The sequence below is a fragment of the Schistocerca americana genome, unplaced genomic scaffold, assembly GCF_021461395.2.
Source record: "Schistocerca americana isolate TAMUIC-IGC-003095 unplaced genomic scaffold, iqSchAmer2.1 HiC_scaffold_51, whole genome shotgun sequence".
NCBI classification, from domain to species: Eukaryota; Metazoa; Arthropoda; class Insecta; order Orthoptera; family Acrididae; genus Schistocerca; species Schistocerca americana.
The window spans coordinates 490585-778942 of NW_025726247.1; the positions used below are offsets into that span (position 1 = coordinate 490585).

At 40.6% G+C, this 288358-nt stretch overlaps 1 protein-coding gene, 1 long non-coding RNA gene and 1 pseudogene across 5 annotated transcripts; 2 read left to right on the forward strand and 1 right to left on the reverse strand.

The window, feature by feature from the left end:
- Positions 1 to 39446: 39446 nt before the first annotated feature.
- On the forward strand, positions 39447 to 83409 carry LOC124585870. Of its 4 annotated transcripts, none has more exons than XR_006974908.1 (4): positions 39447 to 39505; positions 60795 to 60950; positions 62651 to 62752; positions 83348 to 83409. It is a non-coding gene; the product is annotated as an uncharacterized LOC124585870 (long non-coding RNA). The 4 variants fall into 4 exon arrangements; XR_006974909.1 differs by lacking the exon at positions 39447 to 39505 and adding an exon at positions 48423 to 48482; XR_006974907.1 differs by lacking the exon at positions 39447 to 39505 and adding an exon at positions 56444 to 56504.
- A 655-nt stretch (positions 83410 to 84064) lies between these two features.
- LOC124585875 lies at positions 84065 to 229803 on the forward strand (annotated as a pseudogene).
- A 9829-nt stretch (positions 229804 to 239632) lies between these two features.
- Positions 239633 to 240067, reverse strand: LOC124585876 (molybdenum cofactor biosynthesis protein 1-like). Its single transcript, XM_047131399.1, has one exon. It carries the CDS (start codon positions 240065 to 240067, stop codon positions 239633 to 239635), a length of 435 nt encoding a protein of 144 aa, XP_046987355.1.
- Positions 240068 to 288358: the final 48291 nt, after the last annotated feature.

Here is a 288358-nt window from a genome sequence, read left to right on the forward strand (position 1 = left end):
ATACAGAATACCCCAGAAGACATGACAATGTCACAAAAATAATACATCAACAGCTTGCCTTACAACATAAACTTTTAAAACAACACGTTCCTACATACAAGTATACACCACAAAATGTACTGGAGAATGATGAATACAAATTATACTGGAACAGAACCATTATAACAAATAAAACAACGCCACATAACAAACCTGACATCATACTCACCAATAAAAAGAAGAAATTAACACAACTAATCGAAATATCCATACCCAATACAACAAATATACAAAAGAAAACAGGAGAAAAAATTGAAAAATACATCCAACTGGCTGAGGAAGTCAAAGACATGTGGCATCAGGATAAAGTTGACATCATACCAATTATACTATCAATATAATGGAAGGAAACATCCCACGTGGGAAAAATTATATATAAAAACAAAGATGAGGTGACTTACCGAACAAAAGCGCTGGCAGGTCGATAGACACACAAACAAACACAAACACACACACAAAATTCAAGCTTTCGCAACAAACTGTTGCCTCATCAGGAAAGAGGGAAGGAGAGGGGAAGACGAAAGGAAGTGGGTTTTAAGGGAGAGGGTAAGGAGTCATTCCAATCCCGGGAGCGGAAAGACTTACCTTAGGGGGAAAAAAGGACAGGTATACACTCGCACACACGCACATATCCATCCACACATACAGACACAAGCAGACATATTTAAAGACAACTCTGCCAAGCTCTGACGTCGTCCAAGACACCAGGCAAGATTTAAATATGTCTGCTTGTGTCTGTATGTGTGGATGGATATGTGCGTGTGTGCGAGTGTATACCTGTCCTTTTTTTCCCCTGAGGTAAGTCTTTCCGCTCCCGGGATTGGAATGACTCCTTACCCTCTCCCTTAAAACCCACTTCCTTTCGTCTTCCCCTCTCCTTCCCTCTTTCCTGATGAGGCAACAGTTTGTTGTGAAAGCTTGAATTTTGTGTGTACGTTTGTGTTTGTTTGTGTGTCTATCGACCTGCCAGCGCTTTTGTTCGGTAAGTCACCTCATCTTTGTTTTTATATACAATTATACTATCAACTACAGGAGTCATACCACACAATATCCACCAGTACATCAATGCAATACAGCTACATCCAAACATATATATACAACTACAGAAATCCGTAATTATTGATACATGTTCAATTACCCGAAAGTTCCTAAATGCAATATAACACATACCGTACAGTTAAAAGGAAGTGACGCTTGATCAAGGTCCGCGTCACTCCATTTTTAACCGGACTTAACGTCTGAGAAAGTGAAGGAAATAATAATAATAATAATAATAATAATCGTTTCAGAAACAGCACTATTAACAGTGCAGAGATGATCACTGTGGGAACTTCCAAGTAAAATGGTATATCATCCTGATTTCTAATCACCAAAAGTTACTTCCTTGCCAATATAGCGGAAAAATAACTTCCTCACTTGCCACGTGGTTTTGTCAGCATTGTGGGCGACACACAGTTACTTCTGTGAAATTTAAGGGAACCAGGATAGTGGAATATCTTCACAGGTTCACTTCCAGCTTTTATGGAAAATCGCATTCAACTCTGCCAAGCTCTGACGTCGTCCAAGACACCAGGCAAGCAGGCATTTGACTGACATGAACATATTGATATCCTGGTTCAAAGTGTCTCTCCTAACTGCCTCTCTGGCCATATTTATATATGGCCACAGTGGACCACCAAAGGGAACATCTGCTATCAGTCATCCTAGGGACAGGGTCAGAATCTAAAAGGCCCATTTCTCGGACACGTATTAATTAATAATAATTGTTTAACAATTTGTAATCTTCTCAATTTGTATATAAATAGAATTAAGTTTGGTTTAGTTATTAAAATGTTTTAGCTGGCTACAATTTTTTAAAGCAGAATCGACAGTAGAACATGACCTCTGAACTGCCTTTTTAAGATTCCTTGTTCTCATAGTTATTTATGAACTGTCCCGAAACTTGCTATAGCTGTATTACTGCACTATTGCAATCGCATACTGTAAGTACAACTTTCTATTACAAATACAAATGATAATCAATTATGAGTAAGGACTTCATTTCAAATTTGGTTTTTAGTAAATAATTTGAAAACCAAAAGAGGTAACTTATTGGTGCTACATATAGAAGAAGTTTACATCTTACTGAGGATGTTTCTAAGTCTAGTATTTAGAACCTTTAATTTTTCATAAAAACCCAAATAACTTTTGATTGTGATGTACATGATGTGCATTTGTATATTATGACCAGTTTTTAGGTCTCTAGTTCTATTATTTAGTGCCACTATTTTTTCTTAAGGTCGTATATTTTGCCTGACATATGAAGGGCTTATTTCAATAGTATAATTGAATATTTCTGGTATCTCAACTGCAGATTTTTCAGCGCTCATTTAATTATAGGACTCTGCATCTCAGAATGAACAAAAATGTACTTGTACGACTATTGAAATAAGCCCTTCATATTCATTTGATCATTCTGAGACCTTAAAATGTTAAAAATAATATACTTAAGCCTACACTGATCAAGTTTGGAGCATTTATTTTAGATTTAATGTCACAATTATATTATGGTGTAATCCTTTGTATGTTAAGCACAGACGTTATGATGATGTGACACTGGTAGTAGTGAATTGGAGTAAACCCCTGCACACTAGCTTTCCCCTGTGCCTCTTATAACGATACAGCACTTGTTTAGCCTCAAGTTAGCAGCAGTAGAATATTAGGTGCAAACTCGTTATGGTTTTACCATATGCCAATATGAGATGGAAGAGCTATTCAAGATTTTTGCAGAATTAAAATCTGACTTTAATAATAAATTGGATACTACTTATGCAAATATTGAAACTGGAGGTATTAAGTTAAACCCAGAGGCAGATGTACATTCTACATGTTTTTAAAGATATTTTATAAGTCCCTGCTTAAGTGTTGTGATGAATCCAAAAAACTGATTTTTCCCTGAGTTATTTGGAAGAGGATGATGCTAAATGAGGAACTGGTCATTCGAAGAATTCCCTTCTTGGAATGATTTTCAGGAAATGTTTAAGAAGTACTGGTTGTCCAGCACACAGGAAAAGTTAATGCTAGAGTTATTTGGCCCAAAATATTATAGTAATAGTTGGCATCCTGGTAGTTATAAGAAATACAGAATGTCCCAAAATAATGTATACATTCATTGAAACTGAACATCTCTTTAATGAAAGGGGTTAGAAATACAATTTTAGTGGTACTAGGTGCCTCATGGCCCGACTTAAGATGGTAAATGTTCAAAGTGGTGTCTGTCCATCGCAATACACTATCGACAAAGACTTACAACTGAGCGACATGCCAATGTTATTGTTTCCAACGGAATAGCAGCACAGACTTGTTTAATTTGCTCTCTAAGGTCATCCAGTGTGTGTGGTCTCACAGTGTAAACTGTATTCTTGAGAGTACCCCAAAGAAAGAAGTCTAGAGGAGTTAAATCTGGAGATTGAGTGGGATACTCCATACTCCATCTTCGTCCTATCCATCTGGTACGGAATGTATGATTGAGAAATGTCTTCACATCCAGGTGAAAGTGAGGTGGCGCCCCATCCTGTTGAAAGTAATAATCTTCCATTCCAGACACAACGCTAAGACCAGGAGTTATCATTTACAACATTTCCAAGTACGAGTCACCCGTGACAGTGTTGTTGAAGAAGTACAGCCTGATTAACACTCTAGAAGACAGACCACACCAGACTGTTACTCCTAGTAGATTAACATGCCTTTGCTCAGTTACGTATGGATTCTCCCTGGCCCAGTACACGCAATTATGGTTGTTAATTGCTCCATCAAGTTCAAACGTCGCATCATCTGACCAAATAATTCGATCTTGGAAACATTGCTCTTCTTCACATCTGTTAATGTGCCACTCACAAAATTCGCTTCGCCTATCAGGATCATCCTCGTTAAGAGCATGGAGAAGTCTTGGAATGTAAGGCTTAAAGTTCTGAGATGGCAAAATTGTATGACCCCTGCTTCTGCAGATCCCAGTCCCATGAGAGCATTGCCTCACATATTTCTTCGGGGATCGTGTGTATGCCTGGATTACTGCATCAAAACCCTCGTTGTCTGTTGAACTTCTCTTTCGTCCGCTATTTCTCTTCTTCTCATTCTGCACTGTTTCTTCGATTTCAAACTTATCTCTGATTATTAGAATTGTTACTCTTGTTGGTGGTGGTATTCCAAATTCAGCTCTCCAATGTCTCCAATTTTTCCCGAGGACATGCAGCTTTACTGTATGATTAAATGATGATGGCGTCCTCTTGGGTAAAATATACCGGAGGTAAAATAGTCCCCCATTCAGATCTCCAGGTGGGGACTACTCAAGAGGATGTCGTTATCAGGAGAAAGAAAACTGGCATTCTACGGATCGGAGCGTGGAATGTCAGATCCCTTAATCGGGCAGGTAGGTTAGAAAATTTAAAAAGGGAAATGGATAGGTTAAAGTTAGATATAGTGGGAATTAGTGAAGTTCGGTGGCAGGAGGAACAAGACTTTTGGTCAGGTGATTACAGGGTTATAAATGCAAAATCAAATAGGGGTAATGCAGGAGTAGGTTTAATAATGAATAAAAAAATAGGAATGCGGATTAGCTACTACAAACAGCATAGTGAACGCATTATTGTCGCCAAGATAGACACAAAGCCCATGCCTACTACAGTAGTACAAGTTTATACGCCAACTAGCTCTGCAGATGATGAAGAAATAGATGAAACGTATGACGAGATAAAAGAAATTATTCAGGTAGTGAAGGGAAACGAAAATTTAATAGTCATGGGTGACTGGAACTCGTCAGTAGGAAAAGGGAGAGAAGGAAACATAGTAGGTGAATATGGATTGGGGGGAAGAAATGAAAGAGGAAGCCGCCTTGTAGAATTTTGCACAGAGCATGACTTAATCATAGCCAACACTTGGTTCAAGAACCATATAAGAAGGTTGCATACCTGGAAGAATCGCGGAGATACTAAAAGGTATCAGATAGATTATATAATGGTAAGACAGAGATTTAGGAACCTGGTTTTAATTGTAAGACATTTCCAGGGGCAGATGTGGATTCTGACCACAATCTATTGGTTATGAACTGCAGATTGAAACTGAAGAAACTGCAAAAAGGTGGGAATTTAAGGAGATGGGACCTGGATAAACTGAAAGAACCAGAGGTTGTAGAGAGTTTCAGAGCATAGAGAAACAATTGACAGGAATGGGGGAAAGAAATACAGTAGAAGAAGAATGGGGGGCTCTGAGGGATGAAGTAGTGAAGGCAGCAGACGATCAAGTAGGTAAAAAGACGAGGGCTAATAGAAATCCTTGGGTAACAGAAGAAATATTGAATTTAATTGATGAAAGGAGAAAATATAAAAATGCAGTAAATCAAGCAGGCAAAAAGGAATACAAACGTCTCAAAAATGAGATCGACAGGAAGTGCAAAATGGCTAAGCAGGGATGGCTAGAGGACAAATGTAAGGATGTAGAGGCTTGTCTCACTAGAGGTAAGATAGATACTGCCTACAGGAAAATTCAAGAGACCTTTGGAGAGAAGAGAACCACTTGTATGAATATCAAGAGCTCAGATGTCAACCCAGTTCTAAGTAAAGAAGGGAAGGCAGAAAAGTGGAAGGAGTATATAGAGGGTTTATACAAGGGCGATGTACTTGAGGACAATACTATGGAAATGGAAGAGGATGTACATGATGATGAAATGGGAGATATGATTTTGCGTGAAGAGTTTGACAGAGCACTGAAAGACCTGAGTCGAAACAAGGACCCCGGTGTAGACAACATTCCATTAGAACTACTGACAACCTTGGGAGAGCCAGTCCTGACAAAACTCTACCATCTGGTGAGCAAGATGTATGAGACAGGCAAAATACCCTCAGACTTCAAGAAGAAGATAATAATTCCAATCCCAAAGAAATCAGGTGTTGACAGATGTGAAAATTACCGAACTATCAGTTTAATAAGTCACAGCTGCAAAATACTAATGCGAATTCTTTACAGACGAATGGAAAAACTGGTAGAAGCAGACCTCGGGGAAGATCAGTTTGGATTCCGTAGAAACGTTGGAACACGCGAGGCAATACTAACCTTACGACTTATCTTAGAAGAAAGATTAAGAAAAGGAAAACCTACATTTCTAGCATTTGTAGACTTAGAGAAGGCTTTTGACAATGTTAACGGGAATACTCTCTTTCAAATTCTGAAGGTGGCAGGGGTCAAATACAGGGAGCGAAGGGCTATTTACAATTTGTACAGAAACCAGATGGCAGTTATAAGAGTCGAGGGGCATGAAAGGGAAGCAGTGGTTGGGAAAGGAGTGAGACAGGGTTGTAGCCTCTCCCCAATGTTATTCAATCTGTATATTGAGCAAGCAGTAAAGGAAACAAAAGAAAAATTCGGGGAAGGTATTAAAATTCATGGAGAAGAAGTAAAAACTTTGAGGTTCGCCGATGACATTGTAATTCTGTCAGAGACAGCAAAGGACTTGGAAGAGCAGTTGAACGGAATGGACAGTGTCTTGAAAGGAGGATATAAGATGAACATCAACAAAAGCAAAACGAGGATAATGGAATGTAGTCAAATTAAATCGGGTGATGCTGAAGGAATTAGATTAGGAAATAAGACACTTAAAGTAGTAAAGGAGTTTTGCTATTTGGGGAGTAAAATAACTGATGATGGTTGAAGTAGAGAGGATATAAAATGTAGACTGGCAATGGCAAGGAAATCGTTTCTGAAGAAGAGAAATTTGTTAACGTCGAGTATAGATTTAAGTGTCAGGAAGTCGTTTCTGAAAGTATTTGTATGGAGTATAGCCATGTATGGAAGTGAAACATGGACAATAACTAGTTTGGACAAGAAGAGAATAGAAGCTTTCGAAATGTGGTGCTACAGAAGAATGCTAAAGATAAGGTGGGTAGATCACGTAAGTAATGAGGAGGTATTGAATAAGATTGGGGAGAAGAGAAGTTTGTGGCACAACTTGACTAGAAGAAGGGATCGGTTGGTAGGACATGTTTTGAGGCATGAAGGGATCACAAATTTAGCATTGGAGGGCAGCGTGGAGGGTAAAAATCGTAGAGGGAGACCAAGAGATGAATACGTTAAGTAGATTCAGAAGGATGTAGGTTGCAGTAGGTACTGGGAGATGAAGAAGCTTGCACAGGATAGAGTAGCATGGAGAGCTGCATCAAACCAGTCTCAGGACTGAAGACCACAACAACAACAACAACAACATGTCAGCATACGACACTCACATTCTCTGTTTTCCAGTAACACTATAGCATCCATTTCCTTTGTTCAAACGATAACGCCATGTTCGCTGACAATCCTGAAACAGAAGAAATCATTGTTATGTTTTTCACCGCCTTCTTAATTATTACCCATAAAAATTGTACTTCTGTCTCCTGTAATTAACGATATTCTCTGTTTGAAAGAGCGTATACATTATTTTGGGACACCCTGTATATTGAGTGGTAGCTAAAAAGCTCAAAATACGTGGACAATCCTATAGAGGACAGCCTGTAACTAAAGTGTTGGTGCAGAGGATACCTTACTATGTCAAGAAAGATATATAATATTTTAGCAGATGACGGCAAACTGTTTATTGACATTTATCAAAGGTATTGATATACTGAACAAAGAATGAGGAGACCACACACAAGGTGACAACTGCCAACCAGACAATAATGAAGAGAAAGGTATCCACACACATTTTAATGAAAAAGTAATACGAAGTATTGTGAAGTAAGGATGTGGAATAATAATAGGAGAAATAATCAAGGAAGTAACGAGGCATAGACAATTCATTCTAGTAATGTAAACAACATCATCAGGAACTAGGTTGACACTTAGTGTGGTGGCTGATGTGAAGGTGGCTGATGTGAAGGTATCTCCAGCAGCTGTCGCTCCCATCAGCCACCGTGCCGAGTGTCAAATTGTTGTGTGAACAGTAATGTAAGTACTAATATGCTGATTGACTGGAGAACACCTTGCAGTTTGTTGTTCACTTTATTGATCAGATGAACACGAGCTCAATGCAACTCACTTTGCTTGTGTTGCACAATAGACAGGGCATCACACAGTTGAGTACCATCAGCTTACAGTCATGTGATGCCTTTTGATACCACTGGAAAGTTGGCGTTGTTTTGTAAACTCACATCACCAGTTTTGTAAAGGGCTCGTCGATACTGTTGTGGAGGCCGAGTTGCCACCGTGTTACGGCAGGCCGAGTTTGAGAGTTTGTGGAATGGCTTCTGGTGCAGTACACCGCTAAGACAATTTGTCCCTGCCACTATTACACAACTGTGCCCCAGGGTCAGGTGACAGGATAGGTGAATGAAGGTTCAACAACACTCCAACAAATTAGCAACAAAGTCACACAAATGAGTTAAAAAGGTTTACTTGTCTTTGTGACTTGTTGAATGATTAAGTCTGCAATACTGCATGTAATATAAGACAAAAGAGGCCCTCAATGGCTAAGTGCAAATGATTGAAGGTAAACTTCACAGTACATAGCAAATGAAATTTTTACAAGAACTGTCTGTTCACTTTTAAGAGTTCACTAAATGACGTTCCCTGTCCAAGTCAGCCCTGGACGATGATCTATAAACAAGTGGGCGAGAGCTGCTCTTGTATCGTCCGAGCGGGCTTCTTTCCGTTGTCGTCTGGTCTTTGGCGGACTGTAATCGGTCAGCAATTGGCTGAGGCGAGGTCGATATCTTTACCCTCAGCGCCATGGAGGTAAGAATAAGGGGAGATGGCGCTACGTATCCCAGCCGTACTACGTTTTGAAGCCATGGGGGCGTGGCTCACTGCCATGACACTCTGACCAAAACATTGTCAGTGTGCTATAGCGCTGCGTGTATTACAGTCGCTAATTGCACCATATACGCATGTAACGTCATCAGATTGGTTGTTTCAAAGTTTTTGTTTAAAATAAAATCTCGTAAAGGCGAAATTCCGCATTTCTTCTGATTAAAAATAGTTTTTAATGTAATATTACGAACAGCTAGCCTTCAATGTAAACGATACAATGTTGTTAATTCAGTAATAAAAGTGTATCACAAACTAAATAATAGAAACTGAAAACTAAGTTAGCTATACCCTGCCTCCAAAGACCCATAAATACATCTTGTTTGTAATACATGCTGGGACATTTCTGTTACGTTACACTACTGGGAAACACTCTTCATTACCACCAATATTTACTGAAATGAGGTACATAGAATGGCAAATCTACACAGTGTCCTGTTTAGGCCAGTTAATGTAGTGTTAGCTTTTAATTTGGTACATCATGAAGACAAAGTGAGTTACTCAACACTTTGATTATCGACGATACGTACGTATTATACTGAAATGTGAACTTGAAAACTAAGAATTTAATTCTTTGAATTAACATACCTTTTGCAAATGTTTTGGGTGTGTAGGGAAAACTGATGGTACAGCATTTTCTCGGAGCCTTACTGTTGAAACGGAAGTTCGGTCTATGTCCTCTTCTCGGAAATGCTGAGAACATATAGTGCTCCATTTAGACGCACACCAATTCTTCCTCCTCACGGCATTCTCCCACAGAGCTTTCCGACTTTCATTTCTAGGAAATCTACAGGAGAAAAACACGCTATAGTACAAGTACCGATGTAGCACACGTTCATTCACAATGAAGTAGTAAAATCACACTTAACGAGACAACTTACACATGAAATGTTATTCCCTTCGATTTCGCATCACAATCAGAAAGATTCGTACATCCGAACACCACACAAGTCACCATAATAGCGCAAAATCCTTCCAAAAGTGAGCGACAAGCCTATGCACACAAGTTTACAGCAGCAGTGTTTTGGTCGGATTGAGATGGCTACCCTCGGCTTCACATAACTTCACAGCTGTGACATCACGGCGTCTCCCTCTATTCTTACCTCCATGCTCAGCGCCGACAGTGGCGCAGGTGGAACTCGCGCAAGTGGAGAGTCTCTATGGCACTGGCACCAGCTCGCATCTTTGCACCTGTGTCTTGTTCGGATGACACAGCGCGTTGATGTATGTCAAGTTTAGAGACAACGTATCTGTAAAGAACTCTTTGGCAGTTCTGATAGCACTTTATTAATCACTATCAGGCTCAGAAAAGATCGTCTTGTTTTGGTGTAATAGGTACAGTAATACTCAACAACATTAACCCAAGAACCTCATTGTGTAAGTACAAGCTGAGGGGGAAATGGAGGGAAGCTCCCTGTTCTTTAATTTTTGTACTCTTAGTGGAGCTTTCACATAGATTTTCTTGCTAGAGGAGATCGGTTGGCTCACATCAGTGCAATTTAATTTCACCTCTTCTACAGCTCTGTACAATGCGTGTGCAAGGCAAGTGATGTGTGCCACACTGGGATAGAGACTCTGAAGTCTGTAGGCTGCTACAGCCATGTATGAAGCACCATTTATTGGTCTCTATTCACACCAACAGTGACAGTAGCTTCATTGAGTTGTCAAACGCAAAGGCAGTTGTCGAGCTGTTTATTCTGCTGAGAGCTTCACACCCTTAGGAGAAACATTTCTCCAGGTCCGTCAACTTTAAGGACACCAACAAAAGTATTTACAATTTAACCCCTATCCAAATTGGTGATTTCCGATAGACGCCCTAATCTCTTGGTCAACAACTTTAGTTCGTATTTTGTCGAGCACTTCCTCGTAGCACACAGATAAATAGTCGTTTCTCAGCGTAGCTTCATCTGGAACTGGATTTATTTTGTACTTCAAGAACTGTCTGAAGCGGGGATTCTTCAGCTTCTCCAATAGGACATTGCAAGACACCACCATCTTAAACAAGTTCTTGCACCTCTGAAGATGGACATGTCTACTCAAATAACAGCGTTCGTCTGCTGTCCTTCTCAGCACTTATCTTCGTGCAGCTACTGTGTTTGGAGGTGTTGCAGTGTTTTTACACGTTAAAGCCATTTCCCCCATTAACCTTAACTTCATATAGTTTATAAAATAATATTTCCTTGTCATTGCTGAAGAATTTCTCCCCTGGTTTCGTCGAATAGGACTAAGTTTGTATTCAAACTGAATGGGGCGACTACTTGTGCTACGTTTATTGCGCCAGAAGCCACCCTTGTTGGCTTCGAGAATGTTTTGTAGACTCTGTGCAACAATCTTTATATCAGTGAATGGACTACATAATGTGTTACACTGCTTGTCTACTATAAACCCGATAAATAAATCTTTGTAGTAATTGTGTTTAATTGTGACAACATTACCTCAAACATTGTCATGTGAGTAAAATTTTCGTGTTTATATTCTTGTGTACTTAAAAATACGACAAACATTTGGATTTCTGGAAAAAAATTTGGTCGAAATATGATTCATTATGGAAAAAGTTGTCCGAAATTTGACCTATTACTAAAAAAGATATAAACATAATTTTTGCTACATTAAAGCTTTGTGGATGAATTGCTGTAAAATTCACCCTAAAGTTCAGGAAAAAGATTTGACACTAAGATCCATGCCAAACTAATAATAGAATAGTAGGCCCTCATTCAGAGAAGACAGTAATCTTCACATGGCTGAGACCTATTCTTGAGTAGTTGTTTAAGGAAGGAAAAGTAACAGCTAAGGGAGAACATTGTAAACCAATAGTAGTGAGTGACATTTTTGGAAATAAAGTTGATGTTCACCTATATTCTGTGCATAAAATATCATTAATCTTACACCATGGCTAGCGCTAATGAGGAAGAAATATTATTGCCTCCTAGTACCAGTAATGGGAGTGTGTGTTACCGGAACCACCTGTAATAAAGGGAAGCAAATTAAAAAAGAAACATGACTACCAGTTACGATTAAAAAGTGGAACTTCCATCAAACATTGTTGCTAGTGCCATAGATCCTGTTAGGATAAGATTGGTTACTTGATAATTATTATCGATTGGATTTCAACCAGAAAATATTTGTGTGGAAAATAGGTAAAAAGGTAGCTAGCATAGCTTTCCAAAGCAATCCATTGAAATCTAAGCAAGGCCCATCATCAGAGGAGCATATTCATTTAGTTGTGTTTACTGATATTATTGCAACAGATGAAAATAAACAAGAAAAAGAAGGGAAGTATTAAATCAAGAGGAGTTGGCATTAAATCGATAGCAAGAGAATCACCTGTAGTGCCAGAAGAACAGAAATCTTAATTAGAAGGTATTCTGTTAAAACATAAAGATGTGGTCACAGATAACTTGGGACTAATGAAGGAATACTTCTGTAAGTTTAAAGTAAAAGATGACACAGTTTTTTTCCTTTTGCAAGTCGTATCCACTACCAATAAACCTTCGAATTGCAGTGAGAGATGAAATATGAAAGGAGATAGACAGCAACATAACTCAATGTATTTTTAGGATCTGTTGTGGGTACTTAAGAGACTTGTGGTAGGTGTTCATTTAGTTTTAGATTCATGATCACTCCATAAACACAAAGAGACAGAAAGGGTTAGAACCCTGAGTACAGAAGTGATGTTATCTAACTTTGATGAAGCAGAATTTCATATTTCCATAGATTTCATGGAAGGCTACTGGCAGGTAGCATTACATGACCACTCAAGGCCATACACAGCCTTCTTATTTGAAAGAAAATCTTTTCAGTTTAAAGTAAATGCCATGGAAGTATTACAATTCGCCTTGGGTTGTGAGCTGTACCAAGGAGAATGGAATCCAGGAGAAGGTGATCACAGAACAACAGCTTTCATTAGTTGAAGTCTTGGCAAGCATGATTGAATTACTCCATTACCGAATTGGACATTCCTGTGTCAGTTTTCATTCCTGCTCAATATTTATTAGGGAGGGAATTAGTGCAAGAATTAATAATGTATGTCAATGATTTATTAATAGTCTACAAGACTTGGGAAGACTGTTGACAATTATTGATATATACACTCCTGGAAATGGAAAAAAGAACACATTGACACCGGTGTGTCAGACCCACCATACTTGCTCCGGACACTGCGAGAGGGCTGTACAAGCAATGATCACACGCACGGCACAGCGGACACACCAGGAACCGCGGTGTTGGCCGTCGAATGGCGCTAGCTGCACAGCATTTGTGCACCGCCGCCGTCAGTGTCAGCCAGTTTGCCGTGGCATACGGAGCTCCATCGCAGTCTTTAACACTGGTAGCATGCCGCGACAGCGTGGACGTGAACCGTATGTGCAGTTGACGGACTTTGAGCGAGGGCGTATAGTGGGCATGCGGGAGGCCGGGTGGACGTACCGCCGAATTGCTCAACACGTGGGGCGTGAGGTCTCCACAGTACATCGATGTTGTCGCCAGTGGTCGGCGGAAGGTGCACGTGCCCGTCGACCTGGGACCGGACCGCAGCGACGCACGGATGCACGCCAAGACCGTAGGATCCTACGCAGTGCCGTAGGGGACCGCACCGCCACTTCCCAGCAAATTAGGGACACTGTTGCTCCTGGGGTATCGGAGAGGACCATTCGCAACCGTCTCCATGAAGCTGGGCTACGGTCCCGCACACCGTTAGGCCGTCTTCCGCTCACGCCCCAACATCGTGCAGCCCGCCTCCAGTGGTGTCGCGACAGGCGTGAATGGAGGGACGAATGGAGACGTGTCGTCTTCAGCGATGAGAGTCGCTTCTGCCTTGGTGCCAATGATGGTCGTATGCGTGTTTGGCGCCATGCAGGTGAGCGCCACAATCAGGACTGCATACGACCGAGGCACACAGGGCCAACACCCGGCATCATGGTGTGGGGAGCGATCTCCTACACTGGCCGTACACCACTGGTGATCGTCGAGGGGACACTGAATAGTGCACGGTACATCCAAACCGTCATCGAACCCATCGTTTTACCATTCCTAGACCGGCAAGGGAACTTGCTGTTCCAACAGGACAATGCACGTCCGCATGTATCTCGTGCCACCCAACGTGCTCTAGAAGGTGTAAGTCAACTACCCTGGCCAGCAAGATCTCTGGATCTGTCCCCCATTGAGCATGTTTGGGACTGGATGAAGCGTCGTCTCACGCGGTCTGCACGTCCAGCACGAACGCTGGTCCAACTGAGGCGCCGTGTGGAAATGGCATGGCAAGCCGTTCCACAGGACTACATCCAGCATCTCTACGATCGTCTCCATGGGAGAATAGCAGCCTGCATTGCTGCGAAAGGTGGATATACACTGTACTAGTGCCGACATTGTGCATGCTCTGTTGCCTGTGTCTATGTGCCTGTGGTTCTGTCAGTGTGATCATGTGATGTATATGACCCCAGGAATGTGTCAATAAAGTTTCCCCTTCCTGGGACAATGAATTCACGGTGTTCTTATTTCAATTTCCAGGAGTGTATTTTGAGGTGACTGGAAGAAAAAGGGTTACTAATAAAAGTTTCTAAAACATACTTTTGGTGACAAGAGTTGACTTTTTGGGACACAGTGTGAGAATAATGGGAATACAACTATGTCCAGAAAGAATGCAAGTTATAAAAGACTGTCCAGAGACTAGAAATATTAAGCATCTATGATCACTTAGATTTGGCTGGATTCTATAGGAGCTTTGTAAGAGGCTAGGCTATGAAAGATGCTCATTTATCGAACTTATTGAAATAGAAAACTATCTGGAACTGTGATGAAAGTACAAAAGAAGACTTTAGCAATATTAAGCAAGCTAAAGCAAAAGCATGGAAATAAGACAAGTCACTATTTCGCACTGACTATGAACTTCACTACATAATAGATGAGAATAAATATTTTATGAGTAATATCTAGATAAGTATGCATGAGAAGATAGCATTTACTATTAAGGAATTACTCATTACTCACAGAAGTCACCATAATTTACCACAGCCCACATTTAAAAAGAACAAGAGATCAGAAGAGACATCAGAACTGAATAGATTCTCTCTTACATGCATAGCCATCACCACATAGAGAGATGGTAATAAATGGCAAGAATATCCAGATTACATTCTAAGTCCAAAAAGGCTACTCTGTAAAAGGAACAACATATATTTTGTCAAGGACAACCTTGTTCTGTAAGTTCTAAGCTTTTCGATCTCTGATAGTGGCAGGAGCTGAAGTGGTGTAATAAATGAAGAAAATTTTAATATCGGTCTAGACAACTTTACTCAAAATAATGTTTCTTGCTCATGCTGAGTTGAACAAAGAGTAGTATATTTAAGAGACAGTCGTATATTTAAGAGACAGTAGTATATTTGAGAGGAAGCTCAGTAATAAGGTATGGGTTCAAAATACAATAGAATTAAGGTAACTAAAGTTATAAGAGGGAAGACGAGAAAGTAGCAGTTTAGTGGGAGTGATGTAATAATGAACAGGCTATGATACGCATATATACATGAATTATATTATGAATAGTGCAGGTGGGATAAAGGGAGTATTACTTAAGTTTAAATGGAGGAAAAATGGAGGCATATATATAGGGCCAATATAGCTATAAAATTTGAATGGTCTTTATGAAGGATTTTTCTGTAGGAGGAGGAGTATTTATGGGTTTCTGCAGAAGTAGGATACTATTAGCTTTGAGGATTACTATAAAGTTGCAAAATACAGGAACGAACCTGAGTTTTGTGGTCTAATTCTTATACTCATTTCAGAAATGGATAACTAGGACAGAATTGTCTTAACTTTGTGTGCTGCTCTTAACACAGAAAGTAGGAAGTTAACGAGTTCACTACACTAGTTGTTCTCAACATTTATTACATTTGATTGTTTGGAATTGACAGATTAATATATAAACTCCGAAAAGCTCAAAGTGTCTATGGAAAACTATAATTTGCTGTCAGAACTGAATGGATACATCCAACGACTTGGGATGTTTGCATGTTTCACAACTATTCCTTAGAATTTTTTGTACTATTCTCATGGTTAGCAGTACCTTTGTTTGCTAGGAGCTTTTTACGAGGGGAATTTTTACTTATTTTCGATGGTTAAATCACATGATTTAGTTTATACACATTTTTAGGGAATGTTAGCTTAACTTAGAATAAGTAGGTTCACTGCCTGCTTACCTTATCCTACTTGAAGGATGTGTAGAGGAAATAAGAAATGAGGCTCCTAAGCCTATGTTTCCTCACAAGTTTAGTTGGTAATCCAGATGAAGATACAACTATGATCAATTCATAATAGGAATTAATAATTACTCCATGTCCAGTCAGCATGACTAGGCTACAAATACTCCCTGTGTCTGAATAGAACATTGATAATTAAAACAGAGGTACAGCTGGTTTACCAGCCACCATTGTGGCTGGTCCACATACATAGAGAAATAGAGACAATGAAAAAATAATATATGGTCATAACATTTTAAGACTATAACTTACTTCAAGAATTCAAATTCCTATTGAAGAATGGTTACTTTGCACCAGTGTTTATCCGACCTCAAGCAAAGTATTTGAGATCAGATACATTGAAATGATAAATTTTTACTGAGTCTTTGTAAGTAATCCACAAGTAATCATTAAGTAACGTTAGGGCTATGTCATGAGTAAAGATGTTTTGAAATGGAATTATATGAAATATTACTTAGTTCAAATACCATAAGTAAAGGGTTTTTATTTTACAAAGTTTTAACAATTTTCGTTTCTGAAGACAAATGTACAATCTGAACTAGCAGTATTATTTATTTCTCTACGTCCTGTGGTTGTGATGACATCATTTACATACACAAAAAGGTGACATACAGTATAACATACCACTTGGGTAAGGCAATGTGTTGCACAATGTCTACCAGGCCGACAAATGATGAGTATCATAGTGAGCATACCGGTTTTTTATAAGTTTGTTGTTCTAGAATAGCATGTTGTTTGGAAGTTTATGACTGTCTGTGCATGTACATGGGTAAGGATGGGCGCCACATGTCTGCAAGGTGGAATGACGGCAGCTGCTTTACTATACTTTTGTGGTACTTGCTGGTTCGGCTGTTTATTCCATCGGAGATGTGACTTGCCATGAAACTGCATACTCTGTGACAATATGAATTATTGCATGCAGAGAAAAAAACAAAACAAACATTTTTTATACGTCAAAATGGATTAAGATAACTTTCATTAAGGTTAAGCAGAATGCATGTAACGTTACAGCTCATATTTGAAAACAAACCTTTATGAAGTGTTTTTGCATCATATATGAATGGTCAGTACAATTGTACTTCCAAAGAAATGCTATTTCCTAATTAGCAGAAAGTTACTAATTTGAGAAAAATATACAGCTTACAGCACCAGAAAAGTTACAGTGAAGAGAAATCCATATTAACAAATAATTACACAGACCAACAATGGAAAACTTTTTGGTGAAAATACCTTATTCTTTTTATTGTTAGGGTGGGAAATCTAAATATGATACTTCAAAAACTGTATCACCCACCATTTCTTCACACTTTACAGTTAAATTTATTAAAGTAAGTGATTTTTTAAAGAATTTAACAGCTTTTGTATAGTTAAAATAATTTAAAATGAGGTGTAATAAATGTAGATGAGAAACATTTGCTGGCACAAAAGGTCAATTCTATTTTTGTGTTAACAGATGGTGGTTTGTATACTGTCAATCTAACTTCACTTTCTCGTTTCCTGTACATGTGCTCAATACAGTGTTTAATCGTGGTTGTAAAAACTCTGCTGACAGTTTTTGTTATATTTGTGTTGAATTTGTGATTAAAAACACCAAAGAAACATTGTTGACTTTTTGAAAACGGTTTATTTATCATACTTTCGATCTAAACTTGGTCATCAAGATAAATTTTAGGCGCCACACAAGGTATATTGTGTGTGTGTTGGAGACCTGAGAAAATGGTTGAAAAAGGAGAGAAAAGCCTTTAGATTTGCTGTTCCCATGATATGGAGGAAGCCAAGAAATCATTCCGATGATTGCTACTTTTGCAGTGTTGATATTACTGGTCATTATGCGGAAAACAAAAAAGGTAATAAGCTACTCTAACCTTTCATCTGCCATCCGACCAGTAAGGCATGGTGTAGATTTGCTGTTTCTTGACCCACCAGATGATTTAAATTCTGTTCTAACAGAAGTATTTTCTGATGCACAATGTGATTTAGATGAACCAGACGATGATGAATTCCAATGTAATACAGAAAGTCTAGAGCCCAAATTGTTTACTGAGACCGAGCTTAACGATTTGGTTAGGGATCTGGGCTTAATGAAAGAAAAAGTTGAATTGCTTGGCTTTAGATTAAAAGAAAAGAACTTATTGGCAGTTGAAACCAGCATATACATGCATAGAAAGAGTGAGCAGCAATTTTCCAACTTTTTTCAACAAGAAGGTGATTTAGTGCACTGCTCAGACATTCCAGGTCTGATGAATGAGTTTGGTACTGAATACAACAAGGAAGACTGGAGGATGTTTATTGATTCATCCAAAACTAGTTTTAAGGCTGTTTTATTAGACAATTGTAACATGTATGCATCTATACCTGTTGGACATTCTGTACACATGAAAAAAAGCTATGAAAATCTAGAAATAATGTTAAATAAAATAGGCTATTCTGCTCATGGTTGGATGATATGTGGCGATCTAAAAGTAACATGCATGCTCCTTGGTCAGCAAGGTGGCTTTACCAAATTTCCATGTTTCTTGTGTGAATGGGACAGTAGGGCTAGGGATGAACACAGGTACAGAAAGAACTCGTCTGTGAGGAAGTCTTTAAAACCTGGTGAGAAGAACATTCTACACAAAACCTAGTAGATCCAAATAACATCCTCCTGCCACCTCTACATATAAAGTTAGGCATAATGAAATAGTTTGTAAAGGCTTTGCCTAAAGATGGACTACTTCTTTTCTCGATCAGTCGATAAAAGCTGACGTCGAGAGATTGTGAGTAAGATATTGGCCACGCCTTCTTTGCCAGCCTCCTCCACTTTCGTCTCGCACGCCACTGCTACGTAAGACCACCATGCAGCAGCGAATACTCGATCGCTGCTGCCCTTCGTTTTACAACTTATTGTTAAACCTAAATCGCACTACACTGACTTGTGTCCGCTTTGAGTTTCCCATCGTTTCGCCTCAGACGAAACTCACACACAGGAGTGGGTATGATGACAGTTTTTCATACCGGAAATTATCAGATTCCTAAATTACCACGATTAGTCGTAATTTTTTCTTCATACTTTGTGTTTCTTCACTCATGCCGTAACCATGGCCATAATGGTTCTGCAAACAAATATGCTGCATGAGTGTGGAAAACCACAGGATGGTTGTTATTTGACATGATTAACATTTTTTTAAAAAACTTTCGAGAAATCGTGTTTTCACTAATAGAAGCAATAGATTTCTTTTATGTTGCCTCATTTGGTAAGAGGGTTTGAGTTGATTTGGGGTGAGGGGACCAAATAGCGAGATCATCGGTGGACGCATCGGATTAGGGAAGGACGGGGAAGGTAGTCGGCCGTGCCCTTTCAAAGCTGTCACCCCGGCATTTGCCTGAAGCGATTTAGGGAGATCACAGAAACTTCAATCAGGAAGGCCGAACGTGGGTTTAAACCGTCGTCCTCCCAAATGCGAGTACAGTGAGCTAACCAATGTGTCAGCTTGCCCAGTCGTATGGCAAGAGTATTGCGCAAAAGAAACAGGAAGGACAAAGTCCCGTAGGCTGCCGTCATTCCGTCGGTCACGTGGCGACGTGCTGACACGGGATTGGCTGCCTTGAAGTGGCGTGATACTCTCATAGCAGTACAGAGCAGGGTGTGGTCGCATCCACATCATCTCAGCACACAGATTGTTGGAAAGAGTGATATTGTATTTCTCTAAACACAATTTTAATAACATTCTCGGATTAACACATCAATTCAAAAATGCAAAATTAGCCTCTCAGACAGTGCAATCTTTATGGTTAAAGCCTAACACAACTGTGAAGCTAGTAGCGGTATCCATTCCCTTTGTTTCCAGCGTCTCAAGCATAGTAATAAGGAAAATATTATAATAATAATGCTACCAATAAAACGTGATGTAGTTGTTGATGTGGTCTTGAATGAAAGACTGGTTTGTGCAGCTCTCCACTTTACTGTATCCTGTACAAGCCTCCTCATGTTGGCTAAATACAGCAACCTCTATTTGAATCTGCTTAACTGTATTCATCGCTTGGCCTCCCTCTACAATTTTTACTCAGCACACTTCCCTCTACTATCAAACTACCGCTACCTTCATGCCTTAGGACATGTAGTACCAAATGGTCCCTTCTTCTAGTCAAATTCTTCTATAAATTTCTTTTCTCCCCAATTAGATTCAGTACCACCTCATTAGATACTCGATCTACCTATCTAATGTTCAGCATTATTCTGTAGTACCACATTTGGAAAACTTCTATTCTCTTCTTATTTGAACTGCTTGTAATCCACATTTCATTTCTGTAGAAGGCTACACTCCACACAAATAGCTTCAGAGAACACATCCTGACACTGAAATTTGTATTAGATGTTAACAAATTCTGCTTCTTGAGAAATGTGTTTCTAGCTACAACCAGTCTGCATTTTATATCCTCTCTGCTCCCGCCATCCTCAGTTACTTTGCTGTCAAAACAGCAAAAATCAACTAAAACTTTTACGTGCCTCATCAGTAAACCCATCACCCAATTCTTTAAAGATTCAAACTCATATGTATGAAACACCTTCAAACGTCTGATTAATACGAGAATGAGGTAAGGTGTTAAATATTCGACACTAACCATGTAAGGGAGAAAAAATTTAACGAAGATTTAAAATTACGTTTAAAGTTATGTTTCATGCTCTTCGATTTGGGAGCTTAGAATGCTGACTGTGGGTTGCACATTATCCAAACAAACCAAAAAAGGAGCTTCATTTTACTTTAATTATGCAGGTCAGCCCTAAACACTGGATGGTGTGAAAATAATCTAATAAATCCATTCACATGATCAGACTTTACATTTTGTAAGCCAGATGACTTCAAAGTTACTATTTTAATCAGTCACTTTTTATTGTTAGTTTTGTGATATTCAACAAGGTTTGTGTAGCCTGTCTGACTTTTTCGTTCTATTGCAGTATTCAGTGACAATCTAAACATTATAACTATATGAATGAAAATATCTTTAGTGAATATTGTCTGCCATAATTTCCCGATTTGTTGAATCATATGCAGATGTCATTTTTGATCGTTTAATTGAAAAGAATGTATCCATATTCATTATTACTAGTACAAAAAGATTTACTTTGCATTTATATATGAAATATGCTTGCCTTTTGGGTTATGAAAGTAGTGTGTTCTTCAAAATATACTGAGTCAACTACCAATGCTTTGAGATACAATAAAACTGATAATACCATGTTACAATTTATTCTTAGGGTATAATTGTCTGCTGAGGACCATATCAAATACAAAAATTTTAAAACCTTGACCACTCCTGAATAAATTTCTGCAAACATCCAGGTTTGCTGCATTTAAATATGGCTGCCATCAATGTGTGCACCATATCATAGCTCAGAAAAGAAAATACACACTGTCATCTGAAGCTGTCAAACCAAACAAATGTGTCCCTTATTAGTTGGTTAGTAGATAACTGCCTATAACAGCTAATTTTACAATGGTGATGTGTAATGTCGTTCTTATGGCGTCAGGTTAGAATTACACAATGACTTTTCAATCGAATTATCATTTAAACAATTTCAAAGACAACCAAAATGATGTTCAGGTATCCTTACACTCTGTCTCTGTTGTTTGGAGGCAAATCGTGTTTGTAATATATTGACTAAACTGGTTTGGTGTGGGGACAGAAGGGCTAAAAGTTACAAAAACAATAATTACTACAAAATCAAAATTGTACATAATTTAATTGGTATATTAAAAGACTGTATCTGATTAGCACATTACGTATTAGGCGTCGGATTTTGTAAGGTTGAGTTATCTCGAAATTTGCTGCTACATCCTTATTTCTGCTTTAGTTCATTAATAATGACTAAAACATCTTCTTTTAGATTAATCAGATCACTTCCATCACGGCATTTTGACCTCACAGTTTGATCAATCTATCTCATATGCTTAAAAACTATATTTAACGAAAGTACCAAAAAGCAAAGTGAAACACACTTTCGTATCAGAGTTAGTGGGATTAGTCCATAGAAGCCATCCTCCACACACATAATGTTACTGTGGGTGGTTCTGATATCCACTAAGTGTTAGTAATGCTGATGATAGTTTCTAAATAAGAAAACTTAAATTACAAAGTGAAAGCTGATAAAGTAGATATAAGTGAAAAGATTTATATGAAAAGACACAATAACTGATAGCATTTTTATGTTGTATTAGGGACTGTTTCTTATGCTATGAGTGACTGAAATCAGGAAGTACCACAGTGTGTGACTGGCATTTGCATGAAATCAGACTGTGACATGATGTCTTTCTCCCAGTGTAATGTGCTCTTTGTCTTGACTACCACATTTATGAAAGCGCTGCTAAAGATTCGATCATAACTAAATATTTATGACAAAACGTTCAAATATGTGTGAAATCTTATGGGACTTAACTGCTAAGGTCATCAGTCCCTAAGCTTACACACTACTTAACTTAAATTATCCTAAGGACAAACACACACACACCCATGCCCGAGGGAGGACTCGAACCTCCGCCAGGATCAGCCGCACAGTCCTTGACTGCAGTGCCTTAGACCACTCGGCTAATCCCACGCAGCATTTATGACAAGCAAAACTACAAATATGATTGCTGCTCATTTCATTTGCACCAATTTAAGCTGTGCTCTTAGGTTTGTGTATAACCACACTCTCAAAAATCGTGGCTTATTTCAAAGAAATCACAAAGCATTGGTAACAAGCAAGACTATACATATGATTGCTGCTCGTTTCACTCGCAGTAACTTAAGCTTTACTTGTAGGTTCCCACCTAACCACACCCTCAGGAATCATGACATGTTAAAAAAAGTCAATTATTTGTGATAAGAAAAAATATAAATTTCATATGATGTAAATGTCTTTACTGCTTGTTTCACTAGCAGCAGTTTCATCGTTCATTTTTTAAGCTTGAAGCCATGAAAGAGAAGAAACTCATTTCATGTAAATAACATCGAATATTGTGGGACATGCTTCTATTACATAAATAAGAAGACCCAGAATGTGTTACAAAAGCAAAGCTGGAGAGAAAAGGTATTAGTGTGTTCTAGGATATTATCCTACTTCTTTCAGTTCTGTAACACTACGTCTCTAACCACAGTGAATGCATTTCATCTTGAAATCTCTTAAGGACTGATGTGTCTAAGAGATATTTAATTATAACAAATTGTATATAGAGTGATGTGTTTGTGATAAATCTTCTATTTGACATTGCCTTCAAATTGCATACTGTCAAAAAATCAAAGTTATAACATGGAAACAACGAAATATGATGGATACAATACTGTGTCTCAAAATTAGTGAGTGAGGAATGTCACATGACCGATTTCTGATTTCAACCAAACACTAGCCACTAATTTCTGATTTCAGCCAAATGCCAGCCACATAACATAATACTTCCTAATTTTAGTGACTCACAATACGTTATGTCATAACCAGTGATTAGTATGTGAAAATTTATGTTATGATGGTACCACTTTTGTTCCAGCTGGTAAAAATTGAGGAGCATTAAAGCAGTAAAGTAGGGATCATTTCAGAGCAGCCAGTAAGTGGTTCCATCTCACTGAATTTTGTATTAATACTGACAAACTGTAAATATTCTCTTCACCTTATCAATTAAAGAGGATGGCAATAACTGCTTCAGCTAAACTTCTTGACTTCTGTCTTCACACGAAATTAACATGGAAGAATTATACCAAATATATCTCTACTAACTTAGTATGTGCTACATATTTGTTAGGTAAACTAAGGTCATGTGTTAATGATAAGCTATTGCTAAATGCATACTATACCTTTTTCCAAGCACAATTGACATGCCATTGTGTTATTGAGGAATTTCCCTGGAGCAAAAAAAGATCACATTTGGCAAAAATAAGGAGTTCAGATGCATCTGTGGGGCTATAAATAATGTCTTGGGAACCCTATTTAAAAAAAAAAAAATAAATAAATAAATAAAAATACCCACAGCTACATTCCTCTTCATATTAAGTTGTCTAATACATACAAAAGAAAACTAGCATTATTACAAACTAAAACACACTATCCATTGATGTTATTCTGGAAATTTGTGGTACGTTCCTATTGGGACAAACTGCTGAGGTCATGAGGTCATTGGTTTACACACTACTTAATCTAAAACTATCTCTCGCTAAGGATAACACACCCATCCACGCCCGAGGGAGGATCCGAACCTCTGATGGCGGTGGGCAGGGGGGGGGGGGGGGGGGGGGGTTCTGCAGGAACTGTGACAAGGTGCCTCGACCCCGCGGTGGTGTAGCCTCGTGGCCCGTCAATATAATACACACCTAAAACAGAAGACAGACATCACAGTCGCTAGACTTAAGGAAACTCTAGACAGTTACAAATACATGAGGGTAAAACAGTTTAATATGTTGTCACTACAGGTACACAATGTGTCACCAATATGTTTAAAGACGTCGCACAGTTGTGGCTTTGAGAGAAAAAGCATTTTATACAATAGAAGAGTTCGAAATAGGCTTTAAAAATTATCTCAGACAGTAATATAGTTTCATTACATTAAACTTATGTATGTGATTCTACATAATACATCATGCGCAGTATGATGGACAATTTAATGTCGAACAGTAATTACGTAAAATATTTTTTAGTCTGTGCGTGTTATATATGTAATTGTATTGCTACGTCTGTGTACACAAAAGATTATGTTGGTTGCATTTTTAAAGGTGTATAATAAATAAATAAATGAAACATCCTTCATCTGAAGCACTTGATTAGATAGAAAGTGTGTATTTGTAATTGACCTTGATCTTTTTTCCTTTCAGATAATTTTGCAGTTACAGTCATCTCGAATACAGGCTGCTGTGGCAGACTTATATCCATTTATGGTATTTACCAAACTATTCTATTCGTTATGTTCGGCTGACGTAGAGACCCATAAATCTTCCTGTCTATTCCAGAAATTGGGAATCTAGCACTTTCTGCAGTGTTTGCTTATTTTTACATGACATCCATTTTCTCACTGTCGTTTCTTGGGGTGGTAGATTTTATATTGCCACAATATTATTTTCCAACTAATGAGAACTAATCAAGTAGATATATATGCAAAACAGAACTAACAGCCCCTTGGTTTCCAGAGCTCTTACTTCCATAACATAAGGTGTGCAAAGTTCACGTATCTATAGAAATACCAGTAACTTGATGTTTTTAATTTCTGGATCTGTGTCGTTTACCAGTCATGATTGGACAGACTGTGTGAAGATTAAATATGCAAGAGTTATTTATCATTTTTCATATATATAAGGAAATATATATGATACACACACTGAAGAGCCAAAGAAACTGGTACACCTGCCTAATATCGGGTAGGGCCCCCGCGAGTATGCAGAAGTTTTGCAGCATGACGTGGCATGGACTCAACTAATGTCTAAAGTAGTCATGGAAGGAATGACACCATGAATCCTGCAGTGCTGCCCATCAATCTGCTAGAGTAGAAGGGGGTCGAATCTGTACTGAACAGCTTGTTGCAAGGCATCCCAGGTATGCCCAAACATGTTCATGTCTGGAGAGATGGAGGCCAGCGGAAGTGCTGGACGTGTGGGGTGTTGGATTGACCTGCTGGATTTTTCCAAGTCTGTCGGAATGCACAATGGACATGAATGGAGGCAGGTAGACATGATGTTTACATATGTGTCACCTGTCAGAATCGTATCTAGAAGTATAAGGGGTCCCATTTAATTCCAACTGCACACGTCCCACACCATTACAGAGCCTCCACCAGGTCGAATTGGGTGAACATAGGCTTGCAGTGCTGCAGTCTTTAGCTTGATGCAAAGATTCTGACTGCTTTTTTTATGTAGCACTGCCACATACTTGCAGCCTTCAGAATATCCCCATAACAGTAGGCCATGATTGATGTGGCTATTAAATATTGCATAATGCACTGTTATAAGGTATGGGTCAGCTAATACACCTTCTGTTCTCCTCAGAAGGTATATTACTGTACACACAAACTAAGTTGACACTCGGTGTGGTGGCTGAAGCGAGTGACAGTGGAGGCATCTCCCATTTACAGTCATTCCCATAAGCCACGGCGCCGAGTGTCAACTTACTTTCTGCAGACAGTACATCGGAGAGCTGGGAGCACACATACACTGTTTGTTCATTCATTATTAATTTGCTGTCAATCAGGAATCCCAGCAGTTTGATAGCCTCCATATTATCGGGGTATGCCACATTTGTAAGGCTGCATGTAAGATTTTGTTGTGTTATTTCTTCATTCGTTTTCATTTTATTGTCGAAGAACCATTGTTTGATGTTTTGTAAGATCACATTTGTTGTTTGCAGAGCTTGTGCAGCAGTTTTTGTTTTCGCAGATACTAACAGTGCACTGGCAAAAAATAAGTTAAAATCTATGTGAATGATCATTGTTCCGGTATGTCTGTACAAACAAAACACAGAAGGAAACATATACTGGAGACTGCCCAACCGAATGAACTGCTGGACAAGGAAATATGCATGTGTGGTTGGACATTTAAAAAAGTAAAATTCGTAATGTCCTGTTGGTGCCGAATTCACTGAAGACATGATACATGCACGGATTGGAGAAGGATATAACTGTCTCTGTTATTTTCCTTGAGTTATTTAGTGAGATTACAGAATGCATAAATCTGGCAAATGAGTCAAGGATTATACACTTCAGAAAAGTTGCAGTAACATTTTCAGGGATCAGACCACCGCTATTGTCGCAGGTTCGAATCCTGCCTCGAGCACGGGTGTGTGTGATGTCCTTAGGTTAAATAGGTTTAAGTAGTTCTAGGGGACTGATGACCTCAGAAGTTAAGTCCCATAGTGCTCAGAGCCTTTTGAACCATTTTTTTAAACTAGTAAAGAGTATAGGAAGGTATTTTGTACTGCGTGACTAAATCAGTCAAACAACACTTCGAAAATGTGCCTCTGTTTAATGGTTTCGTTCAAATTTAAATAAGAAACTCTCGTATTACAACGAGCCAATAATAGCAACCAAAGCATTAAGCCATAAAAATCATATGCAAAACTTACGATAAAGATAGTGACATTTATAATAAGTATCCTTTACTTCCAAAGCAATTCGTATTTTCTCCTTGAGTTTCATTCTTCTACACATTTTTCTAACGCACACTGTGGACATTTTTATAAGCGGAGGTAAGTTTCTGGAAATTTCTTGTTTAGTTATTAGTGTAAGATCTACGGTCTCTATTGGATTGGATTGGCTTTGTCAATAATGATTTTTAATTCTGTCATCAAATGCCCCCACTTTCGAAGTCAGTACTTTAATCTAAAAAGCCATGGATTCATGTCAGCAAATAACAAAACATTTTAAATTAATCAAATAAACTGGCTTGTTCTAGTGCGTAGTTCAGTTGCTTTGTTGTCTTTGGTTGTCGGTATTATTAAAATCCACTGCTCCGGTATGTCTTCATTTATTAAAATACAATCTCTGAAAAGCAGTTTGTTTGGAGGCGTACGAAAACCGGTGCTGTGTTCATCTAGGTTTGTTATTTTGAGTATGCGTATGGTGTCCATTGTCATGTAATCGTATCGTGTTAAGAAGTTATTTGTGTGTTCGAAGTTTGGTTGCGCATTGCGCGATTACTTGCTAGTTGCAAGCAGTTATTTTTATCGGTGTACTGCTACAAATTATTCGATTGTTGTAAAAGACGTCTCCAGGGCTATTACGAGTCATAACGTCTCAAAATTGATGAAAATACGTCCTCAAATAATCTCCCTTCATTGCCTCATACCATTATTATATATACTGTCTGATGTTTTGGATTCCGGGGGAGAAAAACCGGTAAATTAAGTTTGTAATCATTTATTTGATGGTTTCAGGTGCATTAGTAACATCCAGTACCGGTATGTAATTTCACTGATAAAATAAAACCATTACCGTCACACCCCTCCAGTTCTGTAGGACTACGGTTTTGTTGAATACACATTTTTAATATTGAACTGTATTAATCATCCCTTTTATGTGTAATCATGCTTATTTCTAGACCTCGGTATATTTATTTTATTACGCATTTTATCGCAGTCATGTTTTACGTGAAGTTTCATTGCTCACATCGAAATAATTGTGACGCATTGGCATTATTTCACCTAAACCAAGTACGTAAAGATCTGTATTTACGAAAACCGGTACATGAAATGTGTAGCTATTGTAATTGGAATTGTGAATAAGTTTTGTTTTAATTGTAGCGTAAATCATTGGTAAGGTTGAAATATGGCATCCCGGCTAAGACACAAGTTGAAAATATGATCACTATTTTTTATTTACTTAAATTTGCCATATTTCGTGACAGTACCTTTTCCGTTAGACATTTGCAAGGCGATATTAGTCTTGGCTTCAGTTGTCTAAGTATGATTCTACAATGCATCATTGTCGGCTGCAGAAAAGACGTGGTTCAACGTGTTTCTCTTATTTTGGTGTTTCAAATACAGTTTCTTCAAATGTAGTTTCTTCTTTTTAGTTCATACAAAAATAATAGTAACATAATTCAAAATTATTTATGACGGCGACCTTCACATTGTTCTTCCGTCAACATACACCAAGAGTTAGCTGCCGACTAACTATAGTCAAAGACGACTCCAATGTCAAAGATATTTTACACAATTCACAAGTTTCCACTTGTAATCAGTCTCTTTGCTATTCTTCAATACATTTTCTAATAGTAATCAATATGCTTTTACTCTCAAAAACAGAAGTAAATTAACATATAATTAGAGAAATTATAATAAATTCTGACAAAAATATAAGAAAACATTTACAATTCGGTATCGACAAATACGGTAAAAAAATAACATCTCCCAGATCCATTAAACTGCTCCCCAGGGCTTTTGTTGTTATGGACATATACAACAAAATCCCGACAACACTCAGTGATGGATCTGTAGTACACAATTAGTACATTAATGATGCAGTCTGATAGCCTCTTCCAAATTTGGACTCTTTGAATCTGTGGACTTATTACTGGCTGTTGTTGCAATGATACTTCCCCATCAATCCCATACACAAAATTTTCAAGTAAAGAAATTATTTAACATGACAAATATACATGGTATAAAACATACATGAGAAATATTCTAACATACAGCATGCAGATTGAAAATAATAGAAAGGTAAAACTCATTTCCTAGAATAAGATTTAATTTTTTTAAAAATATTAATGTTAATTTCATTATGCTTACATATTGTACAGTAAAAATGATATTGGACATATATAGTGTAATGTGTTTTTCTCTATATTTGCCTTATATATATATATATTTTTTAACATCTGATTTTTTTTAATTTTTATATTTTTTTTATTAGTCATGGATTTCTTGTTTTTTGTATATTTTTTTTGCTTATGATTTTCTTTTTAAATTTTTTTACTTAGGTTTTTTTTATTTTGTATTTTTTTATGATTTTCTTCTTTTAGAACAGCTAAAGATACATCAGTATTATCTAAATTTTTTGCAATTATTTATGTACACTTTCCTCTCTACTACAATATTACTACAAGTCACATTCTTGTGAAGAGTACTTTTGCTCCCCACAACATCAGTATAAACAACAATAAACTGCTCATATATCATGAGGCTTTATCTAAAATTGGTTTTGAAACTTATACCTTTGCATGCATGTCCTCACATGCATGCCTTCACCCACAGGGAAGACTTAGCTTCCAAAAATTAGAAAAATTCAGAAATGCTCACTATGGAGACTTTTTTTTGTAAAAAAGTAAAAATAAATCTTTCTCTCATTCTTTGTTAGAACAGTGTTTTTCATCAGTTTCAATTAATATGTGACTTCAAATTATTAATTTATACATGCAAATATACACACTTCGTTGTACAGGCAGTTTTGTTCTAACAAGCGTATTCCAGTGGAGAACTTTTGTTTTAGATGATAATAGGTTATTTAAATTTTGAAATTATGATTTCTGTTTATACAGTTTTTAAGAGACAACATTCCTGAGACCAAATAATTTCTTTGACTTAGGATACACCAAAAGATAAGCATTAGGGTGTGGATTTTCTATGACTTCAACAGGCCCAATATAGATATCAACGAATTTTTTAATTTCTGAAGTTAACATTTTTGATTTTTCATGAGATTTGACCAGAACAAGATCCCCAATTTTAAAAGTGGTTAATCTTACCCTATTGTTATATCTTTTATTCCTCTTTTCCCCTTGTTTCCTCATAGTTTCCCTGACAATATCTTCTCTCTCTTGCATAGTTAAAGGTGTACATTTAGGAAAGTCAATAAGTTCTGATATAAGATTTGGAGGTCTAATATTAAACATAATCTCATATGGTGAAAATCCTGTGGAACTATGTTGTAGGCTATTCATAATATCTTCAAAATTTCGAATGTGCTCAAACCAGGTTGGATGTTTATGGCTACAATAGGTTCTACAAAGTCTCCCAATTTCCCTCATATATCTTTCTGCAGGATTGGTGGACAGAGAATAAACAGATATAAGTATATGCTTCAATTTTTATCTTTCAATAAACTTTTTCCAAATTTTAGAGGTGAACTGTGAACCATTATCTGATAATATAGCTTTTGGTTTACCCACCTGTTCGAAATAATCTCTTTCAATTTTTATTATAATTTCATGGCTAGTAGCTTTTTTCACTGGATATAGTTTAATTAATTTTGAAAATACATCTACCATAACAAATATGTAACAGTAACCACCTTTACTCTTTGGTAACATTCCATATACGTCCACTGCGATAAGATCTAAAGGTTTTTCCGGAATAATGTTTTGCATCTCTCCACCACATCTTTGATTGCTCACTTTAACTCTCTGCCATTTGTCACAGGTTGCCAATTCTTTTCTTACCTTCTTTCCAATATTGTAAAAATAAACATTTTCTTGTATCTTTTGAATAGACTTCTGTATCCCACAATGACCAAAACTTTCATGTATGTAAATGATCAGCTTATCAGCATCTGCCTCTGACCAACACAGTTTCCAATTATCAGAATCTACATCTGTTCTCCGAAACAAAATCCCCTTATGCAATTCGTAAAACTTATCAAGTTTCTCATACCCCTTCTTGCCTAAACATTCTTTGATTAATTTCCAACTCTGATCTAAATTTTGATTTTTTCTAATTTTGTTACACATAGCTCTAATTGTTTTTTCATTTTCCACCCCTTTCAAGTATCTAATTTTAAATTGCTTTTCCTCCTCTTGTTCAAAAATCTCCTTTTCTCCCGCAATTGGTAAACTTGAAAGTGAATCAGCTACTACATTCTCAGAACCTTTTATGTGTTTGATTTCAAAGTCAAACTGTTGCAGTAAAATTGCCCATCTGGTCAATCTACTGTGGTATAATTTGCACTCTTGTAAGTAACTCAAAGCTTTGTGATCCGAAAATACTATGGTTTTATGTCCAACAAGGTAAATTCTAAATTTTGTAAAAGCCCAATGAATTGCCAAAAGTTCCTTCTCTGTGACTGTATAATTTTTCTCATGCTTGAGCAACATTCTGCTTGAAAATGCTATGGTACAATGTATCTTAACTCCATTCTCTACTCTTTCTTGAAATAACTCTGCTCCAAGCCCATAATTACTGCTATCCGTGTTCAAACAAAATGGAAAACTAAAATCAGGTCTGTGTAATAAGTGTTGCTTTCTCAACTCTTGGTTAATTTTATCAAACTCTTCCTGACAACTTTTATCCCAAACCCAAACAGTGTTTTTCTTAAGTAATTGGCTTAAACATGGTGCATTCAGACTCTGATCACTTATATGTTTTCGGTAATAACCGCATAACCCAAAGAACGACTTTAATTGTTTTTTAGTCTTACGAATAGGAATTTCTGAATTGCTTTAATTTTTTCTGGATCTGCCAAAATTCCCTTGTCTGTGACAACATGACCCAAAAATTTCAATTCAGAAACTGCAAATTTACATTTCTCTAATTTCAATGTCATCCCCCCTTTTCTAAGTTTTTCACAAACTGACTTCAAAATCAAAAAATGTTCCTCCCAATTTTGCCCTGTAACCAAAATGTCATCTACATAAATTATCAGTTTAGACGCAAGTTCTTGCCCCAGTACATGATCCAAAGCTCTTATAAATTCAGAAACAGAAGAATTTAACCCAAATGGCACAACACAATATTGGTAACGGTAACTCTTACCATTGTACAAGAAAGCAGTATATTTTCTAGGATTAACCGAAAGTGGTACCTGATGAAAACCCAAAGTTAGATCCAAACTTGACATATATTTTAAATCCGTAAATTTATAGAGTAACTCATCAATATTTTCAGGATGGTCTATCTGTCTGAACAAAATTTTGTTTAAGTGTGCAGAGTCCAAAACCAATGTTACTCCACCATCTTTTTTCGAAACTACTACTAGAGGATTATTATATGCACTGATACTCCTTTCTATTATATTACATCCTTCCATCTATCTCAGCTCTTTCTCAACACCAGGTCTTTTTGATATTGCAATACTGTATGGTTTTATGAAAAATGGTTCATGAGGTTTTACCTGAAGCTCACACTGACAACCCTTTAACCTTCCAGGTATGTCACTGGAAACATCACTGTATTCCCACAGCAGATTTTCTAACTGTTGTTTTCGCTCCCCAGATAAATTTTGTGTTTCTGAAATTTTCAAATTTACTAAATTCCCAAATTCAACTTCATCGGTATCAAATCTATGAGTTTCAATATTCTCCAATCTTTTTTCTTTTAGTAAATTGATACTGTCAAAATTTCCATTACTCTGATCACCAAGTGTGTTCGCAAAATTTGTCTGAATGTACTCCCTTTCACTAGTTTCTACAAAAGTTTTTTTCCAACCCAATCAAATGCTGTATTTGCTTCTACCATCCAATTCATACCCAAAAGAAAATCCTTATTAAATTCCTGAATTACGAAACATCCATGTGTGAACAACTTGCCTCCAATTAAAAATGTCACTAAAGCCTGGCTTTTTACCAATTTACTGCTCTTCCCAGTAGCACCTTTTATCTTTACCCCAACAACTGGCATTTCAACATAATCTTTCCCCACTTTCAATTTCTTGCTTAACCTTTCAGATATTCCCGAGATCTCACTTCCTGTATCAATTAAACATTTACCAATCCATGACCCAATTTGAACTTTTATATAGGGACTGCAAAATTGATCACTTTTCTCAGAACCTGTATCCTCATGTAATAAATCACTTTCAATTTCCCCAAACCTATACTTATCAGAATCATATGGCATATCATTACATGTATTATTTGTCACAGTTATAAAATTTGCACAAGACACAAAATTGTCATGAGTACTCTCTATTATCTCAAATAGCCAAGAATTTTCATCCAAATCACATTGTATACTATTGAAGTACTTATCCTTCAGCTATTCAAAAATAAAATATCTCATCTTTTTCCACCACTCAGGACATACAGTTTCACATACATTAATAAGCATCTTTCTAAAGTTCTTGTCAAAAGAAATAGTTTCACTGTTGAGCCATATATTCATAAGAAATGTGTGTGTATCATTAGTATCTGTAAAAGTTTCACTTAGGTTACAAGTTATACATGTGTCATTGTCATTTGTGTAGTCAGATTCTTTATCAACAACATCAAAATTCACACTTTCACATACATCCAGCTTGTGAGCTTTATTCATCCTGGTAACATCCCTGGGAATTTCTATAATATTCTCACTATTTAATCCATTTTCAACCATGTGTATACCCAATTCCCTATTTAAACTAATGAAATACCTTTCCTCAACATCATCATCAATACCATTACCATCATTATCAACTTTATCAACAACATCATTATCATTACACATATTCAGGTCATACACATTCAAATTATTCCCCAAAATATTATTTCCCCTTTCTAAAGTTACCAGATCCCTTTCACCAACATTTTCATTCTCACAGCATGCATTCTCTCTTTCATTCACACACATCTCTGAACTACTACAAATTACATCATCTGACAAAGTGTTGTTCTTTTCTGCCCGAGTGTAAAACTCTGTTAAATTAAATGAATCACAATTACTTTTATCTACTATATGTTCTTGTGTACTGAAAATTTTATCTTTATCAATATTATTTTCCTCTTGAAATTTTTTCAATAAGTAACAACTAATAACCTCATGTGATAGCTTAGGTTTGGAACTGTCATGTTTGGGTTTATGATAGTCACATCCATTGGTCCTTTCATCATGCTCACCTTCTGCCTCAACCTTGCGGACCTTCAAGGGGGCGTCTACTCGTTTTTTATTTCCGGTTCCTGTATGAACTGGTGATTGTGGTTCTGCCAATGTCTCTGATCAACATTTCTGGTTGGTTGGTTTCAGGGAAGGGGACCAGCCAGCGAGGTCAACGGTCTCATCGGATTAGGGAAGGATGGGGAAGGAATTCGGCCGTGCCCTTTCAGAGGAACCATCCCGGCATTTGCCTGGAGTGATTTAGGGAAATCACGGAAAACCTAAATCAGGATGTCCGGACGCGGGATTGAACCGCCGTCCTCCCGAATGCGAGTCCAGTGTCTAACCACTGCGCCACCTCGCTCGGTTCAACATTTCTGATCCCATTCCTATGCCAAACATTACCTGATTGTTGGTAGTTCCTATTGTACGGACCTCTATCAAAATTTCTGTGATTTTGATCCCTAAAGTGTTCTCTATTTTGTTGATTATTAATGTGAAAATGTTGTTCTTGTTTTGGATAAAATTTATGGTCCTTCTTTTCAAAATTGTTATATCCCCCTGAATTTTGACTGACGCCATGATAATTGTTTTGTTCCCTTTTTTGAAAGTTGTCATTTCCCCAATTTTGACCATTACCTTTCTGAGTAAACCCATCAGGACAATGAACTAAACTCAACTGCATTGCTGATGGCAATCTTCTCTTTAAGGTATCAATTTTGATCAAGTCATCCAAAGGTTTTGTTAAATGAAAAAGTTTTTGAAGTTCACTTTTGGAAAATTGTTTCATGCTCCCATCTGATTCTCTATAGTTTCGCCCATTCAAAAATTCACTTTTGATTCTAGTTTGTTTAAGATCATCCCAAAATTTTTCCAGAGTTACAATCTGGTTTGCCCAAGTCAAAGCTTCCCCTTCTAAGAATTTTTTCACAAATTTAATTTTTATTTCATCTGGTGAGTGAGGTAAAAAACAATCCTTACAATACAGCATAAAATCAACGGGATGTAAGGGTCCATCTACCGAAAAGTGCTTCAGTGGAATATTAGATACAAGATTACATGTGTTGACATTGTAATTTTTGCTTTGAAATTCAATGTTAAAACTTTCAATTTTTTCGCTAAGTTCTTTGACAGATTTTTTTGTTTTCTAAATCATTGCATTCTACTTTTTCTTCTAGAGTAACCAAACGATTGTCAAAGTTTTTGTATTCTCATCCAAATTTTTAATATCCCCTTTTATCTCATTAAAATACATTAAATTTCGTTCCCTATCTACCAGTAACTCATTTTTTACAGTATTAATTTCACCGCTCAATTTAGCATCAATTTCATTTACTTTTGCTTCCACAGATTCAATTTTTTCCTCAACACTGCCAACCCTGTTCGAAAGCTCACCCACTTGGGTATTGACTGCTTGGACTTGCAACAAAATGTTATCAATTTTTTCATCCCAGTAAGTCTTATTGTCGTCAACTGATTGTTTAATTTCTTCCGTGAAATTTACAAGAAAACTTTTTAAATCAAATTGATCGGTTCTTTCTCTTTGATTTGACCTGTCCTGATGTTCGAAGTCTATTAAATTACTACTTTCTACTTTAGGCACAATACTCTCGAAAAACTCATAAGTCATTGTGAAGAACAAAAATTTATACACAACAATATAAAACAAGATAAAAATATTGTATTAACAAAATACGAGGTTTTCGTGACTTATCTGGAACACTCTTCTACTGTTGCAAAACCACGTTTTCCATCCATGTGATTGTTGACCAAAATTCTTGAAGTATTTTCTTCTGTCGAAAATTATATTTTTTGCCGAAACATTTCTTCTCCAAAACTTTTACTTCCCGATGAACACAAACACTGTAAGACACATTCTGAAGAAACAGGTATTAACACACAAAACTGTTCTTCCTCGTAGCACTGTTGAAAATCTCGTGAACACAATATCCCGGCTACAGTCCCCAGTTGAAATATGGCATCCCGGCTAAGACACAAGTTGAAAATATGATCACTATTTTTTATTTACTTAAATTTGCCATATTTCGTGACAGTACCTTTTCCGTTAGACGTTTGCAAGGCGATATTAGTCTTGGCTTCAGTTGTCTAAGTATGATTCCACAATGCATCGTTGTCGGCTGCAGAAAAGACGTGGTTCAACGTATTTCTCTCATTTTGGTGTTTCAAATACAGTTTCTTCAAATGTAGTTTCTTCTTTTTAGTTAATACAAAAATAATAGTAACATAATTCAAAATTATTTATGACGGCGACCTTCACATTGTTCTTCCGTCAACACACACCAAGACAATAGTCAAAGACGACTCCAACGTCAAAGATATTTTACACAATTCACAAGTTTCCACTTGTAATCAGTCTCTTTGCTATTCTTCGATACATCATAACAGTAGCCACACTTCGCCTCGATTTTGTTGCCTACAGCGCCAGCAGCGCCCCAAGAGGCTGCTGCGTTACACTGTGAATTCGCCGCGATCGTGAAAGAGAATAGTGGTTGTTTATTTCGATTTATACAATGGCTTTTACTGGCGGGAGCGTTTGTAGCGCAATAAATTGCACTAACAACAGGAAGAAGACACCACAGCTGTCTTTTTTTAGGTTTCCTAAGGATCCTGAGAGGTATATACCATCATGTTACTAAACTGTATCGTCAGGATTCACTTGCAAACTATATGTGTATAAATGATGAATGTTTCGTTTTAGGAGCAGAAAATGGCTTGTTAATAGCAGGCGAGAAGGCCTCATTAAGAAAGAACCAGTGTACCTGTATAATAATATTAGGTTTTGTTCGCCACATTCCGAACAAAACCAGTTCATGAACGCAGACAACAACAGACTCGTGTGGAATGCAGTACCCACACTGTTTGACATTCCAAATAAGCCACCTCAGCTGACGATGAAGAGGAAACTGCCACAAAGATTCGACAGTCAATCTAAAGCAGTAAAACAGTCCTATGACACAGAAGCAGCCGGTTCAACTCTGCATGTATCAGTGCCAGATTCGTGTGAATCGTCAACACAGACTTGCTTTGACGATGAAGTGGTTAGATTAAGTGCAGCTGTTCGTGTCTTACAAAAGCGTGTGAAGTGTCAGAATGTGCAAATCGCTAGACTTTGAGCGAAACTATTACGGGACAAGGAAAGTGCCTACAGACAGCGACAGAAACTGTATCAGAAGGAGCAAGTGAACAAGGACAAACGAATGTTAAAGACTGTAGGATCCCGATATTTAAAAAAAGTGCCCTTGACTTGTTGGTAAGCCAGATTACCATGCCATTGAGAGAAAAACGTGCTGCAAGATGGAAAGACGAAAATAATCTGTTTCCTCTAAATTTATTATATTACAGCACTCAGGCATACAGGTTTTTGTCAGAATGTTTTATGCTTCCATCAGTGCGTACATTACAAAGGTATGTGAAAGGCATACAAATAAAATGTGGGATAAGTGACTATATATTCCATCTTTTAAAGCAAAAGGTGCAACATTTTTCTTATATTGATAAACTTGTGAATATGTCATTGGATGAAATGTCTCTAATGGCAAATTTGACATATGAGGCACAGCTAAAATTGCGAACAGTGTGTTGGTGATAATGATTAGTGGCATTTTTTCATGTTTCAAACAACCATTGCTGTACTGTTTTTGTAAAGGAACAGTGGGAGCTATGCATTTGACTGCTATATTTTATGAAGTACTCAAGAGACTTAAGGAAATTGGCTTGGTTGTAAAGACCTGTGTGACTGATCAGGGTTCAAATTTTGTGGGCTGTAGAAAGAGACTGGGAATTACACAAGACAATCCAAGTTTGGTATATGAGGAGCAGAAGATCTATTTCTTCTATGATACCCCACGTTTGTTTAAGAGCATCAGAAACAACCTATTTAGGTATGGCATAATTCATACATCAAATGATGGTTTGGTTGGTACTGCTTCTTGGAAGGACATTTCTCAGCTCTATTCAAATGACTTGCACAGGAAATACAAGTTAGCTCCGAAGCTGACTAAAAAAGCTGTCAAACTGCCAGCTTTTTCAAAAATGAAAGTGGGTACTGCAGTTCGTGTGTTAAGCCACACAGTGGCAGCTGGTATTGACACACTTGTATTTTGTGGTAGTATGCCATTATCTGCAACTGGCACTTCAGACTTTTGTCAGAAAGTTAATGACATTTTTGATTTCTTTAATACATACAGTGTGAAAGGGCCTGTGCATCTAAGGAACTGTATTAGGAGTGATTCAGAGCATCTGGATGTTCTACATGTGATGAAGCCATGGATTCACTCTTGGAAATTTGTAGGCTCTGATGGAAAAGATTACTCCCTGAGGATAAAATGTGTAAAGGGGCTTCTAAGCAATATATGTGCTTTGGAAATGCTTGCTGCCGAGGTACTGACTGGGACAAAATTGTACTTATTCTCACGTAAAATTAACCAAGACACATTGGAAAACTTTTTTTCAACTATGAGGCAGAGAGGTGGTTTTTGCAGCAACCCATTTCCAAGGCAGTTTTGTGCTGCATTTAACAACTGTACACTAAGCAAACTGATAAATTCTTCTAATGTGGCAAGCAGTAATTGTGAAGGAATTGACTGGGGTCAGGCAATACTGGACATGAAATCTGCTCAAACATTAAAGGTCTCTCAGTTGTTATGCAGTAGTGATACAAGTTCTGCAACAAAGCTACCAAATGTGGAAGTTCCAGCAGACCTTGAAGAACAAAACAGTATGAGATATGTGTTTGGTTACATATTGAAGAAACTTTTTTCTTTACATAATTGTGTCAAGTGCAGGAATCTACTTGTAGACAACAGCCAGGACTTAGATGCAAATGACAAATTTTATTGCCATTTCAAAAGTTACGAAGACAATTTTGAAGCTTGGTTATTTGCAGTGAAAATATTTGTTTATTTTTGAGGGATTGTGAAAATCAGATGGCATCAGTTTTTGATGAACATTCTCACAAGAAAAACTGTGGTGAATTATATGTAAACTTGTTGCTGGCTGTCCCAAGTTTTCCCCCTGGATGTTGTGAAGAAACTAAGCTGCTGTTAATCAAGATATTTGTTAAAGTGAGACTTGTTTACCGGCTCAAATATTGGAATCAAGACTTAGTTTCTAACAACAAGAAAGCAAATAAGATACTGAAGTAGTTGGCTCATTTGGGCTGCTGATTTCTTTGGTATGTATTTCGTTCACTTCTGTTGTTAGTCACCTAATTTTCCTTGCTTCTTTCGTGTGATGACATTATTTTGTCAGCACCTTGTGCACTGACTGATTGATTGAAAATTATTCAAATATTTGGTTTTTCTTGAAATGTAGTGTAATCAGCTCATTATAATGTTTTTAGCATATTTCTCCCACTATTTTGCAGTTGCTTGTCTCACTTAGAATAATATAAAGATGAAGGTCGTACTTGTGGCAACGGGCGAAAATGACAAACGCAGTAGGCCTACAGTACGATAAATGAGCTGTCGGTCGTTTTTGCATGTAGAGGTACATGTATGTGCTTCCTACATGTGAATCTGTGTGTTTATAATCTTTTGATATCAACGTGGTAAGCTGCAATTCTGTCCAATGTCAAAAGTGTTTCTTCACGAATGTGTTGTAGCTTGCCACTCTATTCATGATTTTTGTCCTTACTTGCGCTTTTTTTAGAATCGTTTTTAGTAACATATATGCCTTCTGGTACCACACAAACCCTTGGAGCCAAGAAAATAACTCAAATAATTCGGAAATGAAGAAGGAAATGGATGCAAACAAACATTATGCTTACGACGCGTCTGACGTTCACCTTACCTGCCACTTGGAGCGCTAGTGTCGCTCCATCTGTCAAACGGCAACAATTTTTACAGCAGTGAGTGTCGCGACTGTTATATTAGACTGTGGATACATTTTCTAATAGTAATCAATATGCTTTTACTCTCAAAAACAGAAGTAAATTAACATATAATAAGACAAATTATAATAAATTCTGACAAAAATATAAGAAAACATTTACAATTCGGTATCGACAAATACGGTAAAAAAATAACATCTCCCAGATCCATTACAAGGTCTTGGTAGCATAACTATGACTGTGTAGCTAATATCTAAACCCCAGAAAGCACCAAGCTGGTATTCCGAAGGGGGTGTGGAATCTGAGAAACAACCAGTATTCAAGAATATTGCTATCAAAAAGATGTTTTTGGGAGTTAATTTGACAAACTTAACCACGATAGCCTCATGATACTTATTCAAGAAACTGGACTAAGCAATAAATGCTTGTGTGTGAAAAAATAAACGTGTTTGGAATCCAGTGAACAACATGAGCCATAGGTAGCCTATATGAAATGTGATGTGATATGGCATCTAGGATATTTCGTTTGTTTCAGTGAAATATTTTGAGTGTGTGTTTTGATCATAATATGAAGTTTATTTTTTGTGGCTGGTAGCTTAGACTGTATTGTTTGCTAGGTGTACTTTAAGTCTAGGCCTACTGGAGATGGTGTTCGACTGGGGGAATGCTTGTGGCATACAAGATGTATATATGTGTTCATTTACATTGACAGGCTGATCTGTAGACTGGTGTAAACATATATCTAGGATAGGTTGGGTTGGTAGGTCATTCCATAGATACATTTAAGTACCTATGTGAGGCTCCATTTTCGAATTGGGGTCTGGTATTTTCAAGTTTTTAATATATTTGAAGGACTAATAGAAAGAACATCCTGGGCCCAAAACTACCTTTTCTCACAGAGATCCTGTTAGTCCCTAGCATTTTATTTCGCTAACATTTACGTGTTATTAGTTAGGTGAGCAGTTGATCAGTTCTGTGTCTTATATCTCCACCACGTTAAGGGTGTTGTCGTTCATAAGCTTGGTATCACATTTTTAACTAATCCTGTTTTTGGCATTTCAAAGATTGATTTGGACACAACAGTTCATAACCAGTTCTTTGTCTTGCCTTTCTCCAACCAGTCAGTTATAGAGAGGTCTGTGGTTTAACATGAACCCTAAAAACAGTGCAGTTTTTATATTAACAGATTGTTGCCAGAGGTTAAAGAGTGATAAATGACAGAAGAAAGGGGTTGTGACATTTTGAAAACTTAAAGTAAGTGCAATTTTAGGGTATGCCTTCTTGGTCACTGTCCACGTTCTCAGACTAACATGTAAAAATCATTTTATGTACTGTGATATCATGTCTTAGAGTTCAAGTTTGTTGTCTAGATAACAATAGGGGGAACAATCTTACACGTGAGGTGACATCAGTGCAAGAATCCAAATATTAAACAATGAAGTTATTAAGGAATTGTTTTATAAAGAAACAGTATGGCTGGTCACTACTGATAGTCAAGTAAGCAAGATCCCAGGAGGCCCTACTGCTGATTAACACTTTTAAAAGTGAAACACTAATCTTATTTTTCAGAACTATTCATTCTTGTCTTCACATCCTGTCTGTCTGCGTGAGGTAGGAACTAAGTTAAGGGGCCATTGGAAGTGTTCTATTCCACCTGTCTCCTTTGACCCATGACATAATGGTGTTGTGTGTGTGTTTTTGAATTGGTTTGTGTTTGTTGAGTTTAACATGTGATATTGGGTTCATTATCACTATGGTAACATGGGTTTATTTGAGTCTGGGTAGCCAGTGCTGCAATGTGGATTTGGAAATCTTCATTTTTCAGTGATGGTTTTTTATGTGTGTGGCATTTTGTTAGGTTTGATTAGTTTTTTGTGTGTGTGTGTGTGTGTGTGTGTGTGTGTGTGTGTGTGTACGTGTACTGGTAGCGGCGGTCAACCTAGGTGATTTTGTTGCATGCTTTTGTTGGTAATAAACTTTTATTTTGGTTTTAATCTGTAGTAATTCTGATGTTCTGTCTGTTTTACATTTATCGTACTTTGGTTGGTTTTAATTGATCTGGTGTATATACAGGTTTTTGCGTTTTCGAGTTGTTGAAGGTTTTGGTTTTTGTGGTGTTTTTTGAGTTATGTTGGTGTGTGAAGTTTTCATTGTTTTCATTATTATTATTATTATTATTATTGCTGGTAGGTATTGAGAGCTGCATTTGAGCTACATAGGTCAAGGGAAATGTCTGATTCCACTCTTCAGGTTGTAGCTATTGGTTCCTTGGTATCTGGGCTTCCTTTCAGCTGTATTGGTTCCTTGCTATCTGGGCTTCCTTTCAGCTGTAGAGGTCGAGGGAAACATCTGATTCTGCTTTTCGTGGCACTTAGGCAGTCTAGGGAGTACATGCGCTGATCATGAGAAAAGTACCTATTTTTGAAGGAAACACGTATTTCTGAAGATATAAGCATATATATGCGCTGAATGCCAAAAATTTTTTTATTTCAAAACTTGAGTGTTACAGTCATATCTGACGCGCTCTTCACCAAAAAAGTACTTATTTTTCATTTGGCTGCAAAGAAAAAATCAGTTAACTGTCTCAAAAAATTTTTTTGTATCAAAAATGACATATTGCATATGTATGCACGGAATTTAATTTTTTTTTTTTTTTTTTTCTCCTCTCTCTCTCTCTCTCTCTCTCTCTCTCTCTCTCTCTTCTAGAAAGGTGGAATTAATAACAAAATTGTGGAATGGGTTTTCCCCAAAACGTTGACACCAGAGAAATTCCGCCAGGTAGTTATTCAGCATAGCACAGTGAGTTCTGAAAGGCCTTATAGGATTTTTTTCTTTAGCTTTTTGCTAGACTGACTCCATGTGATTTGTGGTTGCGTTTGTAAAGGGATCGAGAAAATAGAAACAGTGAAAGTAATCTTACTTCAATGATAAAATGAAACTACAGAACAACCGCGGGAAATAGGGGGTCTAGCGCAAGGACAACCTAATTTTAACAATACAAAACATCACATCACATCACCCTTAAAAAAGTCTCACCCTACGACATAATGCTACAGCCACAAAGCCAGCAGGAATCGTACAGTTCACTCGACCTATATAGCTCAAACCAAGCCCACAATACCAAAAAACCAACATCTGCAATAACGAAAATGGCACTTACGCAGTTTAGGGGGTACATGCGCTGATCATGAGAAAAATACCTATTTTTGAAGCAAACACATATTCTTAAGATATAATCATATATATGCACGGAATACCAAAAAAGTACTTATTTTCATATGGAGGGGGCGGGGGGGGGGGGGGGGGGGAAGATTAATTAACTGTCTGCTTTCACCAGCTTATTCATGTTGCTATGCCAATATGCTGCAGACATTTTAATATATTTCTTCACAGAGTTCTTTAGCCATAGGTAATGCTGACAGTTTCATACATCCTTACCATGATAGCTATTGTTGGCTTTGCATATTGTTGCATATGGTATTTGTCCCTGTTGCTCACAGTTATGCATCTTGATAAGTGCGCCCAACAACCTATATTTTTCTGTTGAGGCTGTCCGTCTTGAAGTATCGTATATTACTGCGTGTGCCAAAATGGCGAGAAATTTTCCAGATTTGAGCAATTTGGTAATGGAAGATTTATACCATGTTATGGAGAACACCCGAAGCTCAATACAATGGGCTAGGCAACAAGGTCTTATGAAGAACGATATGGTGTGTGAAAATAGGTATTGTGTTGGATACAACGAGATGAAGCTGGAGAAAACTACAGGGAAAGATGGCGAAATTTGGAGCTGCTCCATTGGCAGGGACTGTAGAAAGAAATGTTCAGTCAGGAAAATGTCATTTTTTGCTGGTAGTCATTTAGACATTTCTAAAATTGTGCAACTGTCTTACATGTGGGTTTTCGAACTCAGTAGGCAAAAGTTTTTAATAAGGGAGCTCAAAATTGGCAGTGAGCACACTGTGTTCGATTGGTGCCAATTTTGTAGAGATATCTGCCATGAACATTTCTTAATTGAGCCAATAGTTTTGGGCGGCCCTGGCCATACTGTTGAAATAGACGAGAGCTGCTTTGTCAGCACCATCGAAGTCATAGGTGCGAGAGCAATGGGTCTTTGGTGGTTATGACGTTGAGACAAAGCAAAGCTTTATGGTTGCTGTGCCACAACGTGATGCTACCCATTTGCTGCCAATTTTGCAACAGTATGTTTTGCTACTGGAAACACAGCAGTTTCTGATTTGTGGCAACTTACAACACCATAGGTAACTTGGGCTACTTGTCGTTGCAGTGTGTGGCTGATTTCTATGAGTGATTTATGTCCAGCATTTTGATGATGTGATAGGTGAAAGCAGACAGTTGGTATTGATAAAAATCAAAATTTCTGTTATGTAAGCTAGGACTAGTGGGCCAGGGAAAAAAGTAACCAGTCGCTCGGTCATTTCAGAAAAAATTGATATTTGCTGGATGAATTCCCGAATGTTTAATGGGTTTAAAGACATTTTTAAAAAAAATTTATTCTCAACATTTAGAAACAGTGGCTATTTTTTGCTTTTACAGGCATCTGTTTTTATATAAATTATTCAGTACTGAGTTGCCCCAGAAATTTCAAATAAGAATCATTAACTGGACTATAAATTAAAAACCATGATAACCATGCTGAATGTATTCCTTAATATAGGCCCTACTTTTAACGGCTCAAACTTGTTGATTGCAAGCTAAAAAAGCTCATTCTTTAAACTATTTAATTGAATAGATAAAAATTCTACTCGTCAAGCAGCGGCAGAACACATACATAAAAGACAGCTGTAATTAGCAAGCTTTTGGAGCCAGTGGCTCCTTCTTCAGGCAGAAGGGTGGAAGGGGAAGTAATCGAGTGAAGGAGAAAGACTGGAGAGGTCTAGGAAAAGGGGTAGATATTGGTTAAGTCACCCAGAACCGCGGGTCAGAGGAGACTTACCGTACGGGATGAGAAGGAAAGACATTACTTACGGTAAGTCTCCTCTGACCCGCTGTTCTGGGTGACTTTCCCGATATCTACCAATTTTCCTAGACGTCTCCAGTTCTCTTCCTTCGCCCCTCTTCCGTCTTTTATGTGCGAGTTCTGCTGCCACTTGGTGAGTAGATTTTTTATCTACCCTAATTGTATTTTTCCAAAGTCAGAGTAATTTCTCAGCCTTAATATTTATTGTGCTATTTCACTATACAGTATAACTACTTCTTATAGTGAGAAGCTTACACAAAATGTACACTATTTTAAAAAATTGATTTTTTGAATTTTTTCATTCTTTGACCTACAATATCTTTGTAAGGAGAGCAGATAAAAGTCTGAAAATTACACACTTAATGGATCTTCATGATATCAAACTTAAATTGGAAGTAACAAACAGAAAATATTGTGGGGAAGTGTAATCAAAGACTGCAATTTATTGGCAGTACGAAGGAGATTGCCTACACTACGCTTGTCCGTCCTCTTTTAGAATTCTGCTGCGCGGTGTGGGATCCTTGCCACATAGGACTGACAGAGTACATTGAAAAAGTTCAAAGAAGGGCAGCACATTTTGTATTATTGTGAAATATGAGAGAGAGTGTCACAGAAATGATAATGGATTTGGGCTGGACATAATTAAAAGAAAGGCATTTTTTGTTGCAACAGAATCTTCTCATAAAATTCCAATCACCAACTTTCTCCTCTGAATGTGAAAATATTTTGTTGACACTGACCTACATAGGAAGAAACGATCACCACGATAGAATAAGGGAAATCAGAGCTCGAACGGAAAGATATAGGTGTTCCTTCTTTCTGCGCTCTATACGAGATTGGAATAATAGAGAACTGCGAAGGTGGTTCGATGAACCCTCTGCTAGGCACTTAAATGTGATTTGCAGAGTATCCATGTAGATGTAGACAAGCCTGTACAAATCTGTGTGTTGTCATCCCCCTTCCACCAACATCTGTTCACTCACACTTAGTTAATAATGAGCCCTTGAAGTGTGCAGTTGAACAATGGAGTCTCAAAATAATGAGAATAGTTTTTCTAAGTGTTGGTTACTAACCTTGAAAACTCAATAGTGTGTCATTTAATTGCCAAAGTCAGGATAAATTTCTGAAGGACAAAAGCAAACCTTGGCAGTTGATGAATGTATAGTTCTTGCTGACTTTTCTGAAAACTATTCCTTTGTTGTTCAAGTGAAATACAAGGGCACCACTGGGTAAACAAACAGGCCACAGTTTGTCCATTTATGTTCTGTTATAAAGATCCAGATAAACTAGAGTCATAGTTTTTGTGTTGCAAATGATTACTTTGAGCACAAAGCTACAGCAGTGCATGCTTTTCACCTGCAGTTAACAAACTACGTAAAACAGCACGACAGTTCCATAAACAAACTGATGAACTTCTCTGATGGTGCTGCAAGCCAATATAAAAGCAAACAAATATTAATATCTCCTTTCTCAAAGAAAAAAAGACCGTTGGCTCGGTGCAGAATAGCACTTTTTTGCATCATGCCCTGGGAAGAGTGAGTGTGATGGCATAAAGGGTACAACAAAGTGAGCTGTCACAAAAGCTAGTCTGCAACGGACCTATGAGAACCAAATCTGGACACGTCAAGAAATGTTCACATTCTGTATAAAGAATAGGTAAAAGGGATTACGTATGTTTCATTAAATGTGAGGAAATACGAGAACTCTATGCCAATGTCTTGGAGGAAAGATTCAAAACTTGTCAGAAGGTTAAAGGCACCTGATCTTTTCATTGTTTTATACCTTAGTCATACAACTTGCTCAACTGTAAGTTCACATCAACATCCTCTGATAGTGAACGTCATCACTGTGGAAAACTTGTACCACTGACACTTCAAAGTAAGGACATAGTGGCTTGTGTCTATGACGAACAGTGGTGGATTGCCACAGTTGGTAACATTGCTCGTCAAAACCAAGATGTGGATGTTACATTTTACCAGCACCAAGAACCCCGTTTAAAAAATTTGAGAAGGATCAATTCGAGAGGCCCGTTAAAAATCATTAAAGGAGTTGTCTTCTCCCCTGGAATTTATGACTGTGACTAGGCGAACATTTAACCCTGTGCCCAACATGAGTGAAGAAATATCTCTGTTGTTCAATAAACAACATAGTAAAAACAAATAAGTTGAGAACGGGATAATGTAATGAATTGTCTCATTTTTTAAAGAGTTATCCTAGATATTTTTAAATTATGTAATTTATACACTGTTTCCATCAGCCCAGATATTGCAAACAGTAAGAAACATATTTTTGACTCATATTTGAAATTTTTTTGTCCATGGAATCTCAAGGTTGAAATTTATACAGAAGTTTGATATCATAAAGGTCTATTAAATGTGTAATTTTCAGATTTATATCTGGTCCATTAACAAAGATTTGCAGACCAAAGAATGAAAAAATTCAAAACATTTGTTTTTAAAGTGTTTTTAAGTATAAGCTTGTCATAATTGTTTCTCTAAAAAAAAAAAAAAGGTATCTATACTGAGTAGTGTAATACCACAAAATGTATTAAGGCTAAGAAACTACTCTTTGGAAAGATAATATTAAAAATGGGTTTTTTAAATTTACAACCAACAACTTTGAGACATTAAAAGTGTATTCCCTAATACATTCAGCAGGGTGATCATGGTTTTAATTTATGGTCCAGTGTCTGCTGAAATAAATACCTCTTATATGAAAGGTCTGGCGCAATCCATTACCAAATAATTTAAAAAACCACAGACGCTTTTAAAAGTGTAAGAATGCTTGCAGCCTGAAACAAAAATGGCTGCTCTTTCTAAACGATAACCAATAAATGTTTTTAAAAAATATTTTTGAGTCCACCAAACATGAAGGAATTCACCCAGCGAATTCTTTCTACGAGAATGCAGTTGTCTCTCTTTGTAATTTTATTGCTTTCTCAAGTATGTTTCCCTTTGGATACAATTAATTGATAGTTTTATGGTTTGGATGGTGTACGACCTTCCACAGAATGCTTGTATTTACTTAATAGGCACACGTTTCAAAATCCAAATATTAGATCATTATTTCTCTGAAGGAAACATTTTTTCCAGTATAAATCCTAGAGGCAGAATTGTATTGTTTACATTGTGACTGCAGCACTACTCTTCTCTCACCTGTTGTATATAAATATTTCTGGAATAATTTTATCACCTGTTTAACAGGACACTAATGACGGCAGCGGAGAAGCTTGCCGCTGTTCCTGATGTGGATATCGACCCAGAAGGAACATTTAAGTATGTTCTAATAGGTGTCTTTGGTCCAGAGGGTCCTGATTGCAAAGAACCGAGCAAATTAGTGGTCAGTAACTGGTAAACTAATATTTGGTCAACTTTGTGATACATTATTATTTGAGAGACAGTCGTTAGCATCATTTTTCAATTTTCTCAGTTGAATTTTTCTTTTGATGTCGGTGACTTCCAATGGGGAATTGTAGCCTAGGGTTGGTTGTTATCTGCATAACATAGTGTTTCAGTGTTTACTGTTAAATTGGAAGGGAGATGGTGGATGGTGATACAACTGAAAACACACAAAAAATTTTCACTGAAACACTGTTGAACTACAGTTATGGCCCTGTGTGCTATGGTATCTTTGTCAGATAGTGTTGACAGAGGACATGAAAAAGCATTCAAAGAAGAGCAACTTATGTTGTTTTATTGCTAAGAAGGGGGAGTGCGCCATGGACATGCAGGGTGTGTACGACCCGGAAGAGCCGGGGAAAAACCCGGGAAATTTTTCATTGTTTTTGTTTTCAGTTAAATTTGTGTAATTTTGATTGGTAAGAACCAATACTCTAACTAAGGATATTTCTGTGTCTCAATACTGCAGCAATAAAACATGAACAAGAGAAAAAACGAAAATAAAACTTAAATTTCAAGGGAAATGCACCATATACAGCAACAAAACAGTGCTCATACAAGTGTCCGCCAACAGTAAAATGCGTCAAAGGCTTTAGGAAGACTGTGCAATGCTTTGTAACAGCAAATTGCCTCTGCTGAGCGTGACGTCACAACTGTTTACATTAAATTCATTTTAACAGTTACGAGCTCGATCATGCACATGCACAGTTGAGTAGTACCTTCTCCCACTTCTGGCTACAGAAATTGTTGGCTGTGTAAGCAGTCGCAGCAAGCAGCTAGATGCTACTGGGAAAAATTTTACTGGAGCGCCCAAGCTGCCAGATTTATACATGCGCAGGAGGTCCAAATCTAGGGAGGGGGGGCAAATTCATATTCTTGAGGGGGGGGGGGGGGAGGAAACCTTGTTTCACAAAGCGACTCGCATCCAGCGCACGTTAGTTTGTTAGTTTATCGATTATTCATATTACATTGAAACTCATCCCTGTCGGTTTTTGAACATTTTTAACACATTCTAAGTTGATTTTGAATGAATCGTAAGTTGATTTGTGAATGCGTGCGTAGTGTACATGTTTCCTCTGTCAGTGGAATCTGACAGAGCTGAGCGAAGTAAGGCTGAACGGATGAATGCCAACCGCTGTCTGATTGTGTGGTTGATTGTGTTTGCGAATGATGAGCGTTGTTGTAATTACTAGCGGAATCCATAGATTCAGATTACAGGAGTGGAAATAAACGAATAACAGGTAAGAATGATTACGTATTACGTTCTCGGTGTATACAAGAAAATGAAATTTTGACAAAAAATTTTTGGGCAGATCGCTATACTAGTAAGGGCGAGTTGTACAGTCCACAGCTAGCAGCTACTTTAAGTTTCTAGTTCACCTTTATCTCTCCCCATATTTTTTTATCTTTCATTTTCATTTCAACCTCATGTTACACTTTCCACCTTCTAATACCATGTCACCCTCACAACACCCCCACAAAAAAATGGTCTTTAAATGTGTCTGCTTGTGTCTGTATATGTGGTCTTTAAATGTGTCTGCTTGTGTCTGTATATGTGGTCTTTAAATATGTCTGCTTGTGTCTGTATATGTGTGGATGGATATGTGTGTGTGCGCGAGTGTATACCCGTCCTTTTTTCCCCCTGAGGTAAGTCTTTCCGCTCCCGGGATATATATATATATATAATTTTTTTTAACGTCCTATCTCAAACGCTCGAGGGGATGGCGGGGTATTGCCCCGGTTCGGAAATATTAGAGATCCGGGACCGATGCGCGGAACAGTCTGAATTACAGTTGGGAAGTGTGTAGTCTCCACGTGACCCATTTTTACATTTAGTGTTTTTGCTGTTTCCTCTTCATTTACTGCTCCCACGTCAAATGAAGACAAAACAGATTTCTGTGGCCGGGAGCTATCAAGTGAATTAAAATACATTCACATAATTATGGAAGGCTAAACTGTGTTATTAGTAGCAGATTTTATTTTATTTCCATCTTTCTGACAGTCAAGCGTTAATTGCCTTTTAGAACAATGAAGTTATTTTTGTTGGTTTGCCAAAGTTATTTTCTTTCATTGATCTTTTCCACTAAGGCAGACAATATAATTGAGACAAAGTTTTTAATTCCACACACTGTGTTTGCTGCATTTCAAGTGCACATTTTCAACTTCTAGCACATTTGGCATTACGCCATAATAAAGAACCAAATATGAGACAGGACAGTACTGGTACTCCAAGAAAATTTACATCCCAAAAACCACATAGAAAAGCTTAATAACAGGTCGTGGGATTCTGGACATACAAATTTGCACTTTAAATGTGAACATTTTAGTATGGGTCATGAAATTCTGATTCTCTTGGAGTATCCTCTGATGTCTTGTTTCTTACATAATGTAATATCTTTTATTGTTTCACACGTACGAACATGCGGGCTCCCTACGACATCGTAGCTGCGCTTGCGCAGTGATGCCTGTCATCTGGCGCTCTCTGGCAACTGCAGAAACGAACCTATTTCTAACAGGTCGTGGGAAAATATTTCGAATGGTGGGTTGAAAATCGTTACCATCAAAGTACCATTCTAGCAGTTACACCAGAACTATGTGAGATAATATACGATGAATTTCTTAAATCACAATCAACTCTTTGATGATGAGCCATTTAGATGAATTTTGAGCCTGGAAGATCAGACATTTATGTCGTTATTAAAAATTTTACTGGCACCTTTGTGTGATACATCTTAAATTGTAATACGCGCATAAAACACCAACATTTTATGTGAAAGCTTAGCTTCTCTGGCAGCGTATTAATCTGATAGACCAATATTACATGTGAAGGCTTTGCGTTTCGTTTAGCAACACTATTTACATTAATTTGAACCATTAACTTTTTCTGTTTGTGTGTTCGCGCTACTTAACAGTGATGTTGCTGTTGGTTGACTACATCACGTGTCCTAAGCTCTGAATACCTGCTGTGATCGGCTGGCGAAATCGCATGAAATGAGCTATGACTAACTTACATAAGCGCATCCCAATCTCAATTTCAATGCTTTGGAAAGTAACATGTGGTGTTTGGTGGAATTCGAGTTTATACTTTCCTAATACAAAAATATGCAGCATACATGTTGCTGCACATCAAAGATCTTTCCAAAATGCGTGTTTTCTTTTTTTTTTCCCCTAAAGCACCAGGAAATTCTACGCCCGTGTATAAAACCATAATCAAAGGACTTATAAGTTATACAGTTCCAAGAGAAAATATACCGTCAGTTAACAGGGAAAAAGTATGTTTTCACTTGGGAGAAAGTGTATTTTTGACTGAGAAATCTGGGAATTTTTTTTCCTTGTCCGCGTATACCCTGACATGATATACAAGTTGGGGTGACAGTCATTAAAACAAAGGTGTTTTTTGTTATGATGAGATGTTTTCAGGAAATTTCCTCTGAATGGCAAAATATTTTGTTGGCACCCACCTACATAGGGAGAAATTATTATCGTGATAAAGTAAGAGAAATCAGAGCTCCCACAGAAAGATTTAAATGATATTTTTCCCCAGTGCTGTTGAAGAGTGGAATGTTACAGAAATAGTCTGAAGGCTTTTCGATGAATCCTCTGCCGCACACTTAAGGATACAGGATACTTATAAATGGTGGTAAAATCAAAATTTTTTAAATGACTTTATTAAATTCTATAGTCTTTCCTGATTACATTGATATATACACTGTAGGGTTTGAAATGAAAAAAGACCTATACATACCAAATTTTAAAGTTACGGTCATGTACGAGGTGCGACAATAAAGTAATGAGACTGATTTTCTTTGCAAGGTGTGGCACCCCTGCAGGCTTGCGTAGGCACAATATCTGTGACCTTGGTCTATAAGCCGCTTCTAGTCCAAGCGGCATGTTGAAGCAACTGCTCAGTCACGAGTTGTGCTGTAATAAGTTAACACGTGTTAGTGTCTCTCATCACAGAAATGGAACTGCATAATATTGCGCAACAGTATGCCATTTCTTTTTGCGTTAAATTGAGTGAAAACGCGACGACAACTTACGGTAAGCTTAAGAAGGCTTTTGGAGAGGAGGTTATGTCAAAAGCTCAAGTTTTTGATTGGCATAAAATGTTTAGTGAAGGCAGAACAAATGTTGAAGATGAAGGCTGCAGTGGACGACTGTCAACCTCACGGACGGATGCATGAACTCGTAAAATCTGATAGAAGTTTATCCATGAAAATGATTGCAGGAGAACTGCACATCAATCGAGGAACGGTTCGTCTAATAATAACATTGCTGATAATTGGATTCTGCATCACGATAATGCACTATCCCATACTGCTCTGTCAGTACAGTAATTTTTTACCTCAAAACAAATTTCGGTACTACCAGAGCCACCTTATTCACCAAATATTGCTCCGTGCAACTTTTTTCTCTGTGAAAGAGTCAAAATGGCGGTCAAGGACACCATTTTCAAATAACACAAGATGTCCCGAGAGCTGTGACGAAGGTCTTGGAGGATATTACAGAAGATTAGTTCCAGAAATGTTACCATCAATGGCAGAAGTGCTAAAGAAAGTGTGTGCAATCAGAAGGGAACTTTGAAGGAGACAACACGAAAATTGACTAAAACTGTAAGCAACATTTTTTTTCACATCAGTGTCATTACTTTACATTCGCACCTTGTATACTGCCATGCCCCCTTTATTTCTGTTACAGAAACCAGTATTATTTTGAAAAGAACTGTGCACTTTCTTTCTGTTTCCAGCGATTATATGTATGATACATTGTGTATGTTGGTAACAGTGCAGGTTTCTAGCGTCTGTAAATGATTATCTTTGCAAGTATTTACTTTTGTGTTCTGAAGCAGTTTGTTCACATGTTAATAAACGTTTGTTTCCCAAGTGCTACATATATTTGTGGAAATACATATTTTTTAGTGTGCCACACATCAAGAAATTCAATAAAAGGAAATTCTGTGGTAACCAGTTGACAAACAAAACAAGCCACACTGTTGAAAGTAACCTACGTGTCAGTTCTTCAGTGAAGAAATTCACATGTGGCACGCCTCCTGGTGATTCAAATTTTTGTGTTAAAAATGACGCTGTTTGTAGTGGATTTGTTGTTGTTGGTGTGGGTATCTTATCTTCTTTGATAAAGGAAGTGGAAAAATGTAAACAATGTGATGGTGTAGGCTGTCTGGAACTAACTGAACAACAAAGTAGCAGGAAGGGTTTAGCGCCAAAATTAGTTGGTCTGTGTAGATCCAGTAATAAATCTACCTCGAAAATGACTTCGAACATTGTGCATAATTCATATGATGTGAATTTGAAGTTAGTGTACGCAATGCGTGCAATAGGAAAAGGAAAAAAAGGCTGCACAAACGTTCTGTCATTTGATTGATCTTCCTCCTCCCAGTAGGTTCAGCAAGTACATAAGAATACTTTTAGGTGCCTTGACGGTTGTGTCTAAAGCATCTATGAAATGTGCAGTAGAAAAAACTGTTAATATTAGTGAAACAAGGGACATTGCTGTTGCACTTGATGGGACATGGCAACATCGAGGACATCATTCCTTGAATGGTGTTTTAAGTGCTACTTCTGTGGAGAATGGAAAAGTTTTTGATGTTGAGTGCTTATCTAATTATTGCCACACCTGCCATAGTAACACTGAAGGACATATTGAACATCAGTGTTATAATAATTATGATGGTTACAGTAGAGGTATGGAGAGTGATGGAGCTCTAAAATTATTTCAGAGGTCAGTGCCCGTTCATAACCTTAGATATACAAAGTACCTAGGTGATGGGGAATCTAAAGCTTTCAATAAAATTAATGAGTTCAATGTTTATGGTGATAGCTTCGTAACAAAACTGGAGTGTTGTGGACATGTGCAAAAGAGGATGGGTGCTAGATTGAGGAAGCTAAGAAGAGAAATGAAAGGAAAATTGCTATCTGATGGAAAATCACTGTCTGGCTGAGACAGATTGACAGAAACTGAAATAGACCTCCTTCAGAGGTATTAAGGACTGGCCATTAGACAAACTGCACCTCTGAATGATGATACAGCAATGAGGAAAGCTGTATGGGCCACCTACTTTCATAAGTTGTCCACAGATGACCACACTGTTCATGGACTTTGCCCTAAAGTAGTAGATTCTTAGGTGTGCTTACCAAAAAGCAAAAGAAAGTGGTCAAATATACTATCAAAATATCATAAGCATTATCTTCTTGAGCCTGTTATGAATGAAATAAAACCAATTTTTAGAGACCTGAGTGGACCCTGTTTTGCTTAGTACCACATTTACTCAAATCTAAGACGCACCTGAAAAATGAGACTCGAAATCCAGGAAAAAAAATTTTCCCGAATCTAAGCCGCACAGAAATTTGAGACTTGAAATTCAAGGGGAGAGAAAAGTTTTAGGCCGCACCTCCAAATCGAAACAAAGTTGGTCCATTGTAATATGAGACACAATTTAGGTCAAATGAATGACGATACAGCTACAGTAGTTTGGTTCGAGTCGTAAGCTCAGTAGTTAAGCTTTACCAGGTAGCCATTACTATGCGTCAGGCGCTCCGTCCGTATTATACGGGTACCCTTCCTCTTTCGCGTACTTCGTTAGCGAAACAATGGCAAGAGACTGCTATTTACTGTTACCTACACTCCTGCTTTCTTTGAGAATGATCAACAAGAACCAAATAATAGACAGCGTACGATAGAAGATATTCTGAACGGGAGTTTAGCGAAAATTTTTCTCCGTTTGAAAATCTTTGCAGGCACCTCGTTAGTACATTACATTCTGCACTGAAATTAGTCATCTTAGATTTAAAAATCTAGTCAATTGCCGTGCTTCATTTCTGACTGTATCACTATTAGGCATAAGAAAAATACAAATATAAATATGGGATGATATCTATATTTTTCCGTGTTTGCTGTTGTCTCACTCTAGTTTCGTAGTTTATTAGGCAGACAGGATTTAAATGAGTTAGCAGCAAACACGAAAGAATACATGGCAAAATGTTTATATTCTAATTATTCTAATGTGAAGAGAATACTGCATGCTATTCACAATTCATAAAAGTTCCTATAAGGAACCATCTCTTCTCACAGTTAGGAAAAAATTCAGAACGTAGAGTTGGCCATATTGACAAACATCCCAAACAGTCTTGCCAGTCGGATTTTCGTAGTGCATTGAAATGCTGCTACATTCAAAGGTGCACAATACGGAATTTGTATTTACTTCGTTGGATAATGTATGAAAATGCAGTGGTCGAAACTCGAGGCGGAGGAAAAACTTGTCTGCCACCCCTTTTTCTTTTTCTTTTTTTTTTTTTTAATACACTCATGCAGAGGGTTTGGCGCCAGTATTTATCTTTGTGCCTGCAAAGCATGGCTGTGTAGCGCTACATATATTCGACAGCAGAAGTTAGTTGTGGCGGCACCTACCAACATTTTCCAGAACTTCCGCTTACTTTGCACTCAATTCTAAGCCGCAGGCGGTTTTTTGGATTACAAAAACTGGAAAATAAGTGCGGCTCAGATTCGAGTAAATACGGTAAATGTCTTCATGGGGGCACTCAGAATACAAATGAAAGTTTCAACCATTCCATACGGGAAAGATTACTCAAGAATGTTTTTGTAGGAATAAATACATTAATAGTTGGTGTACTAGATGGTGTGCTATGTTTCAATGATGGAGTGATAGGAAGGTAGGAAGTCCTGAGAAATTTAGGCATAAAATGTGGCTCTAATATGAAAGATCAATTTCTTCTGTGTGACAGACAACGGGTGCATGAAGCTGAAAGATTCGCTCTTCAAGTTACCAAAGAAGCAAGAAGTGCTAAAAGGAATGCCAAGAGGAAGCTTGAAGATTAAGAAAGGCTGCAGGATGTAGACTATGCTTCAGGAATTTTCTGAGGCACAGTTTAATTGGACTCATATGTTCATTCGCAATTTCCCGCAAGTTGTTTTCTTCAGAATTCAGGTACAAATATTTCCTAAAGTTTATAAAGCATTGCTCTAATTTTTCTGTAACTTTCGGTAGTCCATACTTATGTAGTAGACCTAAGCTTTATTGCAGAATCAGCTAAATCATAGAAAAAATAACATTTTTGTTAGGAAAAAATTGTAAATATTAAATGTAAGATGTGATACTTTTTTAACCTTGTAATATACGTAATAGGTGGAATTAAATAGGTCTAGTACCTCAGCCATGTCATGCATGTCTTTTAAAAATTTGGTCTCCTTCAAATGTATAACATTGGATTAAATGGTACCTCAGTTTGAGGAAGAATTTCCTTGTTACTTTTTTTAAATAACTCTAAGCAGGTTCAAAAATATTCAAAATACTTCTAATTTGTTTAGAAAGTGTGCTCTATTACCTGATATCAACAAAAAAATCTTAAAACATATACATTATAAACAGTGCCTGAAAGAAATAGGTGTTGATTGTTACATAATATTGAGCTGGAAAAATGCCGTGTATCCTTAAGTGTGAACTGCCAGATAGCTGTGTAGATTTACACGAGAAATATCGTCTGGTTTGCACTGATGATGTAATGATGTGAGGGGGCTGAATGCATTTTTTTTTCCAAATTTAATGTGCCATTATCAACAGAATGATTGCACGCAGATCATTATATTGGCGTGTGAGGTTTTGGGATTGACATTTATTTTTTTTATCGCGTATCTTGAGACTTTGAGCCAAAGCTCATGGGACGAGGTGGTACCTAGTTTACAGAAAGCTGAATATAAAATTTATAAACAAAAAATTACAGAATTAATAAAATATGAAATTAAGAGAAATTAGGATAAATTACATGTTGCATAGAGAAGGTCTCATGTATTGTGAGGGTCTCCTGTGCGGAATTCTAGCATACCACAAGGTAACCTTTGTGTGTGGATTTGAATACTTAGGTGTATCACTCTTTTTTTCTGCCGTGCTGGGAAATTTGGAAAAAAAAAACCTGGAGAAATCTTGTTTTTTGTCTCAGTAGATGAAACAGTTTGTTTACTGGGATTTCCTGCATCGTCGCTGGCTGGGTACAGCTTAATACATGCACCGCTTCCCTACTCCCTCATTCTTACTGCTTCTCCACTTCCTACCACTCCCCTCAGCTTGCAGTCAGTGCTGCCACCACTTCTTGCCACTAGCCTAGTAGCTGCCGATGGGAGGCGTGAGGGGTGGTTGGTTTTGATATGATTCTTGGAGATTGTTGACCAAGTGGCTGGAGACAACGGTCATATGTGCACGAGTTGTGTCTGAGTGATTGTGTGAATATGTGTGTGTGTGTGTGTGTGTTATTTTCCAAGAAAGGCTATGGCCAAAAATTTAGTTGTGAGAGTGTGATTGTCTTTTCTACGTGTCTGTCCATGGTTCAGTGATCATCTTTACGGTGAGTTGCTACCTATCTTCATTAGCATTAATTCTCAGAGTATTTGCACAAATTGATGGATTTATCACCACCATCTCATTTCGTCAACATAATGTCAGTGACTTGTGTAAAGCTGCCCACATGAATGGACTTCCATGATGGGCCAAAACCACAGGCCATTTCTGTGGGTCTCTCTAACGGATTGGGTCTGCCGATTTGAAGCCCATCGTTTCCCAATAATGTGCAAGCCCTGCCCATCGGATCTAGTCTCGCCGATCTGTTCCCAGGCCGGCTCTGTTTGTGTGTGGTATAATGCAGTGGGTTTTCGTGATTTATCCGAGGACTCAGGACAGTGGTGCTCCTCGGCAGGCCAGAGGCCACGGGCGATGGATTTCATGAATTGTGATTTTCTCACTGCAAGTACATTGTGCGGTACATTGTTTTATAAACATTTTATTTATTGTAGTACATTTTGGGGCTTAGAAAATAATTTATTCAGGATGTACATATCTTTTTTTTTTTTTTTTTTTTTTTTTTTTTTTTTTTTACAAACATTCAGTACGCGAAACATGAGTGACCCGGCAGACATCAATACAATAATCGAATTCGTGCCATACCTGTCCCAGCATGGCATCGTCGATTGTGATATTTGTTTCTCGTATTCTCTCCCGGAGCTCCGCTACATCACGTGGTAGAGACCATACATACACCGGATCTTAAATGTGTCCCCACAGAAAAAAAGTCACACGGAGGAGGTCTGGTGATCAGGGAGGCCATTTCATGAAACAGCTGTTCCCTTCTGCAGCACGGCCAGTTCATCGATGCGGCAGCTCTGTATTCAGGTACCCACAAACTTCACGATGAAAATGGGGTGGAGCCCCATCCTGCTGAAAGATGAACGGAGAGCCCAATTGCATCTGAGGCATCAGCCATTGCTGCAACATATCCGAGTAGGAACATCCAGTGACAGTTCTCTTGGCGAAGAAGAATGGCCCGTACAGTTTTCGACACGACAAAGCACAAAAAACATTTACATTTAGCGAATCACACCCAAATTCAATGCATTCGTGTGGATGCTTTGCACCCCAGATTCGACAATTATGCCTGTATACTTTCCCATTAGTGTGAAAAGTGGCTTCATTGCTAAAACTTAAGCGATCAAAAATTCCATCCCCGTCGTTATTCAATTGTTGCAACTGTGAACAAAACTCAAAACACTTGTCTTTGTCGTTGTTATTGACCTTCTACCCTAGCTCCAATTCGAATGGTTTCATAGACAACTTCTGTCGCATGACTTGCCACAGTCAGTGGAGCCATTTCGAGTTCATGGGATGCACGACGCACCGATTTGTTTGGACTCCTTATGAATGTCTCTCGTATGCAATCCAAATTCACTTCACTCACACTGGGATGTCTGCTTCTCTGTGCTGGGCACAAGCAACCCGTCATAATAAATTTGTTGTGCCTTCCTTATTGGTGGTTTCTTACCGTACTTTGTTCTAAACATCCATTGAACAGCTGTAGCACACACTTTTTTTGTCGAACTCCAACACGCAGAAAGCTCGCTCCGCACCTGAACTTGCCATGTTTAAGACTGGTGCTATCGGCAAATCACCAAAGTATGCTGTGGTGGTATACATGAAAAAGAACTTTCAGGGTTTCTCTTCAAAATGACATATGTGTGATATCTGTGCTATGTTTGGTTCTTGTGCAATAAATAATTGAAAGTGTTCCCAGATGTAATGTACACCCTGTATATTAGAAAGTATGAGCGATAGGTAGAACAACTTGTGGCAGTCACAGGCGGTTTGTATGCTATGTACCTGTATATTTTGGCCTGCCTTATATACTTCTTTCAATAGGCCTGCTTTTTTCTGAAGTTATTTCTGAAATCAGTGTAGGTATTTTAAATCTGTCTTGTGACTCCAAGGAAATGCGTATTTGTGTCACCAAATATGTTTAGTTTTATTGAAATAAAATAACATCAGTGGTCTTCATGGAATATTATATACCATTGTCTTTCTTTCTCCATCTAAAAACTGTTCATTACAAAAGATGCTGACATTAGTACTTAAGATTTTTGCTCATGAGGGGAAGAAATACAGAAGTCCTTACATTTTTTTTGTGAACTTATGTCTTTACTTGCCCTTGAGACCTCGAAATTTGTCAGGGAAAAATGCTAAAACTTGCTGGAAATCAGGGAACGTCACTTGGGGAAACTTGCGGCAACCCTGAATGTTCACAAGCTGGCACTGCAGACCTTGCTGACTGCATTTTTCAGGGATGAGAATATTCTTGCCAAGTGCACAGAATTGCCCCAAACTATAACACCATATGAGATAACAGAGCAAAAGTAAACAAGCTTTTGTGTTTGTGTCCAAGACATAGTGTATAGTGAAGACAGGAGTGTTCATTTTCTGCTTAAGGTGTTGAACATGATACTTCTGAGAGAGCTTTTCATCTATCTTCAGTCTTAAGAATTTAAAATGTCTGTTCGACCAGCTCAGGACAAGACTATTTCTATTTTACAAGAGTTCAGTTGTTGGCAGTGAAGTATTAATCCGTTCTCCAAAAGCCATGTGCTGATGTTGCCGACTACCTTGTCAGCTAGATGATTTACGTTATGTTCAGTGTTTTCCGAGAGAACACATGTCCGAATATACAAAAGCTTTCGTTTGCATTTGCAGTAGGTATGAAAAAAAAAAAAAAAAAAAACAACAACAGAAGCTCCTGTTTGTGTTTCCTATAGATAGGGGATATAACAACAGCTCCTTTAAGTTATGTTTTCAGATTAGTTTTGATGCCACAATTTCCACTCACGTTGCTACTTTTGTGTTTTCTTCTTGCTTAGTACTCTTGATACATTTTGTTCAAAGTTTGACAATGGTTCCTGCTACTAGGTGCGAGGATACAAGTGAGTTGGCTTCCATTCGGACGTCTACGATGAGACGATGGACAGGGTGAAAGGCCTCGGCGTTGATACCGATATCACTGGTGGTGGCAGAATACAGCACGACCCCAGTGCCAACGTCATCAAAGTGTACAGCTACTCACAGGTGATACCAAAAGCAGTGAGTTGTAGAAATGACAGTATGTGTCATCTTGAGCTGTTATTCAACTTAATTTTTTACTGTGTGACTGGTTTCAGTTGAAGACCATTTTCAGGCACCTGTTGTATATACATCGTGGATACGGGAAAATTTGGGATGAAAAGAATGTTTGAAAATTGTAGTAACAATACAAGCAACACTTACAGAATTTGATTACCAGCAAAAACTATATATATCAAAAGAATACAATGTCAGAAATATAAATTAAATATCCACAAGCATTGTATGTATTGGTACTACAATTTTGAAGTATCCTTTTTGCCTGAATTTTTCCTGTTTCCATGCTGTGGGTACAACAGGTGCTCAAAAATGGTCTTTGACCAAAACTGGTTGCATCGTAAAAAAAAAATTATCAACAGCTTAAAGTGTTACGTGATGTCATTTCTACAATTCGTATAAGCTGCAGACCACAGTTAACAAAAAATATTTTAAGAACAGTGAAGTTTCTGTTCATAGGTTGTGTGCCCTATAATTCAAGTATTTTTAAAGTTTTTAAGAATGTTATACGCCAAGCTCCTCCATGGGAAAGCAGTTTCTGCTTCGGTTACATGGCACAAATTATAGAATACCTTGTTAGATGGTCAGAAGCAAATGTCACCAGATGTTAATACCTGTAAATCATCATCATCATCATGCTTCTTACAACCGTGTACAATAATTTGGGTGTGGTGTTGTGGACAAGTGTTATGGTTGAAATGGCTACTGTTGTTCTGGGTAGCAGCCATGATTATGAAACTTCCTGTCAAATTAAAACTATGTGCCGGGCCAGGACTACATCCTGAAACCTTGCCTTCCGTGGACAATGCTGATACCAACTGTGCTGTTCAATCTGATTCATGATTTTTTCTTACTCCTTTCAGATTACTTTTGAGGCCACAATCCTTGCTTCCACTTGTATATTTAGCGAGAGAGAGTTGTATATGTAGCAAGAGAGAGAGAGAGAGAGAGAGAGAGAGAGAGAGAGAGAGAGAGAGGGGGGGGGGGATCTTCTGTCCCATAATTTTATGACATTATTATTATTATTATTATTACCAGCTTCTGTATCTTTTGATTGAGTATAGTTACGGCAGCACATGAATTGTGGTGAGCCTGGTGTTTTTACAAGACTTTTTCCAGTTGCCAGAACAGTTGTCATAAGTACTCAAATCAACAATTCCTTGCACTTGGAGCAGACCAAATGATTCCTCTGTACCCCTCGCACCTATTTTATACTTTTCAGACTGTTTCACACATTTTGTGACCTACCTGTTTCATTTAACACAATTAATACAGTTGCAGATTGTGGGTACGTGTGTAATGTTTTTGCACGGTTACTGTTGCTTGTGTTTCAGTGTTGTGTACAATGCCAGACCCATCAATAGAAAAATTAATTCTGATGCTGCATCTTGCACATCTGTTCTGAAGGTCTTTACACACTCCCTTTTTCTGCTGCTTTTGTGTTGTGATGTGTGGTTTAGAAAATTTCAGATTGCTTTACAGTTTCATGTGCTCTGTATTAGATGCATTTTTAGTGTACATACAAGCACATTGTTTACTTATGATGTAGTTAAGAGTTCTCGTTTTAGTGTTTAATTATTATTGTGGTATGTAGCACACTGTTTAATTGTACTTTAGTTTTAAAATACCCAAAGACTGCTTCATTTCAGGGGTTTGGGAAGGCAGACCACAGCAACACTGTAGAAATTCTGAAGACTGCATATCCTGTTTACAACATTACTTGGAGTGATGAAGGATACTGATCTGCTCAGGTAATTAAATTTACATATGTGTGATACATTCAAAATGTCTGACATTACGACAACCTTCATAGTGAATAAAGGTGATATTTTTTGCATTTAAGCTGTTGTATTTTAATAAGACCTCTCCTTAATTATACGGGGTGATTCAAAAAGAATACCACAACTTTAGGAATTTAAAACTCTGCAACGACAAAAGGCAGAGATAAGCACTATCTGTCGGCGAATTAAGGGAGGTATAAAGTTTCATTTAGTTGTACATTTGTTCGCTTGAGGCGCTGTTGACTAGGCGTCAGCGTCAGTTGATGCTAAGATGGCGACTGCTCAACAGAAAGCTTTTTGTGTTATTGAGTACGGCAGAAGTGAATCGACGACAGTTGTTCAGCATGCATTTCGAACGAAGTATGGTGTTAAACCTCCTGATAGGTGGTGTATTAAACGTTGGTATAAACAGTTTACAGAGAATGGGTGTTTGTACAAAGGTTTGGACGGTCGAGAACGAGTGATGAAAATGTAGCACGCATCCAGCAAGCATTTGTTCGCAGCCCAGGAAAATCGACTCGCAGAGCTAGCAGAGAGCTGCAAATTCCACAATCAACTGTATGGAGAGTCCTACGAAAAAGGTTAGTTATGAAACCTTATCGTCTGAAATTGGTTCAAGCACTGTCTGCAGCTGATAAGATTAAAAGAATCGATTTCTGTGATTTTATCCTTGCTCAAATGGAAACAGATGAATCTTTCATTTCAAAGATTGTGTTTAGTGATGAAGCAACTTTCCACACTAACGGGAAAGTCAACCGTCACAATGTCTGTATATGGGGCACTGAGAAACCGCGGGAAACAACTCAGTATGAACATGACTCGCCTAAGGTGAACGTTTTCTGTGCCATTTCAGCCAATAAAGATTTTGGTCCCTTTTTCTTCGAAGGTGCTACTGTAACTGGACTACAGTATCTGGAGATGTTAGAGAATTGGCTGTTCCCTCAGCTCGAACAAGAAGCACAATAATTCGTATTTCAGCAGGATGGAGCGCCACCACATTGGCACTTATCTGTCCGTAACTACCTGAACGTCTACTACCCCAGGCGATGGATCGGCCGCCAGGCAGCCCGTGACAGAGCACTTCATCACTGGCCTCCAAGAAGCCCTGATCTTACCCCCTGCGATTTTTTCTAATGGGGGTATGTTAAGGATATGGTGTTTCGGCCACCTCTCCCAGCCACCATTGATGATTTGAAATGAGAAATAGCAGCAGCTATCCAAACTGTTACGCCTGATATGCTACAGAGAGTGTGGAACGAGTTGGAGTATCGGGTTGATATTGCTCGAGTGTCTGGAGGGGGCCATATTGAACATCTCTGAACTTGTTTTTGAGTGAAAAAAACCTTTTTAAATACTCTTTGTAATGATGTATAACAGAAGGTTATATTATGTTTCTTTCATTAAACACACATTTTTAAAGTTGTGGTATTCTTTTTGAATCACCCTGTACAGTTAGTTCTGGCCCAAAAAGCCATTTTAAATGTTTTTAAAGTACAACAAACAGTACCATTTCTACTGTAATTTGTAAGCCATGATGAACAGTAGCACATAGTGTGAATTTGCTGCCTTTTTATTTCTGTGGGACCTCGCTATCTGTGTAAACCGAAAAATGGCTTTTCGAGCTGAAACTAGTTGCTTAATTAAAAATATTTTTAGTAACTCTATTATCTTAAGTTGAAAAATATCATTTTCATCCAATGACATTAATAATTTTTGTGTCCTCTTTTTCACTTTTGCCATATGGGTGTGTTCTGAGAAGGTCTATCACATGTTTGTTTCTAAGATTGGTACAGTTGTTTTCTGTCATTAGTTATTGTATGCTGCTTTTGACCACTGAGAATCAAATTTTTCAACTGTTTAATATCAGGATTTAGCAGCAAGTTTTTTTACTCAAGTGTTAAAAGGTGTTGTATCTAACAACTATTTTTCTGATCTTCACAACTATTTTTCTGATCTGAAGATTGCCACGCAGGAAACTAGTTCTGATCTGATTCAAAGATTGCATTCATTTTGTTGGTAGAGACAGTGGGGAGCTCTCCTCTTCAGTCATCATTATCCAGAGGTGAAGCTAGTTTCTTTCAGTAGTGGCTGTCATTATTGACTTCAGTCTTCAAGAGTGTGTCTCAGAAATCATTAAATCAGCAGCAGACTGTTGGTTTATTGCATGAAGAGATTCCAAATACTGCTTTAAATTCACTTCTATCTTAAATTCAGTGCCATGTATGAATGTCTTCTTTTAAACTCCATTGCTACCTGAGTCTAACTGATGTGTGTACAAAAGGAGTGAACAAGTGGCCCGTGTAATATGCCTAGTGTGTTAACAGTGTACACCACTACACATTGTCTATTTTAGAAAATGAATCACTCTGCAGCAACCCAGAATGTCTCGGAATTCCCACACTATGCAGTACAGTATCCAAAGATTGTTATTCTGTGAAAAGAAATCCATTGGTGTTAATTACATGTGTACTGTACTCTCCATTTAATGTACAAAAGCAGTTGTCCAGTAGCAATTCATTGCGAGAGGAGGGACAATTTCCAGTTTTGTTATTTATTTTATTTGCCCATTTAAATAAAGCTGACTTAGGAATTTTCCCTTATGTGGGGACTGTTTGTACTAGATAAAGTGTCTGTCTGAAGTTCTATATTTGTATATTTTGCTGTTCATGTCACTTCTGCGTAATTTTTCATTGATTGTATCGATACTTGTTTGAATTCTGATATGTTGTGAAATTTCAAACATTTGGGAATCCCGTGATAAACTAGTACTATTAGCGTCAATTGTAGGCTTAAACTAAATTGTACTCTTTCAAAAATTTTTAGAACAGTATGCCTATCATCCTCATTCAAAATAGTCTGTCTCTTATTTTGTTGTCCAATTATGTGAGAAATAGTTTAGTTTCAGAATTTTGAGATGCCTGCAAAACTATACTTTGTAAGTTAGTGCTACCAGTGTTTTGTATACGTAATTTACATAGCAAATCAATGCTTTGTGGTTCACAGCTCAGCCAAAGTATACATCACCCCTGAATTTCATTGTATGTCAATGCAAATAAATGTGTATTTTTGAGAATTTTCGGAAATTACCATTGTCCTTTGCATAATCTGTGAGCAGTCGGGGTTTGTGATGTAGTTCCTGTAGCAGATTTTCTGCCAGACATTTTGTGTTACATCTGGTTTTCCCTTAACCCTTTACTGGCCAAAACTCTATTGGATCTTTTTTTTGCAAACTTTTATACATAAATATGTTACATTGAGTGATAAATTGAATAAAAAGTTGTTTTGAAAAGTTTCAGTTTATTAGAACAAAAACTACAGAAGTCCCATTTTTGGGACATTGGCCAAATGCGCTATCCAAATTCACAATCTTATTCTCCATGCATAATATTGTAAGAAGCAACACAAACATTAAATAAAGAATATTTTAATGTTTAGGAATGTATATTCAGTATGAAATGAAGCAAAACACTTGTCATGTACACCAACATTGCACCTATCACAAATTTTTGTTGTTTTTTTCTTGCAGTAAGCACATCTCTTCTGTGTTTTACTTGGCACAAAGAAATGATTTCCTGGATCTAGTCGTACATCTGTGCTCACCCGTCCTCCCATCAATTTGCTTTTTTGTGGTCCTCTTTGTTTTGGTACTGATCCTTTTTTCTTTGATAGAAAAAACATCACTATTCTCTGTCGGACATCCAAAAATAAGAGCTTCTCATTAGAGTTAGCAATTTGGTATGCACGCCATGTGTTTACTACGCAGATATATATCATCTGTGTGAATAATGGCCACCACCATTTCTTTGACCTTATCCTCGTCCTATAAAGTGATATCTGCTTGTCCAGTAGATATATGCCACCCATATGGGCATTGTATTCTTCAATGATATGTGGCAGTGCAACAGATATTTCCTTTTTTTTTGCCCATGAATATCTTTTAGTAGAACTCGTGGAATAATAGTACTGTTATTTGTCACTACACATACTGGTTTGTTGTCACTCCATTCCACAACCAGAACTTCATTCTCTTTGTCAAAGATGTAGTCATAGAATCCTCGTTCCTTCCTTTTGCCATTCTTTTCGAGTCAATCAAAGGACATGCATTAGTTCGGATCTCTGTTATTGTTCCTGCAGCTTTCATTTTACTCTTTCCGAGTGTGATCAGTGTGTCAACACTGTTGAAAAAGTTGTCAAAGAAAAGCTTATAATTCGGATACTCTGATTCTGGAATCATGGTGATTAGTTCATTTATTACCCTTGCACCTAAAGGCTCCTGTTTGTTGTCAGTCTTGCCACAGTATGGCGAAAAATTATAAAGAAAGCCATTGGAACTTGTAAGACACCAAATTTTATATCCAAATTTGATAGGCTTTTCCCTCAGAAACATTTTAGCTGAATGTTTGCCATAATAATGTACCATTATTTCATCAGTTGAGAGTTCTGAATGAAATACGCCAAATTTACCAAATTCCTATATCAGCATTTCAAATTATAACCTCAGTTTGTACATCTTGTCGTTTCTGTCTATTTTGGAGTTTTCATTGAGATGAATGAATCTCTTTATTTCCCAAAACCTATTTCTTGACCCGTAGTTGAAGACTAAAGGAACACCGACATCAGGAGCCTGTTCCCAGTACTTATTCTTGTGGGGAAGCTTATGATAACCACTCAGAAGTAGTACGCCAATAAATAATTTTAGTTCTTCTTTGGTTAGCAGAAAATTTATTCTGTTATGTTGGCAAGCATAAATTTCGCTTTGTTCAATAATAGTATCCATTAGTTTCTCAGAAAAAAAAATCCTCAAACACCTGGGGCACTGTGTTATTTGCTAGACATTCCGCATCATAATGTATGTTGCTCTTCCCTGGTTCACTATTGTTTGTGTACGTTGGTTGACATTTATACCACTTACATATATATTTTTTTGTAGATAACATACCACTTTCTCCTCCACCTCCCAACGCTTTCCTTCTTTTGGCTTCTGGATGTACAACTGTAGCATTAACTTCATCTCAGCTGGTTGTGAGCTCTAAAGTACCGGCATCATCTTGTACAACAGTACATTTTCGTCAGTGTCTTCTTCATCTGTTATTACATCTGCATCGGGTGGAATAATTGCCAATTCTGTATATCATCTTCATCGTCACTCTCTTGATGGTTCTCTAGTTCTGCTAGAATTTCTTCAAATGTAAGTTCACGTGGCATGTTTTTGTCCTGTTGGAATCGTAAAATTCGAATAGAATATGAAAAAAGCAGATATAAAGAACATAAAATGCAATTCTTCTCTGTATATTATGTGTATACAAGAATAGGGCACATCAACAATAAATGATTTATATAACATTCCACGTAGGAAAAATATATCTAAAAACAAAGATGATGTGACTTACCAAATGAAAGTGCTGGCAGGTCGACAGACACACAAACAAACACAAACATACACATAAAATTTAAGCTTTCGCAACAAACTGTTGCCTCATCAGGAAAGAGGGAAGGAGAGGGAATGACGAAAGGATGTGGGTTTTAAGGGAGAGGGTAAGGAGTCATTCCAATCCCGGGAGCGGAAAGACTTACCTTAGGGGGGAAAAAAGGACGGGTATACACTCGCGCACACACACACACACACACACACACACATCCATCCACACCTATACAGACACAAGCAGACGTATTTAAAGACAAAGAGTTTCGGCAGAGATGTCAGTTGAGGCAGAAGTGCAGAGGCAAAGATGTTGTTGAATGACAGGTGAGGTACGAGTGGCGGCAACTTGAAATTAGCGGAGATTGAGGCCTGGTGGATAATGGGAAGAGAGGATATATTGAAGAGCAAGTTCCCATCTCCGGAGTTCGGATAGGTTGGTGTTAGTGGGAAGTATCCAGCATGCCACCCTTCACTTCAAAAAACTATCCAATCTCCTGGTTTCCCACCTCCGGAAAGGCAACTCACTCACCCTTCACAACCTTTCCAGCAAACCTCAACCACCTCTCATTGCACACAAACCCAGTCTCTCCCATCTACTCAGTCTCTCCCATCTACTCAGTCTCCCACTTCCAGCTCCACTCCCTCCAAAACCTCAAAATTCCAATCAACACAATCTGGCACCACAACACCCTAATTCAGTAGTTAACCTTTCCTCCAAACCTCTCTCCCAATCCGAAACCTCTGTCCTATCCAAAGGCCTCACCTTCAGCCCCACTCCCAGATTCAACCAAACAGCCCTCGTCAAAGATTTACTGTCCTACACTCGTACTCTCTGCTGGAAGTATCACTTTGCCACGAAGAAAAATGATCCTATTCCTACCCCTAATGATCCAACTCCCCAAGACACTATCCAAATTGAACCCTGCCTGGAACAGTTCCGTCCTCTGCCACAGCGGGACCCACCTCCTCTTCCTCAAAATCACCCTCTCCAAACCTTCCAGGAATTTCTGACTTCCAGCCTTGCCTCTCAATCCTCCTTAAAAAACCTTAATCCTACTCCCAACATCACCACTGCTGAAGCCCAGGCTATCCGTGATCTGAAGGCTGACCAGTCCATCGTCATTCTTCCGGCGGACAAGGGTTCCACGACCGTGGTACTTGATCGTCGGGAGTATGTGGCAGAGGGACTGCGTCAGCTTTCAGACAACACCACATGCAAAGTTTGCCAAGGTAATCCCATTCCTGATGTCCAGGCGGAGCTTCAAGGAATCCTCAGAACCTTAGGCCCCCTAAAAAACCTTTCACCTGACTCCATCAACCTCCTGACCCCACCGACACCCGGCACCCCTACCTTCTACCTTCTTCCTAAAATTCACAAACCCAATCATCCCGGCCACCCCATTGTAGCTGGTTACCAAGCCCCAACAGAACGTATCTCTGCCTACGTAGATCAACACCTTCGACCCATTACGTGCAGTCTCCCATCCTTCATCAAAGACACCAACCACTTTCTCGAACGCCTGGAATCCTTACCCAATCCGTTACCCCCAGAAACCATCCTTGTAACCATTGATGCCACTTCCTTATACACAAATATCCCGCACATCCACGGCCTCGCTGCGATGGAGCACTTCCTTTCACGCCGATCACCGGCCACCCTACCTAAAACCTCTTTCCTCATTACCTTAGCCAGCTTCATCCTGACCCACAACTTCTTCACTTTTGAAGGCCAGACATACCAACAATTAAAGGGAACAGCCATGGGTACCAGGATGGCCCCTTAGTACGCCAACCTATTCATGGGTCGCTTAGAGGAAGCCTTCTTGGTTACCCAGGCCTGCCAACCCAAAGTTTGGTACAGATTTATTGATGACATCTTCATGATCTGGACTCACAGTGAAGAAGAACTCCAGAATTTCCTCTCCAACCTCAACTCCTTTGGTTCCATCAGATTCACCTGGTCCTACTCAAAATACCATGCCACTTTCCTTGATCTTGACCTCCACCTGTCCAATGGCCAACTTCACACGTCCGTCCACATCAAACCCACCAACAAGCAACAGTACCTCCATTACGACAGCTGCCACCCATTCCACATCAAACGGTCCCTTCCCTACAGCCTAGGTCTTCGTGGCAAACGAATCTGCTCCAGTCCAGAATCCCTGAAGCATTACACCAACAACCTGACAACAGCTTTCACATCCCGCAACTACCCTCCCGACATGGTACAGAAGCAAATAACCAGAGCCACTTCCTCATCCTCTCAAACCCAGAACCTCCCACAGAAGAACCACAAAAGTGCCCCACTTGTGACAGGATACTTTCCGGGACTGGATCAGATTCTGAATGTGGCTCTCCAGCAGGGATACAACTTCCTCAAATCCTGCCCTGAAATGAGATCCATCCTTCATGAAATCCTCCCCACTCCACCAAGAGTGTCTTTCCGCCGTCCACCGAACCTTCGTAACCTCTTAGTTCATCCCTATGAAATCCCCACACCACCTTCCCTACCCTCTGGCTCCTACCCTTGTAACCGCCCCCGGTGTAAAACCTGTCCCATGCACCCTCCCACCACCACCTACTCCAGTCCTGTAACCCGGAAGGTGTACACGATCAAAGGCAGAGCCACGTGTGAAAGCACCCACGTGATCTACCAACTGACCTGCCTACACTGTGACGCATTCTATGTGGGACTGACCAGCAACAAACTGTCCATTCGCATGAATGGACACAGGCAGACAGTGTTTGTTGGTAATGAGGATCACCCTGTGGCTAAACATTCCTTGGTGCACAGCCAGCACATCTTGGCACAGTGTTACACCGTCCGGGTTATCTGGATACTTCCCACTAACACCAACCTATCCGAACTCCGGAGATGGGAACTTGCTCTTCAATATATCCTCTCTTCCCGTTATCCACCAGGCCTCAATCTCCGCTAATTTCAAGTTGCCGCCACTCGTACCTCACCTGTCATTCAACAACATCTTTGCCTCTGCACTTCTGCCTCGACTGAGATCTCTGCCGAAACTCTTTGTCTTTAAATACGTCTGGTTGTGTCTGTATATTTGTGGATTGATATGTGTGTGTGTGCGAGTGTATACCTGTCCTTTTTTCCCCCTAAGGTAAGTCTTTCCGCTCCCGGGATTGGAATGACTCCTTACCCTCTCCCTTAAAACCCACATCCTTTCGTCTTTCCCTCTCCTTTCCTCTTTCCTGATGAGGCAACAGTTTGTTGCAAATGCTTGAATTTTGTGTGTATGTTTGTGTGTGTGTATATATATATATATATATATATATATATATATATATATATATATATATATATATATATATATATATATATATATATATATATAAAAAAACAAAGATGAGGTGACTTACCGAACAAAAACGCTGGCAGGTCGATAGACACACAAACAAGCACAAACATACACACAAAATTCAAGCTTTCGCAACAAATTGTTGCCTCATCAGGAAAGAGGGAAGGAGAGGGGAAGACGAAAGGAAGTGGGTTTTAAAGGAGAGGGTAAGGAGTCATTCCAATCCTGGGAGCGGAAAGACTTACCTTAGGGGGAAAAAAAGGACAGGTATACACTCGCACACACGCACATATCCATCCACACATACAGACACAAGCAGACATATTTAAAGACAAAGAGTTTGGGCAGAGATGTCAGTCGAGGCAGAAGTGTAGAGGCAAAGAAGTTGTTGAAAGACAGGTGAGGTATGAGTGGCGGCAACTGGAAATTAGCGGAGATTGAGGCCTGGCGGATGACGAGAAGAGAGGATATACTGAAGGGCAAGTTCCCATCTCCGGAGTTCGGACAGGTTGGTGTTGGTGGGAAGTATCCAGATAACCCGGACGGTGTAACACTGTGCCAAGATGTGCTGGCCGTGCACCAAGGCATGTTTAGCCACAGGGTGATCCTCATTACCAACAAACACTGTCTGCCTGTGTCCATTCATGCGAATGGACAGTTTGTTGCTGGTCATTCCCATATAGAATGCGTCACAGTGTAGGCAGGTCAGTTGGTAAATCACGTGGGTGCTTTCACACGTGGCTCTGCCTTTGATCGTGTACACCTTCCGGGTTACAGGACTGGAGTAGGTGGTGGTGGGAGGGTGCATGGGACAGGTTTTGCATCGGGGGCGGTTACAAGGATAGGAGCCAGAGGGTAGGGAAGGTGGTTTGGGGATTTCATAGGGATGAACTAACAGGTTACGAAGGTTAGGTGGACGGCGGAAAGACACTCTTGGCGGAGTGGGGAGGATTTCATGAAGGATGGATCTCATTTCAGGGCAGGATTTGAGGAAGTCGTATCCCTGCTGGAGAGCCACATTCAGAGTCTGGTCCAGTCCCGGAAAGTATCCTGTCACAAGTGGGGCACTTTTGTGGTTCTTCTGTGGGGGATTCTGGGTTTGAGGGGACGAGGAAGTGGCTCTGGTTATTTGCTTCTGTACAAGGTCGGGAGGGTAGTTGCGGGATGCGAAAGCTGTTTTCAGGTTGTTGGTGTAATGATTCAGGGATTCCGGACTGGAGCAGATTCGTTTGCCACGAAGACCTAGGCTGTAGGGAAGGGACCGTTTGATGTGGAATGGGTGGCAGCTGTCATAATGGAGGTACTGTTGCTTGTTGGTGGGTTTGATGTGGACGGACGTGTGAAGTTGGGCATTGGACAGGTGGAGGTCAACGTCAAGGAAAGTGGCATGGGATTTGGAGTAGGACCAGGTGAAACTGATGGAACCAAAGGAGTTGAGGTTGGAGAGGAAATTCTGGAGTTCTTCTTCACTGTGAGTCCAGATCATAAAGATGTCATCAATAAATCTGTACCAAACTTTGGGTTGGCAGACTTGGGTAACCAAGAAGGCTTCCTCTAAGCGACCCATGAATAGGTTGGCGTACGAGGGGGCCATCCTGGTACCCATGGCTGTTCCCTTTAATTGTTGGTATGTCTGGCCTTCAAAAGTGAAGTAGTTGTGGGTCAGGATGAAGCTGGCTAAGGTGATGAGGAAAGAGGTTTTAGGTAGGGTGGCAGGTGATCGGCGTGAAAGGAAATGCTCCATCGCAGCGAGGCCCTGGACGTGCGGAATATTTGTGTATAAGGACGTGGCATCAATGGTTACAAGGATGGTTTCCGGGGGTAACAGATTGGGTAAGGATTCCAGGCGTTCAAGGAAGTGGTTGGTGTCCTTGATGAAGGATGGGAGACTGCATGTAATGGGTTGAAGGTGTTGATCTACGTAGGCAGAGATGCGTTCGGTGGGGGCTTGGTAACCAGCTACAATGGGACGGCCGGGATGATTGGGTTTGTGGATTTTAGGAAGAAGGTAGAAGGTAGGGGTGCGGGGTGTCGGTGGGGTCAGGAGGTTGATGGAGTCAGGTGAAAGGTTTTGCAGGGGGCCTAAGGTTCTGAGGATTCCTTGAAGCTCCGCCTGGACATCGGGAATGGGGTTACCTTGGCAAACTTTGTATGTGGTGTTGTCTGAAAGCTGACGCAGTCCCTCAGATATATATATATATATATATATATATATATATATATATATATATATATAAAAAAAAGAATGTGCGTTTTAAGGGAGAGGGTAAGGAGTCATTCCAATCCCGGGAGCGGAAAGACTTACCTTAGGGGGAAAAAAGAACAGGTATACACTTGCACACACACCCATATCCAACCACACATACACAGACACAAGCAGACATTTGTAAAGGCAAAGAGATTCGGCAGAGATGTCAGTCGAGGCAGAAGTACAGAGGCAAAAATGATGTTGAAAGACAGGTGAGGTACGAGCGGCGGCAACTTGAAATTAGCGGAGGTTGAGGCCTGGCGGATAACGAGAAGAGATGATATACTGAAGGGCAAGTTCCCATCTCCAGAGTTCTGACAGGTTGGTGTTAGTGGGAGGTATCCAGATAACCCGGACGGTGCAACACTGTGACAAGATGTGCTGGCCGTGCACCAAGGCATGTTTAGCCACAGGGTGATCCTCATTACCAACAAACACTGTCTGCCTGTGTCCATTTTCCCCCTGCGGGTTCGGGGGTTAGAATAGGCCCGCGGTATTCCTGCCTGTCGTAAGAGGCGACTAAAAGGAGTCTCAACTGTTTCGGTCTTTAATGTGATGGTCCCCATTAGGGTTTGACCTCCATTTTTCCAAATTCAACAGAAGTAAGAGCCTTTTGGGGAAGGACCCCTTACGTGGTGCACCATCAGTCCTCTGTGCCCTAAGACCTTGGCACACTTTATCGTCTGGGCGTCGTAACTGCACCCTCCATCCCTCATTTTGGGCATACACACCTGATGGATTGTGTAAGTTAAGCCCTTAGTGCATCATCATCTGCACCCACGATCACTATGGACTACCCATGGCACCCAAAATCCATCACGGTAGCCAGTCCGTTGTGGTGGGGTCGTCATGTACCCTCTAGGTTGTAGCCCCCTAACAACACAGGGATCGTACTGCCGATGCCTGAGCTGCCGCCTCCCCACGTAAGCCAAGCAGTAGAGACCCGTCTCTCTGGGGCATCAGGTCTCCCGGCAACGGCCATCCTGCTAGGTGGCCTTTGCTGTGGCTGGGTGCCACCCGTGGGGAGAGCCCCTGGTCGGAGTGGGTAGCATCGGGGCGGATACCCTGCAATGAAGCGGGTACAATCTCAATCCGGTGGTCGCACGACCACCAACGTCTCTAAGTGCAATAAAGTAGACTTTAACGCTGTGGCATATAACCCCAAATCGTCCCCTTCCCTAGCCACGCCCTGGGAGGGACGCAGGGCTGTGGACAGACAGGAGCCATATTCACCGCGATGTCTTGTGTGCAGCAGAACTGATGGGGATTCATTTTTGGGGACTAAGCCTCTGTTCTTTGTGACCCATCTTGAAGATAAGTTCAGGGAAGTGGCCTCTCTTTCCAAAATGCGGAGCGGGGCCATTTTGATACAAGCACCTTCCTCTGCACAGTCAAGGGCGTTGCTCGCCTGTGAGAAGCTTGGTGACATACCTGTTAACATCAGACCCATAAGTCACTAAATTTGGTCCAGGGGATTATCTTTCATAAAGATCTTCTGCTACCGTCTGATGACGAGCTACGGGATAACCTGGCACGACGAGGTGCACACTTCGTTCGTCGTGTCTTTAGGGGACCCAAGGATAATAGGATCGCTACCGGTGCTTTCATCCTGGCCTTTGAGGGCAACTGCTTGCCTGAGAAGGTCAAGGTCATGATCTACCAGTGCAATTTCAAGCCCTATGTCCCGCCCCCTATGCGATGCTTCCAGTGCTGGAAATTCGGACACGTGTCCTCCAGATGCACTGCCAGCCCCACATGTCACGATTGTGGACGACCCTCGCATCCAAATGCTCAGTGTGCTCCACCTCCCACCAGCGTTAACTGTGGGGAGCATCATTCTCCCTGCTCGCCTGATTGTGCAGTCTGCCAACGAGAGCGGAAGATACAAGAAATTAAGACCCTGGACCGTTTAACTTACCAAGAGGCGAGGAAGAAATTAGAATGGCTCAACCCCACACCTATGTTGAGGAGTTATGCTGCTGTAACACTGCAGCCACCAGTTCCTGCAAAGACTCCTTTCACAGTTGGCCCACCGAACAGTCACGTTTCGCCTGCCCCACCACCGGTGGGGGCCACTCTCTCTTCCACTGCTCCCAAAACACACAGTTTGGGAGCAGTGCGCCCCAAGCAACTGGGGACGTCAGTCCCCATCTCTCAGCCGGAGCGGCGACAGCCCTCTCCGGCTCCTCAGCCGGGGAAGCGACAGCTCTCTCCGGCTGCTCAGCCGGAGACGCAACAGCCTCCTCCGGCCTCACTTGTTCGGAAGGGATCCCTCGGGGGAGTCCCTTCCAAGGACTTCACCAGTGTCTCACAAGACACTAGCCAGTGGCTGAAGAAGCCACCAGCTGCTGGTCGAAGGGCTTCACGCTCTTCCTCTGTTCCTGAAAATGCGTCAGGAAAGCCCTCCCAGCATGCCAACCCTCCTCCCAAAGACAAGAGAGAGAAGAGGAAGCTCTCCAAGAAGGATAAGGACCCAGTGGTTCCCGCACCAACGCTTCCTGTCAGCTCAGCCTCTGAGGATGAGGTCGAGCTCTTTGCGTCCCCTGATGACCTGGATCTCGCCGTCTCCTCAGAAACGATGGCCGTAGCGATGTCCGTCACTCAGTCGGTGGCAGCATGTGACCCTGCCCAGTAATTTGCCTTTTCAGTGCCTGAATGCCTCTACAAGACACACTTTGTACAATCCTCCAGTGGAATTGTGGCGGTTATTTTAGCCATCTACCTGAGCTGCGTCAGCTTGTAAGCTTGACACCTGCTTTATGCATTGCTCTCCAGGAAACCTGGTTCCCGGCAATGCGGACCCCTGTCCTCCGTGGATACAGGGGTTATTACTGCAACCGTAGCACTTACAATAGTGTGTCAGGTGGAGCGTTTATGTCCTTACCTCTGTATATAGTGCTCCTGTGCACTTCAAACATCTTTGGAAGCTGTGGCTGTCCGCGTAAGGACTACCCAGGACATAACCGTCTGCAGTGTCTATCTCCCTACAGGTGGTACAGTCTCCCTGACCGAATTGGCTGCACTTGTCGCCCAACTTCCCATGCCTTTTCTTCTCCTTGGGGATTTTAACGCCCACAATCCCCTGTGGGGTGGATCGAAGATTACTGGCCAAGGCAGAGATGTCGAGAATCTCATCTCCCAACTTGAACTCTGCCTCTTAAACACGGGCGCTGCCATGCATTTCAGTGTGGCACATGGCACATTCTCGGCCATAGATCTGTTGTTGTGCAGCCCAGGGCTTGTACCATCGGTCCACTGGAGAGTCCATGACAACTTGTGTGGTAGTGACCATTTTCCCATCTTCCTTTCACTACCCCAGCGTCGATCCCATGAACGCCTGCCTAGATGGGCATTTAGCAAGGCAAACTGGGAAACATTCTCCTCTGCTGCCACTGTTGCATCTCTCCCCCACGGTACCATCGATGTGGCAGTTGAGACACTGACTGCAGCGATTGTTTCCGCTGCGGAATGTACCATTCCTCGTTCGTTAGGGTGCCCCCGGCGAAAGGCAGTGCCTTGGTGGTCTCTGGAGGTCGCTGAAGCCATTAAAGAACATCGGCGGGCTCTTCAGCGACATAAGCGGCACCCGTCTTTGGAGAACCTCATTTTCTTCAAACGTCTCCGTGCTCAGGCACGGCGGCTCATCAAGAGGCGGAAACAGGAGCGCTGGGAGAGGTACGTTTCCACCATTGGTTCCCATACTTCACCCTCCCAGGTGTGGATGAAGATTCGGCGCATCTTTGGAGTGCAGCACTCTACAGGTGTCCCAGGGCTTACCATCAACGGGGCGGTATCCACCGATGCTGATGCAATCGCCGAGCATTTCACACAGCACTATGTTCGGGCCACTGCGTCGGGGAATTACCCGCCTGCGTTTCGCGCTCTTAAACGCCGGGAGGAAGGCAAATGGCTTTCTTTTGCTTTTCGCCACCCTGAGACGTATAACGCCCCATTTAGTTTGTGGGAACTCCAAACCGCCCTGGCACAGTGCCCCGATACAGCCTCTGGGCCAGATGGCGTCAACAATCTGTCCCCGGTCTGTCAGCAATGTGTTCTTGCCATCTTCAACCGCATATGGGGCGATGGTGTCTTTCCGTCGCAGTGGCGAGAAAGTACCATCACGTATGGTGAGTCGACGGCTGTGTTGGCTGCTCGAGTCTCGGGGTCTTCTGGCTCAGTGCCAGAGCGGCTTCCGTCAGGGCCGTTCCACCGCCAATACTTTGGTCTTTCTTGAGTCTGCAATCCGCACTGCTTTTTCCAGGTGCCAACACCTTGTCTCCGTCTTTTTTGACCTCTCCAGAGCATATGACACGACGCGGCGGCACCATATACTAGCCACGTTGCACGGGTGGGGTCTCCGGGGCTCTCTCCCCATTTTTATTCAGAATTTTTTATCTGTTCGGACATTCCGTGTTTTAATTGGCACATCCCATAGTTCACTTCATATCCAGGAGAACGGCATTCCACAGGGCTCAGTATTGAGCGTGCCCCTTTTCCTTGTGGCCATTAATGGCCTTGCAGCAGCAGTTGGGTCGTCTGTCTCACCCACGTTATATGCTGACGAATTCTGCATCTTGTTCAGCTCCTCCACCATTAGTGTTGCAGAACATAGGTTGCAGTCATGGGCCCTAGCTCATGGGTTTCAATTTTCTCCTGCGAAGACTTTTTTTATGCACTTTCGTCGGTGTCGAACTGTCCATCCCCACCCTGAGCTCTATCTTCAGGATGCCATGCTCAGGGTTGTTGACACTTACCGTTTTCTGGGATTGCTGTTCGATGCTCGGCTTACTTGGCTTCCACATATTCGTCACCTCAAGCGTCAGTGCTGGCAGCATCTGAATGCCCTTCGCTGCCTCAGCAACACAACTTGGGGTGCCAATCGTAATACGCTGCTGCAGCTCTACAAAGCCCTTGTGCTGTCCCGGCTTGATTATGGGAGTGTGGCGTATGGCTCAGCGTCGCCCTCAGCGTTGCAACTGCTGCACCCCGTTCACCACTGTGGGGTTCGGCAGGTGACAGGAGCATTCCGCACCAGCCCTGTGGACAGCATACTTATGGAGGCAGGTGTCCCTCCACTGCTATTGAGGCGCCAACATTTACTGGCCGCTTATGCTGCCCATGTTTTTAGCTTGGCCGGGCATCCAAACTATCGTCTCCTGTTCCCGCAATCGGTCGTCCATCTTCCTGAACGTCGGCCCCAGTCATGTTGTACGATTGCGGTCCGCGTCAAAGAGCTTCTCTCCGGGCTTAGGGTTTTTACAGTTCCACCTCCTTTCCGGGCCACTTTGCGGACACCCCATGGTGTGTTCCTCACCCTTGCCTTCGGCTCAACTTGACACAGGGCCCGAAGGACTCCGTCCCTCCAGAGGCCTTCCGCCGCCGTTTTTATTCCATCTTGGCCACGTATCAGGGCTCTGGCGTTGTATACACTGACGGTTCGATGGTTGCTGGTCGTGTCGGATATGGGCTTACGCTAGGGGACCATTTTGAACGACGTTCCTTGCTGGATGGCTGCAGCGTTTACACAGCTGAGCTGGTCGCCATCTTTTGTGCCCTAGAGTATATCCGCTCCTGCTCAGGTGAGTCCTTTGTTATCTGTAGCAATTTCCTGAGCAGTTTACGAGCTCTCAACCAGTATTTCCCTCGTTCTCATCTGGTGATGGCTGTCCATGAGTCCCTGCATACTCTTGCACGTAGCGGCCGCTCTGTGGTCTTTGTGTGGACCCCAGGCCATGTTGGGATCCCCGGCAATGAGAATGTTGACCGCCTGGTGAAAGAGGCCATCAGTAAACCACCTCTGGAGATTTGCCTCCCGGCGACTGATCTGCGGGCACTATTACGCCACAAAGTTTTTGATTTCTGGGACACTGAATGGCGCAACCTGCCCGTGCCAAACAAACTCCGTCGTATCAAGGAGACGACGACTGTTTGGCGGTCATCCCTGCGAGCCACCCGCAGGGACTCAGTCGTCGTTTGTCGGCTCCGCATTGGCCACACCTGACTGACGCACAGTTATTTACTGTGTCGTGAGGATCCTCTTATTATGCGTTCAGTTAACTAAGTAGAAATTAGTAATATCTTATCTCAGTGAGGAACTTGAAACTTTCAGGACAGGTCAGGAGCATGTAGAGGTGCTCTTCCTCTACTTGAAAAGAACAGTTGACCATTCACTGAGTAGATAGGTTCCTATTAGAACAGTTCATAATGGGATGGAACCTCCGTGGTATACAGTCACTGTAAAGAAAACGTCTAAAGGAACAGAGATTACTGCATAATAGGTGTAAAACAAAGTGTAGGATTATAGATTGAGAGACGCTGGATGAAACATGTTTGGCTGTCAAGAGAGCAATGCATGAAGCCTTCAATGACTACTGTAGCAGAATATTGTCAAATGACATTTCACAAAATCCAAATAAATTCTGGTCGTATGTAAGGGCTGTTAGTGGCAAAAAAGTTAGTGTCCAGTCCCTAGCAAGTGAGACAGGAACTGAAATTGAGGGTATCAAAGTAAAAGCTGAAATTCTGAACTCGATTTTCAAATGTTCCTTTGCAAATAAAAACCCAGGAGAACTGCCCCAATTCAATCCTCGTACACTGAAAAAATGAACGAAATAGGTATTAGTGTCAGTTGTGTTGAGAAACAGTTGAAATCATTAAACAAAGCTCCAGACCCCAATGGAATCGCAGTCAGATTCTATATTGAATTTGTGGCTGAGTTATCCTCTCTTCTCACTGTAATCTATCCAAAAAAACCTTACCTAGTTTTTGGAAAAAGTTACAGATCACATCCGTCTACAAGAAGGGTTGTAGGAGTGACAAAACTACCATCCAGTAGCCTTGACATCGATTTGTTGTAGATTCTTAGAAAATATTTTGAGCTCAAACATAATGAGGTATCTCGAACGGAACTACCTTCTCAATATCAACCAGCATGGTTTTCAAAAACATAGATGATATGAAACCCAACTCTCACTTTTCTCACATAACTTGCTGAAAGCGTTGGATCAAGGCAACAGGTAGATAGTGTTTCTTGATTTCCTAACAGTATTTGATTCTGTTCCACACCTACAGTGACTGTGAAAAGTACGATCATATGGGGTATCAAGTGAAATTCGTGACTGGATTGAGGACTTTTTGATAGGAAGGACACTGCATGTTACCTTGGATGGAGAGTCATCATCAGATGTAGAAGTAACCTCAGGTGTGCCCCAGGGAAGTGTGTTGGGGCCCTTGCAGTTCTTGTCCATTAATAACCTTGCTGTAAATCAGGATTTTTGCAGATGATGCAGTTATCTGTAATGAAGTGCTATTTCAGAGAAGCTGCATAAATATTCAGTCAGATCTTGATGAGATTTCAACATAGTGCAGTGATTGGCAACTTGCTCTGAATGTTTAGAAATGTATAAACTTAGTATCCTGTGACTATAATATTGGTGAGTCACTGTCGGAATCTGCCAACTCGTACAAATACCTGTGTGTAACACTTTGTAGGAATATGAAATGGCATGATCACATAGGTTCAGTTGTGGGTAAAGCAGGTTGTAGACTTTGGTTTATTGGTATAATAATGGGGAAGTGCAATCAGTCTACTAAAGAGATGCTTACAAGTCATTCGTGTGACCCCCCCCCCCCCCCCCCCCACCCTAGACTATTGCTAAAGTGTGTGGGACTTGTACCACATAAGACTAGCAGGGGACATTGAATGTATACAAAGAAAGGCAGCATGGTCACAGGTTTGCTTAATCCATGGGAGAGTGTCACAGAGATACTGAAGGAACTGAAATGGCAGACTGTTGAAGACAGGTGTAAACTATCCCAAGAAAGTGTATTAGCAAAGTTTCAAGAACTGTCTTTAAATGATTACTCTAGGGATATACTACAACCCCCCACATATTGCTCTCACAGGGGTCGTGAAGATAAGATTAGAATGATTACTGCTCACACAGAGGCATTCAGACAATCATTCTTCCACGTTCCATACATGAATGAAACAGCAAGAAACCCTGATAACTGGTACAATGGGACTTACCCTGTACCATGCACCTCCTGGTGGATTGCAGATTATAAACGTAGATGTGAACCGACAGTCTCTTACATCTGCATGAGGGAAACATCTAATCACCTTTATTTTACCAAGACAAAAATTATGATTTACTAAAGTTTCAAACCTTGACAGGAAATAATGGATTAGGCTGTCCATAAATTATAAACCAACATTATTGTGATGATGGAAAATCTCATATAAAGACGTGAAACAAATACTAACAAAGAGATAGAGGGGCTGGCCAGTACAGCCAATAGATACACAAAACATAACAGAAAATTTACGTATCGTAGCTTTTGGAACTTTGTTCCTTCGTCAGGGAGGAGAGAGGGGAAAGAAGGGGAAGAAGAGAAAGTGGATTCAGTTACTCACAACCCAGGTTATGAAGCAACAGGGTAGAGGTAAACAGGGAGGGTAGCAAAGATGGAGGCATGGGTGTATACTCTACAGTATGTCAACATGTTGCCTTGACCTGTTTGATCACCAGGTCTGGCTCCAATTCAGTGCACACGGAACATCATCGAACAACTCCAGTGTCTCCCAAAAACAGCATTAACCATCCCTGTTTTGATGACAATGTGAAACAGGCATGGAACTTCATCCCACAAACTCATATCCAGCACAATGCATGCACGTTTGCATGCTTACATTCGGGCAGTTACACTGGATTTCAATGTATTAGTGTATCACATTTGCAGTGGTGTATCTCGCACTTATATTATCCTGTGATCTTGCAACGTTAATCACTTAAATAAGTTACTTAGAGATATATGTTCCTGAAATTTCATTACTCTACGTTAATTACTTTTTGGTGTTGCAAATTTTTTTTTTTTTTTTTCAGTGTACATGATGACTACAATAATACATTATAATGTTTCTCCAGTGGTTTCAACATTAACTTTTTAACAGAAAAGATTTTGCTTACAGTTCATTTTTATGTTAACATTTCTTAACTTTTTAACAATCCATATTAAAGCTAGCAATAGTAACTATATTAATAATTGCTACTGTAAACAGTTACACATATGGACATCAGTTTTGAATAATGGGTTTTGAGTGTAAATAATGTTTTATGTAAGTGTTTGTATTGATACTTAAAATTAAATGTCATGTAATGAATGTCCACTGTTTTGTTGGATCAAGTTATTTACGAACGCGATGTACTGTGTTCTTCCATTAGAGAATGAGACTGTATTGTTTATCGGTTTCATTACAAAATGCTAATAAGCTTTTAGTTAGAAAACCTTCTATAACTAGAATTATTAATATGAGAAAAATGGGAACAATGAAGGAATGGAAGATCAGTTGCAGAAACAAGAATAGCTCTGAGTTGCAAGAGTGGTTGCTTTTCCCACCCATGTAATTAACTGGCATTATCACCACTATTAACTTACCGTGGTTTCACATCTCATCTGTTCATTGTTCCCCATGTCCTGCCCTTCTGTTCCCCCTTCCTATTAGACCATATATGCCTCTCTTACTGTAATCGATATGTAAACAATATTTATCACATGACCTTTTTTTGTTACAGGTTGTAATATTTGACATTGCAGCTTTTGAAAATGGAGCAGGATGTTGTGCCCTCTTTCCTATTGGAGTGTTTCTCTGTGATCAGAATTGGAGGCAGACAATTCACTTGAACGTCCATTGCTGTTGTTGATGTCTTTGAATCATGTTGTTTCTTTGTGATTAATAAAAAAATTATACAATCCAATGGTTTCTTCGCCTTGTCTTTAAAAATTCCAGACCTATTGTTCAAACACATATTTTAAGAGTTATGCATCTGAGCCTTTTTGTGGAAAGTGCGTTTCACACATACTTTCAAGATAAATTTAATAATGACCCCCATTTTGTGTGTTGGGGAAGATAATTTGATACAGCTAAATGCATATACGGGTACACACATTTGCTCACGCCTGAGACAGAGTGAGAGTGATTCAAAGGAAGAATTCACTACTTTTTACCTACTTTCTGAATAACTCGTACTTTCGTCAGAAATGTCACACTGCAAAGTTGATTAGATAAAGGGACAAAAATGAGAGTAAAATATAATTTGAATATCAGAAAAAATAACCACTTAGTGTTTGTGTAATACTTTACGGCAAGCATAAAATTAATTTTTAAACATTGGGAAATCTGGGATGGAATAACAATAATATGAAATAGGATAGCTTTCTGCTCTCCACCTAGAGGAGACACTGAGTGGCAGACTGGCACATTGAAGGAAGATTTTTAGATATTAGAAAGTATGGGACAGTCCTCATCAAGCAGGTGTGGTGGTGTGAGGCTGGGGTGGGAGCAGGTAAAGGCCTAGATATGTGAGACAGAGAGACTAGCAAAGGTTTAGGTAACGGGGTTTACAGGAGTGAAGAATATGTCGCAGCTAGAGTTTCTAGGCTTCGTTCCTGTGGCCCCACACCTCAATGCCCTCCCATGCTCCCATTCCAATCTCACACACTGTTACTATCCCCCTAGTACACCTCTCTCTGTCTGTCCACCTCCACACTCCCAACCAGCAGAGACTCCCTATGCTGAGGTGGGCTCTGTCCATTAGATTACACTCGTAAGATAAAAATAAACATTATCCAGTATGAAAGAATTATCTGTGTGGGATGGAAATATGTAGGTGTGATGTACGTGCACAGACAAAAAATTACAATGTCAGAAAAATTGAATGATTTATTCAAGAGAAAGAGCTTCACAAATTGAGCAAGTTGGTCCACCTCTGACTCTTGAGCAAGCTTGGCATTGATAGATTTGTTGGATGTCCTACTGAGGGACATCAAGCCAAATTCTATCCAAGTGGCGCATTGTATTGTCTAAATCATGAGCTGGTTGGGTGGCCCTGCCCATAATGCCCCAGACATACTCAGTTGGGGAGAGATCCCGTGACCTCGCTGGCAAAGATAAGGTGTGGCAAGTATGAAGACAAATTGTGTGTGGGCAGGCATTATCTTGCTGAAATGTAAGCAAATGATGGCTTGTCATGAAGAGAAACAAAATGGGGTTTATAATATCGTCAACAGATGTCTGTGTTGTAATGGTGACACAGATGACAACCAAAGGGGTCCTGTTATGAAAAGAAATGGCACAGTAGACCATCAGTTCTCGTTTGGCTGTATGGCAGCCAGCAGCCGGGTTGGTATCGCACTGCTATCTGGTGTGCCCCCAGGCACGTCCCTGGTCTGGAATTGCATTGACTGGAATATAATTGGCTTCAGTGATGAATCCCACTATGAATTGAGCCCCAATGATCAGCACAGATGTGTCTGAAGACGCCCCAGACGGTGGGATACCACCGTGAATGTCACATCCCATACGGTCCAACTACCAGGACTGATTATCTGGGGTGCGATTTCTTTTCATAACAGATCCCTTTTCGTCAACAGACGACTATGCTGTAGGGGTGACATGGATGTCACCCCTACAGCATAGTCGTCTGTTGACAATACTGTACATCCTATTTTGTTTCCCTTCTTGGCAAGCCATACATTGCTTACATTTCAGCAAGATAATGCCTGTCTGCACACAGCTTGTCCTCATGCTTGCCAAACCCTACCTTGGCCAGCAAAGTTGCTGGATCTCTCCCCAATTGAGAATGTAAGGAGCATTATGGGCAGGGCCATTAGACCACCTCGGGATTTTGACTATCTACCGTGACATTTGAATAGAATTTGGCATGATGTCCCTCTGTTGGACATCCAACAACTCTATCAGCCAGAGCCAAGCTTGTATAAGGGCCAGAGGTGGACCATCTCATCCAATTTGTGATGCTCTTTCTCTTGAATAAATCATCCAGTTTTTTCTGAAACTGTAATTATTTTTCTGTCTTCACATGTATGTCACATTTAATGATTTCAGCCCTATTTGGTATTTGGATAATTCCTTCAGTACCCAAGTGTTTTTTTGAGTATATAGTATCTGACAGTTTCTTTTTTTTTCAGTATGCTTGTCTGCTGCCCATTGCCCACTCTAACTGGTGAGTAGCAATCTGTCCTATTTCATATTGTTGGAATTAACTTTTGACACTCAATATTTATGATGCAAGCAAACTGTTATTGCCACTTGACATGATGGTGAATGGTAATCTGTTAGCCATTGGCACAAATGGATTGACATGATAAAACAAGGGTCCACAGCTTTTACAAACTTTTTGGATGTGATAAATACAGCTTACTGCTGTCAATACTTTTGTTAATTACAATATTGATCGTTTGTTATTTTCAAGCATACATGTCAGGTGCCACGACACCTTTGAATTACTGCAAATGGACAAAGATGACCAGACTCATTTCTCTTCAGTAGAAACAACTACTGACAAGAGAAGAAACTTGATGTCATTCAAATCTACTTTTTCATTGGTAGAGATCTTTCACTCATGGGATTAGCAGCAGAGATTAAAAAGAAGCAGCAGCAAACAGATCCAAGGCATCCATTGTTTGGAACTCATGTTCTTCCATCACAACTCCTTATAATAGTATCAGCTCTGGAGAACTAAGTCCCGATTCATTTTCTTGTAACAAAATTGACTGCCATTACCTTGCAGTTAAAAATGGGAAGCTTTACATGAATGTCCTACATGCAGTTTTTTTATACTTGTGCTCTTTGAGTTCCTGTCCTAGAATACATTAAAATATTAAAAAATGTGTAAATTAATCTTTGAAACAATCCAAACCTTTCAATGGAAACCAGGAAAGACTTAGAAACATTATCATTTAAAAAAAAAAAAAAAATCAAGGAAAGGTAATGTAAGGAACAATCAGGGAAAGTCCGCTGTACCCATCCTGTTGTGTACTGTGTTATTGTTATTCTTAATTTTTTAAAATTTGGTAATGGCCATTAAAGACCACGCAGAATAGCAATTGCACATTACTAGAAGCTGCCTTTGCGTTCTTCCTCCGACAGCCCGTTGTATTTGCTCAGCGTAGAAGCCTTTAAAGTTGTAACTCTGGTCGGTCTGAGACGCCGCCTAGATTTAATCCAGCCTGTCAAAGATCCCTTTGTCATTCCCCTGAACTACGTCAGAAACTTTAGGGTTGTTTCCAAGAGTATTAAAAATCTGTTTTGTCAAGCTGACCTTAAAACTTTCGTCTTCCTGACTCGACAGGTGCAGGCAGTATTTCTCGCTTTCTGAACAGCTTTTGACTTAGTGCCAGATCGATGCTTATTATCAAAATTGCTACCATGAGGGGTATCGAGTGAAATTTGTCACTGTAATTGAGGATATTTTGGTAGGAATGACTTACATGTTATCTTGGCTGGGGAGTCATCATCTGATGTAGAAGTAACCTCAGATGTGTCATAGAGAGGTATGTTGTGACCATTGCTGTTCATGTTCATGTACATTAATGACTTTGCAGACAATATTAATAGTAAAGCACTCTTTACACAGATAGTGCATTTATCTAGAATAAAGTGCAGTCTGAAAGAAATTGTACAAACATTCGTCAGATCTTGATAATTTCAAACTTTCTTTTAAATGTTCAGACATGTAAAATCGTGCATTTTGCAAAGTGAAGAAAACGCAGTGTGGTATGACTACAGTATCAGGGTGTCTTGCTTGGATTAAGTCTATTCGTACAATTACCTGGGTGAAGCACTTTGTAGGGATATGAAATGAACAGTCATATGGGCCTACTCAGGGGTAAGGCAGGCGAAAGAGTGAGATTTTTTTTTGTAGAATACCATAGAAATGCAGTCATTCTACAAATCGTTTGTATGATCCATCCTAGAATATTGCTCAAATGTGTGGGACCTGTATCAAAATGGATTAATGGGGAATTGAACGCATGCAGAGAAGGGGAGATCAAATGGTCACAGGTTTGTTTGACCCAAGGGAGAGTGTCACAGAGATGCTGAAATAACTGAATTGGCAGACGCTTCAGGATAAGATGTACACTATCCTAAGAAAGTATGCTTACCAAAAGACGACTCTAGGAATATGCTACAACCTTGTAACTATTGCTCCCATAGGAACCATGAGGACAATATTAGATTAATTACAGCATGCAGAGAAAGATTTAAATGGTCTTGAAACATGAACAAGCTTTAATATCTGGTACAGTGAGATGTACCCTCTGTCATACTCTTCATAGTGGTTTGCAGAGTGTGGATGAACATGTGGATAGCATCATCAAGAACGCAATCAATGTGTATCTGAAACTTGAGCTTCTCCTAGTGTGTAGTGTCACAAACGTTTTGACATTATTATACATACTTCTGCCACAGAGGCAATCACAGGTAATGACTAATTTGGCAGTAATATGCAGTGCTAGATTTGTTAAAAGAAAAAAAATAGACTTCTTAACATGTATTTATGGTAAGTAGCACTCTATCATTTCCTATATTTCTAAGTTCCTACCGAGAGTTTCCGTAGTTTGATTTAGACTTCTGAAAAAGTTATAACACTTTTCTGAGCTTTTTAAAAGTGTGAATACAACATTTGCATCTTACCGCTTCAACTAGAGCAAAAGTTCTATTGTACCACATCTCAAAATCTTTGGGTCCAATTTTTTTCGTCATCAGCGGTATACTGTCACAAATCAAGCCTTGGTTATGTGTATTGTTAGATTTTGTGTATTATTATTTATGTGGGGTGCATGAGCAATGCAGCTGACTGGGATTCACCTGCTGCAAGTCATAGACTGACCGCTGCTGTGTTCACTGCCTGGGTCAAAGGTGCTGAAAGGATGTTCTCATTGATGCTATGGAGACACTGTTCTGTGTTTTATTTTAACGACAATTATTGTCAGTTTTTTCTTGTTTTGTTTATAAGAAAGGAATGAGGACATCATTAGATCTTTTGAAGAGTACACAACATAAATCACAAAATGTTATTTCTGTATTAGCAAAAAATTGGACTACATTGTATGATAGAGATGAAAAAGAAACCGTGATTAAATTCTTTCTGTGTTAGATTCCTGAACCTGCCGATCTTTGAGAGAGAGAGAGAGAGAGAGAGAGAGAGAGTGAGAGAGGGAGGGGGGGGGGATGGGATTTAATTGTATCTCCCCATGCAGCCGTAGCATTTTGGCATGTCGTACATTGGTCAGATCATCAGTAGCACACACACACACACACACACACACACACACACACACACTCTTAATAATAGTCAAGAAAATTTGCAACCGCAAAATATTGCCTCAGTACAGGTCATAGAATCTAATATACAACACAGATATTTCAATATGCATATCCGGTTACTGGAATAGTGTTATTAAGAAAGCTGTTGAGAGACAGAAGTTTTTGCTTAAATTCTTATAATTTACGCCAGATGATGTACAAAATAAACTCCAAATTACTGTAACAACATAGTGCACAAGGCACACATTCATTTTCTAATTACAACAATCATACCCCAAACTATAACAATTAAAATATTGAAGACCAGCATTTAATTTTAGCTGCTACAAAATTATCACAGGTAACAATTATTTAATTCACTTCTTAAACATAACAATTTAATTTAAAAAAGACAACAAATAACATTTTTAAGTACAATATTCAAGTTTAGCTGCTGCAAAGATGCATAACAATCATCTATATTTCAACATTCTTATGAAAAATACAACATAAAAAGGAAGACCTGATTGTAGATCATGGGTGGGCTACGTAAAATAAATGACAAAAATCAGCAGCTGTAAAAGGCAGATTTTTTTTCCATCTACAACCAATTCCTCCATTTTACAACAGCATAAATGAATGCAGCTCTTTTACCCCAAATTTGCTGCTTCAGAGTATTAGTGTCATAATGAAGTCTTTTAAGAAGTAGGGTCACAAACAGATTAATAAATACAAACAAAAGCAGGAATATTCAATTTGCTCGAGGCTACCAAATGAAAGAAGAAAGGGGGCTAGGGAGGAGAAAAAAGATCACGTAAAAAAGAAATAAACTGCTGATTGTTTGCATCATTCCTAGACTCAAAACCCTAAGCAAAAGAAACAGTGATGATAGCATTGATTTAAAATCATGTCAGAAAAGACGGCAGCTAATTCTAGGTGATGCTCCATAAAGCCATGGTCTCACGTTGTCAAACCCCTGCAGGATTATTTGAGGGACAATGATTTGACACTGATTGTTAAGTCAAAAAGGCAATGCATCTTTGACTGAAGTAACAATCAAAAATATATTCTTTTAATGGAATATTTACATTGCAGTGTACTGATCTGAGAAACATACTGAAAAGAAACATGACTATGTTGAGAAGTTTTCATTTTGTATTTTCTTATATTTGTAACCGCAGTACATGAAAAAAGTGACACTCGACATTTGAGTTAACTGAAAGATGAAAGATTAGGGTTTAATGCCCTGCCAATCCTTGTCCCCAAACGGGCACAGCCCACAAACAGAATTCTACCAGCCAGCTTGGACTGAAAACATAACACACAAGGATCATGCCCATGAGTGTAGATGACACTCGGAATATCACGCAACACGGATACCTGAGGATGGTGTCTGTCAGAGCAGATTGCAGATGAAGCAGGAAGGCAGAGGGAACAAATTACAGACCTGCTCCATCTGACGATCAGTCTCAAGTAGCACTTTGTAAAAGCAACGACTAATGTCACCGAAATATGTGAGTAAGACAATGATGTCCGACTGTGCAAAGGACAACTCGGGAATTTCAGCAAACTTCTGGAAAAACCTGAAGAATTAAATTGACAGAAACCTGTTCTGGATTGGTAACTTACAAAATAAAACATTTTCAATCGCTGGACAAGTCACACACAAGAAAGATGATCGGCCTTTAAAAAAGAGGATACCATACAGTGTAAAGCTGAAACATGTAAATTAGTCTGGCCAATATGCTCTACACGTGAGCAAAAGTGTCAATGAAGTGGTGCACCTTTTAGGAACTGTTAAAAAAGTGCCATTTTACTTCAATGAACACAGCAATGACAACCTGATCCTAGGAGAAAAGAGCTGATACACACTATTTATTTAAGAATGAACACTTCACCTCAACTTTTCACAGCATGGGACCATCAAAAATTGAAACAATAGAGCAACACAGAGGACACTACCACACAGCTGGGGGAGGGCATAGAGAGAGAGATAGAGAGAGAGAGAGAGAGAGAGAGAGAGAGAGAGAGAGAGTTTAATGACCTACTTACTCACTTTTTACTGGCAACAAGATAAGAGTGCAGGTGGTGTCATATCAAAATTGTAGAGAACATGCACGAGAAAAAGTTTTAACAATAGCAAAGTAACGTACTTGCTAGTGCTTATTTTTTGTTTTAAATATCTCTCTCAAATTGATCAGGTATTGGAAAAAGAAAGATAAATATTTTGAATTAAGACTTAAAACAGGATGTAAACAGGTACCATACTGGCCTGAATATAAGCTACACCGTTTCTACAAAAAATGTCCAAAAAAATTAGAGTATACAGCACACCCCATAAAGACTGGGACTTTTATGAATCATAGAAACCTCAACTGTAGTGCTTCTTCTTAAGTTTGAAACGAAACAAAAATATCACTACAGTTTGTAAATCAATTGTTGTGTATGAGGTAGCAATGCAAACATTCTCTTTGTTACTATCCCATTTAGGTAGTGACTACAGAGGGATCCAGAAAAATGTAGACATTCTCTGATAGTTATTACCTTTGGAACAAAGTGTCATATGGCTGCAATTTTGAGTGGTAGCATAAGCCACTGTTTTCCCAACAGATCTTGTCGTGTGGGTTTCCAGCAGATGACAATGCAGCACTGAATGAAGTACAACTATTGTTTGAGCAATGCAAGGCTGTACTGAAACAACAATTTATTGTATTTGGTATAAATTTTAAGCAGACAATACTGTTTAAAATGTGCACAAGGAAAGGTCCTCCGAACAAGAACATCAACCTCTAGGTTCCAGCACTGCTGTATTGCAACATTTTTCTAGATCATCTCAAAAATCTATGAAGCAGGATGTATGGGTAAGTGGGGTAAGCTGATCAAGTGCATGATAAATTCTGAAAACTGCAAAGTCGAAAGTGTACATTCCAAGATTGTTTCACACTATGAATGAGGACAACCCGAATCGAAGGATGGAGCACTACGAGTGGTCTGAAGGCATGCTTCACGAAGATGATGGTTTGCAGGGAAGGTTATCTGGCCTAATGAGGCACAATTCAACCTGAATGGTAATGTAAACTGTTATAGCTGCGTGTATTGGGCTGCTGAAAATCCTCATGTTCACATGGACAAACATGTTACTTCAGTTGGTGTTAATGTGTGGTGTGGTCCGTCATAGTATTGTTTCTCTGACCCATTCTTCTTTGAAGGTACATAACTGGTGAGGTGTATCATATGCTGCAAACATTGATTTTATTAGCCATCCAAGAGGTGTTTGGAAACAAAAGATTTTTACCTACAAGACTGTACTCCGCCTCACCACAACAGAGATATCAGATTCTACTTAGATGAAAATCTACCTGGACGACGGATAAGTCGAAGAGGAGCTGTCAAGTGCCCACCAAGGTCACGGGACCTTACAATTCTCGACTTCTACCAATGGGGGACCTCGACAAACAAAGTTTACCAACAGAACCCAGCTACACTGAATGAGATATGAGAAACCATCAAGACATCCTGTGCAGCTACCACACTGGCAACACTGACAGCTGTACTTCAGTCAACAATTCAGCAACATTGATGTTGCTTGGCTGCTAACAGGTGTTACTTTGAACACACAAAATGATCTTCCTCCCATGCAAGAATTTTGACACTATGCCATTTTGTTCCATCAATATTGACTATCAAAGAGAGTCTACATTTTTCTGGACCCCTCTGTATTACCATTCTCACAGTTTCACTATTTTAGACAATGGGATAGGCACAGTTTTTCTCTGACTAAAGAATATAATTTATTCTTCACCAATGAAGCACAACATTGAGAGAAAATTTTGGAATTCGGTACAGTTACGTTGCAAATTTCAAACTCACAGTTATTCATCTAACAGATGTGCTTTTTAAAGGTACGGTTCAAGAAATGCTGCACATGCAATGCCCGGGATTGTAGCGACAGCACTGTACTTTGGGAGGAGAGTGACAAAAATACTGACAGTGACAAAACAATGAATGTTAGTGAAGTTAAGAGTGTCTTACATGAAAACTGCAACTGAAAGCTTTGTTTTTGTGTGTAATTTATCTACAGTGTACTACAAAAAAAGTGGTTAAGGGTAAATCACATTTTGAAAAGCTATTGTAAATGGGCAACTTGACAAATTATTTTTAATAAAGTTTCTCTCTTTTTCGAAGTTAAAGGTGCAACTTATATTCAGGCCAATTCGATGTGTATATAATTTATGATAACTATGAACAGACTTTGAAATTTGCCTACATCACACCAGGTATACTTAACTTATTTCACTGACCCACACAGATGCTCATGTCCGGTGGAAGTCTCCTCTAGTTCCCCCACTTTTGGCCAGAAGCATTATTTCAGATATCACAATGTCATGACTCACAGCTTTGCACATATCGTACACTGTTAAGGCAGACACCGATACAGCAGTGAGAGCTTCCATCTCGACGCCCGTCTGCCCTCTACACTTTTCCGTGCCAGTTATAATCACACAGTTGAGAGCAGAGTCCAGTTCAATGTCCACAGCCACAGAGGATAAAGATATATTATGACACAGAGGGATAAGGCTGGACGTCTGCTTGGCCCCCACAATTCCCGCCAGGCGAGCAACGCTAAGTACGTCACCTTTCTTCAGGCCATTTTCTCGTACGAGTTTCATCAGTTTGGGTCCCACAAAAACCTTTGCTCATGCTGTAGCAGTCCGTTCTGTCACCGGCTTCGAACCCACGTCGACCATTTTCGCACTGCCGGTCCGGTCGACATGAGTCAGACTTCCGGACTGTGCTACCGAACTGCAGAAATGGCAAGAGAAGACAGAGGGCTGTGCTCTGTGTGTTTGTCTTGTTAGGAGTCCTGCATTGCACATAATGCTTGGGGTACAGGGAAGCAAAAGAAACTGTTTTCTAGATTCAGTCACTACACTCAAATTATGTGATAACAACTGAGACATCTGTGTATCCAACACAAACAGGGGCAAAATATTGGCATCTGAGAAGAAGTACTTTGAAAATCTTGTTTCTGAAGGTTTAACAACTTCCGACTTTGTGCCTTCATGACATCACTACAGCCATCAAGTTCAGTGCCACCTGGAACAAAAATACAAGCTGTAACAAAGAACTCTTCATAATCTGAAAATAGGTTAACTACAAAAGAATTTTTAAGCATTCGTGTTGGAACACCCCCGATTAATTCCTTTACAGGATTTTGGGTAATTTACCGAAGCCACCAAACAGTTAATTATTATGATATATGACCGTGTGCTTAATGGATGAAAGGCTATTGGTTGTTCTGCTGTGGTTTCGGGAGTATTTCAACCGAATGCGGCTGTTCTGAGACGGAATAGCTAATGATTGAAAGTTTGTCTGTTATTAAGTATCACAAAGGTTGCGATGTACAACTGATATATATTTCCTACTAACACACAAATTCTGAGGCAGTTGCTACCTTTGCCTTACACGTCTAATTGCGGTTATCTCTTTTTATTGATTGCTGATTTTCAGAACTTTGTCACACGCAATACTGATGGTTAACATTCACAACAATCCTCACTGCAATCCATGGTTGTTGCTGGCCGACGCAGTTGACGCGAAACACGTAATTCGGCACTTGTCACTTTCTGTTTCATATCACTCGCGAATCGGCATTAGTGAGAGTCAACCCCACGACGATCAGGGGGACGTGCTCACTCGTCATACTCCAGTGAGTTTTACCGTTTACAACTCACTCGACCACCATTCTTGCCCGTCATTCCCGCACTACTTCTCACTCGACACTCTACCATCCTACTGCACACTCAGCACTAGTCTCACTGCCTACTGCAGTGCTCGACAATCGACTCCTGTCCGCTATCGACCTGGGCGTCAGATACCAGCACCTATGTTTGTGGGATCACGGATCCCTTACAGTGTTCAAGACAAGTTCTTTGAACCTTAATGATCTGTGATGATTCTTTTCTTTCCTAAGCTAAGGTTGAGAATCTGCTTTGTCTGCAGAAGTGTGCAATATGAATATTACACAAAGTTGATAGGAACATCTCGCATAAATCTCCTCAGTGGCTGTAGATTTCACAATCTTGCAGGAGTGGATACAAGGGGAGGTCGTGGCAATGGTGATAAGTACCACCCACTTCCCAAACAACATATTATACTGGGGTGCACTTAAGAAGGCAGCAATGTGGTGCATTCTGTGCAGAAAGAGATGGGGAATGCTTTATGATGCTGTCTGTGTGTTCTCTCTCTCTCTCTCTCTCTCTCTCTCTCTCTTTCTCTCTGTCCCACGACTCATATTTCAGCCACTTCCAACACTCCTATCTGGCACAGGCCACTGTGTCTGCTTCTAACTCTGCCTAGTAGAATTTATGCAGTCGGAAAGCTATCGCTGTTGCTTTCTAATGTAATACTTGTCATGTTTCCTTTATGCCAGCCATTGTGAACACTAATGGCTAAGTAACCTCACCATACCTAAATGCCTTGTATCGTACACGCACTCCAAAATGCACACTACAGACAGATGTGGCAGAATGACACGATGTCTTTATATTTTTTACTTCACCAATTTCCAAATGCACACATAACTTTTGGAGAAGGAGGTAGCGTGGAAACAGAAGTGTGTAAAAACTGCCAAGTTCTTCCAGCAATGACAAGCTACATTTAATAAAGGACACTTTTCAGTTGCTCGTGCTAGGGTCAGCCCACAAGGACATGCTTTTGGTCTGATTGACAACATTCCAGCCGGGTAAAGCTGCACACCACTGGGTTGAACATACCAGCTGTCAACAACAGATCCGATACAACAACAACAGAAAGAATGACTTCCAGAACACAGTTGGAAATCACTGATAGAAACAGTATTCCCCTCATTCACATGTGTTTGCAGACCTCTGTTCAGTCATAATGTTTATTGAAATAATGATGGTGAGCACACACTTTGACAGAGTTCAACTTGGTTGTTACGTGATTGTTCAGCTTTTTCCTTCTTTCCTCCTCCCTTTTCTCTTCCCAAAATCTTTTCATTCTTTGACTGTGTTCTTGTTTCCTTTGATATGTACATATTTTCTCTGCTTTCTTCCTTCCCTTTACTTCAAGTTTTATGTTCATAATTTTGTTTCTGAATTTGTCTCTTTCATTCATCATTTCCATTCTGATTCCTGCTCGTTTTAGCCTTCTTCTATTTCTTGAAACCAACTGGTTTTTTTGATTAAGGCATTTACTACATCCTAAATCCCTTTGTGAATCTGTCGCTATTCATTGTGTGTATGTGTCCATAGAATGTTAGTCGGTGTTTTCTGATTGTGACTGAGCCTGCCTCTGTGTTCATATAATTCTCTGGTTGATCTCTTCATCTATACACCATCTCTGTGCACTGCTCCAAAAAATTTTCTGAGGATTTTGCATTGTATTCTTTCTGCTTTGTGGTGCCTGGTCCTCAGATTGTGGTCATTTCTGATGCGAAGAGTGCTTCTGATACTATAACTGTATTGTAGTGCATGTGTTTGCCTTGTACTGAAATGTTTCTTTTATTATAGTGTGTCCACGTCACTTTGTACACTTTCTGAAGTTCTTTTGTTTGTTCTGTTTTCTTCCTTCTTTGATCCACCTATTTGTATTGTTACTATTATATTGAATAATTTAATATATTTTTGTGTGTTTATTATTGTTATTAAAATTGTAGATGTCTGTCGTATGCTAACAGCGAGGTTGCTAGCGAGTTGCATTTTTGAGGGAAGCTGGGCGAGGGGGGGTGGAAACAATAACAAACCGTCACTCCCCCCTGCCCCCCCCCCCCCCCCCCCCCCAAATAACCAAACCTTGGATGCCAATACATTTGCTCTGTATAGGTGTTTGTGTCCAGAAGTAAGAGACAATTTAGCAAAAAAAAAGCAAAGGAAAGCTTCATGTTCTGGCCCACATCAAAACCAGATGACCAACCACAGTGTAATCCTCTGCAATGTCATCACTGAAAGCAGTAGGGGGGGGGGGGGGGGGGGGGCGGCGTCAGCACACCCTGTTCTGGTCACTGCCAGCTTTCTTGACCTCAGAGTCACTACGCCTCAGTCCAACAGTTCCTCAATGGGCATCACAAGGCTTGGTGCACCTCGTTCCAGTCCTCCCACCAAGGAAAACCACGGGCAGTACTACGGGTGAGTCGCAGCTGAGCAGCTGCCTTCCCCCTGTACCTGCAGTAGCTGCGAGCGAGAGGAAATTTGAGTTACACATACGCTAAAACTGGCGTAGATGCCACAGGACACTCTTTGGAGTGTCACTAACAAGCACACGCTGCTACACACTTGACAGTGCTAGGTGGCCAAGAGTTCTGGCTCAAAGTTCCTGCAACTGTGGTTGGAACTTCCCCAGTGTGACTCTCCCATTCTTTAATAGGGTATTTCAGTGTCCGGGGCACGTTAACATTGGACAACACTGTCCAGTACAGGCTGCTGTCTTCCACCCGTGCTCTCTTGCACTGTGCATTGCATCTTGCACAAGTGAGTCATAAGGACTCCCCTCTTCTATATGTACACTAAAAAAGCAAAATTGTCTTTTCAGACGAAAAAGTAAAATTGTCTCATATCCACATTCTATCCTTAAAAGTATCCTTATGTCTGGGAGACAGCAGATCCACCAAGCAGATTCCACCCGACGACCCATAGCAAGACTGCAGCACAAGAGGCAGGAGTGCCATCTGTTCCCTTCAACGTTTCTGTCTTGCTTTGCCACCTATCAGTAAGTGATGAACCAGCTGCCACAAATCAAGAAGCAATGGCTCGGAGACAGCATGAGCTCATTGTCCAACTGACGGGTGGAAGCAACGCAACAGCAACAGCAACACCAACACCAGTCACACCACCAGTGAATATACTAGAGAGGCCCTCAATATCACCGCAGTAGTCCTCGAGCTGGAAGTGACAGCTCCGTGGAACAAAGATGGACCTTGGAAGCTGGTGGGTCCAAAATGCAATCAGCAGCAACATACACGAACAACTGAGCCTACTAACTCACAGGGCAAATGCAGCGTGCTTTTACCAACACCAGTTCTGAGCATTGGTAATATGAGGGACCATACAAATAATTCTGCAGCACCTCAACTACACAACACTACCCCAGCCGCTACGCAGAACACTACACCGACTGGCTTCCCACTGGTCATAATACACAATTACACTCACCTCAGCAAGCTAAACAAGACGTTTGTAGAATGTCACTCCCCACTATATACCAAACACAAAACTCACAAGGGACCATGTATCACTGTATGTATGCAACAAAACGATGCCTGGACACTACCCTTGCTGAGAGCCCTTCTTGGCACAAAGTAATAATGCAGATGCAATCGAACTGCAGTATTGATCATCTAGACATTGTTGAACTACAGACAACATGCCCTGGATTCCTCATGTCGACAGCAGAAGAAAGCCGACACTTCTGTAGGACCTCATGGAGCAGGATCCTCTTGCCTCTGTGCCCTGTAGCAGCGAGTTTTTGCAGACTGGCACTCGGCAGCTGCCGGGGTGACACCCCTTTGTATTGTCCTCATCGTGACTGTCCTCCAGTGGAACTTTTGCAGCCTTTGATCCAACAAAGAGGATTTATGACTGCTTTTAGAATCGCAGCTTCTACTTGTACTCTGCCTTCAGGAAACAAAATTGCATCCTCACGACTGCTTTGAGCTTTCGCATTTCTTCCTGGTCTGTTTTGACCTTCTGTTCGAGGTTGGCATTCTGTCTCATGGGGGAGTCATGCTGCTCATATGGGATGACATTCATAGTCAACCCATCCATCTCCCTGACTACCAGTCATCAAGCTGTTGCAGTTCGTCTTTTCCTTCCTCACTTGAGCTTTTCCCTTTCTACCATTTAAATCCCACCGTCATTCGATGTCACCAGGTTCGACTTCCTCCAGCTTATTGGACAGCTTCCTCGCTGATTTCTGCTGCTTGGGGACTTTAATGCACACTATCCCATTTGGGGCTCTTCCAGAACCTATCCGAGAGGTGCCCTCTTCACTGCCATTCTTAATCAACTTAACCTTTTCTTCTTTAACACAGAAGCACCCATGTTGCTTTCAGACTCGTCACACACCTATTCCCATTTGGACCTTTCCTTCTTCACTGCCCGTCCTGCACATCATGTTGAACGGTCCATTCTTTCTGACACCTACTCGAGCGACCATTTCCTGTGTGCTATCCATTTGCTGACTCCTACCCCACCTCCGTGCACATCGAAATGGCAGCTCACTAAGGCTGACTGGAGACTTTACTCCTCCCTGGCGACCTTCAACGAACACGATTTCCGCCGTTGTCGTGACCAGGTGGAATTTCTTACAAACATTATCCTTACCGTCGCAGAACATTCCATTCCTCACACTTCCTCTTTACCATGCTGTGTCCCAGTCCTTTGGTGGACTGAAGCCTGCTGCGATGCAATTCGCATTCTTCGGGATAACCAAAAAGGTAGCTGAACTTCATTCACTAGTTCTTTTAACAGTTTCACCCCCCCTCTACCATCGTGTGCACCAACCTCCGACAGTTCTCTGGGAGCAAGATCCATTCCCCAATTTTCGGCCTGACAGTAGCAGACAATATCATCGTGTACCCTATTGCTATCTCCAACACCTTGGGTCACCATTTTGCAGAAATTTTGAGCTCCTCCCACTATCGTCCTGCCTACCTCTATTGGAAATTAGCAGAGAAGACTCGGGCAATACCCTTCTCTTCTCAGAATCGTGAGTGTTACTGTGCTGCCTTTACTATGAGGAAGCTAGATCACGCTCTCACTTCATCTCAATCCTCCGCCCTGGACCAGACACTGTTAACTTTCAAATGTTGCAGCACCTTTCTCTTGTGGGCAAGCACTTTTTCCTTAATACGTACAACCGGACCAGGGCAGAGGGCATGTTTTCCAGCCACTGTCGTGAAGCCACTGTCATACCCACACCTAAGCCCGGTAAGGACAAACAACTTCCTTCTGGCTATCACCCACTTTCTATACCCATGTCATGAATGGTTTTCTGTGGAAATCCCAGACTGGCTGTGTTTTTCAATTTGGAGAAAGCCTACGACATTTGTTGGAGGACTAGTATCATTTGTACTCTCTACACATGGGGCCAACTGCCCCATCTCCTTGAGGAACTTTTAAAAGACGAGTTTTCGAAGTACGTATGGGGTCTGCCTCCTCGGACACCTTTATCAAAGAAAATGGTGTACCTCAGGCTTCTGTCCTGAGTGTCGTCGTCTTTGCTGTCGCCATTAACCCTACAATGGCCTGTCCCCTGCTGGGCATCTCCGGCTCTCTTTTTGTTGACAATTTTGCTATCTACTGCTGCTCTTCATGAACCTGTCTCATTGAGTGGTGTCTTCAGCAATGTCTCGATCGTCTTTACTCACGAAGCATTGACAGTGGCTTTCGTTTTTCTACTGACAAAAACATTTGTATGAATTTCTGGCAGCACAGCTGGTTTCTCCCACCATTTTTACATCTTGGGCCTGTTGCTCTTCCATTCATTGAAACTACAAAATTCCTGAGGCTCCTGCTTTATACAAAACTATCTTGGTCATCCCACTTCATGCTCCCTTCAGCTTTTTCGATGGATGTGAACCCTTCACCATCTTGGCTTCGTGCGGCAGCCCATCTTCACCTTGACCTTCATTCACTTTCTAAAGACACTGCACCAGGCTCGCTCTATTGCATTCAGTTTCACGACCTATGCATGGAATTTTGCAATAGTATCTTTGTGTACAATGATGGCTCTTCGACTGACCATGGTTTCGGGTGTGCCTTCAACGTCAACCAACATTTTTTGGTACTGACTTCTGGCACATTGCTCAGTATTTACAGCAGAGCTCTTCACCCTGTATCAGATCATGGAGTACATCTGGTGACATACTCCTTTCAACTGTGTCACTGCTCAGACTCTCTCGGCACCCTTCAAAGCCTCTGTGCACTGTAGACTGTCCATGCCTTAATGCACCGGTTCCAGGAAAGCTTCCACTTGCTCACTTTTTATGGAGCCACTGTGATGTTTATGTGGGTGCCAGGTCATATCGGTCCAGGAGGTTGCTGACACTGCTGCCAAAGCTGCATTCCTCGTACTTCAGCCCAATAATTCTTGCATTCCCTCTGATGATCTCTTGTAGCTTTCTGTCAGGAGGTGGTGTCACTTTGGCATCACCACTGGTCCTCCATTCATAGGAATAAGCTCTTGTTTATCAAGCCTCTCCCAGTGGCTTGGACAACCGCCTCTCAGTCCTCCTGCGGCGAGGTGGTCATTTTAACTAGTTTGCATATTGGGCACTGCCTTTTTAGCCATCACCATTTGTTAACTGGTGCTCCCCCACTAATTTGTGCACATTGCACCCAACTTTTAACTGTCTGCCGTTTCCTGAGGGGATGCCCTTTTTTTTTACCGTTTACGTTCCCGTTTGGGTTTGCCACCTGAGTTATTGGCCGGTTTAGTGAACAATGCGTGGGCTGTCAACCGTGTTTTACTTTTTATCAGTTGTAGCAATATGGTGAAGGCCATTTAATTTTTAGTTCTGGGCCTCCATTTCCCTATTGCGTACTTCGTAGACCTTTCTCCATGTCCCTGTTCATAGCTGTCCTCTCTTCTGTCATTAAACGTTGACATGTAATCATTTTTAACTCCTCTCTTCACCTTTGTGTTTCACAGTTTTGGCATGGACACATATGACCCTAGTTGTTTTTGCGCCCTGAAACAAAATGGGTGAGAAGTACAAAGCACTTACATTCTTTTGTCGACTTATGTCTTTACCTCCCCTTGAGACCTCAAAATTTGTTGGGGAAAAATTCTAAAATGTGTCTGTGGAATCAGAGAAATATCAAGGAATTTCACTTGGAGAAACTTGTGGCAACCCTGATTTTAGGTTTTTATATATGGAAATTATTTTTGCTTCTAGTATTGCAGTTCTGAATTGCTGAGTTCATCTTAAACTAACTCTTGTTATTAATCACAAATACCATTAGGGAATATAACTTCTATAGGCATGTAAGTGTGAGAATCCATGGGTCCCTGAAGAAGCTTTTTCAAGATGTAGAATAAATATTTTTTTCCACTTAGCTGAAGTACCTCAGAAGATTATGCCATATGAGTAAACTGAGTGAAAGTGTGTTAGCAATCCTTTGTCCAGTTTGATACAGTAAGAGATTTCTAAGCACAAAATGGGCGGAACTGAGCTTCTCGGTTAACTGACCCACATGCTGGTCTCACATGTGATTGGTATCTGCATACCCAGTAACTTAGAACACGGGAGCCTATTTGCCCATTTATCCCTACTTTTGATATTCATATCTGTAGGTCGCTTTTATTTCTTTAGAACTGCACAATACAAGTTTTTAGGCATTAAGCTGGTACCTGTGGATCAGTACAAGCCAGTTCTGTTATTCTCCTGGATGTTTCTGGTATGGATGAGTTTAGATCTTGCATCAATAAGTTTGTGACAGTGCAAAACATTAGAGTTTTTCCAAAGCCCTCCAGTGCCCCAAGTAAATCATTTTTGTGGACTTGGCAGCAAACACTGTGTGCCACACCATATTTTATGTTCTCCCTTTTTGAGTTTAATCTTATTCCTGTCTTATCATTTGTTAATGTGACCTTCCATTTTCTGTAGTTAAAGTACAACTCAATCCATGCAAGGGGAAGACTTTTAATGCCATACTATTTTAGCTTCTCCTCACAAAATTATTTAATCTAAACAGTCAAAGGCTTTGGCAAGATGACAGAGGGGATAATTTCCACTATTTAATTCTACTGGAATTGAATTTGTGAGATATTATGTTGGATTCTCAGTATAGAAGCCTTTACAGAAGTCAAACTGTGTTGTTAAAAAGTTATTCTCTGAATGGTGGTTCACCATTCTAAGTGGATTTAGGTTGAAATACTATGCAGAGATGAAGAGGCTTACAAAGGCTGGAATAGGCTGGTGAGATGCACCAAATCGGTAGTTGGATGAAGACCACAACAGCAGACTTCAACTCTGTTTATTGATGGAAATCCAGCTCTTGCCGAATTTAGCTCTCTCTCTCTCTCTCTCTCTCTCTCTCTCTCTCTGACACACACACAAACACAAACACACACACACACACACACACACACTCTCTTCCTTCTAGCTACCACTCCATCTCTCTTACCAGTGTGTTTGCAAGGTGATGGGAAATATGATTCATGCCCGGATGATATGGTGGCTCGAGTCTCACAATTTTTGATGAATGCACAGTGTGGCTTTCAACACGGCATTCTGCAGTTGACCGTCTCATTATTTTGCCCACCCATGTCATTAATGGTTTTCTGCAGAAATCCCAGACTGTCGCCGTGTTTTTCGATTTGGAGAAGGCCTATGACACCTGCTAGAGAGCTAGTACCCTCCATACTCTTCACATGTGGGGCTTCCGTGGCCACCTACCCTGTTTCCTTCAGACATTTTTAAAAGACCGAGTTTTCGAGGTGCATGAAGGGTCTGCCTTGTTGGACACCTTTATCCAGGAAAATGGTGTGTCTCAGGGTTCCATCCTGAGTGTCATTCTCTTTGCTATCGCCATTAACCCTATAATGGCCTGTCTCCCACTGGGCATCTCCGGCTCCCTTTTTTTTGACGATTTTGCCTTCTATTGCAGTTCTCTATGAACCTGTCTCACTTAGTGGCATCTTCAGCAATGTCTTGATTGTCTTTACTCCTGGAGCATCGACAATGGCTTTCACTTTTCCACTGACAAAACTGTCTGTATGAATCCCACGAACGCTGACTGCAAATTTGTATGTCCGTCTGGTTATTTGACCTGTTGTGCTGCCATTGACAAACAGCATTCCAGGAGGTGTTTTCCTACAGGATAACACTTGCTCACATACTATTGTTGTAAGCCAACATGCTATACTGTGTCAACATATTGCCTTGGCTTGCTCGATAACCAGCTCTACCTTCAATCGAGCACATATTGGACATCATCTGATGACAGCTTCAACCCATTCACAAACATCATTAACTGTCCTTATATTGGCCAATCAAGAGCAACAGGCATGGAACTCCATTCCACAAACTGACACATGACACATGTACAACAGCGTACCAGCATTTACATTTACATTTGCAGTGGCTTATCTCACACTCACATTGATCTCTGATCCTGCAACGTTAATCACTTTACATATGTTGTCTCAACAAATATATTTCTGGTATTTCATTACTCTACATTAATTATTTTTTGGTGTTGCAAATTTTTCCGTCAGTGTACCTGGCCTTTCTTTAACCATCCCTGGTGCAATGCAGAATTTTCTTCCCAGTAGCGAGAAAATGCTGTTATTCCAATTTTGAAATCAGATAAATTGCCTCTTCAACCGGACAGCTGTCGTCCAGATTGTTTACTCAGTGTCCTGCAAGTTACTTGAACATATGGTTAGTCGAAGGCTGTATTGTGTCCTTGAATCCCCGGATCTTTTGGCTTCGATCCAGTGTGCTTTTCACCAAGGGCGCTCTACTGAAGATAATTTAGTCCACTTGAAGTGTGCTATCTGAACAGCTTTTGCTCAGCATCAGTTCCTTGTTGCAGTTTTCATTGATCTGCGTATATATCTTATGATACCACATGGTGCCATAACGTCCTTGCCACCTTAAAGGAGTGGGGCCTCCATGGCCCACTCCTGATTTTTATCCAGAACTTTCTTCCATGTCACACTTTTTGGGTACAGGTTGGTGCCTCCTGTAGCATCCCCCCCTGCAGGAGAAGGGGCTTGCACAAGGTTCTGTTTTGAGTGCCGCTCTCCTTTTTGTGGCTATCAATGATCTGGCGGCAGCTGCATGACATATGGTGTCCCCATCTTTTTTGTTCGTCCGTGACGGCCATTGCTGGAGGCAGAATGCAGGGAGCAATACATCAAGCACAATCCTGGGCTTTCACTCATAGCATCCATTTTTTGGCTGCCATGACCTACGTTATGCATTTCTGCCATTGTGTTTTTTAGGACCGGTCTTTTATGCCTAGTTGACATGGCTTCCCCGTCTTTGTCAACTAAAGCAGACATGTAGTTCGCACCTGAATGCTCTTCTATGCCTCAGCAACACCGACCGCGGTGTGGTCCACTCTACTTTGATATGGCTGTATGCAGCATTGGTGCAGTCACACCTAGATTACAGGAACCTCTCATATGACTTTTTATCAGCTTCGACATTAAGTCTGGATTCGATACACTATTGTGGGGTAAGACTGGTAACATGTGCCTTTGGACTAGGCAGCAGTTGCACTATTGTGGGTTCTGCACCATCAAAAATTGATGGCAGAGGCTCGCCCATAGTACCCTAACTGTCATCTCCTCTTTCCAGATACGAGATCTACCTCCGAAAATGGCAACACAGAGTGAAATTCTCATTCTAGAAAACTCTTTAACTGTAATTCTCTTTACATATTGGCTATTTTCTTCACATATGGGGGACATGGTCTCATCTGAAAAGTGAAAGCAAGCCTATAAAAGAAAGGGGGGGGGGGGGGGCAGTTTTCAATTCTTGAGCAGTGACCCTCTTTTTTTTTTTATATAAAAAAAAAAAAAAATCCTTTGCAATTTGTGAGAGTTTATGTTCAATCCTTGCACCCAATTTACACTTTCATCTACCTACTTTTTTTCTCGTCAAGCAGAACGATATTTATGCCCGTTGCTTAATACCTGTTTGTATCACTTACAATGCTGGTATTTATGAATTTTTTAGCATTTGACTCCGGAAAGACCATTTTTCTTTGTAGTGAGGTCTTGCCAACAGTAAATTTTCTGGATGGAAAGTTGCTCAATCTGCTCATATACTTTAAAATTTAAAAGTAAATCTAGCAATGCTAGAATGTATACAAAATACTGATATACCCATTTTCAAGTTGTTGTTTAAAGATTCGCGACTTTTAAAACTTACGTAGATTATCTTTTTGATGATAGAACTTTACATAAAAAGTTATTAAGAACATTGCGAATATCACATGAGGAACAATTGAATGACTAAAGCAGTGTTATCAACCCTCATTCATTGACACATGTAATAAATTCATCGAGGCAGTGAAGTCCAGAGCTGTTGTAAAAATTTCTGAAATTAAAAGTATATATTACCTAATGAATGTATTATTTTGGGGTGAAAGAGCACAATAATTATTATTTTTGGAATGTAATAATTCACTATAGCTTCATTTTAATTCTAATAAGTTTCACACTGTAATGAAACATTGTCTAAATGCCTCTCTCTCTCTCTCTCTCTCTCTCTCTCTCTCTCTCTCTCTCTCTCTTTCTCATTTGTTATAACTTACCGCTGTTATTTTGTATTTGTATTGCAGTCATTACATTAAAAGTGGCTATATTGATTCTGCAATTTATACTACTATGTTATTGCTAAGAATTGATTTAAAGAATAAACGTATATATTTATTTGTAAGATTTTGTAAATTTATACCACTGGAACTCTTTCAAAATATTTGATTGCGTAATACTGCCAATAAATACAATGACTTTCTTTCTTCTATTTATGATTGTAATAGATGTTGGACACTTTGACTCCAAGTATGTTATACAGAAATGCAGTGATTTTTTTACAAAAGGCAAAACTATGTGTTCGAAGAATTGTGGAGAGGAGGGTACGTGATGTATTTTAAGTAGGTTATAAAGAGTAACTATAACAACAAAAACAATAAATTATTGAAAAAATTATTTAATTGAATAGATAAAAAATCTACTCACCAAGCGGCAGCAGAACATACACATAAAAGACTGTTGTGATTGGCAAGCTTTCGGAGCCAGTGGCTCCTCCAGAGAGAAGCATTGAAAGGGAAGGAAGAAGGGTAAAGGAAAAAGCCTGGAGAGTTCCAGGAAAAGGTGTAGATTTTGGGAAAGTCACCCAGAACTGCAGATCAGGTGAAAAATAGAAATGACACATGTCATATACCAGCTATTATGTAAACACTGTTCAGCTTTCTACATCTGCATGACTACCACCAAATTATCAGTTAGGATAAATGGGCATAGGCATAGTGTATATACTGGAAACTCACAATATCCTGTTGCAGAGCATGCTCTACAACATGGCATACGTGACCTCAACACTTGTTTCACCACACATGCCACCTGGATTCTTCCGCCAGACACCAGTTTCTCAGAACTCCGCAGGTGGAAACTAGCACTACAACGTGTCCTTGGTTCTCACCACCCACCTCGCCTTAATTTACGTTAATTTCTCCTGTCTCAGCTTTTCTTCACTGTAATTACTCTTTGCTTCACTCTGTTTTAGCTTTCTACATCTTTCATTGTCTTTCCCGTCTATTTTCACTGCCCCCTCCCACAGCTTTTGTATACAATACGCTTAGCTTCTCACTCTTATTAACTCATGTACAGTTTTAGTAGTAATCTCTGTCTTGCATATTACCCTGTCTTCCACCTTTAAGCTCTCAGGTTTCCGATTCTTGCCCGATGCAGTCCCCAACAATTAGTCTTTCCTTCTCATCCTGTACGGTAAGTCACCCATGACCCACGGTTCTGTGTAACTTTCCCAAAATCTACCCCTTTTCTTAGACCTCTCCAGTCCTTTTCCTTCACCCTTCTTGCTTCCCCTGCAACCCTTCAGCCTGAAGAAGGAGTCATTGGCTCCAAACGCTTGCCTATCACAACAGTCTTTCATGTGTGTGTTCTGCCACTGCTTGGTGAGTAGGTTTTTTATCTATCCAATTAAATAATTTTATAAAGAGTATCTGTGTGTGATGTTTTTATTGGTATACAACTTGTTATAAACAAAACTTATTTTTACCATTTAATATGTTTCCAGATATTTACCAGTGGTAAAGATGAAATTGGGTTGATTGTACTTGGTTCTGACAAGACACAGTATCCACTTGATTGCCCAAATGTGAGTGTGGAATTTCCTCTTGCACTGCCTACATGGCACATGATATCCTTTGTGGAGAAATCTTTACATGAAAGAGAAATAAAAACAGATTGGATAGATGGTGTTGTTGTTGGCATGCAAGTCTTGAAAGATGAGCTAGAGTAAGTATTTAAAGCTGTCTGTTTCATGACATTCCTGGAACATGTTCCAGAATGTGTGTTACACAAATCACAGTGACATAGTTGTGACTTTATAAACTTGAATCAATATGTTTTTGTAATGAAAAAGAAACAGAAGGCACAATACCTGCAGAAATAGGAAATTTTTTTGTGTGATTTTACTGTATGGATGTTTTTTACAGTTTTTCAGCTCAATAATTAAGGAGGTATTGATACAAGGCTTTGCCAAAAATCCATCTGTCACCTACAATTCCAGCCCTGTCACTGGCATTCCCTACCCCACAATATGACTGGGCCACCATGAAAGCAGCCACATCATTGTCAAATTCACTGAAACTACTGCATAGCAATTTACTTGAGTATGGCTGCTGTTGTGGTCTTCAGTTTGGTTTAAGCACTGCGTCAATACCTTCTCTTCATAGCACTCGGAGGTCGCGATCTGCGACTGTTTTTACAAATGGCAAGAGAACTTTTCCTCTAGTTGATTGTTTTTCAGTGAAAGATGCAAATATTTTAGAATGTAGTGCCTTATGTATATCTGTTAGAATAGCCACAAGGTCTGAAAGTTATTTTCAAATGATTGAGCTCTTCTACAGATTATTGAAATTCACAGATTCTTCCAACCTGGTCCACCAATGTCTTACATACTCCTCTTCCTCCATGGATTGTTTCCAGCATTTGGAGATGAAACATTAGGCAGCAAAACGTGCCTTATAACCAAAATCTAATGAACATATAATTAAATTAACCAAAGATGTAATGTTGCACTCTCAGGTAAGACTGATCTTGAATGCAAAGCCAAAGTGGAAATTAAATGTACGCTGCAACATTCATCATACTTTTTGTTATTGAAATTATTCACAGTGCCATAGGGAGAACTGAGTTTATGTGTTTTGTAGAGTCAGATACACGCTGTGGCACAGGGTGCTGTCCGTTATTCTCCTGACTATGATGTGCAGGAATGGTAGTCTTGCTTCTTCTTCGGTCTCCATAGTGAATTTGATTTTGTGGCGTGTGGAGTTCAGATGTACAAAGAAGTCAAGAAGTTTGTCTCTTCCATGAGGCCAGATGACAAGTGTGTTATCCAAATAACAGAAGAAGAAGAAGAAGAAGAAGAAGATGGATTTCCATTTGGATGACATCAGGGCCTCTTCCTCGAAGTGCACCGTAAACATATTCACAATCTCTGGTCAGAGTGGGCTGCCTATTGCGACTACATCTGTTTGCGGGAGGGGGGTGTGCCACGAGTCAGTGAAGTGGGAAAGTTGACCAAGTAATATGCGTGACGTGTCATACCTCGACCGATATTGAGAACAGAATAAAAAATTCAGAGGCATTACTTTTCAGCACTCCCATGCATATTCTGTATGCAAGAAAAGCATATGGAGCAGGTTTCTCATTCAGAAATTCTATTTCAGTGTTGGTTGTTTACACTAAGACCGTGTTAAGCATAATGGAAGAAGGAGAAATGTTTATCAGCATTCCAGATTTGGCAGTGGCAGGCTCATGGTCTGCTGAGACTCTGGTTTATTGTTTCACTATATTGCTGCTTGCATTGCTCAGAATCTCATTTTGTGCGAACATAGAATCGGTAGGTTCAGGAGGGCCATGCTAAATGCCTTGCAGGGCCTCAGTAGTGCCACCCAACTAGCACCTGAGAGGGCAGACAAGTGTTCGCTCATGCGTACATGATCCTGAAGTGGAGTTGTGTACATTTAGTCAGGAAGTGGGCTTGTATACAGTGAGACAAGTATCCACACAGGCAATGTGATGGCATCTGGAGCAGCACAGACTGTCAAGCCCTTAATGCAGCTCTAGAGAGAGTTGAACTGACAGCGGTGCAACAGACAACAATGCCAGTCACAGGAATGGCACTGTGTCATCGTATCAGATGAGTCTCGGTTCTGCAACATCATCACAATTGATGTACTTGTGTGTGGAGGCTCTGATGCCAACAGACCTGGCCAGATTGTACCTGTCATTCACATGCAGGTCCAGCATGTGATGTGATGGTATGGGGTGCAACTGGATACATGTCACAACCTCTGGTTCACATAGCCAGTAATTTGGACAGCAGCCATTGCATTTGTGTTTTGTTAAGGCCTATCGCTGTGCCCTATTTTCAAGGGCTCCGTGATGTTATCTTTTAACAGGATAATGCAAGACTACACATCACCTGAGCTGTACTGAGCTACCTCGATACAGAGAGTGTTCCACTGTTGCCGTATCCAGCATTTTCTTCAAATCTGTCACCTGTGGAGAACGTCTGTTCACAGGATGCCAGGAGATGGGTATGCCACCAGTCGCCAGCCACCAGTCGCCAGCCACTACAGTTGAAGAACTTTGACATATGACATACAGTTGAGTAGCATGAAATGATGTACCCATGGCTGTAATCCAACCTCGATTTGATATCCAGTGTGATGAGAGCTGTTCTGCTGTTCCAGTTTCAATACTGAAATTCATATATTATTTTTATGCTATCCTTACCAGATTGGACTGTGGTGTCATACAGCATAAAATATCTTACAACGTGTTGAATCAATGATGAGAAGTGTAGAACAGCCAGCAGGGGAAAGATGTTGGCAATGAGACAGCTTTTATGTAGAACAGCAGTACAGTGTTTTACAGTGCATAATGCTTCCGCAGATTGAGAACAAAATGTGTGGTTTGCTGTCATCCATTTTCACAAACATAGCCTTGAAAAATAATGTTTACATTACTGTGCATTTCACTCTGAGGCATATTTCACTCTGAGAATGTTCATCGAATTCAGTTACTTTGTATTATATTTCAGTAACAGTGACATAATTGCAAATTGGACTGTATGAGTTTTTATGGATTGTTTTTTCCAGAGACACACTACCATTTCTTCAGATTTATTTAATTTGGGTATAAATCCTTTCCAGCATATATGCTGTACACAAAATGTTGAACATAAAATGTAGCTATCTGCTGATTTAACATCTTGCTGAGTATACCAGTACAATGTTTTGTTGTAACAAATAGTTCAATGTATTTTACACACTTATAAACTTATTTATACAGTTATAGTAATTTATACCATTACATTAATGTTGTACCTTAATGTTCTGGAAGATGATATTATAAGGAACCTCATACTTTTCCTGGATGATGGAGTTGTCTATAATGAATTATTGCCTGAAAAAAATCTGCACAAATTTGAGTCAGATCATAACATTTCAAATTGGTCCAAAGATAGGCAACTGAGTTTAAGTTTTCAGAAATGTAAATTGGAGCACATCACAAAACAAATAAAAGACAGTATTGTATGACTACATTATCAAATAATCACAGTTTTAATTGGTCAACTCATTCAAAAATCTGGATGAAATGAAATGGTGACATAGACTCACTTGTAGGCAAAGCAGAATGCAGACTTCAATTCGTTGGTAAGATACTGGAAAATGCAATCAGTCTATAGAGGACATTGCTTACAAAATACTTGTGTGGCCCATTCTAGAATATTGCTTAAGTATGACCCATAACAAATAAGGCTAATGGCAGACATTGAATGTATACAAAATAGTGTAGCATGATTGATCATAGATTTATTTGATGCATGGGAGAGCATCAAGAAGCTACTAAAAATTGGAAATGCCAGACAAGTGAAGATAGATGCCAAATATATGACAAAACCCAACTTATGAAATTTCAGGAACCTGTATTAAGCGAGGTATTTAGGGATTATACAATAACCACATATGTATCACTCCCATAGGGACCATGAAGGCAAGATTAAATACAGCATGCACAGAACCATTTAAAGAATCATTCTTCCCACACTCCACATGAGCATTGAATGGGGAAAAACCATAGTGTGTGGTACAACAATGTACTTTGTCGGACAAACCCAAACCCACAGTTGTTTATACAGTGTGCATGGAGACATGGAATCAGTTGACAGTAGCTGGGTAATGGTTCATATTGATTCCCATTTCCCTGTTGCAGTAGGTGATCTTATGCCTCTAATTATTTTTTCATTGCTATCTTAACTTGCATTCTCCAATTCAGTTTATTAACCCTTCTTATCTCTTTGTATTAGGGCAAACGTACAGTTAACTTTTAAGGAATTTGTATTTTCAATTTATCGACTGGAGTTTTGTTTCATATGCAGCAGCAATGTTACAAATTATTTGTTTCAGTTTCTTTAGAATAATTTGCTGTTTCACAGGTGCCTTGAAGGAAATAAAAGATCTCGAAAGTGTCTTAATGACAGCCGATGGCCTCATATTGGCAAGACAGCTGGTTGCCTTGCAGAGGGCAGGGCTTGACGGTCTGAACATCAGCTTAGACACCCTGCAGTCCCAACGCTACAACCAGATCACGAGGAGGAAAGGCTGGGAGCGTGTCATGGCTGGCATAGATCTAGCCTTGCAACTTGAATACGACCCTGTGAAGGTATTACTAGTGCATCTGTCATCGCATGCAGACTTTCATAAGCAAAAGATATAAATCTGTTGTTAAGAATATCAATACAAGAATCACCATTTTAAAGCAGTATGCCCTCACCCTCGCCCCCATCCCCGCTCCCACCCTCACCTCTGTCTGCACACTGCAGCTGTAAGTGAAGGAAGGTATATTAAGACAGAAGAAGTAAATTTTAGCTGACGATGCTAACAGTTTAGTAGTTTATACAACATAAAAAAGTATGCCTTGCAAGTTTACCAATTAAGTATCTTATATTTTCCTCCAAAGAGAGTCTTATGAGACTCAAGATCTTTACAGTTTCTCTTTTTTTCTTTTGTGTCTTTAGTTTAAAATAAGTGTCCTCTATTGTGGTGTTGTTTTGAAAAAAATACTCGATTGTTTGGAAAAATTATTCTTAATTCTGTAGTCACACTTTTGTTGTGTCAAAGTACTACTGGTTTCAGTAGCGAGTACCAGCATCAGTTCATCTTATTATCAAAAATTTCTTTGCAAAATAAAAGCTGACCACTGTGGCCGAGCAGTTCTAGGCACTTCAGTCCGGAACCGTGCTGCTGCTACGGTTGCGGGTTCGAATCCTGCCTCAGGCAGGGATGTCCTTAGGTTAGTTAGGTTTAAGTAGTTCTAAGTCTGGGGGACTGATGACCTCAGATGTTAAGTCCCATAGTGCTTAGAGCCATTTGAACCATTTTGCAAAATAAAAAGCTTCTGTACAACTGCAAACTAGACATACCATTTTCAGGGTGCAGTTCACATCTATTGAAAGCACAACAGTGACCTTTACTTTTAGTAGATAAGACACCTACTGAGGTAAGTGACTTGATGACTGCACACAAGAAGTTGTCATTTATTCCATATGTAGCTACCATGCAGACTCATATTTTGTATTAGTTTGTCCTTACTCTTCCGAAAGGTTAAACCTTGTCTCTGCAGCCACAGCTTCCTCTCTTCAGCAGTTGTCTTCATCTCCATGTGTGAAGAAAATCCCATTCATTGATCACATTGTTTAAGCAGGATGTTCTCAGTCATCCCCTTGTTTTCTTACCTACGATCTTGCCTTCAGAAATGTTTTTTAAAAGATTATCATCTCCAGTTAAGTGTCCAGTGTATTTTGCTTTGCCCTGGCCTATAATGTTCAGTGGTTCTTTCTTCTCTCCTATTTCCTTTAATTTTTCTGTCAATGCAGCTAGTTCTTGTACTTCTCCTCCAGAACCACATTTCAGCAGGTTTGAGGCGAGCTTCCTTTGGCTTTTCTAATGTACAGATTTTGCATCTGTGTGTCAGAACACTCCACACAAAGGTCTTTACAAATATTTTCTTAATGTGGAAGCTGATATGTTTATTCAGTTGCAGCTTCTTCTTATTTTGGAAGGAACTCTTCACCTGTGCTATTCTTTTCTTCAATGCCTTGAAATATTGATTGTTTTCTTGCAAAATGCTACTGAGATATTGAATTTCAGTTGCTTTCTTGAGTTGCTCATTGCCTGTTCTTGTGTCAGTCCTACCTCCACCTCCTTTCTTGTCCGTAGCAATAACTTTTGTCTTCTTTGTATTCAATTTTAGCTTTAGTTTTACCATTTCTTGATTTAAGGCCTGAAACATTTTATTTAGTTCCTACTCTGATTTACTATTGCGATGTCGTCAATCTGCAGTGTATATGCATGCAATTAAGTTTCCATATCGACATCATGCTCCAAAAACCACTTAACTGTGTGTGGCAGGGGGTACGTCTCATGCCACCAACTGATCCCCTCTGCCTTGTTCCACTTGTGAACAGTGCTTGGGAAGAATGACTGTCAGTATGCTTCTGTATTATCTCTAACTTCTCAAATTTTCTTCTCGTGATCATTTCGATAATTGTATGTGAGAGAAACTATTATGTTGTCAGACTCTTCTCGGAAACTACTCTCTCGAAATTTGGGTAGTAAATCTTTCCGTGATGCACAACTGCTCTCTTATGGCATCTACCACTGAAGTTGCTGAGCATCTCTGTAATGATCTCACAGTGACTAAATGATCCTGTGACAAAACACTCCGCACTTCATTGGATCTTCTTTCTCTCTTCTGTCAGTCGTACTGGGTAAGGACATAGGGGTAATTTACATTCACTTAAGATTCTTCCTGTGGATGTTAGTCTGGCATCTGCTTTTCTATTGCTGTTTTATGTGGTCATTCCACTTTAAGGTTGCTCTGGATAGTTACTTCTTGATATTTTACGGTAGATTCTGTTTCCAGTAATTTGTCATTAATAGTGAAGTTGTACAGTATTGGATTTCTTTTCCTTTGTGTGTGTGTGTGTGTGTGTGTGTGTGTGTGTGTGTGTGTGTGTGTGTGTGATTTGTTACATTTATTTATGTGCAGGGTCAACTGCCAGAGCCTGCATCATTCACCAATCCTCTGCAGGTCATTGTGCAAATTGATACTGCCTTCTGTTGTTGCTACTTTCTGATGGACAAGTGTAGTACCTGTGAACAATATTCAGGAGCCTCTGACACTTTCTACTGGATCATTTATATACACTGTAAATGTAATGGTCCTATCACATTTCCTTGGAGTATTCCAGAAATTACCTTTTGATTCTTGTCATGTTTTCCTTGTTGTTGTTATTACTTCCTTGATGAACGTATTAAGGAAGTAAGGTGATAGAAGGCACCCGTCTCTCACTGCCCTTCTGGTTTTCCTTCTTTCATATCCGGTTCAGTACTCTGACTTTAGTATATACTCAAAATTAATCATCTGTCCTTCCACTTTGGACATTACTTTAAGGAATGATGATATAATGGTAATCTGTTTATTAAACAATATTTTAACGATACACTATGCTTTCTGATCATATAGTGGCTTGATGATGGAGTTTGATACTGAAATTAGTAATCATTATACAAAATAAAAGTGAAGCTATAATAAAAGAAAGTAATATTTTGGATCATGTCAGTCATTGTTCCAAACAACTGCACGTCAGGAATAGGTTCAAATGGCTCTGAGCACTATGCAACTTAACTTCTGAGGTCATCAGTCGCCTATAACTTAGAACTAATTAAACCTAACTAACCTAAGGACATCACACACATCCATGCCCGAGGCAGGATTCGAACCTGCGAACGTAGAGGTCACTCGGTTCCAGACTGTAGCGCCTAGAACCGCACGGCCACTCCGGCTGTCCAGGAATAGGTACTAAATTATTTGTCCGCTGATGACCTCACAGCTTAGAACACTAAAACACAAATGTTAATTGTTTGTTATGTGCCCTGGTAGAGTGTACAACTGTTTACAGTTCACGATTGGTTGTTGGAGATTGGGCGTTACTCACATAGTGTATTTGGTGCACAGTGCAGAAAAAGGCAGTGTCCAGAAAAGTAAACAAGTGTAAAGGCAAAAGTTTCATGACAGGATGTTGTGTCACCATACTTGGAAGACAATTATAGCCAAAGACAGAAATTTAAAAGAAACTGGCTCATTTGAGCTGCGGAGACCTAGTCGAGGATTCTCAGTAGATAATTGTTAGCACAGTAGAATTTATAAAGAGACAATGTCAGTTCGTGTGAGGGAAGATTGATTGGTAAGTACCTATCAGCTTTCTCATAAAACTCACAATTTGAAGAATACACATCAAGGAAAAGGTAGAAGTCCAACAGTGGCAAATCTGGACAATAATATCGATCATCCAACAGTTTTGCAAAATCCCCAGTTGTACTTACTTTACTTACTTACTAACTTACTAACTTACTAACTTACTCAGATTTGCTGTGTACCATACAAGGAACTGGTTTCCACTAGTTCACTCGATCAGCTGCCAAGTTCTCACCTTCCTACAAGTTTGTGTCCATGCATTGAAGATTCATTGCAAAAGTTCCAGGTGTTAAAAGGTCTTCCTGTACACCTGTATCTGTCCATTGATTTCCACAACAGTGTTGATTTTGGGATTCTTCCACCTTACATGCGTAGAACATAACCTGCAATCTTCAGTCTTCTTTCAACAATAATTTTGTGCAGGCTGTGTAGACCTCGTATTCTCAGCACTTCATTGTTTGTAACTTGGTTGGGTTAACATCTTCAGAATTCATCTCTAGCATTGTTGGTGAAAAATATGGAGACTGTGTGCTGATTTTACTGACATTTTCCAAGTCTCACAAATATAAACAATAAAGGAGTACAGTCAAAGCTTTGTTGACATATTACAGACCTAATTGCCATATGGACTGATTTTCCAGTTCTGCTGGTGATTTCTGCATATGTGACCTCATTATTACATATAAAGCTACCGAGCTATGGCAATCTGTCAACATCTTGTAGTATCTTCTATTGCACTGTAATCGGGGAAGAGACGAGTAATTTCCACTTACTTTGCACATTCTGTTTGCCTTATCTCTATTAATTTTCAGCCCTACACAATAGGGCATTTAATGAGAAAGCAGATAAAAATTAACTTGATGCCTTCCAAGGAGACGGCCTCTACTAAGTCTCTACTCCTTCAAGTCTGACTATGTAAGTGTAGACCAGAGATGGTTTAAATTCAGAGAAATAGTATCGACATCAATTAAGAGATATATACCAAATAAATTGAAAGGATACCAAATAAATTAAAAGGGTGGTGCACAAAATATGTCAAAACTCAGCTGCAGAAGCAATGAAAAAAAGCATGTCAAAATTTAAAAGAATGCAAAATCTCCAAGATTAGTGATGTTTTACTGAAGCTCGAAACTTAGGGTGGGTTTCAGTGCAAGATGTGTTTAATAGTTCCCATAGTGAAACTTCGTTTTGAAATCTGGAAGAAAATCCAAAGAGGTTCTGGTTACATGTGTAGTACACCAATGGCAAGACACAACCAATACCTTCACTGCGCAATAGCTGTGGTAATGTTACTGATGACAGTGCTACTAAAGCAGGGTTACTAAACACGGATTTCTGAAATTTCTTCACCAAAGACAACAAAGTTATTATTGCAGTATTCAAATCAAGAACAACTGCAACTGTGAGTAACTTAGTAGTAGCTCTCCTCAGTGTCATAAAGCATTTATGTTTCTTTCAGAGAATGTTGATACAATAGCTCCATTAGAAATCATATATAGCTGCTCATTTGATAAAGATCCATACCTAGAGACTGAAAAGTTGCTCAGGTCACACCAATGCTCAAGAAAGAAAAGAGGAGTAATCTACTAAATAACAGACTCATATCACTAATGTTGATTTGTATTAGGATTTTTGAACATATATTGTGTTTGAATATTATGAATTATCTCAAAGATAATGATTCATTGATAAATAGCCAAGATAGATTCAGGAATATTGACCTTTTAAAACACAGCTAGCTCTTTAGTCACACAAAGTAATAAGTGCTGTCGACTGGGGCTCTCAATTTGATTCCATATTTGTAGATTTCCAGAAGACTTTTTAAAACAGTTCCTCACAAGCATTTTCTAATCATATTGTGTGCCTATGGTGTATTGTCTCAGTTGTGCAACTGGATGTGTGGTTTCCTGTCAGAAAGGTCACAGTTCATAGTAATTGATGGAAAATCGTCAAGTAAAACAGAAGTGGTATCTGACATTCCTCAAGGAAGTGTTATAGACCACCTGCTGTTGCCGATCTACATTAACAATTTAGGAGAGAATCTGAGCAGTCCTATTAGATGATGCTATCATTTACAGTCTTGCAAATCATTTACTGTCTTGTAAAGTGATCAGATGATCAAAATGAACTTCAAAATGATTTAGGCTACCTATCCATATGATGCAAAAAGTGGTAACTGACCTTAAATAATAAAAATTGTTATGTCATCCACTAAATTTTGGTTACATGATAATTCACGCAGATCTAAAGGCTGTGAAATCTACTGAATACTTAGGAATTACATTTACAAATAACTTAAATTGGAATGCTCACATAGATAATGCGGTGGGAAAGCAAACAAAAGACTGTGATTTAATAGTAAAACATTTAGAAGATTAGGATTACTAAAGAGACTATCTACAACTATACTTGTCTGTCCTCTTTTGGAGTATTCTGCATGGTGTGAGATCCTTACCAGATAGGACTGACAGAGGACATCATTTAAAAGTTCAAAGAAAGGCAGCTCATTTTGTATTATTGGGAAACAGGAAAGTGCATGCCACAGATATCACATGTGAATTGGGGTGGCAGTCATCAAAGCGAAAGCATTTTGCTGGAGCAGGTTCTTAAAATTTCAATCATCAACTTTCTCCTCCGAATGTGAAAATATTTTGTTAGAGCCCTCTTACATAGGGAGAAATGGTCATTATAATAAAATAAGAGAAATGAGAGCTTGTACGGAAATATTGAAGTGTTTGTTTTTCCTCAAATGCTGTAGGGGAGTGTAATGGTAGATAAATAGGTTGAGGGTAGTTCTCTGAAACCTCTGCCAGCATTTAATTGTGAATACAGACTAGTCATGCAGATATAGATAATGTAGATAGGCTTTCAATATTGTGCACCGATTCTCTAATTTTATACATTGCTCAAATACTTCCGTGGCGCTTTGAAGTGACCCCTTTAAAATAACAATTTACCAGTCTTCTTAATATGTATTTTGGTAACGAGGTTGATAAGAAGTTACAACAATACTCTCTTACTACTCCAAAGTTTTGGGTTTTATTAATGAACAAAATCGCCGCAGTGTTCCATAACAATTATGGGCTGAAGTTTCCTGCTGATGGAACCAATATGATTTTCTGTGTTTTTGAGCATACAGGTTGTGTACGCTGTTTGGAGTCTGGTGTATGCTGAATCAAATGTTTTTATTGTTGTGATCTTCCATCTGATGATTGGTTTCATGGAGTCGCCCATGCTAGCCTATCCTGTGTGACCCTCTTCACCTCTGCGTAACTACTGCAGCGTACAATAACTTGAACTTGCTTACTGCAGTCAGTTTTTGGTCTCCTACAGTTGTTACCCCCATTATATTCACAGATGACCACATATTGTGGAAATTGCATATTGTAATGTAGGATGCAATAATAACGTACGGAAAGTTTCTGTTGAAAATTACGAATTATTTAGGAATAAAGGAGATGGCTCACCAAAAGGCAGAAGCACTGTCTCATCGATAGGCACACAAACAAAAGGTATGTAGAATGAGATTATCACCGTGCAGTGGAGTGCGCACTGATATGAAACTTCCTGGCAGATTAAAAGTGTGTGCCGGACCAAGAGTCAAACTTGGGACCTTTGCCTTTCGTGGGCAAATGCTCTACCCTCTGAGCTATCCATGCATGACTCACGACCCATCCTCACAGCTTTACTTCCACCAGTACCTCGTCTTCTACCTTCCAAACTAAAAGGTACGTTGCTTGGCGAGCTTCCAGAATGCACTTTCTTTTTCTAGCTGTAGGGACAACATGCGCGTGCGCGCGCGCACACACACACACACACACACACACACACACACACACACATGCGCATGCATGTCTCCTTATGTTGTGGTCGCTCAACTGCCACCTCTTTACTGGCCCATGGTGAGTGTTCTGGAGTGAGGTGGGGCTTTAGAGTGGGGTAGGATGGGGTGGGTTGAGGCAATGTGAGGGATGGAGAGAGATGGGAGGGGTTTGGAGGGAAGCATTTAGTGGCTCGTGGGAGAGTGGGGAGCCATCTGTGGGCTAGCTAAGGGTGCCAGTAGAGGGGTCAGGCGACAGACAGCTGGGCACTCATAGACTAGGGTGTGACGTGAGATAACAGCACACAACTAGCTGATTGGGAGGGGGAAGAGGGGGGGAGGGGTGGGGGAGGAGCGTGTGTGTGTGTGTGAGTGTGTGTGGGGGGGGGGGGGGGAGGGGGGCAGGGGGGCTGGTAGTTCACTTCGATTTAGGCCAGGAAGCAAAGGATGTGCTGTAAGTATGGCTACGAAAGTTGAGTATTCTTAAATAAGATCAGCTGTTGCCAATGTATTGGAAAGTAACTGGCACACAAAGTGCAATTGTGGCTCCTTTTTCTTTGTGAATTTTAAATAGTCTGCAGAGCAAATTGAATTAGGAGGATCAGGCATTTGTGTGGGTCTAGGAAAGTAAATTGTAGGGCCAGATAAAAGGCGTGCAAGGCAGGAGGGGTACTACTGCTCATCACTGCTGTATCGTGCTACTAGTACGTGTCAGTGTGAGTGCACCGAGAGTGGTGTTGCCGTACATGCGTCTTTAAATTTGTCACCCACTGATCATTGCAGGCTGGCTGCTGGAGGCCGTCTCTGGGAGCCAAGCATGTGGCGCGGTCCCTGCCGTGCCATCTGCTGGCGACTCGCACATATATAGGTGTGGAACAGTGCTGACTGTCTCTCTGTGTGATTCTAGTTTGTAATGTGCACATCAGTGTTCTGTGTCTTGTTGAGTCCTTAGAGGCATATTGTTCGGAGGTTATTATTAAAGCCATATTTGTGCGACTTGGATCACACTTCAGTATTACTTGGTTAGTACATCACCACAAACATATGGACCGGGAATGTACATGCTTTGACAGTTTGCTACGTCTCTCTCTTCTAGGACTGACATGGTAGCTGCCTTGCATTTCTTAATGACTCTGACCTTGTCAACCACAAACCGAATCTTAGTACAGTCATGATTTCCCTGAAGAGATTACATGACAGCAGAGACTTGTAAAATTGTGTTACCCATTTCTCTAGCCAGTGAAGATTCATTCTGTACCTTCATATACAGTGCCATGTAGGAGTAGAACAGCAAGAAATACGGAGCTCCTCTAACAGTAATGACAGTTTATCACCTTCCCAACACTACATGTGCCAATGTTTCAATGCATTTTTGAATATGTTTGTTAACAGATTCATCAACACAACAAAAATTTACGATCTCAGTAGCATCTTATTTCTTAACTCATACTTTACTATTCATCAGAATCTTCATCGCTGCTCTTTGATTCGTCAGAGCTCCCTGCTGTACTTTGTTTTATTTCATAGTCAGAATTAGTTGAAATATCACCTACCGTATTTACTCAAATCTAACCCGCACTCAAACCTGAAAAATGAGACTCGAAATAAAGGAAGGAAAAAAAAAAAATTCCCGAATCTAAGCCGCACCTGAAATTTGAGACTCAAAGTTCAAGGGGAGAGAAAAGTTTTAGGCCGCACCTCCAAATCGAAACAAAGTCGGTCCATTGTAATATGAGACACAATTTAGGTCGAATGAATGACGATACAGCTACAGTAGTTTGGTTCGAGTCGTAAGCTTAGCAGTTAAGCTTTACCAGGTAGCCTTTGCTATGCGTCAGGCGCTCCGTCCGTATTTATACTGGTACCCTTCCTTTTTCACGTGCTTCGTCTGGTTTGAATCAATTGCTTATTTTGCTTTGATCTGATAAGTGCCGTTTTCCTTGTTATAGGCGTTTATGTCACTCTAAGCTGAAAATACATTACTGTACTGTGTCATGCATTGTTTGTCGCATTCTGATAGTGCGTGTTTGCGGTCTGTCGTCGCTCGCGGCATGGCTTGCTTTTATGCACGCTACCACCGCCTAAAATTAAAAAAAAAAAAAAAGAGAGAGAAATCGTCTCATTAGCGAAACAATGGCAAGAGACTACTATTTGTTGTTACTTACACTGCTGCTTTCTTTGATAATGATCAACAAGAACCAAATAATAGACTGCGTATGATAGAACATGTTCTGAACGAGAGTTAGGCGAAAATTTATCTCCATTTGAAAATCTTTGCGGCTGCTTCTTTAGTACATCAAATTCTGCACAGAAATTAGAGTCATCTTAGATTTAAAAATCTAGTCAGTTGCCGTGCTTCATTTCTGACTGTATCACTATTAGGCATAAGAATAATACGAATATAAACATGACACGATACGTACACTCCTGGAAATTGAAATAAGAACACCGTGAATTCATTGTCCCAGGAAGGGGAAACTTTATTGACACATTCCTGGGGTCACATACATCACATGATCACACTGACAGAACCACAGGCACATAGACACAGGCAACAGAGCATGCACAATGTCGGCACTAGTACAGTGTATATCCACCTTTCACAGCAATGAGGGCTGCTATTCTCCCATGGAGACGATCGTAGAGATGCTGGATGTAGTCCTGTGGAACGGCTTGCCATGCCATTTCCACCTGGCGCCTCAGTTGGACCAGCGTTCGTGCTGGACGTACAGACCGTGTGAGACGACGCTTCATCCAGTCCCAAACATGCTCAATGGGGGACAGATCCGGAGATCTTGCTGGCCAGGGTAGTTGACTTACACCTTCTAGAGAACATTGGGTGGCACGGGATACATGCGGACGTGCATTGTCCTGTTGGAACAGCAAGTTCCCTTGCCAGTCTAGGAATGGTAGAATGATGGGTTCGATGACGGTTTGGATGTACCGTGCACTATTCAGTGTCCCCTCGACGATCACCAGTGGTGTACGGCCAGTGTAGGAGATCGCTCCCCACACCATGATGCCGGGTGTTGGCCCTGTGTGCCTTGGTCGTATGCAGTCCTGATTGTGGCGCTCACCTGCACGGCGCCAAACACCCATACGACCATCATTGGCACCAAGGCAGAAGCGACTCTCATCGCTGAAGACGACACGTCTCCATTCATCCCTCCATTCACGCCTGTTGTGACACCACTGGAGGCGGGCTGCACGATGTTGGGGCGTGAGCGGAAGACGGCCTAACGGTGTGCGGGACCGTAGCCCAGCTTCATGGAGACGGTTGCGAATGGTCCTCACCGATACCCCAGGAGCAACAGTGTCCCTAATTTGCTGGGAAGTGGCGGTGCGGTCCCCTACGGCACTGCGTAGGATCCTACGGTCTTGGCGTGCATCCGTGCGTCGCTGCGGTCCGGTACCAGGTCGACGGGCATGTGCACCTTCCGTCGACCACTGGCGACAACATCGATGTACTGTGGAGACCTCACACCCCACGTGTTGAGCAATTCGGCGGTACGTCCACCCGGCCTCCCGCATGCCCACTATACGCCCTCGCTAAAAGTCCATCAACTGCACATACGGTTCACGTCCACGCTGTCGCGGCATGCTACCAGTGTTAAAGACTGCGATGGAGCTCCGTATGCCACGGCAAACTGGCTGACACTGACGGCGGCGGTGCACAAATGCTGCGCAGCTAGCGCCATTCGACGGCCAACACCGCGGTTCCTGGTGTGTCCGCTGTGCCGTGCGTGTGATCATTGCTTGTACAGCCCTCTCGCAGTGTCCGGAGCAAGTATGGTGGGTCTGACACACCGGTGTCAATGTGTTCTTTTTTCCATTTCCAGGAGTGTATATTCTTCCGCATTTGCTGTTGTCTCACTCTAGTTTCGTAGTTTATTAGGCAGACAGGATTTAAATAAGATAGCAGCAAACACGAAAGAATACATGGCAACATGTTTATATTTGTATTACTCTTATGATGAAGAGTATACTGCATGTGATTCACATTTCATCAGGTTCCTATAAGCAACCATCTCTTCTCACAGGTAGGAAAAAATTCAGAACGTAGAGTTGGCCATATTGACAAACATCCGAAACAGTCTTGCCAGTCGGATTTTCGTAATACATTGAAGTTCTGCTGCATTCGAAGATGAACAATACGGAATTTATATTTACTTCGTTGGATAATGTATGAAAATTGTCATCCACCTTTTTTTTTTAATTTATTTACTGACGCAGAGGTTTTAGCGCCAGTATTTATCTTTGTGCCTACGAAGCCTGTGTAGCGCTACATATATTCGACGGCAAAAGTTAGTTGTGGCAGCACCTACCGACATTTTTCAGAACTTCCACTCGATTCTAAGCCGCAGGCGGTTTTTTGGATTACAAAAACCGGAAAAAATGCGGCTTAGAGTTGAGTAAATACGGTACATCCTCTCCTTTGGATTCAACTTCTTAAGTATTATCTTTCAAGTCAACACCTGCTAATCTGTGAGACCGAAATGATGAGCCATACTACTCTATTTCACTGTGCCTGGTTGTTTCGTTTGTATAACATTTTATTCCATCATAGATGCTGCACTTACAGTTTCATATATGCATTGCAGCAGCAGACACAATAAAGTAGCAATCAGCAGTGCTTAGTTTGTTGAATGGGTAAAAAATATGCCATTGTCCCAGTTCCACATATCCCCAAAATTTGATTCTGCCAAATTCTGTACTCTCTGAAATCGAATGTTTAATCCAAAGATGAAAGTGAACAAGTTTGATGCAGTATTGCTAATATTGTTTATTACTCATCTTGCTGAATGAAGTGCATACCGGGTCCTTTCTAAAAGGTTTGCAGAAGTAATGCACATACCAGTTTTCTAAAAACTTACATTGAGATTGTGCTCTCCTTCCTCTTGTACCAATTAGTAGAGCCCTTCGGATTACTCCACAATATGCCTCTTGGCAAGGTGGTAACAACAGTATTATGAAAAGGATAGATTGGCACTCACTGTATAGTGTAGATGTTGTGTTGGAGGCAGGGCGAAAAAAAAAAAAAAAAAATACACCACCCATTAAACACGTAAGCTTTTGGTGCAAGGCCCCCCCCCCCTTCCCACACACACACACACACACACACACACACACCCACACACATGCGCGCAAATGCAGATCACACATACATGACCACTGTCTCTGGCTGCTAGGGCCAGACTGGGAGCAACTGCGCATCATGGGAGAAACAACGGTCGTGTGTGTGTGTGTGTGTGTGTGTGTGTGTGTGTTTTGTCCACTTAGGAAGAAGACTTTCTGATCGAAAGCTTACGTGTTTAGTAGTCTTTTTGTTGTGCTTGTCTGTGACCTAACATTTCCTGTATACAGTGAATAGCAATGTATCTTTTTTATAATATGGTAATTATTCCAGCCTAGATTTTCTATTGTTTGTTTCCTTTTAAGACCTTATAGAGACAGTTACTGACAATTTCTTTTTTCTTATTGGAGAAAAGTGAAACCATATGGGGGCCAGACGTAGATCGTGAATGAATATGGAATAGAGTATTTTTATTCTCCCTGTATGCAGTGTCAATAACGTCACCTCACACACTTCATTTCTGGCAGCACCTCCTCCTCAACACATGACTGTCCCCCACCACCTCACCATAGTCTTCAAGTTAAATCCTATAGCACTTCTGGGAGGACAAATAGATGAAGGATGTAGTTTAAAAGAGTATAACTAAACTTAAAAGTCAAACTGCCCTTTTATAGAGACTGCCATCATTATTTAAACATGCTAAACAACATCAAAACAGCCAAAAGAAATTATTTTTCAAAAGAGCAGAAAATTGTAGTGAAATTCATGAAAGGATTTCCCAAGATTTTCTGGCTTAATTAAGACTAAGTCATGCCACCACAGTGGTCAGACAGTGGACTTGCCTTTGAGAGGACAACAGACCCGAGTCCCATCGGGCCACCAAAATTTGGGTTTTCCTTGATTTCCCTAAATGATTTAAGACAAATTCTGGGATGGTTCCTTTGAAAAAGATGACATTCGGCTGAGGAAGCTACACAGTGCTGGTGGAAGCATGAGTATTTCAGAGCACACCATTCATTGCACATTGTTAAACATAGGGCTCTGCTGCAGACAACCCCTGTATGTTCCCATGTTGACAACACTGTTGAATTACAATTTCTGTGGCTCAGGAGCATTGAGATTGGGCAGTGAATCAATAGAAATGTGTCATCTGGTTGAATCATTCGTGTTTCGCATTACACCTGCTTGACGGTTTTGTGCACATACACTGTCAACAGAGTGAATTGGTGCTTGAAAGGTACACTTTGCTACAGACTTAGGCCAGTGGGAGCAATATTATGCTATGGAGGACATTCACCTGGTCTTCTGTGGGTCCTGTGGTAGTAACTGAAGGCTCCATAACAGCTTTGTTCTGTGTGAACATTGTTGTGCACTGTCCGCACCCTGTCCCTAATGAAGGTGACATGTTTCAACAATATGACTTTCAGTGTCACGAGGCCAGAATCAAATTCACCCCTTCTGAATCTGATGGAATACATCTGCGATGCTATCAGATACCAGTTCTGCACCCAGTAACCACTGATCTCCAATTTATGGGAATTACATGACCTGTGCTTAGACATGTGGTGCTGCCTAATGCTGGGAACATACCTCACATAATGCTGGGAACATACCTGAAATTTGTTGAACTTGTCCCACACAAAATCACTGCTGTATTGTGTTCCAACAGTGGACAAACACATTATCAAACAGGAGGTCATAGTGTTTTGTCTCATTAGTTTATATATTCAATGCTTGAATGAAAGGTGTGCTCTTTTCCTTTTTTCTGCCATTGCGTGTATGTGTAAAGCAGGATGTTCTACCATATGGGCTTGTTTATATGAAGGCTGTCAGTGTTACCACCTGCACAGATACTAAATGCTCCTTTTGTGAAGACCTTTTATCTTGAGAACACTTTTAACTTTGTTTCACAAATGGCAGCACAGTTTCAAGAAAGCTTCTTAATTTAATGTGATAGTTAAAATAATACCTTCAGCAAAAGATGTGTGCGTTGGAGTGGGAAAAAAGATTGGAGATGTATGTAGCTTAATTTTCGTAAATTGTTAAGAAGGTTAACAGCTTGGCATGCTAAGATAAATTCCCAAATTCTCTAAAAAGAGAGAAAAAGATTAATTTTACAGAATCAGTGAGGTATACAAATATAACAGCAGACTTGTAGAACCATTATTTTGTAGGTTAGATTAGATTAGATTCAGCTTTTGTTCCAAGACCCAAAACATGAGATGGTTCTCATGGGTGAGTAACATGACAGAAAGTATAACATAAAAAATATAAAACATTTGAATACCCTGATCATTTGTCAGGAGATTGTCAAACTAGGTGAATACAATACAAACTGGAACAGCTAATATTTTCAGAATTGATACACTGTCAAACTGAAACATTGTTATGCACTATTAATAAATTTATCAAACAAAAAGTACATAATCTTGACTGTTATGACAAAGTGCTCTCAGAACTGAAATCTAACAGACATTCTTATTTAAGCTGGCCTAACAGCCACTGTTAAGATATTCATCTATAGAGTAGGATGAGTTACCTATCAAAAAGTCTTTCAAACTCTGTTTAAACCATGCTTTATCTGATACCAAGTTTTTAATGGTGTCTTTCTTCCACAGATAAATTGTGTTGTAATGTGAGGTTTTAATGAAGATGAAGTGTGCAGTTTTGTGGAGTTAACAAAAGAGAAAAATGTTGATGTAAGATTTATCGAGTACATGCCTTCCAGCGGCAACAAATGGAATGATGGGGAAGATGGTCTCATTTAGTGAAATGCTCCAAATAATTAGAAAGGAGTGGCCTGATTTTGATCCTCTTCCCAGTGGGCCCAATGATACCTCAAAGGTACGTGCAGTATTACACATGAACATGCATTGAAAATAATTTAATGTTTATGATTTACTACCAATCACAAGAATACTTCACATCTGCTGGTGGTATGAGAGATGGACTGGTTTAGTTACATATTTCTCATCCCATTCAGTAAGTCTGTCCTGGCCTGGGTTTCTCTGCAGCTTTTCTGCAACTCTCCCCATTTCCTAAACCTTGACAATCCTTTTCTTTCTTCCCTTTTCCTTCCCCTTCATTGTTTCTGTCAGAAGAAGAAGCCACTGGCTCCAAAAGCTTGCACATTTCCATAACTTTAAGGGGAGTTAGAAGGGGAAAACATTCTTTTTCACTTTTTCGGGTTTTTATCTGATTATAAAATTTGCAGTTTTCCAAATAAAATGATATGTATATTACTTATAAACTTTCGTGGGAAGTATTTTATATTATTTTCTAAAATATAATCTACACCAGTTGAAAATGTTAAAATTTTTACATGCATTACTTCAAGACCTAATAAAATAGGTAATTTTTTATATACAGGGTAGTCCATTGATCGTGACCGGGCCAAATATCTCACGAAATAAGTGTCAAATGAAAAAACTACAAAGAACGAAATTTGTCTAGCTCGAAGGGCGAAACCAGCTGGCGCAATGGTTGGCCTGCTATAAGGTGCTGCCATAGCTCAAACTGATTTCAACTGTGTTTTTTAAAATAGGAACCCCATTTTTTATTACATATTCGTGTAATACGTAAAGAAATATGAATGTTTTAGTTGGACCTATTTTTCGCTTTGTGATAGATGGCGCTGTAATAGTCACAAACATATGTCTCATAATTTTAGACGAACAGTTGGTAACAGGTAGGTTTTTTAAATTAAAATAAAGAACGTAGGTACATTTGAACATTTTATTTCGGTTGTTCCAATGTGATACATGTACCTTTGTGAACTTATCATTTCTGAGAACACATGCTGTTACGGCGTGATTACCTGTGAATACCACATTAATGCAATAAATGCTCAAAATGATGCCTGTCAACCTCAATGCCTTTGGCAATACGTGTAACGACATTCCTCTCAACAGTGAGTAGTTCGCCTTCTGTAATGTTCGCACATGCATTGACAATGTACTGACGCATGTTGTCAGGCATTGTCGGTGGATCACGATAGCAAATATCCTTCAACTTTCCCCACAGAAAGAAATCCGGGGACGTCACATCCGGTGAACGTGCGGGCCATGGTATGGTGCTTTGACGACCAATCCACCTGTCATGAAATGTGCTATTCAATACTGCTTCAACCGCACGCAAACTATGTGCCGGACATCCGTCATGTTGGAAGTACATCGCCATTCTGTCATGCAGTGAAACATCTAGTAGTAACATTGGTAGAACATTACGCAGGAAATCAGCATACATTGCACCATTTAGATTGCCATGGATAAAATGGGGGCCAATTAACCTTCCTCTCTTAATGCCACACCATACATTAACCTGCCAAGGTCGCTGCTGTTCCACTTGTCGCTGCCATCGTAGATTTTCCGTTGCCCAGTAGTGCATATTATGGCGGTTTAGGTTACTGCTGTTGGTGAATGATGCTTCATCGCAAAATAGAACGCATGCAAAAAATCTTTCATCGTCCCGTAATTTCTCTTGTCCCCAGTGGCAGAACTGTACATGACATTCAAAGTCATCGCCATGCAATTCCTGGTGCATAGAAATATGGTACGGGTGCAATCGATGTTGATGTAACATTCTCAACACCGACGTTTTTGAGATTCCCAATTCTCGCGCAATTTGTCTGCTACTGATGTGTGGATTAGCTGCCCCAGCAGCTAAAACACCTACTAGGGCATCATCATTTGTTGCAGGTCATGGTTGATGTTTCACATGTGGCTGGACACTTCCTGTTTCCTTAAATAATGTAACTATCCAGCGAATGGTCCGGACACTTCAATGATGTCGTCCAGGATACCGAGCAGCATACATAGCACACGCCCCTTGGGCATTTTGATCACAATAGCCATACATCAACACGATATCGACCTTTTCCGCAATTGGTAAATGGTCCATTTTAACATGGGTAATGTATCACGAAGCAAATACCATCCGCACTGGCGGAATGTTATGTGATACCACAAACTTATATGTTTGTGACTATTACAGCAGCTGGCCGGAGTGGCCGAGCGGTGATAGGCGCTACAGTCTGGAAACGCGCGACCGCTACGGACGCAGGTTCGAATCCTGCCTTGGGATGGATGTGTGTGATGTCCTTAGGTTAGTTAGGTTTAAGTAGTTCTAAGTTCTAGGGGACTGATGACCTCAGAAGTTAAGTCCCATAGTGCTCAGAGCCATTTGAACCATTTTTGACTATTACAGCCCCATCTATCACAAAGTGAAAAAGTGGTCCAGCTAAAACATTCAAATTTCTTTACGTACTACATGAATATGTAATAAAAAATGGGGGTTCCTATTTTTAAAAAATGCAGTTGATATGAGTTTGACCTATGGCAGTGCCACCTAGCAGGCCAACCATAGCGCCATCTGGTTTCTCCCTTCAAGCTAGACGAATTTCGTTCTTTGTAGTTTTTTCATTTCAAGCTTATTTCCTGAGTTATTTGGCCTGGGTACTATCAATGGACTACCCTGTAGAAAGCTGTGGATTGCTGTGTTATAAAGGTTAAATTATGTGTTTGTATTGGTAGCACTGTCAAAAATAGTATCGTATCTTTTCATAGTATAAACATGCTTTGTATATCAAAGTGCTAACGTTTTTCCGAGGCAAAGTGATGAATAGACTGGTAAATCTCTCAAAAAGTATGACTCCAAAATGAAGTGTTTTTAAATTTTTGAATAAAGAGAAACATTGTGTTCAGCATGTGGTGTGTGAAGTTGCAGACAATGAAATACTGGCAAACTCATGAGTATCTAGAGAAACACCCATTAGTGCTTCGAAGATTAAAATAAAACATAGTGATAACAGAGTTATCTCAAAACAAAACTCATGTAAATGGTAGGTTAGGTTATATTCTGATACATTTACACATCCTAACAGGGGTGTTATGTGAATGTGTGTGCTGTATGTATGTGGAGGGCCAGTTAGTTTACATGAAGACATTGAGGTATCAAATGGACTAGCCAGGAAACTTATCATTAATTCTGCCAGTTGTAAATATACTCATTCATTTTGGAATTCTGATAAGTGTAAAGATAATTATTTTGACATAAATGTTAGGTGGTTTTATGGATTGAGAGCTATTGGCAAAGGACACACTGCAGCAGAAACAATGTGTGTCGTGATGTATATGCCACGCCCACTCTGTAAAATGGACAAGTATGCAGGAGTTATTGGAGCTGCTGTGAAATCTGCTGCATGTGAGTCAATAAAGGGTGCTGCAAATGAAGCTGCTGAAATAAACGATGGTATGATTGACATATCAGTAGCTTTTGGGGCACTTAGTAGAAGCGCAGCTGCAGTTCTAAGAATTCTGTTGCTACAGTGACCAGTGTGGATACTGGAAAGCTAATAGATTTCCAGATTTTAACCAAACATTGTTATAAGTATAAATCAGGGAATGAAGAAGGGCATATCTGTGACAGAAATTATGAAGGACAACTAGTCGTACGGAGGCCTGTGCAGCTGTTGAAATTTATAATCGATCTGTAAACTAAAGGGGAGTGTGTTACACTAAGTTCTTAGGTTATGCAGACTCAAATACATATAACAGTGTAGTAGCCGCTCAGCCTTATGGTGAGAAGCTTATCACAGAACTGGAATGTGTTGGTCATGTCCAGAAGACGATGGGTACCAGATTGAGGAAGTTGAAACAAAGTTTGAGAGACAAGAAACTTTCAGGTGGTAAGACCATAAGAAGCAGGCTGACAGACAAAATGATTGATCAACTACAACAGTATTATGAGATTGCCATTAGAAATAATACTGAGGATTTGTTGAAAATGAAGCAGGCAGTATGGGCTACTTTCTTCCAGAGACTGTCAGCTGATGATAAACTAGTACACCATCTTTGCCCTCCTAGATCTGGTTCATGGTGCAATTACCGCAATGCCCAGTACTCAAACAGGTCATACAGCCATAAACATTCTATCCCAGCAGCAGTTGTGGATATCATAAAACCTGTTTACAGAGACCTGGCAATCCTGAATTATTGAAGAAGTGTCTGCATTGTCAGACTCAAAATCCCAATGAGTCGTTCAATAATCTTATAGTGTCAGTGTCGTCGTAACTGCCGTCTGCGTCATGTCTACTGTGCAGCAAGCTACGCTAATTTAAGTATTAACTCTATTTTTCTTACTTGTCACTTCTTTTTCCATGTGTTTTTGCTTTTAGGAAGCTTTAATTGTTGGGTGCTAGTAATAGCGTTCCATAGATTTCGTGTTTGTTTTGAATACAGTCAGAGAGAGTCCGATTAGTCAGCCATAGTGCCAGTAATGCTAGTGTTTGTTTTCAATACAGTCCAGAGACAGGTAGTGCTATTTTCATTGTTTTCTACAGGAAGTGTCTAGTAACCACAGTTTAGTCAACTATCAGCCGCCTTTAGTGAATTAGCAGTCTAGTTATAAGTTGATTAACTCTCTACAGTAAATTGATTTCTTATGATGGATAGGATGTGTGACTGCTGTGTACGGACACAGGAGGAGCTGGCCACTGTTCGCAAACAGCTGAATGTGTTGAAGCCGCGGTTAGCCATCTTCAGGCTGCTGCCTCAGAGTGTAGCGGCAGTGGGGAGTCTGGTGCGTTGCATGGTACACCCCAGGTGTTACATTACATGCTTCACCCACTGACCCTGCTGTCAAGACATCTTTGCGGCTACCGGGCAAGGTTGGGCCACCCTCTTCCCAAGGGGAGTGGCGGGTTCAGCGGCATTCGCGGCGCATGAGGCGGAGGGTCAGTGTGGAGGCTGGCCGTGTGGCATCGCCCGTTCTGCCTGTGAGTGGACATGTGGCCACTCCTTCAGCAAGGTCCGAGCAGGCACATGGGGGGAGGGGTATATTAGTTATTGGGAGCTCCAACGTTAGGCAGGTGATGGAGCCCCTTAGGGAAATAGCGGAAAGGTCGGGGAAGAAGGTCAGTGTTCACTCTGTCTGCTTGCCGGGGGTCTCATCCGAGATGTGGAGGAGGCCGTGCTGGCAGTGATAGAGAGTACTGGGTGCACCCGACTGCAAATTGTTGCTCATGTCGGCACCAATGACTCCTGCCGTCTGGGTTCAGAGGTCATCCTCAGTTCGTACAGGCAGTTAGCGGAGTTGGTGTAGGCGGAAAGCCTTGCGGGGTGGAATCTGAGCTAGCTACTTGTTGTATCGTTCCCAGAACCGATAGTGGTCCTCTGGTTTGGAGCCGAGTGGAAGGCTTAAACCAGGGGCTCAGACGATTCTGCGGAGATCTGGGGTGCAAATTTCTCGACCTCCGCTATCGGGTGCAGAAATGTAGGGTCCCCCTGAATAGGTCATGCGTGCACTACATGCAGGAAGCGGCTACAAGGGTAGCGGAGTATGTGTGGAGTGCACATGTGGGTTTTTTAAGTTAGAGAACTCCCTCCCTAGGCCCGACAAGACACCTCCTGAGATGCGGCAAGGTAGGAGTAGACAAAATGCAGCAGGGAATAACAATATTAATGTGCTAATAGTAAACTGCAGGAGCGTCTATAGAAAGGTCCCAGAACTGCTCTCATTAATAAACGGTCACAATGCCCACATAGTACTAGGGACAGAAAGTAGGCTGAAACCAGATGTAAACAGTAATGAAATTCTAAACTCAGATTGGAATGTATACCGCAGAGACAGGCTGGACAGTGAAGGGGGAGGCATGTTTAATGCGATAAGAAGTGCAATAGTATCGAAGGAAATTGATGGAGATCCGAAATGTGAAATAATTTGGGTGAAGGTCACGGTTAAAGCAGGCTCAGACATGGTAATTGGATGTCTCTATAGGCCCCCTGGCTCAGCAGCTGTTGTGGCTGAGCACCTGAAGGATAATTTGGAAAATATTTCGAGTAGATTTGCCCAACATGTTATAGTTCTGGGTGGAGATTTTAATTTGCCGGATATAGACTGGGAGACTCAAACTTTCATAATGGGTGGCAGGGGCAAAGAATCCAGTGAAATTTTTTAAGAGCTTTATCTGAAAACTACCTTGAGCAGTTAAACAGAGAACTGACTCGTGGCGATAACATATTAGACCTTCTAGTGACAAACAGACCCGAACTATTTGAAACAATTAACGCAGAACAGGGAATCAGCGATCATAAAGCGGTTACTGCAGCGATGATTTCAGCCGTAAATAGAAATATTAAAAAAAGATACGAAGATTTTTCTGGTTAGCAAAAGTGACAAAAATCAGATATCAGAGTACCTAACGCCTCAACACAAAAGTTTTGTTTTAAGTACAGATAGTGTTGAGGATCAGTGGACAAAGTTCAAAACCATCGTACAATATGCGTTAGATGAGTATGTGCCAAGCAAGATCGTAAGAGATGGAAAAGAGCCAGCGTGGTACAACAACCGAGTTAGAAAACTGCTGCGGAAGCAAAGGGAACTTCACAGCAAACATGAACGTAGCCAACACCTTGCAGACAAACAAAAATTACGTGAAGTGAAATGTAATGTGAGGAGGGCCATGCGAGAGGCGTTAAATGAATTCGAAAGTAAAGTTCTATGTACTGACTTGGCAGAAAATCCTAAGAAATTTTGCTCTTATGTCAAAGCGGTAGGTGGATCAAAACAAAATGTCCAGACACTCTGTGACCAAAAAGGTACTGAAACAGAGGATGATGGACTGAAGGCCGAAATACTAAATGTCTTTTTCCAAAGCTGTTTCACAGAGGAAGATTGCACTGTAGTTCCTTCTCTAGATTGTCGCACAGATGACAAAATGGTAGTTATTGAAATAGATGACAGAGGGATAGAGAAACAATTAAAATCACTCAAAAGAGGGAAGGCCGCTGACCTGATGGGATACCAGTTCAATTTTACACAGAGTATGCGAAGGAACTTACCCCCCTTCTTGCAGCAGTGTACCGTAGGTCTCTACAAGAGCGTAGCGTTCCAAAGAACTGGAAAAGGGCACAGGTCATCCCCGTTTTCAAGAAGGGACGTCGAACAGATGTGCAGAACTATAGACCTATATCTCTAATGTCGATCAGTTGTAGAATTTTAGAACATGTATTATGTTCGAGTATTATGATTTTTCTGTAAACTAGAAATCTACTCTGTAGGAATCAGCATGGGTTTCGAAAAAGACGATCGTGTGAAACCCAGCTCGCGCTATTCGTCCACGAGACTCAGAGGGCCATAGACACGGGTTCCCAGGTAGATGCTGTGTTTCTTGACTTCCGCAAGGTGTTCGATACAGTTCCCCGCAATCATTTAATGAACAAAGTAAGAGCATATGGGCTATCAGACCAATTATGTGATTGAATTGAAGAGTTGCTAGGTAACAGAACGCAGCCTGTCATTCTCAATGGAGAGGAGTCTTCCGAAGTAAGAGTGATTTCAGGTGTGCTGCAGGGGAGTGTCGTAGGACCGTTGCTATTCACAATACACATAAATGACCTTGTGAATGACATCAGAAGTTCACTGAGGCTTTTTGCGGATGATGCTGTGGTATATCGAGAGGTTGCAACAATGGAAAATTGCACTGAAATGCAGGATGATCTGCAGCGAATTGATGCATGGTGCAGGGAATGGCAATTGAATCTCAATGTAGACAAGTGTAATGTGCTGCGAATACATAGAAAGAAAGATCCCATATCATTTAGCTACAATATAGCAGGTCAGCAATTGGAAGCAGTTAATTCCATAAATTATCTGGGAGTATGCATTAGGAGTGATTTAAAATGGAATGATCATATAAAGTTGATCATCGGTAAATCAGATGCCAGACTGAGATTCATTGGAAGAATCCTAAGGAAATGCAATCCAAAAACAAAGGAATTAGGTTACAGTACACTTGTTCCCCCAATGTTTGAATACTGCTCAGCAGTGTGGGATCTGTACCAGATAGGGTTGATAGAAGAGATAGAGAAGATCCAACAGAGAGCAGCATGCTTCGTTATAGGATCATTTAGTAACCATGAAAGCATTACGGAGATGTTAGATAAACTCCAGTGGAAGACTCTGCGGGAGAGACGCTCAGTAGCTCGGTATGGGCTTTTGTTGAAGTTTCGAGAACATACCTTCACTGAGGAGTCAAGCAGTATGTTGCTCCCTCCTACATATATCTCATGAAGAGACCATGAGGATAAAATGAGAGAGATTAGAGCCCGCACAGAGGCATACGGACAATCCTTCTTTCCACGAACAATACGAGACTGGAATAGAAGGGAGAACCAATAGAGGTACTCAAGGTAGCCTACACCATCAGGTGGCTTGAGGAGTATGGATGTAGATGTAGATGTAGATCAAAAAATGTTTTTCTTGTAATGAAGACACTAAAGTGGGGGTCAGTCATGCTGTTATTGCTTTTAATGATGGCAACATTGGTAGCGTGAAAGTGCTACAACATATGGGAATTAATTCTGGAGCAAACTGCATCAGAGAATTTGAATGGATGGACAAAGTTTGCACTGGTAAAGCAGAGTATGCAGCACAGTTGACCACTACGGAGTCCAGAAAGAAGAAAACAAAAAAAAAACTTAAAAAAGATCAATAGGATGATATACAGTATGGTGCAGGGTGCTTCTGAGTGACTAAAAATAAAATGTTAAGCATATATTTAGTTACAGTCTATTAAAACTTTAAAAACTCTTCCTGAAAATTTACATTTTCTCTTGCATTTTTCCCTAAATCTCAGAAACTACTTCAAGTAGCGAATTCAAATTTTCAGGGAGTGATGACATACGTATCCTGAGTCTTCTGAACTAAAAGAAGAACATAATGTTATGTATAAATAAAATTATTTAGAATAACATACAAAAAAGTACACAAAATTTTAACTGCGTAATTAAAAAATTGTATTTCCAAAAGCAGTGGCTGATATGCAATTATTGTAAGACTCAGAACATATAGTTTAATGTCCTGTAAAAGTTTCTTGTCAATGGCTACAGTTGTTCCTGAAGTACGGGGAAGTTAAGTCACTAAATTTAACATTGTCAGGATAGGGCGTTCAAACTCCCCTTAATGCACATTTTCTCCTTCCTCCAGTTGGTGAGCAACACATTTATAGTATTTTCACAACAGCAGTAGCTATTTTCTTACAATTTCTTTTTGCAGGCATACCATGTTCCGGGCTTCAAGGGACATGTGGGATTTATTACCTCAATGAGTGAACACTTCTGTGGCACGTGCAACCGTTTACGGATAACAGCTGATGGCAATTTGAAGGTGTGTCTCTTTGGGGATTCAGAGATATCTCTCAGGTGAGTGATGAAACATAGAATAATCATGTCCAAGTGACAATTCATGCGAGGAAACCATAAAATTACTAGAAGACTGACAGACTGATCAGTATTTTACCTTCAGGAGGTGAAATTCCAAAACTTCTTATAGACACATTCATTCCTCTTGTCCTCACATTAGTTGTGGAGTCCGAGTGACCTTTCAGACCTTCAGAAACTTATCGCTCTTTCCTCTCTCATGAAGGAACTGATAGTTCCAAATGCTGAGTATAGAATAATACTTTCAAACTATTTGCCATGCACATTAGGAATGTGGTTGGTATATGGAAGAGATAAACTGCAGTTAAATCCAGCAGGTATGAAATGAGTAATCTTTTCTTGAAGTTTTCAGCCTGCACCCTCCTCCCTCCCAGACATACAAACCATATACCTCTAGCTAAATAATTTGTGAGTATATATAATTTGCCTCTGTCAACATCATGTTACACTAACGTATTTGTGAGATTAAATTAAAGGAAAGTAATCAGAACTGGAAATTATGTAAAGACATTTTTAGCTATGTCCCTAGGTTGTAATAAAGTTAACACAGAATTTCTGTCCATGTGATGGTAACTATGATTCACCAGCCACCGTTGCCCAGCGGTTCTAGGCGCTTCAGTCCAGAACTGCGCGACTGCTACGGTCGCAGGTTTGAATCCTGCCTTGGCTCAGATGTTAAGTCCCATACTGCCCAGAGCCATTTGAACTGTGATTCATGATTATCAGAGTCTATATGTTCCAAATAAAAATTGGAACTTCATGTGTATAAATGTACAAATTATTAGACAATGGGACCAACAACTGACACTTTTAAATTGATGACTAGACTAAGAGATTAATAATAGGAAAAAAACTGCAAGATACTTGGCAATAAGTTTGTTTCAGGACAAGGTAAGGGGGGTGGGGGGTGGGAAGAATCAGCTCTCTCTTTGTGAGCATACCAGAAATTCTTTATCAACCCAAGGTAAAATAAGATATAAAAATACAGGGTCAAACAATTAATTTAAGTATGTTAAAAACCAAATGACTAATAAAATTGGAAGCTAAGAAAAGTAAGTTCGTAGTAAGTAGGGTGAAACACAGGGGGCTGCAACACATTGACATTGTTGATTGACTTGTCTATCAAAGAAAAAAGAAATGGATCAAAACAAAATAAAAGTGAGAATGGAAATGTATCAGAAGCAGATAGGAATAAGCAAGGAGCATATTCTTTAATTAAAAAACTGACCTGTGAGGCAGATGTTCCTACAATTTTATGTTCAAAGCACAGCAGTCTGTGAAAGCAAAATACTTATGACATTGAAAAAAGAAAATCAGTGAGTGAAAAGTGTGTGTAGGTGAATTGTGGTGAAATACTGGATATTGGAACTTCTGTTAGGCTGCCCAGTATTAGTTAACTTGGTAGTAAAGGAGCAAGTTTGCAAGGGCAGATAACTGTTTGACTACGTAAAATAGAGTGGGAGTATGGAAAAGCTAGTCCAAGATAGGATGAAAAAGATAACAGCAACTTAAAAAATGAATTGATAAGTTACCATGAACCCCATTCCAATCTAGTGAATGCAGTGGTTGACAATATCTTGTGACATTCGTCTATAAGGCTCAAACAATAATTGCTAAATAAAAATACAAAATGTTGACAAGACTGTATCTAAGCTGTCACTCTCTTTTGAAACAAGGGTGTTTAAACCAACAAACATGCAGGAAAGCCGGGACAACTCGTGCACTAGAGAAGGATGGGCAGTATCATTGAAGGTGTGAGCATAAACCGTGTGGAATATGTGTGGTACAAGTAAAAAAAAAAAAAAAAAGAAGAAGAAGAAGAAGGAGAAGAAGAAAAATGTTGATCTGGAAACAAGGGAATAACAATTTGCCACGTGAAGAGACAATATGGTACTGTGCTGATGAGTGTGTACAAGTGGTGATTTACAATATACATTGATAAAGGAACCCTGCATTGGGCCCAGAAGACCACGCAATGCTCTTCGAGAGATGTCCTCTACTATAAATCTATGGAGAGTTAGGTGGTCAGTATACAACTCTCCAGGCTGTTATCAACTTCCAGAAGTTGAAGACACTACTTCTCACTTGAGTATCTCCTCAGCTGGAACTACAAGCAGAGTGTACCCTATTCCAGTCTTTCCACCGAGCAGAATTTCCCGGCTCTACAAGGAATTGAACCTGATCCCTTTCTATGGCAGGCCTGTGGCATACTGACTGCATAGCTGTGGCAAGAGTCATAATATACACTTGTGAACAATTGAGTTATAACTATTCTGTTTATTGGGGAGAGAGTATGTATATTGCCACTGTGAATGAAACAGTTTAGTGTATCATAACTGGAATGTATTCAGACCTCGTACTTGTTGTGTGAGAGCGCAGTGTCTTAGACACTTGTAGTGTTTGTCTTAGCATGTACTAACCGGTGTGCCTTACTTTCTAGTATTTTTAATTGTATATCATTACTGGTGCCTCTGGCACTTTTGTGCTGCTATAGCAATAGCTTGCAATAGCAAACATTGAGTCAACCATGGTTTTTGGATTAGAAGTAGAGGTCAGCTGGGTTGACATTGGGAATAGAGTGATGGGAAGTGGACAATAAGCAGTTATATCAAAGGGTGCATTATTTGATATGTTAAGGTTAATTACAAAATGTGGATTGGAGAATTTTTCACGTTGAGCAGAAGTAAGTTTACAGGACCAGATGTCAAATTACACATGATCAGTGTGAATCCCTATAGTCAGCATGAACACTGGCACACAGAATAATTTATAGGTAGCCTTGCTGTATATAAAAAATCAGATTTGTGCTGAACTGTCATGAACAAACTGTCACTTCTCTGGAATAAATAGACTCTGATTTGTTAATTACATCTGTGTAAATGAAAAATATAGGAAAACATAGATTGCTGCTTACTGTAAAGGAGACATGTTACATTGTAGACAGGCACAATTAAAAAGGCACTTACACAAAGCTTTCGGCCACAGCCTTCATCAGCAAAAGAGATACAGAGAAACACACACATTCATACACACAGGCAAGCACATGTCACACACATATGACTGCCAACTCCAGCAGCTTGCCCCTAGCTGCTGGACTTGGCAGTTTTTTTTTCTCTGTGTGTGTGCAGGGAAAGATAGATCACTATTTACCATAAAGAAAACAAAGTTGCACCAGGCACAACACACAAGCATTCATTACGTATCCTGTTTCAGACCTCACGCCCTCCTTTTTTAACTTAGCGCGTGCCTTTCGGCTTCCTCTCATTGTGTCTAGGCTGTCTTGTCTAGACACAACAATTTTTGGCGACGAGTCAACGGAAAGGGTCTTGTTCTTTCTAATTGCTTACATTTACTTGTGTCATGGCTTCGCCAGATGTACTGTCCGAATTTTATCGCTTGCAGAATCAGCAGACGCAGGCGTTATTGGATGCCCTTGGACAGCTCGTCCACGGTCAACGTGAACTGCACAACGATGCGGCAGCCGCCGCTCTACCACTACCGCAGCAACAACTCGCAGTTGCACCGCCTTTTAGGCCGTTTGACCCAGCTAAGGAAACATGGATGGAGTGGTCATGCCAGTTTGGATTTCATCTCGCCGCCTACAGAATTCAAGGTAACGAGCGGCAGCCTCATTTATTGGCATGTGTAGGGGTGCAAACGTACCGTGTGATAGTGAAATTATTTCCCCGACGTGACGTAGCAACTCTGTCCTACGAAGAACTTTTGTCTGCTTTAGATGCCTATTTCAAGGAAACAGTTAATGTAGTTGCAAAAAGGTATACGTTCTTTCGTACAAAACATACGGCCGGTCAAACTAATAGGCAGTGGGTTGCAACATTGCAAGGCCTTACAAGGGATTGTGCTTTTGAGTGTGAATGTGGACTCCCTTATTCAGATACAATGGTCCGTGATGAAATTGCACAGAAAGTTTCTGATGTTCGTATACGGGAACAGATTTTGAAACTAGTTAATCCCTCCCTTCAGCAAGTGATAGACATATTAGATAGACAAGACATGCTTGACTTTGCTCAGGAATCATTTGCAACTTCGCCAGCCGTGTGTAACATTAACTGGCCAGCCGGGCGCGCTGCACGGCCCGGTAAACTGCCCTCGCGCACGTCCACGCAGCTGCCGCTACGCTCTAAACCAGGTGTGCCGCGACAGCATACAACTGCAGTGAAATCATGCCCGCGGTGTGCTACTAGACATTCGCGTGAAAATTGCCTGTCACGCCAAGCTATTTGCTTTTTCTGTAATAAGAAAGGACATGTTCAAAGTGTTTGCCAGAAAAAGCTCAGCTCAGACAATCACAACCATTCCAGGCCTTTTGCTTCACGCCGGAATCGAACCAAGGACACTCAGGCTCGTGGACCTTCGCCCATGGACATTCATGTAGTGAATTCCACCCCGTCAAGTGCCACTTTCTCAAACAATGACAGTGTTCGTCCCACACAAAGTGTGCATCGACGTTGCCGGAAATCACGTCAATTAGCAAGTGATGCTGTACCTGTATCAGTTCAAATTGCACGGGACAGTCGCTCTTGTCATCAGCAGGACAATAAACTTTTTGTAGATTTGGACTTTAATGGAATGGTCATACCATTCCAGCTTGATACCGGAGCTGCAGTTTCATTGCTCAATCACGACACGTACAAACAACTGGGCAAACCTCCGTCGCGTGCCGCAAATGTTAAGTTAAATAGTTATTCAGGTCAGAATATCCCTGTGTTAGGACAGTGCAGCCTTCTTGCAACATACAAGGGACAAACAAAACTTGTCTCATTTTACGTTCTTCGTTCTTCTACTGCAGTGAACTTGTTTGGTTTCGATTTATTTCAGTTGTTTAACATGTCTATAGTAAATCAGGTCCTATCAGTGAATCAGACTGTGCCTTCAGACAGTGTTTCTCGTCTGTGTGAAGAATTTGCAGACATTTTTGCACCGGGCTTAGGTTGCGCTAAAAACTATGAAGCACATTTGGAACTGAAAGTCAACAGGCAACCGAAATTTTTCAGAGCGCGCAATGTTCCTCACGCATTGCGTGATTAGGTCGCAAGAACATTACACGATTTTGAATCACAAGGTGTAATTGAACGTGTGCAGGCTTCTCTCTGGGCCTCACCATTAGTAATTTTGCCCAAACCTTCCGGAAAACTGAGACTTTGTGTGGACTTCAAGGCCACTGTGAATCCACAACTAGTGATTGCAACTTTTCCATTACCCCGCCTGGAAGATCTTTTTGACAAACTGGGTAAATATTTTTCAAAGTTGGACCTCGCAGATGCGTACTTGCAAATACCAGTGGATAAAGAATCCCAGCGCATCTTGGTGGTTAACACGCATCTTGGTTTGTACCGATTCAAAAGACTGCCATTCAGGTGTGCATCCGCCCCTGCATTGTTTCAGCAATATTTACAAACTGTTTGTGCGTCGTTCCCTACTGCTGCGAACTATCTGGACGATATTGTGATCTCCGGAAAGACAGCAGATGAGCATTTAGCACACCTATGAACATTATTTCAGGTATTGCGACAAAATGGTCTTCGCTTGCGGAAGGACAAATGTGTGTTTTTTGCTCGTGACTTACCATACCTGGGACATGTCATCAATGCCCAAGGCATACATCCGAGTCCAGAGCACCTCCGTGCCATACAAGACTTGCCTTCGCCGCAGAATTTGAAGCAGCTACAGAATGTGTTGGGTAAAATTAACTATTATCATCACTTTCTGCTTAATGCCTCTTCCATTTCAGCTCCGCTTCATAGCTTACGCCGTAAGGGTGTTCCGTTCGTCTGGACGACGGAATGCGAACGCGCCTTTCGCCAGTTGAAATCGGCGTTGCTTTCTAATACTTGCCTTACGCCATTCGATCCCCTGAAACCCCTTTTGTTGATGGTAGATGCATCGGATTTCGGGATCGGTGCTGTGCTTGCGCACAAAGATGAGTCGCATGATCGCCATATTGCCTTTGCGTCCAAATTGCTCTCGTCTGCGCAAAGAAATTATTCACAGATAGAGAAAGAAGCTTTGGCTCTCGTGTTTGGTGTTACTAAGTTCCATGATTTCTTGTATGGTCTTCACTTTACCATCATCACAGACCACAAACCTTTGACGTCGCTTTTTCATCCGAACAAGCCTGTACCTTCGCGTACAGCGGAGAAATTGAGTCGCTGGTCTATTTTCCTCTTGCAGTACCGCTATGATATCTTGTATCGGTCCACTGCTAAGCACGGAAACGCCGATGCGTTGTCCCGTTTGCCTGTTGCTGAGGATAGAGCATTCGATTCTTCCGAACTTGCTTGCATGTTCATTGATTCGGAAACCGATGACGTGGTCGATTCGTTTCCGATTGATTTTCGTCGTGTAGCTACAGCCACAGCTGCTGACCCGGTCCTTGCTACCGTTTTGCGTTTTGTTGCTACGCAATGGCCTTTGTCAAAGTCTCGGATCAAGGATCCGTTGGTTCGCCGATTTTTTGCTCACAAGGAGAGACTTTTTGTTCGACGTGGTGTTTTGTTGTTGCGTTCTGATAATGATCAATCCAGAGTCGTGGTCCCACGTTCATTACAGTCCTCTGTTTTACGGCTTCTTCACCAAGGACATTGGGGTATAGTGCGAACAAAACAACTTGCTCGTCAGCACTGTACTTGGTTCGGAATCGATGCTGCGATTACGAATATGTGTTCTTCTTGCATGGCGTGTGCCGAACAACAATCCGCACCGCCGCGGAAAGTCTTTACATGGCCAAGAGCCACTTCCCCTTGGCAACGCTTGCACATCGATTTTGCTGGTACATTCTGGAATGCTCGGTGGTTTGTCCTGGTAGATTCCTTCAGTAATTGTCCTTTTGTTGTCCGGATGTCTTCCACGACGTCAACTGCCACCATCCAAGCGTTGTCTGCTATCTTTTGCATTGAAGGTCTTCCGCAGACTATTGTTTCCGACAATGGCCCACAATTCACGTCTGCAGAATTTCAGTCATTCTGCCAGGCCAATGGTATTCAACATCTGACATCCGCGCCATTTTCGCCTCAGTCAAACGGTGCCGCTGAACGATTGGTCCGGACTTTCAAGTCACAGATGTTGAAGTTGAAAGAGTCACATTCTCGGGAGGACGTGTTGTTGCTCTTTTTGTCTTTGTATCGCTCTCAGCCCTGAGATGGTCGCTCGCTGGCTGAGTTGCTCCACGGTCGTCCTCATTGAACCTTGATGTCTTTGCTGCACCCGCCGCATCAGGTTCCTGTGCAGCGGCAGACATCTGCTTTTGCTACAGGCGACGTTGTATTTTATCGCAACTATCGAGGTTCATGCGTTGGCTTGCAGGGCGCATTCTTCGCTGCCTCGGCCGCGTGATGTATTTGGTTTTGGGGGCCTCTGGTGAGGTGCGTCGGCATCTCAATCAGCTGCGCCTCTGTTGTAGCATGGGTTCTGCCGCTCCCCGTCTGCTTTCAGTGACGGTGCCGTCCGGTCAGCGCCCTGGGGTCCCATCTACTGGCTCGCCTCATCCCCAGGTGTTACCGACGATGCCTTCCATTATGCCCCATGGCGACGTGCTGCTGCCGCCTCCGCCGCCGGCGCCGCCTGTCCTCCAGCCGGCGCCGCCCGCAGTGGATGCTTCGCTGCAGCTGCCAAGCGCCTCCCTGGGTCACGCGCCGCCGATCGCTTCCCGTGACCAGCTGTCCTCCGCCATGGAACTCTTGCCCGCTCCGGACCACATGGCGTCTTTGCGTGTCGGGTACCCCGACGCAATGGAGGTCGACCCTTCAGCTTCTCCTGTCTCTTTACGGGCGCATACACCGCATGTTGACGTGCACCCTGGACTAGGTTTTCAGGTGTTTCCTAGCTCCCATTGGACCAAATGGCCTGGTGCGGGTGGCACAGCCTCGTCTGTTGTTAGGCTCCCCACCTCATCGCATACGGGAACATGGGGTTCTCCCCACGGCAGGCGGAAGGCTTATAACATGACCGTTCGCCAATTTTCGGGGGAGGAATGTGGTGTCACCGCCAGACACCAGACTTGCTAGGTGGTAGCTTTAAATCGGCCGCGGTCCATTAGTACATGTCGGACCCGCGTGTCGCCACTGTGTGATTGCAGACCGAGCGCCACCACAAGGCAGGTCTCGAGATACGGACTAGCACTCACCCCAGTTGTACGGACGACTTTGCTAGCGACTACATGGACGAAGCATTGCTCATTAGCCGAGCCGATAGTTAGAATAGCCTTCAGCTAAGTCAATGGCTACGACGTAGCAAGGCACCATTAGTAACATTGCATGTATCTAAAGAGTCTCACTTGTATCACCACAATCTCCAGATGTACCAAAAGGATGGATTAAAGTTAAGTATTCCAGAACCTACGTACTTTTCTTTATAGCATTCATTACGTATCCTGTTTCAGACCTCACGCCCTCCTTTTTTAACTTAGAGTGTGCCTTTCGGCTTCCTCTCGTTGTGTCTAGGCTGTCTTGTCTAGACACAACATGAATCATGCAGGAAGGTCGTCTGTCTGATGATTTGCGGTACATATTGCCAAGGCGGCAGGGAGCAAAATAAGGAGTGATCAAAAAACTTCCATTTGAAGGCTGCATAGTTCAGATCAGTATGCCACACACACACACACACACACACACACACACACACACACACACACATATCCATCCACACATATACCCTGCTTGTGTCTGTATATGTGCGGATGGATATGTGTGTGTGTGTGTGTGTGTGTGTGTGTGTGTGTGTGTGCGCGAGTGTATACCTCTCCTTTTTCCCCCCTAAGGTAAGTCTTTCCACTTCCAGGATTGGAATGACTCCTTACCCTCTCCCTTAAAACCCACATCCTTTCGTCTTTCCCTCTCCTTCCCTCTTTCCTGATGAAGCAACTGTGGGTTGCAAAAGCTTGAATTTTGTGTGTGTGTGTTTGTTTGTGTGTCTATCAACATACCAACGCTTTCGTTTGGTAAGTTACATCATCTTTGTTTTTAGATATATTTTTCCCATTTGGAATGTTTCCCTGTATTATATTATATATCAATGCTTTCCTCTCCCACAACTATCCTGCAGACCTTGTCCACAAACAGATCTCCCAAGCAATACATTCCTCCCCACCCAACAACGATGTTACTACCCCCAGACCACACAGAAGCATCCCCCTTGTCACCCAATATTATCCTGGCCTTGAATACATCAACTAATTACTCCGCCAGGTATATGACTTTCTCAAGTCAAGCCCTGAAATGAGATCATCCCTTGACAATATTCTCCCCACACCACCCAGAGTTGCCTTTTGCCAACCCCCTAACCTTCGTATCATCCTTGTCAAACCCTACAATATTCCCAGTCCACCTTCTCTACCCAGCGGTTCCTACCCCTGTAACTGACCCCGATGCAAAACCTGCCCCATGCATCCCCCCACAACCAACTACTCCAGCCCCGCTACTGGTAAAACATACACAACTCAAGGCAGGGCCACATGTGAGACAACACGTCATTTATCAACTGACATGCCTGCACTGCACAGCCTTTTACATTGGTATGACGACAACTAAACTGGCTGAGCGCATGAATAGGCACAGACGAACTGTCCGCCTAGGAGATGTCCAATACCCAGTAGCGGAGCATGCCCTCCAGCATAATTCTAGGGACCTAGGAACCTGCTACACCATATGTGCCATTTGGCTTCTCCCACCCAACACCAGTACCTCGGAACTGCGGAGATGGGAACTTGCACTCCAACACATCCTTTCATCCCGCCATCCCCCTGGACTGAACCTATGTTAACCAACGTCACTCCCATTTACTCTTTAGTCTTCTCCTCTTTCCCTTTCCTCTTTAGCCATTCACGCATCTTATCATCCTACATAGTTGCATTTATCTTTATACTATGTACCTCTTTACTTCTGTATTCATCCTCCTTGGTTTGAAGCTGGCACAGTAATTACAGTAGAATATCTTTGGCTTCCCTCTGACATCCATGCCTCCATCTTTGCTACCCTCCCTGTTTACCTTTCCCCTGTTGCTTCATAACCTGGGTTGTGAATAACTGAATCCACTTTCCCTTCTTCCTCTTTTTTCCCCTCTCTCCTCCCTGATGAAGGAACGAAGTTCCGAAAGCTAGGATACGTCAATTTTCTGTTCTGTTTTGTGTATGTATCGGCTGTACTGAGCTGATGTAAGTACTGGCCAGGCCCTCTATCTCTTTGTTAGTATTTGTTTCATATATATAAACACACACACACACACACACACACACACACACACACACACACACACACACACACACAGGGTGATGCGTATTAACATTTAAAAACCTCCAAAGCACTGTAGATGACCCTGAGACAAGTAATTTAATACAAGACACATGGGATCACAAATGTTGGATACGATACAAATGTTGGGAAATGTGTCAAAAGTGAATGATAAATGTCACCAGATGATGTACCTTGCCATGCTTGCAGTGGTAGAGCCTCTCGGTCTGTCACACTTGATCATCCCAACCCAAGTCAAGTATTCATATCATTGTGGCTGCGGACACACATGTGCGACTTTAGTGATGGCATTCAGGATTTGAGTCTTGCATCTGGCAGGCAGTATTTTTTCATTGTGTTAAACAATTATGTATTTATATTGAAGTTTATTATTTTATTTACCGATCTTGCAGTTTCCTTGATTTCTTGCAAAGTACAGTACAATGAAAACCTACCGTATTGCATAAAAAGTAGATGAGTATAAACTTCAGAATAGCATCAATGCCATTAAATGACCTATGTTTTCTTTACTAACTAATGTCTGTAAACAAAAAGAGGACAAAAGCAAAAAACACAAAATCAGAACTGCTTTTGCTTGATTACAGCAGGGACAATAATTTTGTAACATCTACATTTACAACAGATCATATTTACAAAATGTTTTCGAAATTTGCTCTGTTTGCTCAAATGAAAGTATTGCACTGCTCAATCATTCCTTTACACTCAGCCCCGACTGCTGCACATACTGTGGGGTATGTCATCTGGTTATGTCATATGTTCAGTGTTTCTCACCAATTTTTGGGGGTATTTTGAAATGTACAAAAAGGCAAATGCGGAAAGTTATCACATTTTGCTGCATGTTACCTGCGTCACAGAAAAATAATGTATACAAATCTTCTCAGATTTGCCACTGAATAACTTTGTGCAAGCCTCACAATATTTCCCCAACACAACTGTTCGTCATCTTCAGGTAGTGGTGGGTCCTGTCATCACTGCTGCAAGATGTGACTGGTGATATTTGCACAGCAGAATTGAAATTTGTCAGGCTAGAAGCAGGAGTACGAAGGCACTCCCAGTTGGATGGAAATGCCATTCATAGTAGCCTTCTGCTTATGTGTTGTGGGCAATGACTGCACTTCTGGCCACTCATGTGGTTAAAAGCTGAATTAACTCTCTGCAAGGTGCTGCATCAGGTCATACATCGGAGGATCTGGTTTCTACTGTTTTAATTTCATGGCAGTCAGTGCTGGATTCTGGGCAGTGCTTAGTCAAAATTCCATATTCCTGTTGGTAAGATTGCCCACCGTAGGGATACATGCCTCATTCTTAAAAACACAATCCTAGAGTGATGATGCTGAGGATAAAATTTCAGTGCTCTTGGGAAACGTGTGGTGCCCTGTATTCAGGCAGTGCTCTGCTACCACTAATTTACTGGGTGGCATTTTTGTCAGCACTGTTGAACACAGTGTTCTTGCACAATGTGAGGTGTCTGCCCTATATAAGATTTCCCATAATGGCATCAGATCTTATATATGATCTGTGTTTTCTAAGGTCAAGATTGTCTTTAACTGAACACAAACAATTCCTTAGTTTTGCTGGTAGATGAAAAACACACTTGATTCTGTTTCTCTTTGTGATTCTTTCTATTTTTGAAAACATGCCACTGAAATATGGTAGGAAAGCCATTTGCAGTGCTTGTCTAAGTATCTTCATTTACATCCCTACACTGAACTTGCTTTGCTCAGAACACATTGCAAATCTGTTTACAAGAATAAACATTCTGCTGGAACACTGTTCTTAGGTGTTACAGTTCACCAGGCAGACTGTCGGTATCTGAGATCACGTGTGCTCTATGTGCCAGGGAGTGTAAGATACTACCACATTGTGCAGGGTGATGGCAACTTTTGGACCGCAAATATAACTCTGCGTGTATCAGTTTGCAGTAGAGACTATGCCCCAGTGTTCTGTCAGCTTTTCTTCTAACCGTGACATCCAGGAATGGTAAGCTGCTATCTTTTTGTACTTCCACAGTGAACTGAATATTCAGATGGAGCGAGTGCAAATGCTGCAGGAACATAGGTAGTGTCTGTATTATGTGGACCATACCACAAATGTCTCTTCAGCATTCTGCCAGAAGGAGGAATGTTGGATATTTACTAAGGGAAATAGAGGATCTCCCATGGGAACACTGTCCACTTGATTAAAGTAGTTGGTGTTACATAAGAAATAGGATGAGGTATGCACATTTTTAAACAGCACCACAATTTCTTTCTCAAACTTGCTGCTAATAACCTCTAATGAGGGCTGCAGGGCACTTTTGTAAGTAATGATATAACATTTGAGCTAACTAAAAGATCTGAAAGTTCTAGTTTAAGCATCTTCAGGTATTCTATGAAATCCTCTGAATTCTAAATATGATGGTCATAGTCATCCACATGATAAATTTCAAAGCTGTCATGTGGAAATTGCCAGTTGCATCTTGCAGCAGTGATGGTGGAAATCACCACCACCTGAAGATGCCAAAACGTTGTGTCACTGAAATATTGAGGGAGGGACTTGCATAATGTTATCTGGTGGGGAACCCAAAGTGTTTTTGCAACAGATCTATCAAGCAAGCCTGAAAAGTCACATATACTCCAAGCAGTAAGTACCTGTTGTAAAATGGTCACATTAGTGAGCTTGGCAATTAATTAAGAGTTTATCAATAAATTTGGCTTCATTTTGCAAGGAATTGTGCTGTGTTCCAGTACTCCCTCTTCAACAAAACTAATGTCAGTTTCTGCTCCACCTCTTCAGCCCGAGATCCTATGTATACTCTTGAGCATTTGTGTAAGATACCTGTTTATTTATAAAAATCAAAGTAACTTCTATCATGACTTTCCCATTCTTGTCCAGTGGGTTTGTTATCCTGCTGTTGCCTACTGCAGACTACAAGATTACTGTTGAAGATTTCTGCAAAGTTTTTCTTCCTTTTTAGTGTACCAACATTTCACTGTGTGGTAATTGCCTGGTACTGTTTAACGGGTGTTTTAACTGTTGTTACAGAGATGCAATACGAAGCAAATGCAGTGAGGATGACTTGCTTGCCATGATTGGGGCAGCAGTGAGAAGAAAGAAGAAACAACATGCAGGTAAGATACATTACAGCAAATGTAACTCTATAGATAGAAAGAAAATTTCTGCTTAAAAAGTCATAGCAAACATAAGAGCAAAATAGAATGAAAAACAACAGTGATAGAACCTGTGTTTTATGTGTAAAATTGGATTTAATTTTTTATTTAGTATTCATTCTGATTAATGCTCATTGGTCAACAGTACATTTCAGCCCTAGAATTTGGATCTGCAAGGTCCACCAGATAACCATATATGGCTGTTGTAACTCCTTTATTGGACTTCAGAAGTTTTCCAGCAACAAATCTTTTTCTTTCTTTCTTTCTTTCTTTCTTTTTTTTTCTTTTTTTAAAAATAGCTAAAATGCATAAAACATCATAAAGGAAACACTCACAGAAAAGCATCAGTGTCCTTGAAACAATGGAAACTCCAGTAGGAATATCAACAATGTTGGAAAAGACAGATTACTACTTACTGATGAAGGCTGTGGCTGAAAGCTTTATGTAAGTGTCTTTTAATTCTGCCCATCTGCAGCCTAATGTATCTTCTTTATGGTAAGTAACAGTCCGTCTTTTCCTTCATTATTCATTAGTGTTCTTTGTTTTTATTGCTGTTTAGCAAGCATCGTGTGGTATATAAGGGATGTGAATAGCATCAGATGTTGAATCATCACTCTGGAGGATATGAAGGTGCTGCATATTGGTGTGAAACAGCATTTTCTGATGAGAGTTTGAAAGAAACCTCATTGTGGATGTCCATTTGGTCGCCTGGTTAAACCTTGCAACATCTGTATTTTTGGAGTATTTGGATCTGACAGTGGCCTGATGTTGGAAAGTAAGGGCATACTCATCATCAATCTTCCAGTTGACTACATCAGACCACTACAAGGGAGCATCACTGTGTAGTGTACTGAGTACATTGTAATCTGTTCACGTCTGTGACTGCCATCTGAGAACAAGTACAGTAAACTCTCGTGCAGCTACACTTTTGGCTAGCTAGATTGACACTTGACAAGTTTCAATTTGCGTGCACCTGGAGCCAAGCATTTGCTGGTGTTTTTTGGCAATCTACTACTAATCAGTGCACTGGTGCGTGTCAAAAGTCCAAGTATCGTCAATTCGTGCGTGTGTTGGTTGAAGCTCTATTGTGTTTCTTATTCGTATTGCATGGTTTCATGCCACTGCCATCTATTGGAACTCCTTGGAAGTACAGTACATACAGTATTGTTCTATGCAGCGCAACGTAGCCCTGTCAAAACCGACAATTAGAGTGCGCCGCCTAACACTTTCCACTTGTTGTCGGTACATCAAAGCTGAGTGTTTAACAGTGAATGTACAACACCCTGTTGTGTTGCCACGTGGGCTTGGGTAGAACAGAGGAAATGGCATAGATGTATCGAATGCTTTCATTTGATGGCTGCCACAGCCTGGTTTCAAAAGTCAAAAGTTTGTCTAGTGCATCTCGAGTGTTGTCAAGTCGTGCGTCTGTGTGTTTCTGATTTGAGGTTTTGTGCTCCCACTATGTGCCTTAAAGTGTCCAGAGATAAAAGGGGCCAAAAACCATAAAGGACTAAGTCGAGTGTCTGTAAAAAGAACACTGAACGTGACTACGGGCACAAAACATAAAACGAATGTGATCTTGTTGGAAAAAGAGCTTCACACTTTGCAGAGAATTGATGCTGGTGAGCCACCCACAAAAGTTGCTGCAGAGTAGGAGTACAATTACTGATCGGAAGACAAATCGATCAAGAATTGAAAAATTTTGTTCCATCCAAGCATTGGGCAGCGCAGTGAAATCTTGAAAAACAATGAGAACAGGTGCACATCCTCAGTTAGAAGAGGCATTATTTTTGTGGCACGAATAAATAAGAGCCAAAGGTGTGTCAGTTTCAGGTCCTCTACTTTGTCAAAATGAGCTGATGAGCTGATTGAAGGAAAGAAGCAAGAATTCCTCGGAAGTAATGGCCGGCAGGATCGCTTCAAGAAGCGGCATGGCATTCATGAAATTGCCATCAGTGCCAAATCATTATCTGGGGGTGAAGCTGCTACGCTGATTTTAAGAAGAAACTGCACACAATTATTGACAAAGGAGGTTATACTGGCAATCAACTTTACAAATGTGATGAAACTGAGTTGAATTACAAAATGCTGCCAACGAAAATCCTTGCCTCTAAAGAAGAAGAAATGGCTTCTGGATACAAGAAAATCAAAGAAAGATTTACTGTCCTCACTTGCAGTAATGCCACTGGCAATCATAAACTGTGTCTTACTTTAATTGGCAAATCCAAAACACCAAGAGCATTTAGACACCAACCAACCAGCTTTGCCACTGAGGTACACGAATCAGTCTTAAGGCATGTATGAACAGTGCCGTGCCATCTTCAGAGAGTGGTTCCAGGCAGAGTTTGTTCCAGCTGTAGTAAATTACATGGAAGGAAATGGACTTCCTTGAAAAGCGCTACTTCTTGTGGACAGTGCTCCTTATCACCCAGGTGATCTGCAAGATGTGGATATCAAAGTTGTATTTCTCCCACAAAATGTCACATCTCTATGTCAACCGATGGACCAAGGTATTCTTGAGGCGATGGAAAAACATTACAGATGCAAGATGCTGGAATACTTAATAGGTGTGATTGATGCTGCAGATAATTTTGTGGAAGCTCTTAAAAAAATCGATGTTTTAAGTGTCATTCATTGATTGCTGAAGCTTGGAATCTAATTCCTCCAGTTCCTCTTGTTAGGTCTTGGAAAAAACTCTTAGATCGTAAGGCAACCTAAGTGGTGGGAAGGAGGAGGCAACACCAAAACTCAAGCTGACATAATTTTGGTGAATTTACTGGAGAAGCTGGTTGTAAAGACACGCACTTCGAAGACATTGAAGAGTGGATGGAAAATGGCATTTTTTCATGTGACTGAGGATGGAATCGTCCAAATTGTGACCGATCATAAAGTGTCAGAAGACTATGTTTCTGATGATGAATCAGAGAAAAATATTCCTCACACATTCTGTTACGAAGTGATCCAAACTGCCCTGGAGTACATCAGCCAACAGGAGGAAACGATTTATCCTGAAATAGTTTGATTTCAACGTTGGAGATGTATTGTTGCAGCAATAGTTTCTCAAGCAAAAAAACAAAAAAAAGACATTTGTGAATTCGTTACCAAAAAATAAACTGTAATGGAGCATCCTAGAACTTATATGTCCATAACTTAAAAAGTTATTTTTCTAATTTTATTGAAAGTTCCTCTAGACAGACTTTTCGTTCCTTTGAGTAATCTCTAGATTTGTTTCATAATTTTGTTCAGTAGTTTATTTTTTATTCAAAAGAGCAGCTAATAAAATTAAAACTCCTGTTTTTTCCTGCTGCCAAATAAGGGAGATTTTTTTTCTGTAAGAATGCAAAATAAACGAGCTTTGTTATACAGCATTTAAAAACTTTGAGTTTTCAATCATAGTTTGGTGCCTTTTTAACATGTCAACACAATTTTTCAGTAAAAAAGTGCAGGGTTATTTGCAACCGTATCAGTAACGTTTTACATACCCTACACACGTTTTACGATTGTATTTTGCAATATTGACGCAATTTGGAGTGTTCACATGTGAAAACAGGGGGACTTTGATTTATCTGAAATTTTTGTTATCGGAACCGGCCAACGTCCCGATCATTTAGGATAAACAGGAGTTCACTGTAATAGACTCCTTGCAACATGCTGTGTCATACAGCTAGGAGCAGCCAGACTATGGAATTGCCGTCCTGCGCATAGGCTGCCATTAACACCCAAGCAAATGACTGCATGTGAAGTGGTGCCATGATCGAGAAGTACGGACTGCTAATGAATGGTGTCACATTATGTTCACTAATGAGTCCCAGTCCTGCACTGCTCCAAATGACTATCGTGGAGAAGTTTGACAGTAACCCGGGGAGATGGGGAGAGGTCCCATTCTTCCACATTTGGGGGGGCGGGGGGGGGGGGGGGGGGGGGGTCACAAAGGAGTCCCATGGTGTGGGGAGCCATTGGGTATAACTTCAAGTCACGACTTGTAATGGCCGAGGGAACTCTGATGGTACAGCAGTGTGTAATAGTGTTGTGGTGCTATTTTTCAACAGGCCAGTGCTTGTCCACATGTAGTATGTGTCTCTTTAAATTGTCTGCGTGATGTTGATATACTCCTGTGGCCAGAAAAATCCCCATATCTGTCCCTGATAGAACATTATGGGACCAACATGGACGTCAACTCCATCCCACTGCCTGTATCCATGATTGCAATGTCCAGTTACAACAGTTGTGGATCACCTTTCTCAGGAGGGTATGCAGCAGCTTTACAACATCCTCCCGCACTGTCCAGGCCAGACAAGGTGCATTGCTGTATTGATAAGTTGGCTCAAACTGATAAGTTCTGTGTAAATTTGACTCTGTTTTGTTATCACTGAAATAACATCACATACCCTCTAAATTAGCTATGTTTCAATTTGTTTTCTCCCCACCTTCTGAGTGTCTCACTTTTTTTCAAGCAGTGTAATTTAAGACAGACATAAGAATATGAAAATGGGATGGCATATCACATTGCTATTCAACTATGCCCCTAAGAAAATTGTAAGGTAATGGAGAAGAGCAGGTGCACTATTACACTGACTAGAACGTAAACTTAAAGATAGAACTATATTGTGTAACCTATACCGATGACATAATACTAATTGACAAAAACATCACTGATGTGCTAAAGCAATTTGAAATATTAAGGGAGCAAGCTAGGAAAATTGGACTACTAATTTCACCTGGAGAAAAAATTCTTGGCTGATACCAAAATGGCACTAGTTGAACTTATATAGGCAACGACATAGTATTTGGTGTTAAAAGAGTTTAAATAATTAGGTGAAAAAGACCACTGAACATCATAATGAAAAGAAGGCCATAGAATCCAGACTTCAGAAAATACAGACTGTCTCTCAGTTAACTAAAAGTATTTTTCCTGGAACTCAAAAATCTAACATTGTACAACAGTGATCAAATTAGAATTTCTTTATGCATGAGATAGACTCTTTGTCCAACACAAGACATGAAAACAGCAAACTGAATTAGAAGAATGTAAAATTGTAGTAAAAATCTTAGGTCAAAGAATAAAAGATGGAACACATCACACAGAACCCGGCGTGAAATCTCCAGGCAAATTCCTAAAAACTCTTGTTACAATGTGTCTCCAAAGAATCCAACTTGTGGGACATACAGAAAGAATGTATCCAAACAGGCAGCTCATTGGATTCCCACATACTTGAAAAATAAGATCCAACTGATGAAAACAAACAGGAAGAGACCTTACGATATTGGAATCACCACATTTACGGTATTCTGATGTAGTGATGAGTCACACAGAGTGCAGTTTCACAGTAGCTTGATCGATGCTTGTACTGGTGTATGTAGTATATGCAAGTGTGTACAGCGTCTCTTCTGGTGTACTCACAATATGCTAATTTAGTGGCCGAGCAGTAAACCGGATCCCTACTCGGTTCCAGTGTGCTGTGCTAATTATTCTTCTTCACTATACATTTATGCTTGGAGCCGCAAGAGAGGCCATTTTCCAGATAGTGCCACAAAAACAACAAATTCTCAGATATCAGTTTAACATACACTCCTCAACATCATAGACAACATTTCACATTAATATGTTGCAGAACACTAGATTAGTGTTAAAATTGCCAGAGTAAACATTGTTCTCCATGTGACAGATTGTCACCCGATGTCCAAAATCGATAAATTTTATATCTCTGCACAGAGAAGCAGCTGGTTGCTCATTGTCATCTGCGGTGCTAATCAATGGGTCGAGCTCGTTGCTGGCACAGTGCCACCACAGAGTAAGTGGCCCCTCATCCCAGCAGGTGGCGATGTTTTAACACCCGTATAGCTCCCCAGACTTACCACGTCTGTGGATAACTCAGTCTCTGCACAGAACTTCCCACATTTCCCACACAGTGGGCCATAGTGTCTTTTACACACAATAAATCTTCAAACTTATTTCATTGGCTAAGTTAAATTTCGAGTGTGACATGCTATTTCGTAAAAAATAGCAAACGGTAGACATGGATGTTATTGTGACTCTTTCCTAAGACAACATTTGTGTATTACACTTGTAGAAGTGCACTGCAACATAAAACAGTAGACCGTAAGTTCAAACAATGGAAACTCCAGGTTGGAATATCAGCAGTGTAGGAAAAGATAGAGTGCTAATTACCATAAAGATGGCACGTTAAAATGCAGACAGGCACAGTTAAGACACTTATACATAAGCTTTTGGCCACAACCTTCATCAGAAAAAGAAATAGAAATACACACCATTCATTCACACAAGCAAGCACACCTCACACACACATGACCGCCAACTCTGACAGCTCAGGCCAGAATGCTAGTCTGTAAGTTTGCTACACAATAAAATAATTATTCTGAGCTACAAGAAAAATGGATTCAAAGAACTAAACTGCTTGAAGAAAAAAAAGGGAAGCTTCCTGAAGCAACATAGTTTCACGAGTGTGCATACCAGTGGTAAATTATGAGAATTGCAACTCTCTGAAATGGATACAAAGGCCACCAGATTGCATTAGCTTTGTTTGTGTCTCGGATTGTTACCATGAATGGTAGGAGCAATAAGAGATGGGAAGAGTGTAAGATGTTGAGTGATCCCTGTGAAGGACACAGATGCCCTGTACTTCTGTGAGTCAGCATTATCAGCACGTAACAAAATTTTAAGGGGCCTAATTGTGTGTCTCCATTTGCCAGGCTGATTGAATTATGCAATATGCAGATTTGTGAGACATTCAGATATGGTGGTGGCCCCATGTTGGTCTGCTTGGGAACGTAAGGGCGGCGTGCTTGTCAGCAAGCTTCCGGTTGACCGTGTCTGACGAGCCCATAGGAGAATCGCTGTAATGTACGCCGAGCACATTGTAACCCTTTCACACCTGCACCTGTCATGTGATCAGCAGTGAGTCACATTCTGCAAGACCCGCGATGACAGTTGTCAGTGAGTATGACAACGACATAGGGAGAGGGCGTGTGGGGCAGCATCGGATATGACTTCAGGTCACTCTGACAGCACAGCAGTATGTCATGGACATCCTACATCCTCATTTGCTACCTCCATGTCCAACGGAGTTACAAGAGACAGAGCAGTGAAAACATATCCAGTTGTTGACTCACAAAACGGTTTTGAGCTGTGACGCATGTAGCCTTAAGTGAATCATTCATACAAAAAGAAAAGAAGAAGAAGCTAAAGTCAGAATGTGAAAAAATTGGAGAATGGAATAGATATTTGAAGACTTCACACTTGAAACTCCCAGTTTTCCTATTGTGAAAGTGCCTTTGTGACCATATGCATTTCACTGACGATGAACTTTTTTTTCCCCCCTGGGTCTTGGCTCCATATTTTTTCATCCAGTTGAGTCAGAATACTTGCATAGTATTTGTGAGGTATTGTTTCAGTCTTGCAAGCTAATCTAAAATACAAATCCCTTTTGCATCCTAGAAAACAATGACCACTCTTTCTCTCCGATGAAGTCACCTCGGCTATTTTTGTACAACTGCTGTTTCATTTCGGTCATCTCTCATCCACGGGAACAGATTGGTGCATAGAATCAGTTGTGTGTCAGATTGTCCCAAATTGTTTTTCACATTAGGTTGTAGTCAGGCTTCAACAGACATGCCACTCACTTTCTGGTACAGCCACAGCATCAACTGTTTTGCACATCTTTTTAATTACTGATCTTGCAATATCACACTGTGTTCTTTCTCAGCATTTTCATATTTGATTGTAATTCTAGGAAGTTGTTCATGAGTCATCTTACAGACATATGCCACATATGAATTCAGCCACCCATTCCTTAACTGTTGACTATGAAGGAACTCCCCCATGAACCATGGACCTTGCCGTTGGTGGGGAGGCTTGCGTGCCTCAGCGATACAGATGGCCGTACTGTAGGTGCAACCACAACGGAGGGGTATCTGTTGAGAGGCCAGACAAACATGCGGTTCCTGGAGAGGGGCAGCAGCCTTTTCAGTAGTTGCAGGGGCAACAGTCTGGATGATTAACTGATCTGGCCTTGTAACATTAACCACAATGGCCTTGCTGTGCTGGTACTGCGAACGGCTGAAAGCAAGGGGAAACTACAGCCATAATTTTTCCCGAGGACATGCAGCTCTACAACTTGACTAGAAGAAGAGATCGGTTGGTAGGACATGTTCTGAGGCATCAAGGGATCACAAATTTAGCATTGGAGGGCAGCGTGGAGGGTAAAAATCGTAGAGGGAGACCAAGAGATGAATACACTAAGCAGATTCAGAAGGATGTAGGTTGCAGTAGGTACTGGGAGATGAAGAAGCTTGCACAGGATAGAGTAGCATGGAGAGCTGCATCAAACCAGTCTCAGGACTGAAGACCACAACAACAACAACAACATGAAGGAACTGACTCCTAATAAGTAAGAATTATGCCTGTAGAAAAGTACAACAAAACAGTAATCTCAAAAAAGGACAGGATAGACAGTACATTCTGTAGGACATATTAAAAGTGATTGGTAAAAGAGACTTGGTGTGTTAAATGCAGCTTTTGATTACATGATAATTGAATTGGATAGATAAACAATCTATTCGCTAAGTGGCGGCAGAACACACACATAAGAGAAGATTATAATTAGGCGAGCTTTCAGAGCCAGTAGCTCATTCTTCAGGCAGAAGGGTGGAAGTGGAAGGAAGAGGGGTGAAGGATAGGTCTAGGAAAAAGGGTAGATTTTGAGAAAGTTACCCAGAACTGCAGATCAGGGGAGACTTTCCAGATGGGATGAGAAGGAAAGACTGATTCCACATCTACATACATACTCCACTAGCCACCATATGGTGCATGGCAGAAGGTACCCTGTCTCACTACAATAGTCTGAATAAAATTACTTGATAGTTGACATCAATCACCTGCTGCAACAATGTTGCCACATTGGCTACCAGCTACCGTTTGGTTACAGGTGACAACAAACAAGCGGCTCACTTCACAAATTATGTTAAATGTTTAACACAGAGCAATTTTTCTAGTGGCTGGTGCAAGGTATGTCAGAAATGTTGGATACTCTGTTGACTATTGATTTAAAGTGACCAGTGACTGAACTGGGGCAGACAACCCGTTTTGTATCCCTGACTGTAAACTTGTGTCCTAACCCAGCTGAGAAAATTGTGGTCAACGGTCTGCAGCAGTACTAATATCATTATCGCTTTGTTCAAGGCGATTAAAGCTAACCCTTAAGGGTAAACTCAAGACAACAAAAACTCAATTTCAGGGCTGAAAGCAAATTGAAATTTCTCCGTGTCATTTGTTACCTGTAACTATCCTTACCCTAGCTGCACATGCTGCCATGTTAGAAACCAGTGAACAGTCCATGTGGGCCCTTAGTCGTGGATTATAGATGACTGAGGCAGATTCCAAATGAAGAAATAATGACAGGACGAAAAATAAGACCAAATAGAACAGTCAAAACAATGATGAAAAATGATGTAGCAAAGTATTAAAAATAAAAAAATACATTTAAACCAATTAATTGAATGAAAATAATAATCACACTCATTTGGTTAGATTTAGAAATAAAAATTTTGCTGCATTGATGAGATTCAAACCTACGACATGCTACACATTATATTAATCTGCCAACCATTGTGCTATGCCACAGCACTGCATGAAGTATTTATATATGTGAATGTAGTGACCCAGTTCCAACTGTGAATTGCAACCTTAAAAATTTCAGTTTCACGCAGTGTAGTGAAAAGCTTATCTAATGTAACATGATCTCTTTGAATATGATAACTATAAGTATGATACTGAATTACACCTTGTGCTGAGTTATTCGGTAGTGTTTGGTTAGTGCTATGAATGAAATGTGTGTCTTTCATTAGCATTGTTAATGTGTGTTGTTTTTGGTGTAGTTATCGCATGTCATGAAATACATAATAAATGTGTCGGGTTCATAATTCGGGATACAAATACATCAAGAAAGAATGCTGAACCAGGAATTGGAAGTGACTGGCCAATTTTGGTGGAGTTTGGCAACAGCAGACAGTTCAAGTATGACGCTGACAACTCTTATTGGTGTTTGAAGTGCCAACTATCAAGTAATTTTAATTCGACTGTAGTCAGTTCCTTTCCCGTTCCATCTGCCAATCGAGTGGAGAAAAAGTGAATGTCTATATGGCTCTCTATGAGTCCTAATTTGTCATCTCTTATCTTCGTGGTCCTTATGCGTAATGTATGTTGGTGCAAGCAGAATTGTTCTGCAGTCAGCACAGTGTTCCTCAAAATCCCTCCAGGGATTCCCATTTGAGTTCCAGAAACATCTCCATAATACTTGTATGTTGTTGTTTCAACCTACTGTTAACAAATCTAGTATCCTGCCTCTGAATTACCTCAAAGTCTGCTTTAATTCGACCCCTTGCGGATCCCAGACACTCAAACTGTACTCAAGAAGAGATCACACTAGCACCCTATATGTGACGTCCATCACAGCTGAGCCACACTAGTAAAATCCACCCAAAAAATGAAAGATGATTATTCACCTTCCCTACCATGACCCTCACAAGTTTGTTCCATTTCATATCACATTGCAAAGTTATGTCCAGATATTGAAACAATATGACTTCTTCATTCATGACACTACTAATGCTGGATTCTGGCATTATGGATTTGTTTTTCCAACTCATTTGCAGTACCTTATATTTTTCTACATTTAGGGTTAGCTGTCATTTATCGCACCATCTGGGAACTTTGTCCAAGTCATCTTTTATCCTCCTAAATCACTCAACAATGACACCTTCCATACACCACAACATCATCAGCAAACAACCACAGATTACTGTCCACTTTGTCCATCAGATCAGTTATGCACATAGAAAATATGAGTAATAGCGCTCCTATCACACATCCCTGGAACGATCCTAATGATACCCTAGTCACTGATGGACACTCACCGTCGGGATAATGTAGTGGGTTCTATTACTTCAGAAGTCTTTGAGCCACTCACATGTCTGGGAACCTATTCCATGTGCTTGTACCTTTGTTAAAAGTCTGCAGTGAGGCACTATGTCAAATGCTTCTCGGAAATCAAGAAATATGGAATCTGGGTTTGTGAATTTTGTGATGGCAAAGTTAGAGGAGCAATGCATCTGCATTAAATTTTGCGTGAAACTCAAGAAAACCTTTACAGAGACACACCAAATGATGCAGGGAGCCTATAGCGATGAGTGGTTAAGCCATACTCGGTGTTACGAATTATTCACACGTTTTAAAAATGGCTTTACAAAAGTCAAAAATGATCCTTGTTCAGGACGCTCTTAGATGTCCCCTGATGACGCTTGTGTCAGGAACGTCAACGAAATTGTGTGTGCCAGTTGAAGATTCACTGTCCGAGAGATTGTAGAAGAATGTAACATTTCAATTGGATCATGTTATGAAATGACACAGCATCTTGGAATGCATTGTGTTGCCGCCAAGTTCATTCCACGGCTCATGAGTCAAGACCAAAAAAACTTTTTGGATCTCACAAAAGAGAATGAGATGTTCCATGTGAGAATAGTATGACCCCTGCAGACTTCTTTTTATTTCCAAAGTTGAAAAGGATGAAGTTTTGCAATGGTAGATGAGATAAAAGAAAATTCGCAGACGGCACTTTATGCGACCCAGCAAGAGGTGTGTCAAGACTGCTCCTGGAAGTGGAAATGATATTGGGAGCAGTGTATCAATTGTGGAGGAGAGTATTTTGAAGGAGACAATCCATAGTAACTAAAAGATAAGCATAGAAAATTTTGTGGACAAAGTTCTGGAATTTTTTGAACAGACGTCGTATGACAAAAGAGCATGCTGAGGTGCCCATGAGCGATGCTTTGTACTGATTTGTGGACATAAACTTATTGGTCTCTATGAAACTGATTAGATTCAAACCCAGAATGTGTTCAAGAATTCTGCAGCAAACTGATGTTATGGGTATTGGTCTGCAATTTCGTGGGTCTGTTCTTTCGCCCTTCGTATATACAGGAGACGCCTCTGTATTTTTTTCCCCAGTTGCTTAGGTCTTTCTGCTGGGTGAGAGATTCACAATAAATACAAGCTAAGTAAGGGTCCAGTGCCACATAGCACTCTTTGTAAAACCAAATTGAGATTCCATCTGCAACTGGCGACTTATTTGTTTTTAATTATTTCTGGTGTCAGGGATGATTACGAGGGTGGTTTGAAAAATTCTTGAAACAGAATAGAAAAAAAGTACTTATGTCACTGAAACTTATTTGTTTTTCAATGTACCCTGCTTGTAGATTAATTCACTTGGTCCAACAGTGTTCCAATACCTTGATCCCATCTCGACAATGATTTTCCTCCAGGCCTACAAAATAGTTGTCAACTGAGGCTACCAATTCTTCATTTAAGTGAATCTTCATCCACAAAGAAAAATTTTCAGTTTAGGGAAGAGGCACGTGTGGCAACAATTCATACCTTAGTTTGTGTAATTTTACCATGGCGATGGCACATGCGTGCAAGCGTGCATTGGCTTGATGCTAGATGACTTTCTTCCTTATTAAACCTGGCCTTTTTCGCATATCTTTTGTTGTAATTTGTCCAGAAGGTTAGCATAGTATTCTTCAGTAATTGTTTGCCCAGTGGGGAGACAATGTACAAACAGAATCCCCTTCTCATCCCAGAACACTGATGCCATGATCTTCCCCGCTGAAGGAATTTGGTGGCGCATCCCAGAACACTGACGCCATGTCCTTCCCCGCTGAAGGAGTTTGGCGGCAGAGATTCAGCATGTTTTCACTGCTTTGATTGTTGCTTTGTTTCTGGGGTATAGTAGTAAACCAAAGTTTCTTCGTGGTCACAAACCAGCACAAAAGATCTTGTTTGTTTCTCCTAAAACAGGCCAAACATTCTTGTGATATGTCCATTCTCATGCGTTTTTGACCCATCTTGTGAATACCTTTCAGATACATCTGGCAAGCGTGAGCAATTTCATGCCCTCTAAATTGGTGATCCTCCTTGATCATTATGCGCACTTTTGCAATTATTTCTAGAGTAGTGACACATCTTCTGACCTATTCATGGATGATCATCATCTAAGCTCTTCTGACCAAATTTAAATTCATTTATCCACTTGGCAACAGTTGAAGACAAAGGAGCAGAGTCCCCTGGTGTATTCTGGAAATCGGCATGAATGTCCTTCGCTTTCATACCTTTCTTTATGAAGTACTTAATCACTGCTTGAATCTCGAGCCCCCCCCCCCCCCCCCCCCAACGTAACATCCCGTCTTTGCAGATCACTACACAGGAACAACAACAGAGCCGTGTCACTGCCACAGCTCTCTTCCAAGAGCACTGACATGGCACGTGTTTACAGGCAACAGTCCAACGAATATCATGTGAACAACTTGTGCTAGCGCTGGCCTCTTGTGGTGATTGTTGTTAGGTGTCTTTGTACTATTGTCAAATGACGGTATGTTTATATGATTCTCTTGCATGAATGATTTCTTAAATGCAAAATTTAAAACATTTATCTCCTACTGCCACACCAGACTGGTCAAGTGACTTGATGGAAAACTTTGACTCACTTAGTGATTTTACATAGGACAATAATTTCCCCTGCTTCTCAGCCAGATCTTTTGCTGAGGTATGACAGTGGTAGTAACCTTTCCTTGTTGGCATTTGGCATTCTCTTTTGAACTAAGAGTGCAGTAGCTTTTCCTTCCTCAGTATTTTCTGAATTTCATTGTTAAACCACAGTGGCTGTTTTGCATCCATAATTTGTTTACTAGGTACAGACTTGTTGAGAGTGCAATTCACGATCTATTTAAGCTTTGACCATAATCTCTCTACGTCCATCTTAATGGAACTAAGTGATGTCAGTTCTGTCTAAGTGAGATGCTAACATCTGCTTATCTGCTCTTTCTGGCATGAACATTTTCCTAGCCTTCTTGACTGATTTATTAATTTTTGTAATCTTAGTTGTTATGATGTTATCATGATTATTAATCCCCATCTCTATGCTGAAGTCATTGATGATATCTGGGCTGTTTGTAACTACAAGGTCTAAGATATTTCCATTGCATGTGGCGTGCCAAACTAGGTGCTCAAGACAATTTTCGAAAACCACATTCAAAAGTGCTTCACAAGATTGACTGCATCCCCTGCAATAAAGGCATAGGCTACCATCTATACTCAGTAGGCTAAATTCACCTCCAACTAGTAATGCATGATCTAGGTATTTACGTGCTACTGTCTGTAGACTTTCTTTGAATGGCTCCAAAACTGTCATAGCAGAACCGGGTGGCTGATTAAAACATCCATTAATTAACGTTATTTCACATAGACTTGTTATACGCAACCAGATAACTTCACTGTCACAATCAGCTTTGACCTCAATAGAGACAATGGACACTCCCTCTCCTACAGTGTCTAACCTGCCTTTCCGATATATATTCCATTAATCACTAAATATGTCAGAGCTTTCTACTCTGGGTTTCAGCCAGCTCTCAGTCTCTGAGAATAATTTGAGTGGGAGACTTTCCTGGATGGCAGTAAATTCGGAAACTGTGTTACAAGTACTTTGACAACTGATAAAATTTTGACAATGTACACTGGAGTGAATTCAAAAGATAAACCTCAACCAACATTGAATGTATCTTGGTGATAAAGAGCCCAAATAAATAAATTGATGATTTTATTCCATTTCATCTGATTGAACGAAGCACATACAGCATAACTACTCAGAAAACAACTATAGTACGGATTACATTTACTACCATACATGTAGCACTCTGAGAACATTTCACCTTGTCATAGTAGTCCTGTGTTTTGGAACTAGGCAGTGCTTCATTTCACAAAGCGAAAGGAATAGCTAGTGTAAAAAACAAAAGAAGAGGAAATAGTGGTTGCTGGTGTTTTTAACACTATCATTCAATTTAGTTCCTACTGTGAACTTTGCAGCTAGGATATGTAAATGCTCTGAGACTGCTATTGATAATATCTTTATGAACAAATCTAGGGGAAAAAAGTCATATCACAAAACCAATAGTAAATGGACTATCTGATCACGACGTGCAGCATCTTGTGTTAAATGTTGAAACTTGTCAGGAAAAAAAATATTAAATCTGAGTACAGGAGGATAATAAATAAGCCAGAAATTGAGGAATTCAGGAAATTGCTCAAAGACATGAACTGTAGAGATGTTTACCTGACTCAAATGGAAAATACAAAGCATTTATTAATAAAGTTACCTCCTCTTTTGAAAATTGTTTTCCCCTAAAGGTAACTCAAATCACACAGAAGACAAAAGATAAACCATGGATTACACAAGGAATAAAGATATCATGTGGGGCAAAAAGGAGACTGTATCTACTATCTAGGAACATTTCTGATATTAGAATTGTAATGCATTACAAAGAATACTGCAAAATATTGAATCAAGTAATCCAGAAATCGAAGTAGCTTTATTAAGCGAAAAAGATAATTGTATCGGGCAACAAAATAAGAACTGTATGGCATATAGTGAAGACAGAGAGAAGTGGTACCAAAATGGAAGTGGAACAGATAGCTCTAAAAGTAAATGAGACTTTGGTAACAAGTGCATGTAGTGTTGTAAATCTCTTAAGCAAGACTTAATTTTTGTTACTGACGGCTCGGGGTTATCAGGTTCGGTGAATGGTGCAATGGAGTATCTGGGACCAGTCTTTGAAGAACATCGTGTAGAACCTATTTGAGGAACTTTGAATTCCAACCATTGCTTCTCAGTATACTTACTCCTTAATGAAATTTGTTGCAAGTTATATATCTATATTTCCAACAAATAGCTCAATACATATTATCAATACTAGGAATAAGAACAATCTACATAAAGACCTAAAATCACTTATGTTGGTCCAAAAGGGGGTCCAATATTCAGGAACACACATTTTCAATAAATTACCAGCAACCATTAAAAACTTGGTTTCAGATAAAGCACAGTTTAAACAGAGTTTGAATGACTTTTTGATAGGCAATGCCTTCTACTCTATAGATGAATATCCTAACAGAGACTGTTAGGCCAGCGTAAGTAAAAATATGTTAGATTTAAGTTTTGACAGCACTTGGTTGCAACAGTCAATATTAGGTATTTTGTGTATGCTAAATTTATTAACAGTGCATAACAATGTTTCATTCTGACAGCGTATTAATTCTGTAAATATTAGCTTTTTCCAGTTTACTGTATTGTATTCACCTCTTTTGACAATCTCGTGACAAATGATCAGGGTAGTATTCATTATATTAAAATGTTTTGTGTTATACATTCTGACATGTTCCACACCCTCGAGAATCATCTCATTTTTTCGGTGTATGTAATGAAAACTGAATCAAATCAAATCCAATCACCATCTCTCGTCATGTAATAACTTCACTTCTTCTTCTTTTCTTGTCATCTCCTGTTTTTCCAGTACTCGTCCATTTCCTCCTCATGTTTTTCCCCCTTTATTCTATTCGTGTTGTTCTCAATCCCCTATTTCTTCTGCATTGAAAGCCTTTTAATTTTATTTACTTATTTTTTTTATCGAGGTGAGTCTCTACAGACTGCGTGGTAACAACCGACTTCACTCTAGTGTCCGGGTCTTGTTCTTGCTCCAGCTTTGACTTCCTGCCAGTATCTTCTGAGCCCCTCCAAGAGGTGCCTTTTCATGCCCTTCAGATAATGGCCCTCACTGTCTTTCGGATGTTGATGCCATGTTAAAACCTTGGTAGTTGGTCACCAATCTTCTAAATTTGTTCCTTTCAGGAATTTCTCTCTGAGATACCAATCTGCTTAAGATCTTTTTCACATTCTTTGAACCATCTCGGCCTCGTTTTCTTAGATAGGATGAAACTCTGTATTCTTTTTGTTAGTCGATCACCATTCATTTTCATGAGATGACCATAAAATAACAATCATTTCTTCGTAATGGATGCTGTGATAGGTTCTGTCTTGCTGCACGAGTCCTCATTTGCTCTAATTCGCCATTGTCCATCGACCCGTCTATTACCTTAGGATTTTCCTTAATATCCTACACTCACGCTTTTCCAGCCACTCAGCTTGACCTTGTCTATTCGTGGTCAAAGTTTTGGATGCTTATGAGCCCTCAGGTTTTACAACTGTATTATAATGTTGGAACTTGGCCCATATACTCATAGACTTTTTGTTATAAGTATTCTTTGTCAGTTGGCATGCTTGGTCTAACTTCCTCATCCCGACAATTGCTTCTTCTTTTAATCCATTCTCCTGGTGGATGACTTCACCGAGATACCTGAAATTCTTAACTCATCCAATTTTTTCCCAGGTTGGTTATCATCCATTCAGGTCCGTTGCAGATGTTCGTCATATATTTTGTCTTTTGAATAGAGATCTGGAGTCTAACTTTTTTCAGCAATTTCTGACAGCCTGTTTATCTTGTTGACTGCTGACTCTATGTTGTTAGCAAAAATGGCCAGGTCAGCCGCAAAATCTAAGCAGTCAATGCACACTCCTTTGTTCTTAGGACCAAATCTGAACCACTCTTCATTTGTTTCTTCTTGGGCTAATAACTTTCTCCACTCTCGAATGACCTTTTCCAAGACACAATTGAAAAGGAGAGGGATAGTCCATCTCCTCGTCTTATGTCCGTTCTGATTGTAAAGGGTTCAGATACCTCACCCATAAATTTAATTTTTGACACTGTGTTAGTAAGAGTTTGTTTGATCAGCTTTCTTGATGTATTATCCATCCCAAACTTTTCCAAAATATTCATTAATGCCTGTCAGTTGATGGAGTCATATACTTTTTGAAAATCAACAAACATGACCACATAGTTATTTCTTCCAGTTTTTTGGACCTGATGATGTTCTTCAGGCTAAAGATCTGTTCTGTGCAAGAATCGCCCTTTCGGAAACCAGCTTGATAGTCCCCAATCAGTTGGTTACAATGATCTTCTATTCTATTCTGTATCACTTTGGAGAGAATCTTATATGGAACAGATACTAATGAGGTACCCCTATAGTTATTGACATTCTATTTATCACCTTTTTTGTGTAGACGATGGATTAAAGCTGACTGCCATTCAGTTGGTATCATCCCAGCTCTCCAGATCTCCTCAAAAAGTTGGACTAGTATATCTAGAGTTTCATTATTTGCCAGCTTCAGTAGTTCCACCACTATTGAATCCTCTCCAGCTGCCTTATTATTCTTAAAGTTGTTGATGATCTCTTTGGTCTCCTCTTTACTAGATGGAGATGAGGGGTAGTTTGTGGATTGGGGCACATACAGGGAATTTTTCTTTCGGTTCAACACAATTAAGTAGGTTTTCAAAGTAACGAGACATGATCTTGCAGTTTTCTTTGTTGGTCAGGCTGAGTGTGGTGTGCGTACTGTAAGACCTTCAGTACACACACCATCAGATTATTTGACTTGTTGCTCTAACGAAGTAAGCGAGTGTCAGCAATATGTCTCGTGGTCTTATCATGGTGTGTTTATCTTCTGCCATTAGGTCAGATGATAAAAATGCCACTTGCATGCTTAGAGTAGCAGATTGACGGTGACCAACTTTAAACAGAACTTGATTAATTTTCACACACATTTATTAAAATAATAACAAATATAAAAAACTACTTAACTTGGTTCTGATTGCTATTTACAATTGACAATCTGAAGTTCGTTTGGTATTGGTACGTTAATCTTATTCTCACATATATCTCGGATACTTGACAAAAGTCTCTATACATTTATCTTCATGGCTATGTACAGGAATATGGTAATCTTATTAGGCGCAGACTGGATCTTGACTATGGACTGGTACAGACAATTGTAGAACTCGTATAGACTGGTACAGACTAATGCAGACTGGTACAGACTAATGCAGACTGGTGCAGACAAATGCAGACTGACTGATCGAAGGTCTTTACACTCGTTATAATACCTCGCACGTTCATGTATCACTGCGCGAGTGTGATGCGCGAGGAGAAAGTGTTCTATGTTAGCAGCAATCTCATTGGCTGCGTTACATATTAATACGCGGATCAGCGGAAGCAGAATTTGGTCCGTCACTATGGCAGCGCCATCTCGTAGTGCGGAGATGGACGAGTGCTGCGCCTGCGCTGTTGTGCTTAGCGGGGCGCACTCTAGTGGGAAATTTGTGTACGTGTTGAATACGCGGAACTATGTACACAACACTCAGCTTTCCATTTCCGTCTCTAATACAAAAACTAGGGGCTTGGTATCCTTTCAAGTTTGATTTGAACGTCTGATAGAAGTCTCTGACATTGTTTATCTGGAAACGCTGATCGATCTGTTCTAACTGTTGTTTCTCACGCAGTTGCTTAGCCCCTCGTAGAGTTCTGGCTGCATATTTTCGAACTTCATGGAATACATCAAAATCATCAGGTCTCCTGGTAGAGTTCCACTTTTTCCATGCACTTGCTGTTTGGGCCACCGGCTCACCACAAACCTCATTCCACCATGTATGATTCCTCTTTTTAGCTGTCAGGATTGTAGTATTAGCTGCTTGTTGGATCATGGAGGCAATGTCTGCCCATTTATGGGATTCAACTGTCAGTTACTGGTGGCATTGTTCCAATACGTTTTGATTGATTTTGAGCTTCGCAATATCATATTTATGAAATTTATTTCCGGTTTTCACGGTCTTATTGAGAGAGGTGATGATCCTTTTAAATTCAGTATTTTATCTGTAAAAAGGTTTCTTTCTATTATTTCTGATTGTTTGATGTTGTTTCTTTCTTATTTCTGTAATCCATGCTATCATTGATTCCTTCTTCCAGAACTACTCATTCAGTAGAGGTCTCTAAAAAATGATTAATCTTCTTTTAGCCATTACTTCTGATATTTTTTCAAAATTTTTGTAGATCTCCTCATTACTTCTCATTTTCCAGCCATCTGTAGCCTGTATTGCAACCATTATTTTCTAATAATGCTCCTTTGAGGAACCTCTGTTCTGTCCAGCTTATAGTTCATCATTAGGCATAAGACATGGCTTAGCCACATCCCCCAGGCTGTGGCTAAGCCATGTCTCCGCAATATCCTTTCTTTCAGGAGTGCTAGTTCTGCAAGGTTCGCAGGAGAGCTTCTGTAAAGTTTGGAAGGTAGGAGACGAGGTACTGGCAGAAGTAAAGCTGTGAGTACCGGGCGTGAGTCGTGCTTCGGTAGCTCAGTTGGTAGAGCACTTGCCCGCGAAAGGCAAAGGTCCCGAGTTCGAGTCTCGGTCGGGCACACAGTTTTAATCTGCCAGGAAGTTTCATTATTATTGTTGTTGTTGTTGTTGTTGTTGTTTGGTTGCCTGTTCTTCAGCACTTCCTTTCTGTTTCCTTTATCTATTTGCCGCCATTTTAGCCCATTTACCGGTATTTTCAGCTTGTTCTTCACTTATTTGACCTTTTGGTGGCTCCTCTTGAAGAGATCTTATTTCTCAGCATTTAAAATTACATCATCTGCTGCTCTTTCGCAACTGAATTTCATTATGTCCAGTCTAGTTTTTTCATTCATTTAACCATCCATCTTCCTTGACCCAAGATCCTGGAATTTCATCCTTAATTCTTGAACAGTCTCATTTCTCTTTTTACATTTTCCAGATGAAGAAACTTTTGGTCCTCAAAGCTAAGATTAGTATCAGTTTTTTAATTTGTTTCTGCCTATGGCTGCTATATCTCTTTAGTTAGAATATTTTCTCTCTCTGTATTTGATTATAGTCTAAGTCTGAATATTTTTATAAGTATAATGGAAGGAAACATTCCACGTGGGAAAAATTATATATAAAAACAAAGATGAGGTGACTTACCGAACAAAAGCGCTGGCAGGTCGATAGACACACAAACAAACACAAACACACACACAAAATTCAAGCTTTCGCAACAAACTGTTGCCTCATCAGGAAAGAGGGAAGGAGAGGGGAAGACGAAAGGAAGTGGGTTTTAAGGGAGAGGGTAAGGAGTCATTCCAATCCCGGGAGTGGAAAGACTTACCTTAGGGGGAAAAAAGGACAGGTATCCCTCGCACACACGCACATATCCATCCACACATACAGACACAAGCAGACATACCTGTCCTTTTTTCCCCCTAAGGTAAGTCTTTCCGCTCCCGGGATTGGAATGACTCCTTACCCTCTCCCTTAAAACCCACTTCCTTTCGTCTTCCCCTCTCCTTCCCTCTTTCCTGATGAGGCAACAGTTTGTTGCGAAAGCTTGAATTTTGTGTGTGTGTTTGTGTTTGTTTGTGTGTCTATCGACCTGCCAGCGCTTTTGTTCGGTAAGTCACCTCATCTTTGTTTTTATATATATTTTTATAAGTACATTTATTGCTGTAGCAATGAGTAAAATAAATTGTATTGCACTGCCTGTAGCATGTAGCACCATTTTGACTGTTAGTCCTCTTGCTGTACAAAAAGTAGCTTTGATGATTACTTAATGCAAGTATTTTGTAAGAGCTGTGGAACGGTTAGTATCTGTTTATATTTTTCTGATTAATTCAAGCTCGTCAATGCACATCCTGTGTTAAGGAAATATTTGAACTGAATTTACTGTGTGTTAAATATAAGCAGTGGATCCATTAGGGTAGTCTTTTTGGTAGAAATATGTCAAGGTGAACAAAACAGGAGATGGTGAAGGAAGAGAGGGAAAAGATCAACATTTGCTTCTCATCAGCAATATAACTGGTTTGCAACATTCAGTGAAAATTATCTGTGACAGGAAGTTGTCATAAATACATTTTTTGAAGAAACTTTATGTTTGTATAAGCATTTATTAAATTTAAAAGTTGGATTTCATCTGTTAAAACAAAAGATAATGTTTTGCATTGCAGGCATGATGAACCTGTCAAAGATGAAGAATCGGCCAATGATTCTTATTGGAGGATAACAGTATGTATAACTTAAACTTGAGATTCTTGAAAATAAAGCTAGTCAGTATTTCTTAACAGTACTGATTTAAATACATCTAAAAGATTGCTGTTACCTAAATGAAAGTTGACGAGCAAAGTCTTAGTGGACATTTGTATAAAATTGTCATAAGTGTTATTTACAAGAAGAGTAAATAGTTTCAATAGGAATGTGGTGAGACATTTAACAAATGTCATGACCACACATTAATAGGACCTTATAACACTACCATTATGATATTAGTATGCTTTTACGTAAATAACAGAAGCCATGTCTCTATGTTGCCACGTATAACCCTCTTACTAAAATTTAGTTTAGTTTCCAAATAAAATACACTATGGAAGGTTAGTCCTGTTTATAGGGAAAGATAATCAATAGAGTTATCCTTCTTACAGGATTTACCATGTGTTGCATCTAATGGATAAGTAAATTGGACTATTCACTTCTTTTCCTAAGATCTTACCCAGTGGCTAGATAGAAACACAGTATGAATAATAATATACTGAAGCTAGGACAACTCATTTCCGAGTTCATTTAGTGGTTTAAAACATGTACTTAATGGTCACCAACCTATCCTGGCAATGAAATAGTGAAGTATTGGAGAAGCAGAAATGTGAATTTTGCCTACTTTCTTGCTACTGTTTAGTTTGGCTCTTCAAATAAATTACCCCACTTAAACAATTATGGGCTACATCTTTATACATTATGTTTTTAAAAAAGAAAAAGCCCAGTAGATAACATCAAGGAAGGTAAAAAAAATTAGCCGCAGTGGGGGGAACAACCTTTAGAAAAGCACTTTCCATTATCAAGAAACTTAAATACTTAGACACTAAAGCACACACTTTTTAACTGAACATTTCACTTAAAGAAAACCTCTTTCTTGGTGAAATTTACTTTCAAAAGCTATTATTCTTTGAACTAATTCTGTATAGCCATCTAACAGGTTCTAGTAACTTGGCTTCACTCTGATTGAATTTTATGTAAGCAAACTATAACACTTTGCAATAGTTAAGAAAACATTTTTATTATTTACACTAAAGCAATTTAAATGGTGCCTCTTTATATTAACTTGGCACTTCACTCTGATTGAATTTTATGTAAGCAAACTATAACACTTTGCAATAGTTAAGAAAACATTTTTATTATTTACACTAAAGCAATTTAAATGGTTCCTCTTTATATTAACTTGGCACTTCATAAGTCTGTAAAACAGGACACTCAGATTAATCAAACACCAGGAAGGAACCCTATACAGATGTATGATTAGGATGAAATGACAGGGTGAGCCAGTTTCCGTAAAGTTCAAGAATGATTATTAAATCACAGTTTAAATTAATGGTTCATGCTGTACAAAGGTAAAAATAGAAAAAAATCTTATCTGGGGGCTGTAGGCTTGGGTGTGGCGAACAGTTATGACGGCTACACTACCCACACTATGGCCTGCAAGTTTCTTGCTGTATGGGCTCAATTTCTCTTCTTGGCTTCATTCAGTTTTACATACAGTAGCTCAACAACTCGCAGCTATGCTGTAAGCTGTTTGCAGTCTTCAACCGAGGCTTTTTATGAAAATCTGCAGGCAAAGCTTCTGCTCCACAAAGGAGTTACCTCAATCACTGCTGCCTACAGACTGTGTGACTTACTTCCCACACTTGCTCAAGGTAGCACGCCAATTCGCCTTTCGCACCTTTTCCACTCCCCACAGCTATTTTCGTTTCAAACAAAAGCACACTGGCTTTTACATAACGCTTATTTCTTACATTGTTCCTACGCATGACCATTTCTTAAATTGTCAAATTTACATCAACATGAACAATTTATACACACAAATATTTTCAAATACAAAATGTTATCAAAACATTATTTAGACCCTTGGTATCCTTTGTAGAGGACTTGGGCAGGTTTGTCCCATCCTAGTACACATTATTTTGTTACTTCCCTTCAGATATTCCATTTAGCTACATCTACAATAATTCCCAATGTTCTGCCTTTTGAGGTGTCCAGTGTGGGTTGCTCTCCACTTCCTGGGTGTATTGTGTCAAGTTAGCTTTTTCAAATTTCCATGTGGGTTTATCAATGTATTTTGTAACTGATATTTCAGCACCAATGATAACTTTTGTGAGCCAATGTACACTCCTTGAAAAATGTTTCAGTACTACTATTGAGTGATTCAGTGGTAATTTGTTCTCATCAGTGGAAAAGATGGATGGGTCAGGTTTTGTATCAGTTTCCATCTGCCTGCCCAAAACGTTTTAAATTCCTTGGCATCAAACTTAGATAATTTCTCGTGTGTTGATCCATTCGAACAATGGTTCTCTATTTTTGTCTCTATTTATGTATCTCCGGGTTTTGTTTTGGAATTAAAATCTTAAACATATACGTGCTGTCTAGTTGCTGTGTGTAAGACTAGTGTCAGACACTTTCCGTTAGGTGATTTGTGGACTGATGTAATAACCAGGCCTTTGAGTTTTATCCTAATTACTTCTACATCACTAATTTTCTGACAGCTTAAGCCAGCATAATCCAAGAGCTGTTTCTTTTTTCATTTATTGTGGTAGCACCTAACAATTGAGAGGAGTATTGATATTGCTTTATATTGCGTAATCTTGCATGTAGCTGCTGAATTATCACCTAAATGCATTTCCTATAGAGCTATAATACTGATGGCATGCTCATCATCTAATTTGCTTTGGTAACTGCATTTGTCACTTGTTAATCCTACGTTAATTTTCATAATATGGACACCTTGCCTGATAATTTTTGACTGTAAGCTCTGAGAAGTGCTGGACCATCTTTTGTGTAGAGTTTTTGCTGTATGCTCCTGCAGTCACACTGCCTTGGTGGACCATCTCGGGGGTTGTCTACATGCCACACAACAGTCTTTTTGGTGTCCAGTGTGAATGATTCACTGGTAAATATCCTGTCCCATACACTTTTGTTTGTAGACAATACTTCTGTGTTAGGTGAAAATAGAAACCCTGAGCCAGGAAGCAGTAGTCTCAGTACCTCAGAGAATTAGTTTCAGGTAAAGTGTATGGATCTAACATATCTAAAATGCACATGGTTTAGTTTGGAAACCACACAAACAGCCAAATGTACACACCCGCAGTAGCTGCACGGGGTGGGGGGTGGGGGGGGGGGGGGGGGGGGGGGACAGAGTGATTGGAGAAGACAGTACATGGTCTGAATGGGAAAATATTGGTGGGTACAGAAGAGAGAAGGGAAAAGGTAAAGTGATACAGTGGGAAACAAATTAGCAGAGGTTTAGGTCAGGTGGATGGCACTAGATGTGCTGGAGAGACAATTTCCACCTGCGTAGTTCAGAGAAACTTGCACTGGAAGGGAATATCCAAATGGTATGTCTAGTGAAGCAGTTGTTGAAGTGGTGTACAGCCTCTTGGCAACTGCAATGTCAAGTCTGTGGTTTGCCACAGTTTGGTGCTAGACATTACTGCAAGTGAACAGTTGGTTACTTGTCATCCCTACATGGAAAATTGTATGGTAATTGCAGCATAGCTGATTTTTAACAGGTTGCTTTTGCACATGATCGTGCCTTTTATATGGTGGGAGATGCCTGCGACTGGACTGCTGTAGGAGGTGGTGGGTGGATTTGTGGGACAGGTCTTGCACCTGGGTCACTCACAGGATTAGGGGCGGACAAGGATGTTCTCTAGATTGTGCGGGCAGTGGAACACTACTTTGCAGGAAGTGGGTAGTATCTTGAGTACAGTATACCCCATCTGAGATAGTCAAAGCCCCAGTGAAGGATGTGGTTGAGCTTTTCAAGGCCTGGGTGATTAGATGAGTGCTGACCATTGTCTGGTTAACAGGGTTACAGGTGTGAGATGAGGAAATGGCACGGGAGATCTATTTATGAATGAGACGGATAGGATACTGTGGCTCTGGTAGTGCTATTGCCATATTTAGACAACTCCTGCTTTCCACTGGGGATAGTGAGTCCACGTGTGACAAGGCTGTATGGAAGAGACTTTTTGACATGGAATGGGTGACGGCTGTCAAAGTGGAGGGAGGTACTGTTGGTGGTTGGTCCACTTGACATGTATTTATGGATATCAATGTCTAGTGATATGGTGCATTGAGTTGAGAATAATCAGGTTAAGATGACTTGGGAGTAGGTTTTTAGGTTATGGAAGAAGCAGTCTATACCATGAGTCCAGATCATGAAAATGTCTCAATTACTCTGAATCAGACAATGGGTTTTAGGTGTTTACTGGATAGGAAGGACTTCTCCTGATGGCCGATACAAAAGCTGGCATAGGATGGCACCATGTGAGTACCCATGGCAGTACTACAGATTTGTTTATACAGGGATAATCACTTAAAACCTGCACCACAAACATTGCAGAATTGGAAAGTGCTATTGATGTGTGGTTTTCACAGGATGGATTGGTAGTTGGGGGCTTATGCTAGTAACCAACCAACAGGTTGTAGTGATATTAGAAAGTGCATTTTTTGTGCAAACATAAACTTTTTTAAATGAAACTATGCCTATCGGTATTAACTAAAAGTAGGGTAAATTAGTCTATCAGTGGTGTTTGTTGCAGGAGTCTAGTGTGAGCCATTCACGAGATATCATATTTTGAAAAGGTCCCACGCCAACACTTGTACATTAGCTGTAAAGTTCCCACGCCAACACTTGTACATTAGCTGCGGTAGCACACACCAAAGAACAGTCCAAGTCCATACACTAGTTATGTGGATTGTGACCAGTAATGAGACAATTGACCATCACAGGCTGTGTTCAAAATGACCACTGGCAGCACCAGTATATGCTCCCATTCTGGTATGGAAAGACTGCTGCACACATACCAGTATTTCAGCAGGAGCAATCCAACAGGCTGCAGTAATACATCATTGCATATCATCAGATGAAGTTGGTATGCCCTTGTAGACAGTCTTTCAGCTTTCCCCATAGAAAAAAAGTCTGCAGGCATGAAATTTGGCGAATGGGTCAACCGAGTTACAGGTCCTCTGCATCCAATCTAATGATTTGCAAACAGTTTGTGAAGCCATGTTGTACTTCGTGCACTGTGGGTTGTACAGCCATCGTATTGGTACCACAAGTTGCTCCTAGTCTGCAGAGGAATCTCTTCTAGCATCCGTGGAAGATGATTTGTTAGGAGGCTGTGATACTTGTGCGCATCCAGTGTTCTTTCTAAAAAAAACGGGCCTATGAGCTGATGGTTCACTACCCCACACCATACGTTTACACTCCAAGGATGCTGACATTCCACCTGCCACAGCCAAAGAGAATTTTTAACAGACCAATTGTGCTTATTTCAGCACTTTACCAGGCCACGATTGTTAAAATTTCCTTCACCACTAAACAAGATACATGATACATCTGGAGTATCCTGTCTTAATGCCCATGTATGGAAGTTAACACAATTCTCTTGATCAATTCCATGCAGCTCTTTATAGAAAGGGATAAACCTGTATCAATGGAGAATGCATAGGACACTTGCCCGATTAATGCCATTTCCACATGCGATTGTGCAAGAGGTAACATGTGGATCAACTACTTGTTTCATCTGTTATGTTGCTAAGAGTTAGGCTATGACTTCCACATAACTGGTTGAAGAGGTTGATAAATGATTGCTGAGATGCTTGACATTTATTGGGATTTATTGCCGCATATACTGTACAAGAATGAACTGCATTCTTCGTACACTCTCCATACACCATGAGCATGTCACCTTTTTCTGCGTTGGTAAATCCCATCGTCCACTCACGACCTACTGATTGGACTGTCACACACTTACTGACTTGCAAGTCACAATGCACTTGAGGAACACACACACAAACACACTGTAAGCAAACAACATCATACCTAGCAACTACCCACACACTCAAACACACTGTAAGCAAACAACATCATACCTAGCAACTACCCACACACACACAAACGCACTGTAAGCAAACAACATCATACCTAGTAACTACCCAGATTGAGTGGCACAAACTAGTATTGGTGTGGAAACTTTTAAAAATACTGTATCTCATTGACAACTTGTACTAGAATCCTGCAACAAACCCCACTGACATTCTGATTTACCATATTTTTAGTTTGTTAATGTCAGTAAGCACAGTTTCATTTAAAAAGTGTACATCTGCACAAGAAAGGATTTTTACAATCTGTTGATTGGGTAACAATAATGAGTCCCTGACTACCAATCCATTCTGTCATAGCCGCAAATCAATAGCACTTCATACTTGTGGTGAGAGCTTTAGGCATTTCACCCTGTGACTTGGTCTTCAAAAGTGAAATAATTGTGGGTCAGGATGTGATTGGGTAAGGGGATTAGGAAAGAGGTGGTGGGTTTGGTATCAGGAGGATGTTTGCAAAGTGAGGCCACGGGCATGGGGGATGTTGTAAAATGATGTTGCATCCATAGTAACCAGCAAGGAGTCATGTGGTAGCAAAACAGGAACTGCAGAAAGGCGGTGAAGGAAGTGAACATTGTCTTCACTGTAGGATGGGAGGTTACAGACAATGGTTTGCATGTGATGTTCAGTGGGAGGATTGTACCCAGCCACAGTTGGACAAGTGGAGAGACCTGTGTAGTTGGGTTTGTGTAGTTTGGCGAATAGGTAAAAAGGAAGGAGTGGTATGAGGAGGGAGATAGATCCAGGAGTCAGGTTATGGGATGGACTTAAGGTCTTGGAAAGCTGCTGGAGTCTTGTTGGAATTCTAGGATGTGATCATGGTTGTAAGGTTTGTAAGCAGAGGTGTTAGAAAGTTGGTGAAGACTCTCAGCCACATAGTCACTATGATTCATGAACACTGTGATGAAGCTTTTATCTGTGGGAAAGATGATAAGGCACTGATTGATTTTCAGGATATGGGTAGCTGTGTGTTAGATAGGAGTGATGTTGGTCTCATTAGGGAGGATTTAGGAAAGGAAAGTAAGGCCGGGTTAGAAGTGACGAATTCCTGAAAGATAACCAAGAGATGACTGGCTGGAATGGGAGGTTCAGGGTGGGAGGGAGGCTGGAACTGTTTTAAGCAAGGTTCTATGTGAGGTTTTTGTTGGCTGTTATTAGTGGGATGCATCATCATCATCATTGAAGACTGATTATGCCTTTCAGCGTTCAGTCTGGAGCATAGTCTTGATCTATTTCAACAGTTTTATACCCCTTCCCTTCCAACACACCCACACTAGCCACCAAGGAAGAGCCTACAGCTTTGATTCAACCCCCCCCCCCTCCCCCTCTTCCAGTCATACCCTCATACCTTCCTAATGCACATTGAAGAAATTTCAGCTGCAGAGATTAGGTAAGGAAAGAAGGTCCTTTACAAGTCCAGCACACTTGAATTTAGGTTTTGGGCTAAAGGTGAGGCCTTTAGAAAATATCAATACTTCTGCAGGGCTAAGAGTTGTGGCAGAAAGGTTGACAACAGTTTTACAGGATTGGTGTTTAGGATGTATATATCTCATGGAGGATGGAGGAATTCGTTGCGATTGTGGAAGATGGAGTATCGAACAAAGCATAGTTAGGGAGGTATGAAGGTATGACTGAGGGGGTTGAATCAAAGCTGTAGGCTCTTCCTTGGTGGCTAGTGTGTGTGTGTGTGTGTGTGTGTGTGTGTGTGTGTGTGTGTGTTGGAAGGGAAGGGGTATAAAAACTGTAGAAATAGATCAAGACTTCACGACAACTAGCAGGTTTAAACGGGTGGGTGTTGTAATAGATATGTAGAGGTGGAGGTGATAAGGCTTGCACAGGATAGATTAGTATTGAGAGCTGCAGCAAACCAATCTTCAGACTACCACAGCAACAACAAAAAGGTCATAAGATGGAAACAATTTTGCATTGTAGTATCTCCCTGTTTCCACTCCATGTAGTTTTCACTTGTGGTAATGTGGCGTGTGTACAGAGATTTATCGGGTGTTGTTATTTTTTATTGTACTGTATTAACAGGATTTATCAAGAGTGGTGATAACGTCAATTTGTGACAATAAGTCTTTGTCATGTGCAATCTATAATACTGTTGTTCCATTTGTAATAAACAATTTCTTTGATGCTGTTTTCCCAAATAAGCCTAAATTTTACTGTTATTCACATGGACAGAGTCAGAGTAAGACATGGGAGATAACTTCAGCTGATCTTCGAAGATCAGTTTCTTGAGACAGAGACAGTGTCATTATTATTATTGTTATTGTTATTATTATTATTATTAATGTTATTATTATTATATTGAATTATTGTTAATTAATACCCCGTTAAGGAGAGCAGTAAAGCACCATCAATTTTCAAGGCTTTTTTTCTGTGTCTTTCATTTGTCTTTAAAAATCTTCTCATATATTCATTGTGATTCCTCTTCCTCTCTTCTGTACTGTTCTTCCCCGTTTTCTTCTCTTTCAATATCTGCTGAAATTTCTGTTTTCCAGTTTTTTACTCTGTATTTTTTCCTGTCTGTGATGTCTTCTGTGGAGATGTTTTGTTTCTTGAGGTCCTCCATGGTTTCCTATACCCAGTTGGTTTTCACTTTATTAGTCATAACTATATAAAAAATATTCTTGGTAAGTCTGTTTTTGTGCATAATTTGTATGTGTCTCTAGAACCTTGCCCTTCTTTACCTGGTGTTGTTTTTAATCCTCTGTTTGTATTTGTACAGTTCTTTTGTCAATATGTTTATCCAGATCCCCTCTCTCTGAACTGGCCTGTAGATCTTTCCTTCTGTTTTTCCATCTCTATGATTTTTGTTCTTCCCTTCATGGCTGTTGTTCTGAGGTGTACAAGGCCTGTGGTAACTACTGTACTACAGTGTCTTAATTTGGCATTGATGGAAAAACTTCTTGTGTTATAATTGTTCCATATAAGTCTGAATACCTTATGTAGTTTTGTGATTCTTTTTTCATTGGATGTTGAGTTCAGTCCCATTTTCTGTGTAATCTCTTCCAGGCACTGGAAACTTTCTTCATGTGATATCTTTCCATACTTTGTTACCAGTGGGTGTCTGTCTCTTTACATTGTGTCAATGTACAAGTTCTTTTCATGTGAGATTTGTAGTCCCGTTTTGACTGAGATTTGATAAATAGTTTGTAGAGCTTTTTTGTCTTCTTTTCTGTTATTTGTTATGATGGCTATAACATCAGCAAAGGCCAGACATTTTATCTACATGTGCATAGATAATCCGCAAGCCATGGTGTGGTGTGTGACATGATCTGACTACACACAGAGTGCAGTCTTTGTTTGGCACGGCACTTGGAGGGCGACGGTTCAGTCTTCACCCATCTGTCTCTTTTGTCCCATGTCCTGATTATTTTCTCCAAAACTGAGTTAAATAGAGTGGGTGATGGCCATCCTCATGCCTCACTCCTGTCTTTACTTTGAACGGTCCATAGATCTCTCCCATGAACTTCACTTTCGATATTGCATTTTTCATGTTTCTTGTCATATTAACATCAAAGATAATGATAATGTGCAAGAATAATGTAAGGCTAGCATCTTTTTAGTAACATGTTTCTGCTGATACAGCTTATATTGTACACCTGGAAATACAATGTCAATTTTGTTCTGATGACAACACATGCCACCTGGGAATAGTAGATGTACTGGCAATGGTTTCAGTGTCATCCGCCAACAGATAGTGTAATGGCATAGCTATCAGAGTGCTATATGTGTCTACCCTTTAATAGGAAATGCTCACAGCCAGTGTGATGCAGACATGTGAAGCAAGCAGGCAACCATGCCAGGAAGGCACACTCGTGATTCTTATAGCCAACGAGTGAGTTTAAAAAGGGGTCAAATTGTGGGCTTCCGAGTGGCAGGATGGTCCTTTTGGGGGAATTGCCACACAAGTTGGACGTGCTGCGTCCGTTATGCAACGTTGCTAGTATCAGTAGTCACGTGAACATTCTCACACACGTAGTAGAGGTTCTGGACATCCACACAGCACAGATGCTTACTAGGATTGTTGTACTGAAAGGGCAGCAGTTGCAGATTGTACGGCTACCACAGCACAGATAAAAGGTCTTGTGAGCCCCAGATGTGTCAACACAAACTGTTGCAAAGCAGTTATTGCCAGTTGTGTTACGGACGTGCACACATCTATCCCGTCTTCCAATCGTGCCTCAGCACTGACATGCATGGCTCGAGTGGTGCCATCAGAGGATCTCTTTGAGGATGGCATGGCACGCCATGGTCGTAAGTGATGAAAGCAGATTCTGCTCACACACAAGTGATGGTCGTATCAGCAAATGACATAAATCTGGTGAGCACTCTCTTGTAGAGTGCATTCGTCCAAGATACAGTGGCCCCACCCCAGGCCTTACGGTCTGGGGTGCGATAAACTACAACTCTCATTCGTCTGTGGTGTTTCTGCACTTGGTACATGCAGAATGATGTTACACCTGTTATTTTTGCATTCTTGCAACTGGAAGGTAATGTACTGTTCCAACGGTATAGTGCTGACCCACACGCTGCCCACGAAACTCAGTGTTCTCCGAAAGATGAGCAGTGACTTCCCGGGCCAGCACGTTCTACGAGTTTGTCTCCAACTGAGCACATGTGGGAACATGGGATGAGAAGTGACTCGTGCAACTTGTCAACCAACAACTCTTACATAACTATCTGAACAGATTGAGCATGTGTGACATAATTTATCTCAGGACAGTTTTTGCCATCTGTACTATCGATTGAATGCCGTAGTCAGTGCCTGCATTGTCACCAGTGAGGGCTACACCACATACTAATGTGTGTGTTTTGGCACGGGTCGATACATGTTAGCTGAGAAGCATTTGCAGTATTGATCTGTAAATGTGATCATTTCATGTACTCCATATGCACTGTTGCAACATTAAATCTGGAGTGAATTTTCTTCTGGCAGTGGGCACAGACTTTTACCTCACAACTTTGATACATTTTACTTTTTCTTTTTCTTAGTCATTATCCCCTGCTATCACAGTCTCAGCATGTTAATGTGGATTTGGCAGTATTAGTGGTAAATTGTGGCCAGATGCCCTTTCCATGCCACCTCCCCCCCTCCCCTCCCCCCCCTTCCAACCCACACCAGGATGAAAGTTATGTGCCCTGTATCTGTATGTATCTAATATTATCATGTGTGAAAGTGTGAGAATGTTTTCAAAATGTTTGAGGATCATGTAACTGATGTGGGGTGTGCATACCAGTCTGCTATTCATCTAGTCGGATGTGGACAACAGCCTAAAAACCATGTCCACACTGGCTCTAGCTGCATGCTAACGTTGGCATCTACCCAGGAGTATTACAATTTCGATAGAGTGCAGTAGAGTTTTAATGATTTATACAATACTTTTATGTCATGAATTTTAGAAAATTGATTGAAGATGTCTTCCTGTTGTTGTTTAATTTATGATAGAGCCGCAACAGAAAATCCAACAGAATATGTTAATTATTCTGGTCTTGTTCATTTCCGTATTTGTTCTGTGTTAAAGTAATTGTTCAGATGCATACAACATAAAAGTTAAAGTAAGGTCTATGATGGCAGGCAGTGACTGGGCTGTTGTCCTGACAGCAGGTAGGGTGCAGCCTTTGGTCACCGTGGCAATAGGAGGGAGAGGGTTATGGCCTATCACCCCAGCTTCCTTTTACCCCTGGGAGACATCCCCAGGAGTCATCTGATAGCAGATTGGTGCCACCTGGGGCCATCCAGGAGTCACTGGAACAAGGAAAAATCCCCACCTTATATGTTTTATGGGGAATCGAGCCCAGGACATCCTGATTGGAGTCTAGTGCGCTACCCACTAGACCACCACAACCACCGTGCTTATGGGATATGAAATGTCTGCATCTATATGACTACTCTGCATTTCACAACTCAGTGCCTGACAGAGGATTTATCAAACCACTTTCATACTGTTTCTCTACCGTTCCACTCTTGAACAATGTGTGGGGAAAAGGAACACTTAAATTGCTCTGTGTGATCTCTGATTTGTTGTGTTTTATTATAACGATCATTTTTCCCTATGAAGGTGAGTGCTATGAAAATGAAAGTGTTTTTGCATTTGGAGGATGAAGTTGGAGACTGGAATTTTGTGAAAAGATCTTGCCACAGCAAAAAAGTATTTCTTTTTGTGATTACCATCTCAACTCGCATATCATGTCCATGACTCTCTCTCTCCTAATATTTTACAATAATACAGACTGAGCTGCCCTCATTTTGACTTTGATTTCCTCCATCATTCGTATCCCATGGTGTACTTGTGCATTGTCATCTTGAAACACAACCAATGATCATCCAAATGTCGACTATATGACAGGACAGTAGGTTCGAGGATCCTATCATCATATTGCATAGCCCTCAAATAGCCTCATTAGAAATGAGATGTGTCAGACATCTGTATACCATACTGGCCCAAAACATGACTGATCCATCTGCCTGCTAAACTTAAAAGACTGGACTGCAGGTCTGAAACTCATTTTTCACTGGAGCGGACACAAATGAACAAGAATTCTCTGTGGCTCTGAACAGTAGCTGAGCACAAGCAGACACCATTATGTTGCATTTGGTTAGCATTCACAGGTGTTCACTCATGTTCTGCCCATTATCAGTCTTTCGATGAACTGTCAAACGAAGTCTCCATCATCTCTGCATTGGTGAGAGCAGGAGAGAAAGAGCTAAATTCTGGTGTTTCATCAGTGAACTTTTGTCTTCAACTCAAGATCTTTGAGCAGCAGAATGGTCTGAAGAGAATGTAATGTTTCTGATAACAGAATAGATGCTCGTGAATTCCAAGATGTCCACACCATAAATGCCAAATAAAAAGAAATACAATTGACAGAGAGTTTCCAAGGTACTGGGAACATGAGAAAGATGATAATTACAATAGATACTTTCATCAGCCAGGAATGGAGTGAATAAGCACGAGCTTCGTATTTGTTTTTATTAAAAAAGAACAGCACAACAAAGTTCCTTGAAAGTAAACATGTACAAAAATGTATCCATCATGCTGATTAATATTATGTACATACCCCACACGAGCTTTGTATTTGTTTTTATTAAAAAAGAACAGCACAACAAAGTTCCTTGAAAGTAAACATATACAAAAATGTATCTATCATGCTGATTAAAATTACGTACATACCCCACAAGCCACCTTAGTAATTTCTTGCCCTGTTCCACTGACAAATAGTGCTAGGAAAAATGATAGTCTATATGCCTCTGTACAAGCCCTAATTTCTCTTGTCTTTGTGGCCTTTACATGAATTGTAAATTGGTCGCTGTAGGATCGACCTAAAGTCAGCTTCAAGTACGAGGTACCTAAATAGTTTAATGGTGTTTTGTGAAAAGAATATCATCTTCCCTCCAGGGGTTACTATTTGAGTTCATGAAGCATCTCTATAATACTTATGTGCTGGTCAAACTTACTGGTGACAAATCTCTGAATTGTTTCAATGTCTTCCTTTAATCCAGTGTCATGCAGATCCCAAACACTCAAGCAATGCTAAAGAATGGGTCACACTAGTGTTGTGTCCTTTACAGATAAGCTACACTTTCCTAAAATTCTTGCAGTAAACCAATTTGGCCATTTGCCTTCCCTACAACCAATTTTGCTTATTTCATGTCTTACTGCTTTGGGACATTATGCCTAGGTATTTAATTGACATGACTGTCAAGCAGCATACTACTGATGCTGTATTCAAACATCATGGGATTTTTTTTCCTTCTCATCTGCATTAACCTACATTTTTTTTATATTTACAGTAAGCTTCCATTCATCTCACCAATCACAAATTTTGTCTAAGTCATCTTATATCCTCCTATAGTCACTCAATGGCGACATTTGCTCATACACAATAGCGTCATCAGCAAACAGCCTCATAGTGCTGGCCACGTTGGCTGTCAGATCCTTAATGTACACTTATTAGCCAAAACATTATGACCACTGCCCACTGCGAGTTGGATGCTGCCTGGTGGCATTGCGGGCATGTAATGCAGTAACAAAAATATGTAAATAGAGCAGACACAGATGGGGGCTCACTTTAAGGAAGATATGGGCTGCAAATGGGGAAATCAGTTGAGATAAGTGATTTGATAAATGGCAGATTATTATTATGCTGAGCCTGTGACACACATCTCAAAAGCGGCAGTGCTGGCCAAATGTTCATGAGCTATCTATCACTAGGTGCTAAATGGTTAGACATCCATGACTCTTCACAGTACTTGGGGTTTGGAGGCATGTCTGGCTGCAATGTGGGATAGATGGTGATTTGTAGCAACTCTGCTGAAAGAGAACAATGCTGGTGCACGCACAAGTGTTCCATAGCACACTGTTCATTGTAAATTCTGGAACACGGAGCTCCGCAGCAGACCACTCCTACATGTTCACATGTCTACCCAACAACATCATCAGTTGTGATTGCAGTGGGCGCAGGACCATTCGGATTAAACCATCAATCAATGGAAATGTTGGCTCTTTGGGTGAATCCCATTTTTGGTACACTAGGTTGATAGGTGTCTCCACAAAAACCATCATTGAGGTGAATGACAGCTCCAAATGTGCAGCACACCACGGATGCCGGCTGGTGGGAGCAGCGTTATGCTTGGGAGACATTCTCCTGCACTTGCATGTAGTAATCGAAGACATGCTGGCAGCTGTGAATCACCTATGTCCCTTCATGCTCGATGTCTTCCCCGACAGCAATGTCATCTTTCAGCAGTGTAAATGTCTGTGTCTCAGAGCCAGAATCATGCTACAGAGGTTTGAAAAGCATTATAGTGACGTCATGTTGATGTCTTGGTGGCCAAATTTGCTTGATGTAATCCTAAAGAACCCATCTGGATCGCTATCGAGCATCATTACCACGTATGCAAATCAGTGATATGTTATTTCCGTGAATTTTAAGACCTGTGTGTTGACATCTAATGCTTCATACCTCCTCAAACCTAACAACAAGCTGTCTGATCCCTGATATGCAGAATCAGTGATGTATTTTGTCCCAAAGATGGACAGACAAGCTATTAAGCAGGTCATAATGTTTTGGACCACCAGTCTAAACAGGATGTTACAAAAAGGTACAGCCAAACTTTCAGGAAACATTCCTCACACACAAAGAAAGAAAATATGTTATGTGGACATGTGTCCGAAAACGCTTACTTTCCATGTTAGAGCTTATTTTATTACTTTTCTTCAAATCACATTAATCATGGAATGGAAACACACAGCAACAGAATGTACCAGCATGACTTCAAACACTTTGTTACAGGAAATGTTCAAAATGTCCTCCGTTAGCGAGGATACATGCATCCACCCTCCGTCCCATGGAATCCCTGATGCACTGATGCAGCCCTGGAGAATGGTGTATTGTATCACAGCCTTCCACAATATGAGCACGAACAGTCTCTACATTTGGTACCGGGGTTGCGTAGACAAGAGCATTTAAATGCCCCCATAAATGAAAGTCAAGAGGGTTGAGGTTGTGAGTGCGTGGAGGCCATGGTATTGGTCTGCGTCTACCAATCCATCGGTCACCGAATCTGTTGTTGAGAAGCGTACGAACACTTCGACTGAAATGTGCAGGAGCTCCATCGTGCATGAACCACATGTTGTGTTGTACTTGTAAAGGCACGTGTTCTAGCAGCACAGGTATGAAATCATGATAACATGCTCCATAGAGCGTAGGTGGAAGAACATGGGGCCCAATCAAGACATCACCAACAATGCCTGCCCAAACGTTCACAGAAAATATGTGTCGATGACGTGATTGCACAATTGCGTGCAGATTCTCGTCAGCCCACTCATGTTGACTGTGAAAATTTACAATTTGATCACGTTGGAATGAAACCTCATCCGTAAAGAGAACATTTGCACTGTAATGAGGATTGACACAATATTGGAGAACCATTCGCACAAGTGTACCCATGGAGGCCAATCAGCTGCTGATAGTGCCTGCACACGCTGTACATGGTACGGAAACTACTGGTTCTCCCGTAGCACTCTCCATACAGTGACGTGGTCAACGTTACCTTGTACAGCAGTAGCTTCTCTGACACTGACATTAGGATTATCGTCAACTGCACGAAGAATTGCCTCATCCATTGCAGGTGTCCTTGTCGTTCTAGGTCTTCCCCAGTCGCTTAGTCATAGGCTGGAATGTTCCGTGCTCCCTAAGACGCCGATCAATTTCTTTGAACGTCTTCCTGTCGGGACACCTTCGTTCTGGAAATTTGTCTCGATACAAACGTACCGCGCCATGGCTATTGCCCAGTGCTAATCCATACATCAAATGGGCATCTGCCAACTCTGCATTTGTAAACATTGTACTGACTGCAAAACCACGTTCCTGATGAACACTAACCTGTTGATGCTACGTATTGATGTGCTTGATGCTATTACTGTAGAGCAATGAGTCACATGTTAGCACAAGCACCGAAGTCAACATTACCTTCCTTCAATTGGGCCAACTGGTGGTGAATCGAGGAAGTACAGTACATACTGACGAAACTAAAATGAGCTCTAACATGGAAATTAAGCATTTCCGGACACATGTCCACATAACGTATTTTCTTTATTTGTGTGTGAGGAATGTTTCCTGAAAGTTTGGCCGTACCTTTTTGTAACACCCTGTATAGAGAATGAGAGTGGTCCTATCATACTTCCCCGGGGCACTCCTGAGAATAACCCCAATACCCCTGCCTCTGATGAACACTCACCATCAAGGACGACATTCTGGCTTCTACTACACAAGAAGTCATCTCGAGCCATTCACATATCTTGAAACCTAATCTGTAATTTCAGACCTTCATCAACAGTCTGCAGTGGCGCACTGTGGCAAACACTTTCTGGAAATAACAATGTGGAATCAGCCTGTTCCCTTCATCCATGATTTGCAGGATATCTTGTGAGAAAGGGGCAAGTTGAGTTTCACACGAATGGTGATTTCTAAATCTGTGCTGATTTGTGAACAGAAGCAGAAGGATATTGGTTTGTAATGTTGTGGGTCCATTGTTTTACTCTTCTTATATACAGGAATTACCGTGCTTTTATCCAATTGCCTAGGACTTTGCATTAAGCAGGAAATTACAATAAATGCATGCTAAGAACAGGACCTATGCCATAGTGCACTATTTGTCGAGAAACCCATTGCTGAAATTTTGACATTATGTTGGCTAGACAGTAGGTTGGAGGATTCAGTTCTGGTACTGCACAGCTCTCAAATTATACTTACTAGTTATTAGAGGCATTTGATATCCATAGGTGACACCAGACCAAAACCAGACTGACTCAACTATGTGCTGAATCTGTGGGTCTTCACACTTGAGACATGCATTGGTACCTGGCCATTTCCACACCCTTCTACAAGGATCATCAGGTATCAAAGAATTGCTTCACATATTGTGAAAGGAATACAATACCACTGATCCAAATTCCGCTGGAGGACACCCTGTATCACCAATAGTAATTTCCTTTCCTGTTGCACTACAAACAGAGTGAGGGCAAAATGACTTGTCTATATGCCTCTGAATGAGCCCTAATCTCTCTAAACTTGTCTTCATGGCCCTTACATGGAATGTACATTAGTCGCAGTAGATTGTTCTGCAGTCAGCGTCAACAGCCATTTCTCTAAATTTTCTCACTAGTGCTCCTCAAAAAGAATGTCGCTTTCCATCCACCGGTTTCCAGGTACACCACGATTCTTTGTGCACTACATTCCTCGGGGGTTTGTACTGTAGTACATAATGGACACCTAGAGACCCCACTGAATGTGTCGAGATGGTTGTGTACCGTGTGAGTCAACACAGCTCTCCCCATTATCTGCAAAAAAAGTCACAGTGCAGTTACAGTAAGTTCCTGAGGTACTACCTGTCAGCTATAATTTGAAGTTAGCAGTCGTCAGTTGTTGTTGGCTCTGAGCAATCTCTGTAGTGCTGATTTTTAACATTTTGTTACTGCAAAGGCTGTGGAATGTTCATATGATGCCGCTGTAGCGTTTGCCAATTGTGTGGTAACTTTCCATGCTGACAAACATTCTTACTGTAAAGTAACAATGCTTGGGCAGTCTTTAAGCATTAACGCTGTAATCCCTTTGCAAAGTCAAATTTTCTGATGTTATATTGGACATGTGATCAGTTTGTTTATTTATTTATTTTTGTAATTTTATTTTTGTGGTTTAGGACAAAAACTGTAGTGGTAGTGTATTTCTCCTAGAGCCCTTTTGTGAGCTGCTATTTTCCTCTGTGAAAATGAGGCAATTCTTTTTTCCAACTACACAAGTGATGATAGTAGTGATCTGACAATAAACAAAAACTGTTTGTTGTAGCAATTTTTATGCATCTGGTACAGTGTACTATCACAAGATACCAGGTACATCTACAGATGGTAATATATATTCCCAAAAGCTTTGTAAAACCACTAAGTGGTTGGCAAGTACACTTCCCGAGATTCACAAAAGACATAATTGAGTAATACCGTATTTACTCGAATCTAAGCTGCACTTTTTTCCGGTTTTTGTAATCCAAAACACCGCGTGCGGCTTAGAATCAAGTGCAAAGTAAGCGGAAGTTCTGAAAAATGTTGGTAGGTGCCGCCACAACTAACTTCTGCCGTTGAATATATGTAGCACTACACAGGCATGCTTTTCAGGCACAAAGATAAATACTGGCGCCAAAACCTATGCGTCAGTAAACAAACTAAAAAAAAACAGAGTTTTTTTCTCTGCCCCGAGTTTCGACCACTGCATTTTCATTCTTTATCCAATGAAGTAAATACAAATTCCATATTCTTCATCTCCGAATGTTGCAGCCTTTCAATGAACTACGAAAATCCAACTGGAAGACTGTTTGGGATGTTTGTCAATATGGCCAAGTCTACGTTCTGAATTTTTGTCCTACCTGTGACAAGAGATGGTTGTTAATAGCAACTTTTATGAATTGTGAATCACATGCAGTATTCTCTTCACCATAAGAATAATACGAATGTAAACATTTTGCCATGTATTCCTACGTGTTTCCTGCTATCTCATTTAAATCCTGTCTTCCTAATAAACTACGAAACTAGAGTGAGACAACAGCAAACGCGGAAGAATATATATATCATGTCATGTTTATATTCGTATTATTCCTATGCTGAATAGTGATACAGTCAGAAATGATGCTCGGCAACTGACTAGATTTTTAAACCTAAGATGGCTTTAATTTCTGTGCGGAATGTAATGCACTAAAGAGGCGTCTGCAAAAATTTTCAAACGGAGAAAGTTTTTCGCTAAACTTTCGTTTGGAACATCTATCATATGCAGTCTATTAAATGGTTCTTGTTGATCATTATCAAAGAAAGTGGCAGTGTAAGTAACAACAAATAGCAGTCTCTTGCCATTGTTTCGCTGATGAGACGATTCCTCTCTCTCTTTTTTTTTTTTTTTAAATTGTAAGCGGCAGTAGCGTGCGCAAAAGCAAGCCATCCCGCGAGCGGCGACAGGCCGTAAACACGCATAATCAGAATGCGACAAACAATGCATGGCACAGTACTATAATGCATTTTGAGCTTAGAGTGACGGAAACACCTATAACAAAGAGAACGGCACTTATCAGATCAAAGAAAAATAAGCAATCAATTCCAACCAGACGAAGCGCGTGAAAAAGGCTCTCTAGTATAAATACGGACGGAGAGCCTGACGCAGAGCAATGACTACGTGGTAAAGCTTAACTGCTAAGTTTACCACACGCACCAAACTACTGTAGCTGTATTGTCATTCATTCGACCTAAATTGTCTCATATTGCAATGGACCAACTTTGTTTCGGTTTGGAGATGTTGTCTAAAACGTTTCTCCCCCTTGAATTTCGAGTCACAAATTTCAAGTGCTGCTTAGATTCGGGAAAATTTTTTTTCCTTGATTTCGAGTCTCATTTTTCAGGTGCGGCTTAGATTCGAGTGAGGCTTAGATTCGGGTAAATACAGTAGGTGTACTTCCCAAACCATTCTGAGAAACTATTTTGATGGGAAGCATATTTTCCAAGAGCCATTAAAACACTGTTATTTGGTGGGCTGTATATTTCTCACAGCACTAAAAGCTATATTTCATAACAAAAAGAAAGTAAACTGGTGCAGCGGACTATCACTGGTTTCCAGGAGCACGTAGAAGTGGTTCAATGTATTCCCATAAATGCAGTAAAGAAACACAGCTACTGCTAAGTATATCTCTCATGACCAGTAAAAGCCTTAAGTGACTCTTTGCAGCAGGTTGACAGACTGTACTGCCCATGTGAGTCACACTGCCCCATTAACGAATGGAGACACAGTGCACTCTGCTAAAGTAAATGAGAGTGCAGGTTCGCTTTCACCTACATTACACAGTCAGTTGTACTTAGTGATTTCTGGTGGACTAAGGAAAATTGAGAAAGGAGAAATGAAGGAAGATAAGTGTTTAATGTCCCATAAACATTGAGGTCTTTAGTGTCTGAGCACAAACTCTGATTGTTTCAAGGATGGGAAGGCTATTTATTGTGCCCTTTCAGAGAAACCATCTCGGCATTTGCCTATACTGATTTAGAGAAAGCTCAGGAATCCCAAGTCTGGGTGGACTAGATGGAGCTGTAGAGAGCAAAAACTGTAGAGGAAAACAGAGATTGGAATACATCCAGCAGATAATTGAGGCTGTAGGTTGAAAGGACTACTCTGAGATGAACAGGTTGCCACAGGAGAGTAATGCATGGACTTTAACTGTTAGTCGCCCTGAATGTAAGTCCAGTGAGCTCACCACTGTGCCACCTCGCTCGATATATTGTGAGAGAAGTTCCTGATTTAACCATTTCACAGGATGTGGGAAGTGTACTTACCATCAACTGTATTTCTTTACTGTATTCCTGAGAACACATCGTACGAGCTCTGTATGCACCTGGCACCTGATGTTAGTTTGCTGCACCAGCTGAACTTTCTGTCTGTTATGAAATGTAGCTTTTAATTGTCATTAAATGTCACTTGTTCCTTTCAGAAGCAGTTGCAAATATATGTGCCACCAAATAATGTTGTTTTGAAGGCCACTGGGAAGTATGCTTACTACCAAAGTAATTTTTCCATGATACAAGGGGAATATACTTACCACAAAATTAATTTGTTTTTTGGACTGCAGAAAAGGTACTTACCACCAGCTGACCATACTTACCACTAATTTAGTTGTTTTACTATGCTCTTGGGAAAATGTTGTACCTCCTCTGGATGTGGTTGACCTTTTGTGATAATATGCTAAACAACTGGTGTCTGTTTGTCATGACATCAGTGCTGTTGTCACTTGTTACAACAGAACACATTGCTTCATTCTGCAATATATGCTATTGTGACTTGTCTCAGCTCGTTTCTTTAAGTAGTGTTGAATGAAGTTTCTAGGATTGTAAAATAGATAGTCAAATAAAAACAGAAAATTCCTATTTTTCACATGTAGCAGTAACTCATAACAGCTTACTAAAGACAGTGGGAAGTATACTTACCACTATAGTTTTTTGCTCCTAAATCACAAAAATAAAATAATCAAAAATTAAATGTAGTTGAAACTTCTAAAATGATACCAAAACAATTAACTTTACAGGGTTGCTACAAAAAATGTGCCCACAAATGGGTTAAAAAGAAAGTATGCAAGCTGTGGGGGCAGTGTGAAACTTTTTTAAGCACTGTATTTGAAAAATATTATTCATTTTGTTCCACTTCTAGAATGTTAGGTTTTGTGGACTTTTGCTGTACATTAATGGGTGTGGATGCGTTCAGTGGAGGCAAGTGTGTCGTGTATGATTTTTCTCAGTAAATATGTCCTACTGACGTTGCAGCATATCTCCAATGTTCTGGATGCATCAAATGAAGTTTAAAAGACAGCTAACTGCTGCTGCTGGTATGCCTCTTCATGTAAATGTCAGAGTTACTATTATTATTCAATACAGAAAGGAAGATTACCAGCTTAGCAATTTGCTGAAAATGAGTTCATTAAAGGGAATATTACAATTAACATCCTGTTAGCGGCAAATTAATTAGAGATGCGAAGCAGCCCCAGATTGGAGAAGGAAATTGTACGGATAGCTGACTCCATAAAAATTAATACATTTCATACTGTGCTCGAGCACAGGCAATAAAAAACAGTGAGCAAACATGATGTGTGTACTTGTTGCCTCGGGGTCTGCTGCGAAACTGAGGTGCTTGAGTAAGCTACATCGCACTGCTTCGTTGTGTGCTTGTTGTCAAGCCAGTTTATGAAGTACACATCCCTCTTCATTTTTATATAACTTTGTTTTGAATGCACTGTACAAGAATATTGAATACATTGAAAATTATCGAGTTCAGCCATTCATTCACATGTAATATTCCAACAGCTCCATCACCGATGAGAGCCTTCAGGGGTGTAAAACGAGTAAGTGAGAAGTGCCACTGAACTACTAACAACCATTTTCATCTACTACTAATCTGCTCACCTTAATCATTATTGAAGGGGATCAGTTCTACATCATTTTATTTTTATAAATATACAGAGAAACAACTACTTGAAAAAAGCCAATGCTCTGCTACTTAAACTGCTCTGCCACTATTTTGATTTAATACTTCATGCTAAATGGGCATTTAATTTTACACAGGACACTGTCATCTAAACTTATTCTGATAAATTCATATACTTCCTTCCTGTGCAATGCCCTTCATGCTGTCAATGCCACGTTGGGACCGGTACAGTAGTTTCTGTTCCATGGAGAACCAACCGTACCTGCACATAGGCTATTATTATGATGGAATCACCACTTCAAAAGGCATTCCAAAGCTGCTGCCAGCTTCCCTCTGTGGAGTAAACCGTCTACCATTCCTGTTTGCTCCTAGAGAATATGTTGCATGGCTAAATATGGTTTTCTGTTAGAAAGTGTTTGTGCGTTGTGTATCTGAGGTGGGACAGGTAGGTAAATTCACATATCCAGGTAAATTATTGGTGGACTGGCTAATAAAACATTTTTTACTTTAATTTTGAATATTTGGGGATTTCCAGATTGCTCCTAATGTCGGCTGGCAGATGTCAAAAGGGTGTTGCACCTGAATATAAAACAGTTTTCTTAACCCTAAGCTTCAATGCATATTCTCTATGGAAATTATTTATATTGTGATTGTTATGGTTGCAAACTTTGCAATTAATGCTAAATTCTCTCTTGTCCATTTGAGCAGCTCAGAGGTCAGCATATCTTGCTGCTATGTGGAGGACCCAGGTCCAATTCGTGGTAATGCCTTTTTCTTTAAAGGGCGAAGCTACTCCACACCCACACTGACATGGTGACCATCACCGAAGTTCTACCATCACCTCCGTTTGCTTCGTTACAATCGAGAAGTGCACAGGATGTGGGGTCATGATGTTGTCCATAGGATTACACACTAATACAGACACTTTGAGGCGATAGAAGTGTTCGAGAAGTGATCAGAAGGTAGCAGTTTTAAGGGCAGAGGGAGAAAAGTGCCGAGGCAAGCACTGAAGGAAAAGAACTTCTGCAATTGTCTGGACAGATAGTAAGAGCAGTAGCAGTTTCTTTCTGTCTGCAAGGGTGAGGTTGTCGTTAGTTTTGGGTATTGTGCGATGCTCGATACCATTGTCGCAGCTTAAAACACTCTTTACGAGTGTCAGTCCTATTGAGGAGGGGTACTCCTGGGCTATGCACCTGAGTGTCTCCTGGGCCACCTGCAGCATCTGCACTTGTAACATGCCAAGGTCATTATACGAGTGGTCAATTGGCCATAAAGAGGTTTGGTTGGATATGTTTATGTTTAGTGTGCAATTCTGCTTTCCCGTATTGCCAGTTGGTCAGCTAGATATTTGCACCTGGCAATGCCATTTAGTTTTGCTGTAATGCAGGGATTCACCAGTGTTTATTTTGTCTGTGAGCTTGTGCTGTCCACAGGTGATTAATTGTCCCTAGATAGAAGTGTTTTTCAGCAGTTGTGTTTTCACCCGTGGTTGTGGTCGTAGTTTCCCAGGTTAAGAATGAAATAATTGGCAGAGTGTCTCAAGTTCCTTTACAGTCGTGTGGTGAGTTTTTTGAATATCTGTGTGTGAGTCTCAAGGCAGTATTCTCTGTGAAGGTCGACAGTGTGTGCGTGGACTGTGGTGCACTTCGTTCTGTATCACCTGTAGGCAGCACAGCCGGTCAGAGCCACGTAACCCCAGACTGCAGTTGCATGTATCATCATGGGTCTAATCAGTATCATGTACACGGACCTCGATACCCTCCTATTCAGTGTGCTTTACCTGTTGAGCTTAGAGTAACACTGTTTGAGCCTTGCATTTGCTCAGTTGGTCTGTCACTGAAGTATTTGACTTTCACACTGAAACATATTGGGCGTGTGTGTAGTGTTATTTGTCTGCAGTCTTAATGTGGGGTCCTGACCACTCATCTCGTATAGGGTGCCTAAAGGATGCTGCATTATCAAAATGCTATACAACAATTCAAGCAAACAACATTAATAGTTTTTATTACAAATAAGAAGCTTGACAATGCTTAACCTGGAATTTACAATGGTGTCGCAAGCAATAGGCAACATGCAGTATAAATGCGAGTCCTTTGCTATATACAATGTTGGTGCAAGTTTGACACACAGTTTGTGGGTCACTAATAACTGTTATTGTAGCATTCTGCACTAGGCCTGTCCGTATACTGTCCTAATCCTGTCCAAATACTGAGTGGCCGAGGCTGGCAGGAGCGGCACTTATATTCTCTATGTCTAGGGGCCTGCTCCCGTTGTGGTGTGGTCCTTGCCAGTGGGCTATTGGCTGACGGTGTGTTCACTGCCTACTTTGCTCTTGCGATCTTAATTTTCATTCCAGAGCTTGTGGGTATGCCAGAACACTTAATGTTTGTGCAGTTGTTATGGTTTGTCAGTGAACAGAACTGCTTCACACTTGTCAGCATTTGCTTTAACACACTGTCGTTCCAGCTAGGCAGTTTTGTTTGCAGTTGCGAATTATGCCTGCTGGTTTTCAGTCTTGCACTAAGATGGTAGTGTCATCTGCGTAGATGGTTGCCATTGTGTTTTGTTCAGTTGGAAAGTCATTGACGTAGAGATTAAACAAGAGGGGCCCTTGGATGCTGCCTTGGGGTACTCCCACTTGTATACTGTGTTGTGTTGACTGTTTGCCCTGAATGTCGGTTTTGAAACTTCTGTGGGTGAGATATGAGTGTGTAAGGTGTATGAGCTCGTCGGAGAGACTAGCAGTGCAGAGTTTGCGAATGAGACGATTGTGCCGCAGATGACTGAAGACCAGGAACAGCGCTCCTGTAGCTTTGTTGGTGTTGGGGGTGTGTGTAATATGTTCTACTGCACGGAGGAGATGTTGTGTTGTGGAGTGGTGATTGCTGAATCCAAATTGCTCCAGTCTCAGTGAGTCATTGGTGTTGCAGTGCATAGTAAGATGTTTGAGAATCATCTTCTCAACAATCTTATTCAGGGAGCTCAGCAGGCTGATGGCTCCGTAATTTTGTGGTAGGGAGTGGTATTTCCCTGGCTTCCTGAACATCAGGACAGGGAAGTGTTGATGTTGTAGAATGGTATTCGTCATATGTGTGAGATGCTCTATAGCTTTATTCGTGAACTCCTGGGTGACACGGTTTTGAAAGTGATTGGGACCAGGAGCTTTTCTAGCTGTTTTGTGCTTAATAACCTGTGTAATTTCATGTGTAGCAGTATGTATTGTTACATTGCACTTGGGCTGGGTTACAAGCCGTGGAACCTCCTGGTCCATTTCAAGCAGCAGTGCTGGATTGGAAGGAGCCAGATTCAGTGTGAAAGATGTTGCTAGTGTTCTGGTCATCAGCTCATGCTTCTCCTCCATGGAGTATGCTGGTCTGTAAGGTATTTGTAAACTTGGTGTGTAGTATTTCTTCTTGGTGGAGTGGACAGCTATTTGCCACACTCCAGGTGATGTGGTATGGAGCCCTGCGAGTGTATTGTCCCAGTTAGTGGTTTTAAAAATTTTAATTTAGCCTGTATGATCCCCTGGAGCCTGCTAACATGCTGTTTGTACAGCCAGTATCTCCCGAGATGATCTCTCATTGACATTGGCCCCTGTATTTCTGGGAGCAGGGCCATTGAGCATTCTTGTGGTATAAGTACTGTAATGGTACCTGCTATTGCATCCTGAACTACGGTGGTAAGGGCTTTGACAGCTTCAACAAGTTTCCTGCTTTGTGTAATTTTGGGAATATTTGGGATACGACTTTTCAAGCATTTCCTTGAACAATGGCCAATTCACATGCTTGTTGCTCAGTATCCTGTGAGATTCATCATACTGCTGTGTTTCTTGCGAGTAAAGTATTACAGGTGTTTGGTGAGGCCAAATCATGTATAATTTCAATGTTGATTGTGACTATAATGCCTATCACATCTAGTCTCTGTTCCCTGTTTTAAGGGTCACCTCAGCTGGCACTAGTGTAATGTAGTTTGGGCGCAGAGCATGTTCGCATAGTTTTTTTGCTATTGGTGTTTGATCTTTGTTAGTTCCAAGCAGAGTGTTTAGCATTAAGATCACCAGTGGCTATTAGTCACTATGCTATGTTGAGTATTGTGCTGATATCGCTTGTTATGATGTTACCAGATCAATTGTATATCGATATCAATGTAGTTTTCACTCAGTTGACTTGACCCTAACAGCTGTGGCTTCTAGTCTTTCAGGTTCAGGGATCTTAATATTTGTGTATTCTTTGTCTCAATATATGATGATTGCTGTTCCACCCACAGTTGTGCCTTCAGGTGGTCAGTACAGTAGATGTAATATCTTGGGAAGAGTAGTTGATTGTGTGACTGGAGCTCAGCTTCGTTCATGAGAGCAATCCAGATTCCCTTCTCCTCCATAAATGCAGCTAGCTCTGCCCTTTTGTTGCCAATCCCATCTGCATTCCAGAATAGCATCTGGGTCAAAGTACTGTTGTTTGTGTTTTGTGGTGTATTATCTATGGGCAGTGTGGTGATAGCAGTTTGTATAGCAGCCATGCACTGGCTGTGTGTAGCCATCATGAGTTTGTGCATGTGTTACGATGAAGAGCCTCAAGAGGATCTTAAGCCACGTGAGTGGGGTATAGTGTCTCCACTATGCCTCTGATTGTGGTGAGAATGTTTGTTATGTCAGCCAAAGTGCTGGTGCTGGTGTTGGTGGCTGGTGGTCCTTATGTTGGTGTACTGGATGGGCTGGCTTGTGTGTTATTCATGGTTCGTATTTCATCTGGGGTCACCTGTGTTATTGCTGTGGTGAGGGGGGCAAGAGTGTGAGTTACAGTTACATTGTTCCTTTGAATGTGTTCCTATGTTTCTCTGGTCTGTTGTTGGTGTATTTGTTGTGGTGTGATAGTGTCCCCTCTTTTGTTTTTTGGGTACCTCCGTTTTATTTCGTGTGTTTGTTTTTGCCCTAGTTTGGGTGTGTCTTCTGTGATATCACAAGTGTCACAATCTGGCCCAGACAGAGTTGACTTGGTGTTGTCTGGGACCGGCAGTGTTGTCATCAGTACAAGGGCAGTTTCTAGCATTGCAGGTGTGGGTTGTGGTTCTGTTGTGGGAATGTGCCATGAGTTTGTGGAGCTCTGTGCATCCTCAGTTCATCCACTTCCACTGACAATGCCAGTAAAAGAGATTCCACACCTTACTGGTTGGGGGGTGGGGAGTGTCTTGGAGCTGTTCTGGTTACCACTTGTCTGTCTTTGGCACTTTTGCACCTTAGAGCTTCTTTGTATGCTGCACACCATCTGTAGTTTGCACATGGACCCCTCCACATTTGGTACATTTGATAGTTGTACCAAGTTTAAAGTGTCGTGCTACTCGGTTACCAGTGCATTTGCGGCACCGTGTGCCAGATCACATCGGGTGCCGCATGGCCAAACTGCTGGCAGTGGTGGCACTGTTGGGGGACACACGGAGGTGTGTATATTTCTACTACGACCATGTGAAGCAATAGCATCTGCGTCAGAAAGTTGCAGGAGTAAGCTGTGTTGTCCAACTCCACTAAATAGTTTGGCTGCAATCTGTGTGTCACGAATCCCAGAAATCATCTCATGCTCTCACAGTCCCAGCTGAGAGCTGTGATTATACCATGAAGAATGTCATTGAGGGTTGTGGTGTCAACTCCTTTCACGATGTACATTCGAGTTTTCCTCCTTGGGTGCTATATTTATGATACTCAATTCCCCCAGCTTTGACGAATTTCAGGAGATTTGTGCAATCTGTTTTGTTGCATACATACAGTGATACATGGTCCCTTGTGAGTTTTGTGTTTGGTATATGGTGGGGAGTGACATTCTACAAATATCTTGTTTAGCTTGCTGAGGCAAGTGTAATTGTGTATTATGACCAGTGGGAAGCCAGTCGGTGTAGTGTTCTGCGTAGCGGCTGGGGTAGTGTTGTGTAGTTGAGGTGCTGCAGAATTGTTTGTATGGTCCCTCATATTACCGATGCTCGGAACTGGTGTTGGTAAAAGTACGCTGCATTTGCCGTGTGAGTCAGTAGGCTCAGTTGTTCATGTATGTTGCTGCTGATTGCATTTTGGACCCACCAGCTTCCAAGGTCCATCTTTGTTCCACGGAGCTGTCACTTCCAGCTCGAGGACTACTGCGGTGATATTGAGGGCCTCTCTAGTATATTCACTGGTGGTGTGACTGGTGTTGGTGTTGCTGTTGCTGTTGCGTTGCTTCCAACCGTCAGTTGGACAATGAGCTCATGCTGTCTCCGAGTCATTGCTTCTTGATTTGTGGCAGCAAAGTCCAGATTTAGCTGGTTCATCACTTTTGATAGGTGGCAAAGCAGGACAGAAACATCGAAGGGAACAGATGGCACTCCTGCCTCTTGTGCTGCAGTGTTGCTACGGGTCGTCGGGTGGCATCTGCTCGGTGGATCTGCGTCTCCCAGACATAAGGATATTTTTAAGGATAGAATGTGGATATGAGACAATTTTACTTTTTCATCTGAAAAGACAATTTTGCTTTTTTTAGTGTACATACAGAAGAGGGGAGACCTTATGACTCACTTGTGCAAGATGCAATGCTCAGTGCAAGAGAGCATGGGTGGAAGACAGCAGCCTATACTGGACAGTGTTGTCCAATGTGAACGTGCCCCGGACACTGAAATACCCTATTAAAGAATGGGAGAGTCACACTGGGGAAGTTCCAATCACAGTTGCAGGAACTTTGAGCCAGAACTCTTGGCCACCTAGCACTGTAAAGTGTGTAGCAGCGTGTGGTGTCCTGTGGCATCTACGCTAGTTTTAGCGTATGTGTAACACAAATATCCTCTCGCGGCTACTGCAGGTACAGGGGGAAGGCAGCTGCTCAGCTGCGACTCACCCGTAGTACTGCCCGTGGTTTTCCTTGGTGGGAGGACTGGAACGAGGTGCACCAAGCCTTGTGATGCCCATTGAGGAACTGAGGAACTGAGACGTAGTGACTCTGAGGTCAAGAAAGGTGGCAGTGACCAGAACAGGGTGTGCTGATTTCCCACCCCCCCCCCCCCCACCACCCCCTACCATACTGCTTTCAGTGATGCCATTGCAGAGGATTACACTGTGGTTGGTCATCTGGTTTTGATGTGGGCCAGAACATGAAGCTTTCCTTTGCTTTTTTTTTGCTAAATTGACTCTTACTTCTGGACACAAACACCTATACAGAGCAAATGTATTGGCATCCAGGGTTTGGTTATTTGGGGGGGGGGGGGGGGGAGTGACGGTTTGTTATTGTTTCCATCCCCCCTCGCCCAGCTTACCTCAAAAATGCAACTCGCTAGCAACCTCGCTGTTAGCATACGACAGACATCTACAATTTTAATAACAATAATAAACACACAAATATATATTAAATTATTCAATATAATAGTAACAATACAAATAGGTGAATCAAAGAAGGAAGAAAACATAGAACAAACAAATGAACTTCAGAAAGTGTACAAACTGACATGGACACACTATAATAAAAGAAACATTTCAGTACAAGGCAAACACATGCGCTACAATACAGTTATAATATCAGAAGCACTCTTCGCATTAGAAATGACCACAATCTGTGGACCAGGCACCACAAAGCAGAAAGAATACAATGCAAAATCCTCAGAAATTTTTTTGGAGCAGTGCACAGAGATGGCATATGAATGAAGAGATCAACCAGAGAATTATAAGAACACAGAGGCAGACTCAGTCACAATCAGAAAACACCGACTAACATTCTGTGGACACATACACACAATGAACAGCGACAGATTCACAAAGGGATTTAGGATGTAGTAAATGCCTTAATCAATAAAACACGGTCGTTTCAAGAAATAGAAGAATGCTAAAACGAGCAGGAATCAGAATGGAAATGTTATGTGTGCATTTGGAAATTGGTGAAGTAAAAAATATAAAGACATCGTGTCATTCTGCCACATCTGTCTGTAGTGTGCATTTTGGGGTGCGTGTGCGATACAAGGCATTTAGGTATGGTGAGGTTACTTAGCCATTAGTGTTCACAATGGCTGGCATAAAGGAAACATGACAAGTATTACATTAGAAAGCAACAGCGATAGCTTTCCGAACCGCGTAAATTCTACTAGGCAGAGTCAGAAGCAGACACAGTGGCCTGTGCCAGATACGAGGGTTGGAAGTGGCTGAAATGTGAGTCGTGGGACAGAGAGAAAGAGAGAGAGAGAGAGAACACACAGACAGCACCATAAAGCATTCCCCATCTCTTTCTGCACAGAATGCACCACACCGCTGCCTTCTTAAGGGCACCCCAGTATAACATAATGTTTGGGAAGTGTTTGGTAGTTATCATCATTGCTATGACCTCCCCTTGTATCCACTCCTGCAAGATTGTGAAATCTACAGCCACTGAGGAGATTTATGTGAGATGTTCCTATCAACTTTATGTAATATTCATATTGCACACTTCTGCAGACAAAACAGATTTTCGACCTTAGCTTAGGAAAGTAAAGAATCATCACAGATCGTTAAGGTTCAAAGAACTTGTCTTGAACACTGTAAGGGATCCGTGATCCCACAAACATAGATGCTAGTATCTGACGCCCAGGTCGATAGCGGACAGGAGTCAATTGTCGAGAGCCGCAGTAGGCAGTGACACTAGTGCTGAGTGCGCATTAGTATGGTAGAGTGTCGAGTGAGAAGTAGAGTGGGAAAGACGGTCAAGAATGGTGGTCGAGTGAGTTGTAAACGGTAAAATTCACTGGAGTATGATGAGTGAGCACGTCCCCCTGATCGTTGTGGGGTTGACTCTCACTAATGCCGATTCGCGAGTGATAAGGAACAGAAAGTGACAAGTGCCGAATTACGTGTTTCACGTCAACCGCGTCGGCCAGCAACAACCATGGATTGCAGTGAGGATTGTTGTGAATGTTAACCATCAGCATTGCGTGTGACAAAGTACTGAAAATCAGCAATCAATAAAAAGAGATAACCGCAATTAGACGTGTAAGGCAAAGGTAGCAACTGCCTCAGAATTTGTGTGTTAGTAGGAAATATATATCAGTTGTACATCGCAACCTTTGTGATACTTAACAATAGACAAACTTTCAATCATTAGCTATTCCGTCTCAGAACAGCCGCATTCGGTTGAAATACTCCTGAAACCACAGCAGAACAACCAATAGCCTTTCATCCATTAAGCACACGGTCATATATCATAATAATTAACTGTTTGGTGGCTTCGGTAAATTACCCAAAATCCAGTAAAGGAATTAATCATGGGTGTTTCAACACAAATGCTTAAAAATTCTTTTGTAGTTAACCTATTTTCAGATCATGAAGAGTTCTTTGTTACAGCTTGTATTTTTGTTCCAGGTGGCACTGAACTTGATGGCTGTAGTGATGTCGTGAAGGCACAAAGTCGGAAGTTGTTAAACCTTCAGAAACAAGATTTTCAAAAGTACTTCTTCTCAGATACCAATATTTCGCCCCTGTTTGTGTCGGATACACAGATGTCTTAGTTGTTGTCACATAATTTGAGTGTAGTGACTGAATCTAGAAAACAGTTTCTTTTGCTTCCCTGTACCCCAAGCACTATGTGCAATGCAGGACTCCTAACAAGACAAACACACAGAGCACAGCCCTCTGTCTTCTCTTGCCGTTTCTGCAGTTTGGGAGCACAGTCTGGAAGTCTGACTCATGTTGACCGGACCGGCAGGGCGAAAATGGTCGACGTGGGTTCGAAGCTGGTGACAGAGCGGACTGCTATAGCACGAGCAAAGGTTTTTGTGGGACCCGAACTGATGAAACTCGTACGAGATAATGGCCTGAAGAAAAGTGACGTACTTAGCGTTGCTCGCCTGGCGGGAATTGTGGGGGCCAAGCAGACGTCCAGCCTTATCCCTCTGTGTCATAATATATCTTTATCCTCTGTGGCTGTGGACATTGAACTGGACTCTGCTCTCAACTGTGTGATTATAACTGGCACGGCAAAGTGTAGAGGGCAGATGGGCGTGGAGATGGAAGCTCTCACTGCTGTATCGGTGTCTACCTTAACAGTGTACGATATGTGCAAAGCTGTGAGCCATGACATTGTGATATATGAAATAATGCTTCTGACCAAAAGTGGGGGAACTAGAGGAGACTTCCACCGGACATGAGCATCTGTGTGGGTCAGTGAAATAAGTTAAGTATACCTGGTGTGATGTAGGCAAATTTCAAAGTCTGTTCGTAGTTATCATAAATTATATACACATCGAATTGGCCTGAATATAAGTTGCACCTTTAATTTTGAAAAAGAGAGAAACTTAATTAAAAATAATTTGTCAAGTTGCCCATTTACAAAAGCTTTTCAAAATGTGATTTACCCTTAACCACTTTTTTTGTAGTACACTGTAGATAAATTACACACAAAAACAGAGCTTTCAGTTGCAGTTTCCATGTAAGACACTCTTAACTTCACTAACATTCATTGTTTTGTCACTGTCAGTATTTTTGTCACTCTCCTCCCAAAGTACAGTGCCGTCGCTACAATCCCGGGCATTGCATGTGCAGCATTTCTTGAACCGTACCTTTAAAAAGCACATCTGTTAGATGAATAACTGTGAGTTTGAAATTTGCAACGTAACTGTACCGAATTCCAAAATTTTCTCTCAATGTTGTGCTTCATTGGTGAAGAATAAATTATATTCTGTAGTTAGAGAAAAACTGTGCCTGTCCCATTGTCTAAAATAGTGAAACTGTGAGAATGGTAATACAGAGGGGTCCAGAAAAATGTAGACTCTCTTTGATAGTCAATATTGATGGAACAAAATGGCATAGTGTCAAAATTCTTGCGTGGGAGGAAGATCATTTTGTGTGTTCAAAGTGACACCTGTTAGCAGCCAAGCAACATCAATGTTGCTGAATTGTTGACTGAAGTACAGCTGTCAGTGTTGCCAGTGTGGTAGCTGCACAGGATGTCTTGATGGGTTCTCATATCTCATTCAGTGTAGCTGGGTTCTGTTGGTAAACTTTGTTTGTTGAGGTCCCCCAATGGTAGAAGTCAAGAATTGTAAGGTCCCGTGACCTTGGTGGGCACTTGACAGCTCCTCTTCGACTTATCCGTCGCCCAGGTAGATTTTATCTAAGTGGAATCTGATATCTCTGTGGTGGTGAGGCGGAGTACAGTCTTGTAGGTAAAAATCTATTGTTTCCAAACACCTCTTGGATGGCTAATAAAATCAATGCTTGCAGCATATGATACACCTCACCAGTTATGTACCTTCAAAGAAGAATGGGTCAGAGAAACAATACTATGACGGACCACACCACACATTAACACCAAGTGAAGTAACATGTTTGTCCATGGGAACATGAGGATTTTCAGCAGGCCAATACACGCAGCTATGACAGTTTACATTACCATTCAGGTTGAATTGTGACTCATTAGGCCAGATAACCTTCCCTGCAAATCATCATCTTCGTGAAGCATGCCTTCAGACCACTCGTAGTGCTCCATCCTTCGATTCGGGTTGTCCTCATTCACAGTGTGAAACAATCTTGGAATGTACACTTTCCACTTTGCAGTCTTCAGAATTTATCATGCACTTGATCAGCTTATCCCACTTCCCCATACACCCTGCTTCATAGATTTTTGAGATGATCTAGAAAAATGTTGCAATACAGCAGTGTTGGAACCTGGAGGTTGATGTTCTTGTTCGGAGGACCTTTCCTTGTGCACATTTTAAACAGTATTGTCGGCTTAAAATTTATACCAAATACAATAAATTGTTGTTTCAGTACAGCCTTGCATTGCTCAAACAATAGTTGTACTTCATTCAGTGCTGCATTGTCATCTGCTGGAAACCCACACGACAACATCTGCTGGGAAAACAGTGGTTTATGCTACCACTCAAAATTGCAGCCATATAACACATTGTTCCAAAGGTAATAACAATCAGAAAATGTCTACACTTCTCTGGATCCCTCTGTAGTCACTACCTAAATGGGATAGCAACAAAGAGAATGTTTGCAGTGCTACCTCATACACAACAATTGATTTACAAACTGTAGTGATATTTTTGTTTCATTTCAAACTTAAGAAGAAGCACTACAGTTGAGGTTTCTATGATTCATAAAAGTCCCAGTTTTTATGGGGTGTGCTGTATACTCTAATTTTTTTGGAGATTTTTTGTAGAAATGGTGTATCTTATATTCAGGCCAGTATGGTACCCGTTTCCATCCAGTTTTAAGTCTTAATTCAAAATATTTATCTTTCTTTTTCCAATACCTGATCAATTTGAGAGAGATATTTGAAACAAAAAATAAGCACTAGCAAGTACGTTAATTTGCTATTGTTAAAACTTTTCCTCGTGCATGTTCTCTACAATTTTGATATGACACCACCTGCACTCTTATCTTGTTGCCAGTAAAAAGTGAGTAAGTAGGTCATTAAACTCTCTCTCTCTCTCTCTCTCTCTCTCTCTCTCTCTCTCTCTCTCTCTCTATCTCTCTCTCTATGCCCTCCCCCAGCTGTGTGGTAGTGTTCTCTGTGTTGCTCTATTGTTTCAATTTTTGATGGTTGCTACTTGAGACTGATCATCAGATGGAGCAGGTCTGTAATTTGTTCCCTCTGCCTTCGTGCTTCATCTGCAATCTGCTCTGACAGACACCATCCTCGGATATCCGTGTTGCGTGATATTCCGAGTGTCATCTACACTCACGGGCACGATCCTTGTGTGTTATGTTTTCAGTCCAAGCTGGCTGGTAGAATTCTGTTTGCGGGCTGTCCCCGTTTGGGTACAAGGATCGGCAGGGCATGAAACCCTAATCTTTCATCTTTCAGTTAACTCAAATGTCGTGTGTCACTTTTTTCATGTACTGCGGTTACAAATATAAGAAAATACTAAATGAAAATTTCTCAACATAGTCATGTTTCTTTTCAGTATGTTTCTCAGATCAGTACACTGCAATGTAAATATTCCATTAAAAGAATATATTTTTGATTGTTTCTTCAGTCAGAGATGCATTGCCTTTTTGACTTAACAATCAATGTCAAATCATTGTCCCTCAAACAATCCTGCAGGGATTTGACAACGTGAGACCATGGCTTTATGGAGGATCACCTAGAATTAGCTGCCGTCTTTTCTGACATGATTTTAAATCAATGCTATCATCACTGTTTCTTTTGCTTGGGGTTTTGAGTCTAGGAATGATGCAAACAATCGGCAGTTTATTTCTTTCTTACGTGATCTTGTTTTCTCCTCCCTACCCCCCTTTCTTCTTTCATTTGGTAGCCTCGAGCAAATTGAATATTCCTGCATTTGTTTGTATTTATTAATCTGTTTGTGCCTCTAATTCTTAAAAGATTTCATTATGACACTAATACTCTGAAGCAGCAAATTTGGGGAAAAAGAGCTGCATTCATTTATGCTGTTGTAAAATGGAGGAATTGGTTGTAGTTGGAAAAAAAATCTGCCTTTTACAGCTGCTGATTTTTGTCATTTATTTTACGTAGCCCACCCATGATCTACAATCAGGTCTTCCTTTTTATGTTGTATTTTTTATAAGAATGTTGAAACATAGATGATTGTTATGCATCTTTGCAGCACCTAAACTTGAATATTGTACTTAAAAATGTTATTTGTTGTCTTTTTTAAATTAAATTGTTATGTTTAAGAAGTGAATTAAATAACTGTTATCTGTGGCATAATTTTGTAGCAGCTAAAATTAAATGCTGGTCTTCGATATTTTAATTGTTATAGTTTGGGGTATGATTGTTGTAATTAGAAAATGAATGAGTGCCTTGTGCACTATGTTGTAACAGTAATTTGGAGTTTATTTTGTACATCATCTGGTTTAAATTATAAGAATTTAAGCAACAACTTCTGTCTCTCAACAGCTTTCTTAATAACACTATTCCAGTAACTGGATATGCATATTGAAATATCTGTGTTGTATATTAGATTCTATGACCTGTACCGAGGCAATATTTTGCGATTGCAAATTTTCTTGACTATTATTAAGTGTGTGTGTTTGTGTGTTGCTTATGCCCTACATACGAGTGTTGCTTATGCTCTACATACGAGTCCTCCAAGCTACTGATGATCTGACCAATGTACGACATGCCAAAATGCTACGGCTGCATGGGGAGATACAATTAAATCCTATCCCCCCCCCCCCCCCCCCCCTCTCTCTCTCTCTCTCTCTCTCTCTCTCTCTCTCTCTCTCTCTCAAAGATTGGCAGGTTCAGGAATCTAACACAGAAAGATTTTAATCACGGTTTCTTTTTCATCTCTATCATACAATGTAGTCCAATTTTTTGCTAATACAGAAATAACATTTTGTGATTTATGTTGTGTACTTTTCAAAAGATCTAATGATGTCCTCATTCCTTTCTTATAAACAAAACAAGAAGAAACTGACAATAATTGTCATTAAAATAAAACACAGAACAGTGTCTCCATAGCATCAATGAGCACATCCTTTCAGCACCTTTGACCCAGGCAATGAACACATCAGCGGTCAGTCTATGACTTGCAGCGGGTGAATCCCAGTCAGCTGCATTGCTCATGCACCCCACGTAAATAATAATAAACAAAATCTAACAATACACATAACCAAGTCTTGCTTTGTGACAGTATACCGCTTGTAATTTTTCCTCCTCCTTTTCTACGTAATTCTGTAGTTCTCAATTCGTTCGAGCAATCAATCATTCATGATAGGAAATACAGTCATAGCTCAGTCACTCAAAGTGATTCTGAAATTTTACTTGTTAGAATGAAATCAGGTGATGATTCTTCTCCTCTGCAGGCTCGTGCTTTGCGGCAGTCTGCTAATCTGTACAAATAAAATGCCTCATAATTTTGGGAGCATTGTATAATCAGTCAGGAAACCTCATATCAAACGGATATTTGGCTTTGATGAAGTTTAACCTTCCGAAGAAGTAATGGAGCTCTTGGATTATTAAATGCAGGTTCGTATCCAGTCTTTCGGAAGTTCCCTTCTGATTAACAACTACGCAATATACCGATAAATATCATTAATTCTCATATTTCCAATACACACCTTTTATTTGAAGGAGCAATCTATATATATTTCCTCTTAATTGTACAGTTCGTATCAGTTATCTTCTGTGATAAATCTCAATAATCAGATTACAGTTCTTCCAAACCAAGCTCAGGCTAATCGGAACGAAGACAATCTCGGAAGCTCCCTTTCTTTTTTTTTTTTTTCTTTTTTTTCTAACAACCACCAGAGAGAGTACTACAAAGAATACTTATGCGCTCATGGCATAGCTATTGTATGAGCTACTTTTCGCATGGATTCTGCGAGTATGAAGATAGAAAATTAGTAAACGTCATTCAAGGGTAGAATTGTATCTGAATAATTCATCGAATATAAAGAGATATTAGAATTGCCCCTCGCAGCGAGCAAAGTTAATGATAATACACTTTGCGAGCTAACAGAAAAAATTTGTTGGGTTGTTTATTCAAAAGAGGAATATTTTGAATTAGTAGAATTTTACTATAGAGAGTATGGGTAACATGTTAAGACAATAAGTTACGAGAATACCTAAGCTGTAGCTTTTACATGTACCGGGGTATACCCGCATCCCGAGTACATAACCAGGGAAGATGTAGATTGGTGTAATTACGAGAAAGGTCCACCCATTTGGGAACTAGCCTTCACAGGGAAACCCTGGAAAACCTGGAAGAATAGACCCCAGCTCAGGTATTATAGAAGATAGGAAAGCCTAAATCCAGTAATTTTGAAATATATAGAAGCTCTGTAGATTAGATTGAAGGAAAAGTGCCTCATAGCCAAAAAAAAATTACAATATTGCTAAAAAAAAAAAAATTTCAAAATTCTTCTTTCGACGATGTAGCCGGCGATCTCGTTGTGAAGTCGATGGAACAGGAACACTTGGTACGGACACCGGGTAGGCGACGTACAGCATTTGGTGGAGGCGGCACGGAGGACAGGCGATCGCTTATGGTACGGGATAGAAGCTGGTAACGTGCCGTAGAAACAGGAAGATGATCTCAGGAACAGATGGTCAGGGACGTGAACATGAAACAGGTTTAAAGTGGAATAAGAAAAGGTTCTGACTGAATAAATCCCTGGAAGAGAGAGGATTAAGGCAACGAAGTCCATATTTCATCGTTGAACTCAAAATTGGAGTGTATTCTTATATTCTTCCATCTGTACTAGACTGGAACATCCATCAGTCCTGACAATCACGAATTTTTTTGTAGTCCTCAATACCAAAGTTGTTTTGCATTACAACTGCTGATTGTTCAAAACATTGCCAAATAGACTGTGGGCAATTAAATTTTGTTGTAGCTCATATCGAATGTATTCCTCTCAAAAAAAAAAATTTAATCTAATCTTCGTTTTGTTGTAGTGCAGGTGGAAGTAGAGCATTGAATCTGTCCGAGGTTTGCTTTCAATTACAAAATTATGGATAAAATTTAAGTTTACACCTGATGAAAAATTTTAAACATAGGCATATGACACTGACTCCACAAAAGGAATAATTTGAAAAATTTTCATTATTCTTATAATTAATTGATTTATAGATCCACTTGCAAATAAATATCATTAATGATGACGTATGTTCATTTAACAAATCATCCACTCGTAGAATCTTCTTCATCCTCTCATGAACATTTATGGAAATATATTTCAACAATTATGTCCATAATATGAAACACACAAACTGCTATTCTTAAAAAGTTAATTAAAATTCTTAAATTAATTCTCCTGGTAAAGAAGGCATAATGAAAAATCTAAACATTATAATAATTTTCTCTCGCGCAACCAGGGAGTTTCTTCAGTTGTTTGCAACAGTGACATTATCGACTGTTGCTTCATTTCACAGTTCATTTGTTTTCTTGCGCGAACAGCGCACATCATACACACAGCGTATTTACCTACATATCCCACACTGTTCAAGTTTCACACACAATTCTCACATAAGTGCCATGTCTTGAGGAAATGTAGATGCACTTTCATTGTATATCACTGTGGCTTCTGCTCACAGTCCACACTTACAAACGCTAGTAATTAACAAATCCTTCTACCTATCTTAAAATTTTTGTGCTAAACTATCACAGGAGTAATCTCACTGTCTCTTAACCTATCACAAGAGTAATCTCACTGTCTCTTAACCTATCACAGGAGTAATCTCACTGTCTCTAAACCTATCACAGGAGCAATCTCACTGTCTCTTAACGTATCACAGGAGTAATCTCACTGTCTCTTAACCTCTCGACAACATAAACTTCTTGATATTTATATACACATTCGACTCATAGTCAAATTCCACTCTAAGTTCTTCTCCATATTTGGTATCACAGATCTACGATCCTTCAAAAAATTTCTTAATATCATTATGCGGGAATAATCCCTTTATCCTTTTTGATTCGGGATATGCCAACAAGTATGATCCAGGATTTGGTATATTTACAATAACATATGGTCCGGTATAAATAAGATTCCATTTCTTTATGTTCTTCATCAGTTTCGAGGAATGGATGTGTCGCCTCAATAAAACCTTTTCTCCAAGATGAGACGTCTGAATCCGGTGAATCCGTTTATCATATGTCAATTTCCGTTGTATTGCCTTTTTAGTTAAATTGACAAATGCGAGTCGAATCTTTTCCTCCCATTTTAAATTCTGGTCTTCATACTTTGGCAGATGGTTTATCCAGAAGTTCTTTCCAGTCTGACTAAACATAAGCTCTGTTGGAGTAAAGTTAGTTGAGGTATGTGTCAGATTATTAAATATTTGTTCAAATTCTGACAAATAATCAGCCCATGATGTTTGTTTACTGTGACAGTATGTACGTATAAATCGGTTTAATTCTCGGAAAACTCATTCTATTGGACTACCTTGTGGATGGTAACATGATGTCAAAATTTGTTGAATACCAAGTTGTGTTAGTGTTTGCTTCCATTTAAATCCAGTAAAAATTCTGGCATTATCTGTAATTATGGATTTTGGTAAACCTACATGCGGAAGATAGTCACGCACCAATCTCACTACAACAGCTCTGGCAGTAGCACACTTTAATGAATATAGTTTTACATATTTTGTAAACACGTCAAAGAATCCAACAATGAATTTGACTCCTCCTCTTGATCGTGGGAGAGGGCCGCAGATATCACACGAAATTAACGCCCTTGGCTCTCATGGAATAATTGAATGCAGAACATGCTTACTACCTCTATTATCCGGTTTTGCCTTTTGACAGAGTAAACAGTTTTGTATTGTTTGGTGCACTTTTCTCTGAATATTTGGAAAATAACAGTATGCTCCTATTTTATTGGCACATTTAATTACGTGGTAAGTATTGAAAGGGCTTCGACAGGATACAAAAAGCAAAACTAATCTCCAACTGATAACACAAAAGGAATGGGAAGAGTATTTCCAAAAATTATTAAATGAGGACAGAGAAGAATATCTAGAAGAAGGAACAGGGGAAGATGAAGGACATTAAGATGATGAGATCCATATTTTAGAAAGTGAAGTACTTCAGGCGTTGAGAACAGGAAAGAATGGTAAATCACCGGGACCAGGCAATATCAATCTGGAGTGTCTGAAATATGGTGGTGACAAAATTGTGAAACTGATAACACAGCTCTTCAACAAAATGATACATGGAGATTCAATACCCAACGAAATGAAGCTAGGTTACATTAATACAATATTTAAGAAAGGGGATCGCAAAATTTGTTCAAACTATCGAGGAATTTGTGTTACAAACACATTAATGAGAATTTTTGCGAAAGTAATTAAAAACAAACTGGAAAAAAATTTTAGAACCCAAGAAGAACAATGTGGATTCACGGCTGGGAGATCATGTGTAGACCATATTTTCACATTACGACAGATTTTGGAGAAACATAGGGAAAAATCAAAAAGTATAGGATTAATTTTCATAGATCTAGAAAAAGCGTATGATACTGTTCCAAGAAAATTACTTTGGAGAGCACTACATATGGCAAACATAAACCCTTCCTTGATTAAAATAATACAACAGATGTATAAAGATAACATTTGCCAAGTGAAAGTTGGTAATAAACTTTCACAGAAATTTAGAACAAGCAAAGGCCTTTTACAGGGCTGTCCCATGTCACCATCATTATTTAAAATCTATATAGATATTAGCCTTAGAACATGGTCTCGTAAATGTAATAGTATGGGATTAGAAATAAGAGATGGAGTTTACCTACATCATTTATTATTTGCTGATGATCAAGTAGTCGTAGCACAAGATGGGGAGGATGCTAACTATATGTGCAATCAACTAGCAGTAGCATACAAAACTTGGGGTTTGAAGATTAATTACCAAAAAACAGAATACTTGACTAATGATTCAGATGAGCTATACATTGAAGGAAAGAAAATCAAAAAGATAAACACTTTCTGTTATTTGGGATCCATTTTAGAAATCGAGGGAAAATCAGAGTCAGAAATCAATAAAAGAGTTAGTAGCGGACGGAGGGTCATTGGGATGCTTAACTCAGTCTTATGGAGCAGGAATGTAATGAGCAGAACAAAAAAATTAATATACAAATCCATATTAGAGAGTGTGGTTCTGTATGGAACGGAGACCTGGACAATTAACATGAAGCACATTAAAAAATTACAAGCTCTAGAGATGGACTTTTGGAGAAGATCGGCAAGAATCTCCAGGAAAGAAAAGATAAGGAACACCGAAGTAATAAGGAGAATGGAAATAAAAGAAAGAATATATGACGTAATGGATAGGAAGAAATTACAGTGGTACGGGCATGTACGACGAATGGAGGAAGCCAGAATACCAAAATTGATACTGGAGTGGGAACCGGAGGGGAGAAGAAGAAGAGGACGACCTGTGACCACCTGGCTCCAAAATGTACAGCACACAATGAGGAGAATGGGCGCAGAGGAAGAGGACACACAAGATCGAAACACATGGAGAAATATTTTGAGAGTATAGTTTACGAACGTTTATTGTTTGTATTGTCATTTCCAGGTAAATTATTATGTTGGAGATAAGCCTCTGTAATGAGGAAAAGCTCAAAATAATAAAAAAAAATATTTAATTACACCAAAATGTCCCCATGATAAGTGGGTAAACCAAATTAATTTTTCCTCATATTCCTTCGGGATACATACACACCACCGTGGATTGTTGTCCTTCCCACGTCTGAAGAATAATACTCCATTTACTAATTTATAATGATCTAAACTAGCCCTTGAATTTTGTTGTTCCTTTAGCTGAATTATCTTCTTCCATCGTGGGTCTTTTCGTTGTAAATTTCCCATATCTCTACAAAGATGTAGATAATAAGTCTTGTAGATATTGTCCTGCAACAGTAATACTGGAAAATCCGAAGTATTTACTGATTCTATTTCCGGCGTTAAACCTTCTGGGGATCTTGACAGCGCATCCGCAATAATATTTTCTTTGCCAGACACATGAATAATTTTAAATTGGTACTGTTGTAGTGTCATTGTCCAATGTGACAGTCTAGGATGTAATAATTTACATGTTTGCAAAAAGGTTAGTGATTGATGGTCACAATACACAATCGTTTTTGAACCATATAAATAATAGTTAAACTTCTTGAATGCCCAGATAACCGCAAGTGCTTCAAGTTCTGTGGTCGTATAGGCTCTTTCACAGGGCGATAACACTCGACTAGCAAATGCTATCAGACAGAATGTTGGTACCCCTTTTATTTTCCTTATTTGGAAGAGACAAGCACCTAATCCAACATCCGATGAATCCGTGGACAGACAGAACTCACAATTCATATCAGGGTGATATAATAAGGATGCGTTAACGAGTTGGTCTTTAATGTCTCGAAAAGCTAGTTCACATTCTTCAGTCCATTGCCATGGCACATCCTTCCGTAGAAGCCGGTTTAATGCCTCAGAATTCATGGCTTGAGTCTTTATGAAATGACGGAAGAACGATCCCATACCTATAAATCCCTTCAGCTGTCTTTTATTCCGTGGTGATGGAAAATTGTGAATTGCACATATCTTCTTCTCGGTAGGCAGGATACCTTTCGCATCTATCATATGTCCTAAGAACTTGATTTGTGGTAAAGCAAAATGAGACTTTTGTAAGTTTACTGTAATTCCGGTTTTCTTGAAAACAGCAAAAATCCTTGCCAAAATATGCAAATGCTCTTCCCATGTTTTCGTGGCTATTAATAAGTCGTCAACAAACACAGTTATACGACTACGCAATTCTGGTCCAAGAACATAATCCAACGCTGAGATAAATATTCCGGCACTAATATTAAGTCCGAACGGGACAACTCTAAATTGGTAACTTCTCCCAGCATAGATAAATGCGGTATATTTCCTAGATTCTTCATCCATTTGGACCTGCCAGTACGAACTTCTCAAATCAACACTAGTTAAGTACGAAACATCCTGGAAATTTTGAATTAATTCATCTATATTTTCCGGATGAGTTCTTACAGGTATTATTATTTTATTAATCTCTCTCGCATCCAAAACTAATCTAACGTTACCTCCAGGTTTTGGGACGACTAAGAGCGGAGAACAATATGGACTAGTTGATGGCTCAATCAAGTTCCATTCTAACATTCTATTTATCTCCCTTTGAACAGATTGTTTTAAACGCCAGGGGATCAGGTAGTGCGTGTAACAGTAAGTCTGATGTGGCTTCACTTGTAGGTGACAAATATACCCTTTAATAATTCCTGGTTTCTCATCAAAAATCTCTTCATATGCCTCTAACAAATAATGAAGCTGCTGCCTTTGTTCTCCGGTAAGCTGATTTGATTCACTAGCTTTTATCATTGTTGTTTGGTTAAAGTCCTCCTGTTGTATCAAATCCTTTGAAAGCTCCTTCCAATGACCGTTTGTAGTGTCAATTAATTGAATTATGCCACCGCGACAATATTTCTCATGCACCGTTTCCTTTCTATTTAAATCCAGTGCTATCTCTTCTCCATTTAATCTAAATTTAACTATTCCTTCCAAAAAATATATCTGACAATCGTACTCCTGCATACTCCCAATACCAAGAATACAGTCCACTAATAACTTCTCCACTACAAGGAACGTGCATTTTATTGCTACATTTCCCATTTTCATCTCTAATTGTGTTTGTATTTTGACATTGGGAGAGCGTGCTCCAACAGCTCCGATGATTTTGCAGTTCTGTACTGGCAAAATTGGTACCTTCTTCTTCCTAATAATTCTCCGAAAAAGAGCGCCTGAGATGCCATTGGCGGAAGCGGCGGTGTCCAATATCACATTCGTTGGAACTTCCTCTATTTCAACACATACTTCCGATACCGGAACACTCGATCTGTCATTATGACACGTTATTAAATCCTTTGTTAACTCTTCAGTCAACAGCTCACCATCATTATATCTTAACAATTGCAATTTTACTGTTTCGCCCCTAACAGATCCCCTGACCGCTCCTCTGGGGCACGATGCGGTCATGTTTAGTTTGACTGATTATTTTCCGATTGGTATTTATCTCTTCAGCTACTTCAGTGATTATCAGTTGTTGTGGTGAATTCGATCTATATTGTCTTGCTTGATTTGTGTAATTATTGTTGTTGTTGTGCTGGTGTTGGTAGAACTGTCCTGTGTTGCCATACATTGGATCATATCGATTAAAATTCCTACTGTTCCTAAAATAGCCCCTCGTTGCACCATTACTAAAGTTTCCATTATGGTAATAATTATTGTTTGCATTTTGTCCATTGCTAAGTCTCCTCGGAGAGTGTAGTTGGTTATGATTATTGTTACTGCTACCATTACTGCCATTCCCATTCGAGTTGCAGCTCAGATTCGCTTCTGTTGCTCTTCTTTGATATGACATTTCTCTTGCCATTTCTTTGTCCTCCTCAATTATATCAATATGATCAAGTGTAGTCATAAATGAGTCTATATCCTTATCATTTATATATAACAGCTGATTTCTTATACTGGTGGGTAGTCTGGACTTGAGTATTCTAAGTATATCCGGCAAAGGAAACAGTACATCCCAATACAAAGATTTATTAATGTATTTCTCAAAATATCTCTTTAGAGATCCTCTAGAAAACGAGAAAGGCTCAGGATATAATACTTGTCTTTCTTGTATTCCAGCAGACCAATATTTTGCTAGAAAAGCCTGCTCAAATTCTTTGTAACATTTACAAGAAGATGTTTGTTCGGATGCCCACAATGCTCCTGTTCCTTGTATATATCCAGATACAAAACTAATCTTTTGCCATTCTGTCCAAGATCGTGGAAATAGACCTCTGAAACTTCGAATAAAGACTACAGGATGAACATTCTTTTTGTCAGGGTTAAAGATTTGAAATTGTCTCTGTTTAATCATCTTCTCCTCAACGCTACTACGATTGCAAAAATCATCCTGTTCGTACTTTTCCCTGTGGCTATCCGTTATATCGAATCTAACTTGTGACGTTCCAGTTCTGTCTACATCGGATCTTGACGTGGACGGAATGTCACACACAGATTGAGAGTTTTGTTTCCTCCTTCTCGGTGTTTCTAAATCCTCCTGCGAGCGATTTAGCGATCTTTCGATATTTTGTTTCCAACGCGAGAAATCTTCGCCAAGTTGTTCTCGAACTTCCTTTAACCCTTTGTTAAAAAAAATTATCCTCGGAACTCTCTGAAATTGACTGTAAAGCTACTTTCACAGTTTCTTCTATCGTTTCCGAAGGAGAATTTTGCCGCTCTAATGTCATTTCTGAAAACTTTCTCACAAGTACATTCATTCTATGTTCCACTGTCTCCTGTTTTTCCTTCACTTCGTCAAATTGCTTCTTTAGATTATCTTGGGATTCTGTTATTTCTGGTATCATAGCTACGGAACACTGTATGTCCTTTTGAGCTTGTATTACTTGAGGAAACAGTTCTTCTTGTTTTTGTATCGTGTCAGTTTTGACGGATACATATTCGGTTAGTTCCGCTTTTAATTTACTATTGTTTTCTTGGCATTGTTGGCGGACCTGCTCAATTCGAGCAATAAGATTCTGTTCGGTCCTTTCTGCCTGTTCTTTTATTTCCTGTGTCTGGGTATTTAATCTCTGATCTAATTCGGTAAAGGTTGTTCTTAACTGATTTTGTAATTCTGTTTGATTTTCGGCTAATTGATTTTTGAATTCATTTTGTATAACGGATAAGTCTCGTTTTAGCTCCGCTTGGCCTTCGGCTAATAGAGACAACTGTTGCATAATAACAACTAATGTGTCAACAAGAGTCTGATCAGCTGTTGTATGAATGTTTTCTGAATCAGCGGGATTATTTGTATTGCTACCGCTAGCCACAACAGTCTCAAAATTGCTATCCCTGGCCTCTGCTCCTGTGCAAACAGCTGAAGGCTGTTGCACTTCTCGTTGCTGATTCAATGACATTTTAAATGCCACTCTAGTCAATACCCTTAAATAACTGTCAATATCAGGTTCCAGACACTAAATACAGTTTCAAATTTACTGTCGTAAACACACTTAACTTTCAAATTACTTCACAGATGGTATAAAGTTCAATGTTCAGATACGAAAATCACACAATATACAGTTCTACAATCTAACTACTATCTGGAAAAAAGTTCTTTCAAAATTGATTTCAAACTATTTTAACTACAGGATAAAAAATTAGATTTCTCTGGCCTTCTTCTGTAGTCTCTGTGTTGTCCAATAGTTGAAATCGTTTCTTGGTATCAGCAATCTTTTATTATGGGCACCGAATCTCTCTTCAGATTAGTTACCTCTCGTTCTCGTTGGTTTTCATGAAACAAAAAATACATATATTATATAACAATCCAAGAGAGTCCTGTCACACTGGCGCCACTGTAATTTTTTTTTCCTTCTTTTCTACGTAATTCTGTAGTTCTCCATTCGTTCGAGCAATCAATCATTCATGATAGGAAATACAGTCATAGCTCAGTCACTCAAAATGATTCTGAAATTTTACTTGTTAGAATGAAATCAGGCGATGATTCTTCACCTCTGCAGGCCCGTGCTTTGCGGCAGTCTGCTAATCTGTACAAATAAAATGCCTCGTAATTTTGGGAGTGTTGTATAATCAGTCGGGAAACCTCATATCAAGCGGATATTTGGCTTTGATGAAGTTTAACCTTCTGAAGAAGTAATGGAGCTCTTGGATTATTAAATGCAGGTTCGTATCCAGTCTTTCGGAAGTTCCCTTCTGATTAACAACTACGCAATATACCGATAAATATCATTAATTCTCATATTTCCAATACACACCTTTTATTTGAAGGAGCAATCTATATATATTTCCTCTTAATTGTACAGTTCGTATCAGTTATCTTCTGTGATAAATCTCAATAATCAGATTACAGTTCTTCCAAACCAAGCTCAGGCTAATCGGAACGAAGACAATCTCGGAAGCTCCCTTTCTTTTTTTTTTTTTCTTTTTTTTCTAACAACCACCAGAGAGAGTACTACAAAGAATACTTATGCGCTCATGGCATAGCTATTGTATGAGCTACTTTTCGCATGGATTCTGCGAGTATGAAGATAGAAAATTAGTAAACGTCATTCAAGGGTAGAATTGTATCTGAATAATTCATCGAATATAAAGAGATATTAGACGCTGATGACGAAAAAAATTAGACCCAAAGATTTTGAGATGTGGTACAATAGAACTTTTGCTCTAGTTGTAGCGGCAAGATACAAATGTTGTATTCACACTGTTAAAAACTGAGAAAAGTGTTATAACTTTTTCAGAAGTCTAAATCAAACTATGGAAATTCTCGGTAGGAACTTAGAAATATAGGAAATGATAGAGTGCTACTTACCATAAATACATGTTAAGAAGTCTATTTTTTTTTCTTTTAACAAATCTAGCACTGCATATTACTGCCAAATTAGTCATTACCTATGATTGCCCCAGTGGCAGAAGTATGTATAATAATGTCAAAACGTTTGTGACACTACACACTAGGAGAAGCTCAAGTTTCAGATACATGTTGATTGCGTTCTTGATGATGCTATCTACATGTTCTCTGCAAACCACTATGAAGAGTATAACAGAGGGTACATCTCACTGCACCGGATATTAAAGCTTGTTCATGTTTCCTTTCCTCCATCTTGTACTTCAACTTTTCTTCCTTAAACTTATCCTGTTTCTAACTACTCTGATTTGCTTTTGTGGTTAGTGTGAATTTAAACTCAGTTGCCATAAATATCTAATATGTTTTATTGAACAGTGAATGGATTATTTTATATTTCATCTAATGCTGTTCTGCTCTTTGTTACGGCACAAATGGTGTTCCCTACTTTTCTGCAATTTTCACGCAACTTGAAAAAATGGTGAGATAAACAACTAGCTTCATGATTTATTTATGTTTTGAATGTACCACAAATGTTTTGAATGTAACCAAAAATGCTTGTTGTTGTAAAATATACTTTCAACTTGCCTCCTTCACTAGCTGTAAACCGTTTTAGTTTCTCATGTTACCCCTGATGTCTTCTTTTTGGTTGATTCATTTATGATAACATTTTACTGTCCTGAGTAGTACCTGTGTATAAATATAATTTTATTTTTATTTTTAGTGATGTGTGTTTTTATGTGCATATTCTTTCAGTCCTGTGTAATGTGAGTCTCTGTTTAATCGTATGGTTATGTTGACTTCAGACTTAAAGAATTGATGTAGAAATTTATAGTTTTCAGCATGTGGTTCAACAGATCCTTATTGTGTTCCTAAATTGGAAAAGTCCTAAAAACAGAAACTAGAAAATAACTGTATAGAAATTTTGGACCACCATTGGTTAAATATTTTATTACCAACCCAAGAAATAAATTGGGAACAATGTGCAGCATCTTATTCAGTGTAAAAGAAAACTCAAATTTAGTTAAAAGTGGACCACTTGTGTTTGCTAAAGGCATAGAATTGTGTGTTTCTAGTGTTCTTAAATCCATTCAAAACCCTCGAAAAGAACAAAAAAGTAAGAGAATATAATATTGAACTTACAGGCCTAAGTCTGAAAACAACATTATAATTGTGTGTATTTGGTTTTGTTTCTATGCTGTTGACATCCTGTACTGTTGATTTTAAATTATATGTGAGAGTTGATGTTTGGAAGCTAAGTGCAGGAAAGAAGACCATGAAGTGAAATCCACCCTTTATGTTCTCAGTTGGCGAAGAATGTGGGCAAAGAACTGGAAATCTTTGGGGTACCAAATGGCCAAGGGCTGTGATATTGCCCTTTTAACGTCACTTAAAGTAGACATAGTTCTCTTAGTCTCAAGTGTAAGACAACATTTTTGGTACCTTACAATTTCAGTGGTTTCCATTTACAATTTCTGTTTACAGTGCTCATCATCAAATGTTTTGGTGTTGTTATTTGATTTCATATAAATAACATAGAGGTAGTTATTTTACATACTATTATGTTTCTGATAGCTTTTTCTCACAAAGCATACTTTAGGCTCATATTTTATTGTAAAATATTTAAACTGACAGACGTATAGACTTACATTTTCTGCATGTCTTCTGTCGCCAGTTTCGCCTCTAATATTGATTGCAAAGCAGAAGTGATCAGCATCGAAAATGATGGAGTGAGGGTGGAGAGGGGGAGGAGGGGGGGGGGGGGGGGGGAGAAATGTAATATTGAAACTAAAATCAAGAAAGAGAACAGTCAATTGAGGATACAATGAAACATTTGGGACCTCATTAACTGCAGGATCATTCTAGTAGAATAGAATTGTATAAAAGGTTACTGCCAAAGGGAAGTGTTAGAACTTCAAGTTTAACACATATATTTAGGAACAACACAACAACACATATAAGTCACTGAGTAAGTTGACCTGTGTACAAGTCTGCATTCGATTCAACACTGAGTCTCAGTCTAGCGGCCGCTGCTCGGCTGGCCGCTTAGGTGGCACAGCTGCTGCATGGCTGGCAGACAGTCCCGCATGTAGAGGATGTGTGTAATTGCGCGGCGGCACTTTGAATAATTGGCGAGTCACAACACTTTTCCCCCCTTTGAAATTGTTGCACTGGTCTTGATGGAGGTGTCCTGGAGATGGCTAACGGCCATAGGTGTTCTTTAACTCGCCGTAAAGTCTCGAGGAGGAGGCTTCCCGTACGGACGGAAGTGTCCCCGATGATAACGGGTCAAGATGACAGGAGACGTGGGCGATGTGTCGGCGTCCGTTGGAGGAGGAGGCGAGTAGATGTACTCTGACAGAGGATGATCCTCTGGTTCCTGCATGGGCACGTCTCCTGGTGGCGTCCGTTCTGGTGCTGGCATCGCGAAGACGGTGAGAGGGCTGCGTTGTGAGTATTGAGAGATGCCAAGATCCTGAGCATCAGGTAGAGCCAAAGGTGGTGTGGCGGCATTCGGAACAGGCGTTGCTGGCACCCGAGGCCGAAGCTGGTCCGAATGACGCACTGCAACACCCGTGTCCGGGTGGATTTCATACAGGCATCTGCCACGGTGTCGTAAGATGCGGCCCGGGCTCCTTTTTGGCCGCCTGCCATATCCCCGTACCCAGACGAGGTCGTTGGCGGTGAACTGGCCAAGGGAAGGCACCCGCGGCCGTCAGGTGGGAGGCCGCAGAAGATGAAGTAGCGTGCGGGGCTGTCGCCATGTAAGAGCTCAGCCGGGCTGTGATCGCCCATGGGGGTGAAACGGTAAGATGCCAGGAACTGGAGAAGCGCATCATCATCAGCAGAAGAAGTCAGGAGTTTCCGCATCTGAGCCTTAAATGTGCGGACCAGCCGTTCAGCCTCACCGTTGGATTGTGGATGGAACGGCGGGGCCGTGACATGAGTAACGCGGTGACGAGCACAAAAATCTGCAAAGTCGGAAGAGGCAAATTGCGGACCATTATCAGTAACAAGAGTAGAGGGGAGACCTTCCAAAGAAAAAATGCGGGCGAAAGCACTGGTGGTTGCCGCAGTGGTAGGTGACGTGCAACGGACAGTGAAAGGAAAGTTAGAGTAGGCGTCAATTACGAGGAGCCAGTAAGTACCTAAAAAAGGTCCCGCAAAGTCAGCATGAATGCGCTCCCAGGGCTTCTCAGGCGAAGGCCACGGTGACAAATATGACTTCGGGGCAGCGGCCTGTGACGCACAAGGGCCGCAGGCAGCCACCATGTGTGCAATTTCAGAGTTGGCGCCAGGCCAGTACACATGACGGTGCACCAGAGATTTTGTGCGAGACACACCCCAGTGCCCCTGGTGAAGGAGGCGCAAGACCGCAACACGCAAAGATGCAGGTACCACAACACGCGGCGAAGCATTGTCAGTGGAGAGGAGGATAACACCATCCCTAGCCGTGAGCCGGTAGCGCAAAGTGTAGTAGTTCCGCAACAGATCAGAAGTCTTAGCGGACGGGCGATCTGGCCAACCCTCCTGAATACAGCGTAAAACCCGGGAGAGGGTAGGGTCAGAACCCGTAGCAGCTGCCAGCCTGTCCCCAGTGATGGGGAACCCATCCACAACCCGCTGCTCGGCAACATCCAGGTGGAAACACAAAAGTTCGTCCCTATTGAATGCCTGATCAGGACCCATGGGAAGGCGAGACAAAGCATCAGCATTCACATGTTGAGCCGTTGGCCAGAAATGAATCTCATAATTGAAACGGGACAAGTAAAGAGCCCAACGCTGGAGGCGGTGTGCAGCCTTGTCGGGAAGTGACGTTGATGGATGGAACAAGGAAACAAGTGGTTTGTGATCCGTAACAAGATGAAATTTTGAGCCATAGAGAAAAACACCAAACTTATGAAGAGCATAAATATTGGCCAAAGCTTCTTTCTCAATTTGAGAATACCTTTGTTGGGCATCCGTGAGCGTTTTGGAGGCATAAGCGATGGGTTGTTCCGAACCGTCAGAAAAATGGTGTGCAAGGACTGCACCGACCCCATATTGAGAGGCGTCTGTGGCAAGAACAAGATGTTGGCCAGGTCGATAAGTAGCCAGGCATAGTCTTTAATTTCCGGAAAGCCGCGTCACATGACGCAGACTAGTGAAAAGGCACGTTTTTATGCAACAGGGGATGCAACGGCTGAGCCACCGACGCCGCAGATGGTAAAAACTTGTGATAATATGCTATTTTCCCCAAGAAGGCCTGCAGTTCCTTAACAGATGTAGGGCGAGGAAGGGCATTGATCACAGCGAAAATGTGTTGAAGCAGACGAATACCATCGCGAGAGAGTTGGAACCCAAAGTACGTGATAGATGCCTGAAAAAATTGTGATTTCTGAAGATTACACTTAAGACTGGCAGTCTGTAAGACATTAAAAAGTGTGCGGAGATTTTGAAGATGTTCGTCAGTGGTGGAGGCAGTGACAACAATGTCGTCCATGTAATTGATACACCCAGGGACAGGGAGCAATAATTGTTCCAAGAATCGCTGAAAGAGAGCAGGGGCGCTAGCAACCCCGAATGGCAAGCGTTGGTATTGATAGAGGCCGAAAGGCGTGTTAAGGACCAGAAACTGCCGGGAAGCAGCGTTGAGAGGAAGTTGATGATAAGCTTCTGACAGGTCAATTTTAGAAAAATACTGTCCTCCAGCGAGTTTGGTGAACAGTTCTTCAGGACGGGGCATAGGGTAAGTGTCGATGAGGCATTGAGCATTTACAGTGGCTTTGAAATCGCCACAGAGACAAATATCACCATTGGGCTTAGCAACTACAACAACAGGAGAGGACCACTCACTGGAAGTGACAGGAAGTAAGATCCCTGATGCAGTGAGATGATCCAAGTCCCGTTTTACCCGATCTCGAAGGGCCACAGGAATGGGCAGAGCCTGAAAAAACTTAGGCCGAGCAGTGGGTTTGAGCATGATATGAGCTTCAAAGTCGTTCGCACGGCCTAAACTGGGAGAAAAAAGGGACGAAAATGTAGTCGACAAGGAATCCAGTTGAGCATAAGGAATAGCGTCAGAGACAATATTGACAGAGTCATCTATGGAGAACCCAAAAACGCGAAAGGCATCGAAACCAAAAAGATTTTCTGCGTTGGCAGAACTCCGGAGATGGGAACTTGCCCTTCAGTATATCCTCTCTTCTCGTTATCCGCCAGGCCTCAACCTCTGCTAATTTCAAGTTGCCGCTGCTCATAGCTCACCTGTCTTTCAACAACATCTTTGCCTCTGTACTTCTGCCTCGACTGACATCTCTGCCGAATCTCTTTGCCTTTACAAATGTCTGCTTGTGTCTTTGTATGTGTGGTTGGATATGGGTGTGTGTGCAAGTGTATACCTGTTCTTTTTTCCCCCTAAGGTAAGTCTTTCCGCTCCCAGGATTGGAATGACTCCTTACCCTCTCCCTTAAAACCCACATCCTTTCGTCTTTCCCTCTTTCCTGATGAAGCAACCGTTGGTTGCGAAAGCTAGAATTTTGTGTGTATGATTGTGTTTGTTTGTGTGTCTATCGACCTGCCAGCGCTTTCGTATGGTAAGTCACATCATTTTTGTTTTTAGATATATTTTCCTGCTTGGAATGTTTCCCTCTTATTATGCATTCAGTTAACTAAGTAGAAATCAGTAATATCTTATCTCAGTGAGGAACTTGAAAGTTTCAGCACAGGTCAGGAGCATGTAGAGGTGCTCTTCCTCTACTTGAAAAGAACAGTTGACCACACACAGAGTAGATAGGTTCCTAGTAGAACAGTTCATAATGGGATGGAACCTCCGTGGTATACAGTCACTGTAAAGAAAACTTCTAAAGGAACAGAGATTACTGCATAATAGGTGTAAAACAAAGTGTAGGATTATAGATTGAGAGACGCTGGATGAAACATGTTTGGCTGTCAAGAGAGCAATGCATGAAGCCTTCAATGACTACTGTAGCAGAATATTGTCAAATGACATTTCACAAAATCCAAATAAATTCTGGTCGTATGTAAGGGCTGTTAGTGGCACAAAAGTTAGTGTCCAGTCCCTAGCAAGTGAGACAGGAACTGAAATTGAGGGTAGCAAAGTAAAAGCTGAAATTCTGAACTCGATTTTCAAATGTTCCTTTGCAAATAAAAACCCAGGAGAACTGCCCCAATTCAATCCTTGTACACTGAAAAAATGAACAAAATAGGTATTAGTGTCAGTTGTGTTGAGAAACAGTTGAAATCATTAAACAAAGCTCCAGACCCCGATGGAATCACAGTCAGATTCTATATTGAATTTGTGGCTGAGTTATCCTCTCTTCTCACTGTAATCTATCCAAAAAACCTTACCTAGTTTTTGGAAAAAGTTACAGATCACACCCGTCTACAAGTAGGGTTGTAGGAGTGACAAAACTACCATCCAGTAGCCTTGACATCAATTTGTTGTAGATTCTTAGAAAATATTTTGAGCTCAAACATAATGAGGTATCTTGAACGGAACTACCTCCTCGAATCAACCAGCATGGTTTTCAAAACCATAGATGATATGAAATCCAACTCTCACTTTTCTCACATAACTTGCTGAAAGTGTTGGATCAAGGCAACAGGTAGATAGTGTTTCTTGATTTCCTAACAGTATTTGATTCTGTTCCACACCTACACTTACTGTGAAAAGTACGATCATATGGGGTATCAAGTGAAATTCGTGACTGGATTGAGGACTTTTTGATAGGAAGGGCACAGCATGTTATCTTGGATGGAGAGTCATCATCAGATGTAGAAGTAACTTCAGGTGTGCCCCAGGGAAGTGTGTTGGGGCGCTTCCAGTTCTTGTCCATTAATGATCTTGCTGTAAATCAGGATTTTTGCAGATGATGCAGTTATCTGTAATGAAGTGCTATTTCAGAGAAGCTGCATAAATATTCAGTCAGATCTTGATGAGATTTCAACATGGTGCAGTGATTGGCAACTTGCTCTGAATGTTTAGAAATGTATAAACTTAGAATCCTGTGACTATAATATTGGTGAGTCACTGTCGGAATCTGCCAACTCGTACAAATACCTGTGTGTAACACTTTGTAGAAATATGAAATGGCATGATCACATAGGTTCAGTTGTGGATAAAGCAGGTTGTAGACCTTGGTGTATTGGTATAATAATGGGGAAGTGCAATCAGTCTACTAAAGAGATGCTTACAAGTCATTCGTGTGACCCCCCCCCCCGCCCCCCCCCCCACCACCACCCCCCTAGACTATTGCTAAAGTGTGTGGGACTTGTACCAGATGAGACTAGCAGGAGACATTGAATGTATACAAAGAAAGGCAGCATGGTCACAGGTTTGCTTATTCCATTGGAGAGTGTCACAGAGATACTGAAGGAACTGAAATGGCAGACTGTTGAAGACAGGTGTAAACTATCCCAAGAAAGTGTATTAGCAAAGTTTCAAGAACTGTCTTTAAATGATTACTCTAGGGATATACTACAACCCCCCCCCCCCCCCCCCCCACCCACCCCACATATTGCTCTCACAGGGGTCATGAAGATAAGATTAGAATGATTACTGCTCACACAGAGGCATTCAGACAAATTCAGACAATCATTCTTCCACGCTCCATACATGAATGAAACAGCAAGAAACCCTGATAACTGGTACAATGGGACTTACCCTGTACCATGCACCTCCTGGTGGATTGCAGATTATAAACATAGATGTGAACTGACAGTCTTTGACATGTGCATAAGGGAAACCTCTAATCACCTTTATTTTACCAAGACAAAAATTATGATTTACTAAAGTTTCAAACCTTGACAGGAAATAATGGATTAGGCTGTCCATAAATTATAAACTAACATTATTGTGATGATGGAAAATCTCATATAAAGACGTGAAACAAATACTAACAAAGAGATAGAGGGGCTGGCCAGTACAGCCAATAGATACACAAAACATAACAGAAAATTTACGTATCCTAGCTTTTGGAACTTTGTTTCTTCATCAGGGAGGAGAGAGGGGAAAGAAGGGGAAGAAGAGAAAGTGGATTCAGTTACTCACAACCCAGGTTATGAAGCAACAGGGTAGAGGTAAACAGGGAGGGTAGCAAAGATGGAGGCATGGGTGTATACTCTACAGTATGTCAACATGTTGCCTTGACCTGTTTGATCACCAGGTCTGGCTCCAATTCAGTGCACACGGGACATCATCGAACAACTCCAGTGTCTCCCAAAAACAGCATTAACCATCTCTGTTTTGATGACAATGTGAAACAGGCATGGAACTTCATCCCACAAACTCATATCCAGCACAATGCAGGCACGTTTGCATGCTTACATTTGGGCAGTTACACTGGATTTCAATGTATTAGTGTATCACATTTGCAAAGGTGTATCTCGCACTTATATTATCCTGTGATCTTGCAACGTTAATCACTTAAATAAGTTACTTAGACATATATGTTCCTGAAATTTCTTTACTCTACATTAATTACTTTTTGGTGTTGCAATTTTTTTTTTTTTTTTTTTTTTTTCAGTGTACATGATGACTACAATAATACATTATAATGTTTCTCCAGTGGTTACAACATTAACTTTTTAACAGAAAAGATTTTGCTTACAGTTCATTTTTAAGTTAACATTTCTAAACTTTTTAACAATCCATATTAAAGCTAGCAATAGTAACTATATTAATAATTGCTACTGTAAACAGTTACACAAATGGACATCAGTTTTGAATAATGGGTTTTGAGTGTAAATAATGTTTTATGTAAGTGTTTGTATTGATACTTAAAATTAAATGTCATGTAATGAATGTCCAGATACTCATATAAAAAGTTTTGTTGGATCAAGTTATTTACGAACGCGATGTACTGTGTTCTTCCATTAGAGAATGAGACTGTATTGTTTATCGGTTTCATTACAAAATGCTAATAAGCTTTTAGTTAGAAAACCTTCTATAACTAGAATTATTAATATGAGAAAAATGGGAACAATGAAGGAATGGAAGATCAGTTGCAGAAACAAGAATAGCTCTGAGTTGCAAGAGTGGTTGCTTTTCCCACACATGTAATTAACTGGCATTATCACCACTATTAACTTACCGTGGTTTCACATCTCATCTGTTCATTGTTCCCCATGTCCTGCCCTTCTGTTCCCCCTTCCTATTAGACCATATATGCCTCTCTTACTGTAATCGATATGTAAACAATATTTATCACATGACCTTTTTTTGTTACAGGTTGTAATATTTGACATTGCAGCTTTTGAAAATGGAGCAGGATGTTGTGCCCTCTTTCCTATTGGAGTGTTTCTATGTGATCAGAATTGGAGGCAGACAATTCACTTGAACTTCCATTGCTGTTGTTGATGTCTTTGAATCATGTTGTTTCTTTGTGATTAATAAAAAAATTATACGATCCAATGGTTTCTTCACCTTGTCTTTAAAAATTCCAGACCTATTTTTCAAACACATATTTTGAGAGTTATGCATCTGAGCCTTTTTGTGGAAAGTGCGTTTCACACATACTTTCAAGATAAATTGAATAATGACCCCCATTTTGTGTGTTGGGGAAGATAATTTGATACAGCTAAATGCATATACAGGTACACACATTTGCTCGCGCCTGAGACAAAGTGAGAGTGATTCAAAGGAAGAATTCACTACTTTTTACCTACTTTCTGAATAACTCGTACTTTCGTCAGAAATGTCACAATGCAAAGTTGATTAGATAAAGGGACAAAAATGAGAGCAAAATATAATTTGAATATCAGAAAAAATAACCAATTAGTGTTTGTGTAATACTTTATGGCAAGCCTAAAATTAATTTTTAAGCATTGGGAAATCTGGGATGATATAACAATAATATGGAATAGGATAGCTTTCTGCTCCCCACCTAGAGGAAACACTGAGTGGCAGACTGGCACATTGAAGGAAGATTTTTAGATATTAGAAAGTATGGGACAGTCCTCATCTAGCAGGTGTGGTGGTGTGAGGCCGGGGTGGGAGCAGGTAAAGGCCTAGATATGTGAGACAGAGAGACTAGCAAAGGTTTAGGTAACGGGGTTTACAGGAGTGAAGAATATGTCGCAGCTAGAGTTTCTAGGCTTCGTTCCTGTGGCCCCACACCTCAATGCCCTCTCCTGCTCCCATTCCAACCTCACACACTGTTACGTCCCCCTAGTACACCTCTCTCTGTCTGTCCACCTCCACACTCCCAACCAGCAGAGACTCCCTATGCTGAGGTGGGCTCTGTCCATTAGATTACACTCGTAAGATAAAAATAAACATTATGCAGCATGAAAGAATTATCTGTGTGGGATGGAAATATGTAGATGTGATGTACGTGCACAGACAAAAAAAAAAAAAAAAAAAATTACAATGTCAGAAAAATTGAATGATTTGTTCAAGAGAAAGAGCTTCACAAATTGAGCAAGTTGGTCCACCTCTGACTCTTGAGCAGGTTTGGCATTGATAGATTTGTTGGATGTCCTACTGAGGGACATCAAGCCAAATTCTATCCAAGTGGCGCATTGTATTGTCTAAATCATGAGCTGGTTGGGTGGCCCTGCCCATAATGCCCCAGACATACTCAGTTGGGGAGAGATCCCGTGACCTCGCTGGCAAAGATAAGGTGTGGCAAGTATGAAGACAAATTGTGTGTGGGCAGGCATTATCTTGCTGAAATGTAAGCAAATGATGGATTGTCATGACGAGAAACAAAATGGGGTTTATAATATCGTCAACAGATGTCTGTGTTGTAATGGTGACACAGATGACTACCAAAGAGGTCCTGTTATGAAAAGAAATGGCACAGTAGACCATCAGTCCTCGTTTGGCTGTATGGCAACCAGCAGCCGGGTTGGAATCGCACTGCTATCTGGTGTGTCCCCAGGCACGTCCCTGGTCTGGAATTGCATTGACTGGAATATAATTGGCTTCAGTGATGAATCCCACTATGAACTGAGCCTCAATGATCAGCACAGATGTGTCTGAAGACGCCCCAGATGGTGGGATGCCACCGTGAATGTCACATCCCATACGGTCCAACTACCAGGACTGATGATCTGGGGTGCGATTTTTTTTCGTAACAGATCCCTTTCGGTCAACAGACAACTATGCTGTAGGGGTGACATGGATGTCACCCCTACAGCATAGTTGTCTGTTGACAATACTGTACATCCTATTTTGTTTCCCTTCTTGGCAAGCCATACATTGCTTACATTTCAGCAAGATAATGCCTGTCTGCACACAGCTTGTCCTCATGCTTGCCAAACCCTACCTTGGCCAGCAAAGTTGCTGGATCTCTCCCCAATTGAGAATGTAAGGAGCATTATGGGCAGGGCCATTAGACCACCTCGGGATTTTGACTATCTACCGTGACATTTGAATAGAATTTGGCATGATGTCCCTCTGTTGGACATCCAACAACTCTATCAGCCAGAGCCAAGCTTGTATAAGGGCCAGAGGTGGACCATCTCATCCAATTTGTGATGCTCTTTCTCTTGAATAAATCATCCAGTTTTTTCTGAAACTGTAATTATTTTTCTGTCTTCACATGTATGTCACATTTACTGATTTCAGCCCTATTTGGTATTTGGATAATTCCTTCAGTACCTAAGTGTTTTTTTGAGTATATAGTATCTCACAGTTTTTTTTTCAGTATGCTTGTCTGCTGCCCATTGCCTGCTCTAACTGGTGAGTAGCAATCTGTCCTATTTCATATTGTTAGAATTAACTTTTGACACTCAATATTTATGATGCAAGCAAACTGTTATTGCCACTTGACATGATGGTGAATGGTACTCTGTTAGCCATTGGCACAAATGGATTGACATGATAAAACAAGGGTCCACAGCTTTTACAAACTTTCTGAATGTGATGAATACAGCTTACTGCTGTCAATACTTTTGTTAATTACAATTTTGATCGTTTGTTATTTTCAAGCATACATGTCAGGTGCTATGACACCTTTGAATTACTGCAAATGGACAAAGATGACCAGACTCATTTCTCTTCAGTAGAAACAACTATAGACAAGAGAAGAAACTTGATGTCATTCAAATCTACTTTTTCATTGGTAGAGATCTTTCACTCATGGGATTAGCAGCAGAGATTAAAAAGAAGCAGCAGCAAACAGATCCAAGGCATCCATTGTTTGGAACTCATGTTCTTCCATCACAACTCCTTATAATAGTATCAGCTCTGGAGAACTAAGTCCTGATTCATTTTCTTGTAACAAAATAGACTGGCATTACCTTGTAGTTAAAAATGGGAAGCTTTACATGAATGTCCTACATGCAGTTTTTTTTATACTTGTGCTCTTTGAGTTCCTGTCCTAGAATACATAAAATATTAAAAAATGTGTAAATTAATCTTTGAAACAATCCAAACCTTTCAATGGAAACCAGGAAAGACTTAGAAACATTATCATTTAAAAAAAAAAAAAAAATCAAGGAAAGGTAATGTAAGGAACAATCAGGGAAAGTCCGCTGTACCCATCCTGTTGTGTACTGTGTTATTGTTATTCTTAATTATTTAAAATTTGATAATGGCCATTAAAGACCATGCAGAATAGCAATTGCACATTACTAGAAGCTGCCTTTGCATTCTTCCTCCAACAGCCTGTTGTATTTGCTCAGCGTAGAAGCCTTTAAAGTTGTAACTCTGGTCGGTCTGAGATGCCGCCTAGATTTAATCCAGCCTGTCAAAGATCTCTTTGTCATTCCCCTGAACTACGTCAGAAACTTTAAGGTTGTTTCCAAGAGTATTAAAAATCTGTTTTGTCAACCTGACCTTCAAACTTTCGTCTACCTGACTCGACAGGTGCAGGCAGTATTTCTCGATTTCTGAACAGCTTTTGACTTAGTGCCAGATTGATGCTTATTATCAAAATTGCTACTGTGAGAGGTATCGAGTGAAATTTGTCACTGGAATTGAGGATATTTTGGTAGGAATGACTTACATGTTATCTTGGCTGGGGAGTCATCATCTGATGTAGAAGTAACCTCAGATGTGTCATAGAGAGGTATGTTGTGACCATTGCTGTTCATGTTCATGTACATTAATGACTTTGCAGACAATATTAATAGTAAAGCACTCTTTTCACAGATAGTGCATTTATCTAGAATAAAGCACAGTCTGAAAGAAATTGTACAAACATTCGTCAGATCTTGATAATTTCAAACTTTCTTTTAAATGTTCAGACATGTAAAATCGTGCATTTTGCAAAATGAAGAAAACGCAGTGTGGTATGACTACAGTAACAGGGTGTCTTGCTTGGATTAAGTCTATTCATACAATTACCTGGGTGGAGCACTTTGTAGGGATATGAAATGGAACAGTCATATAGGCCCACTCAGGGGTAAGGCAGGCGAAAGAGCTAGATTTTTTTTGGTAGAATACCATAGAAATGCAGTAATTCTACAAATGGTTTGTATGATCCATCCTAGAATATTGCTCAAATGTGTGGGATCCATATCAAAATGGATTAATGGGTGATTTGAACGCATGCAGAGAAGGGAGGATCAAATGGTCACAGGTTTGTTTGACCCAAGGGAGAGTGTCACAGAGATGCTGAAATAACTGAATTGGCGGACGCTTCAAGATAAAATGTACACTATCCTAAGAAAGTATGCTTACCAAAAGACGACTCTAGGAATATGTTACAACCTTGTAACTATTGCTCCCATAGGGACCGTGAGGACAATATTAGATTAATTACAGCATGCAGAGAAAGATTTAAATGGTCTTGAAACATGAACAAGCTTTAACATCTAGTACAGTGAGATGTACCCTCTGTCATACTCTTCATAGTGGTTTGCAGAGTGTGGATGAACATGTAGATAGCATCATCAAGAACGCAATCAACGTGTATCTGAAACTTGAGCTTCTCCTAGTGTGTAGTGTCACAAATGTTTTGACATTATTATACATACTTCTGCCACTGGGGCAATCATAGGTAATGACTAATTTGGCAGTAATATGCAGTGCTAGATTTGTTAAAAGAAAAAAAAATAGACTTCTTAACATGTATTTATGGTAAGTAGCACTCTATCATTTCCTATATTTCTAAGTTCCTACCGAGAGTTTCCATAGTTTGATTTAGACTTCTGAAAAAGTTATAACACTTTTCTGAGCTTTTTAAAAGTGTGAATACAACATTTGCATCTTACCGCTTCAACTAGAGCAAAAGTTCTATTGTACCACATCTCAAAATCTTTGGGTCTAATTTTTTTCGTCATCAGCGGTATTCTGTCACAAATCAAGACTTGGTTATTTGTATTGTTAGATTTTGTTTGTTATTATTTACGTAGGGTGCATGAGCAATGCAGCTGACTGGGATTCACCTGCTGCAAGTCATAGACTGACCGCTGCTGTGTTCACTGCCTGGGTCAAAGGTGCTGAAAGGATGTGCTCATTGATGCTATGGAGACACTGTTCTGTGTTTTACTTTAATGACAATTATTGTCAGTTTCTTCTTGTTTTGTTTATAAGAAAGGAATGAGGACATCATTAGATCTTTTGAAGAGTACACAACATAAGTCACAAAATGTTATATCTGTATTAGCAAAAAATTGGACTACATTGTATGATAGAGATGAAAAAGAAACTGAGATTAAATTCTTTCTGTGTTAGATTCCTGAACCTGCCGATCTTTGAGAGAGAGAGGGAGAGAGAGAGAGAGAGGGGGAGAGAGAGAGAGAGAGAGAGAGAGGGGGGGGGGATGGGATTTAATTGTATCTCCCCATGCAGCTGTAGCATTTTGGCGTGTCGTACATTGGTCAGATCATCAGTAGCTTGGAGGACTCGTATGTAGGGCATAAGCGACACACACACATACACACACACACGCACTTAATAATAGTCAAGAAAATTTGCAACTGCAAAATATTGCCTTGGTACAGGTCATAGAATCTAATTTACAATACAGATATTTCAATATGCATATCCAGTTACTGGAATAGTGTTATTAAGAAAGCTGTTGAGAGACAGAAGTTGTTGCTTAAATTCTTATAATTTAAACCAGATGATGTACAAAATAAACTCCAAATTACTGTAACAACATAGTGCACAAGGCACTCATTCATTTTCTAATTACAACAATCATACCCCAAACTGTAACAATTAAAATATCGAAGACCAGCATTTAATTTTAGCTGCTACAAAATTATGCCACAGATAACAATTATTTAATTTACTTCTTAAACATAACAATTTAATTTAAAAAAGACAACAAATAACATTTTTAAGTACAATATTCAAGTTTAGGTGCTGCAAAGATGCATAACAATCATCTATATTTCAACATTCTTATGAAAAATACAACATAAAAAGGAAGACCTGATTGTAGATCATGGGTGGGCTACGTAAAATAAATGACAAAATTCAGCAGCTGTAAAAGGCAGATTTTTTTTCCAACTACAACCAATTCCTCCATTTTACAACAGCATAAATGAATGCAGCTCTTTTTCCCCAAATTTGCTGCTTCAGAGTATTAGTGACATAATGAAGTCTTTTAAGAATTAGGGTCACAAACAGATTAATAAATACAAACAAAAGCAGGAATATTCAATTTGCTCGAGGCTACCAAATGAAAGAAGAAAGGGGGCTAGGGAGGAGAAAAAAGATCACGTAAAAAAGAAATAAACTGCTGATTGTTTGCATCATTCCTAGACTCAAAACCCTAAGCAAAAGAAACAGTGATGATAGCATTGATTTAAAATCATGTCAGGAAAGACGGCAGCTAATTCTAGGTGATCCTCCATGAAGCCATGGTCTCACGTTGTCAAACCCCTGCAGGATTGTTTGAGGGACAATGATTTGACATTGATTGTTAAGTCAAAAAGGCAATGCATCTTTGACTGATGAAACAATCAAAAATATATTCTTTTAATGGAATATTTACATTGCAGTGTACTGATCTGAGAAACATACTGAAAAGAAACATGACTATGTTGAGAAATTTTCATTTTGTATTTTCTTATATTTGTAACCGCAGTACATGAAAAACGTGACACTCGACATTTGAGTTAACTGAAAGATGAAAGATTAGGGTTTCATGCCCTGCCGATCCTTGTCCCCAAACGGGGACAGCCCGCAAACAGAATTCTACCAGCCAGCTTGGACTGAAAACATAACACACAAGGATCGTGCCCGTGAGTGTAGATGGCACTCTGAATATCACGCAACACGGATACCCGAGGATGGTGTCTGTCAGAGCAGATTGCAGATGAAGCACGAAGGCAGAGGGAACAAATTACAGACCTGCTCCATCTGACAGTCAGTCTCAAGTAGCACTTTGTAAAAGCAACAACTAATGTCACCGAAATATGCGAGGAAGACAATGATGTCCGACTGTGCAAAGGACAACTCGGGAATTTCAGCAAACTTCTGGAAAAACCTGAAGAATTAAATTGACAGAAACCTGTTCTGGATTGGTAACTTACAAAATAAAACATTTTCAATCTCTGGACAAGTCACACACAAGAAAGATAATAGGCCTTTAAAAAAGAGGATACCATACAGTGTAAAGCTGAAACATGTAAATTGGTCTGGCCAATATGCTCTACACCTGAGCAAAAATGTCAATGAAGTGGTGCACCTTTTAGGAACTGTTAAAAAAGTGTCATTTTACATCAATGAACACAGCAATGACAACCTGATCCTAGGAGAAAAGAGCTGATACACACTATTTATTTAAGAATGATCACTTCACCTCAACTTAACAGAGCACGGGACCATCAAAAATTGAAACAATAGAGCAACACAGAGGACACTACCACACAGCTGGGGGAGGGCACAGAGAGAGAGAGAGAGTTTAATGACCTACTTACTCACTTTTTACTGGCAACAAGATAAGAGTGCAGGTGGTGTCATATCAAAATTGTAGAGAACATGCACGAGAAAAAGTTTTAACAATAGCAAATTAACGTACTTGCTAGTGCTTATTTTTTGTTTCAAATATCTCTCTCAAATTGATCAGGTATTGGAAAAAGAAAGATAAATATTTTGAATTAAGGCTTAAAACAGGGTGGAAACAGGTACCATACTGGCCTGAATATAAGATACACCATTTCTACAAAAAATCTCCAAAAAAATTAGAGTATACAGCACACCCCATAAAAACTGGGACTTTTCTGAATCATAGAAACCTCAACTGTAGTGCTTCTTCTTAAGTTTGAAATGAAACAAAAATATCACTACAGTTTGTAAATCATTTGTTGTGTATGAGGTAGCAATGCAAACATTCTCTTTGTTGATATCCCATTTAGGTAGTGACTACAGAGGGATCCTGAAAAATGTAGACATTCTCTGATAGTCATTACCTTTGGAACAAAGTGTTATATGGCTGCAATTTTGAGTGGTAGCATAAACCACTGTTTTCCCAACAGATCTTGTCGTGTGGGTTTCCAGCAGATGACAATGCAGCACTGAATGAAATACAACTATTGTTTGAGCAATGCAAGGCTGTACTGAAACAACAATTTATTGTATTTGGTATAAATTTTAAGCAGACAATACTGTTTAAAATGTGCACAAGGAAAGGTCCTCCGAACAAGAACATCAATCTCCAGGTTCCAACACTGCTGTATTGCAACATTTTTCTAGATCATCTCAAATATCTATGAAGCAGGGTGTATGGGGAAGTGGGATAAGCTGATCAAGTGCATGATACTTTCTGAAGACTGCAAAGTGGAAAGTGTACATTCCAAGATTGTTTCACACTATGAATGAGGACAACCCGAATCGAAGGATGGAGCACTACGAGTGGTCTGAAGGCATGCTTCACGAAGATGATGATTTGCAGGGAAGGTTATCTGGCCTAATGAGGCACAATTCAACCTGAATGGTAATGTAAACTGTCATAGCTGCGTGTATTGGCCTGCTGAAAATCCTCATGTTCACATGGACAAACATGTTACTTCACTTGGTGTTAATGTGTGGTGTGGTCCGTCATAGTATTTTTTCTCTGACCCATTCTTCTTTGAAGGTACATAACTGGTGAGGTGTATCATATGCTGCAAACATTGATTTTATTAGCCATCCAAGAGGTGTTTGGAAACAAAAGATTTTTACCTACAAGACTGTACTCCGCATCACCACCAAAGAGATATCAGATTCTACTTAGATGAAAATCTACGTGGGCGACGGATAAGTCGAAGAGGAGCTGTCAAGTGCCCACCAAGGTCACGGGACCTTACAATTCTCGACTTCTACCAATGGGGGACCTCGACAAACAAAGTTTACCAACGGAACCCAGCTACACTGAATGAGATATGAGAAACCATCAAGACATCCTGTGCAGCTACCACACTGGCAACACTGACAGCTGTACTTCAGTCAACAATTCAGCAACATTGATGTTGCTTGGCTGCTAACAGGTGTCACTTTGAACACACAAAATGATCTTCCTCCCATGCAAGAATTTTGACACTATGCCATTTTGTTCCATCAATATTGACTATCAAAGAGAGTCTACATTTTTCTGGACCCCTCTGTATTACCATTCTCACAGTTTCACTATTTTAGACAATGGGACAGGCACAGTTTTTCTCTAACTAAAGAATATAATTTATTCTTCACCAATGAAGCACAACATTGAGAGAAAATTTTGGAATTCGGTACAGTTACGTTGCAAATTTCAAACTCACAGTTATTCATCTAACAGATGTGCTTTTTAAAGATACGGTTCAAGAAATGCTGCACATGCAATGCCCGGGATTGTAGCGACGGCACTGTACTTTGGGAGGAGAGTGACAAAAATACTGACAGTGACAAAACAATGAATGTTAGTGAAGTTAAGAGTGTCTTACATGAAAACTGCAACTGAAAGCTTTGTTTTTGTGTGTAATTTATCTACAGTGTACTACAAAAAAAGTGGTTAAGGGTAAATCACATTTTGAAAAGCTTTTGTAAATGGGCAACTTGACAAATTATTTTTAATTAAGTTTCTCTCTTTTTTGAAATTAAAGGTGCAACTTATATTCAGGCCAATTCGATGTGTATATAATTTATGATAACTACGAACAGACAATGAAATTTGCCTACGTCACACCAGGTATACTTAACTTATTTCACTGACCCACACAGATGCTCATGTCCGGTGGAAGTCTCCTCTAGTTCCCCCACTTTTGGCCAGAAGCATTATTTCAGATATCACAATGTCATGACTCACAGCTTTGCACATATCGTACACTGTTAAGGCAGACACCGATACAGCAGTGAGAGCTTCCATCTCCACGCCCGTCTGCCCTCTACACTTTGCCGTGCCAGTTATAATCACACAGTTGAGAGCAGAGTCCAGTTCAATGTCCACAGCCACAGAGGATAAAGATATGTTATGACACAGAGGGATAAGGCTGGACGTCTGCTTGGCCCCCACAATTCCCGCCAGGCGAGCAACGCTAAGTACGTCACCTTTCTTCAGACCATTTTCTCGTACGAGTTTCATCAGTTCGGGTCCCACAAAAACCTTTGCTCGTGCTGTAGCAGTCCGTTCTGTCAACAGCTTCAAACCCACGTCGACCATTTTCGCCCTGCCGGTCCGGTCAACATGAGTCAGACTTCCGTACTGTGCTCCCAAACTGCAGAAATGGCAAGAGAAGACAGAGGGCTGTGCTCTGTGTGTTTGTCTAGTTAGGAGTCCTGCATTGCACATAATGGTTGGGGTACAGGGAAGCAAAAGAAACTGTTTTCTAGATTCAGTCACTACACTCAAATTATGTGACAACAACTGAGACATCTGTGTATCCAACACAAACAGGGGCGAAATATTGGTATCCAAGAAGAAGTACTTTTGAAAATCTTGTTTCTGAACTTTTAACAACTTCCGACTTTGTGCCTTCATGACATCACTACAGCCATCAAGTTCAGTGCCACCTGGAACAAAAATACAAGCTGTAACAAAGAACTCTTCATGATCTGAAAATAGGTTAACTACAAAAGAATTTTTAAGCATTTGTGTTGAAACACCCCCGATTAATTCCTTTACTGGATTTTGGGTAATTTACCGAAGATACCAAACAGTTAATTATTATGATATATGACTGTGTGCTTAATGGATGAAAGGCTATTGGTTGTTCTGCTGTGGTTTCAGGAGTATTTCAACCGAATGCGGCTGTTCTGAGACGGAATAGCTAATGATTGAAAGTTTGTCTATTGTTAAGTATCACAAAGGTTGTGATGTACAACTGATATATATTTCCTACTAGCACACAAATTCTGAGGCAGTTGCTACCTTTGCCTTACACGTCTAATTGCGGTTATCTCTTTTTATTGATTGCTGATTTTCAGTACTTTGTCACACGCAATGCTGATGGTTAACATTCACAACAATCCTTACTGCAATCCATGGTTGTTGCTGGCCGACGCGGTTGACGTGAAACACGTAATTCGGCACTTGTGACTTTCTGTTTCTTATCACTCGCGAATTGGCATTAGTGAGAGTCAACCCCACGACGATCAGGGGGACGTGCTCACTCGTCATACTCCAGTGAATTTTACCGTTTACAACTCACTCGACCACCATTCTTGCCCGTCTTTCCCACTCTACTTCTCACTCGACACTCTACCATACTACTGCGCACTCAGCACTAGTCTTACTGCCTACTGCAGCGCTCGACAATCGACTCCTGTCCGCTATCGACCTGGGCGTCAGATTCTAGGATCTATGTTTGTGGGATCACGGATCCCTTACAGTGTTGAAGACAAGTTCTTTGAACCTTAATGATCTGTGATGATTCTTTTCTTTCCTAAGCTAAGGTCGAAAATCTGTTTTGTCTGCAGAAGTGTGCAATATGAATATTACATAAAGTTGATAGGAACATCTCACATAAATCTCCTCAGTGGCTGTAGATTTCACAATCTTGCAGGAGTGGATACAAGGGGAGGTCATAGCAATGATGATAACTACCAAACACTTCCCAAACAACATATTATACTGGGGTGCCCTTTGAAGGCAGCAGTGTGGTGCATTCTGTGCAGAAAGAGATGGGGAATGCTTTATGGTGCTGTCTGTGTGTTCTCTATCTCTCTCTCTCTTTCTCTCTGTCCCACGACTCACATTTCAGCCACTTCCAACCCTCGTATCTGGCACAGGCCACTGTGTCTGCTTCTGACTCTGCCTAGTAGAATTTATGCGGTCGGAAAGCTATCGCTGTTGCTTTCTAATGTAATACTTGTCATGTTTCCTTTATGCCAGCCACTGTGAACACTAATGGCTAAGTAACCTCACCATACCTAAATGCCTTGTATCATACACGCACCCCATAATGCACACTACAGACAGATGTGGCAGAATGACACGATGTCTTTATATTTTTTAGTTCACCAATTTCCAAATGCACACATAACTTTTGGAGAAGGAGGTAGCGTGGAAACAGAAGTGTGTCAAAAATGCCAAGTTCTTCCAGCAATGACAAGCTACATGTAATAAAGGACACTTTTCAGTTGCTCGTGCTAGGGTCTGCCCACAAGGACATGCTTTTGGTCTGATTGACAACATTCCAGCCGGGTAAAGCTGCACACCACTGGGTTGAACATACCAGCTGTCAACAACAGATCCGATACAACAACAACAGAAAGAATGACTTCCCGAATACAGTTGGAAATCACTGATAGAAACAGTATTCCCCTCATTCACATGTGTTTGCAGACCTCTGTACAGTCATAATGTTTATTGAAATAATGATGGTGAGCACACACTTTGACAGAGTTCAACTTGGTTGTTACGTGATTGTTCAGCTTTTTCCTTCTTTCCTCCTCCCTTTTCTCTTCCCAAAATCTTTTCATTCTTTGACTGTGTTCTTGTTTCCTTTGATATGTACATATTTTCTCTGATTTCTTCCTTCCCTTTACTTCAAGTTTTATGTTCATAATTTTGTTTCTGAATTTGTCTCTTTCATTCATCATTTCCATTCTGATTCCTGCTCGTTTTAGCCTACTTCTATTTCTTGAAACCAACTGGTTTTTTTGATTAAGGCATTTACTACATCCTAAATCCCTTTGTGAATCTGTCGCTGTTCATTGTGTGTATGAGTCCACAGAACGTTAGTCGGTGTTTTCTGATTGTGACTGAGTCTGCCTCTGTGTTCTTATAATTCACTGGTTGATCTCTTCATCCATATGCCATCTCTGTGCACTGCTCCAAAAAATTTTCTGAGGATTTTGCATTGTATTCTTTCTGCTTTGTGGTGCCTGGTCCACAGATTGTGGTCATTTCTGATGCAAAGAGTGCTTCTGATACAACAACTGTATTGTAGCGCATGTGTTTGCCTTGTACTGAAATGTTTCTTTTATTATAGTGTGTCCATGTCAGTTTGTACACTTTCTGAAGTTCTTTTGTTTGTTCTATTTTTTCTCCCTTCTTTGATCCACCTATTTGTATTGTTACTATTATATTGAATAATTTAATGTATTTTTGTGTGTTTATTATTGTTATTAAAATTGTAGATGTCTGTCGTATGCTAACAGCGAGGTTGCTAGCGAGTTGCATTTTTGAGGGAAGCTGGGCGAGGGGGGGTGGAAACAACAACAAACCGTCACTCCCCCCCCCCCCCCCCCCAAATAACCAAACCCTGGATGCCAATACATTTGCTCTGTATAGGTGTTTGTGTCCAGAAGTAAGAATCAATTTAGCAAAAAAAAGCAAAGGAAAGCTTCATGTTCTGGGCCACATCAAAACCAGATGACCAACCACAGTGTAATCCTCTGCAATGGCATCACTGAAAGCAGTATTGGGGGGGGGGGGGGGGGCGTGAGTCAGCACTCCCTGTTCTGGTCACTGCCAGCTTTCTTGACCTCAGAGTCACTACGCCTCAGTCCAACAGTTCCTCAATGGGCATCACAAGGCTTGGTGCACCTCGTTCCAGTCCTCCCACCAAGGAAAACCACGGGCAGTACTACGGGTGAGTCACAGCTGAGCAGCTGCCTTCCCCCTGACCCTGCAGTAGCTGCGAGAGGAAATTTGTGTTACACATACGCTAAAACTGGCGTAGATGCCACAGGACACTCTTTGGAGTGTCACTAACAAGCACACGCTGCTACACACTTGACAGTGCTAGGTGGCCAAGAGTTCTGGCTCAAAGTTCCTGCAACTGTGGTTGGAGCTTCCCCAGTGTGACTCTCCCATTCTTTAATAGGGTATTTCAGTGTATGGGGCACGTTCACATTGGACATCACTGTCCAGTACAGGCTGCTGTCTTCCACCCGTGCCCTCTTGCACTGTGCATTGAATCTTGCACAAGTGAGTCATAAGGACTCCCCTCTTCTGTATGTACACTAAAAAAGCAAAATTGTCTTTTCAGACGAAAAAGTAAAATTGTCTCATATCCACATTCTATCCTTAAAAGTATCCTTATGTCTGGGAGACGGCAGATCCACCAAGCAGATTCCACCCGACGACCCGTAGCAAGTCTGCAGCACAAGAGGCAGGAGTGCCATCTGTTCCCTTCAACGTTTCTGTCTTGCTTTGCCACCTATCAGTAAGTGATGAACCAGCTAAATCTGGACTTTGCTGCCACAAATCAAGAAGCAATGGCTCGGAGACAGCATGAGCTCATTGTCCAACTGACGGGTGGAAGCAACGCAACAGCAACAGCAACACCAACACCAGTCACACCACCAGTGAATATACTAGAGAGGCCCTCAATATCACCGCAGTAGTCCTCGAGCTGGAAGTGACAGCTCCGTGGAACAAAGATGGACCTTGGAAGCTGGTGGGTCCAAAATGCAATCAGCAGCAACATACATGAACAACTGCGCCTACTGACTCACACGGCAAATGCAGCGTGCTTTTACCAACACCAGTTCTGAGCATCGGTAATATGAGGGACCATACAAACAATTCTGCAGCACCTCAACTACACAACACTACCCCAGCCGCTACGCAGAACACTACACCGACTGGCTTCCCACTGGTCATAATACACAATTACACTTGCCTCGGCGAGCTAAACAATACATTTGTAGAATGTCACTCCCCACCATATACCAAACACAAAACTCACAAGGGACCATGTATCACTGTATGTATGCAACAAAACAGATTGCACAAAACTCCTGAAATTCATCAAAGCTGGGGGAATTGAGTATCATAAATATAGCACCCAAGGGGGAAAAACTCGAATGTACATCGTGAAAGGAGTTGACACCACAACCCTCAATGACATTCTTCATGGTATAATCACAGCTCTCAGCTGGGACTGTGAGAGCATGAGATGAATTCGGGGATTTGTGACACACAGACTGCAGCCAAACTATTTAGTGGAGTTGGACGACACAGCTTACTCCTGCAACTTTCTGACACAGATGCTCCTGCTTCACATGGTCGCAGCAGAAATATACACACCTCCGTGTGTCCCGCAACAGTGCCACCACTGCCAGCAGTTTGGCCGTGTGGCACCCGATGTGATCTGGCACACGGTGCTGCAAATGCACTGGTAACCGTGTAGCACGACACTTTAAACTTGGTACAACTATCAAATGTACCAAATGTGGACGGGTCCATGTGCAAACAACAGATGGTGTGCAGCATACAAAGAAGCTCTAAGGTGCAAAAGTGCCAAAGACAGACAAGTGGTAACCAGAACAGCTCCAAGACACTCCCCACCCCCCAACCAGTAAGGTGTGGAATCTCTTTTACTGGCATTGTCAGTGGAAGTGGATGAACTGAGGATGCACAGAGCTCCACAAACTCATGGCACATTCCCACAACAACAGAACCACAACCCACACCTGCAATGCTAGAAACTGCCCCTGTACTGATGACAACACTGCCGGTCCCAGACAACACCAAGTCAACTCTGTCTAGGCCAGATTGTGACACTCGCGAGATCACAGAAGACACACCCAAACTAGGGCACCTCAAAAACACGATATGAAACGAAGGTACCCAAAAAACAAAAGAGGGGACACTATCACACCACAACAAATACACCCACAACAGACCAGACAAACATAGGAATACATTCAAAGGAACAATGTAACTGTTACTCACACTCTTGCCCCCCTCACCACAGCAATAACACAGGTGACCCCTGATGAAATACGAACCATGAATAACACACAAGCCAGCCCATCCAGTACACCAACATAAGGACCACCAGCCACCAACACCACCGCCAACACTTTGGCTGACATAACAAACATTCTCACCACAATCAGAGGCATAGTGGATACACTATTCCCCACTCACGTGGCTTAAGATCCTCTTGAGGCTCTTCATCGTAACACATGCACAAACTCATGACGGCTACACCCAGCCAGTGCGTGGCTGCTATACAAACTGCTATCACCACACTGCCCACACTCTTCCATAGATAATACACCACAAAACACAAACAACAGTACTTTGACCCAGATGCTATTCTGGAATGCAGATGGGATTGGCAACAAAAGGGCAGAGCTAGCTGCATTTATGGAGGAGAAGGGAATCTGGAATGCTCTCATGAATGAAGCTGAGCTCCAGTCACACAAACAACTGCTCTTCCCAAGATATCACATCTACTGTACGGACCATCTGAAGGCACAACTGTGGGTGGAACAGCAATCATCATATATTGAGACAAAGAATACACAAATATTAAGATCCCTGAACCTGAAAGACTAGAAGCCACAGCTGTTAGGGTCAAGTCAACTGAGTGAACACTACATTGATATCGATATACAATTGATCTGGTAACATCATAACAAGCGATATCAGCACAATACTCAACATAGCATAGTGACTAAAAGCTACTGGTGATCTTAATGCTAAACACTCTGCTTGGAACTAACAAAGATCAAACACCAATAGCAAAAAAACTATGCAAACATGCACTGCGCCCAAACTACATTACACTAGTGCCAGCTGAGGTGACACGTAAAACAGGGAACAGAGACTAAATGTGATAGACATTAGATGTGATGCGCATTATAGTCACAATCAACATTGAAATTATACATGATTTGGCCTCACCAAACACCTGTAATACTTTACTTGGAAGAAACACAGCAGTATGATGAATCTCACAGGATACTGAGCTACAAGCGTGTGAATTGGGCATTGTTCAAGGAAATGCTTGAAAAGTCGTATCCCACAAATTCCCAAAGTTACACAAAGCAGGAAACTTGTTGAAGCTGTCAAAGCCCTTACCACCGCCTTACAGACCAGCATACTCCATGGAGGAGAAGCATGAGCTGATGACCAGAACACTAGCAACATCATTCACACTGAATCTGGCTCCTTCCAATCCAGCGCTGCTACTTGAAATGAACCAGGAGGTTACATGCCTTGTAACCAAGCCCAAGTGCAATGTAACAATACATACAGCTACACATGAAATTACACAGGTTATTAAGCACAAAACAGCTAGAAAAGCTCCTGGTCCCAATCACTTTCAAAACCGTGTCACCCAGGAGTTCACGAATAAAGCTATAGAGCATCTCACACATATGACGAATACCATTCTACAACATCAACACTTCCCTGTCCTGATGTTCAGGAAGCCAGGGAAATACCACTCCCAACCACAAAATTACGGAGCCATCAGCCTGCTGAGCTCCCTGAATAAGATTGTTGAGAAGATGATTCTCAAACATCTTACTATGCACTGCAACACCAATGACTCGCTGAGACTGGAGCAATTTGGATTCAGCAATCACCACTCCACAACACAACAACTCCTCGGTGTAGAAGAACATATTACACACACCCCCAACACCAACAAAGCTACAGGAGCGCTGTTCCTGGTCTTCAGGCATCTACGGCACAATCGTCTCATTCGCAAACTCTGCACTGCTAGTCTCTCCGACGAGTTCATGCATCTTACACACTCATATCTCACCCACAGAAGCTTCAACACCGACGTTCAGGGCAAACAGTCAACACAACACAGTATACAAATGGGAGTACCCCAAGGCAGCATCCAAGGGCCCCTCTTGTTTAATCTCTACGTCAATGACTTTCCAACTGAACAAAACACAATGGCAACCATCTACGCAGATGACATTACCATCCTAGTGCAAGACTGAAAACCATCAGGCATAATTCGCAACTGCAAGCAAAACTGCCTAGCTGGAAGGACAGTGTGTTAAAGCAAATGCTGACAAGTGTGAAGCAGTTCTGTTCACTGACAAACCATAACAACTGCACAAACATTAAGTGTTCTGGCATACCCACAAGCTCTGGAATGAAAATTAAGATCGCAAGAGCAAAGTAGGCAGTGAACACACCGTCAGCCAATAGCCCACTGGCAAGGACCACACCACAACGGGAGCAGGCCCCTAGACATAGAGAATATAAGTGCCGCTCCTGCCAGCCTCGGCCACTCAGTATTTGGACAGGATTAGGACAGTATACGGACAGGCCTAGTGCAGAATGCTACAATAACAGTTATTAGTGACCCACAAACTGTGTGTCAAACTTGCACCAACATTGTATATAGCAAAGGACTCGCATTTATACTGCATGTTGCCTATTGCTTGCGACACCATTGTAAATTCCAGGTTAAGCATTGTCAAGCTTCTTATTTGTAATAAAAACTATTAATGTTGTTTGCTTGAATTGTTGTATAGCATTTTGATAATGCAGCATCCTTTAGGCACCCTATACAAGATGAGTGGGCTGGACCCCACATTAAGACTGCAGACAAATAACACTACACACACGCCCAATACGTTTCAGTGTGAAAGTCAAACACTTCAGTGACAGGCCAACTGAGCAAATGCAAGGCTCAAACAGTGTTACTCTAAGCTCAACAGGTAAAGCACACTGAATAGGAGGGTATCGAGGTCCGTGTACATGATACTGATTAGATCCATGATGATACATGCAGCTGCAGTCTGGGATTACTTGGCTCTGACCACATGTGCCGCCTACAGGTGATACAGAACGAAGTGCACCACAGTCCACACACACTGTCGACCTTCACAGAGAATACGGCCTTGAGACTCACACACAGATATTCAAAAAACTCACCACATGACTGTAAAGGAACTTGAGACACTCTGACAATCACTTCATTCTTAACCTGGGAAACTACGACCACAACTACGGGTGAAAACACAACTGCTGAAAAACACTTCTATCTAGGGACAATTAATCACCTGTGGACAGCACAAGCTCACAGGCAAAATAAACACTGGTGAATCCCTGCATTACAGCAAAACTAAATGGCATTACCAGCTGCAAATATCTAGCTGACCAACTGTCAATACGGGAACGCAGTATTGCACACTAAACATAAACATATCCAACCAAACCTCTTTATGGCCAATTGACCACTCGTATAATGACCTTGGCATGTTACAAGTACAGGTGCTGCAGGTGACACAGGAGACACTCAGGTGCACAGCCCAGGAGTACCCCTCCTCAATAGGCCTGACACTCGTAAAGAGTGTTTTAAGCTGCGACAATGGTATCGAGCATCGCACGATACCCAAAACTAACGACAACCTCACCCTTGCAGACAGAAAGAAACTGTTGCTGCTCTTACTATCTGTCCAGACTATTGCAGAAGTTCTTTTCCTTTGGTGCTTGCCTTGGCACTTTTCTCCCCCTGCCCTTAAAACTGCTACCTTCTGCTCACTTCTCGACCACTTCTATCGCCTCAAAGTGCCTGTATTAGTGGGTAATCCTACGGACAACATCATGACCCCACATCCTGTGCACTTCTCAATTGTAACGAAGCAAACGGAGGTGATGGTAGAACTTTGGTGATGGTCACCATGTCAGTGTGGGTGTGGGGTAGCTTCGCCCCTTAAAAAAAAAGGCATTACCACGAATTGGACCTGGGTCCTCCACATAGCAGCAAGATATGCTGACCTCTGAGCTGCTCAAATGGACAAGAGAGAATTTAGCATTAATTGCAAAATTTGCAACCATAACAATCACAATATAAATAATTTCCATAGAGAATATGCATTGAACCTTAGGGTTAAGAAAACTGTTTTATATTCAGGTGCAACACCCTTTTAACATCTGCCAGCCGACATTAGGAGCAATCTGGAAATCCCCAAATATTCAAAATTAAAGCAAAAAATGTTTTATTAGCCAGTCCACCAATAATTTACCTGGATATGTGAATTTAACTACCTGTCCCACCTCAAATACACAACGCACAAACACTTTCTAACAGAAAACCATATTTAGCCATGCAACATATTCTCTGGGAGCAGACAGGAATGCCTTTTGAAGTGGTGATTCCATCATAATAATAGCCTATGTGCAGGTACGGTTGGTTCTCCACGGAACATTAACTACTGTACCGGTCCCAACGTGGCATTGACAGCATAAAGGGCATTGCACAGGAAGGAAGTATATGATTTTATCAGAATAAGTTTAGATGACAGTGTCCTGTGTAAAATTAAATGCCCATTTAGCATGAAGTATTAAATCAAAATACTGGCAGAGCAGTTTAAGTTGCAGAGCATTGGCTTTTTTCAAGTAGTTGCTTCTCTGTATATTTATAAAAATAAAATGATGTAGAACTGATCCCCTTGAATAATGATTAATGTGAGCAGATTAGTAGTAGATGAAAATGGTTGTTAGTAGTTCAGTGGCACTTCTCACTTACTCGTTTTACACCCCTGAAGGCTCTCATCGGTGATGGAGCTGTTGGAATATTACATGTGAATGAATGGCTGAACTCGATAATTTTCAAGGTATTCAATATTCTTGTACAGTGCATTCAAAACAAAGTTATATAAAAATGAAGAGGGATGTGTACTTCATAAACTGGCTTGACAACAAGCACACAACGAAGCAGTGCGATGTAGCTTACTCAAGCACCTCAGTTTCGCAGGAGACCATGAGGCAACAAGTACACACATCATGTTTGCTCACTGTTTTTTATTGCCTGTGCTCGAGCACAGTATGAAATGTATTAATTTTTATGGAGTCAGCTATCCATCCAATTTCCTTCTCCAATCTGGGGCTGCTTCCCATCTCTAATTAATTTGCCGCTAACAGGATGTTAATTGTAATATTCCCTTTAATGAACTCATTTTCAGCAAATTGCTAAGCTGGTAATCTTCCTTTCTGTATTGAATAATAATAGTAACTCTGACATTTACATGAAGAGGCATACCAGCAGCAGCAGTTAGCTGTCTTTTAAACTTCATTTGATGCATCCAGAACATTGGAGATATACTGCAACGTCAGTAGGACATATTTACTGAGAAAAATCATACACGACACACTTGCCTCCACTGAACGCATCCACACCCATTAATGTACAGGCAAAAATCCACAAAACCTAACATTCTAGATGTGGAACAAAATGAATAATATTTTTCAAATACAGTGCTTAAAAATGTTTCACACTGCCCCCACAGCTTGCATACTTTGTTTTTAACCCATTTGTAGGCACATTTGTTGTAGCAGCCCTGTAAAGTTAATTGTTTTGGTATCATTTTAGAAGTTTCAACTACATTTAATTTTTGATTATTTTATTTTTGTGATTTAGGAGCAAAAAACTATAGTGGTAAGTATACTTCCCACTGTCTTTAGTAAGCTGTTATGTGTTACTACTAGATGTGAAAAAAAGGAATTTTCTGTTTTTATTTGACTATCTATTTTACAATCCTAGAAACTTCATTTAACACTACTTAAAGAAACGAGCTGAGACAAGTCACAATAGCATATATTGCAGAATGAAACAATGTGTTCTGTTGTAACAAGTGACAACAGCACTGATGTCATGACAAACAGACACCAGTTGTTTAGCATATTATCACAAAAGGTCAACCACATCCAGAGGAGGTACAACATTTTCCCAAGAGCATAGTAAAACAACTAAATTAGTGGTAAGTATGGTCAGTTGGTGGTAACTGTATCATTTCTGCAGTCCAAAAAAAGAAATTAATTTTGTGGTAAGTATATTCCCCTTGTATCATGGAAAAATTACTTTGGTAGTAAGCATACTTCCCAGTGGCCTTCAAAACAACATTATTTGGTGGCACATATATTTGCAACTGCTTCTGAAAGGAACAAGTGACATTTAATGACAATTAAAAGCTACATTTCATAACAGACCGAAAGTTCAGCTGGTGCAGCAAACTAACATCAGGTGCCAGGTGCATACAGAGCTCGTATGATGTGTTCTCAGGAATACAGTAAAGAAATACAGTTGATGGTAAGTACACTTCCCACATCCTGTGAAATGGTTAAATCAGGAACTTCTCTCACAATATATCGAGCGAGGTGGCACAGTGGTGAGCTCACTGGACTCACATTCAGGGCGACTAACAGATAAAGTCCATGCATTACTCTCCTGAGGTAACCTGTTCATCTCAGAGTAGCCCTTTCAACCTACAGCCTCAATTATCTGCTGGATGTATTCCAATCTCTGTTTTCCTCTACAGTTTTTGCTCTCTACAGCTCCATCTAGTCCACCCAGACTTGGGATTCCTGAGCTTTCTCTAAATCAGTATAGGCAAATGCCCGAGATGGTTTCTCTGAAAGGGCACAATAAATAGCCTTCCCATCCTTGAAACAATCAGAGTTTGTGCTCAGACACTAAAGACCTCAATGTTTATGGGACATTAAACACTTATCTTCCTTCATTTCTCCTTTCTCAATATTCTTTAGTCCACCAGAAATCACTAAGTACAACTGACTGTGTAATGTAGGTGAAAGCGAACCTGCACTCTCATTTACTTTAGCAGAGTGCACTGTGTCTCCATTCGTTAATGGGGCAGTGTGACTCACATGGGCAGTACAGTCTGTCAACCTGCTGCAAAGAGTCACTTAAGGCTTTTACTGGTCATGAGAGATATACTTAGCAGTAGCTGTGTTTCTTTACTGCATTTATGGGAATACATTGAACCACTTCTACGTGCTCCTGGAAACCAGTGATAGTCCGCTGCACCAGTTTACTTTCTTTTTGTTATGAAATATAGCTTTTAGGGCTGTGAGAAATATACAGCCCGCCAAATAACAGTGTTTTAATGGCTCTTGGAAAATATGCTTTCCATCAAAATAGTTTCTCAAAATGGTTTGGGAAGTACACTTACTGTATTTACCCAAATCCAAGCCGCACTCGAATCTAAGCCACACCTGAAAAATGAGAGTCGAAATCAAGGAAAAAAATTTTCCCGAATCTAAGCAGCACTTGAAATTTGTGACTCGAAGTTCAAGGGGGAGAAACGTTTTAGACAACATCTCCAAACCGAAACGAAGTTGGTCCATTGCAATATGAGACAATTTAGGTCGAATGAATGACAATACAGCTACAGTAGTTTGGTGCGTGTGGTAAACTTAGCAGTTAAGCTTTACCAGGTAGTCATTGCTCTGTGTCAGGCTCTCCGTCCGTATTTATACTAGAGAGCCTTTTTCACGTGCTTCGTCTGGTTTGAATTGATTGCTTATTTTTCTTTGATCTGATAAGTGCCGTTCTCTTTGTTATAGGTGTTTCCGTCACTCTAAGCTCAAAATGCATTATAGTACTGTGCCATGCATTGTTTGTCGCATTCTGATTATGCGTGTTTACGGCCTGTCGCCGCTCGCGGGATGGCTTGCTTTTGCGCACGCTACTGCCGCTTACAATTTAAAAAAAAAAAAAAAAAGAGAGAGAGGAATCGTCTCATCAGCAAAACAATGGCAAGAGACTGCTATTTGTTGTTACTTACACTGCCACTTTCTTTGATAATGATCAACAAGAACCATTTAATAGACTGCATATGATAGATGTTCCAAACGAAAGTTTAGCGAAAAACTTTCTCCGTTTGAAAATTTTTGCAGATGCCTCTTTAGTGCATTACATTCTGCACAGAAATTAGAGCCATCTTAGGTTTAAAAATCTAGTCAGTTGCCGTGCTTCATTTCTGACTGTATCACTATTCAGCATAGGAATAATACGAATATAAACATGACATGATATATATATTCTTCCGCGTTTACTGTTGTCTCACTCTAGTTTCGTAGTTTATTAGGAAGACAGGATTTAAATGAGATAGCAGGAAACACATAGGAATACATGGCAAAATGTTTACATTCGTATTATTCCTATCGTGAAGAGAATACTGCATGTTATTCACAATTCATAAAAGTTGCTATTAACAACCATCTCTTGTCACAGGTAGGACAAAAATTCAGAACGTAGACTTGGCCATATTGACAAACATCCCAAACAGTCTTCTAGTCGGATTTTCATAGTACATTGAAAGGCTGCAACATTCAGAGATGAAGAATATGGAATTTGTATTTACTTTGTTGGGTAAAGTATGAAAATGCAGTGGTCAAAACTCGGGGCAGAGAAAAAAGCTCGTCTTCCACCCCCCCCCCCCACCCCCCCACCGCCCCACCCCGCCCCACCGCCCTCCCCCGTTTTTTTTAAATTTGTTTACTGACGCAGAGGTTTTGACGCCAGTATTTATCTTTGTTCCTGCAAAGCATGCCTGTGTAGTGCTACATATATTCGAAGGCAGAAGTTAGTTGTGGCGGCACCTACCAACATTTTTCAGAACTTCCGCTTACTTTGCACTTGATTCTAAGCTGCAGGCGGTGTCTTGGATTACAAAAACCGGAAAAAAGTGCAGCTTAGATATGAGTAAATACGGTATTACACAATTATGTCTTTTGTGAATCTCGGGAAGCGTACTTGCCAACCACTTAGTGGTTTTACAAAGCTTTTGGGAATATATATATTACCATCTGTAGATGTACCTGGTATCTTGTGATAGTACACTGTACCAGATGCATAAAAATTGCTACAACAAACAGTTTTTGTTTATTGTCAGATCACTACTATCGTCACTTGTGTAGTTGGAAAAAAAAATTGCCTCATTTTCACAGTGGAAAATAGTAGCTCACATAAGGGCTCTAGGAGAAATACACTACCACTACAGTTTTTGTCCTAAACCACAAAAATAAAATTACAAAAATAAATAAATAAACAAACTGATCACATGTCAAATATAACATCAAAAAGTTTGACTTTGCAAAGGGATTAAAGCGTTAATGCTTAAAGACTGCCCAAGCATTGTTACTTTACAGTCAGAATGTTTGTCAGCATGGAAAGTTACCACACAATTGGCAAATGCTACAGCGACGCCATATGAACATTCCACAGCGTTTGCAGTAACAAAATGTTAAAAATCGGCACTACAGAGATTGCTCAGAGCCAACAACAACTGACGACTGCTAACTTCAAATTATAGCTGACAGGTAGTACCTCAGGAGCTTACTGTAACTGCACTGTGACTTTTTTTGCAGATAATGGGGAGAGCTGTGTTGACTCACACGGTACACAACCATCTCGACACATTCAGTGGGGTCTCTAGGTGTCCACTACACAGTACTACAGTACAAACCCCCGGGAAATGTAGTGCACAAAGAATCGTGGTGTACATGGAAACCGGTGGATGGAAAGCGACATTCTTTTTGAGGAGCACTAGTGAGATAATTTAGAGAAATGGCTGTTGACACTGACTGCAGAACAATCTACTGCGACTAATGTACATTCCATGTAAGGGCCACGAAGACAAGTTTAGAGAGATTAGGGCTCATTCAGAGGCATATAGAGAAGTCATTTTGCCCTCACTCTCTTTGTGGTGCAACAGGAAAGGGTGTCCTCCAGCGGAACTTGGATCAGTGGTATTGTATTCCTTTCACAATAAGTGAAGCATTTCTCTGATACCTGATGATCCTTGTAGAAGGGTGCGGAAATGGCCAGGTACCAATGCATGTCTCAAGTGTGAAGACCCACAGATTCAGCGCATAGTTGAGTCAGTCTGGTTTTGGTCTGGTGTCACCTATGGATATCAAATGCCTCTAATAACTAGTAAGTATAATTTGAGAGCTGTGCAGTATCAGAACTGAATCCTCCAACCTACTGTCTAGCCAACATAATGTCAAAATTTCAGCAATGGGTCTCTCGACAAATAGTGCACTATGGCATAGGTCCTGTTCTTAGCATGCATTTATTGTAATTTCCTGCTTAATGCAAAGTCCTAACCAATTGGAAAAAAGCACGGTAATTCCTGTATATAAGAAGAGTAAAAAAATGGACCTACAACATTACAAACCAATATCCTTAACATTGGTTTGCTGCAGAATTCTTGAATGTATTTTCACTTTGATTTCCATGAGACAGAAAAGCTTCTGTTCACAAATCAGCACAGATTTAGAAATAATCGTTCGTGTGAAACTCGACTTGCCCCTTTCTCACAAGATATCCTGCAAATCAGCGATGAAGGGAACAGACAGATTCCACATTGCTATTTCCAGAAAGTGTTTGCCACAGTGCGCTACTGCAGACTGTTGATGAAGGTCTGAAATTACAGATTAGGTTTCAAGATATGTGAATGGCTCGAGATGACCTCTTGTGTAGTAGAAGCCAGAATGTCGTCCTTGATGGTGAGTGTTCATCAGAGGCAGGGGTATTGGGGTTATTCTCAGGAGTGCCCCGGGGAAGTATGATAGGACCACTCTCACTCTCTATACTGGGTGTTACAAAAAATGTACAGCCAAACTTTCAGGAAACATTCCTCACACACAAATAAAGAAAATACGTTATGTGGACATGTGTCGGGAAATGCTTAATTTCCATCTTAGAGCTCATTTTAGTTTCGTCAGTATGTACTGTACTTCCTCGATTCACCGCCAGTTGGCCCAATTGAAGGAAGGTAATGTTGACTTCGGTGCTTGTGCTGACATGTGACTCATTGCTCTACAGTAATAGCATCAAGCACATCAATACGTAGCATCAACAGGTTAGTGTTCATCAGGAATGTGGTTTTGCAGTCAGTGCAATGTTTACAAATGCAGAGTTGGCAGATGCCCATTTGATGTATGGATTAGCAGTGTGCAATAGCCATGGCGCGGTATGTTTGTATCGAGACAAATTTCCAGAACGAAGGTGTCCCGACAGGAAGACGTTCGAAGAAATTGATCGGCGTCTTAGGGAGCACGGAACATTCCAGCCTATGACTAAGCGACTGGGGAGACCTAGAATGGCGAGGACACCTGCAATGGACGAGGCAATTCTTCGTGCAGTTGGATAACCCTAATGTCAGTGTCAGAGAAGTTCCTGCTGTACAAGGTAACGTTGACCACGTCACTGTATGGAGAGTGCTACGGGAGAACCAGTAGTTTCCGTACCATGTACAGCGTGTGCAGGCACTATCAGCAGCTGATTGGCCTCCACAGGCTCACTTCTGCGAATGGTTCTCCAACATTGTGTCAATCCTCATTTCAATGCAAATGTTCACTTTACGGATGAGGCTTCATTCCAACGTGATCAAATTGTAAATTTTCGCAGTCAACATGAGTGGGCTGACGAGAATCTGCACGCAATTGTGCAATCACGTCATCGACACATATTTTCTATGATCGTTTGGGCAGGCATTGTTGGTGATATCTTGATTGGGCCCCATGTTCTTCCACCTACGCTCTATGGAGCATGTTATCATGATTTCATACCTGTGCTGCTAGAACATGTGCCTTTACAAGTACAACACAACATGTGGTTCATGCACGATGGAGCTCCTGCACATTTCAGTCGAAGTGTTCGTATGCTTCTCAACAACAGATTCGGTGACCAATGGATTGGTAGAGGCAGACCAATTCCATGGCCTCCACACTCTCCCGTCCTCAACCCTCTTGACTTTCATTTATGGGGGCATTTAAATGCTCTTGTCTACGCAACCCCGGTACCAAATGTAGAGACTGTTCGTGCTCATATTGTGGAAGGCTGTGATACAATACACCATTCTCCAGGGCTGCATCAGCGCATCAGGGATTCCATGGGACGGAGGGTGGATGCATGTATCCTCTCTAACGGAGGACATTTTGAACATTTCCTGTAACAAAGTGTTTGAAGTCAAATGGTTCAAATGGCTCTGAGCACTATGGGACTCAACTGCTGTGGTCATAAGTCCCCTAGAACTTAGAACTACTTAAACCTAACTAACCTAAGGACAGCACATAACACCCAGCCATCACGAGGCAGAGAAAATCCCTGACCCCGCCGGGAATCGAACCCGGGAACCCGGGCGTGGGAAGCGAGAACGCTACCGCACGACCACGAGATGCGGGCGTTTGAAGTCATGCTGGTACATTCTGTTGCTGTGTGTTTCCATTCCATGATTAATGTGATTTGAAGAAAAGTAATAAAATACGCTCTAACATGGAAAGTAAGCGTTTTCGGACACATGTCCACATAACATATTTTCTTTCTTTGTGTGTGAAGAATGTTTCCTGAAAGTTTGGCTGTACCTCTTTGTAACATCCTGTATAGACTGGTGGTCCAAAACATTATGACCTGCTTAATAGCTTGTTTGTCCATCTTTGGGACAAAATACATCACTGATTCTGCATATCAGGGATCAGACAGCTTGTTGTTAGGTTTGAGGAGGTATGAAGCGTTAGATGTCTACACACAGGTCTTGTAATTCACGTAAATAACATATCACTGATTTGCATACGTGGTAATGATGCTCGATAGCGATCCAGATGGGTTCTTTAGGTTTACATCAGGCAAATTTGGCCACCAAGACATCAACGTGACATCACTATAATGCTTTTCAAACCTCTGTAGCATGATTCTGGCTCTGAGACACAGACATTTACACTGCTGAAAGATGACATCGCTGTCGGGGAAGACATCAAGCATGAAGGGACACAGGTGATTCACAGCTGTCGGCATGTCTTTGATTACTACATGCAAGTGCAGGAGAATGTCTCCCAAGCATAATGCTGCTCCCACCAGCCAGCATCCATGGTGTGCTGCACATTTGGAGCTGCCATTCAGCTCAATGATGTTTTTTGTGGAGACACCTATCAACCTAGTGTAGCAAAAATGGGATTCACCCAAAGAGCCAACATTTCCATTGATTGATGGTTTAATCCAAATGGTCCTGTGCCCACTGCAATCACAACTGATGATGTTGTTGGGTAGACATGTGAACATGTAGGAGTGGTCTGCTGTGGAGCTCCGTGTTCCAGAATTTACAATGAACAGTGTGCTATGGAACACTTGTGCGTGCACCAGCATTGTGCTCTTTCAGCAGAGTTGCTACAAATCACCGTCTATCCAACATTGCAGCCAGACATGCCGCCAAACCCCAAGTACTGTGAAGAGTCATGGATGTCTAACCATTCAGCTCCTAGTGATAGATAGCATATGAACATTTGACCAGCATTGCCGCTTTTGAGATGTGTGTCACAGGCTTTGCATAATAATAATCTGCCATTTATCAAAATCACTTATCTCAACTGATTTCCCCATTTGCAGCCCATATCTTACCTAAGTGAGACCCCATCTGTGTCTGCTCTATTTACATATTTTTGTTACCGCATCACATGCCCGCAATGCCACCAGGCAGCATCCAACTCGCAGTGGGCAGTGGTCATAATGTTTTGGCTAATAAGTGTACATTAAGGATCTGACAGCCAACGTGGCCAGCACTATGAGGCTGTTTGCTGATGACGCTATTGTGTATGAGCAAATGTCGCCATTGAGTGACTATAGGAGGATATAAGATGACTTAGACAAAATTTGTGATTGGTGAAATGAATGGAAGCTCACTGTAAATATTAAAAAAATGTAGGTTAATGCAGATGAGAAGGAAAAAAAATCCCATGATGTTTGAATACAGCATCAGTAGTATGCTGCTTGACAGTCACGTCAATTAAATACCTAGGCATAATGTTGCAAAGCAGTACGACATGAAACAAGCAAAATTGGTTGTAGGGAAGGCAAATGGCCAAATAGGTTTATTGCAAGAATTTTAGGAAAGTGTAGCTTATCTGTAAAGGACACAACACTAGTGTGACCCATTCTTTAGCATCGCTTGAGTGTTTGGGATCTGCATGACATTGGATTAAAGGAAGACATTGAACCAATTCAGAGATTTATCGCAAGTAAGTTTGACCAGCACATAAGTATTATAGAGATGCTTCATGAACTCAAATAGTAACCCCTGGAGGGAAGATGATATTCTTTTCACAAAACACTATTAAACTATTTAGGTACCTCGTACTTGAAGTTGAATGCAGGACGATCCTACAGCCACCAATTTACAATTCATGTAAAGGCCACAAAGACAAGAGAAATTAGGGCTTCTACAGAGGCATATAGACTATCGTTTTTCCTAGCACTATTTGTCAGTGGAACAGGATAAGAAATTACTAAGGTGGCTTGTGGGGTATGTATGTAATTTTAATCAGCATGATAGATACATTTTTATACATGTTTACTTTCAAGGAACTTTGTTGTGCTGTTCTTTTTTAATAAAAACAAATACAAAGCTCATGTGGGGTATGTACATAATTTTAATCAGCATGATAGATACATTTTTGTACATGTTTACTTTCAAGGAACTTTGTTGTGCTGTTCTTTTTTAATGAAAACAAATACGAAGCTCGTGCTTATTCACTCTATTCCTGGCTGATGAAAGTATTTAATGTAATTATCATCTTTCTCATGTTCCCAGTACCTTGGAAACTCTCTGTCAATTGTATTTCTTTTTATTTGGCATTTATGGTGTGGACATCTTGGAATTCACGAGCATCTATTCTGTTATCAGAAACATTACATTCTCTTCAGACCATTCTGCTGCTCAAAGATCTTGAGTTGAAGACAAAAGTTCACTGATGAAACACAAGAATTTAGCTCTTTCTCTCCTGCTCTCACCAATGCAGAGATGATGGAGACTTCGTTTGACAGTTCATCGAAAGACTGATAATGGGCAGAACATGAGTGAACACCTGTGAATGCTAACGAAATGCAACAGAATGGTGTCTGCTTGTGCTCAGCTACTGTTCAGAGCCACAGAGAATTCTTGTTCATTTGTGTCCGCTCCAGTGAAAAATGAGTTTCAGACCTGCAGTCCAGTCTTTTAAGTTTAGCAGGCAGATGGATCGGTCATGTTTTGGGCCAGTATGGTATACAGATGTCTGACACATCTCATTTCTAATAAGGCTATTTGAGGGCTGTGCAATATGATGATAGGATCCTCGAACCTACTGTCCTGTCATATAGTCGACATTTGGATGATCATTGGGTGTGTTTCAAGATGACAATTCACAAGTACACCATGGGATACGAATGATGGAGGAAATCAAAGTCAAAATGAGGGCAGCTCAGTCTGTATTATTGTAAAGTATTAGGAGAGGGAGAGTCACGGACATGATATGCGAGTTGAGATGGTAATCACAAAAAGAAATACTTTTTTGCTGTGGCAAGATCTTTTCACAAAATTCCAGTCTCCAACTTCATCCTCCAAATGCAAAAACATTTTCATTTTCATAGCACTCACCTTCATAGGGAAAAATGATCATTATAATAAAACACAACAAATCAGAGATCACACAGAGCAATTTAAGTGTTACTTTTCCCCACACATTGTTCAAGAGTGGAACGGTAGAGAAACAGTATGAAAGTGGTTTGATAAATTCTCTGTCAGGCACTGAGCTGTGAAATGCAGAGTAGTCATATAGATGCTGACATTTCATATCCCATAAGCACAGTGGTTGTGGATGTCTAATGGGTAGCGCACTAGACTCCAATCAGGAGGTCCTGGGCTCGATTCCCCATAAAACATAAAAGGTGGGGATTTTTCCTTGTTCCAGTGACTGCAGGATGGCCCCAGGTGACGCCAACCTGCTATCAGGTGACTCCTGGGGATATTTCCCAGGGGTAAAAGGAAGCTGGGGTGATAGGCCATAACCCTCTCCCTCCTAGTGCCACGGTGAACAAAGGCTGCACCCTACCTGCTGTCAGGACAACAGCCCAGTCACTGCCTGTCATCATAGACCTTACTTTAACTTTTATGTTGTATGCATCTGAACAATTACTTTAACACAGAACAAATACGGAAATGAACAAGACCAGAATAATTAACATATTCTGTTTGATTTTCTGTTGCAGCTATATCATAAATTAAACAACAACAGGAAGACATCTTCAATCAATTTTCTAAAATTCATGACATAAAAGTATTGTATAAATCATTAAAACTCTACTGTACTCTATCGAAATTGTAATACTCCTGGGTAGATGCCAACGTTAGCATGCAGCTAGAGCCAGTGTGGACATGGTTTTTAGGCTGTTGTCCACATCCGACTAGATGAATAGCAGACTGGTATGCACACCCCACATCAGTTACATGATCCTCAAACATTTTGAAAACATTCTCACACTTTCACACATGATAATATTAGATACATACAGATACAGGGCACATAACTTTCATCCTGGTGTGGGTTGGAAGGGGGGGGAGGGGAGGGGGGGAGGTGGCATGGAAAGGGCATCTGGCCACAATTTACCACTAATACTGCCAAATCCACATTAACATGCTGAGACTGTGATAGCAGGGGATAAAGACTAGGAAAAAGAAAAAGTAAAATGTATCAAATTTGTGAGGTAAAAGTCTGTGTCCACTGCCAGAAGAAAATTCACTCTAAATTCAATGTTGCAACAGTGCATATGGAGTACATGAAATGATCACATTTACAGATCAATACTGCAAATGCTTCTCAGCTAGCATGTATCGACCCGTGCCAAAACACACACATTAGTATGTGGTGTAGCCCTCACTGGTGACAATGCAGGCACTGACTATGGCATTCAGTCGATAGTACAGATGGCAAAAACTGTCCTGAGATAAATTATGTCACACATGCTCAATCTGTTCACATAGTTATGTAAGAGTTGTTGGTTGACAAGTTGCACGAGTCACTTCTCATCCCATGTTCCCACATGTGCTCGGTTGGAGACAAACTCGTTGAACATGCTGGCCCGGGAAGTCACTGCTCATCTTTCGGAGAACACTGAGTTTCATGGGCAGCGTGTGGGTCCGCACTATACCGTTGGAACAGTACATTACCTTCCAGTTGCAAGAATGCAAAAATAACGGGTGTAACATCATTCTGCATGTACCAAGTGCAGAAACACCACAAATGAATCAGAGTTGTAGTTTATCGCACCCCAGACCATAAGGCCTGGGATGGGGCCACTGTATCTTGGACAAATGCACTCTACAAGAGAGTGCTCACCAGATTCATGTCATTTGCTGATACGACCATCACTTGTGTGCGAGCGGAATCTGCTTACATCACTTACGACCATGGCGTGCCATGCCATCCTCAAAGAGATCCTCTGATGGCACAACTCGAGCCATGCATGTCAGTGCTGAGGCACGATTGGAAGACGGGATAGATGTGTGCACATCCGAAATGCAACTGGCCATAACTGCTTCGCAACAGTTTGTGTTGACACATCTGGGGCTCACAAGACCTTTTATCTGTGCTGTGGTAGCCGTACAATCTGCAACTGCTGCCCTTTCAGTACAACAATCCTAGTGAGCATCTGTGCTGTGTGGATGTCCAGAACCTCGACTACGTGTGTGATAATGTTCACGTGACTACTGATACTAGCAACGTTGCATTGCTGACGCAGCACGTCCAACTTGTGTGGCAATTCCCCCAAAAGGACCATCCTGCCACTCGGAAGCCCACAATTTGACCCCTTTTTAAACTCACTCGTTGGCTATAAGAATCACGAGTGTGCCTTCCTGGCATGGTTGCCTGCTTGCTTCACATGTCTGCATCACACTGGCTGTGAGCATTTCCTATTAAAGGGTAGACACATATAGCACTCTGATAGCTATGCCATTACACTATCTGTTAGCGGATGACACTGAAACCATTGCCAGTACATCTACTATTCCCAGGTGACATGTGTTGTCATCAGAACAAAATTGACATTGTATTTCCAGGTGTACAATATAAGCTGTATCAGCAGAAACATGTGACTAAAAAGATGCTAGCCTTACATTATTCTTGCACATTATCATTATCTTTGATGTTAATATGACAAGAAACATGAAAAATGCAATATCGAAAGTGAAGTTCATGGGAGAGATCTATGAACCGTTCAAAGTAAAGACAGGAGTGATATCACTTCTGTTTTTCTTGTCGATTTTCCATCAATTACTATGAACTGTGACCTTTCTGACAGGAAACCACACATCCAGTTGCACAACTGAGACAATACACCATAGGCACACAATATGATTAGAAAATGCTTGTGAGGAACTGTTTCAAAAAGTCTTCTGGAAATCTACAAATATGGAATCAATTTGAGATCCCCAGTTGACAGCACTTATTACTTTGTGTGACTAAAGAGCTAGCTGTATTTTAAAAGGTCGATATTTCTGAATCAATCTTGGCTATTTATCAACGAATCATTATCTTTGAGATAATTCATAATATTCGAACACAATATATGTTCCAAAATCCTAATGCAAATCAACATTAGTGATATGAGTCTGTTACTTAGTAGATTACTCCTCTTTTCTTTCTTGAGCATGGGTGTGACCTGAGCAACTTTTCAGTCTCTAGGTATGGATCTTTATCAAATGAGCGGCTATATATGATTTCTAATGGAGCTATTGTATCAGCATTCTCTGAAAGAAACATAACCGCTTTATTACACTGAGGAGAGCTACTACTAAGTTACTCACAGTTGCAGTTGTTCTTGATTTGAATACTGCAATATTTACTTTGTTGTCTTTGGTAAAGAAATTTCAGAAATCCGTGTTTAGTAACCCTGCTTTAGTAGCACTGTCATCAGTAACATTACCACAGCTATTGCACAGTGAAGATATTGGTTGTGTCTTGACATTGGTGTACTACACATTCAACCTGAAACTCTTTGGATTTTTTTCCAGATTTCAAAACGAAGTTTCACTATGGGAACTATTAAACACATCTTGCACTGAAACCCACCCTAAGTTTCGAGCTTCAGTAAAACATCGCTAATCTTGGAGATTTTGCATTCTTTTAAATTTTGACATGCTTTTTTTCATTGCTTCTGCATCTGAGTTTTGACATATTTTGTGCACCACCCTTTTAATTTATTTGGTATCCTTTCAATTTATTTGGTATATATCTCTTAATTGATATCGATACTATTTCTCTGTTTGCCATATCTCGATAGCTTTATATGTAATAATGAGGTCACAGATGCAGAAATCACCAGCAGAACTGGAAAATCAGTCCATATGGCAATTAGGTCTGTAATATGCCAACAAAGCTTTGACTGCACTCCTTTATCGTTTATATGTGTGAGACTTGGAAAATGTCAGTAAAATCAGCACACAGTCTCCATATTTTTCACCAACAATGCTAGAGATGAATTCTGAAGATGTTAACCCAACTTAGTTACAAACGATGAAGTGCTGAGAATACGAGATCTACACAGCCTGCACAAAATTATTGTTGAAAGAAGACTGAAGATTGCAGGTTATGTTCTACGCATGTAAGGTGGAAGAATCCCAAAATCAACACTGTTGTGGAAATCAATGGACAGATACAGATGTACAGGAAGACCTTTTAACACCTGGAACTTTTGCAATGAATCTTCAATCCATGGACACAAACTTGGAGGAAGGTGAGAACTTGGCAGCTGATCAAGTGAACTAGTGGAAACCAGTTCCTTGTATGGTACACAGCAAATCTGAGTAAGTTAGTAAGTAAGTAAGTAAGTAAGTAAAGTAAGTACAACTGGGGATTTTGCAAAACTGTTGGATGATCGATATTATTCTCTAGATTTGACACTGTTGGACTTCTACCTTTTCCTTGATGTGTATTCTTCAAATTGTGAGTTTTACGAGAAAGCTGATAGATACTTACCAATCAACCTTCCCTCACACGAACTGACATTGTCTCTTTATAAATTCTACTGTGCTAACAATTATCTACTGATAATCCTCGACTAGGTCTCCACAACTCAAATGAGCCAGTTTCTTTTAAATTTCTGTCTTTGGCTATAATTGTCTTCCAAGTATGGTGACACAACATCCTGTCATGAAACTTTTGCCTTTACACTTGTTTACTTTTCTGGACACTGCCTTTTTAGGCACTGTGCACTAAATACACTATGTGAGTAACGCCCAATCTCCAACATCCAATCGTGAACTGTAAACATTAGTAAACTCTACCAGGGCACATAACAAACAATTAACATTTGCATTTTAGTGTTCTAAGCTGTGAGGTCATCAGCGGACAAATAATTTAGTACCTATTCCTGGACAGCCGGAGTGGCCGTGCGGTTCTAGGCGCTACAGTCTGGAACCGAGTGACCGCTACGTTCGCAGGTTCGAATCCTGCCTCATGCATGGATGTGTGTAATGTCCTTAGGCTAGATAGGTTTAATTAGTTCTAAGTTCTAGGTGACTGATGACCTCAGAAGTTAAGTCGCATAGTGCTCAGAACCATTTGAACCTGTTCCTGACGTGCTGTTGTTTGGAACAACAACTGACATGATCGAAAATATTACTTTCTTTTATTATAGCTTCACTTTTATTTTTTCTAATGATTACTAATTTCAGTATCAAATTCCATCATGAAGCCACTATATGATCAGAAAGCATAGTGTATTGTTAAAATATTGTTTAATAAACAGATTACCATTATATCATCATTCCTTAAAGTAATGTCCAAAGTGGAAGGACAGATGATTAATTTTGAGTATATACAAAAGTCAGAGTACTGAACCGATATGAAAGAAGGAAAACCAGAAGGGCTGTGAGAGACGGGTGCCTTCTATCACCTTACTTCCTTAATATGTTCATGAAGGAAGTAATAACAACAACAAAGAAAAGATGACCAGAATCAAAAGGTAATTTCTGGAATACGCCAAGGAAATGTGGTAGGACCATTACATTTACAATGTATATAAATGATCCAGTAGAAAGTGTCAGAGGCTCCTTAATATTGTTCACAGGTACTACACTTGTCCATCAGAAAGTAGTAACAACAGAAGACGGTATCAATTTGCACAATGACCTGCTGAGGATTGGTGAATGATGCAGGCTCTGGCAGTTGACCCTGCACATAAATAAATATAATGTATCACCCCCCCCCCCCCCCCCGCCCACACACACACACACACAGGAAAAGAAATTCAATACTGTACAACTTCACTATTAATGACAAATTGCTGGAAACAGAATCTACCATAAAATATCTAGAACTAACTATCCAGAGCAACCTTAAAGTGGAATGACCACATAAAACAGCAATAGAAAAGCAGATGCCAGACTAAGATTCACAGGAAGAATCTTAAGTGAATGTAAATTACCCCTGTGTCCTTACCCAGTAGGACTGACAGAAGAGAGAAAGAAGATCCAATGAAGTGCGGAGTGTTTTGTCACAGGATCATTTAGTCACTGTGAGATCATTACAGAGATGCTCAGCAACTCCAGTGGTAGATGCCATAAGAGAGCAGTTGTGCATCACGGAAAGATTTACTACCCAAATTTCGAGAGAGTAGTTTCCGAGAAGAGTCTGACAACATAATAGTTTCTCTCATATACAATTCACGAAATGATCACGTGAAGAAAATTTGAGAAGTTAGAGATAATACAGAAGCATACTGACAGTCATTCTTCCCAAGCACTGTTCACAAGTGGAACAAGGCAGAGGGGATCAGTTGGTGGCATGAGACGTACCCCCTGCAACACACAGTTAGATGGTTTTTGGAGCATGATGTCGATATGGAAACTTAATTGCATGCATATACACTGCAGATTGATGACATCACAATAGTAAATCAGAGTAGGAACTAAATAAAATGTTTCAGGCCTTAAATCAAGAAGTGGTAAAACTAAAGCTAAAAATGAATACAAAGAAGACAAAAGTTATTGCTACGGACAAGAAAGGAGGTGGAGGTAGGACTGACACAAGAACAGGCAATGAGCAACTCAAGAAAGGAACTGAAATTTAATATCTCAGTAGCATTTTGCAAGAAAACAATCAATATTTCAAGGCATTCAAGAAAAGAATAGCACAGGTGAAGAGTTCCTTCCAAAATAAGAAGAAGCTGCAACTGAATAAACATATCAGCTTCCACATTAAGAAAATATTTGTAAAGACCTTTGTGTGGAGTGTTCTGACACACAGATGCAAAATCTGTACATTAGAAAAGCCAAAGGAAGCTCGCCTCAAACCTGCTGAAATGTGGTTCTGGAGGATAAGTACAAGAACTAGCTGCATTGACAGAAAAATTAAAGGAAATAGGAGAGAAGAAAGAACCACTGAACATTATAGGCCAGGGCAAAGCAAAATACACTGGACACTTAACTGGAGATGATAATCTTTTAAAAAACATTTCTGAAGGCAAGATCGTAGGTAAGAAAACAAGGGGATGACTGAGAACATCCTACATAAACTATATGATCAATGAATGGGATTTTCTTCACACATGGAGATGAAGACAACTGCTGAAGAGAGGAAGCTGTGGCTGCAGAGACAAGGTTTAACCTTTCGGAAGAGTAAGGACAAACTAATACAAAATATGAGTCTGCGTGGTAGCTACATATGGAATAAATGACAACTTCTTGTGAGCAGTCATCAAGTCACTTACCCCAGTAGGTGTCTTATCTACTAAAAGTAAAGGTCACTGTTGTGCTTTCAATAGATGTGAACTGCACCCTGAAAATGGTATGTCTAGTTTGCAGTTGTACAGAAGCTTTTTATTTTGCATAATGGTTCAAATGGCTCTAAGCACTATGGGACTTAACATCTGAGGTCATCAGTCCCCCAGACTTAGAACTACTTAAACCTAACTAACCTAAGGACATCCCTGCGTGAGGCAGGATTCGAACCCGCGACCATAGCAGCAGCACGGTTCCGGACTGAAGTGCCCAGAACCGCTCGGCCACAGTGGTCAGCTTTTATTTTGCAAAGAAATTTTTGATAATAAGATGAACTGATGCTGGTACTTGCTACTGAAACCAGTAGTACTCAGACACAACAAAAATGTGACTACAGAATTAAGAATAATTTTTCCAAACAATGGAGTATTTTTTTCAAAACAACACCACAATAGAGGATACTTATTTTAAACTAAAGACACAAAAGAAAAAAAGAGAAACTGTAAAGATCTTGCGTCTCATAAGACTCTCTTGGGAGGAAAATATAAAATATTTAATTGGTAAACTTGCAAGGCATACTTTTTTATGTTGTATAAACTACGAAACTGTTAGCATCGTCAGCTAAAATTTACTTCTTCTGTCTTAATATACCTTCCTTCACTTACAGCTGCAGTGTGGAGACAGGGGTGAGGGTGGGAGCGGGGATGGGGGCGAGGGTGAGGGCGTACTGCTTTAAAATGGTGATTCTTGTATTGATATTCTTAACAACAGATTTATATCTTTTGCTTATGAAAGTCTGCATGCGATGACAGCTGCACTAGTAATACCTTCACAGGGTCGTATTCAAGTTGCAAGGCTAGATCTATGCCAGCTATGACATGCTCCCAGCCTTTCCTCCTCATGATCTGGTTGTAGCGTCGGGACTGCTGGGTGTCTAAGCTGATGTTCAGACCGTCAAGCCCTGCCCTCTGCAAGGCAACCAGCTGTCTTGTCAACATGAGGCCATCGGTTGTCATTAAGACTCTTTCGAGATCTTTTATTTTCTTCAAGGCACCTGTGAAACAACAAATTATTCTAAAGAAACTGAAACAAATAATTTGTAACATTGCTGCTGCATATGAAACAAAACTCCAGTTGATAAATTGAAAATACAAATTCCTTAAAAGTTAACTGTACATTTGCTGTAATACAAAGAGATATGAAGGGTTAATAAACTGAATTGAAGAATGCAAGTTAAGATAGCAATGAAAAAATAATTAGAGGCATAAGATCACCTACTGCAACAGAGAAATGGGAATCAATATGAACCATTACCCAGCTACTGTCATCTGATTCCATGTCTCCATGCACACTGTATAATCCACTGTGGGTTGTACGACAAAGTACATTGTTGTACCACACATTACGGTTTTTCCCCATTCAATGCTCATGTGGAGTGTGGGAAGAATGATTCTTTAAATGCTTCTGTGCATGCTGTAATTAATATTGCCTTCATGGTCCCTATAGGAGTGATACATATGCGGTTATTGTATAATCCCTAAATACCTCACTTAATACAGGTTCCTGAAATTTCATAAGTTAGGTTTTGTCATATATTTGGCATCTATCTTCACTTGTCTGGCATTTCCAATTTTTAGTAGCTTCTTGATGCTCTCCCATGCATCAAATAAATCTATGATCAATAATGCTACACTATTTTGTATACATTCAATGTCTGCCATTAGCCTTACTTGTTATGCGTCATACTTAAGCAATATTCTAGAATGGGGCACACAAGTATTTTGTAAGCAATGTCCTCTATAGACTGATTGCATTTTCCAGTATCTCACCAATGAATTGAAGTCTGCATTCTGCTTTGCCTGCAAGTGAGTCTATGTCACCATTTCATTTCATCCAGATATTTGTATGAGTTGACCAATTAAAACTGTGATTATTTGATAATGTAGTCATACAATACTGTCTTTTTTTTGTTTTGTGATGTGCTCCAATTTACATCTCTGAAAACTTAAACTCAGTTGCCTATCTTTGGACCAATTTAAAATGTTATGATCTGACTCAAATTTGTGCAGATTTTTTTCAGGCAATAATTCATTATAGACAACTCTATCATCCAGGAAATGTATGAGGTTCCTTATAATTTCGTCTTCCAGAACATTAAGGTACAACATTAATGTAATGGTATAAATTACTATAACTGTATAAATAAGTTTATAAGTGTGTAAAATACATTGAACTATTTGTTACAACAAAACATTGTACTGGTATACTCAGCAAGATGTTAAATCAGCAGATAGCTACATTTTATGTTCAACATTTTGTGTACAGCATATATGCTGGAAAGGATTTATACCCAAATTAAATAAATCTGAAGAAATGGTAGTGTGTCTCTGGAAAAAAAAAATCCATAAAAACTCATACAGTCCAATTTGCTATTATGTCACTGTTACTGAAATATAATACAAAGTAACTGAATTCGATGAACATTCTCAGAGTGCAATATGCCTCAGAGTGAAATGCACAGCAATGTCAACATTATTTTTCAAGGCTATGTTTGGGAAAATGGATGAAAGCAAACCACACCTTTTGTTCTCAATCTGCGGAAGCATTATGCACTGTGAAACACTGTACTGCTGTTCTACATAAAAGCTGTCTCATTGCCAACATCTTTCCCCTGCTGGCTGTTCTACACTTCTCATCACTGATTCAACACGTTGTAAGATATTTTATGCTGTATGACACCACAGTCCAGTCTGGTTAGGACAGCATAAAAATAATATATGAATTTCAGTATTGAAAGTGGAACAGCAGAACAGCTCTCATCACACTGGATATCAAATTGAGGTTGGATTACAGCCATGGGTACATCATTTCATGCTACTCAACTGTATGTCATATGTCAGAGTTCTTCAACTGTAGTGGCTGGCGACTGGTGGCTGGCGACTGGTGGCATACCCATCTCTTGGCATCCAGTGAACAGACGTTCTCCACAGGTGACAGATTTGAAGAAAATGCTGGATACGGCAACAGTGGCATACTCTCTGTATCGAGGTAGCTCAGTACAGTTCAGGTGATGTGTAGTCTTGCATTATCTTGTTAAAAGATAACATCATGGAGCCCTTGAAAATAGGGCACAGCAATAGGCCTTAACAAAACACAAATGAAATATTTGCTGTCCAAATTACTGGCTATGTGAACCAGAGGTTGTGACATGTATCCAGTTGCACCTCATACCATCACATCACATGCTGGACCCGCATGAGAATAACAGGTACAGTCTGGCCAGGTCTGTTGGCATCAGAGCCTCCACACACAAGTACATCAATTGTGACGATGTTGCAGAACCGAGACTTATCTGACATGATGACACAGTGCCATTCCTGTGTCTGGCATTGTTGTCAGTTGCACCGCTGTCAGTTCACCTCTCTCTCATTTATCCTTCTTCCATTATGCTTAACACGGTCTTCGTGTAAACAACCAACACTGAAATAGAATTTCTGAATGAGAAACCTGCTCCATAAGCTTTTCTTGCATACAGAATATGCATGGGAGTGCTGAAAAGTAATGCCTCTGAATTTTTTATTCTGTTCTCAATATCGGTCGAGGTATGACACATCACGCATATTACTTGGTCAACTTTCCCACTTCACTGACTCGTGGCACACCCCCCTCCTGCAAGCAGATGGAGTCGCAATAGGCAGCCCACTCTGACCAGAGATTGTGAATATGTTTACGGTGCCCTTCGAGGAAGGATATCCATCTTCTTCTTCTTCTTCTTCTTCTGTTATGTGGATAACACACTTGTCATCTGGCCTCATGGAAGAGACAAACTCTTGACTTCTTTGTACATCTGAACTCCACACGCCACAAAATCAAATTCACTATGGAGACCAAAGAAGGAGGAAGACTACCATTCCTGGACATCATTGGGAGGAGAATAACTGATAGCACCCTGTGCCACAGCGAGTATCTGACTCTATAAAACACATAAACTCAGTTCTCCCTATGGCACTGTGAATAATTTCAATAACAAAAAGTGAGATGAATGTTGCAGCGTACATTTAATTTCCACTTTGGCTTTGCATTCAAGATCAGTCTTACCTGAGAGTGCAACATTACATCTTTGGTTAATTTAATTATATGTTCATTAGATTTTGGTTATAAGGCACGTTTTGCTGCCTAATGTTTCATCTCCAAATACTGGAAACAATCCATGGAGGAAGAGGAGTATGTAAGACATTGGTGGACCAGGTTGGAAGAATCTGTGGATTTCAATACTCTGTAGAAGAGCTCAATCACTTGAAAATAACTTTCAGACCTTGTGGCTATTCTAATAGATATACATAGGGCACTACATTCTAAAATATTTGCATCTTTCACTGAAAAACAAGCAACTAGAGGAAAAGTTCTCTTGCCATTTGTAAAAACAGTTGCAGATGGTGACCTCCGAGTGCTATGAAGAGAAGGTATTGACGCAGTGCTTAAACCAAACTGAAGACCACAACAGCAGCCATACTCAAGCAAATTGCTATGCAGTAGTTTCAGTGAATTTGACAATGATGTGGCTGCTTTCATGGTGGCCCAGTCATATTGTGGGGTAGGGAATGCCAGTGACTGTGCTGGAATAGTATGTGACAGATGGATTTTTGGCAAAGCCTTGTATCAATACCTCATTAATTATTGAGCTGAAAAACTGTAAAAAACATTCATACAGTAAAATCACACAAAAAAATTTCCTATTTCTGCAGGTATTGTGCCTTCTGTTTCTTTTTCATTACAAAAACATATTGATTCAAGTTTATAGAGTCACAACTACGTCGCTGCGATTTGTGTAACACACATTCTGGAACATGTTCCAGGAATGTCATGAAACAGACAGCTTTAAATACTTACTCTAGCTCATCTTTCAAGACTTGCATGCCAACAACAACACCATCTATCCAATCTGTTTTTATTTCACTTTCATGTAAAGATTTCTCCACAAAGGATATCATCTGCCATGTAGGCAGTGCAAGAGGAAATTCCACACTAACATTTGGGTAATCAAGTGGATTCTGTGTCTTGTCAGAACCAAGTACAATCAACCCAATATCATCTTCACCACTGGTAAATATCTGGAACCATATTAAATGGTAAAAATAAGTTTTGTTTACAACAAGTTATATACCAATAGAAACATCACACACAGATACTCTTTATAAAATTATTTAATTGGATAGATAAAAAATCTACTCACCAAGCAGTGGCAGAACACACACATAAAAGACTGTTGCGATAGGCAAGCGTTTGGTGCCAGTGACTCCTTCTTCAGGCTGAAGGGTTGCAGGGGAAGCAAGAAGGGTGAAGGAAAAGGACTGGAGAGGTCTAAGAAAAGGGGTAGATTTTGGGAAAGTTACCCAGAACCGTGGGTCATGGGTGACTTACCTTACAGGATGAGAAGGAAAGACTAATTGTTGGGGACTGCATCGGGCAAGATTCGGAAACCTGAGAGCTTAAAGGTGGAAGACAGGGTAATATGCAAGACAGAGATTACTACTAAAAATGTACATGAGTTAATAAGAGTGAGAAGCTAAGTGTATTGTATGCAACAGCTGTGGGAGGGGGCAGTGGAAATAGACGGGAAAGACAATGAAAGATGTAGAAAGCTAAAACTGAGTGAAGCAAAGAGTAATTACAGTGAAGAAAAGCTGAGACAGGAGAAATTAACGTAAATTGAGGCGAGGTGGGTGGTGAGAACCAAGGACACGTTGTAGTGCTAGTTCCCACCTGCAGAGTTCTGAGAAACAGGTGTCTGGCGGAAGAATCCAGGTGGCATGTGTTGTGAAACAAGTGCCAAGGTCATGTATGCCATGTTGTAGAGCATCCTCTGCAACAGGATATTGTGAGTTTTCAGGATATACACTATGCCTATGCCCATTTATCCTAACTGATAATTTGGTGGTAGTCATGCAGATGCAGAAAGCTGAACAGTGTTTACATAATAGCTGGTATATGACATGTGTCGATTCTATTTCTTGCCTGATCCGCAGTTCTGTGTGACTTTCCCAAAATCTACACCTTTTCCTGGAATTCTCCAGGCCTTTTCCTTTACCCTTCTTCCTTCCCCTTCAACGCTTCTGTCTGGAGGAGCCACTGGCTCCGAAAGCTTGCCAATCACAACAGTCTTTTATGTGTATGTTCTGCTGCCGCTTGGTGAGTAGATTTTTTATCTATGCAATTAAATAATTTTAACAATAATTTATTGTTTTTGTTGTTATAGTTACTCTTTATAACCTACTTAAAATACATCACGTACCCTCCTCTCCACAATTCTTCGGACACATAGTTTTGCCTTTTGTAAAAAATCACTGCGTTTCTGTATAACATACTTGGAGTCAAAATGTCCAACATCTATTACAATTATAAACAGAAGAAAGAAAGTCATTGTATTTATTGGCAGTATTACGCAATCAAATATTTTGAAAGAGGTCCAGTGGTATAAATTTACAATATCTTACAAATAAATATATACGTTTATTCTTTAAATCAATTCTTAGCAATAATATAATAGTATAAATTGCAGAATCAATACAGCCAATTTTAATGTAATGAATGCAATACAAATACAAAATAACAGCGGTAAGTTATAACAAATGAGAGAGAGAGAGAGAGAGAGAGAGAGAGAGAGAGAGAGAGAGAGAGGGCTTTTAAATTTTAAAGTATATGAGCAGATTGAGCAACTTTCCATCCAGAAAATTTGCTGTTGGCAAGACCTCACTACAATGAAAAATGGTCTCTCCGGAGTCAAATGCTAAAAAATTCATAAATACCAGCATTGTAAGTGATACAAACAGGTATTAAGCAACGGGCATAAATATCGTTCTGCTTGACGAACAAAAAAGTAGGTAGATGAAAGAGTAAATTGGGTGCAAGGATTGAACATAAACTCACCCAAATTGCAAAGGGTAAAAAAAAAAAAAAAAAAAAAAAAAAAAAAAAAAAAAAACAAGTGGGTCACTGCTCAAGAAGTGAGAACTGCCCCCCCCCTTTTCGTTTACTGGCTTGTTTTCACTTTTCAGATGAGACCATGTCCCCCATATGTGAAGGAAATAGCCAATATGTAAAGAGAATTACAGATAAAGCGTTTTCTAGAATGAGATTTTCACTCTGCAGCATAGTGTGCACTGATATGAAACTTCCTGGCAGATTAAAACTGTGTGCTGGACCAAGACTCAAACTTGGTGATCGTAACCCCAGACCTGTGTTGCCGTTTTGGGAGGTAGATCTCATATCTGGACAGAGGAGATGACAGTTAGGGTACTATGGGTGTCAATTTTTGATGGTGCAGAACCCACAATAGTGGAACTGCTGCCTAGTCCAAAGGCACCTGTTACCAGTCTTACCCCACAATAGTGTATCGAATCCAGACGTAATGTTGAAGCTGATAAAAAGTCATATGAGAGATTCCGGTAAACTAGTTGTGACTGCACTAATGCTGGATACAGCCATATCAAAGTAGAGTGGACCACACCGTGGTCGGTGTCGCTGAGGCATAGAAGAGCATTCAGGTGCGACCTACATGTCTGCTTTAGTTGACAAAGACGGGGAAGCCATGTCAACTAGGCGTCAAAGACCGGTCCTAAAAAACACAATGACAGAAATGCATAACGTAGGTCATGGCAGCCAAAAAATGGATGCTATGAGTGAAAGGCCAAGATTGTGCTTGGTGTATTGCTCCCTGCATTCTGCCTCCAGCAATAGCCGTCACGGACGAACAGAAAAGATGGGGACACCATATGTCATGCAGCTGCCGGCAGATCATTGATAGCCACAAAAAGGAGAGCGACACTCAAAACAGAACCTTGTGCAAGCCCCTTCTCCTGCAGGGGGGGATGCTACAGGAGGCACCAACCTGTACCCAAAAAGTGTGACATGGAAGAAAGTTCTGGATAAAAATCAGGAGTGGGCCATGGAGGCCCCACTCCTTTAAGGTGGCAAGGATGTTATGGCACCATGTGGTATCATAAGATATATACGCAGATCAATGAAAACTGCAAGAAGGAACTGATGCTGAGCAAAAGCTGTTCAGATAGCACACTTCAAGTGGACTAAATTATCTTCAGTAGAGCGCCCTTGGCGAAAAGCACCCTGGATCGAAGCCAAAAGATCCGGGGATTCAAGGACACAATACAGCCTTCGACTAACCATATGTTCAAGTAACTTGCAGGACACTGAGTAAACAATCAGGACGACAGCTGTCCATTTGAAGAGGCAATTTATCTGATTTCAAAATTGGAATAACGCCATTTTCTCGCTACTGGGAAGAGAATTCTGCATTGCACCAGGGATGGTTAAAGAAAGGCCAGGTACACTGACGGAAAAATTTGCAACACCAAAAAATAATTAATGTAGAGTAATGAAATACCAGGAATATGTGGTGTCACCGCCAGACACCACACTTGCTAGGTGGTAGCTTTAAATCGGCCGTGGTCCATTAGTACATGTCGGACCCGCGTGTTGCCACTGTCAGGGATCGCAGACCGAGCGCCACCACAAGGCAGGTCTCGAGATGCGGACTAGCACTCGCCCCAGTTGTACGGACGACGTAGCTAGCGACTAGCAAGTGTGGTGTCTGGCGGTGACACCACATTAAGAAGCTTTGGCTCTCGTGTTTGGTGTTACTAAGTTCCATGATTTCTTGTATGATCGTCACTTTACCATCATCACCGACGCACAAACAGTTTGTAAATATTGCTGAAAGAATGTAGGGGCGGATGCACACCCGAATGACAGTCTTTTGAATCGGTACAAACCAAGATGCCTGTTAACCACCAAGACGCGCTGGGATTCGGCGTCCACTGGGATTTGCAAGTACGCATCTGCTAGGTCCAACTTCGAAAAGTATTTACCCGGTCAGCCGGGCGCACTGCACGGCCCAGTAGACTGCCCTCGCACGCGTCCGCGCAGCTGAGGATAGAGCATTCGACTCTTCCAAACCTGCTTGTATGCTCATTGATTCGGAAACCGATGACGTGGTCAAATCGTTTCCGATTGATTTTCGTCGTGTAGCTACAGCCACAGCTGCTGACCTGGTCCTTGCTACCGTTTTGCGTTTTGTTGCTACGCAATGGCCTTTGTCAAAGTCTCGGATCGAGGATCCGTTGGTTCGCCGATTTTTTGCTCACAAGGAGACACTTTTTGTTCGACGTGGTGTTTTGTTGTTGCGTTCTGATAATGATCAGTCCAGAGTCGTGGTCCCACGTTCATTACAGTCCTCTGTTTTACGGCTTCTTCACCAAGTACATTGGGGTATAGTGCGAACGAAGCAACTTGCTCGTCAGCACTGTACTTGGTTCGGCATCGATGCTGCGATTACGAATATGTGTTCTTCTTGCATGGCGTGTGCCGAACAACAATCAGCACCGCCGCGGAAATTCTTTGCATGGCCAAAAGCCACTTCCCCTTGGCAACGCTTGCACATCGATTTTGCTGGTCCATTCTGGAATGCTCGGTGGTTTGTTCTGGTAGATGCCTTCAGTAATTTTTTTGTTGTTGTCCGGATGTCTTCCACGACGTCAACTGCCACCATCCAAGCGTTGTCTGCTATCTTTTGCATTGAAGGTCTTCCGCAGACTATTGTTTCCAACAATGGCCCACAATTCATGTCCGCAGAATTTCAGTCATTCTGCCAGGCCAATGGTATTCAACATCTGACATCCGCGCCGTTGTCGCCTCAGTCAAACGGTGCCGCTGAACGATTGGTCCGGACTTTCAAGTCACAGATGTTGAAGTTGAAAGAGACGCATTCTCGGGAGGACGCGTTGTTGCTCTTTTTGTCTTCGTATCGCTCTCAGCCTCAAGATGGTCGCTCGCCGTATGAGTTGCTCCACGGTCATCCTCATCGAACTTTGATGTCTTTGCTGCACCCGCCGCATCAGGTTCCTGTGCAGCAGCAGACTTCTGCTTTTGCTCCAGGCAACGTTGTATTTTATCGCAACTATCGAGGTTCACGGCGTTGGCTCGCAGGGCGCATTCTTCGCTGCCTCGGCCGCGCGATGTATTTGGTTTTGGGGGACTCTGGTGAGGTGCATCGGCATCTCAATCAGCTGCGCCTCTGTCGTCGCACGGGTTCTGCCGCTCCCCGTCTGCTTTCAGCGACGGTGCCGTCCGGTCAGCTCCCTGGGGACCCATCTACTGGCTCGCCTCATCCCCAGGTGTTACCGACGATGCCTTCCATTTTGCCCCATGGCGACGCGCCGCTCCCGCCTCCGCCGCCGCCGCCTGTCCTCCAGCTGGCGCCGCCCACAGTGGACACTTCACTGCAGCCGCCAAGCGCCTCCCTGGGTCACGCGCCGCCGATCGCTTCCCGTGACCAGCTGTCCTCGGCCATGGAACTCTTGCCCGCTCCGGACCACATGGCGTCTTCGCGCGTCGGGTACCCCGACGCAATGGAGGTCGACCCTTCGGCCCCTCCTGTCTCTTTACGGGCGCATACACCACATATTGACGTGCACCCTGGACTCGGTTTTCAGGCGTTTCCTAGATCCCCTCGGACCGAATGGCGGGGTTTGGGTGGCACAGCCTCGCCTGTTGTTAGTTTCCTCACCTCATCGCATATGTCAACATGGGGTCCTCCCCACGGCGGGCGGAAGCCTTATAACACGACCGTTCGCCGATTTGCGGGGGAGGAATGTGGTGCCACCGCCAGACACCACACTTGCTAGGTGGTAGCTTTAAATCGGCCGCGGTCCATTAGTACATGTCGGACGTGCGTGTCGCCACAGTCAGGGATCGCAGACCGAGTGCCACCACAAGGCAGGTCTCGAGATACGGACTAGCACTCGCCCCAGTTGTACGGACGATGTAGCTAGCGACTATAGCGACGAAGCCTCGCTCCTTTGTCGAGCCGATAGTTAGAATAGCCTTCAGCTAAGTCAATGGCTACGACCTAGCAAGGCACCATTAGTAACATTGCATGTATCTAAAGAATCTCACTTGTATCGCCACAATCTCCAGATGTACCAAAAGGATGGATTTAAGTTAAGTATTACAGAAGCTACGTACTTTTCTCTATAGCGTTCATTACGTATCCTGTTTCAGACCTCACGCCCATCTGCGTGAGCGTAGCGCATGCCTTTCGGCTTCCTCTCATTGTGTCTAGGCTGTCTTGTCTAGACACAACAGAATATATTTGTTGAGATAACGTATGTAAAGTGATTAACTTTGCAGGATCACAGATCAATGGGAGTGTGAGATAAGCCACTGCAAATGTAAATGTAAATGCTGGTACGCTGTTGTACACGTGTCATGTGTCAGTTTGTGGGATGGAGTTCCATGCCTGTTGCACTTGGTTGGCCAATATAAGGACAGTTAATGATGTTTGTGGATGGGTTTGAAGCTGTCATCAGATGATGTCCAATATGTGCTCGATTGGAGGTAGAGCTGGTTATCGAGCAAGCCAAGGCAATATGTTGACACACTATAGCATGTTGGCTTACAACAGCAGTATGTGAGCAAGTGTTATCCTGTAGGAAAACACCTCCTGGAATGCTGTTTGTGAATGGCAGCACAACAGGTCAAATAACCAGACGGACATACAAATTTGCAGTCAGCGTTCGTGGGATTCATACCGACAGTTTTGTCAGTGGAAAAGCGAAAGCCATTGTCGATGCTCCAGGAGTAAAGACAATCAAGACATTGCTGAAGATGCCACTAAGTGAGACAGGTTCATAGAGAACTGCAATAGAAGGCAAAATCGTCAAAAAAAAGGGAGCCGGAGATGCCCAGTGGGAGACAGGCCATTATAGGGTTAATGGCGATAGCAAAGAGAATGACACTCAGAATGGAACCCTGAGACACACCATTTTCCTGGATAAAGGTGTCCGACAAGGCAGACCCTTCATGCACCTCGAAATCTCGGTCTTTTAAAAATGTCTGAAGGAAACAGTGTAGGTGGCCACGGAAGCCCCACATGTGAAGAATATGGAGGGTACTAGCTCTCTAGCAGGTGTCATAGGCATTCTCCAAATCGAAAAGCACGGTGAAAATCTGGGATTTCTGCAGAAAACCATTCATGACATGGGTGGGCAAAATAATGAGACGGTCCACTGCAGAATGCCATGTTGAAAGCCACACTGTGCATTCATCAAAAATTGTGAGACTCGAGCCACCATATAATTCCGGGCATGAATCATATGTCCCATCACCTTGCGAACACACTGGTAAGAAAGATGGAGTGGTAGCTAGAAGGAAGTGTGTGTGTGTGTGTGTGTGTGTGTGTGTGTGTGTGTGTGTGTGTGTGTGTGTGTTTGTGTGTGTGTGTGTCAGAGAGAGAGAGAGAGAGAGAGAGAGAGAGAGAGAGAGAGCTAATTTCGGCAAGAGCTGGATTTCCATCAATAAACTGAGTTGAAGCCTGCTGTTGTGGTCTTCATCCAACTGCTGCTTTGGTGCATCTCACCAGCCTATTCCAGCCTTTGTAAGCCTCTTCATCTCTGCATAGTATTTCAACCTAAATCCACTTAGAATGGTGAACCACCATTCAGAGAATAACCTTTTAACAACACAGTTTGACTTCTGTAAAGGCTTCTATACTGAGAATCCAACATAATATCTCACAAATTCAATTCCAGTAGAATTAAATAGTGGAAATTATCCCCTCTGTCATCTTGCCAAAGCGTTTGACTGTTAAGATTAAAAAATTCTGTGAGGGGAAGCTAAAATAGTAAGGCATTAAAAGTCTTCCCCTTGCATGGATTGAGTTGTACTTTAACTACAGAAAATGGAAGGTCACATTAACAAATAATAAGACAGGAATAAGATTAAACTCAAAAAGGGAGAACATAAAATATGGTGTGGCACACAGTGTTTGCTGCCAAGTCCACAAAAATGATTTACTTGGGGCACTGGAGGGCTTTGGAAAAACTCTAATATTTTGCAGTGTCACAAACTTATTGATGCAAGATCTAAACTCATCCATACCAGAAACATCCAGGAGAATAACAGAACAGGCTTGTACTGATCCACAGGTACCAGCTTAATGCCAATAAACTTGTATTGTGCAGTTCTAAAGAAATGAAAGTGACTTACAGATACGAATATCAAAAGTAGGGATAAATGGGCAATTAGGCTCCCATGTTCTAAGTTCCTGGGTATGCAGATACCACTCACGTGTGAGACCAGCGTGTGAGTCAGTTAACCGAGAAGCTCAGTTCCACCCATTTTGTGCTTAGAAATCTCTTACCGTATCAAACTGGACAAAGGATTGCTAACACACTTTCACTCAGTTTACTCATATGGCATAATCTTCTGAGGTACTTCAGCTAAGCGGAAAAAAATATTTATTCTACATCTTGAAAAAGCTTCTTCAGGGACCCATGGATTCTCACACTTACATGCCTATAGAAGTTATATTCCCTAATGGTATTTGTGATTAATAACAAGATTTAGTTTAAGATGAACTCAGCAATTCAGAACTGCAATACTAGAAGCAAAAGTAATTTCCATATATAAAAACCTAAAATCAGGGTTGCCACAAGTTTCTCCAAGTGAAATTCCCTGATATTTCTCTGATTCCACAGACACATTTTAGAATTTTTCCCCAACAAATTTTGAAGTCTCAAGGGGAGGTAAAGACATTAGTCGACAAAAGAATGTAAGGGCTTTGTATTTCTCCCCCGTTTTGTTTTAGGGCGCAAAAACAACTAGGGTCATATGTGTCCATGCCAAAACTGTGAAACACAAAGATGAAGAGAGGAGTTAAAAATGATTACACGTCAACGCTTAATGACAGAAGAGAGGACAGCTACAATCAGGGACATGGAGAAAGGTCTATGAAGTACACAATAGGGAAATGGAGGCCCAGAACTAAAAATTAAATGGCCTTCACCATATTGCTACAACTGATAAAAAGTAAAACACGGTCGACAGCCCACGCATTGTTCACTAAAACGGCCAATAACTCAGATGGCAAACCCAAACGGGAATGTAAAGAGTTAAAAAACGGGCATCCCCTCAGGAAACGGCAATGTGCACAAAGTAGTGGGGGAGCACCACTTAACAAATGGTGATGGCTAAAAAGGCAGTGCCCAATATGCAACCTAGTTAACATGACCTCCTTGCCGCAGGAGGACTGAGTGGAGGTTGTCCAAGCCACTGGAAGAGACTTAATAACCCAGAGCTTATTCCTATGAATGGAGGACCAGTGGCGATGCCAATGTGACACCACCTCCTGACAGAAAGCAACAAGAGATCATCAGAGGGAATGCAAGAATTATTGGGCTGAAGTACTAGGAATGCAGCTTTGGCAGCAGTGTCAGCAACCTCTTGGACCGATATGACCTGTAACCGACGTAAACATCACAGTGGCTCCATAAAAAGTGAGCAAGTGGAAGCTTTCCTGGAACCAGTGCACTAAGGGATGGACAGTCTACAGTGCACAGAGGCTTTGAAGGGTGCCGAGAGAGTCTGAGCAGTGACACAGTTGAAAAGAGTATGTCACCAGATGTACTCCATGATCTGATACAGGGTGAAGAGCTCTGCTGTAAATACTCAGCAATGTGCCGGAAGTCAGTACCAAAAAATGTTGGTTGACGTTGAAGGCGCACCCGACACCATGGTCAGTCCAAGAGCCATCAGTGTACACATTGATACTGCTGCTACAGGGCACAGAGGCAAGAGGATCCTGCTCCATGAGGTCCTACAGAAGTGTCGGCTTTCTTCTACTGTCAACATGAGGAATCCAGGGCACAAGAAAGGTGGGGCACTCTGGCGACATGGAGGCCGGCCAGGAGAAGGTATCACATGGCGACACTGTCAAAGAGGATTTTTGGGTCAGCGAAAGAGAAGACCATTTGCCTTTGTTGGACTTTTTCGAGCCTTTCCAGTTGGCAGAGGGAGACTCATGTGTTGATTGGCTGGAGGGATGTAGCAAGTCTTCAAGGGAGTCTTCCTTCTGTCCTTTCCGGCCTGCCGGTTGTGTATCTGGTGAGTTGCACAAATACTCTGAGAATCAACACTAATGAGGATAGTAGCAACTCACGGTAAAGATGATTGCTGAGCCACATCCAGGCATGTAAAAAGGACAATAACATTCTCACAACTAAACTTTCGCCATATCCTTTGTCAGAAAACAAGAGCACAAAGATATTCAGACAGTCACTCAGACACAACTCATGTATACGTGATCACCACCTCTGGCTGCTGCGTCAACAATCTCTGAGAATCAGATTCAAATAACCACTCCTCCTGCCTCCCTGTCTCTCGTCGATAGCTGCTAGGCTAGTGGCAAGAAGTGGTGGCGGGTACTGACTGAAACTCGAGTGGAGTGGTATAAAGGGGAGAAGCAGTAAGAATAAGGAAGTAGGGAAGTTACGCACGTACTCAGCTGCGCCCAGCCAGTGATGACACGTGACATCTCAGTAAACAAACCATTTCATCTACTGAGACAAAAACAAGATTTTTCCAGTGCTCTTTTCAAATTTTCCTGATACATTTGAAATTCCCTGATTTCCAGAACATGTGGCAACCCTGGAAATACACATGATTGATGTGCCATAACAATATTTATTTCATATTAATAACCATCTAAGCTGTATTATTACACATTTATTGTGTTATGACCAGATTTGTTCACTGAACATATTCAAGTGACCTACATGTGTAAAGTCATGACACAAATGGGCAATTTGAAGATGTTCAATCAGTGATACCAACTGCAACATGATAAATATGTAATAACACATATAATCATTAATATTGGTCTCAGCTGTGGTGCTCAGCATGATCAAAGTCATTTATTTTACAGTTCGTTATGAATCAGATTTTGGCTTTTTAGGACATCATCAGAAATTGTCGAGGATGACACAGAATGCCAAAAGCTGCTTTATAACAGACTATAAAACAAATACTATTGTGGAAAATCAATGTGAATTTAAGCATTGATATATCTATGTTCCCTCAAGTACCAATGGCATATTTCCATGTTGACTGTGCACCTCTCCGTACGGTTCAGATTACAGCTTTATATTCTGCTACAAATGTGTAACAGTATGACAAGAGACGGACAGGCCAACAAAAATTTCCAAATCCTTAAAAATGAAGTAAAAAAATACCCCATGAGACAAGGTGTCCATAATTTATAAGAATACCTGGGCTCCAGAAGGTAAATTCTGCATACTAATAGTATTATATAGATCCTGACCTTACGCATATATAGAGAGCTGACAGTAGTCTGTGTCCCATTACATGAATGTTTTGTTTGAAGTATTATATAAAAATAGCAGCTAAATAGTATAGGACAAGCAGTGGATATTTTCAAAATCGCTGTTTTACCGCTGACATAACAAATCTACAAGTAATTTCATAATTATCAATTCGAGCAGAGAAGCACTAGCCATAATTTGTTGTTAGCATATTTTACAGACATAGGCAGCAGGGGATTACCACAAGTTCTTGTTCTCTTATTTGCTTTAACCCGTGGCATCTTCAAGATGGTGACACTCCTATTTCAAGCGTTTTCAATATGGAGACCATGACATCTATCACTACACCCATGAACAAACATAAACAGGCCCTAACAAGTGGAATACTTAACACCAGAAATAAAGTGAAACTAATGGGGGAACCGCTCGAAGTAGGGGTTTTGGGCAGTGTCAATCACCACACACAACAATAAGGATCATGACACCATTCCAAAATAAATATCAAACCAAAAATTATGCACACAAAATACTCAACAAACCCTAAACAATCATCCCACCCCAAAACTGCGAAAAACAGCTATTGGTATCATACATTTTGCCTGAACTAAACAGCTCCAATGAAGACAGTGATACTAGAAACCCACACATACACTGAAACTTTCACTTGGTCTATACGGCTCAAACATAGCCAGAGATACCATGAAACCAGACACAAAAACCTGGTACTGCAAATTTCACTTGACCTATATAGCTCAACCGAGGTGCACAATACTACCAACTGCCACAAATCAACAACAGCAGACCACACTCCACAAAACCCACCTATATAAGCAAATAAATACCCCCAAAAAATAATGCCAAATTAATCAAACATAAATTACCTCAATGAACCGTAAACAAATCCACTACACTCTTACAAAAAGGAAAAAAGGTCTTACCAACCACAGTTTCCCCCCTCCACTCTCTCTCTCTCTCTCTCTCTCTCTCTCTCTCTCTCTCTCTCTTTCTCTCTCTCTATCTCTCTCTCTCTCTCTCTCTCACACAAATACACACACACACACACACACACACACACACCTAAGCACCACTTACCAAACAACTGATGCCCATCCCATACATACATACATACACACATCAAAAAACGTTTTGCATCACCTCGGTTCCTGAACCTGTGCAGAAATTTGCAATAGAGATCAACATCGTTTCCGCCCTTTCTATTGGTCATGAAAACCACACAGTGCATGTTGTACCATCATACAGTGAGACTTCAGAGGTGTTGGTCCAGAGTGCTGTACACACGGGTACCACTGATGCCCAGTAGCACGTCCTCTTGGATTGATGCATGCCTGTGTTTGTCGTGCCATACTATCCACAAGTTCATCCAGGCACTGTCAGTCCAGATTGTCCACTCCTCAACGGCGATTAGGCGTAGATCCCTCAGAGTGGTTGGCAAGTCACATTGCCCATAAACAGCCCTTTTCAATCTATCCCAGGCATGTACGATAGGGTTCATGTCTGGAGAACATGCTGGCCACTCTAGTCAAGTGATGTCATTATCTTGAAGGAAGTCATTCACAAGATGTGCTAATGGGGATGCGAAATGTCATCCACGAAGACAAATGCCTCGCCAATATGTTGCCAATACGACTGCACTATTGGTCGGAGGATGGCATTCGTAAAACTTTGAACATAGCTGGTAAGGTTCAGTGCCCGTGTCAGAATTATATTAGAAGAAATAAGCCCTCGGTCACAAATATTAAGTCAAAATTGACCAGGTTTCGACGCTACTATGAGCGTCGTCTTCAGAATTAGACTAACTGTTCTAAAACATATTAGGTATATAATACATTAATAAAATTAAAGTTTGTACTTCATCTTTTCCAGTCAGTACAAACTTTAATTTTATTAATGTATTATATACCTAATATGTTTTAGAACAGTTAGTCTAATTCTGAAGACGACGCTCATAGTAGCATTGAAACCTGGTCAATTTTGACTTAATATTTGTGACCGAGGGCTTATTTGTTCTAATATGAGGATGGTATTCACTTATAGCACAGCTGTCATGGTGCCTACCATGACCACCAACAGTGTGCATCAGCCCCCCATAATCCCACCCAAAACAGCAGGGAACCTCCACCTTGCGTCACTCATTTGACAGTGTGTCTAAGAGTTCAACGTGACTGGGTTGCCTCCAAACACATATCTGACAATCGTCGGAAGGCATAAGTGACACTCATTGGTGCAGAGAACGTGATGCCAATCCTAAGCAGTCCAATTCAGCTTGTTATTGGGTTCATCTGTACCGTGCTGTACGGTGTTGCAGTTGCAAAGATGAACCTCACCATGGATGTGTGGAGTGAAACTGCACATAATGCAGCCTATTGCACACAGTTTGAGTTGTAACATGACGTCCGGTGGCTGAACGAAAAGCATCATTCGACACAGTGGCATTGCTGTCAGGGGTCCTCAGAGCCATAATCCATTGGTAGCAGGCACCCACAGCAGTGGTAGCCCTCGGGACGCCTGAGCAAGGTATGTCACTGACAGTTCCTGTCCCTCTGTATCTCCTCCATGCCCGAACAACATTGCCACGGTTCACTCCACGATGCCTGGACGCTACCCTTGCTGAGAGCCCTTCTTGGCACAAAGTAATAATGCAGATGCAATCGAACTTTAGTAAAGATCATCTAGGCATTGTTGAACTACAGACATCATGCCCTGGATTCCTCATGTCAACAGCAGAAGAAAGCCGACACTTCTGTAGGACCTCATGGAGCAGGATCCTCTTGCCTCTGTGCCCTGTAGCAGCGAGTTTTTGCAGACTGGCACTCGGCAGCTGCCGAGGTGACACCCCTTTGTATTGTCCTCATCGTGACTGTCCTCCAATGCAACTTTTGCAGCCTTTGATCCAACAAAGAGGATTTATAACTGCTTTTAGAATCGCAGCTTCTACTTGTACTCTGCCTTCAGGAAACAAAATTGCATCCTCACGACTGCTTTGAGCTTTCGCATTTCTTCCTGGTCTGTTTTGACCTTCTGTTCGAGGTTGGCATTCTGTCTCATGGGGGAGTCATGCTGCTCATATGGGATGACATTCATAGTCAACCCATCCATCTCCCTGACTACCTGTCATCAAGCTGTTGCAGTCTGTCTTTTCCTTCCTCACTTGAACTTTTCCCTTTCTACCATTTACATCCCTCCGTCATTCGATGTCACCAGGTTCGACTTCCTCCAGCTTATTGGACAGCTTCCTCGCCGATTTCTGCTGCTTGAGGGCTTTAATGCACACCATCCCATTTGGGGCTCTTCCAGAACCTATCCGAGAGGTGCCGTCTTCGCTGCCATTCTTAATCAACTTAACCTTTTCATCTTTAACACAGAAGCACCCATGTTGCTTTCAGACTCGTCACACTCTTATTCCCATTTGGACCTTTCCGTCTTCACTGCCCGTCCTGCACATCATCTTGAACGGTCCGTTCTTTCTGACACCTACTCGAGCGACCACTTCCTGTGTGCTATCCATTTGCTGATTCCTACCCCACCTCCATGCACATCAAAATGGCAGCTTACTAAGGCTGACTGGAGACTTTACCCCTACCTGGCGACCTTCAACAAACATGATTTCCGCAGTTGTCACGACCAGGTGGAATTTCTTACAAACATTATCCTTACCATCGCAGAACATTCCACTCCTCACACTTCCTCTTTACCATGCTGTGTCCCAGTCCTTTGGTGGACTGAAGCCTGCTGCAATGCAATTCGCATTCTTCGGGATAACCAAAAAGGTAGCTGAACTTCATTCACTAGTTCTTTTAACAGTTTCACCCCCCTCTTCCATCGTGTGCACCAATCTCCAACGGTTCTCTGGGAGCAAGATCCATTCCCCAATTTTTGGCCTGACAGTAGCAGACAATATCATCGTGTACCATATTGCTATCTCCAACACCTTGGGTCGCCATTTTGCAGAAATTTTGAGCTCCTCCCACTATCATCCTGCCTACCTCTATTGGAAATGAGCAGACAAGACCTGGGCAATACCCTCCTCTTCTCAGAATCGTGTGTGTTACTGTGCTGCTTTTACTATGAGGAAGCTAGATCACGTTCTCACTTCATCTCAATCCTCCGCCCTGGACCAGACACTGTTAACTTTCAAATGTTGCAGCACCTTTCTCTTGTGGGCAAGCACTTTTTGCTTAATACATACAACCAGACCTGGGCAGAGGGCATGTTATCCAGCAACTGTTGTGAAGGCACTGTCATACCCACACCTAAGCCCGGTA

What these genes read in the sequence shown, in the direction of transcription:
- LOC124585876 (XM_047131399.1), bottom strand. Translation starts at nt 240,067, where the DNA reads ATGGTCGACGTGGGTTTGAAGCTGTTGACAGAACGGACTGCTACAGCA.